Source organism: Leptopilina heterotoma, unplaced genomic scaffold (assembly GCF_015476425.1).
Source record: "Leptopilina heterotoma isolate Lh14 unplaced genomic scaffold, ASM1547642v1 Lhet_8, whole genome shotgun sequence".
In the NCBI taxonomy this organism is placed as follows: domain Eukaryota; kingdom Metazoa; phylum Arthropoda; class Insecta; order Hymenoptera; family Figitidae; genus Leptopilina; species Leptopilina heterotoma.
The window spans coordinates 509,730-737,854 of record NW_025111180.1 but is presented as its reverse complement, the minus strand read 5'-3'; the positions used below and the strand labels follow the sequence as shown (position 1 = coordinate 737,854).

Sequence of the window (228,125 nt, the reverse complement as noted above, 5' to 3'; positions counted from 1 at the left end):
TTCAAATACCAATAATTTCATAATCTCTGCCCGAATCAGGTTCTAAAATAGGTCAATCGAAGTGTTTTTTAATGCTCTTCAACTTAGTAATAATTTTTTGAAGTTACATTTACATAATTTAAAAAAATTTTATAAAAGTCTTATTTTTCAAAATTTTAGATTTTTAAAAGTTTAATATCTCCGGTTAATATGGACGAAAAATGTTCAATTGGGGCTCAAAAGATGCGTCTGAAAAAACTCTACAAAACTAAATACAAAACAAAACTTCTACATTTTTTAACAAAATTTTTAAAAAAGTCTTATTTTCCAAAATTTTTGATTTTTAAAAGTTTAATATCTCCGGTTAATATGGACGAAAAATGTTCAATTAGGGCTCAAAAGATGCGTGTAAAAAACTCTACAAAACTAAAGAAAAAGATTTATAAGTGTCCTTCCATTTTTTTAAGTTATGTCCAAAAAACGTTTTTTTACTAAATGAAAAATGCAAAAAAAAAAATAGTTAAACTTCATGAATCGGGCTGAAAATACTCTCATTTTATGTCCCCTGGGGAGACCTACAATTTAAAAAAAAATTGAGGCCTTTAGCTCTTTCTCGTTCTGAGATATTGAGGCAAATGTAATGTTACTACACACACACACACACACAAACACATCGGGACAAATTTTTAAAATCCGTTTTTTGGACTTCGGAGGTCAAAATACGTCGAAATATGTCAAAAAATGACAATCCAAAATTTTGCTAATACAAAGCTTCCTTTATGAGGAAGCAATAAAGTAAAAAAGTTAATTTATCGTTCAAAAATTAGCAAAGTTAGCAAAAATAGGCGAAATACGCTTACCATCGCTGGGTCCACCTAATCGTATTTTTTGCACGTCACCCAACCCTTAAATTTTCAAAATTTCCGAAGTTTAAAATTAAGCAAAGAAAAAAAATATTTTAAAGCAAAAAAAATTGTCGGTTTAAAAAAAATACGCGAAATACGCTTCCCATCGCTGGGTGCACTTTATACAGCTGGGTCCACCTGAGCGTATTATTATTATTCCCTGGTCGCCCCACCCTTAATTTTTTCGAAATTTAAATTACTTCCAAAATTAAAAATTAAGCAAAGCAAAAAACTTATCTAATCTAATCGAAATCGCGTTTTTCAAAAATTACGCGAAAAACGCTTCCCATCACTGGGTGTATATCAGCCGGGTCCACCTGAGCGTATTATAATGAGTCGGCCAACCCTTACTTTTTTTGCGAAATTTTGAAATTTTAATTTCGACTTTAAAATTTATACGAAGTTAATATAATTTAATTTGATATGTAAATTTTAACGGAATTAAATTTAATTCTACATTCGAATTCAAAAGAAATGAATATTATTCTCTTGTAATTAATTTAATTTAATTCGGTGTGTAAATTTTAAGGGTATCAAATTTAATTCTATATTCGAATTCAAAAGAAACAAATATTATTCCCTTTTGTATTTAATTTAATTTAATTTGATGTATAAATTTTAAAGGTATCAAATTTAATTCTATACTCGAATTAAAAAAAACCCTATTCCCTTATATTTGAGTTTAAACGAAATGAAATTTAACGCGATGTTTTAATTCAAACGAAAGAAATTTAACTCAATAGATAAGTTTAATCGAAATTAAATTGAATCCTTTGATTAAATTTAAACGAAATTAATTTTAATTTGAAATTTTAATTTAAACGATGAAATAATTTAAATTTGACGTTAAGTCTCACGAAACTGAAAATTTTGATTATTCTCGAAATTATACTTTAAACAAATTAAATTAATTAAACGATTGAATTTAATTTAACAATGGAATTCATTTAATTAATTTAATTTTGCGAAGTTATTTGAAAAAATTGACGTAATACGCTTGCCATTGATGAATCGACCTAATCATATTATTCCAAAGTTACTTAACCTTTAATTTTTTCGACTGTTTAAATTTCGATTATTTATGATATTAAAATTTACGCGAAATAAATAAACTATTGATTAAACGTTAAAGTTTCCCAGTTTTTCGAAAAAAAGCCGATTTACGTCCGAACGTGCTAAGCGAGAAGAATAGTCGACTGAAAAAATAAAAAGTTTATTAATTAATAATAAAAATTTAATATTGAATTTATTTAATAAGGTAAAAGAAAGTTAAATGTATAAAATTATAGTTTTTGAGGAATTATTTAAATAAAAATTAAATTAATAAAAATTTATTTAAAAATAATTTTTTTCATTAAATTTTTTAATCTTCAAATTTTAATTAAAACGATTTGTATTAATATACATTATGTTTATGAATAATTATAATTATTTTACCATTGCTTACCAACATAATTTATTTATTCATTATTAAGAAACAATCTATTATCTCTCCACGCTGTTTCGGAAAAGAGGCTTTTCGATCAGTATGGACTTTTTTAATCGTCCTCGACTCTTGGCGATTTTAAAATATGCATTTGATTGCATTTTTGTCCTTTGTCGAATTTGTCTTTGTGGTTTTCGTTCCTTTTTATCTTTTGTCGATCTCACCAGGTCTTTGAGCAGTTGCACAAAAATCTGAAACAAGAAACGAAATATCACATTAGTTAGCACACAGAAAAATCTCCATTCTGTAAAAAAAGATTGCCGTTCATTATAAATTTTCAATAATTAAAAACTATCAAGTTCACTGAGTTTTCTTTACATTTGATGTTAGGTTGACAAATTCTCATTGTTACAATCGTTATACAATTAAACTCCGAAATGATATTTGTCAATTCCGAAACTGATGATTGCTTTTTTCGATCACAAAGGTCCATGAGTAGGTGCGGAAAAATCTGAAACAAAAAAAATGACGCATATTAGGTAACAAATAAAAAATGCTACTTTGTTAAAAATCTTTCGTCAATCGTAATAAATTTAGTTTACTGAGTTTTTAACACTTTTGAGGTTAGGTTGCCAAATTCACAAAAATACTACTAATTTCGTTCACTTTAATACTCTATCCTTGTCAAAAAACAGAAAAGCTGAATAAAAATGTCGTATACTTTATGTAAAAATCATCGTATCATTAGGAAAACAAAAATACGATCAAAAGTGATCAACAATAGATATTTTTTCATAAAATACTGAAACACTCACCTTGAAAAGACCGCACCGTCCGCACATTGTTGACAAATACAGAAAAGTGTCATGTATAAGGATGGACGGTTCTACTCGATTCTGTTTGGAATCGATTCGATTCCATTTTTCGGAATCATCCCTAGTGTCATGGCGTCGCAAACATAGTGGAGAGGGAAGAAAATACCGCGAAAACAACAAAAATAGCGGGCTGTGATAAGAAACGCGATAATTCCGAAATCCGTACTTGATTGCTTTTTTGCTTATTGAGCAGGAAGGAAGAGTAAGGAGACCGAACTCTGCTTCTACAAATGTCTGAAAAATATGCACGAAAAGTGCCAGACTCACTGTGTTCTAGTTGATCGCCAATTAAGTCGATCATGCGCATTGAACTAAAGTTCAGTGTTGACATAGATGAAAAGTGTGGTTATGTCAAGGTAAATATAACATAGTTTAAACAGTGTTAATTTTAAAAGCAAATTTATTTATTTGCAATTGTGATATTATTTAGATTTTCAAAATAATTTAATAATATATTTATGAAAAGGGAAAAATTTTGCGAAAATGGTTAAGAAGAATTGTGTTTATAACTAGAGTATATTGACATACCGTAGAAGGATAGAAGAGACTAATGTTTTTAGACTCTTTTTGTTCTTTCTTTACATCCGGGCACACAACACGACATTTTTTAAATAAAATAAATACATAATTATTAAAACGAAATGTATTGTATATGTATCTCACTAAGACCGGCTAAATGTAAACATTAGATCTTACATCTCACTCGCACAATTTTTACGAGAAACAGAGACACAACACAGCTTATGCGCATGATCGACTTAATTGGCGATCAACTAGAACACAGTGAGCCTGGCACTTTTCGTGCATATTTCTCTGAGATTTTTAAAGCGCTTTCTACACAGAGTTCGGTCTCCTTACTCTTCCTTCCTGTTATTGAGCAATCACAAAACAAAGGAAAAAAATGGCGTCTTACACAACACAGCCAAATCTCATTATTGCAATTTTCTCCCCCGTCTCTTTTCAGCATTATCAAAAACTAGAAAACCCTAATTTATTCGTCCCACAAGCGATAAAAGCACGTCTTGAGGACAGATAAGTCGGAAAAAAGCATTACTGAACACTGGCGAACAATAAATCAACAAACAATTACCTTTTTAATCGGAATTTTCTCAGCACCCTTGCAAATCACGGCGATACGAATTCGTTCTTTTCTTCAAACGAGAATTTCCCGGCCGATGGCAGTTAAAATTGAAGAAACACGTGGGGAAGGACCCACCACGACACTACCGAAAAAACACGACGAATGCCGAACGAAAATGGCGGTCGGGATGGTCGGGATTCATCGGTTACTTCCTGAATAACCTTGCATTTGATTGGAATAAATTTTCTAAGTGAAATATTTTCATTAATTTGTCACGTAGAAACTAAATATTAATTTATTATAATTCGCTATACCTATAAGAATACTTATAAAATAATTTATTAAGGACGCTGCACGGTGGGAAATATTTAAAAGTACGCATAGGCGTAGCGAGCGATTTCTCCTCAACTTCCACTCTTTTCCCCTCTTTTCGTCCCTCTTGGTGAAATTTTTTGACTTTGATAATTAATTAAAAAAAATCCAGATTGAAAATGAAAAAAAGGGCGATTTAGGGAAAAATAATATTTAATAGAGAATATTCAACAAGTTTTCTTATGACGATTAGATGTTTCTATGGGCGTGAATATCAATCCGCGTTTTCCAAAACATAGCAAACTGACAGCTCAATATGGGAGGTTAGCCATGGCCGACTATATCAGGTTGCACCGTTTGCGTAGTACAGTAGAAATGAACGTTAGGGTGAAGTCCCATGGCAGCGTTTTGCGTTGCGTTTTGTAACTAGGCCATGAGTGCAAATATAGCAAACATATATCTCCATCTCTCTCACACTCATTGCCTAGTTACAAAACGCAACGCAAAACGCTGGCATGGGACTTCAGCCTAAGGAACAAAAATATTAAATGTCAATTATACTCTCATTGTTTACTATTACATTTATTATTTGTTTATTTATTTATTATTGTTATTATATCTATTATTATTTATTATTTTACTTACTTTTTTAAAATATTATTATGGAAAAGTATTAAAACAATAAAGGAAAATTTTTTATGAAAAAATTATTAAACAAATAAAATTTCTAAACAAAAAAAAAGTAAATAATAAAAAATTATGAAATGTATAATTTTAAAAATTTTTAATGGTTATTTTTATTATTGATATTTTTAAGTATATGAAAAATCTAATTTAAATATTCCACAAAATTAGTTTTAAAGTAATTTTTTATAAGGAATTCAACGGTCATAAAATAAAAGCGGACAGAAAATATTTTGACCCTTTTTCAATTATCATTTTTCTTAAAAATTGGTGGATTTCGAAACACACGCGTAATTTGGTAGAAAATATGTTTTTAAATCCATGAAAAGAATTCCAAATGAAATCGATGATTTTCATAATTACCTATAGAAGTATTGTTTTGAAAAAAATCTTTGTTTTTAAACTGAAAATTCTAAAAATAACATTGTTATTCAATTTTTCTATATGGAAAATTATTTGTTTACTTATTTAGTTTCTGATCAAAATTTAATCTTAATTTTTCTGTATTTCTATTTTTCATCAATAAAAATTATGATATGAAATTATTTAGAAAAATAAATGTCAAAAAATGCCCTTTTTTAATAAAAAAAAAAGCTGCAATGTATTGAAAAAAGACAAAAATTTAATAATCTACTTCAAAAATTGTTAGAAAAAAATTGCAAACATCAACGTCGTTTTCTCAAGACAAAAATGGTTTTCATAATTGGAAATAAATTCTGAGTACCTCCGTGTTTCAGAAAAAGGACTTTTTTCATAAAAAAGATCCAATTTTATGACAAAAATTATGTTTAATAATATTTTCATAAAAAATTTACATTACTTTGTTTTATACTTTTCCATTATAATATTTCTAAAAAGTAAGAATAATAATAAATAATAATAGATAAATAAACAAATAAATATAATTGTTTATATAATATTAAATAATAAAAGTAATGACTTATTATTTTTGTTGATCATCTACGTCCCTACATTACCATAGCGTAAATACTTTCAACACAAAAATGGTGCAACCTGTTATGGTCGGCAAAGGCCTACATCGAGCTGTTGCTTTGTTTTGTAAAACGCGGATTCATATTTACGCTCCTAGAAACATCTAATCGTCATAAGTAAGTTTGAATTATATTCTCTATTAAATTTTATTTTTCCTTAAATCGCCCTTTTTTTCATTTTCTGTCTGAATTTTTCAAAATTAATTATCAAAGTCGAAAACTTCCCCTCTTTTGGTGTAATTTTTTACTTTGATAATTAATTTTTAAAAATTCAGACAGAAAATGAAAAAAAGGGCGATTTAGGGAAAAATAATATTTAATAGAGAATATAAAACAAATTTTCTTATGACGATTAGATGTTTCTATGGGCGTAAATATCAATCCGCGTTTTACGAAACATATCAAACTGATAGCTCTATATGAGAAGTTGGACATGGCCGACCATAACAGGTTGCTCCGTTTGCGTGGTACAGTAGGAATGAACGTGAGGAACAAAAATATTAAATGTCAATTACTCTTATTGTTTACTATTATATTTATTATTTGTTTATTTATTTATTATTGTTATTATATCTATTATTATTTATTATTATACTTACTTTTTAAAAATATTATTATGGAAAATTATTAAAACAATAAAGGGAAATTTTTTATGAAAAAATTATTAAACAAATAAAATTACTAAACAAAAAAGTAAATAATAAAAAATTATGAAATGTATAATTTTTTAAATTATATTAGTTATACAAATTTTTTTAAACAAAATTATTTCAAATACCAAGATTAACTTTTTTTATAGACAATTTGAAAATTAATACACTGGGAATAATATTGACACATTCAGAAAAAATAAATTTTAATGGATAATTTTTTTTTATTATTTATCAACTATAGTTTATTTCTAAAAAAAATTATACATTTCATAATTTTTTATTATTTACTCTTTTTTGTTTAGAAATTTTATTTGTTTAATAATTTTTTCATAAAAAATTTTCCTTTTATTGTTTTAATAATTTTCCATAATAATATTTTTAAAAAGTAAGTATAATAATAAATAATAATAGATATAATAACAATAATAAATAAATAAAAAATAATAAATATAATAGTAAACAATAACAGGGTTCCTACAGAATCTGGAAATCATGGAAATGGTATGGAATTTTTAAAAGGCTTCTGGAAATCAGGAAAATAATGGAAAAGGCCTGGAACTTTTAAAAGTTTCTAAATTTTTTCTGTTTTCTATTTTTTCTCTTGAATAGAAATTCAAATAATAACAAAGCTAAATGGCATAAAAGAGAAGAAAAAATATTGAATTTTAAGAAATTCGATTTTTCGGATTTTTGATAATTTTATATAATTTTAGATTTTTTACCAAAGAGTCGAGACTATTAAATAAGTAAAGTATTTTCCAAGAGCCCAAAAATAATGAAGCTAAATCCCATAAAAGAGAGGAAAAAATGTTGAATTTTAAGAAATTTGGTTTTTTGATAATTTTAGATTTTTTACCAAAGAGTCGAGTCTATTAAAAAAGTAAAGTATTTTCCAAGAGCCTAAAAATAATGAAGCTAAATGCCATAAAAGAGAGGAAAAAATGTTGAATTTTAAGAAATTCGGATTTTTGGATTTTTGATAATTTTCCATAATTTTAGATTTTTTACCAAAGAGTCGAGACTATTAAATAAGTAAAGTATTTTCCAAGAGCACAAAAATAATGAAGCTAAATTTTTGATAATTTTCGATTTTTTACCAAAGGGTCGAGACTATTTAATATTTAGGGTAAAGTGCGGATAGATGCCCCCCCAATTCGAAAATTACATCTAAATTCAACAAATATTAATATTTTTAATTGACTATTTGATTTTTACACACTATTACTATTTATCATTAACATATGTAAGGACCAAATACCTACAATAAATAATAAATTAATCAGAACGAAAATTCAAAAGGTCTGTATTTGGCCATATATCCCACCTGGGTGGGTAAGACGCCCCCCGCGGTAAGTTATTATCATTTATTACAACTATATTATTATAAAAAATGGAAAACGTCGATCTAATATGTTTCTCTGATTAAATTGAAACAATTAAATAATTGAAAATATTTTCTTACATGTTAAATATCCTCGATTTTTGTAATGAGGAATTTTGTCCAGCAGTTTGAAAATTTTTGGACATTTTCAGCAATCTGAAATTTTTACATTATTATAACTAATAACCCCGGGGTGCCAGCGAGCTGGTACTTTACAGTAAAATTGTTATGGCCAATAGGTATAAAAAAAACTAATAATCCATAAATATAGTTTCTTTCATATTGGAGAACTGAGAAAGGGGGCATCTATCCGCACTTTTCCCTAAAGTATTTTCCAAGAGCCCAAAAATAATGAAGCTGAATCCCATAAAAGAGAGGAAAAAATGTTGAATTTTAAAAAATTCGGTTTTTTGAATTTTTGATAAATTTTGATAATTTTAGAATTTTTACCAAAGGGTGGAGACCATTAAATAAGTAAAGTGTTTTTAAAGAGCCCAAAAATATTGAAATTAGATTTAAAATTCTATTGGAATTTCGTAAAAATTTGACCTGGAAATCATGGAAAAGGTATGGAATTTTAAATTCGGATTTCTGTAGGAATCCTGAATAAGAGTAATTGACATTTAATATTTTTGTTCCTCACGTTCATTCCTACTGTACTACGCAAACGGTGCAACCTGATATAGTCGGCCATGACTATAGTCATGGCCGTATAGTCTCCACCCTTTGGTAAAAATTCTAAAATTATCAAAATTTATCATAAATTCGAAAAACCGATTTTTTTAAAATTCAACAGTATTTCTTCTCTTTGATAATATTTAGCTTCATTATTTTTTAGCTCTTGGAAAACACTTTACTTATTAAATAGTCTCGAATCTTTGGTAAAAAATCTAAAATTATCAAAAATTCAAAAATCCGAATTTCTTAAAATTCAACATTTTTTCCTCTCTTTTATGGAATTTAGCTTCATTATTTTTGGGCTCTTGGAAAATACTTTACTTATTTAATAGTCTCGACTCTTTGGTAAAAAATGTAGGGGAGAGTCTCCAGTTGTGAGACGGGTTTTATTTTTGACCCGTAAATTTTAAACGGGTAAACAAAATTGTAAATAAAATACACCGTTCGAAAGGTAACAGAAATACGCAACTTTTATTAAAAGAAAGTATAGTGTTTCGTTGAAGTCAAAAAAATTTACGATACATTTTCCGAGCACATCGCTTTTTTCAAAAAAAAAATGTCTCCAGTTGTGAGACACTCATTAAAAATTGCTAAAATTTAATAAGTTTGACATAAAACGTTATGTTTAGTAGAAATAATTAAATATATTAATAATAAATATTATTATATACTAAATAATAATATTTATTCGCCAAAATATGACTATCAAATAAACACAATTTAATAGCTTCAACAAGAGCATTAAAATTGATTTCTTCTGAATCAATTGACTTTTTTCCACTTGACATGCCCAAAAATACTAGAAAAAAAATCAAAACAACATTTAAATAGTATGCCTGCAAAGTCGTATTTTTTATGCTGCCCAGATGGGTGACACCGTCTCACAACTGGTGATATGCTGTGTCTCACACTCAGAAATTGGCGCTATTTTGAAAAAGGAAAATTAAATTATTTTCAACCGCAGATTGGAACAATGCAATATTGCATCACAAAATATAAGGAAAACCCTAAAAGAAAATGCATTACATTTACCTTTTCCAATTAATTAACTTGGAAAAAAAGAACTTTGCATTTATTGAAAAAACGCTTTTTAGTCGATTATCACCCTCAGTGTTAGTATTTAACAAAAACAGTTTATATATCCGCTTCGGTGTACACGAAAAAGTTGGCTCTTATAAAAAGAAATGTTTTTATATAAACCAATCGGCTTTTTAATATTGCATGTTAAAAAAAATTGACTGTCTCACAACTGGAGGTGTCTCACAACTGGAGACTCTCCCCTAAAATTATCAAAAATTATCAAATTTCAAAAATCCGAATTTCTAAAAAATTCAACATTTTTTCTCCTCTTTTATGGCATTAGGTTCATTATTTTTGGGCTCTTGGAAAATACTTTACTTATTTAATAGTCTCGAATCTTTGGTAAAAAATCTAAAATTATCGAAAATTATCAAAAATTCAAAAATAAACATAAAACATGAAAATATAATAGCTTTTTTGTCGATATTTTACATTCGAAAGTTTTATTTACATAATGAAATGTAATTGTTAATAATACTTAAATGAGATCTTTCATAAGAATTTGTTTTTTAATAACAGGCTCATAATTTTGAGAAGTTAAATTGACACCTTCTTTCTCCTTATTATTTTTTAAAAAACTATCAATAACTTTTTATCAGCCATCTAATTTTTAAAAATGAAACGTAAACATTTTTTAGTAATTTACTAATAACAACTATCAAAATGGAAAAAATGGATTGTTTTTAGTCATATAAATTTTTTTAATTTTAGAATCCACATAGCCATAATTTTGTACAATAATAAATTATGAGCAATTTAATTCCAATAAAAAAAATTATAATTATTTTTCTAGATAGATCTTAAATCTTTATAAATGATATTTTTATTATTGAACAACCGACTTAAAACACTGTATTATTGAAAATACAATTAATATTTTTAAATTTGACATAAAGTTTGTAAACATAATATAATAAATAATCACGTTAAACAAATATTATTTTGGATTTTTAATCAAACAATTTATATAACCAAAAGAATTAAGTTTTCATTCTTAATTGATTTTTTCTATACTTGATGGAACTTTTATAAAGTCAAAAAAGGTATTACTATTAAATTATATAGTGAAAAATTTAGTTTTTAATTTTTTTAAGAAGCTTAAAGAATAATAAAATTAGATACGAAAAATTCGAAACGTTAAAAAGTTGTAATTTAATAAACATCCACTATTAGTAATTATTATAATATATTATAATCACGCGTCCAATAATAAATTTAATTCACTTGGCGGGTTTTTTGAAATCTACGAAATTCACCAAAAAAACTAAAATTCTTGAATTCTGTAAATTTTTTTTACCTTTTTTTGGAAAAAAGTAGCATTTAGTAGCTTTTTGACAAAATAAGTAGCAAAAAGTAGGCTTGACCAAAAAAAGTGGAAAAGTGTGTCACTTCGAAGCCTAGCTTCATTATTTTTGGGCTCTTGGAAAAAACTTTACTTATTTAATAGTCTCGACTCTTTGGTAAAAAATCTAAAATTATCGAAAATTATCAAAAATTCAAAAATCCGAATTTCTTAAAATTCAACATTTTTTCCTCTCTTTTATGGCATTTAGCTTCATTATTTTTGGGCTTTTGGAAAATACTTTACTTATTAAATAGTCTCGACTCTTTGGTAAAAAATCTAAAATTATCAAAAAACCAAATTTCTTAAAATTCAACATTTTTTCTTCTCTTTTATGGGATTTAGCTTCATTATTTTTGGGCTCTTGGAAAATACTTTACTTATTTAATAGTCTCGACTCTTTGGTAAAAAATCTAAAATTATATAAAATTATCAAAAATCCGAAAAATCGAATTTCTTAAAATTCAATATTTTTTCTTCTCTTTTATGCCATTTAGCTTTGTTATTATTTGAATTTCTATTCAAGAGAAAAAATAGAAAACAGAAAAAATTTAGAAACTTTTAAAAGTTCCAGGCCTTTTCCATTATTTTCCTGATTTCCAGAAGCCTTTTAAAAATTCCATACCATTTCCATGATTTCCAGATTCTGTAGGAACCCTGTTATTGTTTACTATTATATTTATTATTTTTTATTTATTTATTATTGTTATTATATCTATTATTATTTATTATTATACTTACTTTTTAAAAATATTATTATGGAAAATTATTAAAACAATAAAAGGAAAATTTTTTATGAAAAAATTATTAAACAAATAAAATTTCTAAACAAAAAAGAGTAAATAATAAAAAATTATGAAATGTATAATTTTTTTTAGAAATAAACTATAGTTGATAAATAATAAAAAAAAATTATCCATTAAAATTTATTTTTTCTGAATGTGTCAATATTATTCCCAGTGTATTAATTTTCAAATTGTCTATAAAAAAAGTTAATCTTGGTATTTGAAATAATTTTGTTTAAAAAAATTTGTATAACTAATATAATTTAAAAAATTATACATTTCATAATTTTTTATTATTTACTTTTTTGTTTAGTAATTTTATTTGTTTAATAATTTTTTCATAAAAAATTTCCCTTTATTGTTTTAATAATTTTCCATAATAATATTTTTAAAAAGTAAGTATAATAATAAATAATAATAGATATAATAACAATAATAAATAAATAAACAAATAATAAATATAATAGTAAACAATAAGAGTAATTGACATTTAATATTTTTGTTCCTCACGTTCATTCCTACTGTACCACGCAAACGGAGCAACCTGTTATGGTCGGCCATGTCCAACTTCTCATATAGAGCTATCAGTTTGATATGTTTCGTAAAACGCGGATTGATATTTACGCCCATAGAAACATCTAATCGTCATAAGAAAATTTGTTTTATATTCTCTATTAAATATTATTTTTCCCTAAATCGCCCTTTTTTTCATTTTCTGTCTGAATTTTTAAAAATTAATTATCAAAGTAAAAAATTACACCAAAAGAGGGGAAGTTTTTGACTTTGATAATTAATTTTGAAAAATTCAGACAGAAAATGAAAAAAAGGGCGATTTAAGGAAAAATAATATTTAATAGAGAATATAATTCAAACTTACTTATGACGATTAGATGTTTCTAGGAGCGTAAATATGAATCCGCGTTTTACAAAACAAAGCAACAGCTCGATGTAGGCCTTTGCCGACCATAACAGGTTGCACCATTTTGTGTTGAAAGTATTTACGCTATGGTAATGTAGGGACGTAGATGATCAACAAAAATAATAAGTCATTACTTTTATTATTTAATATTATATAAACAATTATATTTATTTGTTTATTTATCTATTATTATTTATTATTATTCTTACTTTTTAGAAATATTATAATGGAAAAGTATAAAACAAAGTAATGTAAATTTTTTATGAAAATATTATTAAACATAATTTTTCCCTACTAAAAATAAAATCACAAAACGACAAAAATTTAGTCAGAATCTCTGACGTTTTTAGGCTGCATTTGTTACGATTGCAGCCACAGAACGTCAGGCTTGAGTCATGTTTAATCAGACAGCTTCAAAAGTAGTCAGGTTTTTTTATACAAAGTCGACACCCTTTTTTACCTGGAAAAAGGTCAACTGACCGTCATAAAATTAAAGGGAAATCTTTTTATTTGTTTATATTCATATTTATTTAAACATTATACTTGTTTTTCATCGACTTAGAATTCTTCTCACAATATGTTCTTGTTATATAAACAATAATATATCCTTTAGAACTTAAATTCAAAAATGATATCAGTTTTTATTTATCAATTACGGTTTTCGAGATACGTTACAGTTTTCTTAAAAAAATGTTTTTCAAAATAAATTTTAGATATTTGCAATCGTGAAGATTTCTAGATTCTGAATTTATATTCATTTCACCTGAAATGTTAAAATTGCAAAACTTTTGAGCAATAAAAATCAGGTTGAAGACCCGAAGCACGTAACAATAGACCCAAAATTCTATTGTGAAAAAAGGGCTACGCACAAATTTGAAGTTTTTATGGTACTTTACATTTACCAACTATCTTTCGGTGGGGGACTGTATAAATTAAAAAAATGAATTCAATGAGAAATAATCACAATCCATAAACATCAGTATTCAACAGGAGCATAAAAAATCCTGTAGTCAGAATTAACCAAAAGCATCAGAAAACGTCAAAGTAGTCACAAAACATCAAAATTTCTGACGTTTTTTCATTATTCCTGATTTTATTTTTAGCAGGGTTGTCATAAAATTGGATCTTTTTTATGAAAAAAGTCCTTTTTCTGAAACACGGAGGTACTCAGAATTTATTTCCAATTATGAAAACCATTTTTGTCTTGAGAAAACGACGTTGATGTTTGCAATTTTTTTCTAACAATTTTTGAAGTAGATTATTAAATTTTCGTCTTTTTTCAATACATTGCAGCTTTTTTTTTTATTAAAAAAGGGCATTTTTTGACATTTATTTTTCTAAATAATTTCATATCATAATTTTTATTGATGAAAAATAGAAATACAGAAAAATTAAGATTAAATTTTGATCAGAAACTAAATAAGTAAACAAATAATTTTCCATATAGAAAAATTGAATAACAATGTTATTTTTAGAATTTTCAGTTTAAAAACAAAGATTTTTTTCAAAACAATACTTCTATAGGTAATTATGAAAATCATCGATTTCATTTGGAATTCTTTTCATGGATTTAAAAACATATTTTCTACCAAATTACGCGTGTGTTTCGAAATCCACCAATTTTTAAGAAAAATGATAATTGAAAAAGGGTCAAAATATTTTCTGTCCGCTTTTATTTTATGACCGTTGAATTCCTTATAAAAAATTACTTTAAAACTAATTTTGTGGAATATTTAAATTAGATTTTTCATATACTTAAAAATATCAATAATAAAAATAACCATTAAAAATTTTTAAAATTATACATTTCATAATTTTTTATTATTTACTTTTTTTTTTGTTTAGAAATTTTATTTGTTTAATAATTTTTTCATAAAAAATTTTCCTTTATTGTTTTAATACTTTTCCATAATAATATTTTAAAAAAGTAAGTAAAATAATAAATAATAATAGATATAATAACAATAATAAATAAATAAATAAATAATAAATGTAATAGTAAACAATGAGAGTATAATTGACATTTAATATTTTTGTTCCTTACGTTCATTTCTACTGTACTACGCAAACGATGCAACCTGATATAGTCTGCCATGGCTAACCTCCCATATTGAGCTGTCAGTTTGCTATGTTTTGGAAAACGCGGATTGATATTCACGCCCATAGAAACATCTAATCGTCATAAGAAAACTTGTTGAATATTCTCTATTAAATATTATTTTTCCCTAAATCGCCCTTTTTTTCATTTTCAATCTGGATTTTTTTTAATTAATTATCAAAGTCAAAAAATTTCACCAAGAGGGACGAAAAGAGGGGAAAAGAGTGGAAGTTGAGGAGAAATCGCTCGCTACGCCTATGCGTACTTTTAAATATTTCCCACCGTGCAGCGTCCTTAACTTCTCTTTTCTCTCTAATATAAAATTCTTGAAACCGTTTCTATAATTTTATGGCACGGTCACAGTCACAGATCGGCTGCCTCCCTGCCAGGGTTCCGAAGTTAAGGCGCTCGCACAGCTCTACTGCCTGCCTGCCTGCAGGTTGTCATGGTAACACATAAGAGTAAGAGAGTTAGAAAATTCAAATTAAATGTTTGTTCTCTCTCAGTCTCATTGAGCTTGCCTGCGCAGGCAGGCAGGCAGTAGAGGTGAGAGAGTACCTTTATGCGTAACTTGGAGTTTTCTACGGTAATATACACAGGTATATTACAGTAATTTACTGTAAAATACTATATTATACGTTTTTATACACGTAGAAAACCACGTATATTACCTTGACGTATATTACTTACACTGTAAAAAAATCTGCTGTAAATTTACTATGTCCGACGTTGGAAAGTTTGGTCACTATGTCCGACGTGGTATTTTTACACGCCGACTGTAATCTACATAACCTGCAAATATTTTTTGAAATAATATTTTCAGTCGTAACTTTTTGTATTTATGAAATATAGCCCAAAACTTTTTGTTATATTATTATTTACTTATAAATTAGCATATACTTTCTATAAATGTACATTATATACACTTTTTTAGAGTTATTTATAAAAACTTGAAAATTTTTTGAAAATCTTAAAGGAATAAGAAAATTACATTCGCCATGTAATTGTACAGATCGTGCGACGTAATATTACGTCAAAGTGTAGAAATACACGCAATGTAAAAATACCACGTCGGACATAGTGATCAAATTTTCCTACGTCGGACGTAGTAAATTTACACAAAACTATTAAATTACATAGTCGTATAATGTAAAATTATTAAAAATAGTAAAACTACTTTTGGAACGAAATAAATTTACTACGTACAACCTATAATTTTGATGTGTGAAATTACAAGTTTCGTGTTATTTTACACCAGATTTTTTTACAGTGTACGAACCCTGCTGCCTGCGAGGCAGCCGCCACGAGAGTAAGATAGAGGAGTCAAGTAATTTGAATTGTCTGACTCTCTCACTCTTAGGCTGCGGTTACACCTTTGTAGGCAGCCTGCCTGCCTGCAGGTTGTCATGGTAACGTACAAGAGTAAGAGAGTTAGTGACTTCAAACTTCTCCCTTACTCTCGTTGCTCCTGCCTGCGCAGGCAGCCTGCAGAGGTGTAACCGCAGCCTTATGTCTTATGTGTTGCCATGGCGACCTGCAGACAGGCAGCGCTGAACCGTACCTTTCTCACTTTCTCAGTATAAAGGCGCTTGCACACTTCCAAATTTTTAGGCGAGCAGCGAATTTTCACGGCCTTGAAATGCACATTACTAAATATGATTGGCTCTGACAAAAGTACATTTTCACGCAGCTTTTTGTAGAGCCAATCATATTTAGTAATGTGAGTTTCAAGGCCATGAAAATTCGCTGCTCGCCCAAAATTTTGGAAGTGTGCAAGCGCCTTTAATTTCATGAGTTGGCAATACTGAAAAACTGAGTCAGCCTTTCTTACATGGAAACGGCACTTTATTTGTGAATTCAAATTCTATTTTTATTGTTTTTCTTTAATTAAATAAACTTACTTTTGCAAAAAGTGAATAGAAATGTTCTTTTCTGTTTTGTTAATCTTAACGAATTACTATTTTTCTTTTAATAATTATTACTGTAAGAAAAATTAATAAATTTTTATTCTCTTATCAATGGCTGTTTTCGGCACTCGCCCCGAGTTAACTCCGGGTTAATGGTGATTGGTTAGACCAACAGAATGTTTTTGATGATTGGATAATATTTAACTCGGGGTTAACCTTGGGTGAGTGCCGAAAACAGCCAATAACGATTCTTGATAACGATATAGACATGGTTGACAAATTTCATAGAAATCTGACATATGTCAGCTGATTTTGACAAATTTTGACAGTGATACTGATAAAATATACATTTTTTATACTGCATCTTATTTTAAGTCTTTAAGTGTTTTTTATAAAATATAATCAATTAGATTTTCAACAACTTTTACACCGCATGACATATAATTTACAACTTTTAACAATAATTCGTAAGTTTTAAGTAACAAACAATAACAAGTAACAATCATGATACTTTGTATTAAAACAACAAATAATTCTGATGTTACTTCACGCATATAACGTGAGTAATGAAATTTAATATAATTATATTATTGTTCTTTAATCCTATTAAGGTAAAAGACGTGCGAAAGATTATTTGAGGTTATAAAGAAGGATTAAAGGTTTACCACATTACTGAAATTGAAACAAAGATATAAAGAAAATGGATTTATTTACAAATTGAGATAAATAAAATAATTAAGACTTTCTGACTAATAAAATAGAATTTGTAACTTGATCCGATATAACGAGCATGGAGATATGTGGGCGGACACGCTATTTGATACTTAAAAAATAATAATACAGTAAGTTGAAAATTTTATTTTTATAATAGAGGAGAGTATATTAAATTAAAATATATTTAATTTTGTCTAGAATTATTTTTTCCTGATGAATCATTGGATTATATATATATTTTTTTTTTGCTTAAAAAAAATCATAAGAGTGCAAACTAGTTTTTGAAGGTTATGTCTATATCACAATAATTGCGATTAATTGACCTTCGACACTTTCGTAAATCTCCAATTTAATTCAATTGATAGCATGTGGATCATAGAATGTAAAATGTAAAATAATAAATTAATTTTATTCCATTTTGTAAAGTTAATGCAAAAGGAGAAGAAGTGTTATAGTCCAGACTTTTTTATACAATTTTTACTTTATTTAATGTGTTTTTATTATTTTTTCAGATAAGACTTATCTAATGAGGTATATTTATAGGCGATAGACTATCGTAATCATGATAGAGAATATTAATAGGGATTTGGTTCCTATCAAGGCACATTATTTTCTTTACAATGCCGGTATGTATTATTTCCAATAATTTCTTTTCTTTTAGAAATACTTTCTTTCCTTTAAGGATTAAATTATTTATGTTTTATTGAAATAAATAATTTGTTTTTTACATAGAAAGAATGTTTTCTTTTTAGCTACCGGGTGCATTGTACCATTTTTACCAACTCTCGCAAAGCAATTGGGCTTTTCTGGAATTCTCGTGGGCACTGTTTACACAATATTGCCAATCTCCGGACTAATTGCAAAACCATTATTTGGAAGTCTTGCTGACAAGTACAAACTTCATAAATCGTTTTTTCTCTTTTTCCAAGCTTTCTTGACTATAAGCTTTTTTACAATGCACTTTATACCTGAAGTTGTGACGAGTGCAGACACTAGATTAAAATGTGATAATTCCGAAGCTTTCCTTGAACTTTGTCCGGAGAAATTATTTTCACAGGATGTTCTCAATAATGTTATCAGCTCGAACAAATCCGAAGGCGACTGTCAAGTAATTATTTTAATCATATTCTTAATTTGCTTTTTATTCTATATATTCTTTTCCTATTTATATCTTTTTTTCTTGTTTCTAGATAAGCTGTCAGAGTCTTTCGATAATTAACGACACTGTCTGTACTCATTGGCATCTTTGTAATCCCGATGGAATTCCTTTTAATTTCACTGCCCATTATGATATATATCACAATTTACCGGTACAAAATATTAAATTATTACAAAATTTTACTATTTAAATCGAAAGTGTTTTTAAATTTTCGAAAAAAATCTCATTGTAGTTGAAACATTGCGTTAATGTAAAAGTTGAGAAGGCAATATTTTCGGATGGTCAATCAACAAGACGACTCTGTGAGTCTCGAGTTTCGACACCATGCAGAATTTCCTGTTCGAAACATCCTCCGATGGATAATTTGATACGTCAGACGAAAAATTCCACCAGCTTTTCACAAACTTCGACATATCAGTTTAATTTATTTTTGTGGGCATCTATCACTAGTTGGATTGGAATGGCTGTGGTCGTTAGTTTAGGAGATGCCATTTGCTTTAATCTTCTTGGTAAGTTTTTTTAGAAACTATTTTATTTAAGGAGAAAAGAAGAAGAAAGAAAAGGAATTTTGAAACTTTTGGAATTTAAAAAAAGAAATTTTAAATATAAAATAGGTAATTGTAAAGAATTATTGTTTTGAAATGAAATTTAAATTTCAGGTGAAGACAAACGGAAAGAATATGGTAAACAGAAAATGTGGGGCAGCATTGGTTTTGGAATATTTGGAATAAGCGCCGGATACTTAGTAGACGTTTTTAGTCGAGACGAGACTAATAAGGATTACACTTGCATTTTTTACATTATGCTCGTTGCGATGATATTTGACATGATTGTCTCGGCGACACTGACAAAAGTACTAATTTAACTTTATCGATTTTTAATTTTCAAATTTTTTCAATTTTCAATTTCTTTCCAATTTCTTTTTAATTTCTTTAAGTACTTTTAAGTTCCTTTCAATTATTTTAAATTTCTTTTCAATTGTTAAAAATTTCTTTTCGATTATGTATTTTCAATTTATTTTCAATAACTTCCAATGCTTTTTGAATTTCTTTTTTAAATTTGCAATTTAGTTTCTTATTTCCAAGCTTAATTCTTTTTTCTTATTAAAAATGTCATCAGAGAAGTCTGGATCCTGGAGAGAGTGAACCATCCGTACTGTGGGAATTATGGTCCCTGATGAGAGAAGGAAGAATTCTTGTTTTTGCCTTCTGGTGTATCGGCTCGGGAATGTGTACTGGAGTTGTCTGGAATTTTCTTCTATGGTACACTGAGGAATTGGTACCAGCCGATGCAATTTGGCTGAAAACTTTACAGGGACTCGTTATTGGAGTTGAAAATTTCCTCGGCGAATTGCCATTTAATTTTATATCGGGCACTGTCTTAAGAAAATTGGGTCACATCAACGTTATGAGCCTTGTTTTACTCGTTTACGCCATCAGGTTAGATGAAAATAAAATTAGAAAACTAGGGAAAATTAGGATTAGAAAAAGAGGAAAAACTAAAATCAGGAATTAGGAAAAAAGAAAAACTGAAATTAGAAATTAGAAGAAGAGGAAAAACTAAAATTAGAAATTAGGAAAAAAGAAAAGACTGTACAGTTAGAAATTAGAAAAAGAGGAAAAAACAAAATTTGAAAGAAGGAAAAATTTAAATTTGAAGAAATGAAAATGAAAATTAGAAAAATGGAAAAATTATAATTGGAGAAAAGGGTTAAATTAAAATTAGAAAATAAAAGAAAAATTTCCCTTAATTTTAAAAATTGTATTAAAAATAATAGAGAGTGAATTTTTTTTTCCGTAGATTTATGGCCTACAGTATAACCACAAATGCCTGGTGGATTATTCTTCTAGAAGTACTTCACGGACCATCCACTGGACTTTGCTGGCCGGCAATGGTTTCTTATGGTGACAAAGTTGCTCCTTCGGGGACAAAGGCAACAATTCAGGGAGTAGTTGGAGCAATATTCGAAGGCGTTGGTAAAAAAATTATTTAATTTCTAGGGGAGAGTTGTCAGGGTTGGACATAGTTTTAACTTTTCTTCATAACTTCCCCTGTAGGACGAATTTCACGATTTTGCAATTTAAAAAAAAAGTTTCCAGGATTGAACATGGTTGTCAGAGTTGAGCCACTGTAGAAAAAAAATGAAATATGTAGGTAAATAATTAAAAATTACCTTCAAATGATAGAGTGACACTAAGGAAATGAGGATAGGATCCAAGAAATCTTTGGCAAATTTCTTCTACATTTAGTTCTCTTTTTTTGACACCGCAAAAAAGCCTTCGTTAAGCCTAAATTACAAAGTCGCACAATACACAAGTATACGTTCGTATACTTCACTGTGACTTATGTAAAAATCTTGCTGACAGTAGTAGCAAGAATTTACGTACAAAGACAGATGGCGCTAGTGTGATAAAACGAAATAAACTCGGTGCTCAAACCTAAACACTGACCGACCCTGACATCTCTCCCCTATACTTGCGGAAAAATTATTATGTACAGTAGAATCTCCCATAAGTTAATTTTCCCCTATCGTTTACCCCTTCCACCTAAAAAAATAAACATGCGCATAGTGGTATCAAGATGGCTGACACATCATACCCTCAAAAGACTTGAAACCTTATATATTTTGAAATTGTCCGCCAGGCGCAATAGGTCACTGCGCACTAATTTCTCCTTAAGGCGCTCTCACAGCTAGTAGGCAGCATATAAATTTGAATTTACTGTCTCTTTCACTCTAATTGATTTTCTCTCTTACTCCAATTACTGCCTGCGCAGGCAGGCAGAGCTGTGAGAGCTCCATTACACGGCAAATCTCTCTTAAGGCCTTTCTCCAATAGGTTTTAAAAAGTGTGCGAAGGACTGCGTCTGCGTCGGTTGCTATAGCAACACATGCTAAAATCAACGCAACGCAGTCATTCGCACACTTTTAAAACCTATTGGAGAAAGGCCTTTAGGGTACAGTCACACGATCAATGCATCTGCATGATGCATGCATGCACAAACATTTGACTGTTCACACCTCAATTTTTCGCTCTCGAAAATCATTTTTCTGGCGGGATATTTAAAATTGATTAAAATTTAAAAATAACGTATTACTAATTATTACAATAAAAAATAAAAAAAATTGAACGTTTATTATAAGGAATTAATTGTAAATAAATTTCTCTTAATTTGTGGCATATTTTAATATTGTGAATTTTTATAATTTAAAATATGCCACTAATTAAGAGAAATTTATTTACAATTAATTCCTTATAATAAACGTTCAATTTTTTTTATTTTTTATTGTAATAATTAGTAATACGTTATTTTTAAATTTTAATCAATTTTAAATATCCCGCCAGAAAAATGATTTTTCGAGAGCGAAAAATTGAGGTGTGAACAGTCAAATGTTTGTGCATGCATGCATCATGCAGATGCATTGATCGTATGACTGTACCCTTATGTTAACCCCTCACCAAAATTAACTTATGGGAGATTCGACTGTATTTAATAATTTTTTATTTCTTTACTAATAATTTAATTATTAATTTGTTTATTTTTCAATTACACAGGCACACAAAAAAAAATTTCGTGACCCAGAGGACAAAATCTTATATTCCTACGTTTTAGGGGTCGCTGAAAGCTGAAACCGAATATGACCATGAAAAAATTTTGTACTTGCCCATTTTCCCGCTACCACCCCCTTTACACCCCCCACACGAGAGTGAGGGGGTTAGCATTTCAGTTTTCAAAAAAAGTCGTGTATGTTGTCTATTCCTATGTTTTTTGGGTCGCTGAAACCGAAAAAGACCACCAAAAACAAATTTGTCCCTCCCTTTACCCCCCAGAACGCCCTAACTACACCCTTGGAGGGAGTTAAAATTTTTTCATGGTCATATTCGGTTTCAGCGACCCCTAAAACGTATGAATATAAGGTTCTGTCCTCTGGGTCACGAAATTTTTTTTTTGTGTGCCTGTGTTATTAATAAATAATAAACTAGCAACAATTCGCGCGCGGCTGCCTTCTCGCTCGCTTTTTTAAATAAAATTAGCAATTTTAAAAATAATAGAACGTAAAAATTTTTTATTCAAATTTTGTTTTATAAAAATAAAATATGAATTGGAATATATAGTTTTAATATTATTATAATTATAACAATCATATATTCTGACATAGGGAACTCAGGGAAAATTATTATTGTTATAAACAGTTTAACAATATATTTTTAACTTTTTTATAAACATTTTTTTCATTTTGCTTCCTCATAAAGGAAGCTTTGTATTAGCAAAATTTTGGATTGTCATTTTTTGACATATTTATAAATTTTTTTTTATTATGCCTAATACTTTAGTACTTTATATATGCACAGGAACTCCCCGTATAAATGTTCTAAATAAATAAAAAAAATTTCGACGTATTTTGACCTCCGAAGTACAAAAAACGGATTTTAAAAATTTGTCCCGATGTGTGTGTGTGTGTGTGTGTGTGTGTACTAACATTACATTTGCCTCAATATCTCAGAACGAGAAAGAGCTAAAGGCCTCAATTTTTTTTAAATTGTAGGTCTCCCCGGGGGACATAAAATGAGAGTATTTTCAGCCAGATTCATGAAGTTTAACTATTTTTTTTTTGCATTTTTCATTTTGTAAAAAAAAGTTTTTTGGACATAACTTAAAAAAATGTTAGGACACCTATTAATGTTTTTCCATAATTTTGTAGAGTTTCTTTAGACGCATCTTTTGAGCCCTAATTGAACATTTTTCGTCCATATTAACCGGAGATATTAAACTTTTAAAAATTCAAAATTTTGGAAAATAAGACTTTCTTGAAAATTTTGTTGAAAAATGTAGAACTTTAGTTTTGTTTTGTATTTAGTTTTGTAGAGTTTTTTCAGACGCATCTTTTTAGCCCTAATTGAATATTTTTTGTCCATATTAACCGGAGATATTAAACTTTTAAAAATCTAAAATTTTGAAAAATAAGACTTTTATAAAATTTTTTTAAATTATGTAAATGTAACTTTAAAAAATTATTACTAAGTTGAAGAGCATTAAAAAACACTTCGATTGACCTATTTTAGAACCTGATTGGGGCAGAAATTATGAAATTATTGGTATTTGAAAAATCAAGAATTGTGGAAAATATCATTTTTTCAACATTCTTATTTATTAACTTATGTGTAATTATTAAACTATTATTACCATCTTACAGAATATATAAAAACACATTTTTTGGACCAAGATTTAATGATTTTTAACCCTTTTATAAAAAGTAATTCTTATATTTCAATTATTATTATTTTTATGAGGAAGCAAAGTGTTCATGAAATGAACACCAAAATTATAAAAATGTACAACTTGGCAGCGGTTTTTATTTAATGCCCATGGGCACAGGAACGCAGATATAAAAAAAGTAGCTATTATGGGATCCTGGCATGGGGTCTAATGATAATTTTTGACATTAAAAATTTTGTTTAAAAAAAGTTTTTTAAACAATTTGTTATAAACAAAGAAAGAAAAATTTATTTTCATAAAAAACTGATAGCGCCATTTCATTCTACGCAAAAAACTACTACGAGAACGTATATTACATAATTTTGAAAAAAAGAGTGGTTTGTCGCGTAGAATCGAATAGCGCTATAAGTTTTTTATGAAAATCAATTTTTCTTTATTTGTTTATAACAAATTGTTAAAAAAAATTTTTTTTAATTCAACGTCAAAAATTATCATTATAGAGAAGAACGCGATTTTAGAAAAATATGTTATTAATTTTTGTATTTTTATAGTTTTCCTTTATTTACATGACAAATAATCTTATTTTAAAAATATTTTAATAAACTTTAAAGAGCTTTTAGCAAGGAAAATTGAATATTATGTTAAGTTTACCTGTTTTCGATTTGCACTACCAAGTTTTTGTACCTTTTTAGGGTTCGGTACACCTACGGTGTAACGGCGGAACCCTATTGGTGAGACTCTGTTGTCCGTAGCCAAATCGTGTCCCCCTCCCCCCCTAGCAACTAAACTATTTGACCTAAAGAGCTCAAATTTGGTCCAGATATGTATTTTCACTCGTAGATTACAGGAAAAATATAGCGAATGTGATTGGACGTGATGGTCATAGCGTTGTCAAGGAAATAACAAGATTTTTGGCCAAAAATGCATAAAAAGTGACCATTCCCCCCCCCCTAACTTCTAAACTATTCGACATGGAGAGCTGAAATTTTGCATGCTGGTGTATTTTTACTCGAATATTACAGGAAAAATATAGAGAACTTGATATGAAATGATGGCCATAGCGTTGTCAAGGAAAAACTAAAAAAATTATTAAAAAAAATTTTTTTTCTCTAACTTTTACATTATTTGACCTAATGAGCTGGAAATTGGTATCCTAGTGTATTATTACAGTCTGACGACAAAAAAATTATTTAAGAAACTTTTTGAAAAAAAAATCAAAAAAATTTTTTTTTAATTTTTTTTTCAAAAAAAAAAAATTTTTTTTAATTTTTTTTAGTTTAAACACGTGGCATTAAATATTTTAAGGAAGAGAGTGAAATTTTAAGAGATTAAATGAGAGATTGTTTTCTGACTTTAATTTCTTAACTAAAAAAAAAAAAAATTGGACAAGTGCGAGTTGTACTCGCACTGCAATGGCGGGTTCCGTACACAAATATTGAAACAATACTTGCAACATTTATCGGTAATTGATAGAATTAAAATAAACAATTAAAAAAATATATTAAAATCATTTGATAAAAAAAATAACTAAAAAAAATTAAAGTATTGTATATCTAATATTGTAAACAATAATAAGCAGAGGAACAAAATTTTCAAAATTATAGTTCCTCTGCTTATTATTGTTTACAATATTAGATATATACAATACTTTAATTTTTTTTAGTTATTTCTTCTTATCAAATGATTTTAATATATTTTTTTAATTGTTTATTTTAATTCTATCAATTACCGATAAATGTTGCAAGTATTGTTTAAATATTTGTGTACGGAACCCGCCATTGCCAGTGCGAGTACAACTCGCACTTGTCCAATTTTTTTTTTTTAAAGTCTTCCTTAAATTTCACCACGTGCAGAAATTTTGACCTGGCCCTGGCCAGGGCCAAACCAGGGCCACTTCGGGAAACCTGACCTGCCCCCGGCAATTTTTGTGGTATGGGATAAACCATATAGTAGTCGGCCACCAAACTGTAGTCATCCGCCTAATAATTTAGAGTGGATATTGGTAAAATTTTTGAACAATATATGGGCAATTCCACGTGAGATTTAAGTCGACCTCTTAAAATCGGCCAAAAATATTTTTTTCTATTCTGTATCGAAAAAAACTGATACGTATTTTTTTTATTTTTGTTTAATTGTCAAAATTTTCGAAATTTTGGACTTTTAATTGTAGACCAAGGGCAGTCTACTTTTCGCCGCCAACTCGCTCCCGTATACCTGCTCGGCGTCGAAATCTCGCTCCCGGGCCCTTCCCCCACTCTACCTACTTTCCGGGCACCGTCAGTCAGACATACATGGTATGAACTACTTCTCCCCCCACAAAGATGCAGTCAAATTTTCTACTCTCCCCTCCCCTAGTATTCAGTTCTTTACATAAATTCGATTATTTTCAAATAAGAAAATTCTACACAGGATTTCTATTATATTATTTTTAATACAATTTTAGACAATCAATCATTCTTTTTAATAAGAATTACACTTTTGAATAATTTTACTTAAAGGGTTATACCTGTTTTGAGGCTTAAAAAAGTGTTTTTCAAAATTTTTTTTTATGAGTAAACGGTGCTAAGTTTTTTGTAGACCTCCGCGGCGAGCAGCAGATGTGCTACATTTTTTTTTTTGAATTCCTTAAAAAAATGTTATTATTGAATATAATTGAAATTAGGACAAGAATTTTTTTGACATTTATTAAAATAATTGAACTTTGGAGAAAAATTTTGTTATTTATAAAGATAATTGCGATTTTTACGAGAATTTTCCTTCGAAATCTGAGAATAAAATGACAGGGGAAGGGCGTCAATGAAATTTGACTGCATCTTTGTGGGGGGGAGAAGTAGTTCATACCATGTATGTCTGACTGACGGTGCCCAGAAAGTAGGTAGAGTGGGGGAAGGGCCCGGGAGCGAGATTTCGACGCCGAGCAGGTATACGGGAGCGAGTTGGCGGCGAAAAGTAAATCGCCCGTAGACCAAGAAGGCTAGAGACAGAAAGATAACAAGAAGAAAGATAAACACAACACTATGACTATTACTTTTTGTTAACTTTTAATACACTTCATGCTACAGTTTACACATTTTTTTGTTTTTAAAACGTTTTTTTAATAACTGTAAGATGTTTGAAAATATAAACACTTATATTTCATATTGTATTTGTATAGAATATATTTTCCTGTGTTTACGTGTGTAGCTGCGCAGAAGTCCGTGTGGTCTATTGCGGCGAAAACTTTTTTTGAAAGTAAACGCCTGACCATACATCAGCTGAGCGACTCAGCATTGCCATACCCCCACTACCGAAGTTTTACCTCCTGTCTCTAGTCTTCTTGTTGTAGACTTATATATTCAGTAGCTTATAAGTCCGAAAATATTGAGTTTAGGAAAAAGTTGTCAAAAAATGAAAGTTTTAGTTTTCTTTCGACTTTTAAGAAATTTAAACAAAACAATTTTTTTTATAAACAAATTAAATTTTTTTTAATTTTGGGCCGGATTTTTTCTTATTTTTTAAAATTTATTTATAGAGGAGACTGGGGCGAAAAGTTAAATTTTGCATAAATGATTTTTTTTTGGCAATATAAGCCGCTTAGATGCAAATATTTGTATATCAATATTGTAGGGCAACTTGTCCTCTACAACTTTCAATAAAAAAGTTCCTGATATTTTCGAAAAAAATACATGTTTTCTCCTTTTTTGAAAATTTTGTTTTTTTTAACTTTTCGCCCCATGCTGGGGCGAAAAGTTAAATGGCTGGGGCGAAAAGTTAAATTCTATTTTTAGCCTACTAAAACTATTTTCTGATAGGTGATAAATAGTAGATAAGTTAAAGTATACGTAAACAAGTAATTTAGTAAATAAAAGATCTTTGTTTATTTGACAAAAGCTTTAGAATAGTTGTAAAGTTAAAAAATTGAAATTTCAAAAAAAAAAAAAAAATTTTTTGGTTTATTTCACGTGAACCGGCTTATTTTTTGACAGAGTACTTGCCAAATGTCAAATAAATAATGTTTAAACAAATAAACCCAAAAAAACGAAAAATAAAAAAAAATTTTTTAACAACATGTAAAAATACATTTAACTTTTCGCCCCAGGGTGCGTTTTTGGCTTTAACAACAAATATAAAAAATCTGACTAAAGATATTTAGAAAATACATGTAGGTATCTCTTCAGGGGACCCAAATAATGAAGTAAAGAAATCGCGGTGAGAAAAAATGAAATGCCTCTAATTGAATTTTGAATCTCAAGAAAAATTTTATTACTTATGAAAATAATTGATTTCGAGAGAAGAAGTTAATTCAACTTTTTTTAAATAATTAAATTCTAAAGAAGAATTGTATAGGAAAATTTTATTAACTAAATCTTGTAAAAAATGTCAAAATTTTTGAAAATAATAGAACTTTTAAAATAATTTTATTTAAATTTTTCGAAATAAATGATAATTTCTCAAAACTATTGATTCAATTCTCTGAATATATTTGAATTCTTTGGAGAAACTTTATTAAAAAAAATAAAAAACAGCTGCCAAGTTGTTTACTTTTTTTTAATTTTGGTGCTCATTGCATGAACACTTTACTTCCTCATAGAGATAAAAATAATAGAAATACATGAATAACTTTTTATAAATATGATAAAAGTGATTGAATCTTGGGTCAATCAATGTATTTTTAAATACTCTACAATATAGTTATAATAGTTTAATAGTTCAACAAAAATTTTCAAACAAAAAAGTTGAGAAAATGTCATTTTCCACAATTTTTGGTTTTTAAAATACCAATAATTTCGAAATTTATTATCGAATTAGGTTCAAAAATAGGTCAATCGAAGCGTTTTTTGAAGCTCTACAAGTCGGTAACGATAATTTTAAGATTACTTTTACATTTTTCAACAAAATTTTCAAAAAAGTCTTATTTTCCAAAATTTTGAATTTTTAAAAGTTTAATATCTCCGGTTAATATGGACGAAAAATGTTCAATTAGGGCTAAAAAGATGCGTCTAAAAAAACTCTACAAAATTATGGAAAAACATTTATAGGTGTCCTAACATTCTTTTAAAGTTATGGGCAAAAAACGTTTTTTTTTGCAAAATTAAAAATCCAAAAATAATTTAGTTAAACTTTATTAATCTATCTCAAAGTACTCTCATTTTATGTCCGCAGGTGAGATCTACAATTTAAAAAAAAAATTCAACCCAAAAGCTCTTCATGATTTCGAGATATTTATGAAAATATGATGTTTACACACACACACATACGGAATGACATTTTTTAAAAATGTCATTTTTGAACTCCTGAGGTCAAATAACATAAAGATATGTCAAAAAATCGAACTCGAAAAATTTTGGTATTACAATACTTCCTCTGTGGAAGTAATAATTGAATTGATACGAAGAAATTTATAAAAATTTGGTAATTAATTGAGTTCCTGTTAAATTTTTATTAAAATTTTGTTTAAGTAATGGAATTCTTTTGGAAAATTTTATTAAAATAGAAAATATTAAAAATAATGAAAATGAGGAAAATTTTTGAAAATAATTGAATAATTGATATTTTCTAAAATTTCAAATTGAAACCTTCCCAGGCGCGAAGTGACGCCGAGTTCAGGCTTTATAAAGATTGGCCGAGCATTGGTCAACATTGATTGAGCATGAGTGAATCAGCGAGAGCAGGACTGATCGAAGCTTTAATGTAACCCCGATTCCAGACTGCAGCGCGAGCCTTGATTCAGCATTGGACATCAATGCTCAATCAATGCTGCGAACGCCTAATGCAGGACTGAAACAAGACTGCTTCCACTGTTCCCAAATTTACTCGTTTCTCACGTTTATTCAATATAATGTGAATATATGAATTATTAATAATAATAATAAATATTATTGTTATTATTTTAATTCATGTGCGTACACGGAAAGAAAAAGTCCGTCAATCATTAATAGACTAGTATATTACTTTGAGACGGGACACAAAATCATTCAATGGATAACATACTTTGAGTCACAATCAGTGACGAGTTGCTTGCTAAAATTTAGAAAACTGTCATCAATATATAAAACTCGTTCACTAAAATTTAGAAAACTGTCTATTAAATTTTCTATGACTATCAAAAGCATTCAAAAAATTCATCTTCTTTCAGAATTATCCCTAATTTTAGACACTATTTGGTACAGAATGAACACATTTTTTTCGTTGCACAGTTCCGATATTTTATTTACACTCTTAGACGCTTTAGACCAACACATTTTCCAACACATTTTCGCACTTATAATAACTACACGTAGAAACGCACACTTATAACACTTTAAGTTTAGAAGCAAACTGTTCTTATATACCAAATAACAAAATTTTTCACAACTTGTGAGAAATGATTTTGCACTAATAACTACTTTTTAATTAGCGAGAAATATAAAAGAAAATATATTTTCATCGAGGTCAATTTCTAGACGCAATTCAACTGCAAATTGTTAGTTAAGTTAAATATTCACATTACACATAATAGTATATAGGGATATGTATAGCAGACAGCAAAAACACATGGACTATAGAGAAACCGGAAGAAATGCGCATCGGTACACTGCGCAACAATGCGCTAGTGAAGAGCGCCGATTTAGAATACGAGTCAACTAACGTTTCACAAACTTTCACTAATGATTCGTAAACATTCAAACAGCCATTGATAACAATTCAGCATTAAATCTAAAACAATTGGTCACATACTGGCATTCTAATCAATCCATGACTCGTTTTCAATCGTTAAGTAAAGTTAAGTAACCATCAACGGAAAAAGTGTCCCGTCTCAAAGTAATATACTAATCCATTAATGGTTGACGGACTTTTTCTTTCCGTGTATATATACATATATATTTAATGACAATAAGTTATTATTTGTACACTGAAAAAAAAGTGCTGTTGAATCAAATATCTCCATGCTATTGAATTCCCCGTCATTGATTCAATGACACATTTATTAATCGAAAAGTATATTGCTTAAAATGAAAAAATGAAACTGTTTAAATTAAAAGTACGGTACTGTAGAATTAATGATATTGTGCAAATTGTTTCTATAGTTCATCTATATATAGCAACAGAATAATTTATTGCTTCTTTGACATTATTCATTTGAAGCATCTAATAGGTAAATTTGAAGAAAATGCGTGTAAATTTAAATCAAATGAAAAATTGTTTGCTCTAAAGAAGCGCGCTCTGAAAACGAAAGCATATGCTTTCGTTTCAATGAGTGGTGCTATTGCGGACTGCCTATAGCATATGCTATAAAATTAAGAACACTATGTTTTGAGACATTGACAGGTACTAAATTTATTGAAATACTTACCCACATATATTTATATGTTTATTAAACCTGTCGTTTTTGAGATTCCAATATAAAAAAGTATTATTTAAATTCTTTTAATTAATTAATGACTAGTTAAATATAAATTCCCTATATAAATTCCCTTATATACGCGAAAAATCTCGAGCACGGTATTTAACCACAAAGTAAGTGCCCAACGTTGAGAAGCGGATGTATTACATTGCAGCGCGGCGGTTCTCGTCTATCACGGAAGTTAAGCGTCGTTGGTCGCGGTTACTAAATGGATGGGTGACCGCTTGGGAATAGCCGTATTTTTCTGACTAAAAAAGATAAGTGTGTTTGAATGTGTATGTGTGTGTGTGTTTAGCCGTTGGAAAAAATGAAAATAATAATAAAGATGTATATGTTAGTGTGAAAAATTGAAAAAAAGATGTGTATAAAAAGTGTTGTGTTAAAGGTGTGAGAATTAATTATAGTATATAAAAAACATGTGAACAAAAATTCCCTTTTTTCAATTTATCGTTGGTATATATTTAACCACATAAAAGAATTGAATTAACAGTATGGTGTTATTCAATCGATAGCAACAACTAAAAAAATTAAGAGTACAAATTTTTGAATCATAAAAATGATGCTTTTAAATTTAAAAGTTATAGTCATTGACTCAAAAGCATATACTGTTAAATTAAAAAATGTTGTTTATTGATTCAAAAGGATTCACCTTCGAATTAACATAGTATGCTGTCAATTTGAGAAATATGCTTTTGTTTCAAAGAAAGTGATACTATCGAATCATTAGAATCGGTGCTTTCAAAACAACAGCATATACGTTAGGCAGCCCGTTATGACACTATTCAATGAATCAAACCCATATGTCATTGATTCAACAGCATTTTTTTCTCCGTGTAATAATTATATTATTTTCATATAAATAAGAATATATTACTAACAATAAATATCATTTGAATAGTAATTTTAAAAAAATAATTTTAGTAAAAAAAGACAATTTTTCTGTTAATCGTTACATTTTTTTCTTGATTTTTAACAGACTTTTAACATTATTTATAAACATGTTCACATTTTTTATTCACAACACAACACACAATTTTATTATTTTATATAAACGCTTATAACAAAGAATGAAAAATATTCGTTCGCATGTGGGATCGAAACTCACGCACCCCGCCCCTAACGCATACCGGAAGTTCTCAACGCACGCATTTAAACCGCTCGGCCACAGAAGGCTGGAAGGCTTCTCGCCTAATCTACTATATCAATGCCAGTGCCGTCACTCAGTATGGGACACCAATGTTCGTCCCATGCTCGATTCAAGACTCGGTCAATCTTGATACAATATTCAGTTTCTTTATTACCGTGTGCACTGTACAATATTATCTATATATATTTATAAATTATTTAATATTAAAATATTTTTTCTGATAATTTTATAAGTTAAATTATATATTATTTTTTTTCTCGCACAGTGTCAAATTATTATTAATTCAACGAAACTCTTGAACTTTGAAATAATAATTTGACACTGTGCAAGAAAAAAAATATAATATATAATAATTTAACTTTATTGATATGAATCTTATATAATTAATATAAATATTATACAGTCAGGTCTCGCCAAGTGTCGTTTTCAGTAAGTGTCATCGTTCAAGACCCAACAAGTGTCACTTTTCCCACTTTTTTTTACCCTCTCCAATGCTAAAAATGGACTTCCCCAAACCGGTTTGCAACATAAACCAATGAAATGGCCACTTTTATTAAAGGGGCGTGGCTTAGGCCACTGACACTTACTGAGACAGACGGTCTCAAAAAATTCCCAGTGACGACACTTAGCGAGACCTGACTGTACACTAAATAAATAATAATATTTATTTACCAATTGATATCTTAATAATAATAATAATAATACTTATTATATTATTTAATAATAATTAATAATAAGAATAATAATTTTTAAATAGTATAAAAAATTACTAAAAAATATCAGATAATAATATTTTAATATTAAATAATTTATAAATATTTATATCTAATTTATATCTAATATTGGTAAGTGCACACGGTAATAAATAAACTATCAAGATTGATTCAAGATTGAATAAAGACTGGATGTTGAAGCTCCACTCACGAAGATTGACCGAGTCTTGAATCGAGCATGGGACGAACATTGGTGTCCCATGCTGAACCAATATTGAGTGACAATGATATAAAGACTGCTCCAACTCTGGGTTACCCACGCTGGGCGTTCAAGACTCAGTCAAGTTTCAACCCATCGTCAGCACTGGTTTTTCGCGCCTGGGTAATATTAAAAGCATTTTAATATAGTTTTATTATACACAAACACAAAATTTTACGAGGGAAAAAATATAAAGTTAAATAATAGCATTCAATAATTATCAGGAAAATATTATATTTTTCATATAGTATTAGAATTTTTAATTAAAAACTAATATTTTGTAAATTGTGTATATACAGTCAAGATCAAGAAATTGCTACAGCATGTTTCTTTAAATACAGTAAATCACGGAGTAATAATAAGGAGACTGTACTACCAGTGAGATACCGTGCCAAATGTCTGCCTTGGTTCACTGAGTAGTAAAGACTTCTCAAAAATAAAGCGCATGCGCAATTTGCAACTATCTTCGTCACTCTTGACAGAACGATGAGAGAGATCATTATTTTGACGTGCGAGTTAGAAAGTGTGGTTATGTTTTATTGTTGACAACAGCAACTATACGGGAAAATCAAGATTTAAATAAGAAAAAACATTAATTAACAAACTGCAAAGAGAAGAGTAAGTACAATATATTATAATATTAATAAATTGTAATATAGGTGTGAGTAGATATTAATAAAAAGATTATTTTTGTCGAACCGGAGTAATTCTTTTCTTTGTATGATAAAGTGAATGAATACAATATAATATAAAGCTATAATCGCTATAATGCTAATATAATTGTTATCTACTTACACATTTCCTATATTACAATTTATTAATATCATTTAATAGTATAATATATATTGTCAACAGTAAAACATAACCACACTTTCCAACTCGCACGTCAAAATAATGATCTCTCTCATCGTTCTTTCAAGAGTGACGAAGATAGTTGCAAACTGCACATGCGCGTTATTTTTGAAAAGTCATTACTACTCAGTGAACCAAGGCAGAATTCTGGCACCAGTCTGACTATAGGGGATACGCTAGAGAGCAGTCTCCTTATTATTACTCCGTGCAGTAAATACTACTTCTGGCTCCATCTAACATGTGAACGCAGAATCTTCTACACTGTTGGGACAAATGGTAAATGAAGTTAAGGCCTAACAGTAACATAGAAAGGAAACTCGCTGCTCAAAAAAAATTCTAACAAATGAACATTCTAAAGGTGCTTCTATACCTCCGGTGGATTGGTCAAGCAATCGGCTCGATGAATTTTCACGGTCGGAAAATGTACTTTCATGGCGGATATTTTTGAATAAGTAAATGTTGAAAAGGTTTTTACTTGAAAATTTATTTAAAAAAATGATTTTATCATAGAAATTCTTTTGAAATTTATGTTAAAAAACATGTTTTATTTTAAAAGTTATCAAATTTTAATTCAAAATGTTTTAATTTTCCAAAGAAGTGTAAAAAGCCTAATGTTTTTGAAATGCTAGTACAGACGGTACAGACTGTTTGTTATGAATGTACATAACCTAGCGTTGTGTTGTCTGTTCATTATTATTTAATATAATAATAATAAAATCATTAAATTTAGAATATAATATCACAAGCACGACAACACAACGCTAGGTTATGTACATTCATAACAAACAGTCTGTACCGTCTGTACTAGCATTTCAAAAACATTAGGCTTTTTACACTTCTTTGGAAAATTAAAACATTTTGAATTAAAATTTGATAACTTTTAAAATAAAACATGTTTTTTAACATAAATTGCAAAAAAATTTCTATGATAAAATCATTTTTTTAAATAAATTTTCAAGTAAAAACCTTTTCAACATTTACTTATTCAAAAATACCCGCCATAAAAGTACATTTTCCGACCGTGAAAATTCATCGAGCCGATGGAGCCGATTGCTTGACCAATCCACCGGAGGTATAGAAGCACCTTAAGGCCGCAGTCCCATGGCAGCGTTTTGCGTTGCGTCGTAATGGGAGAGAAAAAGACGCAAATATACGTTTGCTGCATTCTCTCTTATTACAACGCAACGCAAAACGCTGCCATGGGACTGCGGCCTAAGGCTGGAGTCCCATGGTACCGTTTTGCGTTGCGTTTTGTAACTAGGCAATGAGTGCAAATAGAGCAAACATATATCTGTATCTCTCTCACACGCATAGCCTAGTTTCAAAACGCAACGCAAAACGGTACCATGGGACTCCAGCCTAACACTTGGGGAATCTAACAAATAAACGTTCTAACTTTTGGACAATCTAACAAATAAACATTCTAACTTTTGAAAATTCTAACAAATAAACATTCTAACTTTTAGAAATTCTAACAAAGAAACATTCGAACTTTTGGAAATTCTAACATGTAAACATTCTAACTTTTGGAAATTCTAACATATAAACATTCGAACTTTTAATAATTCTAACGAATAAACATTCTAACTTTTAATAATTCTAACAAATAAACATTCTAACTTTTGGTAATTCTAACAAGTAAGCATTCTAACTTTTGAAAATTCTATCAAATAAACATTCGAACTTTTAATAATTCTAACAAATAAACATTCTAACTTTTGGAAATTCTAACAAATAAACATTCTACACGGAAAAAAAAGTACGTGAATTTTTCATTGACTCGGTACTTGACTTTTGGATACGACACAAAATACTTAAAACAGTCTAGTACTTTTGCATGAGAGTTTCAAAAGCAGTCAATGAAAATTTCTAGTACCTTGCTTGAGAATTTCATTGACTTTCAAAAAAACTGTAAAATAAAAAAAATAATTTCCACTTGTTCACACCGTTTTTCTGAAATTCACTCATTCATTCACATATTTGGATAATTAATCACACAAACAAAGAACAATTATTGTATCACTTTTCGACGTTCGTCAACACTTATGAACTAACCTATAACACACACATATATTCGCGTATAACTTAAATATAAACACACACTCAACACTTAAAAGTACGTATCGAATTGTTCTTATATACCACATGGTGAAATTTTTCACGACTTCTGAGACATGCTATTTCACTGAAAACTGAGACTTACATAACATTCTGTTTTGTGAGAAACACAAAACAAAAAATATTTTTTTGAAAGTCAATTCTTGAAGACAAATATATATTAACACTATTTGTTTTTCATAAAATAATAGTATATTCACATCTGAAATTAACACAAATGGAAACAGACGATCAGCTGGCATTTACCTTGGGTCAAGACAGGAAGGAAGAGTAAGGAGACCGAACTCTGTGTAGAAAGCGCTTTAAAAATCTCAGAGAAATATGCACGAAAAGTGCCAGGCTCACTGTGTTCTAGTTGATCGCCAATTAAGTCGATCATGCGCATAAGCTGTGTTGTGTCTCTGTTTCTCGTAAAAATTGTGCGAGTGAGATGTAAGATCTAATGTTTACATTTAGCCGGTCTTAGTGAGATACATATACAATACATTTCGTTTTAATAATTATGTATTTATTTTATTTAAAAAATGTCGTGTTGTGTGCCCGGATGTAAAGAAAGAACAAAAAGAGTCTAAAAACATTAGTCTCTTCTATCCTTCTACGGTATGTCAATATACTCTAGTTATAAACACAATTCTTCTTAACCATTTTCGCAAAATTTTTCCCTTTTCATAAATATATTATTAAATTATTTTGAAAATCTAAATAATATCACAATTGCAAATAAATAAATTTGCTTTTAAAATTAACACTGTTTAAACTATGTAATATTTACCTTGACATAACCACACTTTTCATCTATGTCAACACTGAACTTTAGTTCAATGCGCATGATCGACTTAATTGGTGATCAACTAGAACACAGTGAGTCTGGCACTTTTCGTGCCAGACTTTTCGTACTCTTCCTTCCTGATTAGGAATAAAATATTATAAAAAAAATTTTTTTGTTTACATTTCTTAAAAGTCGAAAGAAAACTAAAACTTTCATTCTTTGACAACTTTTTTCTAAACTCAATATTTTCGGACTTATAAACTACTGAATATAGGTCCTACAATTAAAAGTCAAAAATTTCGTATTAGTGTTTTTATTTTGTCAGGATTAAATGAGAACTAATCGAATTAATATTGAGCACTTGTATTTAATTAATTTAGAGAAACACATCACTATTACAACCATTTACAAATATTTACGGACCTACGTCCCTTATCGAACCATCGTTCATCGAACCGAATCTAATTCTAATCTCTCTCTCTTTCTCTCTCTCAAGAGTCTCACATGCTATCGCACACACACACACACACAATGCTCTCACACTGCGTTCTAAATACTGCGCAAGCGCACTTACAATTCAAATTCCGGTTAAGCAACAAATATTATTTATAACAATCGGTCATCCTGACACTAAGTTTGTCCTCAAACTTACATTTATCATAAATTAACGAAATAACAAAAGCTGAGCAATTCCACGCCAAGTGATCATAAGAATTTTCGATGATTTTAGCAATATTGAAAATACTTTCAGAATTTGTTTCTTTTTATACATGGAATAAAAGCGTATAAAAGTTTTTTCAAAATTTTTTGAGTTACCTCTTACTCAAAATTTTGGTCGGTTTTTCAAAAAAGGCACATAACTTTTTTTCTTGTTAACCGATTAAAATAATTTTTTTGGAAAATACTCATAATTAGAAGTACTTTAAACAAAAAAATAAAAATTTCAAAAAAAAATTTTTTTTGCCCGAAAAAAATTTCAAAAAATTCTTTGAATTCAAATTTAAAAAAAAATATATTTTCGATTTGAAGATTTTTTTTTGGTAAATATTGTCAATAAAGTAAAGAAAACTTCCTGTAAATTTAATTATGGGACAACAATAACTTTCCGAGAAAAAAATAAAGTGTCCAGCGCAGCATGCCGGGACTTGTGCATGTATTAACTTATGGCAGCGCAAGTTTCGTTTCAAATCACTCTATCTTTACCACAACGCTTTTTCTTTTTTTCTAAATCTTCGTAATTAAATTCTGTATCGATCTCTCGAGCCTTATTTTTGAATTTTTGTTTTTAAACATTTTTTAAATAACTGTAAGTATTAAAAAAATCGTAAAATATATTTTTTTCAGTGTTATTGATTAAGAAAATTATTTAAAAAACCTATTAAAATAATGTTTGATTGATAAAAAATAAATTAATTAAACACTTTTTAATTAATTAATTTTTTTCATTTTTTATAAACTGTACTTAGGCCTAGAAATTACTAGTTTCTTCTCAATTGTACAATTTTTCATGAGTAATATATCTACTGATGATAAAAAACAATTATTTATTAAAACATTATTTAAACAATTAATTGTTGCTATTTTTTTCATAAACTATTTATACTTAGGGTAAGAAATTTATATTTTTTTGTTTCTTATGTACTTTTTTCATTTTTTCATAAGTTTCATTTGGGTTAGAAATTTCTAATTTTTTCTAAACAATTAAGTGAAAAGTTGAAAACTATAAACTGTTTAAACAAGGGTTAAATAATAAATTCTTAGTTTTTCTATTATACTTAGGTGTTTAAGTTATCAAAAATTACGCAAATGAGAAAAATAAGAATTTATAATTTTAACTAAAGTAAATTAAAAACTTAACAAAATAAATTGTTTAAATAATTAATTTTTCTTTTATACTTGAATACTTTACTAATGAAAAATTGCACAATTCAGAAAAAATAGAAATTTTTAACCCTAAGTACAGTTTATGACAAAATAATAACTTTTTACTGTATAACAATTTTCAACTAAATAATTTTTTATTTTTTATCAATCAAACATTATTTTAATAGTTATTTTAATGTTTGATTGCACTGAGAAAAATAAAAGGTTATATATAACCAAGTTTTAGTTAAAAACAACCGAGCGATGCTGCTAATATAGCACTTGCAATGTGAATTGTTACTGTACACTGAGAAAACTGGAGAGTCAAATTCAGAGGTTCAAAAAGTGTATGTTTCCTTTGCTTGTGAAGAGAGTTAAATAGTCCTTCTAAAATAAATTTTGAATTGATAATGGAAATCTACTTGTATATTCTCTCCCATTATATCTGAGGGTTAAACATTTTATGAGACATTTTATGTATTTAATTTAGGGGTTAGGTTGCCATATTTATTCATTTCGCGCCGGATAAGGAAGGGATTTCTCAAGATGGTCCCAGGCGGAAATTTTCAACCGGCGCGGATCCTAGCCCGTACTGACGCCGGTGTAACTGTACTGGCTCGGAACCGCCTGCCAACCGAATGTGAACGGGCATTCTACCGAATAGTGACTAGGCCAGGAGCGCGCTGGCAACCGGCTCGGAACTGGCATTCTACCGCCCGCTGACCGGCCGGGAGAAGCCGTTCCGTGTATAATTCAACCGGCTGGGACCTGGCACTCTACCGACCGTGGATTTTTCATTTAATAGCCAGCCGAGCGCTGGCATTCTACCGACTGACAACCGGGTCGGATCCAAATGATAATTTCAACAAATATCAATAAAAAAAATAATAATTAATTGCAAAAGATAAATACTGATGACAATTCATTGATAGTTCACTTTACACATTTTTTTTATTTTTTTATACACTTAAACGCAATTTTTTATTACATAGACATTTGAAAAATCCTAACGCTTGGGGGTACGGAACCTACGCCTAACCGAATATCTACGCACCGAAATCTCGCACGCTAACCACTATGCTACGCTCGCATGGGACTCTCAAATCTTAAATACTCTCAAGTGTCACTAGCTCAAATAAAACTTGCAGAATTACTACGCGTCAATGATACCGCTATATTTTCAATACTTTATTGAATGTATATTTAGGACTATTTCAATATTTCGTTAAAAAAGAAACTTGTTATATTTTTATTATTATATAATACATATATTGAATAATTGTTTCTCAATATAATAATATTGAACGTAATAATATTAGGTAATAATTTTAATTAATATTTTATTAATTAACATTAATATTATTGAGAATTAATAATAAATTATTAATATTAATTAATTAATAATAAATTTATTGTTATTAATATATTATTATTAAGATATTATTAATTAATATTAATATTAATAATTTATTATTAATTTTCAATAATATTAATGTTAATTAATAATATATACTTAATATTAATAAATAACAAATTTTCTTAATTATTTAATTTTCAAATAAGTCTGAATAAATAATTACTTAATATATTGATTAGATTCATTTATTAATAATTATTTTCTAAAATAATGCAATTACTTGTAATAATTATTTAATTTATAATGTGACAATAAATGACGAGATCCGCAGTCGGATCCGCCCCAGTACCGAGCCAGTACAGACTCAACATATCCGTCATTCTTCCGACGCCGCAGAAGAATAAGATCCGCCGGCGGAAGAAATCCAGTTCCGAGCCAGTACTGACAATAGTGGGAAGACGGATCCGACAGTCGGAGCATAATCTGTACCGCGCCGGTTGCTTTTTCAGATCCGAATCGGTACAGACCGTCGGTACTTGCGATCTGTACGGGCGCGGATCCCAGCCGGTTGTAAATTCCGACATTCGTCCGACTTTTCCGCCTGGGGTTAATTTGTCCCTCTGTTATAAACTCATTTTCCCTCCAAGAGAAATGGCACGAATATCTGTCAATGGTGTATTTGAACATTTAGATTGTTATCCAATAGCTAACTCTCAAATATGAACGATTTGTCCCTCCAGATGTTTAGTCCAATACTCCAGTTTTCTCAGTGTAACTAACAGTTTATGATTAATGCTCGGTAAACGTTAGTTAACTTACTCGGTTACTGTAGCCACCTAAAAAGGCTACAGTAATAATATAAACTTGAATATTGTAGTCAATTAGCTCTGTTATAATAAAGAAACCGATTAATTAATTTTAAACCACCCAACTCGATTAAAATATTTTTTGATCAATAAAATATTCCCTTGATAAAAATTATTTTCTTTTATTGAAAAGAAATCTATTTGATTAAAAAATTATGTTCTAATTTAAAGATAACCAAAATTTTCTGTAAATTAAAATTCTTTTTTATAATCAAACAAATCTCTTTCAAATACACTCGAATCTCGCTATAACGAGAAGTTCGGGAGTCAAGTCTCCCTCTATTACGAGCGCAAGAGGAGAAATGAGCAATCCCCACTTTTAAGATTCTTCATTCATTTTTTTTAGTGTTTACAATTCACATAATGTCAAAATTACAAACGTAAGCTAGTTTAATTTGAACTTTAACGTACAGAAAATTTATATAAGCTAAAATTTTGAAGATTGATATAATTTCAAATAAGAAGTGACCTTTTATGACTTTTTTATTTTATTTTATATAAATAAAATTGATTTTAACCAACTTTAAACCAAATGAATGTGCATTTGTTTATAAATAGTGGGGGTAATCGGGAGGAAATTTTCCTCGCTATACCGAGAGACAGAGCCCTCGTTATAGAGAGCGCTCGTTATAGAGAAGGTCGTTATAGCGAGATTTGAGTGTAGAATAAAATACTTTTAACCTCTTTAACGTGCATCGTGTAATATGTCATCGGGGATGAAAGGTTTAATGCGTTAAATATTCTCCGTTCTATTTTTATTTCTATGTATCTATTGTAGATGAATTCTATATTTGATGGCTGCTGTAACATAATCAATAAAAATTTATATCGCGTCGGTAGAAACCAGAATTGTAACAACACGACTCTCCGGAAAAGACGAAACGAAGTGACTGACTGACTGTGACTGACGATATGTCGCCTAGATATGTTTACTCGGTTAAAATCTCACAACTCAACGTAATTACATGAAACTCAGTTAATATTACCCAGGCGCGAAAGACCAATGCTGACGATAGATTAAAGGTTGATTGAGTCTTGAACGCTCAGTGTGGGTAACTCACAGTAGAAGCAGTCTTTACATCACTGTCAATCAATATTAGTTCAATATTGGTTCAACATTGGACCCAATGCTCGTCCCATGCTCGATTCAAGACTCGGTCAGTCTTTATGAGTGAAGCTCGAACATCTAATCTTGATTCAAGCTTGAATCAATCTTTACTCAATATTCAGTTTATCTTTATTTATTACCGTGTTCACTTAATTAAATAATATTATAATAATTATAATTATAATAATTGTTTCAAATAATAATAATAATAATAATTAACATTAAGTTATCAATTGATAAATAAATATATTATTAATTGTAACATTCATATTTAAAGAAAGTTAAATGGAAAATTTTTTTTTATAAATGTTTTCAAAATTATTATAGATAATTAATAAATAATAATTAAATGTGCAATAAATATTCCTGACACTGCATCATATTTAATCATTTTATTAATTATGTTAACTTTTAATATTAATTTAATTAATTATTATTTATTTATTAATTAATTATTATAATTATTAATAATTATTGTTCAATTAATAAATATTATTATAATTAATAATCATTATAATATTTAACATTATAATTCATTATTATTCCAAATTATATTTATTTACATAATATATTATTAATATATCTAATAATAAATGTTAATAATTTTGTTACTGAATAATAAAAAATATCAATTATTTATCGATGTTTATTAAATTATCCATTAAATATTTTTAATTGTAAAATGTTTTAAAAGTTGAATTTTGTAATGATTACAATTTTATTATATGAATTATTTAATATTCATTTTTAATAATTAAAATAATTCAGGATTAGTATGTGTAAAATTTTTAGTCATAGTTTTCACTTTGCCCTTATAAGTAACAAAGTATACGGCACTGGCATTAATATATTACATTAGCCCGAGGTCTCATCGAGACTCAGTGGCCGTGCGGATTAAGTGGTTGCGTCTAGGACTTCCGGAATGCGTTTGGGGCGGGGGGACGTGAGTTCGATCCCACATGCGAGCGGATTTTTTCATTATAAGCGGTTACATAAAATAATAAAATTACTATTTAATCTGTATAATTAATAAGTGTTGTGAATAAAAACTTGTGAACTTGTTTGTAAATAATATTAAAAGTCTGTCAAAAATGAAGTTAAAAAATGTACAAATTATCACAAATTGTGTTTTTTTTTTGCTAAAATTATTTTTCAATACAGTCAGTTCCCGCAATATGAATATTTCGCTATCTGACGAATTTCGTCAACTGACTCTTAATGGGCTTAAATCGGTTTCGCTACCTGACCAACCGTACTTTCACTTTTGACGCGCGCTCAGTGCCGAAAGAGCCTCCTAGTTTTTCGTGGTTACTCGTAGTGACAAAGCGGCATAAAAATTTTGTTTAGAGCCAAAAAAAAGTTAAAATTTGCTAGGACTACGTCCTACGTCCCTGAAATTGCTAGGATCTTGGTGGAGGGGGAGCGCTTGACGGGATGGTCATATACCGAATAAGCCACCAAGGAAAAATTCGAGACTTTAGTCAGATTGCGGGAACTCACTGTATTATTATGTTAAATGACATTTATTGTTAGTCATATAATATTTATATGAAAATAATATAATTATTATATTAATAACTTATTGTCATTAAATATGTAAATACATATATATTAATAACAATACTGTTTATTATTAATAATAATAATTAATATATTCACGTTATATTGAATGAACGCGTGAGAAGCGTGTAAATTTGGAAACAGTGGAAGCAGTCTTGTTCAGTCCTGCTTTCGGCTTCCGCAGCATTGATTGAAGATTGAACGCCAGTCTTCAACAAAGACTGAGCGTCAGGTTTACATCGGTGTTACTATTCCGGACTCAAGCAGCCTTGCTTTCGCTGTCCCACCAATCTTCAACCAATACTGACCAAGTCTCAATCAAGCTTCGTAAAGCCTGAACTCACTGTCAGCTCGCGCCTGGGTAATCGCATAGTAATAGTTTATATTCAAAAAACAGATAGGTAACAACAACCACGAAAGTTTGTTTCCATTATGCACATTTCAGATTGGTTAAGACAATCCTTTAGAGGATTATTTTTAACAGATGTGTTTTAACCATCTCAGCTCGGTTGTGATAATCAGTATAACTTAGTTTCTTTTAACCATATCTTATTTATTTTTAAATACTTTTTTTTAACCGAGCTATTTCTACCACTCGGTTAAACGCAATTTTTCTCAGTGTGATAAAAAAAATTATTTAGTTAAAAATTGTTATACAATAAAAAGTTATTATTTTGACATAAACTGTACTTAAGGTTAAAAATTTCTATTTTTTCTGAATTGTGCAATTTTTCATTAGTAAAGTATTCAAGTATAAAAGAAAAATTAAAAATTAATTATTTAAACAATTTATTTTGTTAAGTTTTTAATTTACTATAGTTAAAATTATAAATTCTTATTTTTCTCATTTGCGTAATTTTTGATAACTTAAACATCTAAGTATAATAGAAAAACTAAAAATTTATTATTTAACCCTTGTTTAAACAGTTTATAGTTTTCAACTTTTCACTTAATTGTTTAGAAAAAATTAGAAATTTCTAACCCAAATGAAACTTATGAAAAAATGAAAAAAGTACATAAGAAACAAATATAAATTTCTTACCCTAAGTATAAATAGTTTATGAAAAAAATAGCAACAATTAGTTGTTTAAATAATGTTTTAATAAATAATTGTTTTTTATCATCAGTAGATATATTACTCATGAAAAATTGTACAATTGAGAAGAAACTTGTAATTTCTAAGCCTAAGTACAGTTTATAAAAAATAACAACAATTAATTAATTAAAAAGTGTTTAATTAATTTATTTTTTATCAATCAAACATTATTTTAATAGGTTTTTTAAATAATTTTCTTAATCAATAACACTGAAAAAAATATATTTTACGATTTTTTTAATACTTACAGTTATTTAAAAAATGTTTAAAAACAAAAATTCAAAAATAAGGCTCGAGAGATCGATACAGAATTTAATTACGAAGATTTAGAAAAAAAGAAAAAGCGTTGTGGTAAAGATAGAGTGATTTGAAACGAAACTTGCGCCGCCATAAAGGAGCATTCAGACCTCTGCAGGCTGCCTGCCTGCGCAGACAGAAGATCGTTCACGGAAAAAATAAGTTCAGCAGATTTTACGAAACTAATTTCGCACTAGCGGATATTTAAGATTCCTAGACGAAGTTTTTGAAAAACCCAGAAACTTTCACTACTTTAAGCAGAACAATTGTCGAGAAACTGCAACCAGTGTTGTAATCAAGAAGACTAGAGACAGGAGGTAAAACTTTGGTAGTGGGGGTATGGCAATGCTGAGTCGCTCAGCTGATGTATGGTCAGGCGTTTACTTTCAAAAAAAGTTTTCGCCGCAATAGACCACACGGACTTCTGCGCAGCTACACACGTAATTAAAATCATATCATACACATATGTAAAACATATGGTATACAAGAATTTGAATGTGTGAGTGATGGGCAGAAGCACCGCGCCGGCGACTTTTCGAAACGAAAAACGCCTGGTTAATGAAAGGCTTTTGACTCATCCCCACTACCGAAGTTTCACCTCCTGTCTCTAGCCTTCTTGGTTGTAATATATAAAACAAGCTTGAATGTAGAAATGTTTCGTATTTTCTGGTGAACATTTTATCAGAAAATGGTAAAAATGTTTCGTGCAATCTAAAAACGCGTGGTTTGAGTTTCCACTTCGCTGTCTATCGTGAATTCTCGAACACAAAGTTTCGTAAAATTCTATACGGGGTGTACCAAAAGTCGCGTTATAAATAGATATGTTGAAGCTTGTCTCGTCGCGTCGGTATTAACTTGTCTGCTGTATATAGATATAATATGTGGAAGGAAAAAGAGAACTGCTTTACCTGCCGGTAACATTTGGATAATTGTTTTCTTTTACGTATTTCACATTTCATTGTTCCAAATTCGTAACATTTTTTATGTGCTTTTGTAATCCAAACTTTTAATTATTATTAATTTCTTTTAATTTACAGTCCAATAAATTTTATAGTTTATCATAATATTTACCGATGACAATATATATATTAATTTCTCAAGTTTTAACTGTTATTACTTCAAATTTTAGACAATTTAATATAAACATTTTTTGAGTTTGAATTTAATTTTGAAAATTTTTTGTCAATTTATTTATAATTTAAAATTAAGAATAAAATTATTTTCAAAAAATTGAAAAATTTTATAGAGATTTTATAACTAATTATAATCAAAAAATGTTATTTTAAAAACCATAAAATATTTTGTATAACTTTGAAAAAAATGATTTTTTTAAAAATTAATATTCAGTATATTGACATTTCTCACAAGCGCAGTTTTAATCTCCTCAGTTAGTATATAAAGAAACTCAATTCTTTCATCTACAAGTGCGAGTTATATTGTATGTGCGTTGCGTCAGAATTCGTTTATATGTATGCGTATTTCCGTTAAGTTAGTGTCAGAATAAAATAAGCCAATCCAAGCGAACCATTGCGTTGTAGAGTGCAGTCACATGTGTCGAACCAATCATCTATCTCCTATAGAAGACGAGAAAAAATGGTCTTGAGAGCTCATTGGTACATTAAGAAATTCTTTTTTCTGCTTTATTCGTTTTTTTCTCCGTGAATATTTTTTTCCGTGGCGCATGCGCTTCAGGCTAAACATTTTACAAAACTCTTGAATTAGAACGTATAACCGATCATTTGTGAATTCCATAGAATTTTTTTTGAGTTTTCGAGAAACGCAGTCATCATATATTACTATTGATTCTGTTTTATCTTATACTAAACTCCTCTCCGTATCCGCTATTCCAAAATTAGTTTCGTAAAATGTACTAAATTAATTTTTTCCGTGTTCACACCTCACTTTTCTCGTTGAAAAAGGAGGGAAGATTTGAATATCTATTAAAATTCAAATCTTCCCTCATTTATCAACGGAAAAAGTGAGGTGTGAACGATCTTCTGCCTGCGCAGGCAGGCAGTCTGCAGAGGTCTGAATGCTCCTTTAGTGAATACATGCACAAGTCCCTGCACGCTGCGCTGGACACTTTATTTTTTTCTCGGAAAGTTATTGTTGTCCCATAATTAAATTTACAGGAAGTATTCTTTACTTTATTGACAATATTTACCAAAAAAAAATCTTCAAATCGAAAATATATTTTTTTTTAAATTTGACTTCAAAAAATTTTTTGAAATTTTTTTCGGGCAAAAAAAATTTTTTTTTGAAATTTTTATTTTTTTGTTTAAAGTACTTCTAATTATGAGTATTTTCCAAAAAAATTATCTTAATCGGTTAACAAGACAAAAAAAGTTATGTGCCTTTTTTGAAAAACCGACCAAAATTTTGAGTAAGAGGAAACTCAAAAAATTTTGAAAATTTTGAAAAAACTTTTATACGCTTTTATTCTATGTATAAAAAGGAAAAAATTCTGAAAGTATTTTCAATATTGCTAAAATCATCGAAAATTCTTATGCTCACTTGGCGTGGAATTGCTCAGCTGCAATATAATAAGTAAATTTAAACTTAAAATGCAAAATACACATTATAATATTTGAAAATAAACATAAAAAATGACATAAAACTACTCCAAATCGTAGTCTCTTAAGTAAATTAGCGGCTTTCTGTTTCAATCACTTCTTTTGAGCACAATAGGCGAATGCTCTTCTTGACATATATCAGGATTATCGTTTACATTTTCGTTTTGATTTATTCGTTCGTTATCACTTTCGTCGTTATCGTCTAAGTTATAGTTATACACATCGTCATCAAAGGTATTTCTTGGATTCCAAATTTTTAATTGGCTAATGTGGGCAGTGGTAGATGACCTTTTTGACCCTTCGTGTCTTAAACTAGTAACCGCGTACGTATCGTGATCTAATGCTCGAGTGATGACCAATGGACCCTTAAACTTCGGCTGCAACTTTGTTGACTCGCCAGTCGCAATCGGATTTGCCTTCATAAATACGATATCGCCAGTGTTAAATTTTACATTTATTAATCGATTTGAATCATACCGTTTTTTATAATTACTTTGCGCGTCGAGTATATGTTCCCTGATTTCGGATTGCAATTCAGTCGGAATTCGATAATTTTCGTTATTTACAGTAAGTTATCGAATAGCGCCTTCTGAGAATCGTGGAACGTACCCGTACAAGGCAACAAACGGCGAACATCCCGTAGATTTTGAAACGGAAGTATTTAAATCACGTTGCAATTCCGGAACCAGTGTATCCCATTTATCCGCGTCTAAAGTACCAAGTTTTGCACGTACCGCAGGCAATATTGTACCGTTTAATCTTTCAATGTTTCCATTTGCCTGAGGGTGCCTACTTGAATTGAGAACATGTTTTATTCCGTGATCTTGTACGAATTTTTCAAAAGCCTTGGACGTAAAACATGTCCCCCTATCACTCATAATTTTACAAGGCGCTCCGTAGGTGTTAACAAATTTTTTTAATCGGGCAATAACAATTTTCGTACTTGTATTTTTTACAGACTCTATTATTGAGAACTTCGTCAAATTATCGATAATACCAAGAATGTATTTATTTTTTCGAAGAGTTTCGACAAAAGGTCCCAAATGGTCGATGTTAACTACTTCAAAAGGACGTTTAGCAGGTGGTTTTGGGTGCAATTCGTTTTCCTGTTTGCCGGGTTTCGGTTTTGACATAATACATTCAATGCACGATTTTACATGAATTTTAATATATTGCTTCATTTTCGGAAAGTAAAAGAATTCGCATATTCTATTTAGAGTCCTATCGACTCCACCATGATCTTTCAAGTCGTGGTTTCGAATGACAATCATTTTTCGCATAACTCGAGGTACGACATACAATTCGCGCTGAGAATCACCCACATCAACAACTCGATATAACATTTCCTCATTCAACCTATAATTTTCCACTTCGTTTTTCTCGATTTTGTCACGTTCTCTCGGTTCTTTCTTAAGAATATTAACTTTACACAATATTTCAGGATCGGATCGTTGAAATAAAAGCAATTCATCTTCGCGTGTTTGCACATTGAAAATACAATTGTCGTCGATAAGATCATCGGCATCCCCAACCGGTTTTCGAGACAGGGCGTCCACATGCGCCATGTTTTCACCAGGTCTGTGTTTAATGGTAAAATTAAATCCTGCTATAATCCCTAACCACCTGACGATTTGCGGATGTTTTGTTTTTAACGCATTAATATTTACGAGCGCTTGACAATCTGTCACAATGGTAAATTCAAGAGGTATTAAGAAATAACGAAGTCGCGTTACAGTCCACACTATTGCCATTAACTCGAGTTTACTCGAGTTGTACATACTTTCGACGTCAGAAGTCCTTCTGCTTACAGCATACACAAGCCTAAGATTTTTCTCATCACCCTGTAGCAACATACCACCGATTCCACGCGAGGATGCGTCCGTGTGAAGTTGCGTGACTTTTGCATCCGGATTATATATCATTAAAACCGGATAACATGTAAGTTTATTTTTTATTTCCAGAAAACTATTTTCTTGTTCATTTTTCCACGCGAACTTTTCTGAGGTTTTTTGTTAAAAGAGTCAATGAAAAAATTAAATACCACCTTCCCTTGCACTTTGCCAAAAACTTTGTGCATTAATTTAGCAAAGTAAAAAGGGGCATTGGTTAACCCAACATTTACTCTCTCGAATTGGCCGGTTTGCTTCTCCGTTATGAAAGCTGTTTTCGGTTTCGCGTCTTCTGTCAAGGGTATCTGGAGAAAACCTTTCGTTAAATCAAGAACAGTATATCTAGTCGCGCCCGAAAGAAATCGAAGAGCGTCGTCAAAATTTGGTAACGGATATTTTATTTTTATAGTATCTGTATTAACCCCGCGATAATCCGTCACCATTCTCGGAACACCGTGTTTATTGCGAACAAGAAAGGCAGGACTAGCGAATTCTGCGTCTGTTTCCGTAACAATGTTTGCCTTTTTATACTCCGTGACAATATCGTCTAAATCGTCTCTATCCTTCGGTGTCATTTTATACGGCTTAGAAATATAAGGCACAGTTCCCGGCTTTAACACAATGTCCATTGTTATTTTATCGGTTTTTCCCAATTCGAAAAGATTTTGCGCTATACAACAACGATATTCGTTAAGTAAATTAATTAACTCTTGTTTTTGTTCGAATGTAATATCGCTCTCTGTCACTATGTCATTTGCCGTAATAGGTGAAGCCCGAGGTTTCACTTCTGTCAATTCCTCGACAGAAAATACTGATTCGCCAATTAAATCTCCTCTACGCAACAATTTTGGTTTTTCATCTAAATTAATATACGGAATTATTGCTTCACGATCTCGATACACTACATCTACAAAACAAACACTTTTTTTCTCGACATTAGTAGTTCGTGTAACCTCGGCTCTAATCGGATAATCATTTATTACTTGAAATTCTTTAAATGGAAACTCGTCTAAATCGCGAAACTCGAATTTGTCTCCTATTCTAACATAGGCAAGATCTGTCATCTCAGTAAAATTGCGTCCAATCATTCTTTCGAAATTTTGGACATTATCAGGGACGACTCTAAATATTATTTTGCGTGGCGTTACACTATCAATTTTCATATTTCCCGACACTACTCCCGGTGATTTGACAAAATTCCCGCACGCACCAAACCCCTTCAACTCTAATTCCCCTGCTTCGATAAAAAATCCCGAATTTATTGCGGCACTAAGTTTAATTGTCGACACGGAACTTCCAGCATCCACAAACGCGACAAACTGCTTATCGTTTATACTAACGTGTTTTATAAATTTTTCAACAGAGTTGTCGGATCGATTAGAATTTACTACATTAACTTTATCATTATTTTCTTTTTTAACAAAACGGTCACACTTATTAGCCTTATGGCCAACGCGATGATAGTTAAAACATCTTACCTGTTTTGTCGGTTCTTTACAATCTCTACTGAAATGACCACTCTTCCCACACAGCGCCGAAACATTCCTAAAAATTTATTAAAGATTTACTTGCAAACTTCGAAGTATTTACTTGAAAAGTTTAGTGAAAATTTTGTAAAGATTTAAATGTCCCACTTCAATAAATGTTTAGCGTGAAACTTTCCTGAAAATTTAAAAAAAAAATTCGCCTACTGTATATAGGCGAAAATTTAATTTAAATTTTCAGGAAAGTTTTAAGTTAAATTTTTAGGAATATTTGACTATAAACATTTATTTAAGTGGGACATTTGAATCTTTACACAATTTCCACTGAATTTTGCAAGTAAATTTTTCGAAGTTTGCAAGTAAATCTTTAATAAATTTTCAGAAAAGTTTTGGTGCTGTGTTGGTTACCGCAGTTGTAGCATTTGAACTCTTTGTTGTTTTTGTTATCCCTGGTAGCAGACGATCCTGCAGCTGTAGTCCATTCAGTCGATGATGTCGACATCTGTCTATTCTCGTCGCACTCAAAACTCCGCTTCTCTTTTGCTGATAACGAACCATTATTACCATGCTGTCGACGATCCCGGAACAATTCTCTCCTCTCGATTTCATCCCTCTTATATTCCTCGATAGAGCGATACATATGGTCGAGATCATAAAATGATTTTGATCTAATGTAGTCGCTTAGATTGCGAGATCGAAAACCTTTACATATTTGTTTCCTGCACTCACTGTCATTAAGCTCCAAACAACGACATAATTTGTATTTTCGATGAAAATATGCCGTAGCTGTTTCACTAGGTCCCTGAATGCACTGTGTACAGGCTTGGTAATCTACCATGTATTGAATATGGCGTAGATTTTGACACTAAGCGCCACCTAGGAGAAGGGTGCAACTAACTTTGGGTTTGAATGTGTTAGTGTTAATAGATGTTTTTTTTAAGTATTTTTTATTTTTTTATTTATTTAATATAAAATTACAAAAAAAAAAGATATAAGAATTGTAATCTGTCATCGCAGGCATCTGGAATTTGGTCAATTTTATAATAATATATATATTATTATTAAAAATCAAATTATAATATTATTGGCTGCTGAAAATCAGATAGATTAAAAAGAAATTATACACTTTAAATATTAATTTTATGTCGTCCATATATTTCAAAGATAACAATAAGATTAACAGTACATAATTTAAAAAAAAAATTTTAATTTTACAAACTTTATTAAACTAAAGAAAAAATGTATATTATACGTTCCTTTACTTATTTTAAATTTAAATAATTACATATAATAATTTATTATAATAATTTTCGTATAAAAAAACGTTTTTTAAATGTACTATTCAAAAAAAAATATTAATTAATTATTCACTTGTAAATATTTATATAAATAATGGAATCAAATCCAATATTTTTCAATAAATATTTAATTAATAGGGTCAGCCGGGGTAAATTCGAACGCGGGGTAAATCCGAACGCTAATTATTTCAGCTTAATTAAAATTTTTAAAAATAAGTTAGACATGAGAATTTTTACCTCAGATCCTCTTCAAGAGATTCTAAGTATTATCCCATTTTTCGTTTGTTAATTAGCAACAGCATAAACAAAGATAACGAGTATTGCAAAAAAGATTGAAAATCAAAGATGACACTCTTTCAGTACTTTGTCTCGTATTTGAAGAAAAAGAAGCTAAAAATTCATTTTATTATTTATAATTGTTTGTTATGAATACTAGAACAAAAACTATTTTGAGGGTTGCCTTGATCCATCGGCTAATCGATTGCGCGGTGGCTGGCCGATGTGGTGCATTGAATGTTATTAGTAAAGTATCTTTCTCCTTGGCTCTAACATTTTCCGTTTTACTTATGTAATTTAAGAGCAAGCTAGCGACACACAAGCTTGGTTGCTCTTGGAAAAATTGAAAGTGTAACAGTGGTTGCTCTGCTCCTATTCTCGATGTTTTGATTCTGTCGGGAATATATATTTTAATTGAGTCTTCGGATATTTTTATATTGCTGAGTTTAATCTTAGTCAGCGTTTGAATGCGCTGTGCAGTCGTCAAAGCTAATAATGTGCATAATTTCTCGGATAATTTCTTCAAGGTCAAATCTTTGTTTGGTTCCTGCTTCGTTAAGAATTCCAAGACTGGGCTTGGGTCCCAAATTTCGTTATACTTGGCCTTCAGAGGTTTCAAAATCGAGGCTCCTCTGCAGAATCTTTTGATAATAGGATCCGCTCCCAAATCCTGCGATGAAATTAAAGAGAGAGCAGATCGGTAAGTGTTGATGGTCCCATAGGATTTTGACTTCTCCGAGATTGTTGTCAAGAACTGTAGAAGCACCGGGATAGAAGCGTCGAATACGGGGACATTTTCCTTTTGACAGAACTCCCACCATTCTCGCAATGGTTTTTCGTATTGGGTATATGTTGAATCGCTTAGCGATGCGATGATGGTCGTTAGAGAAGATTCCGGTGTGCCTCTTTTCAAAAACGCTTGCCGGAAAACCTCCCTGCCGCCAGGGTAAGCTTCCCTGCCAAAGGGTGTGTCATGCTAGAAGGAGATAATAAAAGGTTAGCATGTGGTTCGAAAATTAAAATTTCGTCAAAGATTTAAATAGAGGAAACCAAGACTGAGTAGGCCAGTGTGGAACGACAATGATCCCTTCGGCTTTATCTGATATTATTTTTTGTAAAACTCGGAGGACAAGAGAAAAAGGAGGAAATGCGTAGAACCTGTAAGGGGACCAATCGATCGTGAAGGCGTCGATTGCGAATGAATCTGAATCCTGTTTCCAGGAAACAAATTTTTTCATCTCCTATTTGCGCACGATGCAAATAGGTCTATATATTTTGTTAAATACCCAATCTGCGAGTTCCCATTCCGTTTCGCTGGGTAATTTACGGGACTCGCGATCAGCATCCACGTTTTCTCTGGATGGAATGTATGATGCGAAGATGTATAAGTCGCGTACTTCGCACCACATCCAGATTTCTTTACATGGTTTGCTTAATTTGGGAAATTGAATACTGCCCATTTTATTTATGTAGGCTATGGCGGTGGTATTGTCGATTCTCAGCAAAATATTTGTTGAGCGTACGTTTTTTGCAAAGCATTTGAGTCCATTGAAGGCTGCCAAAAGCTCTAAATAATTTATATGGTGTACTATTTGATCCTTATTCCACCAGCCATTTAATTTGTTCCCGTTGCTAACTACGCCCCAGCCTGATAAGGATGCGTCCGAAAAAATTTCGATTTCGAATTTATTTGATTGAATGGGATTATAAGCAAGTGGTATGTTATTAATCCACCAATGAATGTCGGGAAGGACTGAATTATGTAAAGATATGTATTTTTCGAAATTACCGTCATGTTCGTTTAGGGCTAAGAATTTTTGTCTCTCTAAGTTTCATGTGTAAAGCAGGCCATACTTGACTGCCGGAGATGCAGCGATTAATGTACGGTAGGGTGCAAAGATGCCTTCTTAGTTTGAACGTGTCGCACTCATATGTTTCCATGGAAACATATGAGTGTGACACGTTCAAACTAGGAAGGCATCTTTGCACTCTACTGTACCTAGAAATTCAGCTATCTTCCTAATTTTAAATTCTTTAGTGTTTCATAGTTCCCGTGCTCTACGTACTATCGATTCTTTTTTATCGTTAGTTAATTCAAGCTTCATTTCTTTTGTATTCCAATTAAATCCAAAATACTTAATTCTTTTTGAAGGTTCGAAGACAGATTTTTCTATATTGATAATAAAGCCTAATTCTTTTAAGGTATTGCTAGAAAATTGAACATTTTTGAGACACTTTCTCTTAGTTTTTCTAATCAATAAAAAATCATCTAAGTAAATTACCGAAAGATGGGATCGAGATCTGAGGTTTAATAAGTTTAGTAAAAACAAAGGGGGCAGTGCATAACCCAAACGGTACACAGCAAAATTCGTATAATTGCCCCTTAAACTCGAACCTCAGATATTTTCTATATTGTTTTGCTACTGAAATTAAATGGAAAGCGTCCTTCAAATCTACACGGAAAAAATTTAGGCACGTCAGCTGTACATGGTGTGTCAAAATTACTTGTACATTCATTTTGAACGCCATCTGTGCTAGTTTTGCGCAACAGGCGTACACTATGTACAGCGTTTGTGCCAAACTTTACATCTGCTCTCTCGAAAATGCACCGCAGACGTACATAATGAAATGCTCTTCTGCTGTCACTGACTTTTCGCATCTGACGTCCCAAAATTTTTTCCGTGTAGGGAAGCTAGGTAAGCATCTTTGAACAAAAGTATTGCGACAGTTTTCCTGTCTTCGAGTTTGAAGTGAGGAGGTTGAATAAATTTATTGAGAGGTTTTAAATTTAAAATGAATCTTTTCTCGCCGTTAGATTTTTCTGCCAGAAAATAGCGAGATATGAATTGATCTTTGATGGGTGCACACTTATAAATTGCTCCCTTTTTTATTAATTTCTCAATTGCGATCTCGCAATCCAATTCCTCGTGTTTTGAGAATTTTTCCCTTGGGGGTTGATTTTAATAAGGTTTTGATACAAAGGGTATTTCATAGCCTTTTATGCATTGTAATATGACGGGATCTGTCGTTATATTTTCCCACTTGGCGATAAAGAGTCTTAATCTCCCTGGTACTTTACTTACCTCTACTGTTTTCGTGGTTTCGAGTAAGGCTGGTTCCTCGAAAATTTGTCCTTCTGCCCTCCCGGTCGAAACGTTTTGAAATTCTTCCTGGGAGGGCCCCTGTAGTTTAAATTACGTGTCTTTCTTTTGCGTTTTCTGGTCTTATCTCTTGAAACAGATCGAGACCTTTTACTGACGATATGACGATCGCTTGACGTATCTCGCAGATTACGCTTGCCGCGATTTTTCTGTGTCTCTGTCGAGACAGATCGAGACTTATTATTGTAGTCGTGGTGGCCTTGGGACGCGCCTCGCGGGCTACGCTCGCCTTGGTTAATTGTCTTATTCTTTGAGACAGATCGAGAATTTTCACGATTATGGTTTCGCTCACGTGACGCACCTCGCGGGATACGCTCGCCGTGGTGTTTTGAGTTGTCTTTGGAGACAGATAGAGAACAATGACGTTTATAGTATTTGTCAGGTGACGCACCTCTACGGTTACGCTCACCGTGGTATCTTGTACTCTCCATGGAGACAGATCGAGAATTTTTACGTCTATAATATCGGTCACGTGACGCACCTCGAGGGTTACGCTCGTCGTGATAATTATAATATTATCTTGATTTATGGTAAGAAGGTGTTTTGTCCCTGTAATGAAAGGGAGATCGAGAAGTCGGGGAATGTAACGCGACGCGTACATGTTCGCCATCTTTTTCTCTTGACTGTCCTTTACCCTTAGCTTGTAGGGGGCCATCCATAAACCACGTAGCCTCTTGAGGGGGAGGGGGGGTCAAGCAATTGACTACGACAAGAGGAAAAAATGGCGCTAATACATGTAATAGCGTACTACATGGGGGGAGGGGGGGGGGTCAAAATTCCCAAAAAATGGGGCTACGTGGTTTATGGACGGCCCCTAGTCGTTTCAATTCTTCGTACAAGAAATCTATGTGCCTTTCGGCAGATCCTTTTCGAGATTCCTTTGAAGGTGTATTGCTTTTTCCCTCGCGCACCATTTTAAAATAAATATAATTAAACTGGGAAGGAAAACTATGAAAATTTTATGTGGAAATAATATTTTCGCGTGTGAATGGAATAGCACAGAAAAGCGTAATGACAAGACGGAAGTATAGGAGAGCCCCCTGGTGAGAAATAAAGGTACCTGGAATGACGCGAGCTTAAAAAATTCTGGGGATTGGAATCGGGCAACTAGCGTTACTACATGTAATCTTGAGGACGAGACGATGCAGCATAATTGGTAAAAAACGAAATTCAAAAGAATTAAAAATTTCGAATTCTTATTAATTCCTTACTTCTTACTGGGGGTCCACATTTTTTTGAAAGTGGTTTAAAAGGAGTGGAAATAATTAAATTATCAATTTTTCAATTTTCAACTTTATAAGTAATATTACATAAAATTTGTATCATTATAGTTTATTTTAGGATTTAAGTTATGGTTTATTAATATAAAACGTTTTATTGTGTGGAGTTGAACAATATGTACGTTTTTAGGGTTCCGTACACCTACGGTGTATCGGCGGAACCCTATTGGTGAGCTCTTGTGTCCGTAGCCAAATCGTGTCCCCCCCCCTAGCGGCTAAACTATTTGACCTAAAGAGCTCAAATTTGGTCCAGATATGTATTTTCACTCGTAGATTACAGGAAAAATATAGCGAATGTGATTAGACGTAATGGTCATCCCAGGTGCGATTTTTTAGTCGGCCCATAGTTGGGCCAACTTTTACAAAGTCGGTCCAACTTCTCGTGCCAGAGTGCGGAGTGCATAACGCAAAATCAAAATGTATATTAAAGCTGCAACCGTCGGGCCAACCGTGGCCCAGAGTTCGGCCGACCAAGAAAGTTTAAGTCATTTAAACTGCATTTGACAAAGTTTTGTTAACCGTTGGGCCAACCGTGGCCCAGAGTTCGGCCGACCAAAATAATGTAAGTCAATTAAACTGCGTTTCACATAGTTTTGCCAACCGTCGGGCCAACCGTGGCCCAGAGTTCGGCCAACCAAGAAAGTTTAAGTCATTTAAACTGCATTTGACAAAGTTTTGCCAACCGTTGGGCCAACCGTGGCCCAGAGTTCGGCCGACCAAAATAATGTAAGTCAATGAAACTGCGTTTCTAGAGTTTTGCCAACCGTTGGGACAACCGTGGTCCAGAGTTCGGCCGACCAAAAAACTATAAGTCAATTATACTGCTTTTCTTGAGTTTTGCCAACCGTCGGGCCAACCGTGGCCCAGAGTTCGGCCAACCGAAACTGAAAGTCTTTTAAACTACGTTTTGATGAGTTGTGTCAACCTTTGTCGCCAAAGTTGGCCCGACGGTTGGTTAAACTCTGCATTTAATGGTTGGCTTGCAAAGTCGGGCCAACTGTGGGCACTAGTACTTGCCAAAGTTAGGCCAACCTTGGGCCAACCTTCAAACTCTGGCGGCCAACCTAAATTCGCACCTGGGATAGCGTTGTCAAGGAAATAACAAGATTTTTGGCCAAAAGTGCATAAAAAGTTACCACCCCCCCCCCCCTAACTTCTAAACTATTCGACATGGAGAGCTGAAATTTTGCATGCTGGTGTATTTTTACTCAAATATTACAGGAAAAATATAGAGAACTTGATATGTACTAATGTCCATAGCGTTGTCAAAGAAAAACTAAAAAAATTTTAAATAAATTTTTTTTCCCTAACTTTTACATTATTTGACCTAATGAACTGAAAGTTGGTATCCCAGTGTATTATTACAGCCTGACAACAAAAAATTTATTTAAGAAACTTTTTGAAAAAAAATCAAAAAAAATTTTTTTTAATTTTTTTTTCAAAAAAAAAGATTTTAAAAAATTTTTTTTAGTTTAAACACGTGGCATTAAATATTTTAAGAAAGAGTGAAATTTTAAAAGAATAAATGAGAGCTTTTTTACTGACTTTAATTTCTTAATTAAAAAAAAAAAATTGGACTCGGAAAAAATTAATTTAGTACATTTTACGAAACTAATTTTGGAATAGCGGATACGGAGAGGAGTTTAGTATAAGATAAAACAGAATCAATAGTAATATATGATGACTGCGTTTCTCGAAAACTCAAAAAAAATTCTATGGAATTCACAAATGATCGGTTATACGTTCTAATTCAAGAGTTTTGTAAAATGTTTAGCCTGAAGCGCATGCGCCACGGAAAAAAATATTCACGGAGAAAAAAACGAATAAAGCAGAAAAAAGAATTTCTTAATGTACCAATGAGCTCTCAAGACCATTTTTTCTCGTCTTCTATAGGAGATAGATGATTGGTTCGACCAAGAAGGCTAGAGACAGGAGGTGAAACTTCGGTAGTGGGGATGAGTCAAGAGTCTTCCTTTAACCAGGCGTTTTTCGTTTCGAAAAGTCGCCGGCGCGGTGCTTCTGCACATCACTCACACATTCAAATTCTTGTATACCGTGTTTCACATGTGCACTGTAAAAAAATTTTTCTGTAGATTTACAGTTTTTTACAGGAATTTGTAAAATACCACCTTTGAAAGTAGCGAATTTACAATCCCTTTAATAAAATTACTACTTTCAGCGTGTCAATTTTACAATTTTCTGTAAATTTACTACTATGAAAGTAGGTAATAATCAGTAATAATTTTGTCCTTTTATTACCTACTTTCATAGTAGTAAATTTACAGAAAATTGTAAAATTGACGCGCTGAAAGTAGTAATTTTTCTAAAGGGATTGTAAATTCGCTACTTTTAAAGATGTTATTTTACAAATTCCTGTTAAAAACTGTAAATCTACAGAGAATTTTTTTTACAGTGTGTATGATATGATTTTAATTTGAGGTTAACTTTAAAGTGCAATCGAGACACAATGTGTGTCATAACGGATATATATAGAAATAATGTGAGTGATTATTAAATTAAGTGTTATTCAAATAATTAAAAATTCCGAAAACGTGCTGTGTGAAAAGTTGTAACAAGAAGAAAGATAAACACAGCACTATGACTATTACTTTTTGTTAACTTTTAATACACTTCATGCTATAGTTTCCACATTTTTTTTATTTAAAAACTTTTTTTTTAATAACTAAAAGATGTTTGAAAATATATAAACACTTATATTTCATATTGTATTTGTATAGAATATATTTTCCTGTGTTTACGTGTGTAGCTGCGCAGAAGTCCGTGTGGTCTATTGCGGCGAAAACTTTTTTTGAAAGTAAACGCCTGACCATACATCAGCTGAGCGACTCAGCATTGCCATACCCCCACTACCGAAGTTTTACCTCCTGTCTCTAGTCTTCTTGGGTTCGACACATGTGACTGCCCTCTACAACGCAATGGTTCGCTTGGATTGGCTTATTTTATTCTGACACTAACTTAACGGAAATACGCATACATATAAACGAATTCTGACGCAACGCACATACAATATAACTCGCACTTGTAGATGAAAGAATTGAGTTTCTTTATATACTACACGGAAAGAAAAAGTCCGTCAATCATTAATAGACTAGTATATTACTTTGAGACGGGACACAAAATCATTGAATGGATAACATACTTTGAGTCACAATCAGTGACGAGTTGCTTGCTAAAATTTAGAAAACTGTCATCAATATATAAAACTCGTTCACTAAAATTTAGAAAACTGTCTATTAAATTTTCTATGACTATCAAAAGCATTCAAAAAATTCAACTTCTTTCAGAATTATCCCTAATTTTAGACACTATTTGGTACAGAATGAACACATTTTTTTCGTTGCACAGTTCCGATATTTTATTTACACTCTTAGACGCTTTAGACCAACACATTTTCGCACTTATAATAACTACACGTAGAAACGCACACTTATAACATTTTAAGTTTATAGGCGAACTGTTCTTATATACCAAATAACAAAATTTTTCACAACTTGTGAGAAATGATTTTGCACTAATAACTACTTTTTAATTAGCGAGAAATATAAAAGAAAATATATTTTTATCGAGGTCAATTTCTAGACGCAATTCAACTGCAAATTATTAGTTAAGTTAAATATTCACATTACACATAATAGTATATAGGGATATGTATAGCAGACAGCAAAAACACATGGACTATAGAGAAACCGGAAGAAATGCGCATCGGTACACTGCGCAACAATGCGCTAGTGAAGAGCGCCGATCTAGAATACGAGTCAACTAACGTTTCACAAACTTTCACTAATGATTCGTAAACATTCAAACAGCCATTGATAACAATTCAGCATTAAATCTAAAACAATTGGTCACATACTGGCATTCTAATCAATCCATGACTCGTTTTCAATCGTTAAGTAAAGTTAAGCAACCATCAACGGAAAAAGAGTCCCGTCTCAAAGTAATATACTAATCCATTAATGGTTGACGGACTTTTTCTTTCCGTGTACACGGAAAAAAAAATCAGCCTAATAATGCATGGAGTCTATTGGTTCGATTTTTACATGAGCCCATTTTGCAAATATCACACAGGAGTTTACTAAAAATGCATGGCTTTTGTGACTTTTGCCACAGCACCATGCGAAAATAGGATGGATTCCAAGCTAATCACGCATGGTAGTGTGCGTGCAATATACACAACAGACGCTCATGTGTTTTTAGCCTAGTATTTTTTTCCGTGTAACTGAGGAGATTAAAACTGCGCTTGTGAGAAATGTCAATATACTGAATATTAATTTTTAAAAAAATCATTTTTTTAAAAGTTATACAAAATATTTTATGGTTTTTAAAATAACATTTTTTGATTATAATTAGTTATAAAATCTCTATAAAATTTTTCAATTTTTAGAAAATAATTTTATTCTTAATTTTAAATTATAAATAAATTGACAAAAAATTTTCAAAATTAAATTCATACTCAAAAAATGTTTATATTAAATTGTCTAAAATTTGAAGTAATAACAGTTAAAACTTGAGAAATTAATATATATATTGTCATCGGTAAATATTATGATAAACTATAAAATTTATTGGACTGTAAATTAAAAGAAATTAATAATAATTAAAAGTTTGGATTACAATAGCACATAAAAAATGTTACGAATTTGGAACAATGAAATGTGAAATACGTAAAAGAAAACAATTATCCAAATGTTACCGGCAGGTAAAGCAGTTCTCTTTTTCCTTCCACATATTATATCTATATACAGCAGACAAGTTAATACCGACGCGACGAGACAAGCTTCAACATATCTATTTATAACGCGACTTTTGGTACACCCCGTATAGAATTTTACGAAACTTTGTGTTCGAGAATTCACGATAGACAGCGAAGTGGAAACTCAAACCACGCGTTTTTAGATTGCACGAAACATTTTTACCATTTTCTGATAAAATGTTCACCAGAAAATACGAAACATTTCTACATTCAAGCTTGTTTTATATATTACAACACTGGTTGCAGTTTCTCGACAATTGTTCTGCTTAAAGTAGTGAAAGTTTCTGGGTTTTTGAAAAACTTCGTCTAGGAATCTTAAATATCCGCTAGTGCGAAATTAGTTTCGTAAAATCTGCTGAACTTATTTTTTCCGTGGACAAGTGCGAGTTGTACTCGCACTGCAATGGCGGGTTCCGTACACAAATATTAAAACAATACTTGCAACATTTATCGGTAATTGGTAGAATTAAAATAAACAATTAAAAAAATATATTAAAATCATTTGATAAAAAAAATAACTGAAAAAATTAAAGTATTGTATATCTAATATTGTAAACAATAATAAGCAGAGGAACAAAATTGTCAAAATTATAGTTCCTCTGCTTATTATTGTTTACAATATTAGATATACAATACTTTAATTTTTTCTGTTATTTTTTTTATCAAATGATTTTAATATATTTTTTTAATTGTTTATTTTAATTCTACCAATTACCGATAAATGTTGCAAGTATTGTTTTAATATTTGTGTACGGAACCCGCCATTGCAGTGCGAGTACAACTCGCACTTGTCCAATTTTTTTTTTATGATTTGTTATGTTTTGTATAAATATATGAAAATTTGATATGAGAATATGTGAGATGTAATCCGGAAGTTCGTCCGAAACCGAAAGGTATGGACTATGAATAAATAATGATTAAAATTTATTTAGAAAAGAAGTTATTGATATTTTCAAATAATTTTAGAATTAAAGAAATTCGTAAATAAATGTAATAAGGGGTCATACGCAAACTATGTAAGGCTTTAAGGGGGGTGGGGGGGTCAAGTTAAATCTTACGATCAGCAGAAAAAATGGCGCTAATGTATAGAAAATGTCTTACGATGGGGAGAGGGGGGGGTCAAAATTTCTGAAAATATGCCTTACGTAGTTTGTGTACGACCCCTAAAACATTTTTTGGAGTATCTAATCATTTTTAGAGTGAATCACCATATCCCAGGCGGAAATTTCCCACTGGCAGGGTACCGCGCCTGTACAGACGTCGGTAAGACTGTACTGGCATGGATCCGCCTGACGACCGGAGCGGTGCAGACATTGTACTGGAACCTGACAATGTGTTGTATAGTGGCTGCGCGCCTGGCTCGGTACAGATTTGATGCCGCCGAACAACCGGCGTTCAGTGGTGCCAGACGGCGGACGCAAACGGCCCCCACTCTCGCGGCAAACTTACTCCTTCCATATGTTCCATATGACCACACACACTATCATACGCCTGGCTTTTGCTCTCGTCGGTGAGCCTCTTTTTCGTTTTTCTCTGATTTCGCTGATTTCTACAGAAATCCGGCGCGAAATTTGAAAATCATGCTTCTCTCAGAAGTATTGTTTCTAAGTTTATTATTAAAAACTCAATATTTACCATGCAATAAATTCATAATTTATTATTAATTACATAATTGAGTATTAAATTGTTCACATATTACTGAATATTTTTTTAGTAATTATAATGTTTTTCATTCTTAACTAATCTTTGTTGATTATTTTTAAAATTTATAATTAATTAAAACAATAAAAATATAATCTATCTAAATTTGAATAAGTTAAAAATATCTATTTTGATAGTAAAAATTCAGTCAATGCTTCAAATAGTAATATTTTACTAATGAAATAGTTAATGGTATATAATTAATTATTAGTTAAATTCACTTTTCAGGTTATGTAAAAATAACTGCTATTCTTGGTAACAAATTCAATTTAATTAATTAATTAATTTAATTGAATTTTGAATTTTCATTAATTTATTTACTAATAATTAGTTATTTTTGCTAATTTCTGAACCAAAAAGTCATAGTTACGATTTTACTAATAATACAGGTTATATAATTTGAGATAATAATATATTTTACAATTTAAACCAACATTTAACGAAATAAATTTGTATGTTTAGTTAATAGTTAGTAACATATATAATTGTTTATTGTATTGAAAATACACCCGAGGCGCTGCTCTCTCCGTTTTTGCAATAATTTTGCCAAAACTTTCGCCAAAAATCCAACTTTTGTAATTTCGTTTTTCAATATTTATTTAAAAAATTACTTGCAATTTTCGAGAATATTCTTTATCATCATGAATTCCCCTAACTTTCATGATAAATCTGAACTAAATATCTCTAATTATTTAGGAGTGAGTTAAGGGGCGATTTTTCCCGGATGCCCGAAAAAAAATTTTTGAATTCAAGTTTTGAAAAATATATATATATATATATTTTATTTATATATATATATATATATATATATATATATATATATCTTCGATTTGAAATTTTTTTTTGTTAATATTGTCAATAAAGTAAAGAATACTTTCTATACTTTACACCATTGTTTAAACATTTTTTTTAAATTTTCAATTGAATGTATATAGAAAAAATTAGAAATTTCTAATTTAAATTTAAATTTAAATTTCTAATTTCTAGAAATTTCTAACCCAAATGAAACTTATTAAAAAATCGAATTTATATTTTTTTCAAAATTTGAATTGAAAAAAAAATGCTTTTTTTTCTTTTAATTTTTTTAAAGTACTTTTTATTATGAGTATTTTCCGAATAAAATTATCTTAATCGGTTAACAAGAAAAAAAGTTATGTGCCTTTCTTAAAAACCGACCAAATTTTTGAGTAAGAGGTAACTCAAAAAATGTTGAAAAAACTTTTATACACTAACACTTTTTCCATGTATAAAAAAAACAAATTCTGAAATATTATTTTGTAATATAAATTAATATTTTATTCATTGCAATTTAATAAAACATTTAATAAATGTACAAAAAAACATTATAAAATGGTTAATGTAAAAGTAATTTTTTAGTTTATGTAAATAAAAAAATACGTAAATTTTTTTAATAGTGTGCCTTGTTGTTCTTTAAATTAACGTAATTTTATTTCGCTATACGTTTTTAAATTCTTTCTACACAGCAATTGAGGAAAAATTTAATTTTTCTTTTTAATTAATTTAAATTAATGCAATAAAAGCTAAAAGACAGTTATAAAAAGGAACTTCTAAATTTTCAGTTTATATTTGATAAACAAAAATAATATATAATATTTTGTTTTTAATAATTTTTTTTAATATTAGTTCAAATGTATTTTCAATACAATAAACAATTATATATATTACTAACTATTAACTAAACATACAAATTAATTTCGTTAAATGTTGGTTTAAGTTGTAAAATATATTATTATTTCAAATTATATAACCTGTATTATTAGTAAAATCGTAGCTATGACTTTTTGGTTCAGAAATTAGCAAAAATAACTAATTATTAGTGAATAAATAACTACAAAAAAATACACTGTAAGAAATCCATATTGAATATTCCATGTATAATATGTGTAAAACTTTAATAGGAACGACGTATGAAAATAACAGAATTAATGAAATTTAAATGGTCAGTCCATGTAACTTTCAAGCATTTATTGAATTTTCATACGAGTGTCGATTGACATAAAATTGCAACGGAACCACGTATGAATTTTCATATTCTTCTTGGAATTTTCAATGGACAACCATAAATGAAATTTCACTCGGTAGCCCGTGTGGAAAAATTTTAGGGCGCTGACCAAGCGCTTAATAGACTGTCTAACGTCTTTCTAGACCCAGGGCAGACGGTCTTGTCGAGCGGCTGTTCAGAATTGAAACGAAACTTCCACGCTATAGTCTAGAATAGACCAGCGTTTCTGGTCTGATCAGCAGTGCTAGTAAATTCTAATCTACGTCTATTCAAAATTTCTCATTATATGTTATGACAACTATTCTTAGAATGATAAAACTTAATTATATTTGAAATAATTTTGATGACTTTTTTTTACATAAAAAGTATAAAAAAATATTTTAATTTTCTGTATTTTTCACTTCAACTTTCTTTAAGCGAAAGGCTTTGTGTCCCTCCCAATCTTTGGCATTGGAGATATAGTAGTCTTTTTGTAAAATAAAATTTACTGCAAATCAAAACAGCCGGATGAAACTAGCAGTCGTACTCAGCACCAATCTTTAGGCGTCAACCACTAATTAATGAAATTAATAAATAAAAACTTACTAAATTTGCTATTTAGTGTACAATTTATTCTCAAATAACAATATTCGATGGTTTTTTAAATCATTAAGTATTACTAAATTTGAAGGAGAGGCATATTGGTAGATGACGCCTAAACATTTATGCTGAGTACGACTGATAGCTTCAGCCGACTAGTCAAAACACATAGAAACACATCAAAATCTATTTTTTTCAGTGCACATTTAAAATTAAATTATACAGAAAACAGCAACAACATAGCACATTATTATTCACATAAAACAGAAACCACAACGAATACTAAAATTCGCAAAGAAAATGCACCATACGCTGACTGATCTAACGACGCCAAACGACGCGACGCCATTAGGCGCCATGTTACTTAACAGCTGGGCATACATCGACGCATGCGCATATAACATCCTAGACCAAATCTAGACGGTCCTAATAACACCGTACTAGACGGACATATTTGACTTAGATTTTTTCTAATAAGCCCATCTGTTAAGTCACTGATTCGGGACTTGATGGACCGTCTAGAATTAGACGGACTTGATGATTGCTAATCGGGAAATCATTGGACTCTAGACTGCCACAATATTTTTCCACACGGGAGTCTGTGGAAATTTACCGGGAGTGTTGAAAGTTCAACATATTTGTTTAATTTTATTTCACTTAAAAATTTTATTTCGAAAAAAGATATTATTCTATTTTAAACATAGATATTATTAACTTTATTATAAAAAAGTATTCATTTTTATAACTTAAACACTTTCCAACAATTATGTAAAAAAATCAATAGATATATTATAAATGTGCAAGAAAAAAAAATGAATAAAATAAATTTTAAGGTTATGTTGAGCACATAGTTTTCTGTTGAATTTCCATGTCAAATGGGAATTTTATAATCAAAAATGTAAAATTCATCCGAGGGTCCGTTGTAATTTTATGTCAATCGGTGTACGATTCAAATTTCAATAAGGATTTTTTACAGTGTAGGCAAGTTTCATTAATTGAATTTGTTACCAAGAATAGCAGTTATTTTTACATAACCTGAAAAGTGAATTTAACTAATAATTAATTATATACCATTAACTATTTCATTAGTAAAATATTACTATTTGAAGCATTGACTGAATTTTTACTATCAAAATAGATATTTTTAACTTATTCAAATTTAGATAGATTATATTTTTATTGTTTTAATTAATTATAAATTTTAAAAATAATCAACAAAGATTAGTTAAGAATGAAAAACATTATAATTACTAAAAAAATATTCAGTAATATGTGAACAATTTAATACTCAATTATGTAATTAATAATAAATTATGAATTTATTGCATGGTAAATATTGAGTTTTTAATAATAAACTTAGAAACAATACTTCTGAGAGAAGCATGATTTTCAAATTTCGCGCCGGATTTCTGTAGAAATCAGCGAAATCAGAGAAAAACGAAAAAGAGGCTCACCGACGAGAGCAAAAGCCAGGCGTATGATAGTGTGTGTGGTCATATGGAACATATGGAAGGAGTAAGTTTGCCGCGAGAGTGGGGGCCGTTTGCGTCCGCCGTCTGGCACCACTGCCGGCGTTGTACCGGCATTCGTCCGTCTGGCAACCAGGACGGGCCAAATTTTGTTCCGTAAGATGACTATTTCTACTGGCGTTCTACTGGCATTCGTCCGCCTAGCAAGCGACGCGGGACAAATTATATTCTCTATTGAAAAATAAAATAAAAAAAATATTTAATTAACTATGCATGGTGCATGTTAATTAACATTTATTTATAGATCATTTGAAGCATTTTTTACACATTTAACATTTTTTTACACATTAAAATTCTAAACGCTCGCAGTGGGATACGAAGCCCAAGCCTATCCTAATCTACGCACCGAAGTCTAATACGCTAACCACTACGCTATTCGCTCGCTTGCGGATGTAAGCAAAACAACGCCAATATACAATACCGCTAAACAAAAACTTATATATAAAGTGAATAATAATTTTTACTCAAATATTTTTCAATATATTTTAGCATTTTATTTATATTATGCAAATAAATTTAAAGTTTTATTATATTTTTATTTAATCTTCAATGTTTTTAATATTTATCTTTATTTTATTATTTAGGAATAATAATTAGTTGAACACTTCACTTTATAACTATTCGAAATCAATACAAAATTAACTAAAATAAACATTTGTAACTTACTGCGTTTCATTTATACTTTATAAATGTTTTTAAAAAAGAGAAAAAGATGAATGTAATTAATTTGAAAGAAATATTGAATATTAATTAACACTCACCTTGCATAGTTAATTAAACATTTCTTTTATTTTAATTTTTAATAAAGAATATAATTTGGCCCGCACTGGTTGCCAGACGGACGAATGCCAGTACAACGCCGGGTGCTTGGCGGGTTGAAACCTGCACCGAGCCGGACGCATTTTGCAATAGAATGGCAGTGGGGATGTACTTTCGGCTCTTTAAAAGTTAATAATACAGAAAATGTTTAAAGCATGATGGATTAAATTTATTATTATTAATTTTTATTATAAAAAATAGCAAAACTTGTCAGATTTTAAAAGATATTTGTGGTAAGATTTTTAAAAGCGAATTTATAAAAAAAATTATCCTATATAAAAATAAAACTATAAATTTGAAAACTAGTAACAATTACTATATTCTAAGCATATTCTTATTAATAAATTAATAAATTAATAATTTTTAATTCACTTATTTATTGATTTATTATCAATAAATAAACAAATAAGTAATATTAAATAAATCCAATCAAATTTATTTAATATTACTTATAATTTATTTATAATAAATCAATAAATAAGTAAGTAAATTGAATTAATTAATATATTAATAATAAGATAAATTATATAGTTCTCAGTCGGTAGAATGCCTGTACCGCTCGGTCGTTAGACGGATGAATGCCAGTACAACGCCGGTTGCTAGTTGGTATAAATTTTGATCCGGCGGTCGGATCAAATCTTGTACCGCGCCTGTACTGCCGACAGTAGAAAGACTGTATCGAACGTCGGATCCGACTTTGTACCGCGCCAGCAGACATTCTCATCCGAATCGGTACAGACTGCCTGCACTGGCATTGACTCTCCAATTCAACCGGCGCGGGCGCTAGACGGTTGGACGATCCGGTATTCGTCCGACTTTTCCGCCTGGGATTAGTCAAAATTTTGACAAGTAATTAAGTTTTTCATATTAAAAAAAAGAAAATATTTTGCAGGATTTACATTCGTTAATTATTTAAAATTTTTATTACAAAATGCTAATTTTTTAGAAACAAAGGAAATAATGAATAATATAATAACATTTTAATAATTTTTTTAGATTAATAAAAATATTTTTGAATTATTTGAGAAATAAAAATAATATTACTATACCATGACTAACTTCAGGTCTGGACAGAATGAAAGAAAGAATAAGACGATTATTATAGTTAGTAATAATAATAATAATAATAATAATTGTAGTTAATAAGGGGCCGTACATATAATACGTCACGCGGCTAGGGGGAGGGAGGGGGTCTGAGAATTGTGACTAAGTGTGAGATGGGGGGGGGTGAACTCATGTGTTACGTCACAATCTTTTAAATTCAAAGATTATAAGAAATTATATGTGACAATGTCACTTTTTCTAAATAAAACAAGTTAAAAATGCTTTAAACTATTTAATATCTACACTGAAAAAAATACATGAGACATTTTCAACTACATCCCCTTAGTAGAGTAAAAAGTAATAAAAAGAACTACTTTTTTAGTAAGTCTGGCTACTTTTGATACTTATTTTAACTGTTTTATGTAGTTAAAAATTATTAATTAAATTAATGTAATTTTACAGTTAACTTTGTAACTGCAGGTATGTTATAGAAATGACTACAGAAAGTAGTAGATTCTACTACTTAAAGTAGTTCGATAGACTAATTTTGTAGTAGTTTTTACTTCTTCTAGGAGTTGAATTATTTTCCATGTAATTTATGTTATAGATTTTTATAGAAGATTATCAACTGTGAAAAGTTGTAAATGCAACTACTTTAAGTAGTAAAATTAACTACAGTTATCAGTTGAACTGTGTCTGGAATGCCTTTAAGTATTAAGCAACTCATCGCAGCGGGCGAGCGTGGTTAGGTGGTTAGGTTATCGGTTTACGAATGTTAGGGTCGAGCGTTCAACTCCCGACGTTTAGAGATTTTTCTCCGTTAAGTATATAGACATTAAATAAATAAGGTATAGGTAAACAAAAGTGGGTAGGGGGAAATATAAAAAAATACAACTCGATAATATTTATAATAAATTATAAATAATTTTATTTTACCATTTTCAGTAGTTACTTTATTACTGAGTTATCTTAGTAACTTTAACTACATATCAGCAGTTAATTCTACTGCAAAACTGTCATTGGTTCCTATTTAACTAAGAAAAGTAGTTAATGCAACTGTATTATCACTTCATTCAACTACATATCTGATAATTAATGTAAGTTCAAAATTATCTTTGGGGACTTATTGAACTAAGGAAAGTAGTTAAAAAGTAGTCAAATCTACTAAGAATTTTTTTCAGTGATATTATGTACCTGTTTAACATCTATTGGTATATTATTTATAATATGATAAAATAATATATTCTCTTAATTTGAATCAGTTAAAAATCATGGTTTTAACTGACAATCAGCAGTGACTGACTTTTTGCTTCTGAATCAGTTAAAAATAACTGAAAAATTATCCACAAAACACCGAAATTTTTCTAAATATTGTATATTAAAGATTTGCTTGCATAATTCGAAAAATTTACTTGCAAAGTTTATTTTAAAATTGTGTAAAGATTTAAATTTCTCACTTTTTTTTACGAAAATTTGACGATAGACATTTTTGTCTATCGTCAAATTTTCTTAAAAATATAGCTTGAAACTTTCCTGAACATTTGAATTGCATTTTCGACTATACTTTCGTGAAAATTTTCCTAAAAATTTAACTTAATTAATTAATTTAACTTTTCGCGCTAAACATTTATTGAAGTGGGATATTTAAATCTTTACACAATTTTCACTAAACTTTGCATTTAAATATTTCGAAGCTTGCGAGTAAATCTTTAGTAAATTTTTAGGAAAGTTTCGGTGCTATGTAGGTAGTTAAACGTGACTAATTGAATCAATAAAAAAAATTGTATTGAAACATCAATTATTTTCAACTAATTGTCAGAAAAAAAATATTACTATTTGAATTAGTGTCTGACTTTTTGCTTCTAAATCAGTTATTTTTAACTGATTCAATAATTTAGAGTGTGGGATACAGTCAACTCTACCAATAGTGCCGCTATCAATAGTGCCACTTCTCCTCTTTCTCGCTCGAGCTCTATCCCCACTTTAGCGACTCTAGCACGGCTTCTGAATTTCGAGTTTCCCCTAAGAGAGAAATATACAAACAGTGGGGGTACTACAGTTCCAAGAAAAGTCGTAAACGCTGTGCAATTTTGCGGCACTATTGATAGAGTTGGCTGGTATAATATATAATGTCCAATGTATAAAATTTACAGTGAAATTTACGTGTGTGACGTGACGTATGGGGGAGGGGGGGTTCAAGATTTGTGACGAAGTTTGACATAGGGGGAGGGAGGGGTTAAAAATGGTCAAAAATCGCGTGACGTATTATGTGTACGGCCCCTAATCCTTATATGAATTATATGAGAGCGATTTATGTTTAGTTAATAGAAAGAGGGAGACAGAAAGAAATTTTCACTAAATGATATATCGAATATTATATATATATATATATATATATATATATACTAGCTGTCGTACCCGTCTTCGACGGGTTTTAGTTTCTACCAATACATTTAAGTTTCTACCAATCTGGAAAATCAGGAAATAGCTAGGGAATTTAATTTGACCGGAAAAAAATAATAATTAGTTACCATTATAGCTATTTTAGTAGGAAAATATTACTATTTGAATCAGTGATTGACTTTTTGTTATCAAATTAGTTATTTTAACCAATTCAAATGCAGAGAACAATATTTATCAATTTGTAGTACTTTAATTAATGTATTAAAAAAATTAAATTTTCCATACAGTTTTTGGAGTTATAGTAGAGTCTAATTGGAACTAATTGTATCGCAAGTAGACCCTACGTTACGACTGCTAAAACCTAACATAAGACCTAAATTTTAGGCTGAAAGTAGGGCTTAAATTTTGACTCGGGTCTGTTTTCATAAATATTATACATCAATAAAAATTGAAGTAAAAAGCAATTTTTTAAAAGCGAATTAATATAATGAAACTTTTTCTTAATTTGATAGGAAAATTCCCGGTTCGGCATATTCCCAGCTTTTTACAGTTTTTCCCGTTTGGTAGATACCCAGTTAAATGTATTAGTATAAACAGAAAACTGTACGACAGCAAGTAATACAATCTATATTTATATGAACTTAAGAAACAGTATTTTCATAAAATAAGTAAATTTTTATAGCCATTTGTAGATTTATTTATGGATAAAATCAAGTAAATTTAAATTTGACAAAAAAGAGATAAACCGTGAAAAGTTTGGACAAAGCAGGGAATTTTGTTAAACAAAAATAGACACCGTGTTAACTTTTGTCTTTACATTGCTCAAAACATCTCTTAAAGTTAAATCTAGAGTTAAAATGAAAAAACGTTTTAACATGTAAGTTTTTGCCTAGTGGCATAATATGCTTGTATTGTATCACAGGTGACTTACAATTCTTGACATCCTGCGAAATCATTTTAATCATAAAAAATTTCCATTTTCAATATTTCTGAACTTCTTGAAAATATTAGATTGATTTGATAAATAATTTTGAATTGCACTATTTTGACATCAAAATATTAATCAGAGACTCCAAAAATACTACTGAATTATACTTCATATAGTAATTAGTATCGATTTTTTGATATATTGAAAATTTTTTTATATTTCTTGTAGGATAGTATTTTTTGCAAAATTATGATAAAATCTGACTAAATAACATATAATATTCATTTTTAGAAAGTTTAAAAGCTATCCATTAAAAATTGTGAAATTTGGAAATTTTCCATTTTTCAAGTTTTTGAAAATATTTTTATATTTACATCTTAGTTGTAGAATAGTATTTTTTGAAAAATTATGCTAAAATGTGACCAAATAACATGTAATACTCAAATATAGAAAGTTTAAAAGCAATCCATAAAAAAATGTAAAATTTTGAAATTTTCGATTTTTTGAAAACATTTTTATACTTACATATTAGTTATAGGACTTTATTTTTTGCAAAGTTATGCTATAATGTGACTAAATAACATATAATACTCAAGTATATAAACTTCAAAAGCAATCCATAAAAAATAAAAAATTTTGAAATTTTCGATTTTTTGAATTTTTTGAAAAAATTGAATATCTCCCGTTCTAATTAATATTTTTTAAATCTGTAAATTTATAAACCTTCCTTGGGTCAATACCTAATAACCTACCAAGTTGGACTTAAGTCGATTCACATGTTTTTGTGTGATTGGGGTACAAAGTTTTTGTGACAGACAAACATACATACATACATACATACATACATACATACATTAAATTTTTTAAGAACATTTTTGGAATCTCTGATGTCCATAATAACTAATCATGTTAACATTTTGAAGTTTTAAGCAATGTACAGACAGACATCTGATTTTATTAATAAGGATATATATATATATATATATATATAAAGAGAAACGAGAGGCCCGCTCGAGTACCTGGCCTATTGTTCAAAGGGTTTCTTTCAACCAGTGGGCAGTCTATTGAGTGACCAGTGAGTAGAGAAAGAGAGTATGAATTAGTGGTAACTCAAGTGCGAAATGCCAAGACTGCAAAAAGGGCCCATCATTGGCCCAGTAATGTCTGCCGAGAATTGGCAGTAATTACTGGGCCATTACTGGTGTTCAAAACGTTCCATTGCTGGGCCAATGATGGCGTCGATGGTCAGATTTTCAAATTTTCTAAGACTGGGCCGGCTCTCAGCCCAATAATGTTACATTCACGGCAAAGTTGATCAATCTTTAATAACAAAAGACAATTGCCAGTGATGTGACGTAGATCGGCCCATTAATGGAACATGAGTGGCACTTTAATGGCAAAAATTTTGTATCTTTGATGACAAATTACAATTGCCAATATTGAGGCGGCGCTTGGCCCAATACTGGCAATTGTAATTTGCCATCAAAGATACAAAATTTTTGCCATTAAAGTGCCACTCATGTTTCATTAATGGGCCGATCTACGTCACATCACTGGCAATTGTAAAACCTTATTCTTCAATGTTTAAAGAATATTAAACAATTTTTTTATGTAAAATGAATGATAAGTTTATAAAGAGTACAGTTTTGAAAAGTAACATTCTTTCAATTTCAGTAGTGGATACAGAACAGAAATTTTCCATTCATTTTCTATTTTTCGTCGTTTAAAGATAAGTTAATGAATATTGAGTTTTTTTATCAAACAATCAGTGAACTGTAAGTTATTTCCACATAATAAATTAATACATTTTTTTTACAATTTATATAGATAGAGCAAACAAATATTTTTAGTACAAAAGACATTGAAATTAGTTATTTAAACAATATAAAATTTTCTTTTTGTACAGTTCTTATATATTTTTTCTATGATACAAAATTGTCTACAGATATTTATAATGAAAATTCATTAACATTCTGTAATTTAAAATTGTAATAATTAGAATTAGATGTTAAATAACACTAAAATAAAAATTGGAAATACCCAGGCGGAAATTTCCAACCGGCGCGGATCCTAGCCCGTACTGACGCCGGTGTAACTGTACTGGCTGGGAACCGCCTGCCAACCGAATGTGAACGGGCATTCTACCGAATAGTGACTAGGCCAGGAACGCGCTGGCAACCGGCTCGGAACTGGCATTCTACCGCCCGCTGACCGGCCGGGAGAAGCCGTTCCGTGTATAATTCAACCGGCTGGGACCTGGCACTCTACCGACCGTGGATTTTTCATTTAATAGCCAGCCGAGCGCTGGCATTCTACCGACTGACAACCGGATCGGTTCCAAATGATAATTTCAACAAATATCAATAAAAAAATAATAATTAATTGCAAAAGATAAATACTGATGACAATTCATTGACAGTTCACTTTACACATTTTTTTTATTTTTTTATATACTTAAACGCAATTTTTTATTACATACACATTTGAAAAATCCTAACGCTTGGAGGTACGAACCTACGCCTAACCGAATATTTACGCACCGAAATCTCGCACGCTAACCACTATGCTACGCTCGCATGGGACTCTCAAATCTTAAATACTCTCAAGTGTCACAAGCTGAAATGAAACTTGTCGAATAACTACGCGTCAATGCTACAGCTATATTTTTATTATTATGTAATATATTAAATAATTGTATCTCAATATAATAATATTGAACATAATAATATTAATAATTTTAATTAATATCACAATAATAATAAATTTATTATCATTGAGATATTATTAATTAACATTAATATTATTGAGAATTAATAATAAATTATTAACATGAATATTAATATTTATTAATATTTATTAATATTAATAATTTATTATTAATTCTCAATAATATTAATTAATAATATCTCAATAATAATAAATTTATATTAATAGTATAAATTTATTTATAATAATTATAAAGTATAAGTGCACAACAAATTTTTTTAATTGTTTAATTTTGAAAAAAGTCTCAATAAATAATTACTTAATATTTTGATTAAATTCATTTATTAATTAATCATTATTTTCTAAAATAATGCAATTGATTATTGTAATAATTATTTAGTTATGACACATTTATTGAAAATAAATTTATTATGTGATTTATAATGTGACAATAAATGACGACATCCGCAGTCGGATCCGGCCCAGCACCGAGCCAGTACAGACTTAACATATCCGTCATTCTTCCGACGCCGCAGAAGAATAAGATCCGCCGGCGGAAGAAATCCAGTACCGAGCCGGTACTGACAATAGTGGGAAGACGGATCCGACAGTCGGAGCATAATCTGTACCGCACCGGTTGCTTTTTCAGATCCGAATCGGTACAGACCGTCGGTACTTGCGGTCTGTACGGGCGCGGATCCCAGCCGGTTGTAAATTCCGACATTCGTCCGACTTTTCCGCCTGGGTAGATATTAAATACAAATAAATTAAAAATAAAGAAAAATGAAAAAATTGTAAATAAACAAATAAGAGAAAACTGGAAATGGATATTTTTAATTAAATTGTATCCCAATGGGAAGTAAACGATTGGTTCAATAATGGGCCATGCTTGGCGAACTCCGTTCCATTATTGGAACATTAATGGCAACCATCATTCGACCACCAATGGTTTAAACTTGGGATGATCACTCTACTGCCAATGATCGGTAGCCAAGCATCGGGCCAATATTATTTGCCAAGGAATTGCCAAGGAGACAAAATCGATTTTCAAAAGCTTGATTTTTTATTGGCAGCCAACAAAAAACCAAGGTTTTGAAAATTGATTTTTCTTAATTATTAATTAAAATTTATTTTTAAAAAATATATTTTTCAAAAATTAATTTTAAAAAAATATATTTTTCAAAAATTAATTTTAAAAAAATATATTTTTCAAAAATATATATTTTTTTAAATTAATAGAACATATTAATTTAATTTGTCACCTCTGGTAAAACAAAGATGAAAGACTGATAAATTCCCTCACTTTATATCTTACAGTGGAGGGATAACTGTGAATGTCTTTGCGAGAGAGGAGCAGGTACTTATATAGAGCCAGTGAAACAGGTCACAAGCGAGAAGAAATCACTAGCATGCACTCTGGCGGCGCTTGTCGGAACTGTTTTCTGGCGCGCATGCATATCCTGACATTATCGACACAGCGCTTGGCAACCAACGTTGCGCCACTTCCGACAAGCGCCGCCAGAGTGCATGCTAGTGATTTGTTCTCGCTTGTGACCTTTCTCACTGGCTCTATATAAGTACCTGCTCCTCTCTCGCAAAGACATTCACAGTTATCCCTCCACTGTAAGATATAAAGTGAGGGAATTTATCAGTCTTTCATCTTTGTTTTACCAGAGGTGACAAATTAAATTAATATGTTCTATTAATTTAAAAAAATATATATTTTTAAAAAATAAATTTTTGAAAAATATATTTTTTAAAAATAAATTTTAATTAATAATTAAAAAAAACAATTTTTAAAACCTTGGTTTTTTGTTGGCTGCCAATAAAAAATCAAGCTTTTGAAAATCGATTTTGTTTCCTTGGCAATTCCTTGGCAACTAATATTGGCCCGATGCTTGGCTACCGATCATTGGCAGTAGCGTGATCATCCCAAGTTTAAACCATTGGTGGTCCAATGATGGTTGCCAATTGTTTTGCCAAGAAAAAACCATTGGGCACCAAGCATGGCCCATTATTGAACCAATCGTTAACATTGGCAACTTCCCGTTGGGATTAAGAAAAACTTCATCTTTCTTTCTTTCTTTTGAATAAAAAGGAAGTTAATTGAATATATATTATAATGTTTTGGTTCTTTGGATTTAAACAATTTAGTTTAAATGTAAGATGTCAGCGAGAGAAAGCTTATAAATAAATTATATTATAATAATATAATATAATATATTATATATATATATATATATATATATATATATATATATATATTATATATGGGTCAAAATAAGTGAAACCGGCCACTTGAAAAATTTTTATCTCCAATTTTCAAGTTATCTATGATTTTTAGTAGATATATGAGTACACTTTTTCCCCCTAAAATATTTTTCAAAAAAAAATTTTATTTTTGAAGTAATTAGGTATTGAAGTTTTAGGTTATTTTATTTTCATTTTATTATTACTTTGAAACAAATAAAGATAATTAAGTAATTTTTTTTTTAAATTAAAGCTTAAAGTCTATACTTTAAAGATGAAATAAAGCGATTGCTAAAAAATGAAAATTTATAATTGTTATTAACAATTCTTTTAAACAATTGCAAATTGAAGAATGTTCTCAATGTTTTTGAAAGATTAAATTACGATATATTGATGCGCAAAACTATAAGGATTCATTTAAAAAAAAGAAAAATGAGTAACTTCCAATATTATAGAAATTATGTAAATTTTGCTGACAAAATGCAAGCAAAAATTGACTCAAGTTCCTGGAAAAAGATAAAATTGCAAACGAATAAATAAGATCTTCTTTTGTTTTGTTAGAAACTTCACGCTTTCAAGCGGATTTTTAAGATTAAAAATCGATTTTCGCCTGCATTTTGGCAGAAAAATCTACACAATTTCTATAATATTGGAGGTTACTGTTTTTTTTTAATGAATCCTTATAGATTTGTGCATCAATATATCGTAATTTAATCTTTCAAAAACATTGAGAACATTCTTCAATTTGCAATTGTTTAAAAGAATTGTTAATAACAATTATAAATTTTCATTTTTTAGCAATCGCTTTATTTCATCTTTAAAGTATAGACTTTAAGCTCTAATTTAAAAAAAAATTACTTAATTATCTTTATTTGTTTCAAAGTAATAATAAAATGAAAATAAAATGACCTAAAACTTCAATACCTGATTACTTCAAAAATAAAATTTTTTTTTGAAAAATATTTTAGGGGGAAAAAGTGTACTCATATATCTACTAAAAATCATAGATAACTTGAAAATTGGAGATAAAAATTTTTCAAGTGGCCGGTTTCACTTATTTTGACCCATATATATATATTATATATTATTTATTATTTTATATTATTATTATATTATTATTATTATATTATTATTATATATTATATTATTATTATATATTATATATTATATTATATTATTATTATATATTATATATTATATTATATTATATATATATTATATATTATATATTATATTATATATTATTATATATTATGTATTATATTATTATTATAATTATATTATATTTAGATTTCTTTCCCAATGTAAATCTTGGAAGGTGTAAGTGAAGAACAAGGGGAAAGGTTCCATCAGGATATAAAAGAAATGAAAAAATGGTATCAGGGAAGATGGAATACGAATATGCTAGCTGATTATTGTTGGTCCTTAAAACGCGACTTTCAGTCACAAGCTTAAAAAACGAAAATCTAAAAAACCAAGCTTCTTTGAAACTCAATGATTTCTGCATTAGCTCACTTTCGTTTCGCTGTTTTTTCAAATTTTCTGAAGACATAATTTTTTTTAATAAAACAAAAAAGTACTTTTAGAAATACAAAAAAATATAAAAGAACAAAAATACATAAAAAATTACAACAAATGGAGTGTAATTTAGATCGCCTCCCCGTAGTGTACTCTGGCAAGCAGAGTATTATAAATCCTGTAGCTAAATGATCTTAACAAATACACAGTTTTAGTATTCTTTATAACATTTACTTCGAACGTCATTTCTTTACTGCATATAAAGCTTCTCCGATTTTTCTCGAACAACAAAATTCATAATTTTTTAAAAAATTTTATTGACTTTCGTATTGAATTAAACCTATACACTTGAATTTTTTAAATCTAACTTTTTATTCGTACTCAGCAACCCCAACAACCCCGCTTAAACGTTTCATTAAAATAGACGGAGTTTTAAATATTTTTGTTCTATTAACATTTTCTTCTTGCACCCCTAGATATAAACACACCCCCTGCTTCAAGGGTGCATGCGATCAAATCGTCATAGTGCTCATGTGAAAGGGCATGGTTTAATTTTTAATTTCTGATATTAGCGAAGTTTGTAGCACGTCAGGATTTAGCTGTATAATTTTTTAAAAATGGCCAAAAACGCAGTTTTTAGGGGTTTCAATCACAATTTTCTTTAAAACCTGACGCGATGGGAAGTTTTCAAGCCCTGCTTTGTAAATAAAAGCTTCTAAATTAGAGCTGATTTTCGGTATTAAAATAGAACCAAATCTCGATTTAGTACCAAAAATTGGTACTGAATTAGTACCTTTCTTTTTACAGTGTGATTCGTGTTCAGCACAAAAAGTCAGTTCGGGAACACTATACCACATTCTATTCGCAGAACCCTTGCAGGGCAGCGATATTTAAATTTATTTATTTTAAAAACAGATTACTTTAATTACATTTAATACTTTATTTTAATTATTTGAGTTCAATAGGATATTTTCAGAAATTAAATATTACAAACTAAAAAATAAAATAGGTTTGATTTATAAAATTTTTAAAACCATTTTTTCAATTATTTCCAAAATATATGTAATTTAATCAATTTTTTGTTATTATAAAGTTTCTTATAACTAATTAATTGTTACATTATTCAATATGAGTATTTATAATTAATAATAAGTAATACATTTGTTAATTTTTATTGTATTAAATTATAAAGGCCCAAGTGCGAAAACCAACGCGGCCCAACACTGGCCCAGTATTGGCAAAGCTGGCATCGAGACTTGGCAGACAATATTGGCCCGACTTTGCGCCGACTCTTGTGGTGTTAACCGCGGTTGGACGTCGGCAGCCAGATCTCGGCAGACATTACTGTCCCAATATTGGCACCAAATCTCGGCAGACATTAATGGCCCATTATTGGCAGCCAGATCTCAGCAGACATTAATGGCCCAATATTGGCTGCCATTACTCCCCCAGTGTTGACAAAATTAGAAAAAAATAAAAATAATTTTTTTTTATTCAATTAACTAATTAATTTATAACATTTATACGGCTTATTTCCCTAATTTAAACGCAAACTTACAAATATTTGAAAAATTCTTACCTCTCGCGGGGATCGATACCTGAACCTGACGCTCCACAGCCTAACACTCTGACCACTCTGCTACTCTGACTTGAAGTCGAGGAAGCAAAAGGGTTCTTATAAGCTACACTACACTGGCCAATACTGTGCCATTATTCGGCCGAGCTACGTCCCAATATTGGCAATTATAATTTGCCATCATAGATACAAAATGATAGACATTAATGTGCCATTCTTGGGCCAAGCTACATCCCAATTCTGGCAATTATATTTTGCCATCAAAGATACAAAATGTTTGCCATTAAAGTGCCAACAATGAGCCATTAATGGACCGATCTTCGTCACATCACTGGCAATTGAATTTTGCCATTAAAGATTGATCAACTTTGCCGTGAATGTGCCGTTATTGGGACAAGCTACGCCCCAATACTGTCAATTATAATTTGCCATGAAAGATACAAATTTTTTGCCATTAAAGTGCCAATAATGAGCCGATCTTCGTCACAACACTGGCAGTTGTCTTTTACCATTAAAGATTGATCAACTTTGTCGTGAATGTGTCATTATTGGGCCAAGCAACGCCCCAATTCTGGCAATTATAATTTGCCATGAAAGATACAAATTTTTTGCCATTAAAGTGCCAATAATGAGTCGATCTTCGTCACAACACTGGCAGTTGTCTTTTACCATTAAAGATTGATCAACTTTGTCGTGAATGTGCCATTATTGGGCCAAGCAACGCCCCAATTCTGGCAATTATAATTTGCCATGAAAGATACAAATTTTTTGCCATTAAAGTGCCAATAATGAGCCGATCTTCGTCACAACACTGACAGTTGTCTTTTACCATTAAAGATTGATCAACTTTGTCGTGAATGTGTCATTATTGGGCCAAGCAACGCCCCAATTCTGGCAATTATAATTTGCCATGAAAGATACAAATTTTTTGCTATTAAAGTGCCAATAATGAGCCGATCTTCGTCACAACACTGGCAGTTGTCTTTTACCATTAAAGATTGATCAACTTTGTCGTGAATGTGCCATTATTGGGCCAAGCAACGCCCCAATTCTGGCAATTATATTTTGCCATTAAAGATACAAAATTTTTGCCATTAAAGTGCCATTAATGTGCCTTTAATGGGCCAATCTTTGTCACATCATTGGCGATTGAATTTAAAAAAATTTTAATATCATAATTCATGGTATATTTTTAATATTTAATTATTATCTGAAAATTTGACTAGAATCCATTTTGAAATCAATTTTTACTACAAAATTCTACGAGAATTTAATTATTTAAATGCAAAAATAAATAATTTATTGAATAACTAAATGTTTCTTAAAATTGAATTATGAGAATTAAATTTTAAAAAACATTCATTTATTCAATAAATTTTCTTAAGGAAATAATTTGCATCATTTCTATTTCTTAATTACAATTGCTTTAAGAAAAATTCAAAGATTTTTAAAAAATGAAGGAAAAAAATGTTTATAAATTCTATTTGTCAATTGCAAATATTAATTGAAAGTAAAATTGAAAATTTCTTAATTTTTAGATAATAAAGGAAAAATTTTACTCAAAAAAAGGTTTCTGTAACATTTATTTACGAATTTTTTTAATTGTAAAATTATATGAAAACATTAATAACTTCTTTTTTAAATTAATACTTAATTAAACTTTTTCAAAAAAATTAATTCTTTAAAATTGCCAGTTAAAAATATAGAAAATTCAAAGTTTCAAATATTTTAATTTGAATCCTTTTCAAGCTTATTCAATTATTTAAATACAAAATAAATAATTTATTTAATACCTGAATGTTTCTTAAATTTCAATTCTTATAAAAAATTATACCAAATTAAAATGGCATTAATGTGCCTTTAATGGGCCGATCTTCGTCACATCACTGGCAATTGAATTTTCCTATTAAAGATTGATCAACTTTGACAATAACGTGCCGTTATTGGGCCAAGCTACGCCCCAATACTGGCAATTATAATTTGCCATGAACGATACAAATTTTTTGCCATTAAAGTGCCAATAATGAGCCATTACTGGGCCGATGGTCGGCACATCACTGGCAATTGTCTTTTGACATTAAACATTGATAAACTTTGCCATGAATGTGCCGTTATTGGGCCGAGAGCTGGCCCAGTCTTAAAAAATTTGAAATTCTGACCATCGGCACCATCATTGGCCCAGTAATGGGACGTTTTGGTTACCAATAATGGCCCAGTAACTACTGCCAATTCTCGGCAGACATTACTGCACCAATGATGGGCCGTTTTTGCAGTCTTGGCATTTCGCACTTGGGGGGATTCTTTATTTGAAGTAATATTATCTTCGATTCATTTAATAATAATTATAAAAAATTAATTAAAAAATTTCAGGGTTGCCACGCAACCTGGAAACCTGGAAAACCTGGAAATGTCAGGGAATTTTTATAAACCTTGAAAAAACCTGGAAAAGTCAGGGAATTTTGATTGGAATCCTGGAAAATTATTGTTTTCTAAAGTTATTGTACTTATTTTTGAAATCTAATTTTTCTTTAATTCAATTTTCTTAATTCAATTTTAAAAGAGTTGCCTTTACAATTTTTCTTCGCAATAATTCAATTATTTTCATAAATAATCAAAAAATTTATAGATTTACAATTATTTTCATAAATAATAAAAACTCATCGCAAAATTTCAATTATATTTCATACAATTTTAATGGAATTTCTCGAAAAATGTATAATTATTCTTAAAAATTTTATTCAAATTCATCAAAGAAATTCAATTCTTTTCAAAAGTAATAAAATTCTGCGCAGAAATTCAATTATGATCAAAAGTTTAAAAAATTTATCGTCAAAATTTCAATTATCTTTATAAATATTAAAATTTTTCTCCAAAATTCAATTATTTTCAAAAAATTTAATGAAATTCTTTTTAACAAATTCAATTTTTTTTCAAAAATTCTCCTCCAGTCAATATTTTTAAATATCTACTATTTTAATAAAATTTTCCAAAAGAAATGAATTATTAAAAAAAATTTTTTTATTTCGCAATAATTCAATTATTTTCAAAAATATTCAATTTATTTTTACCGAGATTTAATTATTTTTATAAATATGTAATACAATTTTTTACAGGGATTCAATTATTATTTTCATAGATAATAAAACTCATTGCAGAATTTCAATTATTTTTGATACAATTTTAATCGAATTCCTCGAAAAATGTAATTATTCTTAAAATTTTATTAAAATTCGTCAAAATAATGCAATTATTTAAAAATTTGTTGATAAAATTCTTTATGAGAATTCAATTATTCAATAAATTATTTATTTTTGTATTAAAAATAATTAGGTATTTAAAAAGAAATATTATTAAAAAATTCGTCTTTAGAATTTACTTATTTTTAAAAGTAATAAAATTCTTAGCAGAAATTCAATTATGGTCGAAAGTTTAAAAAGAGTTATAGTCAAAATTTCAATTATTTTTATAAATATTAAAATTTTTCTCTAAAATTCAATTATTTTTAAAAATTTTAATAAATTTCTTGGCAATATTTCAATTATTTAAAAAAATTTTAATAAAATTTTTGACAAAATTTCAATTATTTTCAAAAACTTTTCTCAATTCAATGAAATTTTTTTACAGAGATTCAATTATTTTTAATACATTTTTAATCTAATTTCTCGAAAAATGAAATTATTCTTAAAAATTTTATTGAAATTCGTTAAAAGAATTTTAATTACCTATTTAAAAATTTGTTGATAAAATTCTTTAAATGAGAGTTGAATTTTAAAAAACATTCAATTTTTCAATAAATTATTTTTTTTGTATTAATCCCTTAACTGTTTGAGGAAAATACAACATGATTGTCCCAAACTGCCCAGCGGAATCTGATACTTCTTCAAATAGTATAATATATTTAAATTATAACTAATTATTCAATTATTTTCTAAAATATCATTAATGACCCTTATAATTTCTTATAATATTGATATAAAGAAAAATATCTATCAATTTATATACAAATTATATTTATTTTGAGTGATAGTGAACACGACCCACGGGTGGGTCGGAAACAGTTATGGCCATACTTTTTCACGACCCACCCGTGGGTTGGAAACAGGCAACGGGTTAAATAATTGAATTGTCGTAGAATTTTCTAATAATAATTGATTGAAATATGAATTTCAGTTAAAACTTTAGATAATAATTGAGTTTTGAAAAGATTTCAAATTATAATGTTTGAATGTTTGAATTTTACAGACTTTTAACTTAAAATTGTGTAGATTTAATTTTTTTGTAAAAGTTGAATTGAATTTTTTTGAAGTTATTTCAAGTTTTTATTTTCTAATATATTATATTTGATTGAAGAATTTCCGAATACCTGAATAATCGATGAAATTTCGTAAAATTGAATATTGTAAACAAAAGGATTTGAAAATGTTGAAAGAAATTTTTCAGAAATTATTAATAATAATTAATTTACACTTTATAAAGAAGAATTTTAGTTAGAAATTGTGGAAAACAATAATTGAATTAAAATAATGAAAGTAATTTTGAATAAGTTACAGTAACAATATTCTTATAATAGGTATAAAATGATGATTTTATCAGTCCCACATTTTTAATTATTATAAAACATATTTAATTTCAAAAAGGTTAGAATTAAAAATTTTGTAAAATATAAATGTTGTTTTAAAAACCTGGAAGAATTCCGTTTTTTAACCTGGAAAACCTGGAAAAGTCAGGGAATTTGAAATGAGTAAAAGCGTGGCAACCCTGAAAATGGATTAACTAATACCTAATAAAATTTTTATTTTAATTAATACATTAATAAACTTGAATGTACTACTAAATTAAAATGTAGTTTATAATTATAAATTATAGAAGAATTTAATGTTTATTCAAATTACGACATCAAAAACATTTTTGGATCTGAGTGTTTCTGCACACAAAAAAAAATATGGTAAATTTGACTACTTTTTTACTATTTCCTGTAGTTCCTATAGGCGCCCGTAACATTATTTAGTAAAATGAACTATGACAGAATAGTTAGTCTAACTGTAAAATGTGGTAATAAATACCATTTTTACAGTAAATTTAACTACTAAAACAGTTATCTTAACTATTTGTTGTTAGTCATACTAACTGCTTCATTTAGTTGTAGTAACTAAATTTTCATAGTTCCTATAGGCGCCCGTAACAAATTGTAGTTGTAACAACTGTAAAAAATAGTTAAATTAACTATTTAAAGTAGTAAAATGAAATTATTTATTTGTTTTTTATTATTATTGAGGTCCATTTTTTTATATTTTCTCTTACCTATTTTTGTTCATATATAATTTATATATTAAATTCTTATACACCTAACAGAGAAAAATCCCCAAAGGCCGGGGATTGAACGCACACCCTAACATTCGCAAACCGATAACCTAACCACCTAACCACGCTCGCACGCTACGATGACTGGCATTGTACTTGAGGACATTCTTCTTAGATTCAGTCATAATAACTACTCCGTTTAGTTGCAGTAACTAATTTTTTAAGCTCAAGGACTTAGTTGAGATGTAGCCAGCATATGATTTTAAATGACTCAACGATAGTGCAGTAGTTAAAAGTACTGTTGAAAATAGTTATTTTCAGAATTTCTGTAGTAAAATTATCCACTTTTTACTAGTTATAAAAAAATTAAACTTACTATTTTCATATAGTAAAAATAACATAAAAATTGTTACTTTTATGACTTTTGTAATTATAAAAATTAATTTTTCTTACCACCATAGAGATAAATTATTAAAAGCTAGTAAGAATTGGTTCTTTTAACTACATTAAACACAAAAATAACAAACTCCAGCGGTTGTTTTTACTCTTTGGAACAGTAAATTTTAATTTATTTTGCAAATAGCAAGAAATGGATATTTCTACTGCAGAAATTCCGAAAATAACTATTTTTAACAGTACTTTTAACTACTGCACTATTGTTGAGTTATTTACAATCATAACGTGTAGTAGTAATTTTAACTACATAAAACCTACTATTCAATTTTAGTTCCACTAACTATGGAAGTTTAGTTGAAATGCTGCTGAATATGGTAGTTTTAACTATTTTTTTTTAATTGCACATATGTGGATGTTTTTACCACTCACGTTTTTTCTCTGTAGAAAAAAATGATCTTTTCAACTGCATAAATAGTAAAAATAACTATTTTCAACAATTGATTTTACTATATGAAAACAGTAAATTTCTTTCTTTCTCTGCAACTAGTAAGAAATAGTTGTTTTAACTACATAAATCATAAAAGTAACAACTTTCAGAGGTTGTATTTACTGTATAAAAACAGTAAGTCTCATTTTGTTTGCAACTAATACAAAATAGTTATTTTTGCTACCACAATAGTAAAATTAACTATTTTTAACAATAGTTTTTACTACTACACTATAGTTGAGCCATTTACAAGCATCTGTTAGTTATTTCAACTACGTAAAGTAGTTATTTTAACTACATAAAACCAACTACTTCATTTTGGTTCCACTAACTGAGGAAGTGTAGTTAAAATGCTGCTGAATATGGTAGTTTTAACTACTTTTTTTCTAACTACACAAATGTGGTTGTTTTTACCATTCGCATTTTTTTCTGTGTGACATAGAAGTTCGTTTTGTCAAACAATTCAAAATGACAGTTTAGTTGTCAAGTCAACTGCAAAACAAAAATTTCGTTCGTCTAACGGTTCGTTTCGTCCGAATGAATCATTTGTGATTTATCTAACTTTTTTATATGTCCCAAAAAAGTAACATTTGTTTCATAGGCTTATTTGTATCGAATTTTTTATAGAATTGATATTTTGACGAGACTTTATCTACATGCGTTTCTTTAGAAAATGCAAGTAAAATGTATAAAAAATTTTAAGTTACTTTTACAATAGAAAAATAATTCTTATATATAAAATATATACTAGATATTATTACAGTAGTGTTACAGTAATGTCACCGTAATAATACGAAAAAAGATCACCTTTCATATAAGAAGAATTGTTTTTATCTTTCTTTGCGATAATACACAGAAAAAAATGCGAATGGTAAAAACAACCACATTTGTGTAGTTAGAAAAAAAGTAGTTAAAACTACCATATTGAGCAGCATTTTAACTACACTTCCTCAGTTAGTGGAACCAAAAAGAAGTAGCTGGTTTTATGTAGTTAAAATAACTACTTTACTTAGTTGAAATAACTAACAGATGCTTGTAAATGGCTCAACTATAGTGTAGTAGTAAAAACTATTATTAAAAATAGTTAATTTTACTATTGTGGTATCAAAAATAACTATTTTGTATTAGTTGCAAACAAAATGAGACTTACTGTTTTTATATAGTAAATACAACCTCTGAAAGTTGTTACTTTTATGATTTATGTAGTTAAAACAACTATTTCTTACTAGTTGCAGAGAAAGAAAGAAATTTACTGTTTTCATATAGTAAAATCAATTGTTGAAAATAGTTATTTTTACTATTTATGCAGTTGAAAAGATCATTTTTTTCTACAGAGAAAAAACGTGAGTGGTAAAAGCATCCACATATGTGCAGTTAAAAAAATATAGTTAAAACTAATATATTCAGCAGCATTTTAACTAAACTTCCATAGTTAGTGGAACTAAAATTGAATAGTAGGTTTTATGTAGTTAAAATTACTACTACACGTTATGATTGTGAATAACTCAACAATAGTGCAGTAGTTAAAAGTACTGTTAAAAATAGTTATTTTCGGAATTTCTGTAGTAGAAATATCCATTTCTTGCTATTTGCAAACACGGAGAGAAGAGTTATAGTGAGTTGTACTATTACGCATTTAGTAAGAAAATTTGAGTTGTGACAAATAAATATTAAGTAAAGGTTACAAAACAGCGTTCAATTTTTTTTTTTGTCGATCGAACTAAACATAGTAGTAAGGATGAATGTCTGCTCAGTAAAGCAGACAAAACTAATTCTGTTTACATTTTTAATCTTATTATTAATTGAACTTTAAAAAAAATATTAAAATTAATTAAAAAGCTACCTATTAAAAATTAAACGAAATCGAGAAAAAATATTATTTTTCAAAACTTTATTTGCAGTGTTATACTTATTATTTATGCTTGTTATTACAACAAATATTAGGTTATTGTTATCATAATAATTATAAAAAAAAGTTTAGCTGTTTATTCAAATATGCGACAAATATATTTTGTAAAGAAATAATTATAGCTCTTATAATTTTTTCTATTTAACTAAACAATTACAGAAATTGAGCCTCCCAATTCAAGAACTCGCCCGACGCTCGGATGAACACTCTAACGCCAGTCAAACGTTAAGAAAAGTTACAAAAATTAAAATTTGAAATTTTGATTTTTCAGAAGCACTACCTTGTAGGAAATTGAATAGCGCATCTTTTTTTCCTTTGAATTTTTTTCGTAGGATGAATATTGTCGGAAATAATGACGAAAAATGGTAAAATTTTGTTTTTCAAATTTCATTGCTTTTTAAAACATAAATCATCGTATCTTCGACAATTATTGTCGAATTGACTTCAAATTTGGTATGCAAGTCTATTTGGGTTCTGGGAAAACGATAAAATGATCAGAATGTAAAAATTTCCTAATTGTTCACTAATTTGTTAATGTAAATAAAGGCTTGTCAATTTTAGGTTAACTTACCTTCGTCGACAAAAAGTCTGCGGTGAACTTTCGAATTGAAAAAACTTCCAGTGAGACATTTGTTTATTAGTATATAAGGAAGTTTTTTGGAAAATATTAGATTGATTTAGTAAAAAATGTGGAAAATATTAAGGTTTAAAGACAGCGCGGAGAGCGCGACATCGAGTCGCGGCGTGCAAATATCACTAAACACCAACTATATAGGACGTCAGTTGTTGAATTTGTTCTTATTACCTCGGTTATTACTCAGTACTTTAAAAAAAGCATTAAATAAATTATTGGGATATAATTATAACGCTATGTTTAACATTATAACAAACATAAAAATTCTATAAATAATAAAGAACTAGCAACAATTCGCGCGGCTAACTTTTTACTACATTTTATAAATAAAATTAGCAATTTTAAAAATAATAGAATTTGAAAACTTTCTAATTTAAATTTTTGTTGAAAACACTAAAAAAATTCAATTTTGGAGAAATTACAAATAATTGCAGAAATTCAACTATTTTCAAAAAAAAAAAAAATAATAAAATTCTTCTTATAAAATTCAACTATGTACAAAATTTGAAAAAAAAATTTTGTAAAAATCCCGATTACCTTTATAAATAACAAAATTCTTTTCCAAAGTTTAATTATTTTCCTAAATGTCAGAGAAATTCTTGTCCTAATTTCAATTATTTTCAAAAATTTTTCTAATTTCAATTATTTTCAATATCTACTATTTTTTATAAAATTTCCCAAAAAATTCAATTATTTAAAAAAATTTTTAATAAAATTGCATATAAACATTTGATTATTTTTAGAAATAATACAAATTTCACAGGAATTCAATTATTATTGTTATAAATAATAAATTTTTTTTAAGCAATTCAATTATTTTTATAAAAAACAATTTAAAATTCTAGAAAATAATAAGAATACCTTCAAAGAATTTTTTTATTTAGGAAAATAACGGAATTCTCGCAAAGAATTTTATAAAAATTTTAAAAAATCCTAATTAAATTCTTTTGAAGAATTTCTTTGAATTTTTTTTTAAACTAATGGAGTTTCTTTAATAATTATTATTAATAATTAATTATAATAATTAATATTAATAAATAATTAATAATAATAATAATAATTAATAATAATAATAATAATAATAATAATCTATTATTTTTAAAATTGCTAATTTTATTTATAAAATGTAGTAAAAAGTTAGCCGCGCGAATTGTTGCTAGTTCTTTATTATTTATAGAATTTTTATGTTTGTGATAATGTTAAACATAGCGTTATAATTATATCCCAATAATTTATTTAATGCTTTTTTTAAAGTACTGAGTAATAACCGAGGTAATAAGAACAAATTCAACAACTGAGTCCTATAAAGTTGGTGTTTAGTGATATTTGCACGCCGCGACTCGATGTCGCGCTCTCCGCGCTGTCTTTAAACCTTAATATTTTCCACATTTTTTACTAAATCAATCTAATATTTTCCAAAAAACTTCCTTATATACTAATAAACAAATGTCTCACTGGAAGTTTTTTCAATTCGAAAGTTCACCGCAGACTTTTTGTCGACGAAGGTAAGTTAACCTAAAATTGACAAGCCTTTATTTACATTAACAAATTAGTGAACAATTAGGAAATTTTTACATTCTGATCATTTTATCGTTTTCCCAGAACCCAAATAGACTTGCATACCAAATTTAAAGTCAATTCGACAATAATTGTCGAAGATACGATGATTTATGTTTTAAAAAGCAATGAAATTTGAAAAACAAAATTTTACCATTTTTCGTCATTATTTCCGACAATATTCATCCTACGAAAAAAATTCAAAGGAAAAAAGATGCGCTATTCAATTTCCTACAAGGTAGTGCTTCCGAAAAATCAAAATTTCAAATTTTAATTTTTGTAACTTTTCTTAACGTTTGACTGGCGTTAGAGTGTTCATCCGAGCGTCGGGCGAGTTCTTGAATTGGGAGGCTCAATTATAATTTTTAAATTGATTTATTATTGTTACCTTTAATCACCGTCAGTGTATTTTTGTAAAATATTACTTGATTTTCTTCTCGTTCCCCATATATAATAAATTTTTGGAAAAATAATTAATTAATAATAATTATTTCTAAATAATTAATTATTTATAAAGTGTTAACTATTATATTAATTATTATAAAAGAGGTTAAATTTTATTTTGGTAAATTGTAAACAGAATCGCAGATATGACAATTTATATCGTAGACGATACTAATGAAGTTAGTAGTCTTAATAACTAAACGGCCGTTTAGTGAAGTTTACTTTTTGTTTTGTTGAACGAAAATGTCACCATATTGTTTAGTAACTATGACTCAGGGCTGAGTGAGATTGACTACTTTCTTCTCTCCGTGAAATGAATTAAAATTTACTGTTCCAAAGAGTAAGAACAACCGCTGGAATTTGTTATTTTTGTGTTTAATGTAGTTCCCTATTGAAAATCCCCATATGGGAAACCACATGGGAAACCACATGGGATCCTATGTCAAAAACCATGTAAAACCCTACTTCCATGAAGGAAACCACGTGGTTTACCATGTGGTTTCCCATGTCAAACCATATGGGAAATTCAGACAGGATTTTAGTTAGGAATAGACATGGGGAATTTGAACAGTTCATCTATGCATAAAACCATATCAAATCCCACATGTTTTTCACATGTCAAATCCTAAACCAAATCCCATGTGAAAAACATTATCCGCCTTATTGAATATCCCTACATGGGAATCCACTTGGAATTTTACAAGGGATTTCACATAGGATTTTATATGGGAATTGACATAGGATTTCATGCAAGATTTCACCTAGGATTTAATGAGACATCACATAGTATTTTATTAAAGATCCAATGAAGAAATTTTCAAAGGATTAAAAATTATTTAATAAAAAATTAAATAATATATAGTATTAGTGTTACAAGTCATCAAAAAAGTAAAAAAACGATAATTTGAAACACGTCCTCTCTGCTACAGGTTCTCAGCTTTTATATACTTCCAGAATCGTCTCAACAGCGAGAGAAGTCACTTTCGCCACCTAGCGGTGAAAGTATAGGAGCGACAGTAATCTTTAACATTACTAAGGAAACCATGTGGAATACCACGTAGGATTCCATGTGGTTTCCTACGTGGGGATTTACATGGGATTTTACTTAGGAATTTAAGTAGAAATAAATTCCCAAATGAATTCCTAAGTAAAATCCCATGTAAATCCCCACGTAGGAAACCACATGGAATCCTACGTGGTATTCCACATGGTTTCCTTAGTAATGTTAAAGATTACTGTCGCTCCTATACTTTCACCGCTAGGTGGCGAAAGTGACTTCTCTCGCTGTTGAGACGATTCTGGAAGTATATAAAAGCTGAGAACCTGTAGCAGAGAGGACGTGTTTCAAATTATCGTTTTTTTACTTTTTTGATGACTTGTAACACTAATACTATATATTATTTAATTTTTTATTAAATAATTTTTAATCCTTTGAAAATTTCTTCATTGGATCTTTAATAAAATACTATGTGATGTCTCATTAAATCCTAGGTGAAATCTTGCATGAAATCCTATGTCAATTCCCATATAAAATCCTATGTGAAATCCCTTGTAAAATTCCAAGTGGATTCCCATGTAGGGATATTCAATAAGGCGGATAATGTTTTTCACATGGGATTTGGTTTAGGATTTGACATGGGAAAATCATTATAAATAAATGATACTGTTTTTCACTTGGGGATTGACTTGGGAAAATAATTATAAATAAATGATAATGTTTTTCACATGGGATTTGGTTTAGGATTTGACATGTGAAAAACATGTGGGATTTGATATGGTTTTATGCATAGATGAACTGTTCAAATTCCCCATGTCTATTCCTAACTAAAATCCTGTCTCAATTTCCCATATGGTTTGACATGGGAAACCACATGGTAAACCACGTGGTTTCCTTCATGGAAGTAGGGTTTTACATGGTTTTTGACATAGGATCCCATGTGGTTTCCCATGTGGTTTCCCATATGGGGATTTTCAATAGGGATTAAAAGAACCAATTATTCTTACTAGCTTTTAATAATTTATCTCTATGGTGGTAAGAAACATTTATTTTTATAACTACAAAAGTCATAAAAGTAACAATTTTTATGTTATTTTTACTATATGAAAATAGTAAGTTTAATTTTTTTATAACTAGTAAAAAGTGGATAATTTTACTACAGAAATTCTGAAAATAACTATTTTCAACAGTACTTTTAACTACTGCAATATCGTTGAGTCATTTAAAATCATATGCTGGCTACATTTCAACTAAGTCCTTGAGCTTAAAAAATTAGTTACTGCAACTAAACGGAGTAGTTATTATGACTGAATCTAAGAAGAATGTCCTCAAGTACAATGCCAGTCATCGTAGCGTGCGAGCGTGGTTAGGTGGTTAGGTTATCGGTTTGCGAATGTTAGGGTCGTGCGTTCAATCCCCGGCGTTTGGGTATTTTTCTCTGTTAGGTGTATAAGAATTTAATATATAAATTATATATGAACAAAAATAGGTAAGAGAAAATGTAAAAAAGTGGACCTCAATAATAATAAAAAACAAATAAATAATTTCATTTTACTACTTTAAATAGTTAATTTAACTATTTTTTACAGTTGTTACAACTACAATTTGTTACGGGCGCCTATAGGAACTATGAAAATTTAGTTACTGCAACTAAATGAAGCAGTTAGTATGACTAACAACAAATAGTTAAGATAACTGTTTTAGTAGTTAAATTTACTGTAAAAATGGTATTTATTACTACATTTTACAGTTAGACTAACTATTCTGTCATAGTTCATTTTACTAAATAATGTTACGGGCGCCTATAGGAACTACAGGAAATAGTAAAAAAGTAGTCAAATTTACCATATTTTTTTTTGTGTGTATACTTTCACATTACTGCAATATTACAGTAATATTACCATGTAATGTAACTACAATAACTTTAAATATCACATTGTGGGGTGGACATGTTAATGTTGTTGAAATTTCATTTTTGTATTACATTGGTATATTAATAACATTACATGGAACATTACGGTCACATTACTGTAATGTCATGTGTTACTTTGGTGATATTTAAGAATACCCTGAATGTTTCCCATTTCTATACAATTAGGGTATCCCTAAGATATTTGTACTCTCTAAATTTGAATCAGTGATAAGTCGCTGATTGGGTAGCTATAAGTATGCAGCTGATTCAATCAGCGTATATACACTAATGAATCAGCGAATAGTCACTGATTTTTTAGCTTATATTCTACGATATCTGTAGGATATTAAAATTCTTCGCTCTACTGGATATTCGAAATATTTTATGTGAACATTTTTAAGATATTAAAGCATATGAAAATTACTTAAATGTATTGTGGAATTTGTGGGATTCATTTCTAAATGATTGACATATTAAAAAAAATTGAAGTGCTCATTTAAAGCGTTTTTGTTTAAAAGAAGCATAATCTTTTATAGTTAAAAAACAATTAATGGGCGCGCGTAGCGCGCAGAAGTTGTACTAGTAATAATAATAATTCTTTATTAATTAATTTTTTTTTGCTTTATTAATTTAATTATTTATTTTTTAATTTACCAATTTAATTAATTAATAGTATACTTACTAAATAAAATGCTCTTAATTTCCAGGCGTATCGGCGGGTAGTTTACTTTGTGGATACTTAATGGACGAATACAAGGGCGCTGTTACTTTCAGAATTTTCTCCGGTGGAGCTCTCATTTGGTTGACAATTTACTGGATTTTGCAATTATTACTTCGTAAAGCAAAAGCCTATCCCTTACAACAGGGTCATAGTCGTGAGTAATTACGATTGTGATGCATGCAAATTACCTAGCTTCCATTGCACGGTAACCCGTTTTTTTGCCCTCTACACAATCCTCTAATTTTTAATCTACTTTTGCAAATATTCAGAATTCTTCGTTTCGGTTAAATTTTAATTTAATTTTAGTCTTTAATTTTTTTTTCTTTCCATTTTTATAATTTAATTTTTATATTAGTTTAGCTTTCTTATTAGTTTTACTTTCTTGTTAGTTTAACTTTTTTATTAGTTTAATTTTCTTATTAGTTTAACTTTCGTTTTAATTGGATACTAAATTATTTTTCCTTTTTATTTCAGATTTAGCGAGTTACGCACCCCCGAATGATGCCATACTCATGACAATGAGTCAAGAACTTCAAACGTACTAAATACACAAATACCTGCTGCCTCAGAAACACAAAGAAAAATGTATCAAATTCTTTTCTGTATGAACATAGTCATACAATTACAAAAAAAAATACAAACACATTTTTTCCCCGTGCCCGGAAAAACAAAACCAAAAGACCAAAGTTCATAAACATAAACAATACTCTCTCGCAAAATAGGGAAGCTTTTAACAATCGTTTGCTATTTGTTTAATTTTCATTGTTTATAGATTTTTTCATCATTATTAATTATTAATTATTAAATGTTAAATAATTTACAATCAATGGTACAAATATAATTTGTGCGTATTCACGTGTGATATTCGACAGATTCTTTTTTCTTTTTTAATCGTTCAGTATTATACACGAATTTTAATCATTTGTTTTGCAAATACATTGTTTTTTTATAGTAAAAAATGATTTTCCATATTTTCTATATTCTAATTATTATTAGTAATAATATTTATAACCTTTTCATTTGTTATGAGAATGTAAGAGAAAAAGGAGTATAAAGGACTAAGACATTTTTTTAAGATTGCTCACAAAATATTTCAACTTTTATTCAGAGTGAATTCGTCGTAAAGAAGCTGGTGATCGAAAAGTGGAGACAAATTTCATAATAAAATCTCCACCCAGCGATCGCGATCATGCAATATTAAAATTTTTCACTGAATAATTAATTTTAGCCTATTGTTTAGAAGCTACTAATTAATTTTTCTTATGGAAAAAAAATTCTCCAAGAAAAAAAGGAAAAATTTTCTTTTTTGGAACAGCAAGGTCGAAAATGAAAGACCTGATAAAATTTACAATATTGTTCATATGATATAATTTAGTTTTTTTTTCTTTTTTTTATCGATGTTGATTAGACCGGGTCGAAGTCATTATCTGACTCGGACGTGATTCTATAATGGCATGCAAATTCAGTATTTCACCAGCGGAATCATTGTAATCATTAATTGTTCCACTAGTATTGTATTGAATATTACACTCGACACTTGAAGACGGTTGCGGTGAACAAGAAGACATTAAATTTGTCACTGAACCACTTTGGGAATTTTCAGTCTCTAATTTTCCATTTAACTCCAAAATTTTACATTGAAGAAGAAGATTTATTTCCATTTGCGCTTTGTATTTGGATTCAACAGCTTGTAATTCGGATTCGTGTCGTTCTTTTGCTTCTAATAATAGACGCTGCTGATCGTTAATTTGATTTTCCTTGCGGGCTTCCTTATTCTCCAATTCGCCTAAACGATTTCTAAACGCTTCGACAAGTGCTTTTCCATTTTCCACTTGTTTTCTTAAGCCTGAAAGGGAAAAAAATCACATATTATTAAAAAGATTAAAAAAAGGAAAAAGTTATTCTAATTTTCGTTTCTTACTTAGTAACTCTTCGGCGTAGGACTTTTGGAGCATTTCGACGGTCTCTTCTTTAGCCTCTTTCGTATAAATATCTGTGCGTTCTTGTTGGATTCGCATTTGCGCTTCTCGGAATAGTAAAAATTGTTTTTTAATGGTACATAATTTTTTCTGTAATTCTTCAGCGTAGTTGACTGTTTTTAATGTTTCCTTAAGTTGATTACCCGCGGTGAATAAATCAGATTCAAGTGATTTCATTTGTCTTTCGCCTTCCGACAATTTTTTCCTCTCGCTTTTTAATTCAATTTCTAATGCTTCAATTTTGTCTTTGAAAGTTTGATTTTGTTGCTGCTCTTCCACGCACTGGAAAAAATATTAATTTTACTTTCAATTTCTTTTTAGGTAACTAATTATTTATTTTCTTTTTTTTCTTTTGATAAATTACCTTCGATTGCCAATGTTGTAAGGCCTGTGAACATCTTTCATCAATTGAACGAATTTCCGCTTTACTTCGATCCAATTCAGTTTTTAGTGCACTATTCTCAGCGTCGAGAATTCTTAGACGATCATTCTGCAATGATCAAGAAAAGAAAATGCAAAAATTTATCTGTTGGAATTTTCATTTTCTATTTGTAAACTTACGAGAGCAACGGTGTGTTCCTCGGAAACACGCGAATCTCTCATTTTGCCGAAAAGCCTGCGATTTCGTTCGGCAAGAACTTCTCGTCGCTGTCTTTCAAATTGAAGTAGCATTTGAACGAGTTGCAATTGATTAATACAATCGTGATGTAGGCCGTCATCCTCTACATTCTCGTCTCCTTGGTCATCGTCGCCGCCTCTTTTCCTCTGCTTTATTTTCGATACACTCGACCCTGCGTTCATTAAATTAGAAAAAAATTTTAATACATATAAATTCAGAATTAGAATTTAGAATTAAAATTCATATTTGGTCATTTGGATGTAGAATTTGTAATTAAAATAAAAATTCGCAATTAGAATTTGGAATTAAAATGAAAATTACATTTGAAAGAAAAAAGAGAAAAGAAGATAGAAGAATTACTAACTTGATCGATTACAATCGCTGGAACTATTTGTACCGACACAAGTTTCAATGTAACGATCGAGAAGAATTGCAGGTGACTCTGAACTGGCCTCTTGATTTTTTTTATTACAAATATCTTTAAGGAGATGTTCATAAGGAATAAAATCTAAAGTTTGAGTGCCGATTTCCTCGGTTTTCTTCAATCTACTCGCATTTTGTTCGATGCAATCTAATTTCTCATTATTTCCACTATTATCCAATTTTGTTGTTTGCGATTGTGAAATTGGAAAGAATCTTTGGACATTTTTATTCTTGACACAATCATTCATTTGTAATCTTTGTTGTAAATAACTCGACGCATTATTTCCTCTGCCTCTTGCATTCACAATTTCCAAAATCTGTAAAATTGGATAAAAATAATGTATTAAATTTTTTAAACTAAATTACTATTTATTTTAATTTAATTCATTTGAACTACATTTTCTAATTTTTTTCTAATACTAACCTCCTGATCCTCTTGCCAGGAATCATTTTTTCCATTTTGACTGACGTCGGCCTCCGACAATTTTTCCTTAATATTCGAAACATTTTTTGATTTCGGCGATTGAAAATTGAATCTATCGGATTCGACTTTCTCGAGTTTTTGCGAAAGTATCGAGGAAGTTATTGAAGAATTGTCGCCGCCTCCGAATGTGAAATTTGAAGAAATCACGGAATTTGGTGTTGACGGTCGAGAATTCACTCCGAGAACTCCATTTCCAAATGCACCGAGTGCCCTAACGGCCGAATTACTCATTGGTTGCCTCGATGGTATCTGTCTTGAATCCTACAAAATAAAAATGTAAGAATTAAATAAAGAAATAAAAATAATAATTAAAACTATTTAAAATATGTTTTAGGACAATTCGAAATTGTAATTATTCACCTTGACAGGTGTTGTTTCTGGAGTAGCTTCAACTGCCGCTTCAGGTGGTGAAGTTCGACTTTTATTGCCTGGAGTTGAAGGCGTTGATCTGATTTCATGAGGTTGCGTTTGTAAAATTGAAGGACTATGCGGTGGCATTAACATACTCGGAGACCAAAATGTATCATCATCTCCAATTGTATCACTTCCAGAATATGGATAATCTAAAAGTAGCGATTGTAATAAAAATTTCAAAAAAATTACCAACTATGTCCTATTAAACATTTATTCAATAGGGAAAAGTTAATAAAAAAAAATTTTAAACACTGCTTTTTTAAAAAATATATAAATTTACCCGGATTCGGAGTAAAACGTGCATTTTTTGTAGGTACAATAATTTCCTCTTGATTTTTCCTATCTATAGTATATTTGTCACACTCCGCCACAACATCATGATGTTCCATTTTTTTCCACCTGAAAGAAAATTTTCTTCGTAACAAAATTTATCATACATAATCATATTTCTTTCAAAGATAAATAAATGTAAATTCTTTACATTTTATTAATAATAAAATGTAAAGAAATAATTTCACAAAATATAATTTTTTTCTAATTGAGGGTTCACGTGCAATAAGGGGATACGCATGGAAGTGAAAGTCCCCGCGTATAGCGATTCTGCGGCTGCGCGAGAGGACAACGAATAGCCTGCGCGTCCCCTTATTGCACGTGAACCCTCAATTATAGATTTCTTAATAATTAGATGATAACACTGAGAAAAAAGAGGGCGCGTTGCAGCACATTTTCGATTCATGTTGCGCGACTCAACCCTGAATTCTTCTACACACTTTCTGGGGCGTGCAGCGGACCCCTGAGTCGAGGCGAGCTGTATTTGAAGCGTATTACACGCTCTTTGGGGCGTGCTGCACGCCCCAGAAAGTGTGTAGAAGAATTCAGGGTTGAGTCGCGCAACATGAATCGAAAATGTGCTGTAACGCGCCCTCTTTTTTCTCAGTGAAACAGTTGATAAATTTTTAAACAATTTTCACCAAAGAATTTTTAATTAGAAAATGTAATATAAAATAGAATAGAAATTTGATTTAATAGAAAATAAGTAATAATTTATGTAAAAAAGGAAGAAAAATAATAAAACCTTTGTTGACTAATTTCAGCGTCCTTGGACGTTGTTATTAAAAGCGGATGCATCTTGACAGATTCCAACATTGGCTGCACAGTGTAAAAAAATGTCGGATCTGAATCGCGTTGATATTGTTGTTGAAGATAATAGACAAAATTGCACGGGTACATGGCGTACAGTCTGTGAAAAAGACTATAGAGTCCCACCTTAAAGAGAAGAAGAATTACACACATTTCACTTTTGGTTTCTAGTCTTTTCCTTGATTTTTTTTTTTTTATTGAATTTGTTTTCTTTTTGTAGATTAATAAGATTTATTTTGATTAATTTATAAATTCTAAATTTTCTAAATTAGTATTTTTGAATTACCTGTAAGTGTAAAAAATAAATTCTATCCCACTCGACAGAAGTCGAATTCTGTAAAGAAAGTTGGGAAGCTTGATTATAATAAAAAGTAACTAAACGAGCGAAAACTTCAAAGATATCGTGAAGATGTGGTCCAAGGACTCCTGGTATCATTGGCAATAATGTCACCAATAACAAGAGTGCACTCATTAATGATAAAGTTTCTCCCTCCGTCTAGAAAAAAAGAGATTTCGGAACATTAATTTTTCAGGGTTGCCACGCTTTTGCTCTTTTCAAATTCCCTGACTTTTCCAGGTATTCCAGGTTTTCCAGATTAAAAAACGGAATTTTTCCAGATTTTTAAAACAAAAATTATTCGAAAACATCAATAACTTCATTTTTAAATAAATATTTAATCATTCTTTTTTTTTTATAGAATTTAAGATATTCAAAAATTTTAAATTCAATAACATATAAGAATATTATTATAAAACTTGCTACATTGTTACTGTAACTTCTTCAAAAATTATTTTCATCATTACCATTATTCACTTCTAGAAATTTTAACTAAAATTTTCCTTTAACCATTAAAGCGCACACTTACGAATCCATCCTCAAACCGCACACTGGATGAAATTTTTATCTTTCAGAAAAATTATCTTATATAGCTCAGTACATCTATTTTGAATGAAAATGGGTTTCATAATGATTTATTTAATCTTAATAATTAAAAAAAAAGTTTTTTAAAACTACTGAAATTACCTAAAATTGAAAACTGGGTGTCAGCCACGCAGAAATTTTTCGCCGTCAACTTCATAAAGTTATCAAATACACAAAGACACTTTGCTGACTAATGTCACTCACGGAACATAAAGTCAAGTACAAAATATACTCTCTAAATCTGAATTAGCGAAATTCCACTAATTTCCCAGCGATAAGTATATCACTGATTCAATTGGCGTATATACGCTGTGAATTAGTGAAATTTCACTGATTAATTAGCGTATATACGCTAATTGAATCAGTGATATACTTATCGCTGGGAAATTAGTGGAATTTTGCTAATTCAGATTTAGAGAGTACCGTCCAATAGCGATAAATGTTCAACTTTTACGAATTTGAACGAGATATTAGAATAAAAAGCTAGAACATGGTCAATAAGGGTGTCGCACACCCAGAGTGCGGTTTAAGGATTAAGTCAATTTTTTAAAATAATTTTTGAAAAAGTTCTTTGTGAATTTTCAAATACCTTTGTTTACAATCTAATTTTACGAAATTTTGATTATTCTGCCATTCTTCAATTAAATATATTAGAAATTAAAACTTCAAATAAGTAAAAAAATCCCATTAAAGTTATTGAGAAAAATTAATTCTTTACAATTCTTAATTAAAATTATGAAAAGTTCAAATTTTCAAGGATTTTAATTTGAAATTCATTTTTAAATCAATATTTATTAGAAAATTCTACGAGAATTCAATTAATTAACTATAAAAATAAGTATTTTATTAAACAATTGAATGTTTCTTATCCCTTAAACCGCACACTTCCGAATCCATCCTTAAACCGCACACTGGGTGTGCGACACCCGGGGACTTTAAACTGTGTTCTCCAAGCTGGAAAAGGATATTATGGTTCAGAAAAATTATCTTATGTAGCTCAGTACATCTATTTTGAAGGAAAATAAGTTTCATAATGATTTATTTAATCTTAATATAAAAAAAATGTTTTTTAAAACTACTGAAATCACCTTAAACCGAAAACTGGGTATCAGCCACCCAGAAATTTTTCGCTGTTAATTTCATAAAGTTATCAAATACACAAAGACACTTGGGAGACTAATGTCCCTCACGGAACATAAAGTTAAGTACAAAATGTGTCGTCCAATAGCGACATATGTTCAACTTTTACGACTTTAAACGAGATATTAGAGTAAAATGCTAGAATATGGGTGTCGCACACCCAGGGTGCGGTTTAAGGGTTAAAATTGAATTTTAATAAAGAATTTTATCAACAAATTTTTATATAATTGAATTCTCTTGACAAATTTTAATAAAATTTTTAAGAATAATTTCATTTTTCGAGAAATTTGATGAAAATTGTATTAAAAATAATTGAAATTCTGCCAAGAATTTTATTAAAAGTTTTGAAAATAACTAATTGAATTCTTTTAGGAATTTTTATTAAAATAGTAGATATTAAAAATCATTGAATTGAAAAAAGTTTTTGAAAATAATTAAAATTTTGCCAAGAATTTTATTAAATTTTTTGAAAATAATTGAATTTCTGCAATCATTTGTAATTGTTTCAAAATTCAATTTGTTTTAGTGTTTTTAACTAAAATTCTTCTATAAAACCATTATTTTTAAGAATCAATTAAATATATATTAAAAAATTTAACTAATTTCAGAAGAATTTTAGTTTAAAAAGTTTTTTTTAAATCCAAGTTCATTTAAAATTGAAATTTTACAACATTTTAAATCAAAGTCTTTTGAAGTTCATCTACTTATGACAATTGTAAACGCAATTCTTTTAAAATTGTATTAATTTTGAAATATTTAAGTGAAATTAGATTTCAATAATAAACACAATAACTTTAGAAAACAACAATTTTCCAGGACTTCGATCAAAATTCTCTGACATTTCCAGGTTTTCCAGGTTTCCAGGTTGCGTAGCAACCCTGTTTTTAAATAAATTCAAATTAAATTTTGAATAAAAAATTCCATGGGAAATAAATGGTGAAAATAAGATTGAAAGAAAGTTACTTTTAGTAATTTGAGAAGTTCTTTGAAGAGTGGATGATTTGCAAGCTTAAAAAGCCAGGTGGGTTGTCGACGTGACACATGGCCCAAGAGTGTAAGAGTCAGGAGTTTTTGACCCTGATTACTTGGTTTGGCAAGAGCTTCATACAGTCTATCCAGCAAGTGTTTGTCATGTGGTTCTCGTACTTTGGCCAAAACATCAACTGCTCTATTGGAATTTGTTGAAAGATAGTATTCAAAGAGTCCATTTACTAACCAGTTGTCTTTAGCTGTGGAAATTAAATACAAAAATATAATGTTTGTCTTAACAAAAAGTTTTAAATTTACTCTTATTTACTCTTATTATCTAAAAAATAATTTCGAATTTAAATTAAAAACAAAACTTACTCGATAGAAAGTGCTCGTGAAGAACTGTTTTTATTTCATCTACCTCGTTGGGTTTGTTAGACTCAAGCAAGGAGAAAAGTTCTGGACCGCCTATTGTATTATTACTCATTCCGAAGATGATATTGTAAAATTCAAAAAAAAAAAAATTATTTTTTTAATCTACTTCAACCATCAGACACTGGTTACCGAGAGAAGTTTGGCGTGCAGGTGTACATTTCTTGAAGCCATTAGTCGATTGTCATAGACCAGCTTTTGGTGGATATCCCCAACTGAATTTGTTCCTGAAAAAAATTAATAATCACTTATTTGCAATTTTTGAAAAAACGAAAAAAATTTTAAAGGAAATAAAATATTCGCCTTAAAAAAATAAAGTCGCTTTAAAATTTTAAAATAAATAAAACTATAATTTATTAATTAATTAAATTTTGGTCTAATTAACTCAAATAACGCAGAATGTCGTCTAATTTTCAAATCCTATCCTCAAAGATAAAAATAGAATTATAAGAAGTAAATTAGAGAATTTCATATACTGAAAAAGGTTTAATATTGTCAAAATCAAAATACTTATGATAAAAATTACCCATTTGTAAAAGAAAATATTTTGACAAAAATTATTTTCGAGCAAGTTGTTAAACAATGGAAAACTCGGTTAAACGATAAAAAAGAAATTACACTCTACAATAATTAACAACAATTTAACCAAAACTATATTGAAACTACCATCTTGAAAATAAAATACATACTCAACAATACAACAACTATAAACTGACAAGCACAAAGTGACATCATAAAACATCGATGCTAATTTTGAACTTTAATAATTGTTTCAAAAATATTTATTCCTCCACAAGAAACAACTTTTTCCAAAAACAACAATTATCAATCTCAAATTACTAACCACCAACTTTTTAATCCACGAAAATAATCAAGTTCAATAATACGAAAGAGGTTAAAAATATAATTACATTTCACCAGGTGATCGAACATGAAAAAAAATTGTATTGCAAATAACGTCAAATTACAACTTGTACAGCAATTGTATGTACTTTAACTGACAGCAGGGATTTGATTTACCGTATAAAAAAAAAGTTGTTGATCATTAGTGAAATGACCATGAAAAAGTACACTTCAAGTTTGAGAATGAATACATTTTCTTTAAACAACACGACTACGCATCAATTAATTAACAACAAAAAAACCCATTTCTTGTAAATTAAATAAAGTTTGACAAATAAATGAAAGAAAAAAAAACTTACCCGAGGGTCATCGATGTGTCGAGACTTCCCCAGATCCCGCAAGGTTTGTGGCAGAACTCCACTTGGATTTTGGAGCTGCTAAAAACGCCATCACCAGGGCATTTAATTACCCGATCGATGAAAACGAAATCTCTCTCACCGACTTCTATTTTTGCGAAACAAATTCAAATTTTTACCGCCTTTTTCTTGAAATTGCAAAACAAGAAAACAAGTAAATTATTATTATATAATAAATAATAAAAGTTTATTAAAAGAATTAAAAATATTTTTTCATAAAATGTATATATTTTTCAAAAGTAGACAGCAAATGAAAATTAAGTCTTACATTGCCAGATCTTTAAGAAATTTTTCCATATTTATCAATATAGATTAGAATATTATATATAATATACGCATGTTTATACATTGACAAGTAATTGCACAATTTATCCCACGTAATTAAAATTTGATCGATAAAAACAGAATCTCATATATAAATAAAACAAATTAACAAAACATTGTGTGTGTCTGTGTGTGGTTTTGTACATTTGTCCTCGGCTCTTAATATATTATATTTTTATATATATAATAATTAATAACATTCTTTAAAAAACAATGTGCAGCGAGTAAAATTAAAATAAATTACAAAATTTACATTTATCACAACATCACATCGTGGATATTTTTAAAGATAAAAATTAGATATTACAACAAAAAAAAGGCACATCAATAACATTGAGGGTCCATCAACCATGTAGAATGTGGATTGAAATTTGTTTACGTATACAGAAATTTTAATTGAAAACAATTCTTTCTTTGATCCTTGGTAGAATGTCAGCTTGGATCCTCCTCAATTTGGATCTGTTTATAAAAATATTTTTTTTTAATTTAGAGAACAAATTGTAAAATTTTCTCTTTTCTTTTAAAGAAGGAAGTTGTAAAATTTGTAAGAAAAGGGGAAACTTACTTCAGAAAGAATCGCCCAATTTTCACTTTCACTGTGAACAGTTAAGCGCATCGCTGACACTTTTCCTAAATTTCTATCAACCGATCCACTAGCAATTCCAAGTGTGTTAAACTTTCCTATTATTAGATATCCATCTTCAGTCACATTATTGTAATTCCTATTTAGAGCAAACGCAGACTCAGGAAGAATTTCAACAGTCGTATTGTAAAATTTATCTAAAGGATGCTCGGCATTTCCGCTTCTAAATAAATACCTACAAAAGGCAAAAAAATTACGAATTAATATTTTCCACAGGCAAAATAAATTGTATCGAAAAGCAAAAAAAGAAAAAGTTAACAACAATCAAATAAACGTGTTACTTTTTTATAAAAATAGGAGAAATAAACTTGAATTTTATATGATCGCCAGACTGTGGTAAGAGTCCCCAGAAAAATGATTCGCCTTTATAAGCTTTTTGCAGAGTGTACTTTTTGTAGGGTTTTATTTGTGTGTCAACAGTTGCCTCTGGATTCACGTGCGAGTAGAAAAGAGTTATCTTTCCAAATAATTTGTCCTGAAACAATTTCAAAATTTATTTTTCTTCTATTCATACAAATTGAAAATTTTATGCAGAAATTTTCCTTTTTTTTTATACAAATTGACAATTTTATCTAGAATACTTTTTTCCTTTTCATAAAAATTGACAATTTTGTTTAGAATATTTTCTACTTGTAAGTATATTTTTAGAATTAAATTATATTTTACCTTTAATTTCTGAACTTTGCCCTTTAAAGACGAATGAGTACCAACGTGTTGAAACAACGACGGTTTGTGATGAATCCATAATTTAGCTTTGGCCAGTTTACAATGTTTCTGATAACATAAATAAGGAAAAATTAGTACAGGGTTGCCACAAATATTTAATTATAATTTTTCCCTGACTTTTCCCTGATTTCCAGGCAAAATTTTCACTTTTTCCCTGACTCTAAAGAATATTCTGATTCACTCTAAAAATGATTAGATACTCAAAAAAATGTTCTATTACATTTATTTACAAATTTCTATAATTATAAAATTATTCAAAAACATCAATTATTTTTTTTCCGTGGGAATTAAAATTCTTCAAAACATTCAAATTCAAACCTTTTTGAAATTTAACAACTTATAAGACTATTATTACAAAACATGAAGAAGGCGATCACTCCGAGTGATCTTCTTCATGTTTTGTAATAATTTAAATTATTATAAAATTTTTCAAAAAGAAGTTAATTATTTACAAAAATCCTAATAAAATCCTTCGCAAGAATTCAATTATTTTTACAAATAGACAAATTTCTCAAAAAAATTCAATTACATATTTAAAAAAAATGTAATAAAATTCGTTGCAAGAATTCAATTATTTTCATAAATAATAAATCGATTATAGGAGCGTTCACAAATGATATCACGTTTTTGGGGGAGGGGGAGGGTCTCTACTAAAAGTGACACAATGTATTTTAACATTTGAAATTGCATGAAATTGCGTGAATGTTTGTTAAAATTGAATTCTCATAAAGAATTTTATCAACAAATTTTTAATTAATTGAATTCTTTTGACAAATTTTAATAAAATTTTTAAGAATAATTACATTTTTCGAGGAATTCGATTAAAATTGTATCAAAAATAATTAAAATTTTCCCAAGAATTTTATTAAAATTTTTCTAAAATAATTGAATTTCGGAGAAGAATTTTAATATTTATAAAGATAATTGAAATTTTGACAAGAATTTTTTTTAATTTGTGAACATAATTGAATTTCTGCGAAGAATTTTATTACTTTTGAAAATAATTTAATTCTTTCTAGAATTTTATTCAAGTTTATAAAAATTATTGAATTTCGGTGAAGAATTTTATTATTTATAAAAAAAATTGAATTTTTGAAAAGAACTTTGTTCAATTTTTTTTAAATAATTGAATTCTTGCGACGAATTTTATAAAAATCTTTTTAAATAATTGATATTTTTGGAAAAATGTTATGAAATTTTGTATTTTAAATAATTGAATTCTTGTGAAAATTGTATTACTTATGAAAACAATTGAATTATTTCGAAGAAATTCATCAAAAATTTTGTAAATAATTGAATTCCTGTGAAATTTTGCCAAGAATTTTATTAAAATTTTTTAAAATAATTGAATTTCGAAGAAGAATTTTATTATTTATAAAGATAATTGAAATTATGACGAGAATTTTTTAAAAATTTTTTAACATAATTGAAATTCTGCGAAGAATTTTTATAACTTTTAAAAGTAATTGAATTTCTGAAATCATTTGTAACTTTTCCAAACTTCAATTTTTTTAGTATATTTTCTAAAATTCTTCTATAAATCTAGTATTTATGAAAATTGTAAAAATTATTCATTAAATAATTTATAAGTCATAATTTTATGATAGTTCTTGAAAAATTAAGGTATTGAAAAGAAATTATTGTATAAGTTATAGAAAAAATTGAAGGTTTTGTATTAAAATTCGTGGTCTATAGACCACGAAAAAATAAAATTTTTTTCCAGTACTTTTACACTCGAATCTCGCTATAACGAGAAGTTCGGGAGTCAAGTCTCCCTCTATTACGAGCGCAAGAGGAGAAATGAAAAATCCCCACTTTTAAGATTCTTCATTCATTTTTTTTGTGTTTACAATTTACGTAATGTCAAAATTACAAACATAACCTAGTTTAATTTGAACTTCAACATACAGAAAATTTATATAAGCTAAAATTTTGAAGATTTTCTACTCATTGATTTAATTTAAAAAAAGAAGTGACTTTTTATGCTCATTATGATATAAATAAAATTGATTTTAACCAAATTCAAATCACCAGAATGTGCATTTGTTTATAAATAGTGGGGGTAATAGGAAGAAAATTTTTCTCGTTATACCGAGAGACAGAGCCCTCGTTATAGAGAAGGTCGTTATAGCGAGATTTGAGTGTACTAAAAATCCCTGACTTTTTCCTGAATTCCCTGACTTCCCTGACCTTGTGGCAACCCTGTAGTAAATTATGAAATCAAAAAAATATTAATTGAAACACTTGAAAATTTTGAATAAATTAAATTAATTAAACACTAAGAGTACTAATTATTAAAAAAAAATACTTACAACGTCCATGTCAAGACCGCAGACTTTAGTCGCAATTAAATGATCCAGAAGCCAATCGACAGGTTTGTCATTATAAAACATGAGGAAAAACTGAACCAGCCAGGGTAATTCTGAGCATTTGAATAATTTTCCTAGAAAGAAGAATATATTTTCACCAACATAAATATCTAAATTTAGATAAAAAATTATTTAAAAAGAAAATTTCTTCCAATTTAAACTTAATTTTCGTTATGAAAATAAATTGCAATTAAAGTTTCAATTTAAAAAGGGAAATTAAGTTTAATTTAAATTTAATTAATTTTCGTTTTGGAATTATTCACTCACCAATGAAGCCCAATTGGCAAAAATCCAACACAAACCAATTTTCCTTTGAACTAACTTTCTGCAATGCAAATGTTTTCATTGTCGAGATGAAATTCTTTTTGGCTAAAATATCGTCTTCCAATTGCACGTAAAATGTTCCCCTTCGTTGAGCATAGAGCATGAGAAATGCAAAATCCAAATTTTGCTTCGATCGCCAAACCACTCGCTGATGATTATCTCCCAGTGTGTCCCTTATTTTCGTTAAATCCGGATAATAAGCAGCAGACGGCGCTATTACGTCTATTAAACCCGCCTCGTGTTCCTGAGGAAATCTGAAATCAGACGAAAAGAATTTTAATTAAATAAATTTGTATAATTATACAAATTCTTTCTCTATGAAGAAGAAATATATATAATATAATAATAATTAATACAAGAATTAAATATTACTCACTGGACTTCAATTTGCTTGGCGATATAAGAAACATAATCAGCATCCGGCTAAAAAAAAGATTTCAAATAACATTTCGAAGAATTGACAAAATTATATTAAAATTATACCATGAATTGATAATACTGTCAAATTTCATAGAATTTTGATTAAATAGCATTTAAAAAAAATTAATTGAGAAGCCTACCTCAGCGACTAAAACTACAATAAGTGTATCGGCAGATTCATCTGGAGTCATGCGATCTATCAAGTTCTTCAGAGTTGTTAACAAATAACTTTGTACCTCACGTTTAACAGTTGGAACTCCAAGAATCATGCTTACGCCAGTTCGTCCTTTACTTTGAACAAACGCCGGTCTCAAACTATTTGGATCATTTAGAAAATGTGGTAGAAAATTATAAATCGATGGCAATTTAATACTCGTCATATTTGGCATTGTATTATTCATATAAAATTGAAAATCCGGTAATATATAATTATTCTCCGTCATTATTGCCAATTGATGGCTCAATAATTGTATTTCCTCTTGACTTATTATATATTTAGAATGTAAATGTTCCAATTTCGCTTGTAATTCGGCAATATTTGTTTGCAATGTTATTTCGTCTTGCATATTTGGCGTTGTCAACATACTTAATATCCATGGTATTGAGATTATGAAAATAATAATAAAAAAGCGTCGTTTCGTCAATGTTAATGGTAATACATGAGTCATCATTTCTTTCGTTTATTATTTATTCTAGAAACGCCCTACATGATGGCAGAACTCTTCCCTTGAGAAACAGTTTTCAAAAAGTGTAATTTCATTCCTCTTGTAGTTTGCGAACGGAAAATTTTATTTCCAACTCTCTATTTGAGTCCTATTTGAGTCAGATTAGAAATATGAATAAATTATGCTATCGTTAGCGTTACTTTTTTGATAAGATGCAGTAAAGTTGAAATAAATATTAATAAATTTAAATAAAATAAAACACATGGAGAAATTAAAATAATTTTCTTTTCATTAATTAGTGTACGGAATTTAAATTTAATTAACTACAAACCTGAGAACTTGAGTAATAGAAGAAAAAAGTGAAAATAACACATGTGCAAATATTCATTAGATAACCTCTGATGATAGCATCAATAAGTCTAATTAATATGATAACACATTTTTTATACTGAAAATATAACATTTTTATTAGCGTATGTACCTAAATAAACTAGAATTTTATATTTTTCTCTAACTATTTTTCCGAAAATTTAGTTGTTAATTAAAAACAAATTTGCAAACTTACGAATTTGTACAATCTAGAGAGCAATAACGGTTCATTCTTTGTCAATAATAGAAAATATCGATTTTTAATTGTTTTCCTCCTGAAGTATGATTTCAAAAATTTTTTTTTCGAAATATTTACTTGGAAATTGTCAGATCAATAATCATGCTGCAAAAAAAGAATTTTTAGTTATTGCAAAAAGGGATTAGTTACGAAATGAAAATAATTGATCATTTTTTTTTACATAAGAAATAACTTAGAAGGGAAATCATTAAAAAATATTTCATACATTAAGTAATGTAAATGTCCTTTAATTCCATTTTCTTTGAGTAAACTCACTTGTTGTACAATAATAAATCATTATTGTAGTTTTTGTATTCTTTATTTGTTTCAAAAATAATGTGTTTAATTTCTTCTATCACAATAATATTGATGTTAGTTGTTTCGAGTTTAGCAAGAATTACTGCAACAAACACTGATGGCAAAACACTACTGCTTGTCCTGCTTGTAAATAAAAAACGTGTCGTCTGCAAAGTGCAATTGACAAATGCGGTCATAAAAACTGTGCGCAGAAAAGTGCGGGTAAATACAAATTGAGAAATTTTTTATTGATTTTTCCCCCTGTACATCGCAGGCAAGGGTAAATATATATAAACAGGGCGAGAAGGTTCAAAGAAACTTTTGTTTTTTGTTATTTTTACTATTTACTCGTTGAAAAAATATAATAACTAGAGAGATTTTCTTAACTTTAAATCAAAAAATTAAAATAATTTTATTCTTGAATTTTTTTATCTCTAATTTATATACTCCTTTAGGGTTTTAATACATACATTTTGATTCCTTGGGTGCCTTGGGATTTTTCTATTACAATTTAAAAAAAAATAAAGTAACAGGTAAACTTGAAAACTTCAGCGCCCTAATGCTAAGTTCACAAGGAAAATACGCGTGTGTATTCGGCTTTAAGAAAACATGGCAGTAACAAAAAAACTCTGGAAATAATCGCCTTTGCATTTCATTATAATTATATACATTTATCAATCAGTGGAAATTGTTCGTCTTGTTTGCCGGTCAAAGTATCATAATCATCATCATCATCATCATTATTAAAAACTACAGTGTGTATTTGACTTTGACAGAGACATTGACAATGGATAATCAAGCACAGCCGATTAGCGAATTACGTGAAAAGTTTTTTAAAAAACTCGACGAAGATGGTCCACCAGATTCAAGTGAGAATATATTTTTAACTCTTCTTTTATAATTAATATGTATTACTATTCAACGAGAATTTGTAAGGTAAATTGAATGTGAAAGTTAATCATAATTCCTCTTGTAACTATAATTTATATGAGAATAATTAATGTTTACTTCGGATTTACAAGAAAGTTGATAATTCTTTTTAATGTATAACATTTTAATTAAACTATATTAATTTATTAATATCAAATTAATTTTAATATTTAAATAAATTAGAAAAGTACATTTTTGTGAATTCACCGAATTCACGGAATTTACAAAACAATTTGACATAACCTTAAAAGAGATATTTAAACTTTACCAGCAAATTTAACCATCATTTTAGAATATTTATAAACAGTTTTCTTTATTGTTACTTAATTATTATGTGTTTCGATACATTTTTTCTTGAAAAATACTCTTTTCTGAAAGGTATATAAAGTACATAAAGTATATGTAAATAATGTAAACATTTTAAGAAAAGGTTAGACAAATATACTTGCGAATGGAATTTAAAAAATTGTTAATATATATTCAAAATCAATACGTAATTAATTTAACTTCAGAAATTCAAGAGTTTGTATAAATTTTGTAAATTTATTTACTCCACGATATTTGCATTAAAAACATTGTTATGTCAACGATTTTATTGTAAATTAGAATGTAACTTGATTTGTCCAAAGTCCAAGTGAATGTTGACACTAATTACGGAATTCTTTCCCAATATATTTCAATAATTCATATTTAGGCCAGTCGGTGAGTGCAAAAAGTGCACAAAAGTGCAACCTGAAAAGTCTCAATAGTTTCTTGTAGTTTGGGGGCCCCATATAAGAGCCCCATGGTTTGCTCTCGATTTCCGGTTGCAAAAAATAGTGTAAACAATCGTCAAAGTTCGAGAAACGTAGTTTTTCGATGACCCTTGCTTCCGGTTAAATTTTAGAGGAAAAAGTTGTTATTGAAAGTTGTAGAGCCTAAAAATACCTTTCAAATGACTGGTCATACGTTGAAAAAGGTTAATTAGTTTAGTTGCAAATGAATTTAAACCATTAAAAATAGCACTTTTTTAATTGTTTAATAACTTTGTTAATAATTATTGAATTTGTTTACAACTCACCAGGAATATTCTCCTTGCGAAGCTGAATAAATTTAAAAAAAAGTCAACTCGATCGGACAAATAGTTTATGATTTATTCCATTTGTTAACTAAAAACATGAAATTTTTCAACAGAATTTCCCCACTTTTGGACCTGCGAATTTCGTTTTTTTTTCTTCGAGAGTACAGTTTAGGAGTCAAATTTTTATTCCATTTAAATGGGAAATTGATTTTTTTTATCTAAGTGCATAATAATAGACATTAAAAAAGGGTATGTTTTTTTGACATAAACAAATGGAATAACTCAGTCAATTTTCACTTTATCGATTTGGTGTAAAGGGAATTTAATTTCATTCGTTTTCACAAAACTTTTCCAAAAAAAAAATCCGACCTAGCTTCAAGGAGGGGGGAGTTAGTTTATTTTTTTCAAAAAATTCCTGACTAGATAATAATTAATATTTTTAATTGAAAATTGTGCCACTTATAGTTCAATACATGTATTTTACGAAAAAAAATTGAACATAAGGTTTTGTGCATTTATTTTTCATTTACATCAAGTAAAAGTAAATATATCCTTTTTTCAACCTCTAAACGTCGGAGTGGGGGTACTCGGAGGAGCGTGATTCTCGCCGCCACAACTCAATTCAGCCGTTCAAATTTGCAAAAATTGTCATAACTTCGTTAATTATTTACCGATTTTAATCATTCTTTTTTTAATTTGATGTATTTTTTTACGCTGAATCCAAAAATGATTTTATATTTTTTCAAAATACAATATTTTTAAAAATAAAAGAGAAAGTTTTTTTAACAGAAAATTTTTAATTATTATTTATAACATTTGACAAAAAATTCTTTTCGTACATATAATTCCATTGAATTCAAAATAATATTATGACATAAAAAAATTCAAATTATTTTTATATAAGTGTGTAGCATTAGGTTGACATATGCACGCCTGTTCAACTATCAATACAACGATGCTACACACTTATATAAAAATAATTTGAATTTTTTTATGTCATAATATTATTTTGAATTCAATGGAATTATATGTACGAAAAGAATTTTTTGTCAAATGTTATAAATAATAATTAAAAATTTTCTGTTAAAAAAACTTTCTCTTTTATTTTTAAAAATATTGTATTTTGAAAAAATATAAAATCATTTTTGGATTCAGCGTAAAAAAATACATCAAATTAAAAAAAGAATGATTAAAACCGGTAAATAATTAACGAAGTTATGACAATTTTTGCAAATTTGAACAGCTGAATTGAGTTGTGGCGGCGAGAATCACGCTCCTCCGAGTACCCCCACTCCGACGTTTAGAGGTTGAAAAAAGGATATATTTACTTTTACTTGATGTAAATGAAAAATAAATGCACAAAACCTTATGTTCAATTTTTTTTCGTAAAATACATGTATTGAACTATAAGTGGCACAATTTTCAATTAAAAATATTAATTATTATCTAGTCAGGAATTTTTTGAAAAAAATAAACTAACTCCCCCCTCCTTGAAGCTAGGTCGGATTTTTTTTTTGGAAAAGTTTTGTGAAAACGAATGAAATTAAATTCCCTTTACACCAAATCGATAAAGTGAAAATTGACTGAGTTATTCCATTTGTTTATGTCAAAAAAACATACCCTTTTTTAACGTCTATTATTATGCACTTAGATAAAAAAAATCAATTTCCCATTTAAATGGAATCAAAATTTGACTCCTAAACTGTACTCTCGAAGAAAAAAAAACGAAATTCGCAGGTCCAAAAGTGGGGAAATTCTGTTGAAAAATTTCATGTTTTTAGTTAACAAATGGAATAAAACATAAACTATTTGTCCGATCGAGTTGACTTTTTTTTAAATTTATTCAGCTTCGCAAGGAGAATATTCCTGGTGAGTTGTAAACAAATTCAATAATTATTAACAAAGTTATTAAACAATTAAAAAAGTGCTATTTTTAATGGTTTAAATTCATTTGCAACTAAACTAATTAACCTTTTTCAACGTATGACCAATCATTTGAAAGGTATTTTTAGGCTCTACAACTTTCAATAACAACTTTTTCCTCTAAAATTTAACCGGAAGCAAGAGTCATCGAAAAACTACGTTTCTCGAACTTTGACGATTGTTTACACTATTTTTTGCAACCGGAAATCGAATGCAAACCATGGGGCTCTTATATGGGGTCCCCAAACTACAAGAAACTATTGAGACTTTTCAGGTTGCACTTTTGTGCACTTTTTGCACTCACCGACTGGCCTAATTGTAAAGGTATTCACATGTTTTAAATAATAATAGTTTATATATTTAACACAGTCGATTAAAACAAAACAATTTGATAATTTACAAAAATTGAAAAGTTAAAAATAAACATTCAGTAAAATATATTTTAAAAGATTTTTCTTTTAAAAATTTGATTTTTAGGGTTCCGTACACCTACGGTGTATCGGCGGAACCCTATTGGTGAGACTCTGTTGTCCGTAGCCAAATCGTGTCCCCCCCCCCTAGCGGCTAAACTATTTGACCTAAAGAGCTCAAATTTGGTCCAGATATGTATTTTCACTCGTAGATTACAGGAAAAATATAGCGAATGTGATTGGACGTGATGGGCATAGCGTTGTCAAGGAAAAACTAAAAAATTAAAAAAAAAAAATTTGTTTTCCCTAACTTTTACATTATTTGACCTAATGAGCTGGAAATTGGTATCCTGGTGTATTATTACAGTCTGACGACAAAAAATTTATTTAAGAAACTTTTAAAAAAAAAATTTTTTTTTTAATTTTTTTTTCAAAAAAAAAATTTTTTTTAAATTTTTTTTAGTTTAAACACGTGGCATTAAATATTTTAAGGAAGAGTGAAATTTTAAGAGAATAAATGAGAGATTGTTTTCTGACTTTAATTTCTTAACTAAAAATAAAAAAAAATTGGACAAGTGCGAGTTGTACTCGCACTGCAATGGCGGGTTCCGTACACAAATATTAAAACAATACTTGCAACATTTATCGGTAATTAGTAGAATTAAAATAAACAATGAAAAAAATATATTAAAATCATTTGATAAGAAGAAATAACTAAAAAAAATTAAAGTATTGTATATCTAATATTGTAAACAATAATAAGCAGAGGAACAAAATTTTCAAAATTATAGTTCCTCTGCTTATTATTGTTTACAATATTAGATATGTACAATACTTTAATTTTTTTAGTTATTCTTTTTTATCAAATGATTTAAATATTTTTTTTTAATTGTTTATTTTAATTCTACTAATTACCGATAAATGTTGCAAGTATTGTTTTAATATTTGTGTACGGAACCCGCCATTGCAGTGCGAGTACAACTCGCACTTGTCCAATTTTTTTTTTCATTTCAATTACTTTTTTTACTTTTCATTTCGTTTCTAATATTTTTTTCAAAGACAAAAAATTATGATAGAAAATAATGAAAATAAAAATTATTTAATTATATTTAATAACTAAAATTGACCTGTTATTGAAGGTGATAATTGTTTAGTGATAAAAATAATTACATAATTCTAAGCAGATTTCGTATTTTTCGCCTTGTTGGAGACTTGATTTTATTTCAAGGTTGCTTGACAAGTACTTGATGAACAAAGATCAAAGCTTACTGTAACGTTGAATAATTAATGGTATAAATCTTGAAATTAAGCGTCAAAGTTAGCTTATTTAAATTTAAAGAACTAGTCACTTGGAAATATAACAATAAAACGTTTTTCTTTTGTTTTTTCAATGCTTTAATAAATCGTTTACTATAATAATTTATTTTTTTGTTGAAGATGGTTTTCATCCCGTTGACGTAGCCAGGATAAAAAATCAAGACGACTGGCTAAGCCGTTTTTTGGAGCACAATGATTTTCGTTTGGATGAATCCTTGAAAATGTTGTGGGACACTTGTGAATGGAGAAGAAAATTTGGCACAAACGGTAATTTTCGTTTGTTAAAAATTCAAAAGTACTATTATAATTTTATAAAAAATAGTAGTAGTTTTGCTTTTTACTTTTTTGTTTTTACAAACAAAATAAAATAATAATAAGAAATTTAAGAAATAGTAGTTGCAAAAAGAAATCTATTATTATAATAAAAAAAATTATAGAAAAATAGCAGTAGTAAAAATAAATGTATTATTATTATTATTGTTATTAATAAATTATGTACTAAATTTATTATTTTTATAAATTTTCAGATATTACGTTAGACAATATAAGAAGAGATTATTTAGAAGACGGTGTTTGTTACAGTTATGGTCACGATAAAGATGGAAAAAAATTATTCATAGTAAAATCTAAATTACACACAAAAGGATCAAGAGATTTTTCAGAACTTCAAAGATGCGTTGTTTATTGGTTCGAAAGATTAGAAAGGTACTTTACTTTCTATATTTTCATTTTAATTTTATATTTATCTTCTATTTAATTTTTTAACTGAATTGAATTAAATTTAGTTAAATTAAATAAAATTTTTTGTTTAATTAAATTAAGGTATTAGTCGCGCAGCTGGCTCTGGCCAAAAGTTTACCGGGCCGCTTATAAGAGTGGGGCAGTGAGAGTGAAAGAGACAGTTTAACTCCCCACTCTATTCGTTCGTATGAAAGTTCATACAATTTAATTATTTTTTTAACTTTCTGTCAATTTATAGTCAATTTATAGTTTGGTGCGGTAAAAAAATGTCATGTTTTTTTTATTCATTTGTTTCATCTAATTGAATACTTTGGTAGTTGTATTTCAAAATCTGACGATTAGTTATCATATAAATAATTACTAAACAAATTCAATACATGCATTGGGTATGAACTTTGAATTCATTTTTTGAAGCTTTGAAACGGTCAAAATTAATGAAATTGGTCTCATTCTGTACATAAATACTTCAGGAATAAATATGCAAAATTTGAAAAAAAATCTGACGAAAACCATTTTACGCGACTAATACCTTAAATAGAATTGAATTTTGTTAAATTGAATTGAATTTAAAGAAAAATTTCGTTTCAATTCCAGAGAAGGAAACGGTAGTCAAATATCAATATTTTTTGATATGGCGGAGGCGGGTCTTTCGAATTTGGACATGGAATTTACAAAATATCTTATAGGCCTTTTCAAATGTTATTATCCACACTTTTTGAATTTAATAATCATCTATGAAATGCCCTGGGTGTTAAATGCGGCGTTTAATATTATAAAATCCTGGCTACCAGCTAAGGCAGTTCCAAAGATAAAATTCGTGAAAAAATCAAATATCAAGGAATATGTTGATTTAAACGTTGCCCTAAAATCATGGGGTGGAAAGAGTGAATATAGTTTTAAATTTATTCCCGAGGATCAAGTTAATGGCGCCGTGACTAATGGAAAAGTCGACAATAACAAAAAGGTTTCGTATTTATTTCTTTATAAACTAACTAGCAAATGATACGCGCGCTGAATATGTTATTCAATTTATTATTGTTATGCAAATTACAAAATTTTTTATTTTCAAATATAAATTTTAAAATAATTTCATAATCAAAATTTTTAAAATTCACTTATTAAGTACAAAATTAATTATTATTGTTTATATTTTCAAAAATTTTAACATAATTCTTCGCAAGAATTAAATTATTTTTATAAATATGTAGTACAATTCTTTGCAAAAATTCAATTATTTTTATAAACAGTAAAATTCTTTGCAGGAATTCAATTATTTTTAATCCAATTTAAATCAAATTACACGAAAGAATTTAATTATTTTCAAAAATTTCCATAAAATTCAATTTCAACAAGAATTTAAAATTCTCTAAAAATAATCCAATTGGCAATTATTATCAAAATATTTTAAACAATTCTATGTGAAAATTAAATTACTTTACAATGCAATTTTTAAATATGTTCGTCAAAAAAATAGAAAGAATTAAATTATTTTCGAAACAACTTTAATTGAATTTCTCGAAAGAATTGAATTATTTTCAAATATTTCTATAAAATTCTTCAAAACAATTCAATTTTTCCTAAAATTTTAATAAATTCTTTGACCTCTCCAATTATTTTTATAAATGGTAAAATTCTTTGCAAAAATTAAATTCTTTTCAAAACAATTTTAATAGAAATTATCAAAAGAATTTAATTATTTTCAAATATTTACATAAAATTTATTTATTTCATAAAATTTTAATAAATTCTTCGGAACATTTCACATATTTTAATAATTTTATTAGTAAAATTCTTCACAAGAATTAAATTATTTTTATAAATAATAAAATTCTTCTCAGGAATTGAAGGGCTACATAAAATAAGGGGACGAACGCATGGTTGAAAGGGATAATATCAGTCAGGTAGCAGCGAGCGGCTCAAGGCCTGTCACTGCTACCCGACTGGTAGTATCCCTTCCAAGCCTCGCGTTCGTCCCCTTATTTTATGTAGCCCTTCAATTCAATTATTTTCAATACAATTTTAATAAAATTCAATTGCTTTCAAAATGTTCAATAAAAATTATTAAATAAACTCCATTATTTAAAAAAAATTCAAAGAAATTCTTCAAAAGAATTTAATTAGGATTTTTAAAAATTTTAATAAAATTCATCTCGAGAATTAAATTATTTTCATAAATAAAACAATTCTTCGAAGGAATTCAATGATTCTCTTGAAATTTTTTGATAAGATTCTTTGCAAGAATTCAATGATATTCAATAGGTACCTACATTAATTTTAAATTTGAAAATATTTAAAAAGAAAAATTTTTAATAAGTTATGAAACAAAAAAGCAAATAACAACTAACTTTAAACTGCGAGCAGATTACCGGAATACAACGATTATTAATATATGTAGATTCCTTTTTTTGGAATATTAAAATATTTAAAAAAAAATCTAAATGTAAACGTCGTTTAGTTTTCTATTTCAGTTATTTTAAATTAAAAATTTAGATTTAAATTTAAATTATTTAGAGTTTATTTGTAATAAATTAAATTTTAGGTTCATTTCGCCGAAAATTCTCCCATGACTGAGCAGCCAACGAGTGGTTTTGGAGATCAGACGAAAAATGAAGAAAAGAGTAAGTTAAATTTGTAAAAAAAACTGCAAAAAATGTTTTTGCGCTTTTGTACTAATGCGACGAAATATTAATTTCAGTGATATCAATTGAGCCAGATGTCCTGGTATTCAACAAAGAGGGAAATGAAGTCGTAGGAACAATTACTTTGAAAAATATTACTTCCGATAAATGTTTATCTTACAAGGTGAGGAAAATAAATTCCCTCTTGAGTAATTTTAAAACAAATAGTCTTATTTAGTTTGTTATTATTTATTTATTTCTATAAATTACCTAATACATTATAATAATCGTAAGTTTCCTTTCCGTTAGCAAATTATCTGCATTCATTTGTTTGTTTTGAAAATTAAATTTTGTGGGTTAAGTATTGGCATTTTTTATATTTTTTAAAAAATCTGAAGAAAGTTTTTTGACTAATTTAAAGATTTCTGAAGGTAAATAAGAAAAGTTTGAAGATTTGTCGTTTTAATCATCTAGCAGCACTGTTATTGTGTTTAATTCAATTTTTAACTTTACAACCATCATTTGCTCTAAAGGTAAATACTTTTCTATAATTTAATGTCTATAATTTAATGTTAACATTATTTCAATATTATTGAAAAAAGTTATTTGATAGGTATAATTTACATTCAATTGAATTATATTTTTTTAAATTTCTTAATTACAGAATATTTAGTTTTTTAACTTTTTAATAATTTTTTAACTTGCAAAATTCTAAATAATGTAATTGTTAAAAATATAATATTTATTTTTCATAATTTTTGACAGATATAATTATTATTTGAAATAATTACTATATTATTAAAGACTACAACATAAATTTAAATTATTAAAATATATTTTACAAAATAGTAATTTAATACAATTTTTATTTCTTATAATTTTTATTACATAAAAATATTGTCTAATATGTTTATTTTATAAACTTTTAACGTGTCTTACTTTTTATGTTTTTAATTAATACGTGATTCATAGAAAATTCAACAAATCAATGAAAATCTATATTGTCAATTTTTTCAGTTAAAAATAATTGGGTTGGTAGACAGTTTTCCCAATAGGTTTTTTTTTCCAATGGACGTTTTTCCCATTAATAATTTTTCCCAATAATGGGTCGTTTTTCCCAATGAACATAATTCCAAAAAAAAGTATATGGTGATAAAGAAAGTATCATACAGGTAAAAGTAGGTCATATAAATGATTTATTATTATTACAATAAAAAAATTATAAATAGTATGGAATTTAAAATTTTTTTTGGAATTTTGCCTGTTTTTAAAGATTTTTGAGAAAATTTTGTTCTAGCCATTGTTTAGGAACAGTAAAAAAATTTTTGACTAACAATTGTTAGTAAACAGAAAATAAAGTTCGCTTAAAAAATAATTTTTCATTTCCTGCTGATTATCGGCTGTGGCTACATTTATTAATTGTGAATTAAATTCATTTCGATGACCCAGATATTAATTATTATTGTTCTTGTCATAGTTTAGGAACAATAAATAATTTTTTTTAATTTAAAAAATTTCAGGAATTTTGCCTATTAAAGATTTTTAAGAATATTTTAACTTAAAATTAAGGAAGAAAAATTTTTGGTCTTTTATTCTTATTAGGTTTTTGGTATTTAGAATTTTTGAAAAAATTTTAGAGCTGAAGATGTGTTATTGGGCCAGAAATTTTTTTAATTTTTGACTGGAATTTCATAAGTATTTAACAGGAAAATCCTGGAAAAAGCCTAGAATTTTATATTTACCATTTTGTGGCAACCATGTTACTACATAACAATGAAGTTAGTTTATTACATCTTATATATTTACTACGAAGAAAATATTTTGGGAAAAATGTCCATTAGGAAAAAATAAAATTTTGGAAAATATGACCATTGGGAAAAACGATTATTGAGAAATACGCCCATTGGGAAAAATAACTATTGGGAAATGCAGATTGGGAAAACTGTCCCCCTACCAAATATTTACATCAAATATCTATTCTCAATATTTAAATAATGTTAAAATTAAATTATGGACACATACCTGCCGAGTAATAAATAATTATAAAGTTAAAAACTCAATTAAACAATCAATGTATAGAATTAAAATTTGGGGGCTATCATACGCCTAAAATTTACCTGAAATTTTGTTCTTTGTTTCTAAAATGAATTATGAACATTTTTCTTTAATGTGATGCTTGATTATTTATATTACATCTTGTAATTTATTAAATAATTAATGCAAATTATACTTAGTATTTTTACGACAGATAATTTGTTTTCCAAAAAAATTAGAATTAAAAGTTGTTTAACTTTATCATATTTCAATTAATTTAATTTTTTGCAGTATGTTAATTTCGAAAGATACGGAATTCTTTGTTTAAAAAGCTAAATGAATAATTATTTTTTGAATTTTTAAAATAATTTAAAATTTTCGTAATCAAAATTATTTTTAAAATAAAAGTATAAAATATGGAACAATTTTTGCGAGATTCAATTTTCTTTGTACAACAAGAAAGTTTAACAGCAGTAATAGTATTTTAACAAAATTTATATGATTCACTTGAAATTCGTTTTTAATGCGTTAAATTTGACATTACATTTATACATTTTAGAAATATAAAATAGAGCTTTCATTTGTCTGACTTTCTTCTAATTTATCGGATTCAGTGATTTCTGGAATAAATTTGGTAAAGTTTTGAATTGATTAATTTCTACGTTAAATTCGTTATTTTGACTTTAGAAAATCTGATGTTAATTTAATTATTTTTTTCGATATGCACGACAAAAAATATTTACCAGGATAAACTACAGATTTCACTTTATTATTAGCGAAATTTTTCAGTGTTTCAATTAATACTTTCGCTATTCTAGAGAAACTTATCGCTGTTTCAAGTAAAACTTTTTTAGTGTATTTGAATTTAAAAAAAATTAGAAGTTCAAATTTGTTAAATATTTTTTTGTAATTTTAAAGTTTCAAAATAATACAAAATGAAAATTTAAATCTCTATAATTGTTATCTTTTTTCACCTTTAATTAGTTACATATTTTTGTTAGGAAATAATAATTATTTCTTTAAAAAAATTTTAAAATAAAATGGTTTCAAATTGTTTAAGCAGTTCCATACAACATGCCCGCGCGCGGATAGTGTGGCTAGTTTATAATAAAGAGCAATATTTTTTATTAAATAAATTACTCAATTTAAATTAATTTTATTTAAATGATTGAAATTTAGTATTTAAATTATTTAAATTATTGAAATTTAGTATTTAAATTATTTAAATTATTGAAATTTAGCATTTAAATTATTTATTATTATTTAAATTTGATTGAATGGTTTTTAATATTGACACTAATTCTTTGCTTCGATGTAACAGATAAAAACAACATCGCCAGAAAAATTCCGAGTACGACCAAGTACTGGGATTCTAATGTCTTCACAACAATGTGTAATCACCGTTGTCTTGCAACCTGGTTTTAATTTACGAGGACTATTACACAATGATAGATTTCTCGTTATGTGCCTTCCCATGAAAGATACCCAGATGACGACTCAAGAATTGGCAGAATTTTGGAAGGTTATTGACAAAATTTTCATTCTCTCTCAAAAAAATACAATAAATTTTTTTAAATTTACAATAGGGTCTTAAAATAGTAAATTAAAAATAATCATTTTTTCTACACTGAGAGACTTTTGGGACTATAGCGGAACAACGTATGCAATAGCAGCTCCACTATGGTTTTGGTGCGCTGCGATACAATTTCGGGCGCGTGACTGTCCAAAATGTTGGTAAGCAGCTCGCCGAAGTAGTTGCAGCTAAACAACTTTTGGACTGTCACGCGCCCAAAATTGTACCGCAGCAACCCAAAAGTGTAGTCCTGTAGCGTTCCACCGAAATGGTTAGTAGCAGCCTATCGAAAGTATGCTGCTGACCCAAAGGTCTCTCAGTGCGAATTATAAATTTTTTGTGAAAAAGAATGATTTTTAAATGGAATTTTATTTATTTTTAAACAGACTGTTGGAAAAGGAGCGGAACAACATCGGCTAGTTTGCCGCGAAGGAAGTTACGATAATGTCGAAATTCTGAAATCAAATTCCAATTATTCAATATCAAGTTCTTCGGTCAGTGATCGTTCCCTCGAGGGACTCTTTTCGAAGGTAGGAAAAATGAGATTTTCTTTGAAATTAAATTATTCTATAGTCAAAAAAATTACTTCATTAAAATTACTCTAGTAATTAATTTCCTGTTATTAAATAGTAGAAAATTAGTTGTATTAAATGATAAAATGAGATTTTAATCGAATAATTAAAAATTTTAGATCAATCGCTTAGAAGATCGCCACAACAGGCTATATAATGAAATAATAGCTTTAAAACGTATGTTACTGATATCAGTGATTCTAATAATTTCTCTCTCAATTTGCATTTGTTATATATTAAGAGTCGATATAACAACAAGTCTTGAGCAGGAAAATCATCGAATATACGATTATGACACCCAGAATGGGCACAATTAGGATTTATCGGATCTTATTTAGTTTAATCAAATTTTTTTTTCGCCTTCAGTCGAGCCAAAAAAAAAAGGAAAAAGATTTAAAGACGAAACGAATTATTTTTTGTTATAATGTACAAAAAAACTATTTAATATTTTTTTTAAAAACATTCCGTATAATTTTTTTTCGAGCAATTGCTTTTTTTACAAGAAACTATTTTTCAATTTTGCAAATTTTTTACTATCTATTTTTTAAAACGGGGGAAAAAGAATAAGTAAAGATTTAAAAGAATATTTTTTTATACAAACTCTTTATACTTGAAGACTAAGAAAAATTTGTAATAAAAATTTACTTTTTTATTATCATAAAAAAAGAACATTTTTGTCTAAATATATTGAAAAATTGACAAATTTTTCATATTGTATATACAGTTTTGCTGTGAAAGAGAAAAAGAAACATCGAAATTCAATTACTTATTGCGATTTAATTGGAGAAATTTGAAAGTAAAACGATGTTGCACTTTTAATTTTCAAAGACATTGAATTAAAATTTATAATTTTGATTTATTCAATTTTAATTAATTTACTAATTAATAATTACTATCTAAAGTAAATTAAACATCAAATTGAATCTTTTAAATCAAATTTATTAATAATTTTTGAAATTAAACAATTTTGAGTCGTATTTAATTTAAATGTTTCATATATTGTTTACAATTAATGTAAGACTCAATTTGTTCAATTTAATCTATTTCTGGTTATAAATAATTCATTTTAGAACAATTTTTTAAGAAAAAACTTAGTTCACAATTAAACAAATTCGTTTAATTAATCGAAGGCAAGCGGATCGCTTAAAAATTAAAATATTTTAATTCTAATGTTTTATTTTAACTTTTAGTTAATAATCTATTTTTGTCTCTTCGCCATTAGGGGCCGTCCATAAACCACGTAGCCCCATTTTTTGGGAATTTTGACCCCCCCCTCCCCCCATGTAGTACGCTATTACATGTATTAGCGCCATTTTTTCCTCTTGTCGTAGTCAATTGCTTGACCCCCCCCTCCCCCTCAAGAGGCTACGTGGTTTATGGATGGCCCCTTAGTAAGAAACTTTTCTAGAAGTATAACTGGGCACAAATGATAACCAATTTATCTTGACTAATTATTATATATATTTTTTATTTGACTTGTACCGACTGTAGTCTATGAAAGAAAGAGTAGCTTGTAATTTATTTTTTCTATTGACAAATATTTAATAACAAAATAAAAGTGAGAAAAAGCTGCGATAAATTAATTTCTTCGTTGCTTATCTTTATAGATGGGTGAATCTCTCAAAAAGAACAAATTCTAAATTGTAATTAAAAAAAAAAAATTAAAAAACATTAAAATGACTATTCCTATGCGAAGAGGAGGACTATAGTAAGTCTCTAAAATATGTGGTTACGATCTTTATAAACATTATTGTTTAAAAAATAATTGTTTATTGTAAAATAATTATTTAATTTTTTGTCGCAAATACAATGAGTGAATTGGCTTGAAAATGGTTACTCTAGGGTTTTCGAGATCGCTGATTACGAATCTGCGGTCATAATTTAAAAATTATAAATGGCGGTCAAATTTTTTAAAATTGATTGGATTCTTCTCAAATTTGTTGTCTAGGGGATTTTGGGGTCGCTGATTACAAATCTGATGTTATTTTTTTAAAATTCAAAATGGCGGATACAATATGTCGGATAAAATATTTGAAAATTAATTGGATTCTCTTAAAACATGTAACTCGGGGGTTTTTGGGGTCGCTGATTACGAATCTGCGGTCATAATTTAAAAATTATAAATGGCGGATCCTATATGGCGGTCAAATTTTTTAAAATTGATTGGATTCTTCTCAAATTTGTTGTCTAGGGGATTTTGGGATCGCTGATTACAAATCTGATGTTATTTTTGTTTTAAATTCAGAATGGCAGATCCAATATGGCAGATGAATTTCGTCCGCCATTTTGGATCCACCATTTTGAATTTTAAAAAACTAACATTAAATTCGTAATCAGCGACCCCAAAAACCCCCGAGTAACGAAATTTAAGCCATTTCACTAAATTCTAAAATATTTCGTCTCCCATTTTGGATCCACCATTTTGAATTTTAAAAAAATTAACATTAAATTCGTAATCAGCGACCCCAAAAACCCCCAAGTAACGAAATTTAAGCCATTTCACTAAATTCTAAAATATTTCGTCCTCTATTTTGGATCCGCCATTTTGAATTTTAAAAAACTAACATTAAATTCGTAATCAGCGACCCCAAAAACCCCCCGAGTAACGAAATTTAAGCCATTTCACTAAATTCTAAAATATTTCGTCCTCCATTTTGAATCCGCCATTTTGAAGTTTAAAAAACTAACTTTGAATTAAAACGTTAAATGTCGTTAAGTTTTATAAAAATAAAAATTATTCTAAGAATTATTAATAAAAATTTTCATTTACTTATCAAAAAAAGGAAAAGCCACTGGCGGTAACGGAATGGAGTTTTGTTAATTTCGATAGCTCCGAAATATATTGATTCTAATGTAAGAAGATAAAATTTTATTAACAAACAATCAATAGTATTTGCTATATTTTATTCAAATAAAAGAATATTCTATAAATTAATAATAATATTTATCATTTACTTATAAAAATTTAGAATTTACTGCGGTAACGGAATGGAGTTTTCTTTCTGTCGATGCCGACTACTCAACTGAAAATCTCATTTATACTGAATATTTTCTTTTCTTTCATCCTAATTCGCGATGATCTTTAATCACGCTAGTATTCTAAATACTATTTACCTCTGTATTGCTCCCCTAACATGTTTGTTTATCTTTAATATTTATATTTGTGACCGGTAACGGAATGGAGTTTTCAATGGCGCACAAAACTAATTTAATTCTAGAAAATAGAATTTGAAATATTTTGCCTTACCTTTTCCGGATTTAAGTAAAATAAAGAATAATTAATAAATATTACTGAACAAGAGATGAAATTAGATTTTAAATGGGAAGTAATATTCATTCTTTGAGTTAAATTAGCTTTATGCACGGTATAGGCCAGTCGGTGAGTGCAAAAACTGCCCAAAAATGCAAACAGCAAAGTCTCAACGGTTTCTAGTAGTTTGGGGGCTCCTTATGAGAGCCCCACAGTTTGCTCTCGATTTCCGGGTGCGAAAAACAGTGTAAACAATCGCCAAAGTTTGGAAAACATGGTTTTTCGATGCTCGTTGCTTCCGGTTAAGTTTTAGGGGAAAAAGTTGTTATTGAAAGTTATAGAGCTTGGAAATACCTTTCAAATGATGGGTCATATGTTAAAAAAGGTTAATTAGTTTAGTTGGAAATGAATTTAAACCATTAAAAATAGCACTTCTTTAATTGTTTAATAACTTTGTTAATAATTATCGAATTTGTTCATAACTTACCAGGAATGTTCTCCTTGCGTAGCTGAATAAATCCCAAAAAAAATTAACTAGATCGGAGAAATAGTTTATGCATAATTCCATTTGTTAACTAAAAACATGTAATTTTTCAACGGAATTTCCCCACTTTTGGTACATCGAATTTCGATTTTTTTTTTTTGGAAAGTACACTTAAGAAGTCAAACTTTCATCCTATTTAAATGGCCAATTGATTTTTTTTTATCTAAGTGCATAATAAAAAGGGTTAAAAAAGAGTGTGTTTTTTTGTCATAAACAAATGGAATTACTCAGCCAATTTTCACTTTATCAATTAGCTATAAACGGCATATAATTCCATTTGTTTCCACAAAACTTTTCAAAAAAAAAATCCGACTTAACTTGAAGGGGGGGGGGGGGGGGAGTTAACTTTTTTTTAAAAAAAAATTCCTGAGAAGTTAATTATTAATATTTTGTGGAATGGAATTATATGCCGTTTATAGCTAATTGATAAAGTGAAAATTGGCTGAGTAATTCCATTTGTTTATGACAAAAAAACACACTCTTTTTTAACCCTTTTTATTATGCACTTAGATAAAAAAAAATCAATTGGCCATTTAAATAGGATGAAAGTTTGACTTCTTAAGTGTACTTTCCAAAAAAAAAAAAATCGAAATTCGATGTACCAAAAGTGGGGAAATTCCGTTGAAAAATTACATGTTTTTAGTTAACAAATGGAATTATGCATAAACTATTTCTCCGATCTAGTTAATTTTTTTTGGGATTTATTCAGCTACGCAAGGAGAACATTCCTGGTAAGTTATGAACAAATTCGATAATTATTAACAAAGTTATTAAACAATTAAAGAAGTGCTATTTTTAATGGTTTAAATTCATTTCCAACTAAACTAATTAACCTTTTTTAACATATGACCCATCATTTGAAAGGTATTTCCAAGCTCTATAACTTTCAATAACAACTTTTTCCCCTAAAACTTAACCGGAAGCAACGAGCATCGAAAAACCATGTTTTCCAAACTTTGCACGGTGAGCTTGGATGAAATTCAACCCAAAAGTCATGACCCTTTCTGGTTTATTTTTGATATCATTTAAGTGATGTCTAATAATCATTTTAAGATAAAAATTAAATTAATCGTTGGAGGGAAACTCAAATTATATTGATTTTTTAATTTTTTTCTAGGTTATTGTACATATTTTCTGAAGGATAATGTTTTAAACAATATTTATTGCTTCAAAAGATATCTTTTAACATTAAAAAACATTCTATTTAGTAAAAACAATATTTTAATATATAAAGCTAAAAAATTGTCGAAAAAGTGTGAATTTTTTCGTTTTTCTGAAAATTACTCTTTTATAAGTCATTAAACACTAATATTATGCAAATGTAAATTAAAGTACATAAAATTTCCTGGAAAACTAAACAAGAAAAACTATTCTATCTATTAAGAGTAGAGATGATTCTATCACTCAGTCGTATTTTCACTATTTATTATTCTATCCACTGTTGTTACAGAAATATGATGATTTAAAGTTCGTTTTTAATAAAAAAGTAATTGAAATTTGTCATTAAGTCCAGTTTCTTTGGTGAAATCTTTTTTTCTGGACCTTACTTGAAAACCATATAATAATATGTTTAAAAAAGTTAATTTTAAACATATTATTATATGGTTTTCAAGTAAGGTCCAGAAAAAAAAATTTCACCAAAGAAACTGGACTTAATGATAAATTTCAATTACTTTTTCATTAAAAACGAACTTTAAATCATCATATTTATGTAACAACAATAGATAGAATAGTTTTTCTTGTTTAGTTTTCCAGGAAATTTTATGTACTTTAATTTACATTTGCATAATATTAGTGTTTAATGACTTATAAAAGAGTAATTTTCAGAAAAACAAAAAAATTCACACTTTTCAACAATTTTTTAGCTTTATATATTAAAATATTGTTTTTACTAAATAGAATGTTTTTTAATGTTAAAAGATATCTTTTGAAGTAATAAATATTGTTTAAAACATTATCCTTCAGAAAATATGTACAATAACCTAGAAAAAAATCAATATAATTTGAGTTTCCCTCCAACGATTAATTTAATTTTTATCTTAAAATGATTATTAGACATCACTTAAATGATATCAAAAATAAACCAGAAAGGGTCATGACTTTTGGGTTGAATTTCATCCAAGCTCACCGTGTTTGGCGATTGTTTACACTGTTTTTCGCACCCGGAAATCGAGAGCAAACTGTGGGGCTCTCATAAGGAGCCCCCAAACTACTAGAAACCGTTGAGACTTTGCTGTTTGCATTTTTGGGCAGTTTTTGCACTCACCGACTGGCCTAGTAACGGAATGGAGTTTTTGCACCATATGAATATATGGATATTTCAGATAATATAAAATTTTTATTTTTTTTCTCATATGACCTGATTAAATCGTGTTAAATACTATCATATGGCCGCCATTATTTTTATTAATTTTAAATATTTTTTAGAAAAATGTCTTGAACGTGTGATTTGTCCTTTTTGAGAGATTCACCCAGATATTGTATACTCTCAACAATATTAACTTTAAACAAAGCAATTTCAAAATATGTATAAAAATATTTATAACTGTTTATATTATGTATGAAAATTTATAATAAAAAAAAGCTGGATTATATCTAAGAATAGAATCTTTTAATTTAAAAATACAAACCGACACCAAAGGAAACAAAAAATTTTTTTTTAAATTAATATGTTACGGTCAATGTCCGAAATAATGTACCCGGTCCAGTTTGGGCAGTGTTGATAATTCATTTTTTAATTTAATTTAAATTCATTTTAATCGAAATGTACCGACTAGTTATAAATAAAATGTCTCGTAAATTGTAATATTATTTCGTTTACAATAAATTAAATCTCGCATTTTGTAATAATTGCTCTCACGAATAATAATATAAATAGAAAATTTAGTTTCCATTTGTATAACATTAAATGAAGTTTTATTGTCAAAATATAGTAAAATATTGTGTTTTTATGAAAAAATGTTAAAGTACCAATTTGTAAACGCTTACATTATAATATTGTCCCAATTTGTGCACTTTCAAATATTTTAGTTAATTTATTAATTTATTGCAATAATTTAATGTTATAAATTTTAAATCGTTAAATTGTTAACTATACGATTATAAAATGTAATGTTTTGAATTTTTTTTAATAAATTATAAAACTTAGAACTAATAAATAACCCCGATATTAATGCTCTATTGACACTGACCATTTTTACCAATGATTTAATACTTGAAAAGTCTGTTTATAATCGTATAATTTAATACTTAATGTAAACAGCCCAAAAATTAATTGGCAATGTCGACAATGCCCGGGCACTAACACGCTTTGCTAAACATTAATGAAAATGTATGGGCATTGACCGTAACAAATATAAAAAATTTGCATTAGAAAAAATATTTTCGGATTAAAAATTTGGTTAATTGAAAACTTTTAATATTATCTACAATTTTACGAGTTTTAAAATAGTTTTATTTTTAAACATATTGTATAAAGGTTACTTGCAAAAATTATATATATAGAAATTATATATACATAGGACATTCTCTCGTTTTCCATTCTCCGAACGCAACGCTCTATCAAATGATTATAGGATAAGACCGAGTGGGTTATTAGTAGTTTTATAAATTTAACATTCGTGTGATTTATACCTGATTATAACAAGTACTACAATCATTAAACAATTTTTTCTCTAAAAATCTAAACTCTTGTTAACTTAAAAAAAAGTTTAATAAAATGTAAATTTTGTTTCAAGTGTAAAAAGTGTAATAATAATTAACTAATTATTTAATCTAGTTAACAAATAATTATTTAATTAATAATGTAATAATAATTAGATATTATTTCTTGTTAATAGTTGTGTTTAAATTTTTTTGTAAATTCCTATTTATATCTGAAAAAATGAAGTGGGGGAAAATTTTTTAATTTTTTAATTTTATCATAATATCAATTTTGAAATTTTCTGCAATAAGATCTAGTGGATTGAATTCAGATCTAGTTATGATTTAACTTAGAGAAAGTCAAATATATTTGATTACGAGAGGGGCTTTTAAGGATATATGAGACAATTAATAATTCTAAAACTAAAGTGTGAATTTCAAAAATCGGATACTCAAGTTCCCTGAATCGAATTACAAGCGTGACAATAAAAAATTCGATTTCAAAAATTTCCATCATGACAAATCTTATATTTAACACTTCACGATTAAGTTCACATGGGAAATGTGTATCAATCGACTAAATGAATTTGATAAATTAATATAATAATAACTTTTACATCAAGTATTTAAACAATTATTAATTAATTACAGTTATAATAATACTAAAAAAATAATTACTAATAATAATTATTATGTATTGTTGGTAATATCGAACCCTGTATAATGCAGGGAGGGTAAAAAAATAAATAATTTTATTTCTACTGATTAGTAATTATTTAATTTCTATTTAATAATATTAATTATTTTATTTATATTGATTAGTAATTATTTAATTTCTATTGAGTAGTAACTATTTAGTAACTTTTATTTACTAAATTAATTAAATAATTTCTATTTACTAATTTATAATTAATTACTTTATTTCTACTGATTAGTGATTATTTAATTTCTATTGAGTAGTAATTATTTAGTAAATTTTATTTACTAAATTAATTATATAATTTCTATTCTATAATTAATTACCTTATTTCGACTGATTAGTGATTATTTAGTAACTCTTACATATTTACTAAATTAATTAAATAATGTATATTTATTATTTACTAATCCTGATTTATAAATTAATTTACCATTTTAAATTTTTTTTAAAATTATTAATTAATCATTTCTAATTTTTTTAGTCAAGTTCATTTACTTTTTAGATAAAAAAAATAGAGGAATAAGTAACACATTGATATAAATATAGGTAATAGAGTAGAAAAGCATTGATCCAGTTCCATTTCATTTTTTTTCGAATAGAAAATTGCATATCTACAAGTTTTATTGTATTGGTAGTTAAAACTAATTTTAAAATTTGCTTTAGAAGCAGGGAAGTTATCAGATTTCGACTCACGCGGATTTATAGTCAATAATTCATTGCCTGAAATAATTGTGCACGCTCTAATGACTCGATATAACTTTCAATACGAGGGATTTTCATATTTTTTTCTCTCTTTTTGTTAATAATAATGATAATGATAATAATAATCAAGGTCAAATTATTTATTATTAACAAATGATACCGTGAGTCTAATATTGATAGGGGAGAGGGCCCCAAGATGGACACCTCTTCGATTGATGGCTCTAAAATCCAAACCGAATAAGATATGTTAAAATGTTTTATACTAAATGAAAGTACAATTTATTAGGTAACTTATGGCCACTGAGATAAAATTTTATTTTGAACTTAAACATTTTTCATAGCATTTTTTCTAATTGTTAAAATTTTTGACCAAAAAAAAGTGGCCCAAGATGGACACCTTCTTAAAAATCACTTTAAAGTGTGGTAAATTAAAGATAAACATCCTGTATTAATTTTTAAACTAATGTTTAATCATTTTATTCTATTTACTAGGAATAACATTATTAAAAATCTTAATTTTATAACTTGAGAATAAAAAAAAATAACATATTTAAATATTTAAATATTTAATTAATTTATATATTTAATTAATTTAAATATTTAACATATTTTAAATTATTAAAAAAATGTGTAATCGAAAGCATGAAAATAAATACATTGAAATGTGGTGTCCATCTTAGGGTCTCGAAAGTGTCCATCTTAGGGTAAATGACACCATTTTTTGAAACCCAGAAAAAAATTGTATACAAACAAAATATTAATAAAATCATTTTAGAATATTATTATATGATAAATAATATTATAATGATAAATACCTATCTAAAATCAAAAATTTAAATAACTTTATCGACTTGAGAAAAATCGGAAATAAAACTTTTTTTGACAAAAAATTCAGGTGATATGCGCAGTAGAAAAAAAACCGGTTTTATTTTTCAAATATGCATAAAAATGTTCGTCTATACAAACAACAAAAATAAAAAAATTGAGAAGATGCTGTCACTTTAAACAAAAATTTTATAGGAAATGTCCATCTTGGGGCCCTCTCCCCTAATTTATTAAAAATTTCTTTTTTAATAAATAAATAAAATTTAATAACTAAATAGGTATACTAATTAATTAATCAATTTATTAAAATAAATTTAATAAATAAATAGTATATTAATTAATTAATTAGTTAAACTAAATGTAATGTAATTACATTAAATTAAATTTTTTAATTAAAAAAATTTCTGTCTCTAATTATTGTCCCAACTGTCCTGAAAAATTGAAAATACAAATTTCCTTTTTTTTCTGCTTTTTCTACTTTATTGCATATAATTTCCCTCTTGTTTTGAAATAAGTTATTATACTTTAGGAATTATTTAATGGAAACAAAATCGAAAAAAGGGAGAAAAAATTCGGAAAAAAGCGTTTGAATAAAGATAAATTTTGATCTATATTATGTTTGAAAAAGTCACGACATACACGTTCGGCATGTATGGAAATTTATTACTTTGGATTGCAAAAGACTGGCAATAAAATACTTAATGCTTTTTATGCTTCTGAATCTTTTTTTTTCAATAACAATTTAATTGATATGCGCAATTCATTCACGTAAAACCTGTCCATAATTATTAATTTTTCCATATATAAATAAATAAAATATTATTAAAGAGACTAAAAAGGTTAATAAAAATAACAAAAGTTTATTTCTTATTAGACAATAATTTTTTTTTCAATTCTTATTCTCAATATTAATACTGAAAAAATAATGGTTTATAATATTATATTATTAATTTTTCAATGAAATAATACTATTAAGTTTTTAGTTATAATTATATTTATTATAATTTTCTGATGATAATTATATTATTAAATTTATAATTATAATTCTTTTATTAAAGTTATAATAGTAATTATTTTCAAAAATTTATAATTACAATTATTTGTAGTGTATTTATTTAATTTATTTTAATTAATTAATATTATATAAAATACAGTCGAACCTGGATAAGCGAGAGTTCAAGGGACCGGCAATTTTCTCTCGCTTATAGAGGTTTCTCGCTTATCCAGTTTCTCACCTATACAGAAGTCTAAGTCACGGGACCAGCAAATTTCTCGCTTATCCAGCTTCGACTGTAGTAGTAAATAAAAAAGATGAATAAAAAGTATAAAATACTTAATAATAGCTCAATAATTTTCTAATTATAAATATTTTATTAAATTTGCAATTATAATTATTTTGTAAAATATTTGTTTAATTAATTTTGTACGAACAAATAATAAATAAAAAAATATAGCAACTAAAATTTTCATAAGAAATAAAAAATATAATAAAATAATAATAAGAATTAATTTTAATATAATTAGGGTCATTTGGGGTAAATGTAAACAGTAGATGTTTCAGCTAAATTTACAAATTTAAAAATAAGTATGACGTCAATATTTTTACCTTAGCTCACCTACAAGATGTTCTGAGTATTGCCAATATTTTATTTTGACAATTGGCAATGCCATAGTGTAAGTTATCTTTTAATGCAAAAAAGATTAAAAATCAAAGTTTTACTGTTTCAGTATTTTGTCTCGCATTTACATAGAAATAAATTTAAAAATCAAACAAAAATATGTAATTCTTCCTTATTAATGCCCTAACAAAAATTGACTTTGATTTTTGATTTTCGTCAATTTAGTTAATAGATAATTAAGTGTTTACATTTACCCCGAGAATTCGAAAACTCGGGGTAAATGTAAACAGAACTTCAACTACATTTTAAAAGAAAATAATTGAATAAATTTGCTTTTATTTCACAATTTCATTACTTTGGCAATGTAAAATTACATAGAAAAGGAAATTAGGTCTTCTTTCATACCTCCTTCGTGTTAGTCAGTTAGCCATAGTTTATGTTTGACCGCTATATTGGATCCACCATTTTCAAATTTAAAAATTCGATTTTAGATTCTTATTCAGCAACCTTAAAAACTTCTTTTTACCAAGTTGAATGAAAATCTATTAAAATTTGTTCAAGTTATTCAAGTTTTTACATTATAGTTTTGTAATGGTTGATTGTTTATTTTATGATACATTACCCGTGTAGAAAAATTGTTGGGTTCTAGTGTGGTGCCAGAAAGACAGTCTATTCTCTAACTGGGCGCTGAAAAGACTGTCTGACCATGGGCTAATCAGACCAGTGACGATCGAACCACGCGTTGGTCCAGACTGGACGAGCTAATCAGGGCTAATGAGCAGTGCTTGACGACCCGACTCGAAGCATTTAAACCGCACGGCCACTGAAGTCTGGGTGTGAACTCTCCTAATTTACTATATCAATGCCAGTGTCATATATTCTGTTGCTTATAAGGACGAAGTGAAAACTATGACTAAAATTATTACACATAATAATCCCGAATTATTTTAATTATTATATATGAATATTTAAATAAATAATTCTTACTACAATTATAATCATTAACCATTTTTTAATGAATTACTTTCAGTTTTATCAAAATTTTTTTAAATAATTGAATTCTTATGGCGAATTTCAATAGAATTCTTAAGTATAATTATACACTTTTCGAAGAATTCCATTAAAATTGTATTAAAAATAATTAAGAAATTCTGAGATTAACTAAGAAATTCTGAATAATAAAAAAATTCTGAGAATTTTATTATTTATAAAAATAATTAAATTATTGAGAAGAAACTTATAAAAAATTTGTAAATCTAAATACTTATTGAATTTTTGTGAAAGGTTTTTTATTTATGAAAATAATTAAATTTTTGCTTACATTTTATTTTGCCAAGAATCTTGTTAAAAATTTGGAAAATAATTGAATTTCTGTGTAGAATTTTGTTACTTTTGAAAATAATTAAATTTCTACAATAATCTGTAACTTCTCCAACACTCAATTGTTTATAGTGTTTTTAACTAAAATTCTTCTACAGATAAATTATTTTTAATAATTAATCAAATACAATATGTTAAAAAATTTATCTAATTTCAGGAGAATTTGAATTATTAGGCATTTTTCAAAAATCTAAGATCTTTAGAATTTTTAATTAAACTCATTGAAAATTTTATTTATAATAATTCATATAAACCTACAATATTTATTTTTGAACGATTCTTTAGATACTAAATTATTCCATTGAATTTTGAAGTGACAATCCATGTATAAATTCAAAGAAGACCGACAAATCGGGCACTAAAGTCTTGATTGTACTTTGATTTGTACTTTAAAAATTTTGAATTCTAGTGATGCCAATGAAGTCCCATATAGCATAAAGTTAGACAGTCTAAATTAGACCGTCCAGAAAAATCCCATATAGCATACAGTTAGAAAGTCTAAATTAGACCGTCCAGAAAAATCCCATATAGCATACAGTTAGAAAGTCTAAATTAGACCGTCCAGAAAAATCCCATGTAGCATACAGTTAGAAAGTCTAAATTAGACCGTCCAGAAAAATCCCATATAGCACACAGTTAGACCGTCCAGATTAGACCGTCCAGATGCGTCTAGTTGGGGCAATCTCTGGACTCCAGACTGCCCCGAAATTTTTCTACACGGGTATCAGTCAACTGGTTGATTTACTATACATCTACGAAGAATTTTTTTTCAGTTTTTCAATCCCTTGAAACAGTAGTATACTTGAATCAACTTGTTTCTTAAACCTCGCTTAACTACAGTGGTGTTTACATTTACCCTGAATTTTAGAAAAATTTCAAAATCTCGGGGTAAATGTAAACAGTCAGTTTTAGGCGATTCATGTGCATCAATATTTTTTGTACCTCATAAAATTTTTCTAGGGAAGTAAAGTAACAAGTTCATGCAAAAGAAATCTGTCCGTTTTACCTTTTAACAAAAAAAACTATAATGTTTTTCGTGAAAAATAGATATTCCGTTTACATTTACCCCAAGTGACCCTATTAAAATTAATAATTTTTCAAAATTTGCAGTGTAGAAAAATGTAAATTTTTTTTCTTGTTCGAAAAGGGAAAGAGTGATAATTATTTGGACCAAAAAAGGGGGGTTGACGAACAATGTTTTGTAGCACTGTGATACACATAGAGAGGAGTGCCGCAGCTTCCGTAGACTTTCGATTTACGCTTCTGATATCAAGGCCGGTCACATAGCTGATTGGAAATTGTTTGCAATTGATCAAGAGGCGAACAATTGTTGGTGTCCATAAAGAGTCGCAATGGTTCAAAAATCATGTCCAATGAAGCGTGTTTAAAATGTCATGGGAATATTATTTACATATACATACACACAAAAAAAAATATGGTAAATTTGACTACTTTTTTACTATTTCCTGTAGTTCCTATAGGCGCCCGTAACATTATTTAGTAAAATGAACTATGACAGAATAGTTAGTCTAACTGTAAAATGTGGTAATAAATACCATTTTTACAGTAAATTTAACTACTAAAACAGTTATCTTAACTATTTGTTGTTAGTCATACTAACTGCTTCATTTAGTTGTAGTAACTAAATTTTCATAGTTCCTATAGGCGCCCGTAACAAATTGTAGTTGTAACAACTGTAAAAAATAGTTAAATTAACTATTTAAAGTAGTAAAATGAAATTATTTATTTGTTTTTTATTATTATTGAGGTCCATTTTTTTATATTTTCTCTTACCTATTTTTGTTCATATATAATTTATATATTAAATTCTTATACACCTAACAGAGAAAAATCCCCAAACGCCGGGGATTGAACGCACACCCTAACATTCGCAAACCGATAACCTAACCACCTAACCACGCTCGCACGCTACGATGACTGGCATTGTACTTGAGGACATTCTTCTTAGATTCAGTCATAATAACTACTCCGTTTAGTTGCAGTAACTAATTTTTTAAGCTCAAGGACTTAGTTGAAATGTAGCCAGCATATGATTTTAAATGACTCAACGATAGTGCAGTAGTTAAAAGTACTGTTGAAAATAGTTATTTTCAGAATTTCTGTAGTAAAATTATCCACTTTTTACTAGTTATAAAAAAATTAAACTTACTATTTTCATATAGTAAAAATAACATAAAAATTGTTACTTTTATGACTTTTGTAATTATAAAAATTAATTTTTCTTACCACCATAGAGATAAATTATTAAAAGCTAGTAAGAATTGGTTCTTTTAACTACATTAAACACAAAAATAACAAACTCCAGCGGTTGTTTTTACTCTTTGGAACAGTAAATTTTAATTTATTTTGCAAATAGCAAGAAATGGATATTTCTACTGCAGAAATTCCGAAAATAACTATTTTTAACAGTACTTTTAACTACTGCACTATTGTTGAGTTATTTACAATCATAACGTGTAGTAGTAATTTTAACTACATAAAACCTACTATTCAATTTTAGTTCCACTAACTATGGAAGTTTAGTTGAAATGCTGCTGAATATGGTAGTTTTAACTATTTTTTTTTAACTGCACATATGTGGATGTTTTTACCACTCACGTTTTTTCTCTGTAGAAAAAAATGATCTTTTCAACTGCATAAATAGTAAAAATAACTATTTTCAACAATTGATTTTACTATATGAAAACAGTAAATTTCTTTCTTTCTCTGCAACTAGTAAGAAATAGTTGTTTTAACTACATAAATCATAAAAGTAACAACTTTCAGAGGTTGTATTTACTGTATAAAAACAGTAAGTCTCATTTTGTTTGCAACTAATACAAAATAGTTATTTTTGCTACCACAATAGTAAAATTAACTATTTTTAACAATAGTTTTTACTACTACACTATAGTTGAGCCATTTACAAGCATCTGTTAGTTATTTCAACTACGTAAAGTAGTTATTTTAACTACATAAAACCAACTACTTCATTTTGGTTCCACTAACTGAGGAAGTGTAGTTAAAATGCTGCTGAATATGGTAGTTTTAACTACTTTTTTTCTAACTACACAAATGTGGTTGTTTTTACCATTCGCATTTTTTTCTGTGTATATGGTGTGTGGAGATATTTTTGTCCATTGTATTAAACAAAGATCCATGTGACTTCAATGAGATAATATGCAAATTAAAGTTCTCGCGAGTCGTTCAATTCTCGAAAATTTTCAAGATCATAAAACTCACGAGTCGTTCAACGCATAAGCCACGCCTCCAAGGCGATTTCAGGGATGTGTGAAGCATATTTATCGCCCCGAAAGACACAATATTCAATGGCTTTGGTCCGTTTAAATTACACAGCACTGAGCACCAGCGCGCGCATACCAGAAATTGAACGACTCGTGAATCGGACACTGATCAGCTGTTGAACGACTGACGAGTTTGAACGACTCGTGAGTTGAACGACTCGCGAGAACTCACTGTAGTAATTGAGGCCTCGGATCGAATAACTCGCCCGACGCTCGGTGGCACGCGCTAATACCAGTCGGGTAGCAGTGAGTGGCCCAGAGGCGCTCACTGCTCACTGACTGGCAGTTGCGCGTTCCTCCGAGCGTCGGGTGAGTTATTCGATCCAAGGCCTCATTTATTTTTTTAATACAAAAAAAATTAGTCTAGAATTAAAAAAAAATTTTTTTTTTAATTTTATTCAAAAATTTTCTTAAATAAATTTTTTGTGATCAGACTGTAAAAATACACTAGTATACTAATTTTTAGCTCATTAGGTCAAATAATGTAAAAGTTAGGGAAAAAAACATTTTTCAAAATTTTTTTAGTTTTTCCTTGACAACGTGGTGTTTCATTATTTGAATCCATTTTTGTATTTGTATGAAAAAAAATATTTGAAAAAAAACTGAATTATTTATGGAGAAATTGAGAAATTTGAAAAAATATCCATTGAAAGTGGGTGTTTATGACCGACCACCGACCACCGTTTGCAAAGTGGATAGTTAATTCAACGAATTGTCTGGTTCCGATATTGAAATAGAAAAAATTTTCTCTCAATTATTAAATTTTTAAATTGAACTTTGAAGCAAATGTGGACGATTTAATTGGTACACTTTCTTGGGATGCTAATAATTTAACAGGATTTTATTCCATGGCTCTTAATAATAAAATTCAATTTATCAGCATAACGACCACGAATCATTTGAGTGTTTGCGACAATGAATTAATAAAGTAAAAATAATTCCAACAATGATTGACGATGAGAATTTTACAATTTGGGCAAAAAAAGGACAGGGAAATACAAATGAAAAATGTTTGGAAACGCTTCTCAATTATAAGAATGTAACTTGTGTAATGAGATTGACGCAAGCTGATTGGTACGCTGATTTTTATCGTGAACAAAATTTACTGAAATATGTACCAGAAAGTATTGTTGCAGTGAAAATTGGATTTATTCTCGAATCCGGTTCGCCATACGTTGAGAAAATGGAGAAAATTTATAGAAAAATTATGGAATTTGGATTAGTGGAGAAATTTAAAGTAAAAAATTTACCGAATTCGACTGAAATTGAGAAAATAAAAAAACATGTAGAATTAATGGATGATAATGAAGAATGGAAATTACTGACATTACTACATGGAATAATGATTACTGCACTGAAAAAAAATGTAATTGAACCAAGTAAATGCATTTACTTGACACAATTTACTTGAATCAATCCCATATTTATTTGAAGAGAGAAATTTATTTTCTTGTGCCAAGTAATTATGAGCATTGGGTAGAGTTCTTGAATTAATAATTCAGTATTTGGTGAAAGTAAATATGTTATTACTACAACCAAATATTTTACTTAACCGAAGTACCAAAAAGGATTGAATCAAGAATGTTATGTTCTTAAGCGAAATAGTAAAGTATTGTCTGAAGAATTTGTATTTCTTAAATCAAATCATTTTATTCATTTGCTTTGAGACTTTTTTTTACTTAACACAATGCCGGTGTTCTTGATCCAAGAAAATATTTCTCTTCAAATGGATATGCAACTTAAATAGCAGTTTTTGAAAACTGTCCCTTGAGGCTTGGATGGCATAGTGGTAACGGTACGGCTTCTGACGCGTGCAACCCGAGTTCAATTCCTCCGACCGTGGAAAATTTTCTTTCAAGGTATATTTGTTGTATTTGTGATAAGTATTAATTAAATGTAAATATTATGTAAAATAACAATTGTTTAATTATTTAAATAAAAAATATAAATGTTAATTAATTAAATAATAAAAATGTTTGACCAAAGTATTAGAAATGATGGAATGGGGGAAAGGAGGGGGGATTCAAGTAAATAATTTACTTGAATTGAGAAAATATTTTTTTCATTGAAATCTATAATAATTTTTTCAAATCAAGAAAATATTTTCTCGGTTAGAGAACATATTTTCTTGATTTGATACACAAATGATATTGAATTAATATATTCTGCATTTCTTACATGCTACTTAATTTCTTGATCGAATTCCATATTTTCTTGGATCAAGAACATATACTCTTCTACCAAGTATACTATGCCAAGAAAATCATTTTCTTGAGCCAATCGCATAATTAGATCGACCCTATGCAATCCCGATATTTACTTCAACCAATTTAAATTTTCTTGATTCAATTACATTTTTTTTTCAGTAAACAAAGAGGGAAAAAAAATTCTATTACGAAAAATAAAATTATATAATGGAAATTGGAAAAGAAAAGTTCGAAAAAAAGGAAACGAAATTGAGAAATAATTCTGGACGAAAAGAAATTATTTCCTAGAAATGGAAAATATTTTTTAATACCCATTATCAATTTTGACCTTCTATAAATCAATAGATAAATAAATATTTATTTTCTCTGAAATCGTCGTTGCTAAGCTACTGAAGAAGAGTAAACAAAAATTGAAAATAGAGTAGAATTCAACTTAAAGTGGTAAAGTTCAAACAACAGTGAAACAATAAGGTAAATATAAAAATTTTTTAATATTTCCTATCATATTTTTCGATTCTTATCAAAAGTTCAGAAAAAAGCAAACAAATAGAAAAAAGAAAGGAAATTAAAATCACTTTTCATATGCTGATAAAAAAAAATTTTTTTAATAACTAATTAATTATTAATTATAAAACATTGCTTTTAGCAAAAATTTTATGAAACATTTTGAAATAATTTTGAATAATTAATTTGATTAATTAATTAATTTTAATTATTCCAATAATTTAAATGGATTTCTTTTTAGGATTTCAATTTCCACATTAACAATGAATTTCTTCGCAGGAATTCAATTATTTTCAAAATACAATTCTAATAAAATTTCTCAAAAGAATTCAATTATTTTCAACAATTAAATTTCTTTCTAAGAATGCAGTTATTTTTCAAAATTTTTGATAAAATTATTCTTGTAAATAAGTACGGTTTTTTCTCTATATTATACTTTGAATTCAATGTGTACACTTAAATTGACATGTATATATTTTTTTCATTGTATAGTTCCTGATGAGCTGTGTTGACAGCGAAAATGCATTAGACAGAAATAAAATTATTTTCAATTAAATTAATTCTTGAAACCAACCCCTTACTTTTACGGACCAAAGGCCACAAAATCTTATAAAGTTTATATATAAAAATTAAGGTCCTACAAATAGAAAAATAATTAATAAGTAATTAAATTTCTGGAAATAATTCAATTTTTTCGAAAAATTTAATTAAACTCTTCAAAACAATTCAATTTAAAAAAAAAATTTTAACTTTTAAAAAATTTAAAACTTTAAATAAAAGAACATTTTATTTTCAATTCAATTTTTTAAAATATTTTGATAAAATTCTTCAACAGAATTCAATTATTCTTATAGATAAGTAATTCAATTTGTTGAAAAAATTCAATTTTTTCGAAAAATTTAATAAAATTCTTCAAAACTATTCAACACGGAAAAAAAAAGTTCACGAATCTCTCGTGAACTAGTATATCACTTTTGGATGGGACACAAAATTCTTGAAAATCAACAAACACAGTTCGTTAAAATTTCATCAACTCCTTCACTAGAAACATAGTACGGTTTCCGAACTTTTCGTCAAAGTTAACGAAAAATTCGTGAACTTTTAAAAAATGCTAAAAACAAGAAAAAATAATTTCCAGACACTACTTTTTTATAGTATTTCACTTTATTTGATAACTTGACGCCTATTACGCATCCAACTACACACAATACACAATTTTATCGCCATTAAAATTCGTAATTCGCTTCACGGGATTCGAACCTAGTACCTATACCCTATAACATAATATTTCTAACAACTAACCGCCACGGCTAAATCTAGATACACTGTCCTTCGACAAACGAAACGATTAGCTTTGTCTGCTGTAAAACTCAGGACCGTGCAAAGTAGAAAAAGTCCCTTATCGTAACTTTTAATTCATTTTATGAATTATTTGTTTCACAAAGGAAATTAGCAAACAAAAATATTCACTAAGTAATAAAAAACACTGATTCTAAATAATAACTTTCATCAAAGAATTTTCCCGAATGTAAACACCGATGACACCGACTGAATGATGAATGCTTGATCAGCCATATTTGATGCGCATTACACGGAAAAAATTAATTTAGTACATTTTACGAAACTAATTTTGGAATAGCGGATACGGAGAGGAGTTTAGTATAAGATAAAACAGAATCAATAGTAATATATGATGACTGCGTTTCTCGAAAACTCAAAAAAAATTCTATGGAATTCACAAATGATCGGTTGGACGTTCTAATTCAAGAGTTTTGTAAAATGTTTAGCCTGAAGCGCATGCGCCACGGAAAAAAATATTCACGGAGAAAAAAACGAATAAAGCAGAAAAAAGAATTTCTTAATGTACCAATGAGCTCTCAAGACCATTTTTTCTCGTCTTCTATAGGAGATAGATGATTGGTTCGACACATGTGACTGCACTCTACAACGCAATGGTTCGCTTGGATTGGCTTATTTTATTCTGACACTAACTTAACGGAAATACGCATACATATAAACGAATTCTGACGCAACGCACATACAATATAACTCGCACTTGTAGATGAAAGAATTGAGTTTCTTTATATACTAACTGAGGAGATTAAAACTGCGCTTGTGAGAAATGTCAATATACTGAATATTAATTTTTAAAAAAATCATTTTTTTAAAAGTTATACAAAATATTTTATGGTTTTTAAAATAACATTTTTTGATTATAATTAGTTATAAAATCTCTATAAAATTTTTCAATTTTTAGAAAATAATTTTATTCTTAATTTTAAATTATTAATAAATTGACAAAAAATTTTCAAAATTAAATTCAAACTCAAAAAATGTTTATATTAAATTGTCTAAAATTTGAAGTAATAACAGTTAAAACTTGAGAAATTAATATATATATTGTCATCGGTAAATATTATGATAAACTATAAAATTTATTGGAATGTAAATTAAAAGAAATTAATAATAATTAAAAGTTTGGATTACAAAAGCACATAAAAAATGTTACGAATTTGGAACAATGAAATGTGAAAACGTAAAAGAAAACAATTATCCAAATGTTACCGGCAGGTAAAGCAGTTCTCTTTTTCCTTCCACTAGCTCCTCCGACGGCCGCAAGCGGCCGTCTACGGTGCTAGTTTTTATATGTCCATTGTCCAAGTCCATTATTATTTCATTAATAATAATATTCAAATTTTTTCAGTTAATAATTTGCTTATTTATATTTGAAATGTTGACGTTTCTTTTGACAATGCAAAATAAGATTTATTATGAGTACTTTCTCTTAACAAAAATAAAATTTATATATTCGCGCTCTTTTTAAATAACATACGACTGCAGCGCCACCTTCACATGTACAAACAATTTTAAAAACACCCTTCTATTAAGATTTTACATTCTCATTGCCCATTCTTTACTTCGATACTTTTCGATACATTCGACCTTTCCACTCCATGTCTTTTTTAAGAAAGGACATATTATCTCTATATACAGCAGACAAGTTAATACCGACGCGACGAGACAAGCTTCAACATATCTATTTATAACGCGACTTTTGGTACACCCCGTATAGAATTTTACGAAACTTTGTGTTCGAGAATTCACGATAGACAGCGAAGTGGAAACTCAAACCACGCGTTTTTAGATTGCACGAAACATTTTTACCATTTTCTGATAAAATGTTCACCAGAAAATACGAAACATTTCTACATTCAAGCTTGTTTTATAAATTACAACACTGGTTGCAGTTTCTCGACAATTGTTCTGCTTAAAGTAGTGAAAGTTTCTGGGTTTTTGAAAAACTTCGTCAAGGAATCTTAAATATCCGCTAGTGCGAAATTAGTTTCGTAAAATCTGCTGAACTTATTTTTTCCGTGTACGAACTGCGCATACTACTGACACTCGCGAGTTCACGATTTTTTCGTGAACTTGTACCTCTACTTTTGACGAACTACTCTTCATTAACAGTTCATCAAAAATTCATTAACTTTGTTTCAGTTTTTCGTGGACGTTCGCCATTTCTAATCAAAAGTGAATGAAAATTTTGAAATTTTGTGTCCCATCCAAAAGTGATATACTAGTTCACGAGAGATTCGTGAACTTTTTTTTTCCGTGAATATTAGGTACTTTAAACTATAGTATCAAGTTCTTTGTGTACGTGATTTGTAAATAACAATTATTTGAGTAAACTGTTGCTGAAATTGATAAAATCATAAAATATCTTCATCTTTTTTTGCTCACCTTAATTATTTGCAAAATTGAATTACTTTTATTTATTAAAAACAACAAACTACCCGAAAAGGGTTCTTCTTCTACATGAAGAAAAATTAAAAAGAATAATAATAAATTAAGCTATATAATAAAACACGTAATTTATTGTTCTGAAATCTAAAAGTAAAGGAGATTAGGGAATTGTGGGCCACACTTTTTTTAGCTCAATATCTTACCCACAAAATTTTTTTTCAAATTTTCAAATTTTTCGTGTTAGTAGGAGGTATAAACTAATATAATATATGTCGTAGGCATCAAATAGAAAAATCCGGCATTTAGCTTAATGCCTAGGCATTGGGCTAAATGCCGGCAAGTACATAAATGAATCGTGAAAAATGGTTATTTTTCTATTTGCCTGAAATCAATTAGTCATTTAGCTTATTGACTATAGGCGTTAAGGAAATTGCCTAAGTAGCACCCGGCAAATAGAAAAATGAGAATATGTGCATGTGTTACTCAACAGAAATATTAAAAAAAATATGCCAAAATGAATTAACACAAATATTTTATTATCAATAATAATTATTTTTTTATTTATTTATTGCGGCAAACCGCACTTAGAATTTTTTAAAATTGACTTCACATTTTCCAATTGATTTTCACTCCACATACTTCGATTACTACAACCTTTAACAACTTCCTTACATTTTTTTTCGAATATAACTCTATCAACACAGGCCATTTTGATAAAATACGCAACTGTTAGTTGACAAAATCGAAGAGAGACTAACTACGATTTCCAATATTATATAATATTGGAAATCGTAGTTAGTCTCTCTTCGATTTTGTCAACTAACAGTTGCGTATTTTATCAAAATGGCCTGTGTTGATAGAGTTATATTCGAAAAAAAATGTAAGGAAGTTGTTAAAGGTTGTAGTAATCGAAGTATGTGGAGTGAAAATCAATTGGAAAATGTGAAGTCAATTTTAAAAAATTCTAAGTGCGGTTTGCCGCAATAAATAAATAAAAAAATAATTATTATTGATAATAAAATATTTGTGTTAATTCATTTTGGCATATTTTTTTTAATATTTCTGTTGAGTAACACATGCACATATTCTCATTTTTCTATTTGCCGGGTGCTACTTAGGCAATTTCCTTAACGCCTATAGTCAATAAGCTAAATGACTAATTGATTTCAGGCAAATAGAAAAATAACCATTTTTCACGATTCATTTATGTACTTGCCGGCATTTAGCCCAATGCCTAGGCATTAAGCTAAATGCCGGATTTTTCTATTTGTCTACGACATAAATGAATATAAAATAAAATTCTTTGGTCATTTTCAAGCTACGTAATTTTATAAATAAAACGGTTGACAATTTCCCAATGGGAAATTTACAACTGGCGTAGTACTGCGCCAGCACTGGCAGCACTGGCGGCAAGGCTGAGAGCCAGCACTGGCATGGCACTGGGATGATAACGCCGTCTGGCGCTGCCGAAGTACTGTCTGTCAGTGCTGCCAGACAGCGCTGGCGCAGCACTGGACCAGTGCTGGCTGAGAATATTGCCGCAATAAATGCCGTATTTTTATTAATTAGTCGTAAATTAATAATTATAAATAATTTAACAACAAAATGGTAAATAATATTAATAAATAGTTATTATTCATAAAATATTTCTCTTCTCAAAGAAATTGTATTAAAGATGGAGACTAACAATGGATATAGTAAATTAAGTAGAAAAAAATTGTTTATAACATTTAAAAATTAAATAATAAACAATTACAGTAAGTGTGCATTAGATTTTCATATTTTAGTACCTAATGATTGGAATCTAGAAATATCGCAAACCTATGAAAATAAACAAAATTGCTGACGAGGGGAATCGAACCTACGACCTACGGACTAACAGACTAACGCTCTAACCACTATGCTAACGACACGTGTGTACAGAAAAGTATTAATATCTCAGTATCATTCAGACATACAATTATTGAGTCAAAGATGAGAAAAAAATAGGGATACGTTAGAAATAATGAATTGAAATAAAATAAATTAATTTAAATTTTTAATAATTAAATTACTTTACTTATTGCATTTAACATTTTACGTAATTCTTAAATTACGTGGTAATTTTTTAATAATTTTTTATTCATAGTAAGAAGTATAATATTATTTTAATAGGAACCAAATTATTATTGAGATTAAAGTTTAAATTTTGTTTATAATTTTAATTTGTTTAAATAGTTTATTATTTACAAAATTAGACAATTGTGTTAAATTGTTATTATTAAATTTGACAAGAATAAAAAATGAACAACTGAAAAGTAAAATATTAATTTTTTTCAATAAATTTATATTTATAAACATTCATAAACTTTTTTTATAATTTTTTTCAAGTCTATGTCAAAAAAGCAATGTTGGCAAAGAGCGTCGTGAACAATTTTTCTATACTCAGCCAGCACTTGCCGCCGTGGCTTGTCCAAGCTCTGGCGAAACAAAAATTCTGTACTGCGCCAGCACTAATTGTCGAGGCTCGGCTAGACTACGCCGAACAATCGTCTGAGTACTAAGCCAGTGGTGAACATCGGCACTACACTGGCATTTCCCATTGGGATTATACCAGAGGTACATTTTCTAAAGGTTTTGGATGTGCTCTTTCCGATTCCGGTGTCAAAAATAAATGTCGGCCAAACCAAAATTAAATATGGCGGTTTTAATGTCAAAAAACACAAAAAAAATTCATTTTTTCAAGTTTGACATTTTTTTTGACCTCGAAAAAGTGTAAGAATAAAATTCTATTTTCAACCATCGGTGCATAAAAATTATACACTTTCGAGAAAAGTAAAGTAGAAATTAAAATTTCAAGATGGCGGACCAATATGGCGTCAAATCTAAAGTAAAATTTAAAAATTTTGGGCAATATTCTTCATATTGCCGAAAATAAAAAATTGAAATGAAATTAATGAATTCGCCTGAAATTTGTTACTCGGGGGTTTTTGGTGTCGCTGATTACGAATATGAACTTTATTTTTAAAAATTCAATATGGCGGATCCAATATAGCGGACGAGTTTTACAAAAATTCATCGAATTCACTTGAAACTTGTCACTCGGGGGTTTTTGGGGTCGCTGATTACGAATATGAAATTCACACTGAGAAAACTGGAGTGTCAAATTCGGAGGTTCAAAAAGTGTATGTTTCCTTTGCTTATGAAGAGAGTTAAACTTCTAAAATAAATTTTGAATTGGTAATGGAAATCTACTTGTATATTCTCTCCCATTATATCTGAGGGTTAAAAGTTGCGCAGAAAATGTGTACGATCTGATGCGCGCGAAATTATTTTTCTGACATTTTATGTATTTAATTTAGGGGTTAGGTTGCCATATTTATTCATTTCGCGCCGGATAAGGAAGGGATTTCTCAAGATGGTTAATTTGTCCCTCTGTTATAAACTCATTTTCCCTCCAAGAGAAATGGCACGAATATCTGTCAATGGTGTATTTGAATATTTAGATTGTTATCCAATAGCTAACTCTCAAATATGAACGATTTGTCCCTCCAGATGTTTAGTCCAATACTCCAGTTTTCTCAGTGCATTTTTAAAAATTTTAAATGGCGGATTTATTTTTTAAATTGATGAAATTCACTTGAAACTTGTTACTCGGGGGTTTTGGGGTCGCTGATTACAAATATCAACTTCGTTTTCAAAAATTCAAAATGGCGGATTCAATATGCCGGACGAGTTTTATAAAAATTCATCCAATTCACTTAAAACTTGTCCCACGGAGGTTTTTAGGATCGCTGATTACGAATATGAAATTCATTTTCAAAAATTCAAAATGGCGGATTCAATATGGCGGGCTTATTTTTTAAATTGATCAAATTCACTTGAAACTTGTTACTCCCCTACTAAAAAAATAATGACAAAACATCAGAAAAATAATCAGAATGTCTGGTGTTTTTGAGCAGTTTTTCTTAAGGCGCGTATCCACTAGACGAGCGCAACACGAATGACCGATATTTTTCTATTGTGTGTTCGATTCGGCCCATGCTCCAAGTCGATCCACCAAATTTTCCGTGCAAAGTCACAGGGTTTCAACGTTCGTCTAGCATCAAGAAAATGTGTGCTACATGAGTAGTTTTTTTGAAGCATTCACTGCAAAAAGAAGTATCTTAATTTAAGATGTTTTGGTAGTCATTTCTAAGATGTTTTGGTAGACACTTTTTAGTTACTTGAAATATCTTAATTTAAGATGTTAAAAGTATCTTCGTACACATTTTCTGTGGTATTTTTGGGGCAAAAAGTTTTGAGGTTAACTATGGGTTCTTATGGAAAACACTTAATGTATCTTAGTTTTTAGTAATTTACACTTATAGCGCATCTTACGATTCTCAAGTAACTTATCGCTAAACATCTTATTGCAACAGAAACATGTTAATTTAAGATATATTAAAGAACTTACAAAAGTTAAAAAGTTCTTAAAAGTTCTTACTTTTCTAAGATGGAAGAAATATCTTCATCACTGCTAAAACGTATAAAGCATCTTAAATATCAGTAAGATGCTTTAGAAAACATCTTATTTTAAGATGTAAGATACCATTTTTCCATCTTACATCTTATTTTAAGATATCAAAAAAGACACCTATTTTTGCAGTGTTCGTCACTATTTTTATGTACATGTAGAAAAAAGGGTAGAAAAAAATTTGGGTCCGTTCGGTTCGCGCTCGAAGCCGATCCATCGGCTGTCGGTTTATGACAATACCTCAAAGCAACAATAAAAGTGTGTCCCCAGTTTTCTATTTGCGAGTCCACTAGTAAACATAAATTTCCCATAAACAAAAAAATTTATTTATTATTCAAAAAATTATTATCAGAAAAATGTTTGCTAATATTTTTCTTTGCAACTATTAAAAAATAACTCATTAAAAAGCAAAACAAAATACTAATTATTACAAAAAAATTACTCATTTTCAATAAAGAAATCTTTGAAAATTAGTCGAATTTAACTAATTATATTAATAAACATTCAGTCGCCTTTAACTGATTCGAATTAAGGTAACATATTATTATTAAGAATTAATTTTTACTTTAAAAAGTAGAGTAGAACGGGGTGAAATAGCCACATTTTTACATTTTAATTTATAAAATCTGAATTAAAAATTTTTTTCTCAAATTTCCAAATGGGATTGAAAGTTTAGTTATTAAGCTTGAATATTATTGACGGAAATATTTTTTATCCCATGAAAGGACTAAGTTATAAGAGTTTTACGAAACCTCTGCAAATGGCTTTTTTGTACCACCTGCACGGAAAAAAAAAGTTCACGAATCTCTCGTGAACTAGTATATCACTTTTGGATGGGACACAACCCTATTGAAAATCCCCATATGGGAAACCATATGGGAAACCACATGGGATCCTATGTCAAAAACCATGTAAAACCCTACTTCCATGAAGGAAACCACGTGGTTTACCATGTGGTTTCCCATGTCAAACCATATGGGAAATTGAGACAGGATTTTAGTTAGGAATAGACATGGGGTATTTGAACGGTTTATCTATGCATAAAACCATATCAAATCCCACATGTTTTTCACATGTCAAATCCTAAACCAAATCCCATGTGAAAAACATTATCATTTATTTATAATTATTTTCCCAAGTCAATCCCCAAGTGAAAAACAGTATCATTTATTTATAATTATTTTCCCATGTCAAATCCTAAACCAAATCCCATGTGAAAAACATTATCCGCCTTATTGAATATCCCTACATGGGAATCCACTTGAAATTTTACAAGGGATTTCACATAGGATTTTATATGGGAATTGACATAGGATTTCATGCAAGATTTCACCTAGGATTTAATGAGACATCACATAGTATTTTATTAAAGATCCAATGAAGAAATTTTCAAAGGATTAAAAATTATTTAATAAAAAATTAAATAATATATAGTATTAGTGTTACAAGTCATCAAAAAAGTAAAAAAACGATAATTTGAAACACGTCCTCTCTGCTACAGGTTCTCAGCTTTTATATACTTCCAGAATCGTCTCAACAGCGAGAGAAGTCACTTTCGCCACCTAGCGGTGAAAGTATAGGAGCGACAGTAATCTTTAACATTACTAAGGAAACCATGTGGAATACCACGTAGGATTCCATGTGGTTTCCTACGTGGGGATTTACATGGGATTTTACTTAGGAATTCATTTGGGAATTTATTTCTACTTAAATTCCTAAGTAAAATCCCATGTAAATCCCCACGTAGGAAACCACATGGAATCCTACGTGGTATTCCACATGGTTTCCTTAGTAATGTTAAAGATTACTGTCGCTCCTATACTTTCACCGCTAGGTGGCGAAAGTGACTTCTCTCGCTGTTGAGACGATTCTGGAAGTATATAAAAGCTGAGAACCTGTAGCAGAGAGGACGTGTTTCAAATTATCGTTTTTTTACTTTTTTGATGACTTGTAACACTAATACTACCCAATGGGAAGTAAACGATTGGTTCAATAATGGGCCATGCTTGGCGAACTCCGTTCCATTATTGGAACATTAATGGCAACCATCATTGGACCACCAATGGTTTAAACTTGGGATGATCACGCTACTGCCAATGATCGGTAGCCAAGCATCGGGCCAATATTATTTGCCAAGGAATTGCCAAGGAGACAAAATCGATTTTCAAAAGCTTGATTTTTTATTGGCAGCCAACAAAAAACCAAGGTTTTGAAAATTGATTTTTCTTAATTATTAATTAAAATTTATTTTTAAAAAATATATTTTTCAAAAATATATTTTTCAAAAATTTATTTTAAAAAAACATATTTTTTAAAAATATATATTTTTTTAAATTAATAGAACATATTAATTTAATTTGTCACCTCTGGTAAAACAAAGATGAAAGACTGATAAATTCCCTCACTTTATATTTTACAGTGGAGGGATAACTGTGAATGTCTTTGCGAGAGAGGAGCAGGTACTTATATAGAGCCAGTGAAACAGGTCACAAGCGAGAAGAAATCACTAGCATGCACTCTGGCGGCGCTTGTCGGAACTGTTTTCTGGCGCGCATGCATATCCTGACATTATCGACACAGCGCTTGGCAACCAACGTTGCGCCACTTCCGACAAGCGCCGCCAGAGTGCATGCTAGTGATTTCTTCTCGCTTGTGACCTTTCTCACTGGCTCTATATAAGTACCTGCTTCTCTCTCGCAAAGACATTCACAGTCATCCCTCCACTGTAAAATATAAAGTGAGGGAATTTATCAGTCTTTCATCTTTGTTTTACCAGAGGTAACAAATTAAATTAATATGTTCTATTAATTTAAAAAAATATATATTTTTAAAAAATATATTTTTTAAAAATAAATTTTAATTAATAATTAAAAAAAATCAATTTTCAAAACCTTGGTTTTTTGTTGGCTGCCAATAAAAAATCAAGCTTTTGAAAATCGATTTTGTTTCCTTGGCAATTCCTTGGCAACTAATATTGGCCCGATGCTTGGCTACCGATCATTGGCAGTAGCGTGATCATCCCAAGTTTAAACCATTGGTGGTCCAATGATGGTTGCCAATTGTTTTGCCAAGAAAAAACCATTGGGTACCAAGCATGGCCCATTATTGAACCAATCGTTAACATTGGCAACTTCCCGTTGGGTATATATTATTTAATTTTTTATTAAATAATTTTTAATCCTTTGAAAATTTCTTCATTGGATCTTTAATAAAATACTATGTGATGTCTCATTAAATCCTAGGTGAAATCTTGCATGAAATCCTATGTCAATTCCCATATAAAATCCTATGTGAAATCCCTTGTAAAATTCCAAGTGGATTCCCATGTAGGGATATTCAATAAGGCGGATAATGTTTTTCACATGGGATTTGGTTTAGGATTTGACATGGGAAAAACATGTGGGATTTGATATGGTTTTATGCATAGATGAACTGTTCAAATTCCCCATGTCTATTCCTAACTAAAATCCTGTCTCAATTTCTCATATGGTTTGACATGGGAAACCACATGGTAAACCACGTGGTTTCCTTCATGGAAGTAGGGTTTTACATGGTTTTTGACATAGGATCCCATGTGGTTTCCCATGTGGTTTCCCATATGGGGATTTTCAATAGGGTTTGAAAATTTACCTTTGCAATAATTTGTGTATTTAAATTTATTTTCATTTGAATGTCATAAATAATTAAAAATAAATAGTTTTTGACAAGTGTATAAAATTGTGTACTCGAAATGTATAAAACATCATCTGATTAAGTATTGTATTTTGACTCGAAAATCTAGTGTCTATTAAAAAATTAAAATACCAAGTCGTGTTTAGTGTAGTGATTATCGTTCCGGGTTTCAAAGTGCGTATTCGTTAGGTTCAGGTGTTCGCGTCCCCCCTGCGTCAAATATTTATTTCATAAGTTTAAATTAATTCTAAGGTATATAAATACAAACTCAAATATAAATATGTTCAAATACAATAATTATTTTTTTTCTTTTTTCTTTTAATTAGTTTTTCTCTTTTATTTGATAATAAGAATTTGATTAGCAATTTCAAATAATTATTATGATACACAGTGTAAATCTAATATTATTCTCCTAGTCAATTTGACTATTTTTTCCTGATTACATCGACTAATTTTCCTGGTCACTTTAACTATGCTTGAATCTTATTACTTTGACCAGGATTCTATAGTTGGCTCCTCTCGTAACTAGGAAACCTAGTCAATTCCTGGTATACGGGTCCTAGGGATTTTTTTCGGTGTAGGATCTTTGAATAGTGCAGTTCTGAACAGTGCAGTCATTAGTGAGTTGAGTAGACAAGGGGTTTCGGGGGGTAAAGGGAAAGGGAATCTGTGACGTCAAATACAGTGCCGTCGCTCATTTGATTATTATTAGTATCATTTAGTGGTACCCGGTATTTAGTAGTGGGGGACCCTTAATTTTCTTGACACGGACCTGAATGTTTTAGTTTTTGCACGCTTCGAACAGTGCACAATATTCCCGACGACTGTACTATTGAAAGATCCTACTGTAGTTTAATAATTAATTAATTACTAATTGTCAAATTTTTATGTACAAAAAATTTTTTTCACAGGGAAAAATAGAGAAAATATGAAGCTACCATTTGTTCTCATTTTTATTGCAACCGCAATTTTGGAAATAATTCAAAAAAATTCTCCAACTTGTTCTAAAAATATCTCGAGGAAAAAAGAAATAACTTGGTCGCAGAGAGTGATTAGAAAAATAAAGAGGGATCCAAAAATTTATCAAGCAATGTTAATAACAAATTTGGAAAATTTTAATTCAACCGAAAACGAAATAATTCAAGATCTAGAAAAAAATGTACCAACATTTCATTTCAATTATTCTCAATCGAAACGTGAAATTGAAAAAATTGAAAAATTACCATCCTTCAGTAATCCACGTGACACAACGTTATTCCTCATTCTTGAATCTTCAAACAAAACCAAAATTCACTCAATTGAAAAAATAATGTCACAAATAAAAAAATTAACCAAAAATCGTATTCGACCAAAATGTCTAATTATTCATCGATTCTTTGAAAATTCCAATTATTCCCAATTTTTGGAAAAAATGTGGCTGGATTTATTTCTCGATCTATCAATTCTCGAGGTGACAGTAGGAAATAAAATTATGATTCATTATTTGAATCCATTTTTTTATTCCTATCAAAAACGATTGTTGGGGCAAAAAACTCTTTTGTTTCCGGAGAAACTGAAAAATTTAAATCAATATCCAATGAAAGTGGGAATATACAATCGTCCACCATTCACAAAATTAAATTTCAATTCATCGGATTATCTTGTCAATATTTCTGGTCTCGATGTTCAATTGGGAAACATTTTCTCGGAGGTTTTGAATTTTAGACAAATTTTCGTCCCCTCGAGGGCTAAGGACAATGGAATAATTTCTTGTTATGTGAATAATTTAACAGGTTTTTATTCAATGATCGTGAGGAGGGAAATTCAATATATCAGCGTAACGACGACGAATATTAAAAAAATGTGCGAAAATGCTGATGATTTTTTTGAGAATGCAATGTTTGCCACCGATTATTACATTGCAATCATTCCCAAATTCAATATTAAACATTCCTCAATTATGATTGGAATGAATTTTTACTATTCGATTGTAATGCATATTTTACTGACAATAATCGTTGTGATTATTGGTAAAAAATGTCAATTTGATGAAAAAATTTGGAATTGGACATCGATATTTCAAATTCTATTTGGAGTGGCAATAAAATATCAGCCGAGAAAATTTTTTGAGAGAATTATCTTTGGATGTTTGCTGATTATTTATTTTTACTATTCCATCAGTATATTTGAATCATTGACTGATTTTCATTTTCAAATTGAGGAGGAGAGGGAAATAAGAACATTGAATGATCTAATAAAAAGTGGTTTGCAATTTAATTCCGAATTGGGAAAATTAACATTTTTACCCGGATTCGTAAAGGAGGAGAGTTTTACGAATTGGGCAAAAAAAGGTTTTGTCATTACCTATGAGAAATGTTTGGCAAAACTTTTGAAATATAAAAATGTCACTTGTGTTATGAGATTGACGCACGCCGATTGGTTCGCTGGTTTTCATCGTGAACAAAATTTGGTGAAATTTGTACCTGAATTTATAACCAGTGTGGGAGTGGGATTTATTCTTGAACCTGGATCGCCGTATGTTGAGAAAATGCAGAAAATTTATAGAATTGTTACGGAATTTGCATTATTGAAAAAATGGAGAATAAGGAATTCATCGAATAATGAGAGTGAAATTGATGAAATTGATGTAAAAGTAGAATTATTGAATGAAAGCTACGGAGAATGGAAATTAGTGCCATTACTGATTGGAATAATGATTATTGGTTATTTTGTATCGTTACTAACATTTATTGCTGAATTGATCGTTGACAAATGGAGGCGGAGGGGAATTTCAGTAATTTAAAAAGGTTTATATTTTTATGCTTTTATGCGAGTATTCAAAAATTTTACTTATGGCTGATTCTATCTCAATTCATGCAGGGCGAATAGGTTAAAAATTCTAAATCAAGTTAAAGGTAATTTTTCTTGTTCTTTAGGACAAATAAAGAGATATGTATTTTTTTATTTAGCGAAAAAAAAATTTTTAGCTGAGTTATAAGTGTTTGAAAATTTTAGGACATATCGTGATTTTATAGCTAAACAGCTGACAAATTATTTTCAAATCTTTCTACTTTTTGCAAAAATAAATATTTTTCAATTTTTTTTCTTGATTTTAGTAGTGTTTTTGATACTTTTTCTTTGCAAACTTGAAAATTTGAAAAATTTTGAAAATTAACATAATGCGGTCATTTTTCGATAAATCAAAAAAGTCAATTTTCTCAAAAACATCATTTTTTATTTTTCTTAAAATTTTTGTGTGATTACTGGTTGAAAAAAGGAACTTTTTCCAAAAGGTTTCATGTCCGCTAAAACTGTTTGGAAGTCGCTAAAATTTTTTTCAGAAAATAACAAATCTCATTATTTTGAGTAATGTATCGGCATATATATATTTTGAATGTTTATGTTTTTCGATGATTAGTAGTGTTTTTGGTACCTACTTTTTATTTGCAAACTTGAAAATTTTGAAAATTAACAAAATGGTGGCCATTTTTCAAAAAATTAAAAACTAAAAACACTAAAAATAATAATTGAATAAAAATATTCATTTAGAGGTTTTTGGGGTCGCTGAGTTAGAATATTTGGTTAAAATTTTGTAATTCAAAATGTCGACCAAAAAAATTTAACGGTCGCCATTTTGTTAATTTTTAAAATTTTTAAGTTTGCAAATAAAAAGTACCAAAACACGACTAATCATCGAAAAACATAAACATGCAATTAATATATATATATATATGCCGATACATTTATACTCGTATCAACTCTCTAAAACTAAATCAGTGAAATTTGACTGAGAATCAGTGACTCTATTGTCTATTCTCGCGATTTGAATCAGTGAAATTTTACTGAAGATCAGTTAAAAGTGATTGAAATTTCTGTCATTTTTCACCGATTGGCCAATTAAAAAATAACTGAAATTTTCAATTAGTGTGACAGAAATTTTCAGTAGTTTTTTAATTAGCAAATCAGTGGAAAATAACTGAAATTTCAGTTATTTTTAACTGATTTTCAGTGGAATTTCACTGATTCAGATTTAGAGAGAAAATAATGAGATTTGTTATTTTCTGAAAAAAATTATAGCGACTTCTAAACAGTTTTAGCGGACATGAAACCTTTTGGAAAAAGTTCCTTTTTTCAACCAGTTATCACACAAAAAGTTTAAGAAAAATAAAAAATGATGTTTTTGAGAAAATTGACTTTTTTGATTTATCGAAAAATGGCCGCCATTTTGTTAATTTTCAAAATTTTTCAAATTTTCAAGTTTGCAAAGAAAAAGTATCAAAAACACTACTAAAATCAAGAAAAAAAAATTGAAAAATATTTATTTTTGCAAAAATTGTCTATAAAATCACGACATGTCCTAAAATTTTCAAACACTCACAGCTCAGCTAAAAAATTTTTTTTCGCTAAATAAAAAAATACGTGTCTCTTTATTTGTCCTAAAGAACAAAAAAAATTACCTTTAACTTGATTTAGAATTTTTAACCTATTCGCCCTGCATGAATTGAGATAGAATCAGCCATATATTTTTCCCTATTTTTATTAATTTATTATTATAACCTACTATTATTATATTAATTAATTTAATTAATTATTATTTAATATTTAATACTAAATAAATTAAAAGAACATAATAAAAATATAATGTTAATGTTACTTTCAGATTGAATTTTTCGACTTTATTTTTACTTCGACTTTACACGGAAAAAAAGAAATTAGCTGCAGCAGTAAACAGATGTTTGCTGTGAAATCTTTGAAAATTAGCTACCATAGCTAAGAAGTTTGCAGTGGCAGCGAACATGTTAGCTGTGACAGCAAACATTAGTAAAAATTTATGCGAGTTTGCTGTCATAGCGAACTTGTTTGATCTCACAGCGAACTTGTTCGCTGTCCCTATTTCAACGAACAAGGTTTGCTGTGGCAGCAAAATGTTCGCTGCCACAACAAACCCTTTCTATGCGTGTAAATTTGATTTAGAGAAAAATTATTTGAGACGAACAAAAATTATTCAATAGGGGAAGAGGTTCGGTTGTGGGCATAGTTTCGTTTTTGACTCATAATTTGTGACCTTGTAGATATTAAGCAAACATATGTATATGTATTTAAAATTATATTTATTAAAAATTCAATAAAGTGGGCATTTTTCTAACAAAGAAAATTTTGGTTCGGTTGTGGGCACTCTTGAAAAATCAAATAAAAATTCAAAAAAATTAACTAAGTAACTATTCATGAACTACGTAAGGATGATTTTATCTAATTTTGAAATTACTTCCTCCCCATGTAAGGACATATAAGATTTCTCACACTGAACCTCAACTGCACAGTTACTATACTATTGCTATAGCTACGAGCGACGTACGGACATCAAAGTCTCGTTATATTAATTTCCGTGCTAAACTAAGAAACTTTTAAAATTCATAAAACACTATTAAATGTTGTAAGGAATTACTTATGATTATATCGACTACGATATTTCACGATTTGTCAAGAATAAGAGTGGTGTCCACAACCGAATCAATTTAGGTGCTCACAACTAGGCCTGTGCGGTATTAAAAATCCATAACCGGTTTTCGGTTTTTGAAAATACCGGTCCTTCAGTCGGTTTTCGGTATTAAAAAAAATACCGGTATTTTTTTTTAAACCGGTTTTTCTCGAAAAACCGGTATTTTTTTCTAAACCGGTTTTTTTTAAATACCGGTATTTTTTTAAAATACCGGTATTTTTAAAAAAAAACCGTTTTTTGAATACGAGTTTTTCAAATACCATTTTATTTAAAAAGAAAACTGGTTTAAGAAAATTTGGTTTATTACAAAAATCAGGTTGTTTTTCAAAAACATTTTTTAATTGATCTGTTAAGTAAAAAAAATCACTGTATGTCTAATAAAAACAAAAAAGATTAATCTTTCTCAATCATCTGTTTCTGTTCTGGCGTTATGTCACTTTTCCGCAGGCATAATGCGCAAGTCGGTTAGATTCAGTATTTCTTGAAAAACCGGTTTAAAAAATAAAACCGGTATTTCTTGAAAAACCGGTCTAGAAAATAAAACCGGTATTTCTTGAAAAACCGGTCTAGAAAATAAAACCGGTATTTCTTGAAAAACCGGTTAAAAAAACAAAACCTTAAACCGGGAATACATAACCGGAAACCGGTTTCCAGTAATACCGAAAAAAAACCGGTATACCGGTTTACCGCACAGGCCTACTCACAACCGAACTTTACCATCATTTTGAAACATCATGAAAAAAAATTTGCTTGTGAACATGGTTGTGATACTTGGAATTGGAGCACAAAATATAACATATTTACTATGTAAATACGCATTGAACTTATCATTTTAATTAATTCACTTCGATTTGTTGAATATTTAACAATGTTTAAAAATACATTTTTGTTATATTCAACGTGTCGAAAAATTAATTTATACAATATAGTAAAAAGCACAGTTGTCTAATCACTTTTGTATTCGCATCGATAACTGCGTTTGGTCATAACACACACGTGACATTTGTCATTAGAAAAATCTCATTTCTGTCAAAAGTTCTGCGGGGGTGTCCACAACCGAACCATGCCCACAACCGAACCTTTACAAATACATATACAAATTAGTAGATAGTTGATACTAAAAAAATTATTTCTTAAAAATAATTTTTATATTAATTATTTGAAATAATAGAAAATGATTTGATAGTTGATACAAACAAAAATTTACGTAACAAATAAATATTTTCTATTAGAAATAAAAATCATTTGAATTTTTTTTTGAATTTTCACATTTTTCAGTTTTCTGATACGCACGGAGAGAAAATTTATTACATATATTAACACATATCATATATATTTTGTAAAAGTTTTTACAGTTTAGGGAAAAAGTGCACTAAACCGAAATTTTTGTATCAAAAATTCTGAACAGTGAAAGAAATAATTTGAAATTTAGTAAAGTTAGATTAAAATTCTTGATATTTGATATTATTATACTAAATTTCATATTATTCCTTTCACTGTTTAGTATTTTTGATTCCAAAATTTCGCCTTGTCGCATTTTTTCCCTAAATTGAGAAACACTTTTACAAAATTTAATATAATTTTCTTTCCGTGCGGGTTGATGGGAACGCTGTCTATTAAAAGTTTATTACACAAAATTCGCAATTGTCATAATTTGAAAAGCAATAATCCCTCTTTAAATTCTGATAAAGAAAAAAAAATTTGGTCAAAAATTGTTCGAGTTATGAATTTTTTAAAGATGGATTAATGCTCTTTAAATTGTGATCATTCGAAATTTTTTTATAAATTTTTAATAGCCTGCGTTCCCACCCGCCTGCACGGAAAAAAAAAGTTCACGAATCTCTCGTGAACTAGTATATCACTTTTGGATGGGACACAAAATTTCAAAATTTTCATTCACTTTTGATTAGAAATGGCGAACGTCAACGAAAAACTGAAACAAAGTTAATGAATTTTTGATGAACTGTTAAGGAAGAGTAGTTCGTCAAAAGTAGAGGTACAAGTTCACGAAAAAATCGTGAACTCGCGAGTGTCAGTAGTATGCGCAGTTCGTAATGCGCATCAAATATGGCTGATCAAGCATTCATCATTCAGTCGGTGTCATCGGTGTTTACATTCGGGAAAATTCTTTGATGAAAGTTATTATTTAGAATCAGTGTTTTTTATTACTTAGTGAATATTTTTGTTTGCTAATTTCCTTTGTGAAACAAATAATTCATAAAATGAATTAAAAGTTACGATAAGGGACTTTTTCTACTTTGCACGGTCCTGAGTTTTACAGCAGACAAAGCTAATCGTTTCGTTTGTCGAAGGACAGTGTATCTAGATTTAGCCGTGGCGGTTAGTTGTTAGAAATATTATGTTATACGGTATAGGTACTAGGTTCGAATCCCGTGAAGCGATTTACGAATTTTAATGGCGATAAAATTGTGTATTCTGTGTAGTTGGATGAGTAATAGGCGTCAAGTTGTCAAATAAAGTGAAATACTATAAAAAAGTAGTGTCTGGAAATTATTTTTTCTTGTTTTTAGCATTTTTTAAAAGTTCACGAATTTTTCGTTAACGTTGACGAAAAGTTCGGAAACAGTACTATGTTTCTAGTGAAGGAGTTGATGAAATTTTGACGAACTGTGTTTGTTGATTTTCAAGAATTTTGTGTCCCATCCAAAAGTGATATACTAGTTCACGAGAGATTCGTGAACTTTTTTTTTCCGTGTGATCAAAAAATTGAGAAATGTGAAAAAGTCAAAAAAAAAATTAATAACTGTAACAATTGTTTAAAAATTAATTTTTGACCAAATTTTGTTTTCTTTGTCAGAAATTAAAGAGAAAGTATTGCTCTGCAAAATGTGACCATTGCGTTTTTAAAAAAGAAAAATTTAATAACCAGCGTTCTCACCCGCCCGGATCAAAAACAAAAAAAATTTGAAAAAGTACGAAAAAAATTCATAACTCGAACAATTTTTGACCAAATTTTTTTTTCAATGTCAGAAACTAGGAAGGAATTACTGCTCTTCAAATGGTGACCATTGCAAATTTTTTTTTATAAACTTTTAATAGCCAGCGTTTCCACCCGCATTATCAAAAAACCGAAAAATGTGAAAAAGTCACAAAAAATTCATAACTCAAATAATTTTCGACCAAATTTTTTTTTCAATGTCAGAAATTAAAGAGGAATTATTGCTCTTCAAATGGTGACCACTGCGAATTTTTTTTTATAATCTTTTAATAGCCGGCTTTCTCACCCGCCCGTTTCAGAAAACCGAAAAATGTAAAAAAAGTCAAAAAAAATTCGTAACTGGAACAATTTTCGACCAAATTTTTTTTTCTTTCTCTGTAATTAAAGAGGGATTATTGCTTTTCGAATTGTGACCATTGCGAATTTTTTTAATAAACTTTTAATAGCCAGTGTTCCCATCAACCCGTATCAGAAAACTGAAAAATGTGAAAATTAAAATAAAAAATTCAAATGTCGATAAAATTCAAATCCGAGCTAATCTAGCAAAACTGAAATAGGTTTTTGCTAGTTTCGATAAGTACTTTCAGAAACTGAAGTCAAAACTTAGTGCACATTTTATGTGTTGCACTGTGTAATTTGACATTTAAGACAAACAGAAATTATTTTCTAATATAAATTATTTGTTAGACATAAAAATTATTCTTTAAAAATAAATTTTCTTGTTAATAATAATTATTTCAAAGAAATAAAAATTGTTACATAAAAAATATTTTTATTTGATAGATAATCGTTTATTTAAATCAAATAAATTTTTTTCATTAGTGAAGAAGAAAAAAAATAGTAAAAGATGTGTAAAAAATCAACAAATTTAAAATTAAAAAATAAAATATCAATTCAGAGTGAAAAAATTATTGACAAAAATAAAAATTGCAAATAAAAAAAAATTTCTTTAAATTTCCTAAAAGTTTTTCTTAAGGTTTCCTAAAAATGATCCTAAAAAAAATATTTTCCTGAAAATTTTCAAAAAAAAAAAAAAAAAAAATTCTAGACAAACTGAAAAATAGTGATATTTACCTATATATTTGAATACCAATTTTTGTAATTACAGTAATTGACGAGTAGATCAAAGATAATGCTATGAGAATAAAAAAAAAGAATGCATTACCTACTCGATTGCAGAATCGGAAGCTCAATACCTTTAATTCCATGCGTTTGGAACACGCCGCAAAGCTTCTGGTATTGAAATTTATCGTGTGAATTTCCCAGTTGAAAGGAAAATGTGTAATTGCAATGTTAATATATAAAAGAGTTGCCCAACTTTTTTTTTAACCATTATTTTCCCTCTAAATTTTATCGAATAAAAAAATATATGAAATTTACCCGTTTTAAACAATTATTTATAATAATATGGTATTACTTGTTTTTACCACTCACCTTTTGTCAGAAAAACGTGTTACTATGTGTAATACATCTTAAGTGTATTTTACGTTTGAACAAAGTTTACGCACATTTCCTATTTTTTTTTCTTTTTTCAATGTAATTATTTGATGGAATGTTGAATGTAACAAAAGCAATTTGGTGAAAATTTGATTTTTAAAATTTTTGTAAACAATTTTTTCGTGGTTCTTGTAATATATTTCATGGAAAATTTGTTTTTTATTATGCAGATGAATAATTATATTATATTTTTATTTTTTTTATTATTTTACTTTTTTATTATTACTTTAATTACTTATTATTATATAATAAAAATATTTTTAAAAATACATTTTTATTATTATATATATTAGAATTAGAAACATTTTTATTCTGTTATGGTTAGTATAATTATTAAATTATATTATTTTTTTACTCATATTTGTATTGTATACTTGTAAATATAATTTAATTAAAAATTGTCTTATTTTTTAATTATAAATTTAAGTAATATAATGTGATCAATTAATAATTTATTAGGTATAATTATTATTTATTTATTATTGATCAAATTTTTATTTTCATAATAAAAAAATAATAAAATGAAAATGTAATAATACCTATATAATAATTATTTAAAAATATAATATAAAGAGCAAAATAAGAAAAAATAAATAAAAGGACTGGACGGTAATAATCAAACTAGATAAATAAATAAAAAGTAATAAAAATTAAAATTTGAACAAATGAAAAAAAATTCTCACCTCCCTCGAAGGGGGAAATTTTTTTTGACCGTAAAAATTAACCTCTAAAGTTTTATAAGGGGTCAAAAAAAAATTGCGAATTTACGATATCCGGGAGTATGAAGGTAACACTTATTAAGATTCCTTTTTGTAATAAAGAAAATGTGTGGAGGTGTGATAAACGTACGGTATGAAAGGTAAATTGTGTACGTATCTAGTTTTAGTGTATATATATGTGTATTACAATTTCACAATAGTTCTGCTTTAATAGTTATATATGAACGTCTCCTATCACTATCTCCATGGGTCTTAAACTCTTAACAAGCTCAGTTCGAAGTTAGCTTTGAAAAACGTGAATAAATCCGTGGAGTTCCCCTGAGTCTCAGTGGTAATCGAATCATTGAGGCGAATACATGTTGCCACAAATTGAAACAAGGGAAAAAAATTTATTTTTGTATTTTTTTTAAATTTTAAAAACAGTGAATAAGTGTTTATTTTTCTAAATAAGAAAGTAGAAAATTATTATTAATTTTGTGTTGGGATTATTTTTCATTTTTGCAAAAATGAGGTGAGAGAATAAATTTGAAAATTCTTCTTTGTTTTCGCCGGTGTTTTTGAATTTTTTCAAGTCGATTATTTCAACTTTTATTTATAATTTTCTATTTTTATTTTCTATTATTTATAATATAATTTAATAATTTATTTATTTATAAACGGGACGAGCCCTGTTTTTATTACTAATTTCTTACTATTAATATTTTTACTTTTGCTTCTTTAATTCTTTCTTATGAATTTGATAAAAAAAATTAAGAGAATTACCCACTTTAATTATTTTTTAATTTTCTAATTTCTTTGTTTTTTCTTATTAACGTTCAATGAAACGAAATTATTTTTACTTTTCATTATTTTTTTTACTCTTTGTTATTTTTGTTTACATTTATTGCATTAATTATTATTTAACAGTTTCTATAATAAATATTTTATAAATTCTTTGAACGAAACTTAGAATAATTTTATTTTATTATTAATTTACTTGGTTGCAAATTTTTTTGTTTTTTATTTATAGAAAAATTTATTTTCACGATAATAAAAGTTTTGTTTTTAGTAGAAAAATTAATTTTTACAATAAATATAAATAATAATAAAATATATAAAAGCTGTTAAAAATGTTAAAACAAATTTTTCTGTTCAACGAGTACATAATGCATGTGCCCTATTTTATATCGATGAAAAAAAATGAAAGAATCAAACGCTTGAATCTGTTAATAACAAGTCACAATGCTATTGTTTTGAGATTTAATATTTTCTAAACACGAGTCGGTCGCCTTTCTATAAACGATAAAATAATTTCCATTACATATTTTCTTTGGTCACACATATGTATTGTAGATTTAAATTTCTCAGCTTTTTTTATCTAAAAAATAAAATTTTTATTCTCTATAATATACATTTTACAATGAAAATCGAGAAAAACTGAAATTTACTTTTGTTTTTTACTATTTCATTATTTTTTTCCTAAGCAAAAAAAAAATTGACTTAAAATAATTCCTTGTACAAATAATTTAAACTAGATATTCCAAATTATAATTTTTCAACAAATTTTACTTCTTTTAATTTCAAACAATTTTTACTTTTTTAATTTATTATAACAAATTTTATTGTTTTAATTTGAAGAAAAATTTACTTTTTTAATTTATATAATAAATTTGATTTTTTTAATTTTTAACAAAATAAATTTTGGATTTTCCCCATTTTAATATAATTTAAATTTTCTAATTTTTAACATATAAAATTTTGTTTGTAAAAAGAATAGAAGTTTTATTTTTTTAATATTATATAAAATTTATTTATTTATTTTATTTTTCTAATTTGTAATAAATTAAATTTTATTTGTAAAAAAAGTTTTTTTTATCATTTATAACAAATTTTCCCTTTTGTTTGAAACAACTCTTTCTTTTTTAATGTAGAACAAATTAAATTTTGTTTGTTAAGAGAAATTAAATTCCAAACTTTTTAATTATAATCAAAAATAGAAAGAAAACAAATTTTTTTTTTTGTGAAAAAAGTAAACAAATATAAATTATAGAAAAAATCTATTAGTCCTTAAAAACCTGCGTGTATAATAAGGAAATTTGTATACATATATGAGAAAGTAAACCTTTTCTTAGACGATCCTTGAAAAATGGGACATGTGAAAGGAATGTTGCAAGTACTTTCGTTAAAATTTAAACGATGACTCGTAAAATAAAATCTAAAAGTTCAATTAAATTTGTTACTACAATTGTATACATAACTTACGTAAATATACCAATTTCAATGCTAAATGTACAGTTTCGAATATTTTTCTCCCACTAAACAACTTCTTATGAACAAAAAAAAAACTACACGACTTTCTTACGTAATAAAATTAATTTCTTTTTCGTTAGGCTAACCTTTTACTTACTATTTTAAATAAAATTAGCAATTTTAAAAATAGTAGAATTTAAAAATTTTTATTTCAAATTTTTGTTGAACACATTGAAAAAATTAAATTTTGAAGAAATTACAAATAATTGCAGAAATTCAATTATTTTCAAAAGTAATAAAATTCAATATATTCAAAATTCAAAAAAAAATCTCGTCAAAATCTTAATTATCTTTATAAATAACAAAATTTTTCCTCAAAGTTCAATTATTTTCAAAAATGTCAATAAAATTCTTGTCCTAATTTCAAATATTTTCAAAAATTTCTCTCATTTCAATGATTTTCAATATCTATACTATTTTAATAAAATTGTACGCAAACATTTAATTATTTTTATACCTAAATAATAAAAATTTCACAAGAATTCAATTAGTAACAAATTTTTTATAAATTTCTTTGTTATAATAAATTTAATTATATTTTTATAAAAAATAATTAATAATTCTAGAAAATGATAATTGAACTGAAATGAAAATAATTTTGAAGAAGTTACAGTAACAATATTTTTGTATTATAAAATAATGATTTTATCACTGTGTCATCTTCAATTATTAGAAAACATGGAGAAAAATTCTTTCTTAATGATTACAATAGTCTATATTAAAGTTCGGATATGTGACCACTTTTTGTAATGATTACGAAAACTATGTAATGATGTATTAACAATTGAGTAGGAGCAATTACTATAGTTACTTTAATGAATCCGAACACTGTATTACTCGTGTTAGAATTTATTTTTTGGTAGGCTCACCACCTTTTCCAGACGTTTCAGCCGGCCGTCTATGCATTACCGAAGGGAGGGGGGTGTCAATACATGGGAAACAAGCTTTGTTTCAGCCGGCAAGGCCGGCGAAAACCGGCCAAGGTGGCACCCTAAATTATTATTTTGGAATCATTAATAATTTCACGCAGAGATTTGTTATGATTACAATAGTCTACATTAAAAGGAAATCTTATGGATTCTACACGAAAAAAAAAAGTTCACGAATCTCTCGTGAACTAGTATATCACTTTTGGATGGGACACAAAATTCTTGAAAATCAACAAACACAGTTCGTCAAAATTTCATCAACTCCTTCACTAGAAACATAGTACGGTTTCCGAACTTTTCGCCAAAGTTAACGAAAAATTCGTGAACTTTTAAAAAATGCTAAAAACAAGAAAAAATAATTTCCAGACACTACTTTTTTATAGTATTTCACTTTATTTGATAACTTGACGCCTATTACTCATCCAACTACACAGAATACACAATTTTATCGCCATTAAAATTCGTAAATCGCTTCACGGGATTCGAACCTAGTACCTATACCCTATAACATAATATTTCTAACAACTAACCGCCACGGCTAAATCTAGATACACTGTCCTTCGACAAACGAAACGATTAGCTTTGTCTGCTGTAAAACTCAGGACCGTGCAAAGTAGAAAAAGTCCCTTATCGTAACTTTTAATTCATTTTATGAATTATTTGTTTCACAAAGGAAATTAGCAAACAAAAATATTCACTAAGTAATAAAAAACACTGATTCTAAATAATAACTTTCATCAAAGAATTTTCCCGAATGTAAACACCGATGACACCGACTGAATGATGAATGCTTGATCAGCCATATTTGATGCGCATTACGAACTGCGCATACTACTGACACTCGCGAGTTCACGATTTTTTCGTGAACTTGTACCTCTACTTTTGACGAACTACTCTTCATTAACAGTTCATCAAAAATTCATTAACTTTGTTTCAGTTTTTCGTTGGCGTTCGCCATTTCTAATCAAAAGTGAATGAAAATTTTGAAATTTTGTGTCCCATCCAAAAGTGATATACTAGTTCACGAGAGATTCGTGAACTTTTTTTTTCTGTGTATTCACATTAGCAGCAGTCTAAAGGCCTAAGCACAATAGGTTCGCGAAAGTCATTCGCGAACGCAAAGCATGAGTTAGAAAAGGACAGAGATATATTTGTGTCCTTGTCTATCTCATGCGTCTCTTTCGCGAACGACTTTCACGAACCTATTGTGCGTTGGACTTTAAAGGCCTTTCTCCAATAGGATCCAAAAACTCTGAGATTGCACTGAAAGAGTTTTAGGCCGTTGGCTGTACTGGTTCTCTTAAAACGCCAGAACAAGTGTTTTCCTTCTGACCAGCACGTCAGACGTCCTTTTTCTTGACAGTAGACTTACTTTTTCAGTTCAACCGCCGTGCTGATAGCTATTTCCCACTATTTCCCTAAACCACAGAACAACGCATGCGCTGAAGAAGTATGTCTACTGTCTTGAAATAGGACGTCTGACGAGTGACGTGCTGGTTGAAAGGGGAACTTGTTGTTTCGGAACCAGTACAGCCAACGGCCTAACATTTTTTCAGTGTGTCTGCGAATGACTGCCTTGCGTTGATTTTGAGGCCTTTCTCCAATAGGTTTTAAGGCTGGAGTCCCATGACAGCGTTTTGCGTTGCGTTTTGTAACTAGGCCATGAGTGTGAGAGAGATACAGATATAGGTTTGCTCTATTTGCACTCATTGCCTAGTTACAAAACGCAACGCAAAACGCTACCATGGGACTCCAGCCTAAAAAGTGTGCGAATGACTGCGCTGCGTCGGTTGCTATAGCAACACATGCTAAAATCAACGCAACGCAGTCATTCGCACACTTTTTAAAACCTATTGGAGAAAGGCCTTAAGGAATCAGTGATACAGACAGTCGTACACTGTAAAAAATTTCGGGTGAAATTTACACCGTCGGAGACGCATGCATATCCCCTAATCGCCAAGTCGTCGAATGATCAAATAGTCGAATGCCAAGTAATCGAATGGACAAAACGTCGAATGCTAAAAACATCGAATTGTCAATACGTCGAATGTTTAAAACGTCGAATTATCAATTCGTCGAATGTTAAAAATATCGAATCGTCAATATGACGAATGTTCAAAACGTCGAATTATCAATTCGTCGAATGTTAAAAACATCGAATTGTCAATACGTCGAATGATAAAAACGTCGAATGCTAAAAACATCGAATCTTCAGTTAATCGAATGCTAAAAACATTGAATTCTCAATTCGTCTAATGTTCAAAACGTCGAATGATCAAAACGTCGAATGCACGAAGTAGTATAAGGAGACCTCACGGGACATAAAAATCTGCACACATTTGGGGGGACAGAGATCTAGGAGATTGCACCAGTAGCAGAGGTTGCGCCTCTGTGGTTTAAGTATTGTACTAAAATTTTTCGTCTGCTACTGTGAGACGCCTGTTTATCCCCGTTTATGCAAATGCTCTAATAGTCATTTGATCTAATTTAAAGGTTATAAATATTCAAATGATCTAAAGAACATTGAATATAATGTGATTTTATATAAAAGTCTAATTAATAAAATGAGTTTATTCTATAATTTATTTTTAAGCCAATAATCAAAATATCCAATTCGCATTTTCTATAATCATAAGCAATTATAAAATTTTTTCACGCAAACTTTCAACTGATAAAATAGTTGTATAAGCCAAAGTTTATTTTTTATAATTTTATAATAACCTAATTTTAAAGTGTTATAATTTTTAATTTGTATAAATTGTAATTTAACAAATGTCTGTCAAATCTAAATGTAGTAAAATATAATTTATTTAAATAAAATATCTTTTTTAAAAAATGCTAACAACCTCGAATCGTCAATTGATCAAATATTCAAAACATCTAATCGTCATTTCGTCCAATGCTTAAAACATCGAATCGTCAAATGGTCGAATGCTTAAAACATCGAATCGTCAATTGATCAAATATTCAAAACATCTAATCGTCATTTCGTCCAATGCTCGAAACGTCGAATCGACAAAAATTGGAAAAATTTGCTTGGTTTAAATAAATGTTAACTTACATCAAGCAAATTTTTCAACTTTTTCTTGATTCGACGTTTCGAGCATTGGACGAAATGACGATTAGATGTTTTGAATATTTGATCAATTGACGATTCTAAGTTTTAAGCATTCGACCATTTGACGATTCGATGTTTTTAGCATTGGACGAAATGATGATTAGATGTTTTGAATATTTGATCAATTGACGATTCGAGGTTGTTAGCATTTTTTAAAAAATATATTTTATTTAAATAAATTATATTTTACTACATTTAGATTTGACAGACATTTGTTAAATTACAATTTATACAAATTAAAAATTATAACACTTTAAAATTAGGTTATTATAAAATTATAAAAAATAAACTTTGGCTTATACAACTATTTTATCAGTTGAAAGTTTGCGTGAAAAAATTTTATAATTGCTTATGATTATAGAAAATGCGAATTGGATATTTTGATTATTGGCTTAAAAATAAATTATAGAATAAACTCATTTTATTAATTAGACTTTTATATAAAATCACATTATATTCAATGTTCTTTAGATCATTTGAATATTTATAACCTTTAAATTAGATCAAATGACTATTAGAGCATTTGCATAAACGGGGATAAACAGCCCAGTAAAAAAAAAAGTATTCAGAATAGAGAAAAAGTATTGGTGGAGACGTTCGGTGAATGCGTTTTCGCGACAAAACCGTATTGGTGGGTCACGGTGAATACATTTCGCTTACCGTGAATACTTTTTTTAAAAACTTTCGATTTAAAGATTCCTAAGCAAAGTTGAGAATATTTATAAAGAGCGTAAGTGACCTGAAGTATAAAAATGACTATTGCGAGAAGGAAATAAGAAATTTAAAAAAAAAACGAAAAATTAAATGTGACAAACAGATTGTCAAATGTTGATCAATTACCATATGCTTTTCTGTGCCTACAACGTATGATGATTAAAAGGAACTTTGACGTTACCGGCGGAACTTACTGTTTCACATACATTTACTTGGATTTCTCAAGTTTCTGTCGGTATCGTCAATGTTCCTTTTCATCATCATACGTTGTAGGTTTGTCACATTTAATTTTTCGTTTTTTCTCAAAATTTCTTATTTCCTTCTCGCAATCGTCATTTTTATACTTCAGATCACTTACGCTCTTTATAAATATTCTCAACTTTGCTTAGGAATCTTTAAATCGAGAGTTTAAAAAAAAAGTATTCACGGTAAGCGAAATGTATTCACCGTGACCCACCAATACGGTTTTGTCGCGAAAACGCATTCACCGAACGTCTCCACCAATACTTTTTCTCTATTCTGAATACTTTTTTTTTTACTGGGAGGCGTCTCGCTACTGTATATGAACATAACCTACAAATTAGAGAAATACGACGAAGTGTTATGGCGGCCATGGTTTACATTTCAGCCGTAATGGCGCAACCTCTGCTAGTGGTGCAAATACTCATAACTCTAACCCCCCCAAAATGTGTTGATTTTTGCCGCTGCTAAGCATTGGCGTGAGGTCTCCTTATACTACTTCGTGGTCGAATGCTAAAAACATCGAATTCTCAAATCGTCGAATGCTCAAATAGTCGAAACGCCATCTGTTCGAAATGTCAAGTAGTAGAATGGCAAAGTAGTCGAATGGTAAAGTAGTCGAAACGCCATCTGTTCGAATTGCCAAGAAGTAGAATGTTCAACACGTCGAATGATAAAAACGGCGAATGCTCAGAACATCGAACTGTTAATTCGTCGAATGCTCAAAACGTCGAATGATAAAAACGTCGAATGCTAAAAACATCGAATCGTCAAAAGTTCGAAAAAGTTCTTTGTTTTAAGTTAATGTCTACTGAAGACAAAGAACTTTTTCGAACTTTTGACGATTCGATGTTTTTAGCATTCGACGTTTTTATCATTCGACGTTTTGAACATTCGACGAATTGAGAATTCGATGTTTTTAGCATTCGACTAAATGACGATTCGATGTTTTGAACATTCGACAACTTAACCATTCTACTACTTGATAATTCGAACAGATGGCGTTTCGACTTTTTGTCCATTCGACTACTTTACCATTCTACTACTTGGCAATTCGAACAGATGACGATTCGACGTTTTGAACATTCGACAACTTTACCATTCTACTACTTGATAATTCGAACAGATGGCGTTTCGACTATTTAAGCATTCGACAAATGGACGTTTCGATGGTTTTACCATTCTACTACTTGATAATTCGACGTATTGACAATTCGATGTTTTTAACATTCGACGAATTGATAATTCGACGTTTTGAACATTCGTCGTATTGACGATTCGATATTTTTAACATTCGACTAATTGATAAATCGACGTTTTGAACATTCGACGTATTGACAATTCGATGTTTTTAGCATTCGACTAAATGCCGATTCGATGTTTTTAGCATTCGACGTTTTGTCCATTCGATTACTTGGCATTCGACTATTTGATTATTCGACGACTTGGCGATTAGGGGATATGCATGCGTCTCCACCGTCGCACGAGAGCAATAAAAGGACCCTCGTCGCACGATGTAAAATCACCCTGAGCCTCGAATGAAATTTACATCGACGCACGATGTACAAAAAAAATATACATCGCGTGTGTCGATGTAAAATTCATTCGAGGCTCAGGGTGATTTCACACCGTGCGACGAGGGTCCTTTTATTGCCCTCGTGCGACGGTGTAAATTTCACCTGACAGTTTTTACAGCGTAAGGCCAACGCAGAATAGATCTGTAACCGGAACCGCAATCGTAAGCGTAACCGTAAGAATGAGTTAAAGAAGGATAGGTATATTGTTTATCCTTCTCTAACTCATTCTTACGCTTACGGTTACGATTGCGGTTCCGGTTACAGATCTATTCTGCTTTGGCCTGTAGTCATTACCACAGGACTATTGTAAAATAAGGTGACCGGCTGTGTTGCCTTCTTATTTTACTATTGTCATTTGTAATCACCAATATGAGTTCCGTTTGAACCGTTTAAGTGTAAGGTCACATTTGTTTTACCTTGTTGTTTGGCGTCGATATAACACGCCAATTATATATTTATGTGTGAAATATAGTTTATATCAGAACCTAGAGCGTTTTTTATTGTTGCAAATAATTTATTTTGTTTTCTTGAGATGCTTGATGCTAATTGAGAATGCTAATCAATTCTGGAATTTGGATTCTTACTCCGGCGTCTATAAGAGCACGTGTTGATTTAATGGTTTTATAACCTAAATTTGCTGTCTGCCTATATACAGGGATTTCAATATTGCTGTTTGATTTTCGACGTTTTGGCACATTTGGTTATTTGGTATCATATTTGACTTTAATTTCTTTTGAAATTGTTTATATCCTCAGGTAAGCCTTTTATGGTTTTTATTCAATATTAGTTATTGACTAGATAAGTCATTGCTAAATATGAATTTCTAAATTAAACTATTTGGTTGGGGACGGAAAGTTTCCTTTTAATTCCAAAGTTGGATTATAGTGTTGATTCTTTGTCTTGTTTCTGCAATACTACTGATTAGTTTTGATTGTTTTTGGTTAAATGTTAAATGAGTAAACTAATTTGATTATATTAAATAAACAAATTAAACTTGAATTATGTTTTAGTTATTATTTCATATTTATATTGTAACAATTTTTTAGGTCCAATTTTCGTGTGTCATCATGTCGTCTGGTGGTCGAAATAATGAGCGGACTTCGTTTCCTCGAGGTCGGGGTTCAGGCCCACCTCCCAAACAATTTTCTAATATAATTGCCAAGCACACTTATAACCCTGATACTAAAAAGAGACAAATTACCTCCCCTAATTCGATGGCAAAATCTGTAGAGTCTTCTAAAAAAATTAAAAACATGGATCCTAAAGGTGATACTGGGGAAATCACTAATTTGGTTAATTCCGGTACAGGCTCAAAATTTCTGAAGCGTGCCACTAATTTTTCCATAGAAATATTTTTATATTTCATATTAATAATTTTATAGTATTTTCGTACCATAATATGACCCCAAAGTTGTTTTTGCAAAATTTTAATTTTTTTAAGAGTTATTGTTTAAACAATTTTTAAGCATCAAATTATTTAAACATTTTTTCTAGCGTTCTATTTGATCGATTTTAATAAAATTTGAAATGAGTAATATACAATAACCCTGCTTTCCAACAAAAAAAATTTGTTAAATTTTGTTCATAATTTGTTTAAAATAGCAACAATTGTTATAAACAAATAGAAATAAAATATACTTCTCCGCCTAATTTCGTATTTTTTCTTGTCAATTATGATACCCTATTTTATCACGAGTATTTCCCCCCAAAAAAAAGTTAGTATATTGCATTAGGTCAAAAGTTATTAATATTTTAGTGGCCGCGCGCGCTGCGCTATTGACGCGCCACACAGTGAGATTTTCTTACAATTTACTGTTCAAAAATTTCTACAGCTTACAATTTTTGAACGATTTGAGTGTTCTTGGATTTAAATTAAAGGGAATTAAATTCTTTAGACATCCCTCGAGTCCGATTTTAAAAATTTTAATTGTTTATAATTTTTTAGTTTAATCAAAGTTAACAAATTAATACAATTTTGTAAAAAAGGACGTTTATTTCTTATTCCGTTACTGAACCTGTTCCAAATCAGTTTAAGTTGATCCAATATGATCACTAGGCAATTAATAAAACATAAAATAATTTATTTTAATTGTTGTAAACAATATTAATTAACAAATAGATAACTTTAATTCCTATTCATTAAAAAAGGTTTTTTTTCGCGTGTAGATTTTTATTTAGGTTCATGTAAAGAATATATATCCTCCTTGTTTAAAAAATAACTTATTTAAATTGTTATAAACATTACTAATTAACAAATAGTTAACTTTTGTTCCTCTTCACCAAAAAAATTTTTTTTTCATGTGTGGTTTTTTATATAGCTTCATTTAGAAAATGTTAGAAGGTAAGTATAAGTACTTATTTTAAATAGTCTGTAAACTTATAATAAGTATTTATACTTACATTTTCTTTTTCTTTAAATGAACCTAAATAAAAAACTATATGTGAAAAAAAATTTTTTTATGAAGAGAAATCAAAGTAATCTATTTGTTAATTAATATTGTTTATAACAATTTAAATAAGTTATTTCTTAAACAAGGAGAACTATTCTTTAAATAAACATAAATAAAAAAATAAACGTGAAAAGACATTTTTTAATGAAGAGGAATCAAAGCTATCTATATGTTATTTAGTAATGTTTATAACAATTTAAATAAGTTATTTTTTAAACAAGGAGGATATATATTCTTTACATGAACCTAAATAAAAATCTACACGCGAAAAAAAACCTTTTTTAATGAATAGGAATTAAAGTTATCTATTTGTTAATTAATATTGTTTACAACAATTAAAATAAATTATTTTATGTTTTATTAATTGCCTAGTGATCATATTGGATCAACTTAAACTGATTTGGATCAGGTTCAGTAACGGAATAAGAAATAAACGTCCTTTTTTACAAAATTGTATTAATTTGTTAACTTTGATTAAACTAAAAAATTATAAACAATTAAAATTTTTAAAATCGGACTCGAGGGATGTCTAAAGAATTTAATTCCCTTTAATTTAAATCCAAGAACACTCAAATCGTTCAAAAATTGTAAGCTGTAGAAATTTTTGAACAGTAAATTGTAAGAAAATCTCACTGTGTGGCGCGTCAATAGCGCAGCGCGCGCGGCCACTAAAATATTAATAACATTTGACCTAATGCAATATACTAATTTTTTTTGGGGCGAAATACTCGTGATAAAATAGGGTATCATAATTGACAAGAAAAAATACGAAATTAGGCGGAGAAGTATATTTTATTTCTATTTGTTTATAACAATTGTTGCTATTTTAAACAAATTATGAACAAAATTTAACAAATTTTTTTTGTTGGAAAGCAGGGTTATTGTATATTACTCATTTCAAATTTTATTAAAATCGATCAAATAGAACGCTAGAAAAAATGTTTAAATAATTTGATGCTTAAAAATTGTTTAAACAATAACTCTTAAAAAAATTAAAATTTTGCAAAAACAACTTTGGGGTCATATTATGGTACGAAAATACTATAAAATTATTGATATGAAATATAAAAATATTTCTATCGAAAAATTAGTGGCACGCTTCAGAAATTTTGAGCCTACATTTTCTGGTTCACCTTCGACTTTTCAATTTGTACAAGATGTTTCTATAGTTGATCCTTCGCAAGCTTCTTCATTTACTGATCAAACTTCGAAGACTTCTAACCAGATTCAAGACGGAGCCGATAGTCTTGATTCTGAGGATCTAGAGACAAATACTCTTGAATATTTTCTCTGGAAGAGAAAATCTGTTAGATCTGTAGATAGATTCAATCATGAGTCTTCTCCTCCCTATATTGTCCTTATTGAATCCTTGGATCCGAGTTAAAATATTGAAAAGCTTAAGAAAATTGCTATCGGTATCCTGGTTGGTGGTATTATATCAGGGCATAAGCGAATCACGCCGAATGGGCAAAACCAATTAAAAGTGTTTTGCAATAGATGGCAAGATGCCAATACTTTGGTCGATTCCGTCGTCCTTCAAGCTAAGGGCTACAAGGCTTTCATTCCCTCTTCTCTTTTTAATAGAAGAATTTTGATTAGGGAGGTTGACATAGAGCTTGGTGCGGGAGACATTTTTGATTTATTGGACCGTTCTTTTCGGGGCCAAGTTCTGGAGATTCGTAGACGGACTCTAACTCGTCCACAAAAGAAAAACGCTAATTCACGAATCCCGATGGAGGCAATTGATTCAATTGAAATGACCATTTCCACGACTCTGGTTCCCAAAACTGTTTATATTGCCAGTACGGCTTGTTCTGCCATTCCAATTATTCCACCTCCCAAGAGATGCTATACTTGTCAGAGATTTCGTCACATAGTCAAGCAATGCAGAAGTTCAAGACCCATATGTGAATTTTGCGCTGACTTTCACGAGGAGAAAAAGTGTGTTAATAAGTTGCGACCTGCTTTATGTTCCAACTGCGGTGGTAACCATCCTGCTTCTTCGAAGGATTGCCCTGTCTTTGCCTTTGAATTCGAAGTGATGAAGATTAGGTATGATAAATTTTGTGGATATGAGGAAGCTGAGGAGGAATTAGAATCTATGGGAATTCTGAAACCACGCTTTCCGGCAGCAATTATCCGTAATCTACAGCAAATTTCGCTACGTGAACCAAGAGTTGGAATGACTTCCGAGGTGGAGGAGGAAATTGCTCCTAATAAACAACCTTCTGCAGTATCTTCTGTTACTCCCTCTGGAAGCTCGGTTTTGGACTCGAATGCTGTCGCTGTCTCTGGAGAAAAACTCTTGTCGGCTATTGCTAAGTCGGCAGAGTCTTCTAGGAATACCTCTCTTGAGGAGATGGTAGCTTAATTCTGTTTCTCAATTGGGACTTTTCGTCCCCGACCATTGTTGGTAATGACCAACAATGGTCCAGCGGACTTTTTGTTTTTGTTTTGATCTGGATTGTTATTTCAGTCAATTGAATCAATCATTATTAATCATTTATTATTTTGTTTGCGTTGTTTCGTTTGTTGTGCTTAAATCTTGTTCTGTTCTGACATGTCTCGTCACAATCTTTGCTGGGGCGTTTGGAACGCTCGCAGTGTTGTGCATAGAAAGGTTGATGTTGAGTCAATTTTGCATAATCACCAACTGGATGTTCTGTGTATATCCGAAACATGGCTTACTCCTGGAGTGAATTTTAATGTTTACGGATTCACTATTTTTAGAGATGATCGCCTCATGGGCAGGGGTGGTGGTGTTATCATACTGTCCAGGGATGGCTTAAAGGTGGAAGTGGTGCAGACTCCGGTGATCGGTGGAGGTGACTGTAACCTCCTTTCTATTAATATAAGATCCAGTTTGAGCCTGATCTCTTTACTTTTTGTTTATTGTCCGCCAAATTTAAATATGGAGTATGATGATTGGTACTCCTTATTTGATATTGTTCGCTCTTCCTCATTGCCAATTATTTGTGGCGATTTCAATGCTCATCATGAGACTTGGGGTGCTTCTTACTCGGATTCAAGAGGTAGACATCTCTCTTCTATTGCGGCGGATCTGGGTTTTGTTGTACTTAATGATTCTCTTGCTACATTTGCTCCCTTTGATGATCGTAGACATTCTAACCTGGACTTGATTTTTTCTCTGTCGGAAAATCAACATCTTTTTTCGTGGGAAGTGACAGGTGATCACTATGGCTCTGACCATGTTTTGGTTTTGGCTTCACTATCTTGTGACCCCAGTTTTTGTGTTGCTTCATCACTCAGATATAACGTAAAGGAGGTTGATTGGCTCAAGTTTCGGGGTTATGTTGACGACTACATTTCGAATTTATCTTCATCTTTGGAGTCTGGCGAGCCTCTTGAGGCGATCTATGACGGCTTTGTCTCCAGGCTGGTTGAAGCGGTTGAGGCAAGTGGTGGCTATTTGCCATCTGTTAACTCAAAATTTTGTAGAGCTCGACCTTTATGGTGGAACGCAGACTGTGACGAGGCTGTTAAAAGGAGGAAAGAGGCGAATAGGGCATATTGGAATGACCAGACCATAGAAAATCAGATGGAGGCTAAGAGAGTAGATTCCGAGGTTAAGTGGTTCCTGCGTAATAGAAAAAGAGACTCATTTAAATCTATGTGCAGTGAAATGACTCCGGACGTTGGTCTTTCCAAGACATGGTCGGTGATCAGGTCTCTTCAAAGTGGCCCTAGAGGACCGAGAATTAACGATGCATCGGTGATTTCTCCGGAGATAGAGAAGATGCAAGATGAACTGATCTGTGAGGAGGTACCTCCGGTTTGTATTCCAAGGCACAATATAATAGATGAAGGTGATGTTTATAATGCTCCTCTCTCATGGTTTGAGTTTCGATCTTCGTTAATGAGGGGTAACGTGAAGTCTGCACCTGGTCCGGATTTCGTCACATGGGAATGGTTGAGAGCTCTCTCACTGAATGCTCAATGTTTCTGTTTTAAGTTGTATAACCTATTGTTTATGAACTCGATATTTCCGGAGTCGTGGAGAAGAACAAGAGTTGTCTTTATTCCTAAACCTGGGGGGAAAGGTTTTCGACCAATTTCCCTTACCTCGGTGTTTTCGAAGTTGATGGAAAGAATTGTACATCGCAGATTGGAGCATTTTGTTGAACAGAGGAATTTAATTCCGAATATTCAGTTTGGTTTTCGTCGGAAGAGGTCGGCTCTAGACTGTGTTTCGACAGTTGTAATTGTAACTGACATATTGCAGGGATTTAGTCATGGTGAAGTCACGCTTGCATTGGCAGTGGACATTAAGGGTGCTTTTAATAATGTTCGTCCTTTGATTCTAAATCAGAAGCTGCGTCATCTCAATGTTTCCGAGCGGATTATCGACTTTGTTGCCTCGCTTACTGAGAGAAGAGAGATTTTTTTCTCGCATTCCAACGTTGGTAGAACTTGTGGAGTGGGTGTCCCTCAGGGGGGGGGTTTTGTCGCCCCTTCTGTTTAATCTATATTTGGCGGACATAAGCTCGGTCTTTCCGGTGCGGGTTAGGGCAGCGCAATATGCGGATGACCTTCTTTTATACTCCAGAGGAACGGATGTTGATGAGGCTAAATTATATTTGCAAGAGGCCATGACTCCTCTTTTTGATTGGTTAAGTCGGATTGGCTTAAGGATTTCACCAGCAAAATGTGTTTTGTGTCCCTTCTCATCGAAGAAGTTGGAATGTGTTGAGGTTGATATTGAGGTTGAGGAGACTCGTCTTGTTGGCTCCTCGGAGATGAAATATTTGGGTATCATTATGGATTACCGTCTCACATGGATTCCGCATATTAAAGAGAATGTGGCTCGTGCGAGTAAAGCAACAAATGTTCTCAAAGTTATTTCTAAAGTCAGCTGGGGAGCTGGTCCGGTTTTGGCTCTTATTGTGTATAGAGGATTAATTCGATCATATTTGGAGTGGGGCTGTCAACTGTATGGTTCTGCTAATTTATCGGCTCTTGCCATGCTGAACAAGATTCAGAATTCTGCCCTTTGAATTGCTCTTGGTGTTATGAGCACTACTCCAATACCGGTTCTGCTTGCTGAGGCTAATGAGACGCCCCTTTTTTTTAGGCGTAAAATACTCACACAGCGCTTTCTGGTTCGCAACTTCTCATGGCGATTTAATCCGTTGATTCCGAAACTGCAGTTGTTGTCTGAGAGGCTTCGTTCTCCGTCATGTCGAATTCCAAGGAATAGTCCTTAGGAATCTTCTTTATTGAGGTGTTATGGATCTATGATTAACACTCTGAATGGTGCTTATAAATCTAATCGACCGGCAGATTTTGACCTCCCGTGGAGGGTGATCTCTAGGGAGCTGGATGTTCAGCTCGATCTGATTCCGTCAGCTGCCGAGGATGGATACTCACCTGCGAATGCTTTGGAAATGGTGCTGCGTGAAAAATACCCTGATTATACCCTGATTTTTACGGATGGTTCCGTGTCGGGGACCGATTCTCGTATTTCTGGTAGTGCCTTCTATATACCTCAATTTGATTTTCGTTTTGGAGTCGCACTGCAGGATTTTTCTTCTGTTCACACAGCGGAAGCATATGCTGTTCTTTCGGCCATCATTCATGCAAAAAGGATGGGTATTCGAAATGTTCTTATTATTTCGGATGCAAGACAAGTACTTGCTGATATTAAATACTCCTTTTTTAAAAAACCTTCTTCGCAGTTGATACTTAGAATCCTTTCGGCCTTGAACACAGAGAGAGAAGTTGACTTGCGTGTATCCTTCCTATGGATTCCGTCCCATAGGGGCATACTGGCCTTCAAGAAGAAATTTGGCCTTCCTTGTGCAGACTTGAGGAGACATTTTGATGGGGTTACCTATGGGGAGAGCAAAGTGCAGTGGCCTTTTTATGGTGCTCAGTCGAAGGGACGTAGATACTTTTCTAGGATCCAATTGGATACAGAGAGGCCCTGGTTTGCGAGGGTGAAGGCATCCAGACCTGTGATCAATCTAATTACTAGGCCACGAACAGGTCATGTTATATGTCCGGATCACTTTGAGCGTTTGGGATGGAGGATTGATCTTCCTAGTCCTTGTGGAGCGGTGAATAGAAGTTTATCACACTTATTGAATGAATGTCCTGTTTTATCTCCGGGTAGACCGGAATTCTTTGGTTTTCTGTATCACAGATTGGGGATTGTCGTTCCGGAAAGTTTTGATCCATTCGAGGTGGCCCTGAATCCTACTGATGAGATGATCAAAGCGCTCAGTAAATTTATAGGTAGTGGTTCGGAGCGTTTGATTATATGAATTGTACGGAGTTGAGTGGGATGAGTTGCGACATTAACTTTTGTTTTAATTTTTACTTTAAGTTTGAGTATTATTTGTTTTGCTCTAGGTTCTATATTGTGTTTAAGTTAGGTTTAAGTTTTGATTTTATTCTTCATTTCAAGTTTATTCCAATTTTTTTTCTCCTGTTGAGTTGTTCTAACTTTTTATTTTGCTTTTGTTTTTTGGTTTTTTTTTTCTTCTCCCTATCTTTTGTTTTATTTTTGTTGTTTTTTTTTTCCTTTTGCAACGGCGTTCGCTATCTTCCTCACTAGTTGCCTATCCCCCTGGGTGAATTGAGTAACTTAGGCTTAAGGCAACGGATTGGTGTGGTTGGTGCTGCGTCCTGCAAATTTTTTCTTTTATCGCTTGGCTCTTTTTTTTGTTTTTTTTTCTTTTTCTTTTCGTTATTTTATTTTGGCAATTTTGTTTTTGGTTTCTGCTCTGTTTGCCTTATTTGCCTTTATTCCCAAATTGTTGGAATAATTTTACTTTTAAATTTGAACCGCCATTATGGTTTGGGCTCAGACACTGTGAATTAAACTTAATGCACAATAATATAAGGTTAACTATATATGTTGGTCACACATAGATATGGCTGCATGCTCTGCAACAGGCCACTAAAGAAGAAGAAGAAGAAGTAATCACCAATATTGCTACTTTACAGTCACGGAATACAATATGCTGACTCTTCTTCTTCTTCTTCTTGTTTAATGGCTTCGAAAATTTTCAGGCCAATTCTTGAACAATATGCTGACTCTAAACGCTAACTACTAACTAAACTAAGTAAACAAGCCTAACTAACGAAACTTACGTAACAAACGAAAGTTACGTAAGTAGAGTAAATTACGTGATTAATGCAACTTTCGTAAGTTACGTAACTAGAGTAATTTACTAATTAATGTAACTTACGTAACTACTGTAGTATTTACGTAAATTACGTAAGCAACATTATTTGCTTAACTGACTGCTTTTACGTAACTTACGTAACCTAACTAACGTAAGTAACTAATTTACTTACCAATGGTCATATTGTAAAAAAAATTTTTACAATAGAAATGTTATTAAAAATAGACCTTACAATATTAAAGACTAAAAATGAACAATAATTATATCAATTATTGAGAGCAAAGTAATTTTTTTACATTTAGAATGTATAATAGTCTTTCTCGAAAGCGGTGAATTTTCATAGCAGTTAGTATATAAGAAGGTTTCAGTCATGTATAAATAAGTGTAGGGGAGAGGTACGCACGTTGAGACGGGTTCTGTTTTTCAGTAATATCCCAGTAATAAAGGGTGAATTAAAGTGGATTGATACTTTTATGCCCTTAAATTCCAAACCAGTCCGTTTTTGTCCGCAATCTTAATGAATTCATTTTCTATTGTTAAGTTGATAATTTCTATCCAATTCAATTCTCTGTAACCACGTGACCACCCTACTGGAAGTCCCGTGCAGAAATTAAAATGTGGGCCTGATAGGGTACTGGACAGTTTTCCCGATCTCTGGTGTGGCTCTGGGTAGAGAAACTGACCAGTGCCCGACTAGTGTGTGACGCTGTTCCTGACCAATGCCCTACTTAGAGAAAAACTGGTCAGGGCCTCGTCAGTTTTTCTTAAAATTGCCCTATTTTGTGAGGTTAATTTTATTCAAAAGAAATTACAATAAAATTACTGTAATTAAAAATATTCTTATATTACAAACATAATGAACATATTCATTATATATACAACATCCCACACAGCACCAAAACTTTCCTGAAAATTTATTAAAGATTTACTTGCAAACTTCGAAAAATTTACTTGCAAAATTCAGTGGAAATTGTGTAAGGATTCAAATGTCCCACTTAAATAAATGTTTACTCTCTAAATCTGAATAAGTGAAATTTCACTTATTTTAAGTGAATATTCACTTATTCCATGTTTCAAAACTCTTCCACGTAGAATAAGTGAATATTCACACATGAAATAAGTGAATTATATTCACTTATGAAAGTGAATTATATTCACTTATGAATAAGTGAATTACATTCACTTATGAATAAGTGAATATTCAATTATGAGATAAGTGAATACTCAGACATTAAGAAGTGAATGTAAATAAACCCTGTCGAAAATTTCACCAACAAATGTGGGTTTCATGATGTTTGAAAATAGTTTTATTTTGCTCAAACACAGATCTCAGTATCTTGAAACACACTTCTATAATTAAACATATTTTAAACACACTTCTGACATACTTTTTATAGTAAGTAAATCATTCATTCAACACTATTTAAACATGTTACTCACATTAAGAGTAAACAGTCATAAGACATTTTCTTGACATACATATCAGGGTTCATACCATGTTTTGAAAACACTAAGTTCACAAACTATTGTATATTTTACAATGAACATACTTGAAACTATCTTTTGACAAACATTTGTATGTTTGTTCAGTATTACTAAACAATGATTTCACATGCTTTGGAAAACAATGAATCACTCGAGTTGTATGTTAATAGTATGTTTAGAGAACACTATCTGAACAAGTATGAACACGGAAAGAAAGTTATTTTCAAATTTTATAAAAATATTTTACAAGTGTTGGACAAAATGCGACAAAGGTAAATATTTATATCAGAAGTATTAAACTTTAAAAAAACTTATATGATATTTAGTAAAGTTATATCAAGTATCATAAACTTAGAATTAGAATTAGAATTTCTTTATTTTGTTCCAGGAAAACCATGAGAACAATAATCAAAATACAATTTCAAAATATACATAATACATATCAAGAATAATACAAATTCATAAAGCAATTTGAATTTAAAGTTGAATAACAAAAATAATGCTTAAAATACAACAATATAACGATAAGAAACAAGTACATTCATTTTAAAAATCATACATTAAACATACAAGTGATAAGAGACTCTACTACTCTGAATAAAAACAAAAATTTAATTTAAAAACAATTGAAGTATACATAATTTTAGTCACAAAAAGAGTCACTTAGTCACAATATCACTGAGCCAATAAATATCTAAAAAGCTTAGACTTAAAAATAGCAATACTTTCTGCTTTGGTTATCGAACCAGGAAGAGAGTTCCAAAAAGTTGTAGCAGTAACAATGAAAGAACTTTTATATTGTTCCGTTCGACACAGAGGCACCCTCAACAGATTAGGATTTCTCATCTCTCTCGAGGTAATTTCACTTCTAAAAATAAACTTTTCATATAAATAACTAGGCTTTTTAGAATTTAAAATTACATATGTCAAACTTCCAATAAAAAATAAACGTCTGTTTTTAACATGCAACCACCCCAGTCTTTCACGATAAGGAGAAATACGCTCATCTCTTTTCAAATTAAAAATAAACCTTATACATGAATTAAGAAGTTTCTCAAGCTTATCATTGAGTTCATCTGTCAAATCATTATAAACAGCACAACAATAGTCGAAATGAGGTAATATCAAAGAAGAGACAAGCTGTGTTTTTAATTTAATAGACAGAGCATTTCTATTTGACTTGAATTGTTGCAATGTTGCATAAACCTTTCTACAAATGTTACCAACATGTTTTTCCCAAGAAAGAGTTGGATTAAAAATAACTCCCAAGTTCTTAACAAGCTGCACATAAGGGATGACTGTATTATTTATCTTAATGGGACTACACTGATTTAAGTCCAATCTGTTCACATTCCAGGATGAACCAATTATCATTGAATAACTTTTATTAAGATTTATTTTAAGTTTATTTGACTCCGCCCAATTGTAAACAGCTTTTACATCCTCATTAATCAGTGCCACACTTTCCTTTAAATCATCAAGACTACAATGTACATAGATTTGCAGATCATCAACAAAATACATATGCTTTGTATGCTTAAGAATACTCCTTAAATCATTTGTGAAAAGTATAAACAGTAAAGGACCCAATACCGAACCCTGTGGGACGCCTGTTCCAATAAGACCCCATTCAGATATTTCACCATCCTGTCCATAGACAGATTGCCTTCTGCAAGACAAATAGGACGCAAACCATCTCAAAACAGACGCTGACAGACCAAAAGACTTTAATTTTAATAACAATAGACTGTGAGGGACCATGTCAAAGGCCTTGCTAAAATCAAAGAAGATAATTATAGTTACCTTCCTGTTATCAATAGCATAAAGTATGTCATCAGTAATTTTAAGTAAAAGTGTTTGAGTGTTTAATCCTTTTCTGTAGCCAGACTGAAATGGATCAAGAATGTTATTAGACTCTACAAATTCAATTAGCTGATCATGCACACACCTCTCAAGAACCTTTGACAGACCACACAGAATGGCAACCGGTCTATACTCCCCAGGATGATGTGGAATCTTAACTTTATTAACTGGTTTAATAAGAACATTCTTCCATTCATCAGGAAAAACTGAGGTTTGCAGAGATTGATTAAAAAGTTGAAGCAAAAAAGGAAGCAAAACTGACATCGCTTTTTTTATAATGCTGATCGAATGACCATCAAATCCCTGCGCTTCAGTTTTTATACCCTTTAAAGCATTTAATATGTCAGAAGGACCAATATCTCGAAAATAAAAAAAGCCATCATCAAAGTCAACATCAATAAGGAGATCCGAGAGCAGCTGAGGCGTTATATTAAAAGACTGATTTCCACAAATAGTTAAAAAATAATCATTAATTTCATTTACAGTAAAAATAAGTGGAGAATCATTTATATTTTTCTCCACAACACCAAGATGTCTCAATTCCTTCCACAGATCTCTCTGGTCTGTCATTCCCTGCAGCCTGTCTGCATTATAGCAATCACGCTTCTCTTTCACCAAAAACTTAACTTTATTTCTTAATGTTTTATATTTATTCTTAATTGCAATATCTCCTACTCTCTTCCATGCTCGAAAAGCAGAGTCTCTTTCTTTAATAAGATCCTTAATCTCTACACTCATCCATGGACATAATTTATTTTTCTTTATTTTAAAAGTATTTAAAGGTGCATGCTCATCTAACGCTGCATTAATCACATTACAGATAAAAGTTAACTTATCATCAACTGAAAAAAGTTGCAAAAAATCATCCCAGTCAACATTACTAAGAGTTGATAAAAAAGCCATATCATTAATTCCTTTTAGATTTCGACCTAACCTCGCAGAACACTTTTGCACATTAAATTTCCATTTATAAGTTAATTCAATAAGTTCATGTCCCGCAACAAAAGGAACATGAGACTGAGAAAAAGAAATTAATTTACTTTCATCATCAACAACACATAAGTCTAGCCAAGAATCAGAATTTCTTGTGTGGTGAGTAGCAGCATATGGAACAATAAACAAATTCAAAGATTCAAAAAAGACCTGAGATAACCAGATTGAGATGAATTTTTGTTTAAATCGTAATTAAAATCTCCACATATTATTATATTATCATATCCATTAATAAATCTTGTAAAATGATATTCAAATTTTTCAAGGTTATTACCGTTTGGTCTTCGATAAAGCACAGTAAAAAGAAGTGGTTTAATACCCTGTTTATTGATTTCGATAATAACATACTCTGGTTCATTATCAAATTTACCAGGAGATGAATGAAGAACCCTAAACTTTAAATCACTCCTCACATATGCCGCAACTCCACCACCTCGCTTTTCTTTTCTATCTCTGCGTATCAAATTATAATTATTAATTTTTACCATACTGTCTCTAATCTCTTCAGTTAACCACGTTTCACTTAAGGCTACAATATGAAATTCATTTGATAACAAATGAGCCCTCAAAAGATTTATATTTGATTTAAGCGAATTTATGTTAATATGGCAAATCCTCAATGATGAAACTTCAGTAGCTCTAGAAGAACCGGAGCATATGGGCATTAGACTTGAAGGCAGAGGTTGAGGAAGCACAGGTGGTAGTCATGCCTTCAATAAATCCAGGTCCTCATTGGAAATTATCTTAATAACTTCCCCTCTATCAACACGTCTCACAAATATTGTACATTCTTTGTGCCACACGTATCTGTATTGCAAGAGTTTCGCCTTATTTCTGACTTTTTTGAGCAAGTTATAAAAATCAGGAGGTAAATATACATTTACATATACACGACATTTCGGCAAAGAGGAACAAACTTCGGTTGACAGAAGGGACTTTTTGCTCTTCATTGCAGATACAAATTCACTACCGGGTCTAGTCGAAGAAAAACGCACCAACACTGAGCGATTTTTAACCTCCAGTGGTTCCGCCGATGCCACTGAAGTATTTCTAGCAGGCATTCTAAATGTATCAATAATTTCCACTGGAGCAAGTATAACTTTCAGAACAGAGGCAATCGAACAAACAAGCTGTCTCAAATCTTCTTCACTACTTTCTGGCAAACCCGAAATAACCACTGAGTCTGCACATTGTTTCACCTCAGTTCTCATCAAGCGCATATTAAGTTTTTCACGATCACTTTGAAGTTCCACCACTTGCTCTTTTAGGGACTCATTAACTTCAGAAATTTTTGACACTTTGCTATTTAACTCCTTTGTTTGTTGAGCAATATCATTAAGTTTCACAGAGGTTTCCTCCATTTTTTTCTGTAACTCAGGTAGACATCCAACTTTAATTTTAATTTCAGAAAGATCAGAATTTAAGTCACTTTGCTCCTTTCGAAGAGCTGACACTTGATTTGAACAACTTGTAATGGCAGACATAAGTTGCTCAAATTGAGAATAAGAAATTGACTCACTTTCTGTAGTGTCCATTTTTTCGTGCCGAGTACCACTTTCTTCCCTTAAATCAATCTTAATTAATTCCTCCTTACAAAGAACCAACTCGTTATTTGGATTATATACTTTGTGAGTATAACAAGTCGCATTTGTGTGAAAGTATTTGTCACATTTTCGACAATAAACCGCAATTTTTATTATGACCTTTTTACAAAACTGACATAGTACTGGCATTTTCACAAAAAATCAAAAAATAAAAAGAAGAGATTAAGTACTCAGAAAATAATAAATATCCCTGCACATTAGGCAATCAAGATTACATTAGAGCAGATATTAACGTGCTCCTAAAATATAGACAACCCAATTAACAGCACTGATAAGATTGATAAGGTAGATCACAAATAAAAGTGTCCCATTGATATTACAGGATTCACTAATCACTGTTTTCAATTTTGCTCATAAGATGTCATTAACGTCAGCCAATAAATTATGACGTCATAACAATTGTCTCAAAAAACAAGAAATACTAAAAACACTAAAAAAACAATGCAAATTATAAAAATTGCATGTAAAACACATCTACCAAATCACAGCAGCAAAAATGGGACTGCACCTTCAGCATCAGCTCTGACAAAATAAGCTGCACAAATCAACTACAAACAGTTCACTCAAGTCCATTGACAGTTGCAATAAATAACTATAAATAACTGTGTTCCAGTTATTTTACGAAACAAATATGCACAAAAACAATGCAACAAATAACAGTTTCATCATAGTCCATAACAAACTCAAAAATATACCACAAACAGAAGAATTATAAAATTATAAAGACATTTTGTAAGAGCACTGAAATAACACGTTACTCACGTTATATTAAACTTCTAACAAATTTTAATATAACTTTACTAAATTTTATAAGTTTTTTTAAAGTTAAGTATTTCTGATATCAAAATTTACCTATATCGCATGTTGTCCTACACTTGTAAAATACTTTTATAAAATTTGACAATAACTTTCTTTCCGTGTATATGTTTCATTCGTATATTATTATCCCAGCAAACACGTTCTATAAGTATTCCATAACAGTGTGGTCACCGAAGTGGTCACAGTGTTATAGGACACTTGTTATAAATTCATTAATTAAGCTTAAATTTATTGCTTTAATATTTCATTTAAAAATTAACTTTTAAGCCTTTTCTTATACTTTTAACTTTGAAAATTAACATTCTTCAATAACATAACATGTTAAATATAATGTATATTATACGTAAAATAATTATACTATTGTTGCAAATACAGTATCCTTTTTTTAAGTTACATAGCACATTTCATAGTTCCTTCGTTGCATATGTAAATTCTAAACTTCCTTTCATGAGCCTCCGTGGCGCAGTTGGTAGAGCGTGTGATTTCTAATCCACTCCTAGCTGCGCCTTGCGTTCGAGACCTCGTGATTGTAAATATTTAGATAAATAGCGAAACAAATTTTCGTCGACAGGTATAAACATTCCAAGTATATATGACATGCGAGAACAGAATGGAATATTTTTTTACTGTAATTTAAATATTTTTTTAATGGCAGATTACTATAAAAAAATAAAACTTTAAAAAGGTTGTAAAGAGAATGTTAAGTGTGTGTTTAATTAGTAGATCAGGGTTTCATGAATGTGAAGAGAGTGTTTCAAGAGTATTTTTACCTGAACATTGTGTGTTCTATAAACACACTTCTGACACACAATTCAGTGTTTTCCAAACACTCAAAGCGTTCCAAAATACACGGATTAGACACACTTTATTGTGTTCACAAACACATAATCGACACACAATAAACATTCTATAAAACACTATTTAAACACGCTTTGTCCAAGATATTTTCGACAGGGAATAATCAGGATCAATATTATATAAAAAAAATATTTATTTACTATCAACTATTTAACAATCTCTTCTCTTCTCATTATCAGTCTGAAACTTATAAACATATCAATTTTTCAACTTTTTTAAGCTAAATTCCCAAACGGTCACCCATCCTAATATTAACTGCAAGCAATGTCGCTTAACTTTTATATGATCAACGAGAAACACTACAATGCCACTTAATAAGTTGCCTTATACTCATAGAAAATTATTGGGTGATACTTATAAAGAGTTAGTTTATTGTGTTCTACTTTAACGTTTTGTTTAAGATTTCTCTTATTATATATGTATATAAATACTTAGTAAATAAAAAGTTAGTTATTAGATTACTGTTAATATAATATTTAACTGAATATTTTTTAAAAATTTTATTAAATTTTAAATGACAATTTTTATAATTAAATAAAATAAAAAATTTCTAATATATTAACTGAAATGATAAAAACATTGTTTTTAAACATTTAAAAGTTGGTATAAATAATAAATTGTAATATAATGCGCAGATGAATTTCTTTTTAACTAAATATTTTACATATACATAAGTGGGGATTTCACTTATTGATAAGTGAAGACAAGTTCAGACATAAAAAAGTGAATATTTCACTTACCCAATGGGAAATGCCAGTGTAGTGCCGATGTTCACCACTGGCTTAGTACTCAGACGATTGTTCGGCGTAGTCTAGCCAAGCCTCGACACTTAGTGCTGGCGCAGTACAGAATTTTTGTTTCGCCAAAGCTTGGACAAGCCACGGCGGCAAGTGCTGGCTGAGTATAGAAAAATTGTTCACAACGCTCTTTGCTAACATTGCTTTTTTGACATAAACTTGAAAAAAATTATAAAAAAGTTTATAAATGTTTATAAATATAAATTTATTGAAAAAAATTAATATTTTACTTTTCAGTTGTTCATTTTTTATTCTTATTAAATTTAATAATAACAATTTAACACAATTGTTTAAAATACTATTCTGCCGTTTGAAATAAAAACTTAGTTAACTGACATTTATATCGAAACGAGATAATAAGGAAAAACTGTTTGCTTTCAGAACCCTAATAAAAATTAAAAAATTGTTCAATTCAACTTCACATACTGGGTATAATGATGGTGCTCTATTTAATTATGAAATAAAAAATTAATTATTTAAGCAAGTTATATGAAAAAATGCACTTGCGTGTTTTTCCGAATGCAAATGTGAAGTAAAAAGTTAGGTAAAGTCCTTTGCGTAGTTGCTCAACAAAAATGTACGCGAGCTCGGTCCTCCGATTTGATGGAAAAACTTACCTAACTGACAATGACATCATGTGGTAAGGGGACGGCTGCTTGCTACTTGCGTCCCGAGCATAAACCGAGTTTATAGCCGAATGCAGTTAAGTAGTCGTTCGGCTCTGTCTCGACTGACTTTTTGACGGAATAACTTAGGTAATTGCAAGCGTTGCAGATGCAAAGTTTTTATTTCAAATCCAACGCTCAGACTCGACTACTTATTTGATACAAAAAACACACAAATGCCTTTAACTAAGTTTTTCCTTCAAATCTTACATTCGAGCTCGTAGCCTCGTTTGTTTTTTGGACTACTCAAAGTCCTTTCCTTAACTTTTTATCAAATATTCCTTCATTTTCTGCAATTTCTTAGATTTTTAATATTAATTTTTTACAAACAATAATTTGCAAAAAAAATTTAAACTATAACTATTAGACGCAGTTTTTTCTTACGAGTTCATTGATACCAAAAACTCATTTTTCACAAAAATGTCAGTTAACTAAGTTTTTATATCACACGGCAGTATTATACTTCTTGCTATGAATAAAAAATTATTAAAAAATTACCACGTAATTTAAGAATTACGTAAAATGTTAAATGCAATAAGTAATTTAATTTAATTATTAAAAATTTAGTTTAATTTATTTTATTTCAATTTATTATTTCTAACGTATCCCTATTTTTTTCTCATCTTTGACTCAATAATTGTATGTCTGAATGATACTGAGATATTAATACTTTACTGTACACATGTGTCGTTAGCATAGTGGTTAGAGCGTTAGTCTGTTAGTCCGTAGGTCGTAGGTTCGATTCCCCTCGTCAGCAATTTTGTTTATTTTCATGGGTTTGCGATATTTCTAGATTCCAATCGTTAGGTACTAAAATATGAAAATTTAATGCACACTTACTGTAATTGTTTATTATTTAATTTTTAAATGTTATAAACAATTTTTTTCTACTTCATTTACTATATCCATTGTTAGTCTCCATCTTTAATACAATTTCTTTAAGAAGAGAAATATTTTATGAATAATAACTATTTATTAATATTATTTACCATTTTGTTGTTAAATTATTTATAGTTATTAATTTACGACTAATTAATAACAATACGGCATTTATTGCGGCAATATTCTCAGCCAGCACTGGTCCAGTGCTGCGCCAGCGCTGTCTGGCAGCACTGACAGACAGTACTTCGGCAGCGCCAGACGGCGTTATCATCCCAGTGCCATGCCAGTGCTGGCTCTCAGCCTTGCCGCCAGTGCTGGCGCAGTACTACGCCAGTTGTAAATTTCCCATTGGGTATGTATAAGTAGATTCTAGGGGAAGTGCGCCGGTTGTGGGCACCCTCCGGTTGTGGGCACCCCTACGTAAACTTCGACGGCAAGCAGACTTTACTGATCTAAGTATTGCAAGTCGTGTTCGTTGACAATACGGACTTTTCGTATTGATAACGAAACAAATATATGCATTTGTGTAATAGCTGTGAGCATAATAAAGAAAATTTGCATTAAATAAATAAAAAAGTAATTTTGTATTGTTTTCGAAGAGCAACATATGGGTGTAGATTCGTTCAGAAAAAAAGGGTTTAATTTTTTTTTTGCAGTGTTGTTATTATATTTTGTGATTTACCTTCGTGTTTAACCAAAATCCTGCATCACAAAATGTGTTGGTCTTTTTAAAAAATGACTGTCATTCCCGGTTGTGGGCACCTTTATGTTAAGGAGGCTCTACCATCTGACAATGATGAGGACTACTGTCTCATCTGTCTAAACTTTCTGCCAAGGAAAGTGACAGCCGCAAACTCCATTAAATGCGATGAATATAGTCGTTCAGTGCATTAGAAGTGCGTTATGTTATGAGTACTAGCTACTTCACATGCAAGCATTATGCTTTTGTTAGCTATGAGCATAGTGTGAAAACGTGTCATCATTTTTGTTCTTTATCCCAGCAAATTCTCTTAAAATAAAGAAACTTTCATTTCTTCTTTATTTGTGTTGGTTTCCTTTAATATTTTTCCATTTTTAGCGGATTTTTCAAGGGTGCCCACAACCGGGTACAAAATTTTTTTTGTCAAAAAATTCCCATTTCACTAAATTTCTAATAAAACTTTTTTATTTAAAGGAATCAATTTAATTCCTTCACTGACAGTCACCTTAGACCTCTAGCTTTAAATTCGTACACATATATTTGTATAATATGCACATGGACAAATGTTATGAGGCAAAAACAAAAGGGTGCCCACAACCGGAACACTTCCCTTACTTATTAATAAGTGAGAAAAAGGTTCACACATGAAAAAAGTGAAAATTTCACTTATTCAGATTTAGAGAGTATAGTCAAATTTTCCTAAAAATTTAACTTAAAACTTTCCTGAACATTTAAATTAAATTTTCGACTTCTCTCTTATAAGCGAAAATGTAACTTAAAACTTTCCTGAAAATTTAAATTAAATTTTCGCCTATATACAGTAGGCGAATTTTTAAATTTTCAGGAAAGTTTCACGCTAAACATTTATTGAAGTGGGACATTTAAATCTTTACAAAATTTTCACTAAACTTTTCAAGTAAATACTTCGAAGTTTGCAAGTAAATCTTTAATAAATTTTTAGGAAAGTTTCGGCGCTGTGTGGGACTAGATAAAGTTAATATAAAGGCGTAGTTAAATTTTTGTAACCTCTAGGTACCTATGAAAAAAGTTATAAACATTTTTGATTTTCAACATTTAACATTGAGTCTTATGAGAATTGAGTAGTTTGTCATATATATATTTACAAACTGCAAAGTATTAAATGAACAGATATTGATCTAAATTTTTTAAATACTAAACCGATATGCAATAATTACATATCTGTTAAAACAATTGTCAATAGGTACCTGTGAGATTTACAATAAATCAATTTGTAAACAAAATTTACGTTTCATCTAAAAATATAAACAACACTTATAACGTTTGGAAACGTTGCATGCACTATACACATTAAATTTGAGCGCGAAATTTAAATGATAATTTTTATCACAGGTTAGAAATACATAATTCGGCGTTGCCAAACGTTTGACGTTACCAAGTGAGTCAAAACATTAAATATTTCTCACTGTTTTGACTAGCTGCGTCAAGCGATAGAACCTCCTTAAAGTGAGAAAATGATTCGGAGAGATTGTTAAATTTAACACCTTCAATATTTAATAACTATTACTAACTGCTATGAAAATTCACCGCTTTCGAGAAAGACTATTATACATTCTAAATGTAAAAAATTACTTTGCTCTCAATAATTGATATAATTATTGTTCATTTTTAGTCTTTAATATTGTAAGGTCTATTTTTAATAACATTTCTATTGTAAAAAATTTTTTTACAATATGACCATTGGTAAGTAAATTAGTTACTTACTTTAGTTAGGTTACGTAAGTTACGTAAAAGCAGTCAGTTAAGCAAATAATGTTGCTTACGTAATTTACGTAAATACTACCCTTGGTTCGCGCCCATTAGCCTGGGATTTTTCCGGCACGTGAGATAATCTGACCGGGAGGTTTGACGTCGATGTATAATGATGTGCACCGTCGATTATTGTCCGGTACACACCATTAGAATTCGACTGTCGATAAACCGGTTGTACTCGGAGAGGTTTTCTACAGTTTCCCTCTCCACTGGCGAGAAAACCCATTAAGGCCAACGCAGAATAGATCTGTAACCGGAACCGCAATCGTAACCGTAAGCGTAAGAATGAGTTAAAGAAGAATAAACAATATACCTATCCTTCTTTAACTCATTCTTACGGTTACGCTTACGATTGCGGTTCTGGTTACAGATCTATTCTGCGTTGGCCTTTAGACGGGGGGTCCAGGCAAATGCGAGTACATACTCCTAATTTTCAAGTCGCTCTGTAGGCGCAAAACTTAGTATTAGGAAAATGTATATAAGAAATATTATGTAAGAGAAAATGTAAACACACTTGTATAGCTAGATAAGCTTAAGACGGGTGTATAAACCAAATAAATAAAAATAACTATTTTTTAAACATAATTAATAAATTTGAATAAAATAATATTAAATAAATATTAATTATTACTTATACATTTGAAAACAAAAATTATTATAAAAATTATAATACTCATTATTTGTATTAAACAAATTCATTTATTTAATTCAATTTATTATTTAATTGAATCAAATACGATTTATTTGGTTCAAATAAGTGTGATTCAAATAATTCAAGTTATTTGAATCAAATACATATTTTTTTGATCCAACTAAAAAGTATTTGAATCAATTAAATATTTTTCAAATAATTTGAATTATTTGAATCAAATAAATTTTTTTTTCAGTGTAAGAATATTTTTAATTACAGTAATTTTATTGTAATTTCTTTTGAATAAAATTAACCTCACAAAATAGGGCAATTTTAAGAAAAACTGACGAGGCCCTGACCAGTTTTTCCCTAAGTAGGGCATTGGTCAGGAACAGCGTCACACACTAGTCGGGCACTGGTCAGTTTCTCTACCCAGAGCCACACCAGAGATCGGGAAAACTGTCCAGTACCCTATCAGGCCCACATTTTAATTTCTGCACGGGACTTCCACCCAGGCGGAAAAGTCGGACGAACGTCGGAGTTTACAACCGGCTGGGATCCGCGCCCGTACAGACCGCAAGTACCGACGGTCTGTACCGATTCGGATCTAAAAAAGCAACCGGCGCGGTACAGATTATGCTCCGACTGTCGGAATCGTCTTCCCACTATTGTCAGTACTGGCTCGGTACTGGATTTCTTCCGCCGGCGGATCTTATTCTTCTGCGGCGTCGGAAGAATGACGGATATGTTGAGTCTGTACTGGCTCGGTACTGGGGAGGATCCGACTGCGGATCTCGTCATTTATTGTCACATTATAAATTAAATAATTATTACAAGCAATTGCATTATTTTAGAAAATAATTATTATTAAATAAATCTAATCAATATATTAAGTAATTATTTATTGAGACTTTTTTAAAAATTAAATAATTAAAAAATTCGTTATTAATTAATATTATATATTATTAATTAACATTAATATTATTGAGAATTAATAATAAATTATTAATATTAATAATAATATTAATTAATAATATCTCAATAATAATTGAATAATTGTTTCTCAATATAATAATATTGAAGGTAATGATATTAATAATTTTAATTAATATCTTAATAATAATAAATTTATTGTTATTGATATATTATTAATTAATATTAATATTGATAATTTCTTATTAATTCTCAACAATATTAATGTTAATTAATAATATCTTAATAATACTAAATTTATTATTATTGACATGTTAATTAAAATTATTAATATTATTACGTTCAATATTATTATATTGAAAAACAATTATATTCAATATAATATGTATTATATAATAATAAAAATATAACAAGTTTCTTTTTTAACGAAATATTGAAATAGTCCTAAATATACATTCAATAAAGTATTGAAAATATAGCGGTATCATTGACGCGTAGTAATTCTGCAAGTTTTATTTGAGCTAGTGACACTTGAGAGTATTTAAGATTTGAGAGTCCCATGCGAGCGTAGCATAGTGGTAGCGTGCGAGATTTCGGTGCGTAGATATTCGGTTAGACGTAGGTTCCGTACCCCCAAGCGTTAGGATTTTTCAAATGTCTATGTAATAAAAAATTGCGTTTAAGTGTATAAAAAAATAAAAAAAATGTGTAAAGTGAACTGTCAATGAATTGTCATCAGTATTTATCTTTTGCAATTAATTATTTTTTTTTTATTGATATTTGTTGAAATTATCATTTGGATCCGATCCGGTTGTCAGTCGGTAGAATGCCAGCGCTCGGCTGGCTATTAAATGAAAAATCCACGGTCGGTAGAGTGCCAGGTCCCAGCCGGTTGAATTATACACGGAACGGCTTCTCCCGGCCGGTCAGCGGGCGGTAGAATGCCAGTTCCGAGCCGGTTGCCAGCGCGTTCCTGGCCTAGTCACTATTCGGTAGAATGCCCGTTCACATTCGGTTGGCAGGCGGTTCCGAGCCAGTACAGTTACACCGGCGTCAGTACGGGCTAGGATCCGCGCCGGTTGGAAATTTCCGCCTGGGGCAGTATACTGAAAAAAAAGTTCTGGTTGGAATTACCAGAAAACCTGTTTTTAACTAGAATTTCGTGTTAAATATGCCCTATAACTTGATTTTTTCTGGTTAGGTTAACCAGAATTCTAGTTAATTTAACCAGAATTCTGGTTGTTTTAACTAGAATATCGTGTTAAATATACCCTAAACAGAACTTTTTTTTCAGTGTAGGGTGGTCACGTGGTTACAGAGAATTGAATTGGATAGAAATTATCAACTTAACAATAGAAAAGGAATTCATTAAGATTGCGTTTTTCGCGACGCTATACGAAAAAAACATCAGATCGGGAATGTCAAATTGTTTTGAATTTCTCAGGTAACCTAACCAAATTATCAAAATTTATTCTGATATATTAGCAAAATTTTCGATCGTGATTTTTTGACATATTTATAAACTTTTTTTCATTATACCTAATCTTTTAGTACTTTATGCACGAATAGGCATTGCCCGTATAAATGTTATAAATAAATAAAAAAAAATTTTTATGTAATTTTTTCTCAGAAGTCCAGAAAACGGATTTTAAAAAAATGTCCCGATGTGTGTGTGTGTGTGTGTATGTACTAACATTACATTTGCCTCAATATCTCAGAACGAGAAGGAGCTAAAGGCCTCAATTATTTTCAGGCTGGAGTCCCATGGCAGCGTTTTGCGTTGCGTTTTGTAACTAGGCCATGAGTGCAAATATAGCGAACCTATATCTTCATCTCTCTCACACTCATGGCCTAGTTACAAAACGCAACGCAAAACGGAGACGCATGCATATCCCCTAATCGCCAAGTCGTCGAATGATCAAATAATCGAATGCCAAGTAATCGAATGGACAAAACGTCGAATGCTAAAAACATCGAATCGTCATTTAGTCGAATGATAAAAACATCGAATCGGCATTTAGTCGAATGTTCAAAACGTCGAATGATTAAAACGTCGAATGCTAAAAACGTCGAATCGTCAATACGACGAATGTTCAAAAAGTCGAATTATCAATTCGTCGAATGTTAAAAACATCGAATTGTCAATACGTCGAATGTTCAAACCGTCGAATGATAAAAACGTCGAATGCTAAAAACGTCGAATGTTCAAAATGTCGAATGCTCAAAACGTCGAATGATAAAAACGTCGAATGCTAAAAACTTCGAATCGTCATTTAGTCGAATGATAAAAACATCGAATCGTCAATACTTCGAATGCTAAAAACATCGAATTGTTAATTCATCGAATGCTTAAATCATCGAATTTTTCATTCGTCGAATGTTCAAAACGTCGAATGATCAAAACGTCGAATTCTCAAATCGTCGAATGCTCAAATAATCGAAACGCCATCTGTTCGAAATGTCAAGTAGTAGAATGGTAAAGTAGTCGAATGGTAAAGTAGTCGAAACGCCATCTGTTCGAATTGCCAAGTAGTAGAATGGTAAAGTAGTCGAATGTTCAAAACGTCGAATGATAAAAATGTCGAATGCTCAGAACATCGAACTGTTAATTCGTCGAATGCTCAAAACGTCGAATGATAAAAACGTCGAATGCTAAAAACATCGAATCGTCAAAAGTTCGAAAAAGTTCTTTGTTTTAAGTTAATGTCTACTGAAGACAAAGAACTTTTTCGAACTTTTGACGATTCGATGTTTTTAGCATTCGACGTTTTTATCATTCGACGTTTTGAGCATTCGATGAATTAACAGTTCGATGTTCTGAGCATTCGACATTTTTATCATTCGACGTTTTGAACATTCGACTACTTTACCATTCTACTACTTGGCAATTCGAACAGATGGCGTTTCGACTCCTTTACCATTCGACTACTTTACCATTCTACTACTTGACATTTCGAACAGATGGCGTTTCGATTATTTGAGCATTCGACGATTTGAGAATTCGACGTTTTTAGCATTCGACGTTTTGATCATTCGACGTTTTGAACATTCGACGAATGAAGAATTCGATGATTTAAGCATTCGATGAATTAACAATTCGATGTTTTTAGCATTCGAAGTATTGACGATTCGATGTTTTTATCATTCGACTAAATGACGATTCGAAGTTTTTAGCATTCGACGTTTTTATCATTCGACGTTTTGAGCATTCGACATTTTGAACATTCGACGTTTTTAGCATTCGACGTTTTAAACATTCGACGTTTTGAACATTCGACGAATTGAGAATTCGATGTTTTTAGCATTCGATTAAGTGAAGATTCGATATTTTTAGCATTCGACTACATGACGCTTCGATGTTTTTAGCATTCGACGTTTTTATCATTCGACGTTTTGAACATTCGACGTATTGACAATTCGATGTTTTTAACATTCGACGAATTGATAATTCGACGTTTTGAACATTCGTCGTATTGACGATTCGACGTTTTTAGCATTCGACGTTTTAATCATTCGACGTTTTGAACATTCGACTAAATGCCGATTCGATGTTTTTAGCATTCGACGTTTTGTCCATTCGATGTTTTTAACATTCGACGTTTTGTCCATTCGATTACTTGGCATTCGACTATTTGATCATTCGACGACTTGGTGATTAGGGGATATGCATGCGTCTCGCAAAACGCTATCATGGGACTGCACCCTAAATTGTACACTGAGAGAAGACCGAGACGTAATAGTTCCCGCTAGACGTCGCTATGAGCTACTCTGCTTGTCGTGTTTGAGTTGTTCCGAATCGGGTGCTGAGACTCCCCGATCCAGTCAATCATTGTTCTCGCATGTGAGAAAACAACTGGTGGCAAACACTGAAAGTTCTGTGTACCCAGATAACAATCGTGCGTCGCATTTAAACGCATGTTTCTTGCACTAACTGCGACTTACCAGATGAGTCGGTTCATATACGCATCTTACTATCGTCTGTGACGCTGGTAATAATGCGAGTGTTGTGAACTGCATTTCGTAAGCGCCTGTGATACAAAATGATAAGCATGTTCCGTTCACAAGTGCGACTTGCTAGAAGAGTCAATCCATACGCATTTTACCATCCACAGTGCGGCTGTGAATGCGTGTGCAGTGAACTGCACTTAATACGCACGCAATTAATGATGCGCAACCACCCGTATCGGCAATCACACATTTTATAATGGCGACAGCATTGTTTGTGGTGTGTTATCAAAATAAGTTTTTATTGTGATTTCATTTTTTATTGTTTTTTATTGCGATATTATTGTGAGGAATTATTGTGGATTTAATTTTTAGTACTGCAGCAAAATAAGAAAGTTAAATTTAATTTGTTTAAAGTACATATATATTTTTGTTGTATTAGATATAACCTCAAAAAAAGAATTTGGAAGTTTTTAACAATTTCAATTCCAAAATTGTACTGAAATATTAAATTAAAATCGTTTTTATAAATAACATTTTAATTTAAAAAAAATTACTAATGTCAATAATCTTTTCTTTTTATTTAATTCAAATAAGGCTGAAGTATAAATATAATTTATTCGCATTATACCGTCACGCATGTGCCCATCACAATATGCGACAGTTATGGATCGCATATGATGACGCATCTGAGTGGTCCAGTGAACGCGCATAGTGCGGATAAATCGGCACGCGTGCAGATGATATTAGTAGCACACAACGCGCATTTTGTTATCTGGGTAATCTCGCTTCAGGACGTTCCACGTTTCGCATCGGGGCTTGAGACATCCCGATTCGAGGGTTCACATAAAAACATTCAAAAGTACAACTCAAGGCTCGCACGGGACGTATTAGTTCCCGGACTTCTCTCAGTGTATAGGTCTCCCCGGGGGACATAAAATGAGAGTATTTTCAGGTCGGTTCATAAAGTTTAACTATATTTTTTTTTGCATTTTTCATTTTGTAAAAAAACGTTTTTCGGCCATAACTTAAAAAAAATGTTAGGACACCTATAAATGTTTTTCTTTAGATTTGTAGAGTTTTTTTGGACGCTTCTTTTGAGCCTTCATTGAACATTTTTCGTCCATATTAGCCAGAGATATTAAAGTTTTAAAAATCTAAATTTTTTTGAAAATAACACTGTTTATTTGAAAATTTTGTTGAAAAATATAAAAGCAACTTTAAAAGTATCATTATACCAACTTGTAGAGCATTAGAAAAGGCTTCGATTGACTTATTTTTGAATCTGATATGGTCAAAAATTATCAAATTATTGGTATTTGAAAAATCAAAAATTGTGGAAAATATCATTTTTTTCAACATTCTTGTTTATTAACTTATGCGTAATTATTAAACTATTATAACCATCTTATAGAATATATAAAAACATATTTTTTGGACCAAGATTTAATGATTTTTAACTCTTTTATAAAAATTAATTCTTATATTTCAATTATTATTATTTCTATGAGAAAGCAAAGTGTTCGTGAAATGAACACCAAAATTATAAAAATGTACAACTTGGCAGCGGTTTTACTTTACTACAGTCATTTGTAATCAGAAATGTAGCAATATTAAGGCCTAAGCACAATAGCTTCGCGAAAGTCGTTCGCGAACACAAAGCATGAGTTAGAAAAGAACAGAGATATATTTGTGTCCTTGTCTATCTCATGCGTCTCGTTCGCGAACGACTTTCGCGAACCTATTGTGCGTTAGACTTTAATCTAAAGTGACCATACGTCCCGGATTGTGCGGGACTGTCCCGGATTTTTCCCCTTTGTCCCGCAAAGGCCAGCATCCCACAAAACGTCCCGCATTTGACATAAAATGTCCTGCATATCCCGGAAAAATATAAGTGTGAGAGAGATAGACTTCGTGATATTTTAAGAAAAATTCAATCGTCAGAAACATATATGATTCAATGTTACAAAATAAGCATAATATAAATATGTAAATGTCATAAGACGCGCCTTTGTTTCAATTCCGCTCCAATTGACTCCTACAAATTCCCTGATTCTTTTTTCTTGTGACAAATGACCTTTTCTTTTTGTTTACTAAATCATATAAATAAGCGGGTGTCCCGCATTGACACTATTTCCATATGGTCACTTTACTTTAGTCTCTACAAAGGACTATAGTAAAATAAGAAAGCAAGCTTAGTCGATCACCTTATTTTACAATAGTCCTGTTGTAATGACTACGACTGTCTGTATCACTGATTTCCTTAGACTGCTGCTAATGTGAATAGTGAATAGAATCCAAGATTTCCTTTTAAAGTAGACTATTGTAATGAGTCACATAGACTTTGTGATCACTTATATTTAGTTCGTATTAATCCCCCCCCCCAAAAAAAATAATTAGTTTATGTGAACTGATTTTATTTGTTTATATTATTTATTCGTTTATAATAAAAAATATAATAAAGTAATAAAAAAAATTAATTCATTCTTCTATCTGGAAAAAATTATATTCTATACTTTCTTTTCTAGAAATAGTATATTACATTATAAGGGCAGAAAGTTCGAATTCCGGCACTGTGCGAAATGATGCCCGAGGCGAAGCCGAGGGCATCATCGCACTGTGAAGGGCTTCGAAATTTCTGCCCGTGTAATGTATACTATTTTTCTTTATACGGTCGAAAGTACGCCCGTTAATTTATTTTCCTTTCTAAAAAAATGCAAAGCAGAAAAAGCTCGAATTGAAAAAAGTCGAACTCGAAAAGTATCGAAGCAAGAAATAAGCATAGAGAATAAAAAAGAACATAGAAAGCGCACCTCACACTCTAAATGTAAACGAAATAGATGGAGCATGGAGCTGTCTTGGGTTTGTCTTGTTTATCTCAGAGGTTTATCTCAAGAAAAATTTATAAATAAAATGATTTTATTTATAAATAAAATGAAATCATAAATAAAAAAAAGAAGGATATCAAATAATAAAAATATAATAATTAAAAATATAAAATAGAATTTAATTAAAAATTAAAATAGAATTAAGAATAAAGCAGCAACAAAGTAGACCGCCAAGCGGTCGACGAGGGCTCTGGTTTTATATAAAAAATTATTAAATTAAAAAACTGAACATTAGAACTTTTAAAAATTGAACAAAAATGAAGAAGGAATAGAAGCAACGAAGACGGCCGAAGGCCGTCTGAGGCGCTAGTTTAAGAAAATTGCAATCGTGAATAATTTGACAGCCGGCCATCTTTATTTACTTTCGCTCCCCGCTTCAACGCCTCTAGCGGACGCTCGTGAAGCTTTGGTTTTTTCTCTGTCTCTCTCTTACATTCAACGCCTACCCACTGATCTCTATATAAGGTAGTTCAAGTTGGGTGGGGGAAATCTAATATGGCTGACATCAGCTGATTTACCGGAGGACAAACAATGCATTGAATTCAATGGGACAAATCAGTTTTTTAACCATAACTTTTTAAATATTCATTTTTGAACCATAGTGTAATGGAAAATTATTCTTTATTTATCGAAATCTATTTTTTAAAACAACTAGCTCCTCCGACGGCCGCAAGCGGCCGTCTACGGTGCTAGTTTTTATATGTCCATTGTCCAAGTCCATTATTTCATTAATAATAATATTCAAATTTTTTCAGTTAATAATTTGCTTATTTATATTTGAAATATTGACGTTTTTTTTGACAATGCAAAATAAGATTTGTTATGTGTACTTTCTCTTAACAAAAATAAAATTTATATATTCGCGCTCTTTTTAAATAACATACGAGTGCAGCGCCACCTTCACATGTATAAACAATTTTAAAAACACCCTTCTATTCGCTCACAGCATTTCCAATCCAGAGGTATATAAAGGTACACTCTCACCTCACTGCCTGCCTGCCTGCGCAGGCAGGCGCCATAAGAGTGAGAGAGAAAGAACATTTAATTTGAATTTTCTGACTCTCTTACTCTTATGTGTTACCATGTCAACCTGCAGGCAGGCAGGCAGGCAGTAGGAGCTGTGCTAGCGCCTTTAGGCTATTCAGGTTGGGTGGGGGAAAATTCAAGATGGATGCTAACTGGTGCACAAACATTGTATAGAAAGTGTATAGGCCAGTCGGTGAGCAGGGATGGGTAAATGTAACAAACTCGAGGTTTTCTACGTATGTTACATAAATGAGTAACATACGTAACAAATTGTCGCAAACGTAGCAAACATCAAAGGTGCGTCATAACCTCACTTTTGTAAAATAATTATAAAATTAATAATTTATAGTTACATGTATAAAGTATATAAATTTCCAGTAGAATGATTTTGGATTCAATAAATTAAGTTATAAAAATTTAATGTAATAGATATTTGATCCAGTAGGAAGTCTTATAAACGTATAAATTAAGTAACGGATTTTTTATATTTTTAGGAACAGGAAAACAATCTAAAATGGAATTATCAAAAGAAGACTTTAGTCTGGGAATGTTTTTTTTTGGATGCAACATTCCATTTACAGTTGTGAAGTCCTATTTTTTAAAAAAAATTATTAATACTTTAAATCCAAACTACTTTCCTACTCTCCCGTTTTCTAATTTGGTAGGAGTAAAACTAAGTTGTTGAAAAAAGGGTTTATTAAGAGGCCTTCCACCTCGTTTCATTTTTAAAACAATAATTTCCAGGACTTATGATTAATTAAAAGAATAATAATAAACAAGGCCAAGTGCCGGATTGGCGACAACCAGAAAAATTGAGGTTATGTTTACTTCTGACTGACGTCATAAAATGTAACATACGTAGGGTAGCAAACCAAACGAGTTACATACATGCGTAACATACGTAACAAACCCGGGTAACATACATGAAGTATGTTACGTACCCATCCCTGTCGGTGAGTGCAAAAAGTGCACAAAAGTGCAACCTGAAAAGTCTCAATAGTTTCTTGTAGTTTGGGGGCCCCATATAAGAGCCCCATGGTTTGCTCTCGATTTCCGGTTGCAAAAAATAGTGTAAACAATCGTCAAAGTTCGAGAAACGTAGTTTTTCGATGACTCTTGCTTCCGGTTAAATTTTAGAGGAAAAAGTTGTTATTGAAAGTTGTAGAGCCTAAAAATACCTTTCAAATGATTGGTCATACGTTGAAAAAGGTTAATTAGTTTAGTTGCAAATGAATTTAAACCATTAAAAATAGCACTTTTTTAATTGTTTAATAACTTTGTTAATAATTATTGAATTTGTTTACAACTCACCAGGAATATTCTCCTTGCGAAGCTGAATAAATTTAAAAAAAAGTCAACTCGATCGGACAAATAGTTTATGTTTTATTCCATTTGTTAACTAAAAACAAGAAATTTTTCAACAGAATTTCCCCACTTTTGGACCTGCGAATTTCGTTTTTTTTTCATCGAGAGTACAGTTTAGGAGTCATATTTTGATTCCATTTAAATGGGAAATTGATTTTTTTTATCTAAGTGCATAATAATAGACGTTAAAAAAGGGTATGTTTTTTTGACATAAACAAATGGAATAACTCAGTCAATTTTCACTTTATCGATTTGGTGTAAAGGGAATTTAATTTCATTCGTTTTCACAAAACTTTTCCAAAAAAAAAATCCGACCTAGCTTCAAGGAGGGGGGAGTTAGTTTATTTTTTTCAAAAAATTCCTGACTAGATAATAATTAATATTTTTAATTGAAAATTGTGCCACTTATAGTTCAATACATGTATTTTACGAAAAAAAATTGAACATAAGGTTTTGTGCATTTATTTTTCATTTACATCAAGTAAAAGTAAATATATCCTTTTTTCAACCTCTAAACGTCGGAGTGGGGGTACTCGGAGGAGCGTGATTCTCGCCGCCACAACTCAATTCAGCCGTTCAAATTTGCAAAAATTGTCATAACTTCGTTAATTATTTACCGATTTTAATCATTCTTTTTTTAATTTGATGTATTTTTTTACGCTGAATCCAAAAATGATTTTATATTTTTTCAAAATACAATATTTTTAAAAATAAAAGAGAAAGTTTTTTTAACAGAAAATTTTTAATTATTATTTATAACATTTGACAAAAAATTCTTTTCGTACATATAATTCCATTGAATTCAAAATAATATTATGACATAAAAAAATTCAAATTATTTTTATATAAGTGTGTAGCATCGTTGTATTGATAGTTGAACAGGCGTGCATATGTCAACCTAATGCTACACACTTATATAAAAATAATTTGAATTTTTTTATGTCATAATATTATTTTGAATTCAATGGAATTATATGTACGAAAAGAATTTTTTGTCAAATGTTATAAATAATAATTAAAAATTTTCTGTTAAAAAAACTTTCTCTTTTATTTTTAAAAATATTGTATTTTGAAAAAATATAAAATCATTTTTGGATTCAGCGTAAAAAAATACATCAAATTAAAAAAAGAATGATTAAAACCGGTAAATAATTAACGAAGTTATGACAATTTTTGCAAATTTGAACGGCTGAATTGAGTTGTGGCGGCGAGAATCACGCTCCTCCGAGTACCCCCACTCCGACGTTTAGAGGTTGAAAAAAGGATATATTTACTTTTACTTGATGTAAATGAAAAATAAATGCACAAAACCTTATGTTCAATTTTTTTTCGTAAAATACATGTATTGAACTATAAGTGGCACAATTTTCAATTAAAAATATTAATTATTATCTACTCAGGAATTTTTTGAAAAAAATAAACTAACTCCCCCCTCCTTAAAGATAGGTCGGATTTTTTTTTTGGAAAAGTTTTGTGAAAACGAATAAAATTAAATTCCCTTTACACCAAATCGATAAAGTGAAAATTGACTGAGTTATTCCATTTGTTTATGTCAAAAAAACATACCCTTTTTTAACGTCTATTATTATGCACTTAGATAAAAAAAATCAATTTCCCATTTAAATGGAATCAAAATATGACTCCTAAACTGTACTCTCGATGAAAAAAAAACGAAATTCGCAGGTCCAAAAGTGGGGAAATTCTGTTGAAAAATTTCTTGTTTTTAGTTAACAAATGGAATAAAACATAAACTATTTGTCCGATCGAGTTGACTTTTTTTTAAATTTATTCAGCTTCGCAAGGAGAATATTCCTGGTGAGTTGTAAACAAATTCAATAATTATTAACAAAGTTATTAAACAATTAAAAAAGTGCTATTTTTAATGGTTTAAATTCATTTGCAACTAAACTAATTAACCTTTTTCAACGTATGACCAATCATTTGAAAGGTATTTTTAGGCTCTACAACTTTCAATAACAACTTTTTCCTCTAAAATTTAACCGGAAGCAAGAGTCATCGAAAAACTACGTTTCTCGAACTTTGACGATTGTTTACACTATTTTTTGCAACCGGAAATCGAGAGCAAACCATGGGGCTCTTATATGGGGCCCCCAAACTACAAGAAACTATTGAGACTTTTCAGGTTGCACTTTTGTGCACTTTTTGCACTCACCGACTGGCCTAGTATGGGATAGAGTCTAATTTTTTAAATATCTCGCTTAAACGAAATTTTTAACAATAAGTTTATTAGGATTTTATGTTTTATTTTAAAGACCTATTTTTTGCAATAATAAAATCAATAAAAAAATAAAATCGATTTTTATTATTGCAAAAAATAGTTCTTCAAAAATGAAACATAAAATCCTAATAAACTTATGGTTAAAAATTTCGTTTAAGCGAGATATTTAAAAAATTAGACTCTATCCCATACACTTTCTATACAATCGTAGGCCTGTGCGGTAAACCGGTATACCGGTTTTTTTCGGTATTACTGGAAACCGGTTTCCGGTTATGTATTCCCGGTTTAAGGTTTTGTTTTTTTAACCGGTTTTATTTTTTAAACCGGTTTTTCAAGAAATACCGGTTTTATTTTCTAGACCGGTTTTTCAAGAAATACCGGTTTTATTTTTTAAACCGGTTTTTCAAGAAATACTGAATCTAACCGACTTGCGCATTATGCCTGCGCAAAAGTGACATAACGCCAGAACAGAAACAGATGATTGAGAAAGATTAATCTTTTTTGTTTTTATTAGACATACAGTGATTTTTTTTACTTAACAGATTAATTAAAAATGTTGTTTTTGAAAAACAACCTGATTTTTGTAATAAACCAAATTTTCTTAAACCAGTTTTCTTTTTAAATAAAATGGTATTTGAAAAACTCGTATTCAAAAAACGGTGTGAGTGAGAGAGAAAAAACATTCAATTTGAATTTTCTGACTCTCTTACTCTTATGTGTTACCATGTCAACCTGCAGGCAGGCAGGCAGGCAGTAGGAGCTGTGCTAGCGCCTTTATAGAGATCAGTGCGCCTACCCCGACATTTGATGATAGACCTTTTCATTTAAGGAATCTGTACTGCGCAAGCGCGGAGTATATATATAACTTCCGACAAATTTTCGAGCACTTTTTGTACAAAATGCACAGTGCCAATAGTGAAAAGTAATTAAAAAATATTACTAATGAATGTAGAAAAAAAAATTAGCGTGTATTAAAAATGAGCATTATCCCTGAGAAAAATAATCCACAAAGAAAAAAAATTGATGCACAAAAAAAATGTTTGTTTTGGGAATTGCAAAAGTGATGCTCGTTGCAAGTCTTATTTGACTGAAAATTATTACGAATGAAAATATTCGAAGTAATTGCAAAACTTGTCAAGTATATCGAAAATGAGACCTTTAAGTAAGGTTATGTTTATAACATAACATAACCTTATTTTACATGTAAACAATATAAACTTTTTTACCCTTTAAACACTGACTTCAGCTTTATAACCATATTTTTAATTGACAGACAGTATTTTTCTCTACCTGTTCAAACATTAATTTTGGTTCTGGAATATCATTTTCATCGAGTTTTTTATTTGAATTGTTATTAGCACCATATACATTCTGACACAAAGTTGCTCGAAACTTTTGAAATCGCGCCGTCTGTCATAGCGTAGCTTCAACTTCCGGTCTTAAATGAAAAGGTCGAGACGCATGAATATCCCCTAATCGCCAAGTCGTCGAATGATCAAATAGTCGAATGCCAAGTAATCGAATGGACAAAACGTCGAATGCTAAAAACATCGAATCGGCATTTAGTCGAATGCTTAAAACATCGAATTGTCAATACGTCGAATGTTCAAAACGTCGAATTATCAATTCGTCGAATGTTAAAAATATCGAATCGTCAATATGACGAATGTTCAAAACGTCGAATTATCAATTCGTCGAATGTTAAAAACATCGAATTGTCAATACGTCGAATGATAAAAACGTCGAATGCTAAAAACATCGAATCGTCATGTAGTCGAATGCTAAAAATATCGAATCTTCAGTTAATCGAATGCTAAAAACATCGAATTCTCCATTCGTCGAATGTTCAAAACGTCGAATGCTAAAAACGTCGAATGTTCAAAACGTCAAATCGTCATTTAGTCGAATGGTAAAACCATCGAATAATCCATTCGTCGAATGCTTAAATAGTCGAAACGCCATCTGTTCGAATTATCAAGTAGTAGAATGGTAAAGTTGTCGAATGTTCAAAACGTCGAATCGTCATTTAGTCGAATGCTAAAAACATCGAATCTTCATTTAATCGAATGCTAAAAACATCGAATTCTCAATTCGTCGAATGATAAGTCCAAAGCACAATAGGTTCGCGAAAGTCGTTCGCGAACGAGACGCATGAGACAGACAAGGACACAAATATATCTCTGTCATTTTCTAACTCATGCTTTGCGTTCGCAAACGACTTTCGCGAACCTATTGTGCTTAGGCCTATAAAAATGTCGAATGCTAAAAACATCGAATCGTCAACATGTCGAATGTTCAAAACGTCGAATTATCAATTTGTCGAATGCTCAAAACATCGAATTGTTAATTCATCGAATGCTTAAATCATCGAATTTTCCATTCGTCGAATGTTCAAAACGTCGAATGATCAAAACGTCGAATGCTAAAAACATCGAATTCTCAAATCGTCGAATGCTCAAATAGTCGAAACGCCATCTGTTCGAAATGTCAAGTAGTAGAATGGTAAAGTAGTCGAATGGTAAAGTAGTCGAAACGCCATCTGTTCGAATTGCCAAGTAGTAGAATGGTAAAGTAGTCGAATGTTCAAAACGTCGAATTATAAAAACGTCGAATGCTCAGAACATCGAACTGTTAATTCGTCGAATGCTCAAAACGTCGAATGATAAAAACGTCGAATGCTAAAAACATCGAATCGTCAAAAGTTCGAAAAAGTTATTTGTCTTCAGTAGACATTAACTTAAAACAAAGAACTTTTTCGAACTTTTGACGATTCGATGTTTTTAGCATTCGACGTTTTTATCATTCGACGTTTTGAGAATTCGACGAGTTAACAGTTCGATGTTCTGAGCATTCGACGTTTTTAGCATTCGACGTTTTTATCATTCGACGTTTTGAGCATTCGACGAGTTAACAGTTCGATGTTCTGAGCATTCGACGTTTTTATCATTCGACGTTTTGAACATTCGACTACTTTACCATTCTACTAATTGGCAATTCGAACAGATGGAAGATCTTTCGACTACTTTACCATTCTACTACTTGACATTTCGAACAGATGGCGTTTCGACTACTTTACCATTCTACTACTTGACATTTCGAACAGATGGCGTTTCGACTATTTGAGCATTCGACGATTTGAGAATTCGATGTTTTTAGCATTCGACGTTTTGATCATTCGACGTTTTGAACATTCGACGAATGGAAAATTCGATGATTGAATCATTCGATGAATTAACAATTCGATGTTTTGAGCATTCCACAAATTGATAATTCGACGTTTTGAACATTGGACATGTTGACGATTCGATGTTTTTAGCATTCGACGTTTTTATCATTCGACGTTTTGAACATTCGACGAATTGAGAATTCGATGTTTTTAGCATTCGTTTAACTGAAGATTCGATATTTTTAGCATTCGACTACATGACGATTCGATGTTTTTAGCATTCGACGTTTTTATCATTCGACGTATTGACAATTCGATGTTTTTAACATTCGACGAATTGATAATTCGACGTTTTGAACATTCGTCATATTGACGATTCGATATTTTTAACATTCGACGAATTGATAATTCGACGTTTTGAACATTCGACGTATTGACAATTCGAGTTTTAAGCATTCGACTAAATGCCGATTCGATGTTTTTAGCATTCGACGTTTTGTCCATTCGATTACTTGGCATTCGACTATTTGATCATTCGACGACTTGGCGATTAGGGGATATGCATGTGTCTCGAAAAGGTCTATTGAAGGTTGAAGCACGAGCGAAGCGAGTGCTTCTGGTCGGGGGCAGGCACGAAAAAAAATGTGAAAGATAAATTTATTAATTTATTTATAATAATACACGGCAACAAAGTAAATTAATATTATATTCTCAAAAGAATTTTTTTGTTCGTACAAAATTAATTTTATATTTCGGAAATTCTGAACGTTTCTAATAAACAAAATGTCGTTATTTCTTTAAATTATTAAAATTTTATTATAATATTGTGGCACGTATAAAAAAATAAATTATAAAATCTTCTTGTTAATTTTTATTCTCGTTTTATATATTAAAATAAAAAAAATCGTTAAATTTTCTGGAACTCACAATTTTCTTATTTACCGACATTGATATTTTTACTGACAAAGAATTCTTTTACTCCCGCTGTAATAGAGGGCGTGTGTGTATATCAACCAAAGCGTAAAGGAGCCAAGAAGAATAGTCTTCTTGAAAGGAGCATTCAGAAATCAGACCTCTGCAGGCTGCCTGCCTGCGCAGGCAGAAGATCGTTTTGCTAAAAGAAAGTAAAAATTTGTAATTCAAATTTATTTTCCTAAAAATAAAATATGAATTGGAATATGTTATAAAATTACAAATATTGCCGCCTATATGCGCGATTACCCACATAGCACCATAGTATGAGGTAAGGTTATGTTGAGTACTAATCGTAAGGCACATAAGGTTACACAATATTGCTGCGGTAGACCTGAGGTGAACTAAAAACTTCCGCCATGGAGGTAAGGTTACATGTTAGGGTGTGGTGAGTATATATGATAAGGCCATGGTAACCTTACACGTTAAGGTTAAGGTAACCTTACACGTTAAGGTTGATGTAACCTTACACGTTAAGGTTGAGGTAACGTTACATGTTAAGGTTGAGGTAAGGTTACATGTCAAGGTTGAGGTAAGGTAATTATTAAGTTGTAAGGTTGAGGTAAGGTTAAGGTAAGGTTGTGATAAATTTACCAGTTATGGAAAATATTGAAAAAATAATTAATAAATAAATATTCAATTAAAAAGTTAGTTTGTTGCTCTTCTCTATTTTGGAAACCTGACATGAAGCAGAAAATTTTGAAAACAAATTTGGGGGGACTGGGATTCGAACCCGGGATCGACGCGCATAAACCTATCATTCTAACTAACTGAGCTAAGTAGAGAACTGGCAGAAGGAAAATTAATGTTGCCTTTAAGGTGAACCAAGAAGATGATTAACTCCTTAAAGGCAATATTAATTTTCCTTCTACCAGTTCTCTACTTAGCTCAGTTAGTTAGAATGATAGGTTTATGCGCGTCGATCCCGGGTTCAAATCCCAGTCCCCCCAAATTTGTTTTCAAAATTTTCTGCTTCATGTCAGGTTTCCAAAATAGAGAGGAGCAACAAACTAACTTTTTAATTGAATATTTATTTATTAATTATTTTTTCAATATTTTCCATAACTGGTAAATTTATCACAACCTTACCTTAACCTTACCTCAACCTTACAACTTAATAATTACCTTACCTCAACCTTGACATGTAACCTTACCTCAACCTTAACATGTAACGTTACCTCAACCTTAACGTGTAAGGTTACATCAACCTTAACGTGTAAGGTTACCTTAACCTTAACGTGTAAGGTTACCATGGCCTTATCATATATACTCACCACACCCTAACATGTAACCTTACCTCCATGGCGGAAGTTTTTAGTTCACCTCAGGTCTACCGCAGCAATATTGTGTAACCTTATGTGCCTTACGATTAGTACTCAACATAACCTTACCTCATACTATTGTGCTATGTGGGTATAAAGATTGACTCTGGAATATTCTAGAACTTTAATAGCGGAAGTTTAAGTTTTGCGAGGGAATGCGAAAGGCATGGTTTTTCAGTTTTTGGCTGGATGTCCAATGAGTAGGTGCTTATGCACGTCGTGAAACTAAATGCGAAGTCTAATCGCGGAGACGTGTAGATATTTTCCGAGTCTGTACAGTTCAGTGTATTTAAATTGTAATAAATTACAATTACTATTTTCAATATATATCTTTTCTTGTACTTTCTTTCATTATTGCCCTTGGCAGTTTAGTCAAGTAAAAGTGAATACTAATTCTTTAACAAATATAGTTTTAATATTATTATAACTATAATATCATATATTCTGACACAGGGAATTAAGGGAAAAGTCAGGGATTTTTATGAAAAGTATCCCAGTAAAAAAAAAAGTATTCAGAATAGAGAAAAAGTATTGGTGGAGACGTTCGGTGAATGCGTTTTCGCGACAAAACCGTATTGGTGGGTCACGGTGAATACATTTCGCTTACCGTGAATACTTTTTTTAAAAACTTTCGATTTAAAGATTCCTAAGCAAAGTTGAGAATATTTATAAAGAGCGTAAGTGATCTGAAGTATAAAAATGACGATTGCGAGAAGGAAATAAGAAATTTTGAGAAAAAACGAAAAGTTAAATGTGACAAACCTACAACGTATGATGATGAAAAGGAACATTGACGATACCGACAGAAACTTGAGAAATCCAAGTAAATGTATGTGAAACAGTAAGTTCCGTCGGTAACGTCAAAGTTCCTTTTAATCATCATACGTTGTAGGCACAGAAAAGCATATGGTAATTGATCAACATTTGACAATCTGTTTGTCACATTTAATTTTTCGTTTTTTTTTTAAATTTCTTATTTCCTTCTCGCAATAGTCATTTTTATACTTCAGGTCACTTACGCTCTTTATAAATATTCTCAACTTTGCTTAGGAATCTTTAAATCGAAAGTTTTTAAAAAAAGTATTCACGGTAAGCGAAATGTATTCACCGTGACCCACCAATACGGTTTTGTCGCGAAAACGCATTCACCGAACGTCTCCACCAATACTTTTTCTCTATTCTGAATACTTTTTTTTTTACTGGGATTGAAAAAAATTAAATTTTTAGAATTCATAAGAAAATTCTGAATTTTTGTGTCGTTTTTATTTGCCTCATAAGCTATGAAATTACCACAAATTATAATACAAAACCTTCACTTTTTTAAATTTCTGAAAATAATTTCTTCTTTATCACTAAATTCAATTATGTTCAAAATTGAAAAAAAATCTCGTCAAAATCCCAATTATCTTTATAAATAATAAAATTCTTATTCAAAATTCAATTATTTTCAAAAATTTTAATAAAATTCTTTTCAAAATTACAATTATTTTTAAAAATTTCAATAAAATTCTTGTCAAAATTTCAATTATTTTCAAAAATTTTCCTCAATTCAATAACTTTTAATATCTCTACTATTTTAATAAAACTACCCAAAAAGAAATTAATTATTTAAAAAAAGTTTTCAATAAAATTGTACGCAAACTTTTAATTATTTTCATAAATAATAAAAATTTCACAGAAATTAAATAATAAAATAATCAAAAAAATGTATTCTATTCTTTTTCTTCTTGAAAAATTATATTTTTTCTTATTCTGTTTAATATGGACCAAAAATCCAAATTGAAAATTGAGAATAAAAAAAAAATAATAATTTGTTATCAATTAATTTAATTAATTAATAGAATACAAAAAGTGATGACCCGTTTATTTGTTAAATAAAATAAATTCATTTATTCTGTTTCTTGAAAAAAATTTAATATAGAATATTATTTATTTTTCATATAGAAAAATTCTATTTTCTCTTTTATTTATTTATTTGAACATATATAAACAGGTTTCAAATAGAAAGTAATTTACTAAAAATAAAATAATAAAGAAAATAGTAAAATAAATTAATCAATTGATTAATTTATTTAAAAAATAAATTATTATTATTTAATTATTAAAAATGAAATAATTATTATTAATTATTATTATTATTATTTAATTTATTATTTAATTTAATTTAATTTTATTTTATTTTATTTTTTTTTAAAAAGAAAATTTTCTTTTTCTTTAAAAAATGGATTATTATTTATTTTTCATACAGAAAAATTCTATTTTCCCTTCTACTAATATGGAGCACGCGTTCAAATTGCGATGTATTGGACACAATTGCTCAATGGCCATTAATGGATTTTGCATTACCTTATGATGCGGCATTTTTGCAAATGTTTCGTCCTGAGAATGTTGTTCCCACGGGATTTGAAGTCTCCTGGCATAGGATATTTATTTCAACGCCGAGATTGCGTGCAGGCGTTCCTGCAACATTGAGTTTTATACCCAGAGATCTTCCATTAGGCAGTAGTCCACAATTGCAGGCGTATCCGTCGTGGGACTGGCATTTGGCCGGTAAAGGAAATATCAGTTGTTCGACAATTATTTCCGTTTATCGTACGAAAATTGATAAATGCAATAGATTGTGGGTACTGGATGCTGGCGTCATTACTTCTATCGATGATTTTCGTCCCGTTTGCCCGCCAAAAATGCTCGTCTTCGATCTCCAAACAGACACACTTGTCAGATTAATTCATTTTCCACGAGAGGTATGCAGAGTATACTGTTTTTTTCATTTACATATTTCTTTAAAATTAAAGGGACCATTCAAGTATTACGACGTAAGCATTTAAGGGGGAGGGGGGGTCTAGCTATTGCTTACTTATAATAATCATTAAAATAAATGGCGCTAATGCATATAAAAAATCTTACGATTTTGTTTTTAATTTGATTGTTTTATTTATATTCTCTCTTAATTTTAATTAGTAAAAATATGTTTACTAATTTGAATTAGCGACTGATTTTTTGCTTTTGAATTTTACTAAAAAATGGTCATTTCTACTAATTTAATAATAAAATTTACTAATTCAAAAGCAAGAAGATTTTTTATTTTCAAAAATGAATTTTTGAATAATTCTAGATTAAAATTTTAAGAAAATTCAATTATTAACTAATTTACTGATTAATTTTCTTGTTTATTAATTTTTTAAATTTTAATAAAATTCTTTGCTAGAATTTAATTATTTTCATAAATAATAACATTCTTCGTAAGATTTTAATTATATTTTTATAAATAGTAAAATTGTTTGCAAAAACTCAATTATTTTTAAACAAAATTTTAATAAAATTTCACGAACAAATACAATTACTTTCTAAAATTTTAATAAGTCTTTGGAAACAATTCTATTATTTTTTTAAATAGTAAAAAAAATTTTGCAAAAATTCAATTATTTTTAATCAAATTTCACGAAAGCATTCAATTTTCCCTTCATTTGTTATAAAATAAAAAAAATCCTATTCTGTTTAATACAATTTTAATAATATTTCATGGAAGAATTCAATTTAAAAAGAAATTTAATTTAATATTTTTCGAAAAAATTGAATTATTTTTAAAAATTTTAATAAATTCCTCGAAAAAATCCAATTTCTTATATTTATTAATAGGTAGTACCTAAAATTCTTTGAGAAATTCAATTATTTAAAAAAAAAAATTTCACGAAAGAATTCAATTTTTTTCAAAATTTGTTATAAAATTTTTCAAAAAAATTCAATTAGGTAGGTACCTATTTTCTAAAATAATAAAATTCAATAATTAAATGTTTAATTTCACTTGTAACAAAAAACTCCATTATTTTAAAACAATTCAAAGAAATTCTTCAAAAAGAATTGAATTAGAATTTTCAAAAATTTTAACAAAATTCTTCGTGAGAAATCAATTATTTTCCTAAATAATGAAATAATAATAACGATTGTTAATATGGATTTATAAATAAATAAACTACTTTAATTTTTGAATTTGTTTATTATTTTCATTTATCAAAATTCCTTATTTTTTAATGAAAAATTGAAATTTTTTACTTACATTTATAGAAAATATTACATAAATGAAAAATTATTTATTTATTTATTTATTAAGTTTTTATTAAGGTTTATTTATTCGAATAAGTAAAATAAATAATTTTTTAATTAAAATTCGAATATTTTCGTAATAGCTATTAGTAATTTATATTCTTCCAGATATTAAGACCACATAGTTTATTAACAAATTTCGTTATGGATGATACATCGGCGAATTCCTGTGACGATGTTTTTGTCTATATAGCGGATACTACTGCAGCTGGTAAGGGAATAATTTTCTTATATGTATTTTCATTTGAAAAATTTAATTTTTCAATTAATTTTAAAAAATAATTAATTATAAATAGAAAAAAAATTATTTTATTTAATATTTTATTTATTGCTTCATAATTATTACAATAAGAAAAATTTTTTTTATTTCTTTAGGTATGCTCGTATTGGATGGTACTTCTGATAGAAGTTGGAGAGTCACTCATTCTTCCATGTTTCCTAATCCTGATTCTATGACTTATCGGGTAAAATAAATTTTTATCACGCAAATAAAAAAAAATTATAAATTATTTTATTATTATTATATTATTATAAATTATAATTTTAAGTTAATTATTTTAATTATTGTGGTTTTGTAATTTTATTTATTTACTCTTAAATAAATTAATTAAAAATATAAAAGTAGATAAACAAATAAATAATTATAATAATAATAAGAGCATGATTTTTTCTTATAGATTGGAGAAGACATTTTCGAACTGCCAGACGGAATTATTGGATTGGGATTTTCGGCAAATTTAGGAACAGTTTATTTCAACCCACTCGCTTCTGATCGTTTATTTAGTGTACCAACATCGGCGCTTCAAGCTGGCACTCCACCTTTCGGAGAACAACTTCCAGTTAGTTTTATTGGAAGAAAATCCAGTCAAGGTCCGGCATTGACCGTCGACACGAAAGATGATTCAATTATTTTTTCTCCACTTACCGAAACTGCAATTGCTGCTTGGCATCCTATGTCAAACAATCAAAGGTAAAATAAGAAAGAAAATTTCTATACTTATAAAAAATTATCTATTTTTTAATTCAATGTTGCTTATTTTTTTTTGTTAATTTAATTTTTTTTTAAATTTTTGTTGATAATTTAATTAATTAAATAATTCTTCTTTCTGAATTTCCCTTCAGGATACTCGCCTACAATCCAGAACAATTGCAATTCGTCGCTGAACTGAAATTCATCGACAGAGATAGAGGAAATCTTTGGATGCTCTCGACAAAATTCCAAAAGTTTTTCCTGAGGAAAGTTGACGCGAGACAAAGTAATATTCGAATAATGAGATTGCGACCACAATTGCATACATCTCATAATGGACAATACGATTTTCCAAATGTTATTTACAATAACAATACATATGGACACAAAATTTAACATTTTGTTTCATATCTACAATTATCATATAGTAATTTATCGAAATAATTACTATTATTAATGAATTACCTAGTAATTCTTCAAGTCTAAATTTTCAAACTCTTCATGATTTGTCAGTAAAAAATATTAATTGAAAAAAAATTAACTGCAAAAAGATAATTAAAAAATTAAAACATTAATTGGAAAAAATGAATTGAAAAGAATTAATATTATTAAAATTAATTGAAAAAAATTGTTGATTTAAATTTTATAATTTACTTTATACACATTTGTATTATTTTATTTTATAGTGGTTCAAAAATATTTCGTCCATTAAAGACAAGAATATTTTTTTTTGTATAAAATGGGGGAAAAAATTAAACTTAAAATACGTATACAAATGATAAATACAGAGAAATTATAATTTTTTCCTCATGAAAAAAATTTTGTCAAAACTTCATAGAGAAAATATTTCCGTATTTATTTATTTTTAAATAATATATAATAATGTATAAAGACTGTATGGACAAGATTTAAACATTGCAAATCTAATTATTTATACATTAACTTGTATATATATTACACAAAAATCATTGTAAAACATGCAGGCCATAAACAAGTATTATATTTTTTAAACATATTTGATTTGATTTTTTTTTTGAAAAATATAAAATATTTTACTCTTGAAATTATATTTTTAAATTAAAAAAGTAATATTATTTATTATTTTTTTCAAATAAAAAAAATATGTGCTTTTTTTAAATATACACTCGAATCTCGCTATAACGAGAAGTTCGGGAGTCAAGTCTCCCTCTATTACGAGCGCAAGAGGAGAAATGAGAAATCCCCACTTTTAAGATTCTTCATTCATTTTTTTTAGTGTTTACAATTTACATAATGTCAAAATTACAAACGTAACCTAGTTTAATTTGAACTTTAACGTACAGAAAATTTATATAAGCTAAAATTTTGAAGATTGATATAATTTCAAATAAGAAGTGACCTTTTATGACTTTTTTATTTTATTTTATATAAATAAAATTGATTTTAACCAACTTTAAACCAAATGAATGTGCATTTGTTTATAAATAGTGGGGGTAATCGGGAGGAAATTTTCCTCGCTATACCGAGAGACAGAGCTCTCGTTATAGAGAGCGCTCGTTATAGAGAAGGTCGTTATAGCGAGATTTGAGTGTAATATTTATTATTTTTGTTAATCAAAAAGTAATATTTACTATTTTCTAAATAAAAAGAGTGATATTTATTATTTTTCTAACTAAAAATATTTAACAATAATTTTTTCAGCTAAAAAAATAAATTTTTACAATTTTTAAACAAAATGGACTTGTTTCGTTTTTTTCTGTAAATAAATACAATAAATAAATAAATAAAATGCAATATTTATTATTTTTAGGGTTCCGTACCCGGTAGGAACCCTCCCAGTAAAAAAAATTCGATACACAGACCGCGGAGTTCGTATACGAGCTCGGTAGCTCGTATGAGAAAAAATATGAGAAAACTCTCATACGAGCCTTTTCCGTAATGAGAAGTGTATACGAGGTGACTTTTAAAGCATTTTTCTTAATATAACACTATTTTAAAGTAAATGTAGATAATAGAAATGAATTTTCAAAGTAAAACAAAGCTAAATTTATAAAGGAAATGAAGTCTTAAGAAAAAAAGGATAATTTTGTTCAAAAAATTTATTCACACTGAAAAAAGGTTAGTATTTGATAATTCCTTGTTACTCTAACTTACCGACATTAGATATTTCTCGGATGCGGTAAGCACGATTTTGTATTGGCGGTAGAATAAATAAGTTTTTTTCATTACTAATTAATAATATATTATTATTTATTTATTATATAAATGTTCTTATATAAAATAATTAAATTTAATACAAAATCTGCTTACCGTATACGAGAAATATCTAATGTCGGTTAGTTAAAGTAACATAAGGAATTATCAAATTCTAACCTTTTTTCAGTGTGAATAAATTTTTTGAACAAAATTATCCTTTTTTTCTTAAAACTTCATTTCCTTTATAAATTTAGCTTTGTTTTACTTTGAAAATTCATTTCTATTATCTACATTTACTTTAAAATAATGCTTTAAAAGTCACCTCGTATACAAGCATCTATACACTTCTCATTACGGAAAAGGCTCGTATGAGCCAGTTTTCTCATATTTCTCATACGAGCTACCGAGCTCGTATACGAACTCTGCGGTCCGTGTATCGAATTTTTTTTACTGGGCTATTAAAACGGTTACGGAAAATGACCATGTACCCCTCCCCCCCCCTAGCGCTCACAGTTTTTTACCTAGAAAGATGAAAATTGGTATGCATATGGGCAATTCTACGTGAGATTTCAGTCGACCTCTTAAAATCGGCCAAAAATATTTTTTTTCTATTCTGTATTGAAAAAAAACAGATACGTATTTTTTTTTTATTTTTTTGGAGGCCAAATTTTTGAGTTATGAATTTTCAAAATTTTCGCTTTTTAAATGTAGGTATATTTTTAATGTCAGATAACTAAAAAAATATTGCTTCTTTTCATTTTTTGACAAGAGAAAAAAAGTTTTGTTTTTCTCTCTACTTTTGAATAATCATAACAAAAAAATTTTTTTTTCATTTTTTATTAAAAAAATAAAAAAATTTTATAAACAAATTAATTTTTTTTAACTTTGGGTATGATAAATTTTTAATTTTCTTTTTTTAAAACATACCTGGAAATGATAAGAAGGTTTTGCAAAAAGTTTCAGAGTGGGCCTGACAAGTTTGATGGGTCCAAAAAAATAATTAAGCTCTCCGTGCAGGTCTCACGCACGTGGCACAATGGGATTTTTTTACAATTTATTATTAAAAATTGTTTAGAGCCTAAAAATTCAATAATAATCAAAATCCGATAAAATTTGTAGGCTCTAGACAATTTTTAATAATAAATTGTAAAAAAATCCCATTGTGCCACGTGCGTGCGACCTGCACGGACAGCTTAATTATTTTTTTGGACCCATCAAACTTGTCAGGCCCACTCTGAAACTTTTTGCAAAACCTTCTTATCATTTCCAGGTATGTTTTAAAAAAAGAAAATTAAAAATTTATCATACCCAAAGTTAAAAAAAATTAATTTGTTTATAAAATTTTTTTATTTTTTTAATAAAAAATGAAAAAAAAATTTTTTTGTTATGATTATTCAAAAGTAGAGAGAAAAACAAAACTTTTTTTCTCTTGTCAAAAAATGAAAAGAAGCAATATTTTTTTAGTTATCTGACATTAAAAATATACCTACATTTAAAAAGCGAAAATTTTGAAAATTCATAACTCAAAAATTTGGCCTCCAAAAAAATAAAAAAAAAATACGTATCTGTTTTTTTTCAATACAGAATAGAAAAAAAATATTTTTGGCCGATTTTAAGAGGTCGACTGAAATCTCACGTAGAATTGCCCATATGTATTTTCAAAAATGGATTACAGGAAAAATATAGCGAACATATTTGGTATTGATCTTCATAGTGTTTTCAGCGAAAAACTCGAAAATTTTGAAAATTTCGAAAAAAATGCATGTACTTCTCCCCTGCCGCCCACAGTTTTTTATCTAAAGAGCTGAAAATTGGCATACTTATTCGTTTTTACGCATAGATTACAGGAAAAATATAGCGGAAGTGATTAGAATTTATTTTCATGGTGCACTGAGAGAAATGAATGGTTAGAGCAACTACTTTTTTATTAGTAAAGGCAAAATTTATTCTCCCGTCTATTTAGTTAGTAAAATCTAGTAATTTTACCAGTAAGTTTTAATCTTTTGCATATCAAACGTAACTATTTAGAATTAGTAAATGTGAAATAGTAAATGCATCCACAAAAATAGTTGGCTTTACCATTTTCGTTAGTAAACGAGAAAAAAAATGTCGGCTTGACATATGACGCATAACATAGTGTTGTCCTCTTAGTGCATTTGTTAAAGTTTTATGTGGTTATTTGTTTCTAACTTTTTGTTATTTTTGTGATAAGAAGAATATCGAGTGTGTGGAAACTGATGAAACTGTCAGAAGAGATATCGAGAGTCGAAGAATGTAAAGGACATGTAATAAGTGCAACTTGTGAATATTTTGTATACTCGAGGAAAAAGTGCAGTGTTATTTTTGTAAGGATAATGATAATTACTTTTCTAATATTATTCGCACATTAAAAAATATGTTTATCATGTCTTTATAGTGTGCGAATAATATTAGATAAATAATTGTTGTTATATATTTATTTATTGTAAAATGAACTAAGCAAATGTACCTATTAGAACTTTTATTAGTGGTCCCTACCAACTAAAATAGTTGCCTTTACTAATAGAAAATGGTAAATCTTTTACTATTTAAAAATGGTATCTTCAACTATCCAATTAGCAGCAGTATAGTTTACTAACCAAAATGGTTTTCGTAAGCATTTTATTGGTTGCGATAACTACTCTGTTCTCTCAGTGTGTATTTATTTATTTATTTTTCATCGAAAAACTAAAATCTCTTTTTGCAAGCTCGAAAATTCTTTAACCCTTGCTGGTTCTCTCAATTCTTAATCTAGTGGACTGGCGTTATACATTTTTATTTATTTTTTCGTGCAGATTTCAACAAACATACAGAAAAAATTATTGGAATTCATCTTCATATTTTTTTTTTGCTAAAAACTAAAAAGAATTTTCGTTTTTTAAAAAAATGTGTGTACCCCCCCCCCCCTTGGTTTTCACAATTTTTGGCCTATTGAACTGCAGTCTTGCTTATTTTATGTTTTTTCATGTGTAGATTTCAGGAAAAATACACCGAACATGATTGGATTTTATCTTCATATTTGTTTAGCGAAAAACTCAAAATTTTTAAAAATTTCGTCAAAAAAGTGTGTATTTCACCCTAGCACTCACAGTTTTTTATCTAAAGAGCTGAAAATTGGTACACTTTTGTATTTTCACGTATAGATTAGGGGGAAAATATAGTGGAAATGATTAGAATTGATCTTCATTGCGTTTTGAGCGAAAACCTAAATTTTTTTTTTCAATTTTTGATAATAATTATACCCATGCTAGTTTTCTCAATTTTTAGTCTAGTGGACTGGCGTTATACATTTTTATTTATTTTTTCGTGTAGATTTCAACAAACATACAGAAAAAATTATTGGATTTTATCTTCATATTTTTTTTAGCGAAAAACTCGAAGTTTTTAAAAATTTCGTCAAAAATGCGTGTTTTTTACCCTAGCGCCCACAGTTTTTTATCTGAAGAGATGAAAATTGGTTATTTATTTATTTTCACCTGTAGATTACAGAAAAAATACAACGAATAATATTGGAGTTGATCTTTAAATTTTTTCAGCAAAAAAGTAGAAGTTTTAAACGTGGGTACGGAACCCTCGGTTTTCTAGACGAGTTCTACTCGCACTTGTCCGGTTTTTTTTAATAAAACAAGCAATATTATTATTAACCCCTTCGCTGTGAGGAGAAAAATTTATAAAGTGGGTCCAAAATGTTAAGAAATTTTTTGGTGACCAAAATTTGTGAGATTGGGTACAGTTAGGTTTTGGGGGCCGCTGATGACGAATCTGAAGTCAAATTTTCAAAATTCAAAATGGCGGATCCAAAATGGCGGACGTATTTTTTTGAATTCATCGGATTTGCTTGAAACTTGTTACTCGGGGGTTTTCGAGGTCGCTGATTCCGAATATGAAGTCAGCTTTTTAAAATTCAAAATGGCAGATCCAATATGGCGGACAACATTTTCAAAAATTCATCGGATTCACTTAAAACTTGTTACTTAGGGGTTTTGGGGGCCGCTGATGACGAATCTAAAGTCAGATTTTCAAAATTCAAAATGGCGGACGTATTTTTTGAATTTATCGGATTTGCTTGAAACTTGTTACTCGGGCGTTTTCGAGGTCGCTGATTCTAGATATGAAGTTAGATTTTCGAAATTCAAAATGGCAGATCCAAAATGGCGGACATATTTTTTTGAATTCATCGGATTCGCTTAAAACTTGTTACTCGGGGGTTTTCGAGGTCGCTGATTTGGATCCGCAATTTTGAATGTTTAAAAATGCACTTCAGATTCGTTATCAGCGACCCTGAAAACCCCCGAGTAACAAGTTTCAAGCGAATACGATGAATTCAAAAAAATACGTCCGCCATTTTGAATTTTGAAAATCTGACTTCAGATTCGTCATCAGCGACCTCAAAAACCCCCGAGTAACAAGTTTCAATCGAATCCGAGAAATTAAAAAAATATGTCCGCCATATTGGATCCGCCATTTTTAATTTTTAAAATCTGAGCTTAGATTCGTTATCAGCGACCCTAAAAACCCCCGAGTAACAAGTTTCAAGCGATTACAATGAATTCAAAAAATACGTCCGCCATTTTGGATCCGCCATTTTGAATTTCGAAAATCTAACTTCATATTCCAAATCAGCGACCTCGAAAACCCCCGAGTAACAAGTTTTAGGCAAATCCAATGAATACTAAAAAATATGTCCGCCATTTTGGATCCGCCATATTGAATTTCGAAAATCTAACTTCATATTCGGAATCAGCGACCTCGAAAACCCCCGAGTAGTTAGTTTCAAGCGAATTCAATGAATTTAAAAAAATTAGTCCATCATCGAAATTCAAAATGGCGGATCCAAATCCGCCATTTTGAATTTCGAAATTCTAACTTCATATTTGTAACCAGCGACGTCGACAACATTTTGATATAATTGTGTGAGATATTATTTTGATATAATAATGTATGCTGCCTGAGATTTAATATAATAAAAGTATAATTAAAAAAAGTCTACTTTTGAGCAGCCATATTGGATTTTGGTTTTCGAATTTTCAAAATTTGACTTCAGTTTCGAATTTATCGTCGAAAATACCATAAGTAACGTATGTGTGACGTAAATTTACTTGTTTTTTCTGCCTTTTATCAATTTTTTTGTATGTACGTCTATAG

General features: G+C 29.4%; 4 protein-coding genes across 8 annotated transcripts; 2 read left to right on the top strand and 2 right to left on the bottom strand.

The window, feature by feature from the left end:
* Window positions 1-17,356: 17,356 nt before the first annotated feature.
* LOC122511049 (major facilitator superfamily domain-containing protein 6) lies at window positions 17,357-96,695 on the top strand. Of its 2 annotated transcripts, none has more exons than XM_043626061.1 (11): window positions 17,357-17,564; window positions 17,709-17,939; window positions 18,324-18,437; window positions 18,564-18,919; window positions 19,002-19,121; window positions 19,203-19,479; window positions 19,630-19,823; window positions 20,090-20,409; window positions 20,771-20,946; window positions 95,711-95,929; window positions 96,199-96,695. In XM_043626061.1, exons 3-10 carry the CDS (start codon window positions 18,374-18,376, stop codon window positions 95,884-95,886), a joined length of 1,683 nt encoding a protein of 560 aa, XP_043481996.1. In that variant the 5' UTR covers window positions 17,357-17,564; window positions 17,709-17,939; window positions 18,324-18,373; the 3' UTR covers window positions 95,887-95,929; window positions 96,199-96,695. The 2 variants fall into 2 exon arrangements, with proteins under 2 accessions (XP_043481996.1, XP_043481994.1); XM_043626059.1 differs by having other exon boundaries at window positions 17,358-17,564; window positions 95,711-95,878.
* On the bottom strand, window positions 96,475-105,583 carry LOC122511048 (hamartin). Its single transcript, XM_043626058.1, has 13 exons — window positions 105,449-105,583; window positions 104,193-104,473; window positions 103,809-104,074; window positions 101,070-101,279; window positions 100,719-100,909; window positions 99,924-100,042; window positions 99,590-99,792; window positions 99,170-99,490; window positions 98,687-99,062; window positions 98,265-98,494; window positions 98,068-98,193; window positions 97,646-97,985; window positions 96,475-97,570 (listed from the first exon to the last, which is right to left on the bottom strand). The coding sequence occupies exons 2-13, from the start codon at window positions 104,299-104,301 to the stop codon at window positions 97,116-97,118; spliced, it is 2,946 nt and encodes a 981-aa protein (XP_043481993.1). The 5' UTR covers window positions 104,302-104,473; window positions 105,449-105,583; the 3' UTR covers window positions 96,475-97,115.
* A 204-nt stretch (window positions 105,584-105,787) lies between these two features.
* Window positions 105,788-112,470, bottom strand: LOC122511047 (alpha-1,3-mannosyl-glycoprotein 4-beta-N-acetylglucosaminyltransferase A). Of its 4 annotated transcripts, none has more exons than XM_043626054.1 (12): window positions 112,351-112,470; window positions 111,810-112,047; window positions 111,542-111,688; window positions 111,308-111,424; window positions 110,452-111,124; window positions 110,268-110,314; window positions 109,835-110,145; window positions 109,511-109,641; window positions 107,139-107,246; window positions 106,754-106,947; window positions 106,395-106,647; window positions 105,788-106,288 (listed from the first exon to the last, which is right to left on the bottom strand). In XM_043626054.1, exons 5-12 carry the CDS (start codon window positions 110,980-110,982, stop codon window positions 106,262-106,264), a joined length of 1,602 nt encoding a protein of 533 aa, XP_043481989.1. In that variant the 5' UTR covers window positions 110,983-111,124; window positions 111,308-111,424; window positions 111,542-111,688; window positions 111,810-112,047; window positions 112,351-112,470; the 3' UTR covers window positions 105,788-106,261. The 4 variants fall into 4 exon arrangements, with proteins under 4 accessions (XP_043481989.1, XP_043481991.1, XP_043481992.1 ...); XM_043626056.1 differs by having other exon boundaries at window positions 111,860-112,047; XM_043626057.1 differs by lacking the exon at window positions 111,810-112,047 and having other exon boundaries at window positions 112,351-112,443.
* Window positions 112,471-112,484: 14 nt separating this feature from the next.
* Window positions 112,485-221,345, top strand: LOC122511046 (motile sperm domain-containing protein 2-like). Its single transcript, XM_043626053.1, has 12 exons — window positions 112,485-112,749; window positions 117,641-117,787; window positions 118,048-118,225; window positions 118,856-119,225; window positions 120,801-120,879; window positions 120,957-121,063; window positions 124,235-124,435; window positions 124,873-125,016; window positions 219,926-220,028; window positions 220,193-220,281; window positions 220,495-220,787; window positions 220,940-221,345. Exons 1-12 carry the CDS (start codon window positions 112,668-112,670, stop codon window positions 221,181-221,183), a joined length of 2,037 nt encoding a protein of 678 aa, XP_043481988.1. The 5' UTR covers window positions 112,485-112,667; the 3' UTR covers window positions 221,184-221,345.
* Window positions 221,346-228,125: the final 6,780 nt, after the last annotated feature.

Excerpts from the sequence above, each read along its gene's own strand:
- LOC122511048 (XM_043626058.1), bottom strand. The coding sequence starts at position 104,301 with ATGAGTAATAATACAATAGGCGGTCCAGAACTTTTCTCCTTGCTTGAG. Across the intron at positions 99,491-99,589 it reads CAGAAACAACACCTGTCAAG|GATTCAAGACAGATACCATC; the intron begins GTGAATAATTAC and ends TTTATTTTGTAG. Across the intron at positions 98,495-98,686 it reads CAGCGATTGTAATCGATCAA|GGTCGAGTGTATCGAAAATA; the intron begins GTTAGTAATTCT and ends TAATGAACGCAG.
- LOC122511049 (XM_043626059.1), top strand. The coding sequence starts at position 18,374 with ATGATAGAGAATATTAATAGGGATTTGGTTCCTATCAAGGCACATTAT. Across the intron at positions 19,122-19,202 it reads ATATATATCACAATTTACCG|TTGAAACATTGCGTTAATGT; the intron begins GTACAAAATATT and ends ATCTCATTGTAG. Across the intron at positions 19,824-20,089 it reads TCTCGGCGACACTGACAAAA|AGAAGTCTGGATCCTGGAGA; the intron begins GTACTAATTTAA and ends AAATGTCATCAG.
- LOC122511046 (XM_043626053.1), top strand. The coding sequence starts at position 112,668 with ATGGATAATCAAGCACAGCCGATTAGCGAATTACGTGAAAAGTTTTTT. Across the intron at positions 117,788-118,047 it reads AAGAAAATTTGGCACAAACG|ATATTACGTTAGACAATATA; the intron begins GTAATTTTCGTT and ends ATAAATTTTCAG. Across the intron at positions 120,880-120,956 it reads GACGAAAAATGAAGAAAAGA|TGATATCAATTGAGCCAGAT; the intron begins GTAAGTTAAATT and ends TATTAATTTCAG.
- LOC122511047 (XM_043626054.1), bottom strand. The coding sequence starts at position 110,982 with ATGATGACTCATGTATTACCATTAACATTGACGAAACGACGCTTTTTT. Across the intron at positions 110,315-110,451 it reads TTGTAGTTTTAGTCGCTGAG|CCGGATGCTGATTATGTTTC; the intron begins GTAGGCTTCTCA and ends TCTTTTTTTTAG. Across the intron at positions 106,948-107,138 it reads GCAAAGTTCAGAAATTAAAG|GACAAATTATTTGGAAAGAT; the intron begins GTAAAATATAAT and ends AAATTGTTTCAG.